At 41.4% G+C, this 288,358-nt stretch overlaps 6 protein-coding genes and 1 long non-coding RNA gene across 17 annotated transcripts; 3 read left to right on the forward strand and 4 right to left on the reverse strand.

Annotated features, from left to right (window-relative positions):
• Window positions 1-14,274: 14,274 nt before the first annotated feature.
• On the forward strand, window positions 14,275-84,254 carry RIPOR2 (RHO family interacting cell polarization regulator 2). Of its 4 annotated transcripts, XM_075084543.1 has the most exons (23): window positions 14,275-14,406; window positions 48,552-48,678; window positions 49,929-50,084; window positions 50,715-50,793; window positions 51,012-51,035; window positions 52,087-52,140; window positions 54,389-54,538; window positions 55,477-55,540; window positions 59,718-59,761; window positions 61,168-61,293; window positions 62,544-62,692; window positions 63,765-63,894; window positions 64,443-64,589; window positions 65,923-66,612; window positions 69,265-69,449; window positions 71,308-71,476; window positions 72,930-73,065; window positions 73,987-74,148; window positions 75,121-75,279; window positions 76,330-76,532; window positions 78,018-78,101; window positions 80,185-80,275; window positions 81,730-84,254. In XM_075084543.1, the coding sequence occupies exons 1-23, from the start codon at window positions 14,346-14,348 to the stop codon at window positions 81,828-81,830; spliced, it is 3,291 nt and encodes a 1,096-aa protein (XP_074940644.1). In that variant the 5' UTR covers window positions 14,275-14,345; the 3' UTR covers window positions 81,831-84,254. The 4 variants fall into 4 exon arrangements, with proteins under 4 accessions (XP_074940644.1, XP_074940641.1, XP_074940642.1 ...); XM_075084540.1 differs by lacking the exon at window positions 64,443-64,589; XM_075084541.1 differs by lacking the exons at window positions 64,443-64,589; window positions 69,265-69,449 and adding an exon at window positions 69,807-69,877.
• LOC142053227 (uncharacterized) lies at window positions 72,162-74,158 on the reverse strand. The gene is made up of 3 exons (XR_012659137.1): window positions 73,914-74,158; window positions 73,638-73,774; window positions 72,162-73,387 (listed from the first exon to the last, which is right to left on the reverse strand). It is a non-coding gene; the product is annotated as an uncharacterized LOC142053227 (long non-coding RNA).
• A 4,592-nt stretch (window positions 84,255-88,846) lies between the features above and the next one.
• Window positions 88,847-95,514, reverse strand: GMNN (geminin DNA replication inhibitor). 4 transcript variants are annotated; one of them, XM_075084547.1, is made up of 7 exons: window positions 95,423-95,514; window positions 94,751-94,814; window positions 92,962-93,060; window positions 92,437-92,575; window positions 91,666-91,748; window positions 91,477-91,587; window positions 88,847-89,867 (listed from the first exon to the last, which is right to left on the reverse strand). In XM_075084547.1, exons 2-7 carry the CDS (start codon window positions 94,805-94,807, stop codon window positions 89,730-89,732), a joined length of 627 nt encoding a protein of 208 aa, XP_074940648.1. In that variant the 5' UTR covers window positions 94,808-94,814; window positions 95,423-95,514; the 3' UTR covers window positions 88,847-89,729. The 4 variants fall into 4 exon arrangements, with proteins under 4 accessions (XP_074940648.1, XP_074940649.1, XP_074940645.1 ...); XM_075084548.1 differs by lacking the exon at window positions 95,423-95,514 and adding an exon at window positions 95,092-95,246; XM_075084544.1 differs by lacking the exon at window positions 95,423-95,514 and adding an exon at window positions 95,023-95,231.
• A 477-nt stretch (window positions 95,515-95,991) lies between these two features.
• LOC142053228 (uncharacterized) lies at window positions 95,992-105,663 on the reverse strand. 2 transcript variants are annotated; one of them, XM_075084549.1, is made up of 3 exons: window positions 104,837-105,663; window positions 99,498-99,631; window positions 95,992-97,368 (listed from the first exon to the last, which is right to left on the reverse strand). In XM_075084549.1, exons 1-3 carry the CDS (start codon window positions 105,661-105,663, stop codon window positions 97,229-97,231), a joined length of 1,101 nt encoding a protein of 366 aa, XP_074940650.1. In that variant the 3' UTR covers window positions 95,992-97,228. The 2 variants fall into 2 exon arrangements, with proteins under 2 accessions (XP_074940650.1, XP_074940651.1); XM_075084550.1 differs by having other exon boundaries at window positions 96,052-97,796.
• C2H6orf62 (chromosome 2 C6orf62 homolog) lies at window positions 105,329-113,231 on the forward strand. Of its 2 annotated transcripts, none has more exons than XM_075084551.1 (5): window positions 105,329-107,566; window positions 109,547-109,723; window positions 110,293-110,415; window positions 111,286-111,420; window positions 111,954-113,231. In XM_075084551.1, the coding sequence occupies exons 1-5, from the start codon at window positions 107,438-107,440 to the stop codon at window positions 112,077-112,079; spliced, it is 690 nt and encodes a 229-aa protein (XP_074940652.1). In that variant the 5' UTR covers window positions 105,329-107,437; the 3' UTR covers window positions 112,080-113,231. The 2 variants fall into 2 exon arrangements, with proteins under 2 accessions (XP_074940652.1, XP_074940653.1); XM_075084552.1 differs by lacking the exon at window positions 105,329-107,566 and adding an exon at window positions 108,563-109,001.
• A 5,791-nt stretch (window positions 113,232-119,022) lies between these two features.
• ACOT13 (acyl-CoA thioesterase 13) lies at window positions 119,023-126,688 on the reverse strand. The gene is made up of 4 exons (XM_075085788.1): window positions 126,608-126,688; window positions 123,423-123,607; window positions 121,093-121,220; window positions 119,023-119,144 (listed from the first exon to the last, which is right to left on the reverse strand). Exons 1-4 carry the CDS (start codon window positions 126,686-126,688, stop codon window positions 119,023-119,025), a joined length of 516 nt encoding a protein of 171 aa, XP_074941889.1.
• TDP2 (tyrosyl-DNA phosphodiesterase 2) lies at window positions 126,569-133,607 on the forward strand. 3 transcript variants are annotated; one of them, XM_075084555.1, is made up of 8 exons: window positions 126,759-126,910; window positions 126,983-127,135; window positions 127,208-127,305; window positions 129,383-129,550; window positions 130,894-130,985; window positions 131,460-131,578; window positions 131,959-132,129; window positions 132,956-133,607. In XM_075084555.1, the coding sequence occupies exons 1-8, from the start codon at window positions 126,803-126,805 to the stop codon at window positions 133,235-133,237; spliced, it is 1,191 nt and encodes a 396-aa protein (XP_074940656.1). In that variant the 5' UTR covers window positions 126,759-126,802; the 3' UTR covers window positions 133,238-133,607. The 3 variants fall into 3 exon arrangements, with proteins under 3 accessions (XP_074940657.1, XP_074940656.1, XP_074940654.1); XM_075084556.1 differs by having other exon boundaries at window positions 126,569-127,135; XM_075084553.1 differs by having other exon boundaries at window positions 126,759-127,135; window positions 129,431-129,550.
• The last annotated feature ends 154,751 nt before the right edge of the window (window positions 133,608-288,358 follow it).

The raw sequence follows: 288,358 nt of genomic DNA on the forward strand, positions 1-288,358 counted from the left end.
AATTACAGTATTCTCAGCAAAGGGGAACCTCCCCATCTCTAATTTCCACACCCTCTGGATAAACCAGTAAGGAGATGCCAACCTCATGTGAAATCTTCCTGGCTTTAACCTCAACAGAGGCACCAGGAGCTGGTGCACCTGGCTTTTATTGGTATTTTTAGGTTTGGCCTGGGGGTTACACAGCTGGCTTTCTTTTGCCTCTTTGCAGCCCCTTAGATGATGAGCGGGTCTGCCCCTCTGCAAGTATTGCTGATGGCTGGTCTGGTGGGGCAGAGCCAAAGAAGGGTACTGCAAGGAGATGCTGCGTTCACAAGCAAAGGTTTCCATGTGGGTTGCAGCTGTCAACCTGCTGCTGAGCTACTGCCTTAGCAGGTTTGCTAGGAATGACACTAAAAACCCAGTCGCAAAAGAAAACTACATTAATGTGCTGTGTAAGGTTATTAATTGATATGCTGTTGGGTTTTGAGCAGTGAAACTAATAAATACAATTTTAAAAAAAGATTTAGTGTAGGTGGTTTACATGTCATTCAATCAGAATCCTATACTCCTTTATATGCAGAAAAGTAATCATTGTAACGAGCTCTGTAGTGCTTTCCTTGTTCATGAAGGTTTTTGTGTCTTTAGAAAATCTCTCCTCTTTTGTTGGTTCATGTCTTAAACTGGCTATGCCATATAGGCATCTTATCGTCCTGACACAAGCATAACTGCCTCACTGCTGTCTGACACCCAAAGTGCTCATGAAAAGAGGTATTAGTCCCCAGCTAGAGTTATCTGAGTTATTTGTCCAAAGATCGAGTCCTTCATGAGCTTCTATTTGTATTTCGATAATTCATCAAAGGAATTATCTAGCCGTTCACAAGACATGCAAAGTAGCTGCGATGTATCAACTCTTCCTGCCTTAACACATTTTAAATACTATTTCCTAACTACCAGTTGGCCATATATGAGAAGGGAGTGACACCACAAAGGAGCAAAGAGCTCACTGCGTGTGGAAACGAGTGGGACGATCCTCCAGGCTGCTGCAATTCTGACACTTTGGCAGACCATTTCTAGTCACAAAATGAGAGGAAAGGACTGAAAAGGGATCTGCTGCTTGCTGGGGTCTGTACTTCCATTACTGAGAAATAGCACTGAAAATTGTATTTGCCTCTGAATGGAGTCAGGATGTCACTGCATGGGATCAGCTCATGTTGGCTGAGCCTCGCTCAAAACAGGCTTTGTATTGATTCGTCTCAGATTTTCACTTACATACTGTGAGAATCCAAAAGGATTTTTTATGTTTTTCTGGTTGAAATAAAATCTTCTCCTTGCTGAAAATTATTTATTGAGTGTTCTGCTGCTTTATAATATATTTATGTGCTGTTGGGAACCTCCCCCATTTTAGAGTACAGAAAGCATCATCTCAAGCACAGCTCAGGCAAGAGGAGTTCCCAGCTCTGCCTTGCCATGCCTTTCCTCCAGGTAGTTCAGGAATCAATGCTACCCATAGACAGTGCTATTATGCCTGGTACCAGAGCTTCTGACCGTTGGCTATAAAACAGAAGAAAACCCTGATGTTCAGGATGGGCTGCTACTCTTACGTAAAGCATGTTGGTCAAAGGGCTTTCCTCAAATTCAGGTTAAGTGAATGCTGTGCAAGGAGCTATATTCCATTTTCTGCTGAGGTTCATGGCTGGGCTCATGCCCACAGCAAGAGTGCCCTTCCCGGGTCTATCTGCCAGCATATGGCTATCTACCATAGCTTCCTTATTCTCTTTTCCTGTCCCCAAAGGGACAAGTGTGTGCAGTGGAGTGGGGTTTTTTTTGTGACCTCTTTGCTTCTGGCTTGTGGGTTTTTCTTTAAATGAATGCAATTATGCTGGGGTGTGTGTGTTAGGAAAGGCCAGCTAATGAAAAGGAAGCTCGCCAGGTTTGCAGTAGTCCTCTCCACCAGCATGGGACAGCTGCTGAAGAACCTGCGTCCCTGTCTCAGACAAGTTTTGCTCTGCTCATTGGGCTGAGGATCAAGCAACGGAGGGATAAGAGTTCACCCACAGTCAGATCTGAAAGGTGGAGGCTGTCCTGGGCAGCACAGCTTTGCTCTGCCTTCCCTGTTCTCAGAAAACAGACCTTGAGCAAGCAAGGGTTGCTTACCCTTGCATGCTCAAGCTCATTAGGGCCAGACAGAGTCGGCTGGCTGTGACTGAGGGTAAGACTGAGGCAAAGGAACCAGAGAGCATGGGCTAAAAGCTCAGTGTGTTGCTGTTCTGGTAGCTCCTGAGAGAGAGAAAAGCAATTAATGAAGTAAAACCCATAAATTCACAGGGCTGGGTCAGTCCTTCTGTTGCTGTTATGCCATTAACATATTTTGTGATCCTCCTACACTGAGTTACTTCCTTCTCATACTTAACCTTGACCACTAAGGAAAAAAAAATCTGGCAACTTCAAATTTGGTGATTCATTCCACAAGTTATTGCATCTTCTAAAATGCAGTCTACTCTAAAGGCTTAACTGCAGGCTTATTGCCTGCCTGAAGAGTTTAGTTTTGGCCTTGAAAATAGAAATAGCCTTACTGGAGCATCCTTACAGAGCTAGGCCTGCAAGCACAGAAGTGATGGATTGCTGACCTAACTGCTAAAGTAAGCGGGGACTAGGGGGATTTCATTACAACCTTCAAGACAAGACCATTTGCCTTGCTTTAATCGATCACAAGTCCCCAGACTCGGCGCAGGGACAAGCGGGCACTCTGGGAAGAGGTGTTTGCATGGGTTGGCAGCGTCCCAGCCTTGTGGAGCAAGAAGAGAAGTCAGGCTGTCAGTTGGACAAGGCACTTGGAGGGCAAATCCCAATAAACGTAAAGAAGAGAAAAAAAATCTTTGGAGATTTCCGCTTCCTAAACCCTTGTGTGAGGAGGCTCACAGGTGTTTCCTTCCCGCCTCCAGCTATGCTGCCACCCCAACAACATCCTCCCTCACAGTGATGCCACACCTTGTCTGCTCCATTCATTGGCTGTGAGTTGGAACAGCAAATGTTTTGGGTGGAAATAACATTGCTTGGCTGCTAAGAGAAAAAAAAATCATCATTCGCTCTTAGGAAGGAAAACACAGCAAAAGCAGAGGGCTTGGACTCAACTCAGTTCTTTATTCAAGACACAAGCCCTGAATATCAGTTAATGAGCGTAACTAGGTTTGGTTCATGGCCAGCTATGTACGCCTGGCTGTGTTTCAGCTGGGGGGCTTTGCCTGCTCACCCTGGGTGCAGGCCCTGCACAGGAGGCTTGTGGCGCTGGAGGAGATCACCCCATGTTTCCCGCAGCAGCCTCTGGTTTCACAAAGAGCTTCCCAGGCACCACTGGCCACACCTGGAAACCCTAACATAAATTTGTCTGCCTAGCATCTTTTTTAGCTCCTTCTAAGTCTTAAATTTACTGAAAACACTTGCCAGCAAGATTTGAAGACCAGATTGAGATTAATTTAAAATTTGGCTGACGAAAGAAGGCTCAGGCAGAGCCAGCGCTGCACTGAATATGTCACCAGCTGCCTTTCTTCTCTGCTCTGCTCCAAAAGACAGTCTATCTACTTCAAACAGGCAGCCTTCATTTTCCACCTTTCTCAGATGTTTTTGAGCAACCTGTTTTCACTGGAGAGCAGTCCATGGGGGTTGGAGGTTTCTTACTTTGAAAATGTGAGACCTTCTGGGCATCAGCTACCAGGAGAGCATCAGTCACCAAAAGCAGGCAGTTTTGTACTGTTACCAAAGCTGCTGCGGAGGCAATTCTCCATGGGGAGGAGAAAGGTTCAGAAATTGTTCTCAGCCAGCTTGGTCCACACGGTGAAACCCTTGTGAAAAGGAAACAGGCTTCCTGCATGTCAGTTTTGACATCGCCGTCCTGTTTCTTGCCTGTATTTCAGCATGCTAATTGCTTGGAAAGGTGGGGGGTAAAAGATCTTATACTTAGATCTTTGTGTAGGTGCTGTTGCTAAGATGCATGATGAAAAAAACCCCATAAAACCTTTTTTCTTTTGACTTTGTATTTTATCCCCATCCTGGCCAGCCCCTGCAGAGGAGCAGGGAGGAGGGGTACCGTCCCCACCCCCCATGAGCTCGGGGTCCAGCGAGAGGGCAGGGTGCCGTGGCAGGGGACAGGCATCCGGTGGGAGGCATGGAGAGGCTCTGCCTCACATTGCAGTGGTGGCAAAGGTGAGCTGCTGTGTGCTGGGCAGTGCCCGCTGCTGCCCACTGAGCCAGCCCGTGCCTGGGCTCCTCAGACCCAGCCACCCTCCCTGGGAGGTAGCATCATTCTGCCTGTCTCCAAAACTGGGTGGGCAGCATGAAGTCAGTTTGAGATAAAATATAGCCTCTCCCTCACCCCCCCAAGCTTTTTCACAGACTGTAGCACTGTCTGTGCAGAAAGCATGAAGTAGGGCATGCCGGTGTGTCTACCACAATAGCTGCTTTGCCATCACCAATTTCTTGTCTCTTCTGCAATAGCAAAGCCTGTACCGAGTCTGTTCGATCAACCACAGCACCATTCCATACTAGAGCAGAGTCTGCCCGTGGAATATGCTGGTTTGTTTCTGGTTTTCCTTTTCACCAGCCCATGCTATTTTCTATCAGCCATGAATATTATTTCTGAACTGCCTGCTCAGAAAAATACTAAAACTCTTTAACACTTGTACTTCAGACTGAGCCATTTTTTATTTGCTTTGAGAAGCTAACTCCATGTTCCACTGCTGTTTAGGAAAGCCTCTCACTAGCCTCAAACTGTGTGTGTGTGGGGTGGTCTCTACACAAGAGTTAAGCTTGCTAGAGAAAGAAAATTCAGGAGATGCAAACAGGAAAAAAGTAATAGCGTAGAGTGTCACATTTTGCTGAAACTCTTGTTGCTATTTTTATTTTTCTGTATCGTTAGGCTCTCTCTGAAGTAGCTCTCTCAGCAAACAAGGCTAGGATGAAAGACAGGCTGATTAACAAAATCAAGGCTGCTGAAGAAACACTGATGCAGTGGGTGGTGATCTTTTCCTGAGCCAGCTAAGTATTAGTACAGCAATGCAGCAGGAGGGAACCAAAATCCTTGCCATGTGCAGTCAGTGGAAGGCTTTAGGTACTTCATGAGTGAAATTTTTTCAGGATACCATGGTCAACAGCAGCCAGTTTACATACACGCTGATCCATCATTTGAAGGTGAGGGGTTTCTTCACTTCCTGTCTTAAACTACAATACCTTTGTAGGGTAAAGAATTGCAGATGCATGTAAATGTTTGCAGGGATTTCCTCCTTCTAAGATGGTCTACAAATATTATCATTGCTTGTCCACCCAGCTGCCAGAATTTCTTCCTGGAAGATATTATTGTAGCTCTTCACTTCTCTCTTTTGATGGGCCCCAAATCCACGTCCTTTCTTTTGACCTTCTGTGCTTTGCAGGGGAGGGAGAAGCGTTACTCTTCAGTTAAAAGCAACCAAAAATACAAATGCCAAATCATTCTGCTGTGGTCATTACACTGCTTCTGAGCTGCTAATCATTTCAACAGATTGCAAAAGGTGAGACACTGTGCTAAAAAAAGAAAATCTATAAGTTATCTTTTCTACTTGATAGGAATAAAAATGAAGCAATCCCTCCAGGAGGGCTATTACCAGCCCTGTGCACATCCAGCCCCCGCGCATGCCCTGTATCGCTTGCTCAAGGAGGAAGGCAAGCAGGGTGGGGATCCCTTGCAGTGAGATTTCCTTTACCGCAAGTTCCGTTCTCAGCTATGCTTTTATTCTAGGGCTTCAGCAAAAGCAGAAGTAAATCCTGCTGTCGCAATTATTTGGAGAACTCGATCCCAGAGTGGCATCGATGTACCAAGAGGCTGCAAATACAAAGGGGGGACATGTTTCAGAAAAAGTTCTCGAAACACTGCCTGAAAGCCAGAAGAGAATAGGCCCAACTCAGCACCACATCCTTAACAAAAAAAGTTCTCTTCTGCTATGACATGCAAAACAGGCAATATAAGAGAGTCTTTTCATCCTTCAGAACCGTTTGTTGATTTTTCTATAACCAAGATGCTCTGGTTTTAATACAACCCCACAACTAACTGTACCATGGTCACCTGTAGTGCATGGGTCAGAAAAAGCAGCTGGCGAAGGTTCAAAAGCTTGAGTGTTGCCATTGCCAATAAGCTTGGACTTAAATGCTCAGACCCCCTGGGACCTTGGTACCAGGTGTGAGGACACATGGCCTGGGAGAGAGCACCTAAGTCAGGACCAGTATCAGCAAAGGTTTTTCGGAAACCAGATTGGGATAGAAACCAGACTACCTCCCTGGCATCCCCAGCCTGTGGTTTGCAGTTACCTGAGTGAGCTAGACTGAAATTATGCCTTCCTACAATGTAGAGGACGCTCAAGGTTTAGGGCTGTTCCAGCTCTTGCAAATATAGAGCCTGGCAGAGGAAACGCTGCCAGAGAGGACCTGTGGCATTAGAACCCTCTCTGTAACGTGGTTTGGAAGCAGAGGCATGGTCTGAATTTCATACTTCTGCCTGGAACATTATTTGCAGCAGCAATTCCTTATGTCTGCCAGGCCCTGCTAAGTAGTGCTCCGCAAGAGAACTGCAAAATCACGTTAAACAGTAATTTATAGCATTTTAGGGAATGATTAAAAGAATGCATTGTGGGTGAGGGAAAAATGCTGAGGCTTGACAGTGTCCTGGTGATGGAAATGGCTAAGTCAGGCTGTCTTAGAGAAATGCACATATGCTTCTTTTGCAGCTGCCCCAGGCAGGGTCTGAGCCATCTCACAACTGAAGCTGTCTGTCTTACCCACAGTTTGCAGGAATATGGGAGAATGTCTTCAAAAATTCCCCTGGCAGAGAAAAAAACCCATATTGTCTTGCAAAATGCCTGGGGCGGGTACTGTCAAGAACCATCTCACAGTGGCAGACCGAACGCTGTACTGGTTGGAGCTGGAAGAAGCAGAGAAGACTAGGGGAGAAGACCAGTTCCTGAACTACTTCCAGCAGCTGGAGAAACTGGAAACGGTGTACACAATGAAGACCAGTAAAGCCCCCAAAACTGAATAGTCTACAAACACAATTAATTTAATGTGAAGGAGAGGCATTCATCTACAGGGAACATTTGTTTGACGGTGTGACCTGGGAGTCTAAAATAAATGACCCAGGCTCCATTTCTAATAAATGACCCCATTTCTAATAGTCTACCTAGAGGGAAAGAAAAAGAACTTGTATCTTTAAGGAAATATCACTGAAAAATTGCTGTGAATAAACTTGCAATATACTTTGCCTGGGATGGAAGACATACAGCTGAACAATGAGATGAGTTTATTCCCTGTATTTCCTCCAATATCCACAAAAATTACTACTGGGGAAAAAAAATATTTGATTAACAAATGCTATGGTAGAGAAAATTGGGAAAGTCTTGTGGCTTTGGCATAGGTATTAGAAGATGGTATAGACCTCTTTTGTCAATTTTAGGATTTGTTCAAGTTGGTAAAAAGATTATGTAATTGAAGTGTGACCCTTAGTAAGACATAAGGTTTCGATGCTTAGCAGGATTGAGTGTATTTGTTGATTATGCTGGGATAGCATCAGCTAGTTTGTGTGTTATTATGGTACGCAGACTGCTTCTCTTTAACAATTTATGCAAACAGTCTGAAATACTTTTGAGAGAAACCCATGGGATTTAATCATCAAAGGATGATAATTCCACCGTCTATTCTTCACTGATGACAGTGACCTCACTGGATCACAGAGGAATAGGTGTGAAAATAACTACGAAGAAAGAATGAAGGCAAAAGCAACCAGATGTGAAGATTTACAGAGATGGTAGGGATACTTAAATTGGTTGAAACAGCAAAGATATTCCCATCCCAGCCAAGAGCTGCTGGAATGTGCTGAACCCCTCAAGCAGTGGGACAACTTAGCACTCAGCTAAGTGTCACCAAGAAATAAATCCAACAAGTAGAATTCCAGCATTACTCAATAGCTGCTCCAGCAAAATAGCACTGAGTCTAACCTCAGGAGATCCCCTACTCCCACTGCCCTTCCCTAAGGCAGAATCATCTACTCTTATACTACTCCTGATAGCTACTTGTCTACTCCGTTCTTCAAAAGCTCTATGGATGCTTTGTAAGTTAAAGCAGCACTCTGATTCACTCAGCACTGACTCACCCAAGGATTCACTTTTGCTGCTTCCCTGTCTTGACTGTTAGAAAGTTTTTTTCCTAACTTGCTTCTTCCTAGTTTCTGCTAGTTTGCTACTTAATTTGCTTCTTAATTTACTTCCTTCATCCTGCAGCCTAAGTCCATGACTCCCTGTGCACCACAGAGGTGGAGAAGAGGGCTTGAGGACTGCATTTATCTCCTGCCTTGATCTTATCTTCCTCAAACAAAGTGGTTCCTGTTCCTCCTATCTTTTCCTTGATTTCCTGTTTTCTAGCCCTCTGAGCAGTCTTGTCACTCTCTCAGGACTGTCACCAAACAGTGACTATCTTCATTGAACTGAGATGCCTGAAAGCTGCGTCCTGCCTTGACAGAGGCCTTGCTAACCTCGACCACAGTGAGAGAATTACCTTGTGTCTTTGCTTTTGGTCTCACCTGATGGCATGTTGCCTGCTGTTTTCAGGTGTTATGGCTGACTCACATTTGGCTGCCTCAAGCCTCTTTTCTGAAAAAAGTGCTACTTAAGCAGCCATGCCACAGCCTGCATTTATGAGGTTGATTATTCTTGCTTAAGCATAGTACTTCACAGCTCTCTCTCTGCATTTAATTTTTTCCAGACCACTTCTCCAGATTGTCAATATTAGCTTGAATTTTGATTCTGTCCTCCAGTGTAAGTACACTCCTGGGCAGCCTGATATCTGCAAAGTAATGAGTGTGATCATATCTATCTAGGAAATTAAAGGACATATTGAATAATACCAGATTCAAGGTTAATCCCTGCAAAAATCACATATCATAGAATCACAGTGTATCTCAAGTTGGAAGGGACACATAAGGATCATCGAGTCCAACTCTTTTGATAATGAACCGTTGGGAACTACTTACTGAGCACAATTTTCCAGATTATATTCATTCTGTAGGGATTGAATCTAGGCTGATTTGCTTCCTCTCTTTGAACTGGAGTAGTATTTTGCTATGAGAAGGTAATGATTTACTTTCATTGGCCAAGTGATACCAGAATGAAGAATGGCATAAGAGAGCAGAAGAAAAAAGCCAAAGTCACCTCTGATGGGCCTGGTGGATATGCTAGGTGTTGCGGATTGCAGTGACACACCTGAATGGACACACATGTAACTCACCTCCAGGGCATGTGATGGGTTCAGAGAACATAACATGGCAGGGAATGTGGAGGGAGAGGGTACAGCACCAACAAGAGATGTGCTGTGGTTCCTGCTCACCTGCAATGTGTGTGTCTGCTGGGGCATCGACTGCAAGGCCACACGCAAACCTCTTCCCATGCCCCCAAACCAAGGTGTTTAAGATGGACTCAGGCACCAGCTGGGCTGGGGGAGCCAGTTTGCAGTGCTCCAGCCACCATGGCTTTTGCACAGCTCAAGTACATTGAGCTACATCCCAAACTGGCACCATAACCTCCCTGGCACAGAGTTCAATTTTCCCAGAGGGCAGCTCATACACCCAGCTCGTCTCCACCGTCTAACACAATCCAGGGTTCCTCAGGAACCACTGTCCTCTCTGGGTGAACGGTTCCTGGAGCCTGCCCTTTTTTCAGCTCTCCAAAATATGCAGTGTGTGTTGTATAGCCTCACGAAGAATTGTGCACAGGGCTCCTAAGGTCTGTGAAGCTGTGTGGAGTGAGTCATGTCTTCTACTTGTCTGGCCTGCTGACTCTCCTCCCAGACAGTCAGAGGGAGAATTTCTCCCAAGTTTTCTCTGGAACTGAATATCCCTACAAGCCTATTTTTTGGGTAAAAAAGTGTAAAAAGTTTAAGAGTTTGGCAAAGAAAGAATTACATTAAGCTCAGTCAGTCACTGACACAGACTGTATAAACATAATCTAAGTCCCTGGAGTCCCTGAAACTTGCGAATGAGTTAACAGCCAGACAAGTTATTGTAATTCCATTCTTCAGGTTTCTGCGGAGGATGTTTACTAGGAGAACTGAAACTACAGCAATATCCAGAGCAAAACTTTTAAAAGTACTCCAAATCCATGTGAACGCTCTCTTTCCCAAACTGACTAGTAACCGGTGTCAACCACCTTTTCCTACATCCTCCTTCATATGTCTCCACCTTAGGGTCATCTGCCCCTCTTTTATATCTTTTCCTCCTTGTTTCCATGTAGGTTATCCCCCTAAACACAATCTTCAGTCCCAAAATAGCCCCAGAACAAAGTAGGGCACTAACTAACCCTCTCATGCACAACTTTCTGTCTCTTGGGAATCCTCCTTGTGCTGGTGCAGGAAGAGATGTGGATAGGAGAGAAGCTGTTTAAGACACCTCCCTTCTGCACCAGCATAGCAGGGCAGAAAATGGTCAGCTCATCTCTCCTGCTCCTTGTGGAGGTGTTGGTAATTTAAGGTAGGGGTGAACTAAAACGACTCCATCCAGCCCTGCTAAATGGCACAATTTTTTACCCTTCTTTTTCATAAAGCATGTCTTGGCTTTTAGTCCTGTGACTGAAAAGAAAACATCAGAACACTTGATTTTTCTCCTTGGCCAAAAATTCTAATGAAGTAAGTTGCAGGGGAAGAAGAAAGATTGGGGTGATTTAAAGGAGCTGTTCCTCATCTTGCTTGACCCGCCCTTGTTTTTGACATTTTCTCAGTCTCCCCCACTTTTTGTTGACAGGTTCTTAGAGGATGGGTGGTGGCTTTTTCTGAGAGCAGCATCAAATGCGGTTACATGAAAAACATGCATGTGAGAGCTTTGCAGTGACTACAAAATTGATTTTTTTTTTTTGGTGTGGAGTGGGGTTTTATGAGCCAACAGGTGGAAAGAAAAGTTACTGTGTTTTGGAACAGCTCAACGAGAATGAGGTAAAAATACTTCTTGTGGGTACAGGGGGCAAAAAGAAGGCTGAAATGCTACAAAATAAAGCAGGGGGGAAACCACTTCGCTAGGCTAGGTGGCTGAGATCAGTAAACAGCAAAGACACAGGCATGCAAACTGGCAGGGCAAAATTATGCTGCCCCAAATGCAAAGATGGGGCAGGCAGAAGGGGGACCTAGGCATCCATGTGAGGTGGGATGTTTTTGTCCGTGTTAACTTACCCCGTCTCGAGGGAAAGAGCAGGGTGCTCCCCTGAGGGACAGGTTTCTGGATGAACGACTCATGCTGCGGGAAATGTAGGTGAGGCTGCCGTCAAGGGACGATGTGGCAAACGGGAACGAATCAAAGCGACTCCTCTTTGTGCATCTGCAATGGAGGCTGAGTCATTACCATTCATCCCCAGCCCGGCTGGTGTGTTCATTCTGGTGACAGTTGTTTTCGGGAGAGAGGACAGCTTTTGATGCCTTTTAATTCCCGAAAATAAAAGAAAAAAGGGCTGTGAAGGTAACATGCATCCGGAGAGGCTGACTGAAAACAGTGGGTAGGGAAATAACTTTAAGTCCCAGGGAAATGCAGCACAAAAGGGAGCTGCCGCAATAACCAGGGCAGCATGGCTTACCTCTTCGTGTTTCTGAAGGAAGCGATAAGTGGCTAAAACTGCCCATGCTGGATTTGCAAATGAGCTTCTATTACAGGGCAACACAGGAAAGTTAGCATTGCTGTTGCAGGGTACTTTCTCCAGGTTTCTTCCTGCTAGACTGGCTATGTATTTTGAGTCTTTTGCCTCCGTATGTGTAGTATTGCTAATCTTACTACTTATTCGAATCAAGCCCAGAAAAACTCCTCAGCAGGAACAGCAAAGCCTCTTCTGACCCACATCGGTCCTCAGAGACTGACGTGCTCTGCAGCATCCATTGACTTTACAAGGGGCTCAAAATTTCTCCCATCCACCTCCTGCTGTTTCAAGGAAACGATACAGCTGCCCATTGCCAGGAGCCATTCTTGCCAGGAAGTTTTCACGCAAGAGACACCCTGTGACTGCTTTTCTTTCAGCATTTCTCCTTTCCCTCACCCCCGGCAGTCTTCTCACATGTTGGCCCCAAAAGGCTCTGCAAGCTCAGCGGTTTCCATCTCTGACCCTGGGTGTGATTTAGGAGGCAGTTCCCAGAGAGGTGCTGTCCCTCTGTGTCAGCATCCCCTCCCTCCAGATCGATGCTTTTCCTCTGCAGCTTTTATGTCTCCATCTTGTTATTCCTCTTCTCACACCTCTCTCCTTTTTCTTATAGATCCTTTCTTCTGCTCTGTTTCCCCTCATCACCCAGTAATGGTGTTACTTTCTTTTTACCGCTCTCTTTGTCCATTCACTACCGTAGCAGGAGGGCCTTACTGAGGCAGAGGGACTCTTCTGTTGAGCGCAATAGGGTGCAACTACCACCTAGTCAGAGGTGGTCCTTGCCTGAAGAAATCACTTCAAATAAGCAGTGCAGGAAAAAGGGTGAGGGGCCAAGTCTAGAAAGGTGAAGTGACTTCACCAAGCCTGCCCAGCGGGGCCAGAAACAAGTCCTCCCTCTTACTTGTTGGGCCAAACTGTCACCTTTACTCTTTGGGGACTTAAGCAAGTGTAATTCTAAAACAAAGCAAAGCAAGAGAGGTACCTCCTAGGAACAGAGTTCCTCAGGGAGTCTTGCTGCTGCAGCAGAGAAGCAACCAGGCAGTCACGCCACACCGCCCTACCAAAAGCAAGTCCTAGGAGGCTCTTGGCGTTGGCCACATCCACCTAGGAAAACACAGCTTCCCAGCCCCAGCAAGGCAGCAGCCCCCAGGTTGCGGCAGCCGAGACGCCCAATGTGACAGCAAGGGAGATGCATGAGCTCTGTGGGATGCATTGGCACTTTCCAGGGACCGGGAGGCACCTTACCTCCCTTGCCCCCAGAGGAAGGCTGTGCTTGAGCTGGGAAGGGGATTTTCGTCTTACTACAATGACCAAAGTGCTGCCGCAGGGTTTGCCACAGGAGCTAATGAACATGGCTCTAAGGCCTGGGCTGGGGTTAGCTCAGGTGCTCCAAATGGACCTGTCCCATCTTCTGTCTTGCCTTGTCTATCTGGACTAGTTCAAGTTGTGCGCTGCCTAGGAGACCAGCTGTCTCCATTTTCAGCCCTGCAGAAACCCACTGGTAGTTCTTTATAAAAAAAAGCCATAATAATTAGAGATGATTAGAGATTACATCTGCTTGTGACTCATCTACTGGAAGCTGTAGCGAACACCACTGCTGTGCTGGGAGTCTCGCTTTCAAGGGTGTGGCAACACATGCAATTACTAGGCTGAGTAATCAAAACTTGGTACAGATTTACTGTCATTACACACTACCTTCTGATAACAGAAATGTGAGGGACCACTGCTGTTAGGCCCCACACCTGTATGTGCACATGAATATCACCTGAGTGGTTCAATGAAGTCAGCAGGACTATGCAAGGCTCAGACATTACCTGAAGCCCGAATGTATTTTGTGCAAGTCTAGAGTAAGTTAGTCTGTAGGCATGGTCCTCTCATAAACTAAGAGACCAGTCAGGAAGGACTCAACTTGCTTTATCAGATTCAGAAAATGCACTCACTGAAGCGACCGGTGTGATGCAGAATTAGTATTAAAATAATATGCCTATTATTGACAGAAAACAAGTTTTACTTTGATGTTCTTATATTGTCTGCCTGATCATCAGGAAGGTACTTTGGTTTGGTAATGTACCAAAGAGGGTGATTCAGGAAAGCCTAAGTCCAAGAATCATGTCCCTGCTAGTGCATCTGCCCTGGTGTCACCTGTGGCTTTTCAGCTTGTCCACATGTCCATTGTCATGGGTCACCCCAGCATGGGTGAGAATATGCGGTCACTGCTGCCATGATAAATAAAAAATAACATCTTGTGCAAACATGGCACTGAGAGAGCCCAGGGGGTTTACTCTGGTCAAACTGTCCCAGAAGCGAAAGCGAGCTGCTCTGCAGACCAAGCAGGGCGAGTTGTTCCCTCACTCTACCTCTGCCACCAGAAAGGATCCATATTCATATGCAAAACCCCTACACCCCAGGCTGACAGGGCATTTTGAGACCACCCAGCGTGCCTCTGCTCTCAAAATCAACTTCTCTCTCAGCAGTAAGGACAGCCCGCCTCAAAACTCATCTTAAAGGCTGTCCGTAAAATCAAGAAGCGGTGTTCACATGAATGAGACTATTTTCGTAAGTGCAGATGCGGAAGCTGTTACTACCAAAATGTTTAGGAAACTGGTGAAAGGAAATAGTCAAGCTCTAGCGTAGGAACCAGTTCAAGCACTCAGCTCTGGCTGGTCCCCGAGCTGCGTCCTCGCCACGATGCAGCACACCCAAGAAGATCCGACTGCACTCGGAGAAGAAGATGATGCCTTTGGGGACGGTAAAGTCATCTTTTATTAAGCTAATCCTTCTCCTACTCAGACTAGAGACCGGTTTCTAGCTTGGGTGGTATTTCTCGGGTAAATCTGAAGTTGCATATGGGCTGCAAGGTCACAGGGTGATCAGACTTTCTTTTTCTTGTAAGAGAATAGAGAACAAAAGCACCCCAGATACAATAAAAATAACTTCCACACTAGTTCAGCAGCTTGCTTCCTCAGCAAGGAGGTTACTGCAGAAGAAGAAAGCTGGGGGTACACCAAGTGTGTTTGCTACAGCAGCTGAACTATGCAAAGTAGTGCATTGGGCATTCAACACCGCAGGTGCAGTTGTTGCTAAAGTAGTAGGGGCTCTTTACAGGGGCTACAGGCGACTTGCTACTTAAATTATCTGAACAAAATTAGCCTCCTCCTCTCTGCCACAATCCAGGGCACAGAGCCAGTGCCATAGCTTCTTATCCCTAAAACTTTCTGCCACAGCTTGATTCCTCACTGCTTGCACCCTGTGCCTCTGTTTATGTGTGTACTGAGCATTACCCGGTCAAAATAGCAGAGGCAGATGAGACGACCCAGAGGAGGAGGAAGAATCTGGCCCATGGTGTCTAATTTCTGCCGTTGCTCACTGCTCCCCTTTGCACTCGAGCAGGGACCAGGGGGACAACTTGCTCATGCAAATCTTCTCCCGGCCCCCAACCCTCCTCAGTTTCCAAGGGAGTTGAAGGCACAAAGAGCTGCCTGGATCTGCTCCAAAGACTGTGAACCTTTAAACTCACTTTCAGTACAGCTTCAGCAAACCTCATTTAAACAAAGCTCAGCTGCGGTTGGTATGGAAAACTTAGCAGCGAATAGTGCCAAATCAAGTTATCTGAGCCTTAGTGAAAGGCAACAACACAGCAGAGAAAGCAGCTTCAGTAATGTACTGTCTGTATTCAGATACATTTCTCACATATATATGCCCCCACTCCTCATCCTACGTCCCAGTCCAGGCTCAGAAGGGCAGTAGATTTGCAGAAAGGAGAGGTCAGAGCATTTGCATTCAGGAACAAATCCTGATAGTCCAGGGAAGACCTGATGCCACTGGTCAAATCACCTGGCACTGAAAGTACCCTCTTGCACTCCTTGCATCCTGCCCTCACACAAGTGGATGCTGCTTCTCAGGATAACTCACTGGATATGGACATTTCTGAGTGCTTTGCAGAGCCAGTGGGATTTAGGCTTCCTTGCTGTTTCTGAAACCTCTAGCCTATGTTCTTAATCAGAAACGTAGGAGGGAAGGAGAGGAATGTGTGCAGGTTATTTGACATTTATATTGCATTATCTGAAGGGAAAGATACAGTGCTTAAGAAATCCTTTCCAGCCTCTCAGCTAAGTTGTTTCTGGCAGGGCTGATCCAGCAACAGCTACAGAAGGCTGGCTTTTCAAAGGCAGGACCATTTTAAAATCCTCTCCATGACCCTGCTTGGAGCAGGAGGTTGGACTAGATGACCTCCTGAGGTCCCTTCCCACCTGAGTTATCCTATGAGCCTATGAGCCAGTGACAGCCTCTTCAATTCATCTGTGTGTAACCAGGAACAAATCTACCCCAGCTGCTCTCTTGGCCAGAGGGTCTGTTGGCTCCCAGACCTGCCAGCTGGAAAGCCCAGACAACATAGGCACAGTACTAGCCTTCCCCTTGAGCTCCCTCTCCTCTCTCTTGAGCAGGTTAGCCGGGAAACATTAACTTTTTGGCTGCTATTTCTGGAGCACTGTTGACCCTGGACAACCCAGCGCACTTGCAGGGCTGGGTGGGATCCGATCGGGGAGGAGCAGTGCCTGTTGCGGTCACAGGGCAGCCCCCACGCAGCTCACACTGCAGAGACCTAGGTGCCACCCAAAACATAGTCGCAGCTTTTCAGGCCAGATGGAGGCATTTGTCAGGTGCAGAGCTCTGACTCCCAGTGCAGCACAGACCACAGCTCTTAGGGTGTGGGCTTTTTTTGGTTTGTTTTCCACATCCGGTTTGATTTGGAAAGCGGTGGTGGCAGACCTCCCCTCCACCTTTTTATCTTGTCCCGATGGTTAGCTACTATCACAATTAAAGACGGCTAGATTTTACTTCTTCTAGTGTTGATTTGTCTAGCTTTTCTGGAGGTCGTTGCCCTCTTGTCCAGGAGAGCAAAGAACTCACTATTGCTTTTATATATATATAAAAATATATGTCTCATATAACTGTCCACAGACTGTATTCAGACCACTCTTGCCCTTTGCCAAGCAGGCTGTTAACTTTATATCACTGTTTCTTTATAAAATGCAAGTTTTAATCTTCTAAGAATTTTCATGGTTCTTCTTGGCTCCATCCCCTTGGAGATGGGGACACCAGCATGGAGCCCACTTCTCCGAAACTGTTACATCAGGAACAAATCCAGAAGTTATATGATCTGTTCACTCATACTTTATAAATACATACATACAAACATACATACATACGTATATATATATGGATCAGTTCAAGGATGAGCTAATATATACAAGGACTTCTCAACTCTTTTTGGGTCCCAGCATTACACAAGGGTCTCCTCTTCATCATATTTTCCTTTATAATGCTCAAGTCTTTCAGCAACAAAATTTCTCAGAGCAGGGTCAACTCTATCCCATAATTATGGCCTATCATCTCCTTTGCCCCCAGCTCTGCCCATACTAAAACCAGATATATCAGCTTGCTTTCTCAAGTAGCCTGTTCTCAGAGTGATTTACCAGTTCCCCAGACTTTGTGCCATCTGCATATTCAGTCCATCACTATTTAAAGTTCCCTTTCAGGTCACTGACATAAAAAGAGTTAAATCCTGTAGGGGTGGAACCCATCTGTGCAGGTCCTCGCTAGAAACTGGCATCCCTGATGATTCCTCAGCTGGGTTACATCTCTCATTTGGATTTGGTTTGGACTCATTCAGCATGTCCCGAATGGACCTACTCCATTTCAAGTTTCTTAGTAAAGATCTCATGCAGTACCAAGTCTTATTTCTTACAAAAGTTCAATTACACTAGCAACACAATTATTTTCTATAAAACCCTAATGAGTGCCACTGATTGTATTCCATCTCCTTTAATTTTGCTTATATGACTCCTAAATTAGCTATTCCATAAAGAGGCCGGGACCACTGACAGGCTATTGCACTGTTAGTGACACGTTAACTCATAGCTCTCTGGAAATCCTCTGGTGTTTCAAGTGTTTTTTAAAAACTCAGCAAAGAGCTCCTTGGACTGCTCTTTTCAAAGCTACAGTGTAAAAATTTCCTTTGGGAAATATAAAGGGGAAAAATATTTTCCCACTGATATAGACCATAAGCTGGTGCTGATAATTTCCCACATGCCAAAAAAAACATTCATTGAAAACTTCTGTATTTTCTGTAACATCATTGATGATTCCACCATTTTCGTGTACTTGTGCTCCGATAGCAATGTTTTTGCTTACCATACATTGACATTCCAAGTCACAGAGCTGGGTGTGACAAAGTATACTATATATATCTTAATAAAAAATCAGGCTGACCCGTGCAATAGGTATTCAAAGCTTGAAAATTATCATCCTCATAGAAAATCAGTTAGCTAATTTTCTTGTTTTCTAATAACAGTCTTGTGCTATCTCCTTCAAAGGATCTGCAGAGACTTGGCGAATTACTGTGCTTAGGTCCAGTGAAGCACAACTCCCCCTCCTCTGCAACACCGCCATCGTTTACCAGTGCACAGCTGTAGTATGCAAAAGTTTAGAGAAGGAACTATTTTAGCCTCTTGAAAGTACAGGCAGTGATATGTTTCGTTTCTTTTATGGCCTTACTGACTGTGTTAATTCAAGGCAAGTGACTTCAGTTAGTCTTACATACGGTCAAAACACCTACTTTGGGGAAAACGCTTTTTAATTTTTAGCCACTCTAAGTGCCTGAGATTCTGAAGTTGTATTTCATTAAAAAGAAATCACTTCCACTAGCACAAGGCTTCCCCTCAGCACTGCAGCCAAACAGGCATGTTTCTTTGGGTCTGTCTAAGCTGAGGAGCCAAGAAGGCTCCTAAGGCTCCCAGGCCCAGGGAGGGAGGGAGATCTGGGCTCGAGTCAGCTCTCTTGGCAGACCCTGGTTTCCCCTGGGAGGAGAGCTGAGCACTCACACAGAGGCATGATGCCACTGCCACAGCACAGCCTCGGATGGGAGCCGTGGGGTTGGCACAGCAGGAGCTCCTAGATCCATGCAGGCACATCTATGCACATAGTTTGCGAGCACCCAGCAAACACGTCAAGCATATGGGTCCAGGCATTTTGTTAGCAGTGATCAGCATATCCAAACTGAGATCGCACAGGAGAAATAGAAATTAGGCTGTGATATATTGCAGATATATTCATAAAGCTGCTCCACGCCAACCTCTCCTCCCATCTCCGCCTCCCATCTCCAGTATGTGCCCTCTGGTTGTGCCCGTGGTAACTATGACCTGCCTCAGGTCCAACACAAAATCCCATCCGTGTTTCCAAAGTATGGGGAAAAAGAGCAAAGCAGTCATTTTCATAGTATTCAGTAGGTAAGTGCGTGCTCCAGTTCAGTAGACCAGAGCCCCACTTTAGATGGTGCACTGCATGTTGTCAGAGTCCCAGGGCCCTCTCCTTGCCCAGGACTGACATGCTGCTAGGGCACACAGACATGCTCCAGCACTGCCACCCATCAAGGCTCCCAGCAGAACAGTAACTGCATCAAAATTTTAACGTATGTGTCAAAAACGTACCAGATGCCTTTACATCCTTGTAAAGCCTGCCTGCCCTTTTTAAGAGAGAGAAGAGTTTTAGCTCTGGGGTTTGGGATCAGCTTTGAGGCTTAGCTGAAATGAAAGGTAGCTGCTGCTCATGGTTATGGGTACCACCTGGTGTATTGTAACATTTCTGCTAATGTTAGGGAAAAATGAGGATAATGTCTTGGATGTTAATTTAAAGTTGAGACATGCTCTTTATTCAGCAACAGCTCAGGTTAAGCAACCTTCCTCTTCCCCTAAAGCAGTACAAGACACTATGCTTTCCTTGGACATACAGCTGCAATGACTTGTCTAGAAGTTACATGGAGAGATCAATGTCACAACTTGTCCATGACCCACTTCCAGAACCAGGCTTCTTTCCATGCTGTAGCTAGCCAGCTGTTCACCCACCACCGCCAGCCCCGCTTTGGTGAGAGCCAGTTCATGTATGCCCCCTCCCCACAGAGTGCATTGAGCTGATGCAACTCTAAGCAAATTATGTCTTCTAAGGGCGTCAGTATGGTATTCCAGCGGATGTGTACCTCAGAGATATACAGAGATACCGTTTACCTGTGTTTTCATCACAGAGTTTGACATGTCTACTTTTTCCAGCGTACAAGTGCCTAATATCTGCAAAGGCTGTAGTAAAGATGAGTAGCCTTGCAATGTATTAAGCATGGGGGCTCCTTCTCCTTGACTGCTGGGAGACTATGGATCATTGTTCTGAAAACATTTACAGGTTCCACTAGCCCTACCTGTCCTTTCAGCTTATCTTGTGTTCCCAGCGACAGAGAATGCATGTGTCACACTCACTGCAGCCCAGAGTAAGTGAAGTCTCATCACTTCATTACCAAGGCAACAGTGTCTGCTTCAACCAGATAGATAGATTGTAGTAAGAGATGTTTGACCTATAAACTCAGATTGAAGCACCTTTCTCCAAGAACGTGGGCAGACCCACTTAGCATGCTGGACAAGAACAGTGTGGAAAAGAGGGTGTGCTCTTATAGAACATTTTTGCTTATTCCTGTTTACGCTAAATGCTTCGCTCACCTGCTTCTCGCAGCTGCTTCTTTTTGGTTGTGGTCCATGGGCAGATACAGAGTTATGCAGACGGGTGAGAGAGCTTTTTGTGGTCAGAGGAGGCAGTGTGAGGCACCGAACCCCAACCCAGGCGCCCCCACATCGACCCACCCACAGTGCTCCAGCCCCCCCAGTGCTTCCAGCTGTCCTGGGCAGCTGGAGGGCTATTTTTAACAGGGCATTGCACTCCACAGTTGAAGCAGAAATGCTTGAGTCTATGAGGTCTGAAATTCAGAAAAGAAGTTTGAAATGAGAGACACTTTCTGCTTTGTTGTCTCCCTATTTTCATTAAAGATCTTTGATCTTTTTGGTTTTTCCTTTTCCGTGTCTTGAAGGCAACATGTTTGGTTCGTATTTGTCGACAATATTTCTAGATCGCTAATAATAACAACAGCAAGGGGAAAAAACAGGTCAGATAAACAAGTGGTATTTAACCAGCCGTCAGAGAAAAGAGGAAGGTACGTACAAGCCAGAGAGAAACCACTGATTAGGTGTGCTCGGGCAACCTTCTAGGCTTTCAAAACAAGTATCTCACCAAAGGTTGAAACAAAACTGCCTTCCTTTGCACCCTTTTTCCCCCTCCTGTTTTTAGACAGTGTCTTTACAAAGCTCCATGAAACACGAGCTTTTTGTCATCCAGTTCTATCATTAAAGTCACAAAATAAATGTGGCTTGGCTAGCATAAGCTGGTGGCATAAACAACTTCACCCCTTTAACAATTCGAGGCACGGCTCAGCTGCCTCTGAAATGTGCTTCCGCCTGCCTGGATGCTAAAACCAAAGCCTTGTGGTTGGTGTATCAAGGGTGTGACAGTCACAAAATGACCGGGTCAGGAAGTGCAAAGTTAAAAGGGGAGGAGTGAAAACAGCCTGAGAACATGAATTAAAGAGAGAGAGGAGAGTAGTCAAGCACTTGTCAATGTCACAGAGGCACTAAGAAGTCAATGGTAGGATGATTTCTCCATGGTAGGATTTCTCCTACATCGCACCATCGCTTGAGGGGTAAGGGTTAATGTCAGGCCCCACAGAACTTTAAGTCTTGATCTGGCACTCAAAAGCAGGGAAACGGTTTGAAGAGGGGTCCCACTGTGTCTGCCACCTAAGCAACCCTTCCTTGCTGCTGAAATTCACAGCTCGACCAACAGACATTCTCCTGAGAGGGGGTGTGTGTGCATTTGCACACCCAAAAAAGATCGGGTGGGGAGGGTGCAGGAAAACATTTATGTTGTGAAGAGCCACTGGTATTCTTGTGTCTTTGGCAACTGGATAACAGGTGAAGCAAAACCGCTATGTAAATCCTGATCATAATAGGCTTAACACTGCATGACTTACAGGGGCTGGTGTTGGCTTACTCTGGTTTAATTGCAAGTAGTCTAGGAATTGGAAAGTTCAGAGACCCAGACCTTGTAAATGATGCCTACAGTTTAAAGAGTTGGTAAAAGATGGAAAGACAAAATTGAGGTGGAAAGACAAAAATGAGGTGGAAAGAAAGGAAGCCACAGAAAGAGAGAGAGGGAGGGAGAAAATAAAGTGGGATTTTGGGGAAAGTCAACCCAGCCCCTGCCTGAAAAAATGGCAGGGGATAACCACATCTGGCTGCACCCAAATCGGAGCAGTTCAAATCACCTCTATTCCAACCTTCTCAGATGGTTAGGGTCCTAGATCCTCAAGCTGGCTTCCTTAAGTTCCCCTTATAGTGAGTATGTGTGGGTGAGAAGGAGGGAGGGCGGTGGATGGCAACAAGGAGCCCTTCCAGGTGCCAGTTCAGAGCATGGAAATGGGGATCCTTTCTTTAATTCCTTTAATTAATTTCTTTAATTACCTGCTGTAAGAGCCTGGCTCTTTCCCTGACCACGGAAGTCCCCTTCTGCTAGCCTGGCAGCAGTGGGCACAAGTGTGGTTGGTGCCCGTATGGCATCATGCACATCCATAGGGGTGGCTGGTCCCCAGGCAGGGCGGCAGGAGGCAGGTCCAATGCAGGAGCCAGGTAGCCTCATTTTTGTGATAACGGGTCCCACATAGGAAGCCCTGCATCAACCTCTTACCATTAAAGTGATGTTCTGCTTGTACTTTGCCTCTAAACGGGACTCAGCAGCTAGGGTACTGTCTACACAAGTCCAGGATTAGGTTCCCCCAGTGCCCAATGGTACTTTTACTTTTGCCCCATGAACTGCTAGGAAAACTTCCTACACTTGGTGCTGCCCTGCAGCACCACGGTGGGAGGAGCTCAGTGCCCAGGTTGCTCCTGCAGCATCAGTCGCCAGACGGTGCCGGGACAATGCCTGGCCTTTACTGCCCATATCATGATATCCCATGAGCCTGCCTATAATTAATAACAATCCATCCCATAGAGAAGAAAAGACACCGAAAATACTCCAGCCCCACAAATACTCAAGCCCACAATCCTCTCCCTGACCCAGGTGAAATGGCTGCCCTGGCACAGGGCAGCACAACCCAAAACCACCCCAAAAACTCAGACAAAACTGTCTGAGGCATGTGTAGCATCGCACAAAAAGGCTTGCAACACCTCCACTTTCATCATGCCAGGCTCCTCTCAGGGTCAGCCCTGGCTTCCTGCCAGCCCCATGCCCTGCCCAAGGGGAAGTTGCCCACAGTGCAAGCTTTTGTGCAAGTGATCTTCTCTTCATGCCATGCAATACCGGAGTGAGAAGCTCCCCAGGCTCCCCTAATGAGCACGCCTATCGTTTGGGAATGGTGGTGGCCAAGCGGCAACCCAAGAACTTCCCTAGAGGGGTGTCAGAGCTACCCATGGCAGAAAAGAGAGGGACAGCCTCTCTGAGGGACTCGACAGGATGGCAATAAGTTCTGTGAATATATAGTCATTACCATAGACGTTAAGTTTTCAAGGACTCCTGCAGGAGCCTTTTGGAGATGAGCTTATAAAATCTTACATCTTTGCCCTACGGCTTTCTGAAACTTGTGATTAAGATGCCGGTGGCTAAAGAGGCTGGCCAGCATTCAGGGTCCACAGCAGAAATGGAGCTTTGTTGGTACCCTTCTCACTTGGTGGTAGCTTGGGGCAGTGGAAAAGCTCTGCTGTGAATGTGGATGCGACCTCTAAGGCATCGTGTCCATTTTAGCAGAGTGGTTGTGACTGTGTAGAAGTGCAGTTTGCCAACAGAGAGCTCCCTGTAAGATTTGGAGTCTCGCTTGCTGGGTTCTCTCACTCAAGAAGGAAAAAGAAAAAGACAGGACAGGGCCCAGGTAATGTCATCGAGCTAACACAGGTAGCACTGAGCAAGTGAGATCTTTTTCTGCCTCAAATATTACCCGCTGACCAGAGGTCACTGCGGTTTCTTAATGGTGGTGACATGAGGAGCAGAGAGAGCATAGCCCACTTCCTCCAGGGATTCCTTGAGTTATGGAGTGGCATCTGGATAATCCATCTGATTTGTAAATCGAATGATTTGGGGAGTTTAGGTTACATCAGGACTGATAGATTGGGTCATAATATGCAGCCTTCACACTGAACTAACAGATTTCCTTTTGGAGAAAGGAGCGATTTTCTAGATGTAGATAGATTTGAAACTAGATAGTGTCTCCGAGATCCTCCTACAAACACATGCAAGGAGTGTCACACTAGCAATACTAGCATTCATTTAACAAGTTAAGCCCTGTTTTTATTGAGAAGGGTGGGAATGTTGAAAAGTGTCCATGTAAAAACATCCTGAAAGTGAAACAAAGCCACCCGAGGAGCTGAGCCCTCCAGCACTGCTGAGTTCAGCTCTAGAGTTGGATGACGATAGTGGTTTTTTTTAATTTTCCCATGGAAAAGCAGGCAGCTCAGGAGGTCCTGATCTGCTCTGCCTCTCCCCATCACTCTGGGGAGCTTCCTGCCCTTTCTATTCCTGATGCCGGTTGTGAGCCAAGGAAGAGTTAGCTTAATCAGCAACACCAGCCACTGATTAGTGCCAAGCTGTTGTCATTAATCACTTCAAAAATCACTGCGCTGAAAATAGTACCCAGGGTCAGATGTTCAGAAACTGGCGTGGTTTAACTGGTGTCATGTAACCCCAGCCACAAAGCCAAGCCACGCCCCTAAAGAAACAGTATTTCTTTGCTTTACATTACATATCATTTGTGATTTTTTAATTCAAATCCACTCACAGCCCCAGTGATGTGGCATGAAAAGCTGCACTTCATCTTTCCTAGAGGAAATGACTGTTGCGAGTTGTTAAACACCTCCAGGTGAAAGGCAGGCTGACCAGCAAGCAACTTGTATCCGCCCAAAAGATGCATAGGGGTACTGGCCTGAGGGTTTGGTCGTGAGTTTCTCTGTGCTATGGACCCCTCCTCTCCTTTGAAATAATCTCAGTCCAGATATTTGGCAGATGCACTTGGGGCTCATTACGTTACAGAGGCAGCGTGTTCACTGCGCTCCCCCGAATGGCATTTTGTGTGCGCTGCACTTGTTTTATATTTGCTACATTTAAGCCACAGAAATATGCACTGATGTGGAAAAGAGGGCTGTGGCGGTATCTTGGAGGCAGGAAGGGAATGAAAATCATCTCTCAAAGCTGCAATCCTCTGTGCAGAACTGCGGCCCAGGAGAAAGAAAGAGGAGCGCAGTCAGCTCGGGACACTGGCCGCACCGAGGACCCGGCTGGGTCACCCATGCTGCTGTCCATCTGGAAATGATGTCAGGGAACTCTGGTTTTATACTAGCATAACTGAGGATGGAAAGTGCTTGGAGCCTTTGTCCCAGAGGATTTGTCCTGGGTTTCTGCTATGAAACCACCACACTAGGAACACGCAGGAATACAGGTGTGCAGCACTGCAGGGTTCGTACACAGCACTTGATTTTGAAATTTGTCCAGCATTATTTGCTCCTTTCCCTCCACCCCAGCCTTTGCATCCTTCTCCTACCTGACCATCATTTTTCCCAGACCATGCTCTTCATCCCTGCAGCTCCTCCCCTTCTTGTTGTGACCTGTGGGACATGTTGAGCAGAAGGAAGGCAGAGGCTGTCTCTACACTGCTGCTGGAGGGCACAGCAAGGCAGGCCAAAGCCCTGGGTGCTCCCAACCTGCTTTTTCAGTCATGGACCTAGGATAGCTTTGGTGGCTGCTAACGTGTCTCACCCCATGTAATAACTATCCTTCGTGTTCCTTGGTCCTTCCAGGCCAATTGCCTCCTTCATAGCATGGGGCGGACAAGAATGGGCCTGGCCCAGCCATGCTGGGACTGCTAACCAAAGTATGCTTGGGCATGTACAAAGAAAGCTTTCTCATCCTCTGTGCTTCAGAGCTTGCCCCAGATTTGGCTCCAAGTGCAGGTAAGGCTGCAAGAGGAGTCTAGAGGTGAACATGGGTGAGTCTAGAGGTGAACATGGGTTGAGTCTAGAGGTGAACATGGGCTGGGTCCACAATTTACCAGCGGTCCTGATGTAGCCAGCAAGTTTCAGCAGCAGGTATTACTGCCTGGTTACATGGGTAGAAACGGCATCAATCTCTAAGAGACCCACAAACACAGTGGAGAGCTCCGCCCGCCGTCATGGTGGAAGATGAAGTTTGCGGCAGGGAGCCAGATCTGGGCACCTGAGAGCCAAGAAACAGGAGAGAGTCAGAAGATTACTTAAAGATTCAAGAGGATCCCAGTGAGAAAGCTGGTATCAGATCAACTTTCTGTCTACAAAGCCAAATCCTTTCCTGGATATGGTCTAACAGAGCTGCCTTGATCTTATACATATCATTTGTACTGGGAAATGCCGCCCCAAGCAGGTATCTCATGTCCTGCAGAACCGTGGGAAGCACTGGATCCCGCTGTCCGCACTTTCTGGCCAAGGTGGGAGAGAGGTTTTTGAGGCTGTCCAGCCAAAGAACTTCAAGCCAGCCCATCACTAACAGCATGGAAGAGGTTGTCTGACAGCCACGCTCCCAAAAAGCAGGCTGACAGCACCATACCTGTCACTTCAGATCTCTGATCACTACCATAGCTTTGATCATCCCATTGCATAGCTGACTTCCAGCTGTCCAGGAAAGCAAAAATAATTTTCCAGTAGTTTTTCATGCACCTTAATTAGAAAGCAAGGAATGCTTTTCAAAAACAAGAGAGGGGAAAAAATAAGGCTAGAGCTGCAGTACTAGACATGCCATCCACACACTTGGTGTGCACTTAAGAGCGTCTCAGCCGGCCCTGGTTGCTAAGCAGTCTGAGAAACTGGAATGCGCTGCTCCCTCCAACCCTCCATGAACATTGACACCCAAAACCTGTCCAGAAGAGGCACCGGGGCTGATTTTGAAATGGGGACAGTTCTGGGGGAAAAAATGTAATTGCTGGCTCCTTTGTCCTGCTCCCCAAGTTACATATGTGAAGGCAGGCAGGGTGTATGCTTGTGCCTGCACCTCCTGAAGTTCAGTTTCTATCTCTAAATGCTGCCAGGTGCACAGGCTGGTGGTGGGAAGTGTTCTTGCCCTGAAGGCAGCTATCTCACATCACCACAAATGCAGCAAGGTGGGATAAAAAATTGCTAAAAGAAGGATTACCTATGGAAAGCGTTACTTCTTGTGGTATATTAAAAGCTAAAGGCAGCTCCCCTTTCTATCCCTACCCCTCTCCCTGCACACCCACAGCGGTTCCTTGGTATCCCAAGTGTGTTCTGACCACTGTGCCATAGGGCACAACCATTGCATTATACTTTGGTCATTCCCAAAGATCCAGCTGTGCTGAGCATCTGGCCAGAGATCCCAGAAGACTGAATCTGTTCTTGAATCACTGCAGAAGATCAGCTCGAGCAACTTTTTCCCCACAAAGTGCCCCAAGAGCTGCAGGTGGAAAGCTTTGCAAAAGCAACATCAAGAGAAATGAGGAACTGGAGGGTAGAGCAGCAACACAGTGATGGGAAGTAAAAGGGGGGAAATGGTTGCACAGTGGTTAGGGGATGGCAGCAGTGAAAAACAAGTGGGTATGAAACTCTTTTAAAAGGAGAGCAAGAAGTGTTACAGGATGATGATGAACGCAAGCCAGATGTACTGGGCAGGCTCAGCTGACAGAGAAGGAGTAAATATTGGAATGGAGTCAGCCCAAAGAGCAGCATGGGCAGGGTGTAGTGTAGAGAGTAAGAAAGTTGTGGCAACACTTTAATATGTTCATCTGGGAAGAGTAATGGTGAACTTGCATACGGTCACCAAATTAAAGGTCATGTCTTGCCCAGATTGCTCATGGCAGGGGTCAGGCTTTTGTCCTTTATCTCTTCCCTGAAAGCCTTTCCAAGTGATGGTTCTGGTAGCTGCTATGCTCCCCATTCTCAAACCAAATCATTCACTTCTTTTTTTGGACTAAGGTCCACAGGTAAGAGCACTCAGGTTTGCTACCTCTGTTTCCACAGGAGGCTTGCCTGGGTGTGATACCTGCAGGAGACATCTTGTGGGGCATCCGTGAGTGATATGAAGATGCTGTGTGCTTCCAGGCCCCCCCTTCTGAGCAAGGGAGATCCACAGAAACACAGCAAAGAGGAGTTAGAACAGAAGAAGCCTCTATACAAATTGTTTTCCTTAAAGTCTAGGGCAGGCCTGATCTACCTCAGATATCCAAAGCTGTTGGTCTGCCCGCCCATCCCCCTCCTCCTTTGGCCTCTCACTGATCCAAACATGCTAATGAGGGACCTCCATGCAAATTGCTATCTGTATGGTCTGTTGAGCATTGCCACCTACCACCAGTCCTCACTTTCAGGTGAATGAAATCACCCAGGACTGGGCTACGCCTTTGTATCTGCATAACAGATATACATCTCCACAGAAATCAGGGAAATCGCAGCAGTATCCCACATTTTCACCTAGGTCCTCACAGAGTCCTCCTGCAAACTGTCTTATGGGGGAAAGATTGTTCCCCCCAGACCTCTGTCCAGACTACTGGGTCCTGCTCCCCCTTTCCAGGTTTCTCTAGACACACCTGCAATGGACCAGAAAGCCAGGGGGATCCTCCTGCTATGCTGATTCAGGGGATTCAGTGAGCTGGAGCCTGTGGGGTGATGGGAAAAGTGAAGTACTTCTCACTATATCCACCCCCCAGAGCGATGTGTAACTGATGCATATCAGCCAGAAAATCCTGCTCAGCCCTTGCAAGAAGCCTTCCAGGTGCCTGGGAGGAGCAGGGCATTTAGGTATTCTCAGACTATAATCTCTCCTCTCTGATAATCCTGGTTTACTCTTTGGCCTGGGAGCAAAGGCTAATAGAAAGCAAAGTGCTCCAGAAAAGGTAATTTAGGAACTCTGGCTTAAGTCTCAAATATCATGTGGGGATGGCATTGCTGGGAATTAGTGTTTGTGAAGGTGCACTGGAGCTGGTGTGGAGGTGGAAGTGAAACATAATTGACAATTACTGGTTTGGAAAGGTCACTGTTTTCTGGAGACAAAGCTAGAATCAGCTGTTGTCACTTAGAAATTTCACTGGGGATATTCATGCTGACCTATTTTTAACATAATAGCAGATTACACTGCAATACAGTGAATAATTTATAGGAGCGGTAGCATGATCACAGCCACAAGACAATGGCAGCTTGGGTTCCTGCCCAATTATAGAGGGAGGCAGAGCTCTCTGGCATTTTCCTCTGAATTAGCAAAACAAGACACAAGTGGAATGACCGACCCGAGCCTTTCAAAAGCATGTGTGTCAGGATGAATATATGTCCGGAAGAACTAAGTGGGACAAAGATTTTATCTAGAGCATCTGTAAACCTACTCAGTCTCGTTTGGGCAACCTACAGCACTGGGAGCAGGGAAGTGGGAATGCGTGTAGGGTTGGGGGTGATGGAGAGGAGGAAATTAGCTTTCTGCGTTTGCTATGCAAAACTATATTGAGAAACCAAGAGAAGCAGCTCATACATCCCTAGAACATGCATTTGCATAGGATAGAGAATATTTCCTTGAAAGAGGAGGCTGCAAATGAATGAGCTATTTGCATCTGCAACCTTAAATTCAAAAAAATCTTCTGCGAGATAAGACCAAAAGGGCCAGAGGGAATTTGTCACATGGGTTACACATAGAGTAATTGCCAAGAACTACTGTAGGAGGCTCAAGGTTGAAGCAAGATGCTGCAATTAGTATATGGCACTGAAAACCTTTAACAAATTAACCAGGCTTCCACAGCAAGAGCTGCCACCCCCTAAAAGGCTGAAATGGACTCAAAAGCATATTAAGTATGCATGATGAGACATTTATAGCTTTCAGCATTGCCACAAATATTCCCTCTCCTCTTCCCCTGGCATTCCACAGCCTGAAGTGCGCAGCTGCTTTTTCCAGAAAGCAACTTCTCCGCCTTGGCCTCAGAGTTCACATCCTATGTTAAACACATGAAATGGGGGCATAGGTGATTCAGTCAGAAACATAGAAAGGTCACCCTAAAAATTTCCCCCTGCAGCTACAGCACTAGCACTGTGTCAGCAGCGGCCCCTGCACTTTTTCCAGTGGAGAAGTGGGTGCCCTTGGAAAAGCCACCGCTGTGATTGCTGTAGAGCCCATCTGAACTCAGAAACCTTGGAAACAGCCCTTAGGCCCCAGAGGTCTGCATGCCAGTGTGAAGAGCATCCTTTTCTGCTTTTACTGAATCTGGAGTTGCTTTCTCTCATTTCTGCTTCTTAAGGCTACAGGGTGCTGTTTATTTTCAGCATACAATATAAATAACACATGTTCATTATTACTGCTGAAAATTGCTTAAGATGATAGGTCAGCTGGAATTGGCAGCTTGGATTTTTTTATTCAGTGAGTGTTTGGTTGGGGTTTTTGGTGGGTGGTTTTTTTTTTTTTCCCATGCACAATGTTCTGTGAAACCCCAACTCTTATTCTTTGTTGTCATTTCCTAAACTCCTCCATACGGTACCATCCTATGTGCGACAGGTCTGTCTGCTCAGTGAAAAACATTTGCATTTGAAAGGGCGAGTCTTCCTATCCTGACCCAAACGGGGAAAGACACAGGCACATAGGGAGAGTATCAGTATTGTCTCCTCTAGTCGCCTTCCAGACTGTGCCCATTTACCAAACCCATGGACTTGCTAGGGGCCCCTCTGCCACCCAAAAAGAAGCAATTTCAGTTGTTTAAGAGGTACGAGGGAGAGCTTGTTGAAGAAGCTTTATATGTTGGAAGAGGGACAGCAAATCACATAGAAAATCCGACATGGGTGATGGCTGAAGTAAAGTCCAGCATGAAAAAAAGCTGCAGAAGGGAAATGGAGATGTCCTAAGGCCAGCAATAAATATATGCAGAGTCCTTACCTCTATAGAGATGTATTTATAATAACTAGGACTATATATTTTGGAAGGAAGACTGACTTTGAAGAAAATACCCCACAACCCCTGGGAAAATACAGCTTTCCTGCCTTTTTATATTGCCCAGGGTAGTCCAGGAGAGATGCCCAAAGGAAGAAATGTAAGCTCCATTCATTGCAATGTTCTTTCATTTATAGTCGTCTTTAACTGCTGTCTTCAGCCCTCCCGACATCCAAATTTAGAGCCTGCTTTCGCACAGGCTGCTGAAGGCAACGGAGGCTGCAGCGCGCAGCCCCCTGGCCGCGGGGAAGGCGAGCGGCGGTGGTCCCTTCCCCGCACCCTTCCCCGGGGGACCTATCAGGGGCCGTTTTGCGGGTGTCCCATCCTTCGGCCAAACCCCCCCGAGAGGCAACAAGCATCGAATGGAAAAGGGAAGAACCCCCCACCTCCTCGCCGCCGCTCCCAAAAAAGGTGCTAAGCCACCGGCAGCGCTTCCCACCGGGGCTAGATGGGGGGGGGGGGGGGGGGAGGCCGCGCGGTCCCGCATCGCCCGCGGGGGTCCTGCTTCGTCCCGCACCCCCCTCGGGGGTCCCGCACCGCCCTGCCTGCGGGGGCGGGCCGCGGCCGCGCAGCGCCGCGCGCCAGCGCCCCCTCCCCCTCCCCCTCCTCCTCCTCCTCCTCCTCCTCCTCCTCCTCCTCCTCCTCCTCCTTCTTATCCTTCTCCTCCTCCTCTTCCTCCTCCCTCCCTCCCTCCCGCAGCTCCTGAAGGAAAAGCCGGCAGCAGCCGCGCTCGCTGCCAGAGCGGCGGTGCGCTGCCATCGGAGGCGGGCTGCCCTCTCTCCTCCTCCTCCTTTTATTTTTATCTTTTTTTTTTACAAATTTAAATTATTCCTTTTTTTAATCCCTGCCGGCCGGCTGCGGGCGCGGCCGCCGGGGATGGGGCGCCGCGGTGCCCGACGAGCGCTGGGCGGCGGCGGGGGGCGAGCGGCGTCCCGGGGCGGGCTGTGAGCCGCGGGGAGCAGCAACAGGTACCCGGCCGGGCTCGGGGGGCTCCGCGGGGGTGGGTGCGAAACCCGCGCGGGAAGGAAGCGGGGGTCCCAGCTCCCGGAGCGGGACGTGGCGGGACTGAGCCTGAGGGCGCCGGGGGGCCGCTCCCGTCCCCCCTCCTCTGCCAGCGCCCCGCCGCTCGCCGGGGCTAGGCGGCGACGGGGTTTTGAGGAGGGAAAATGGGGCTTCTGCGGGGATCCTTGTGTGTGCTGTGAGGCAGGGGATGTGAAGAAAGTCTTGGTTGTGGGTGTTCGCCAATGGATATGAAAAGCTGTGGGGGGGAACTGATTTAATGTTTTCTCATAGTGCATGGAAGCGCTTAGCCTGGTTTCCACCAAAAAAAAAAAAAAAAACCAAAAAAAACCAACCCACCAAGCATAAATCTCAGCCTTTCCTTAGGTCTTGTCTTTCTATTTCCAGCGAGCTTTTATGGTATTACTGGTCAGAGGAAAGCTTCGACCCTCTTAAGTTCTCCTTTCAGTCTCTGGCTCATTCCCAAGAACCGATGCAAACATATTACACACTGGCACCGCACTTCAGTTTACCTTTGAATGCCCTGGTTACAAAAGGTCATCCTAATCCTATGACTGATCTTTCTATTGCTGTGTTCACTGAGCATTTTGCTGTCCCTCATTTAAAGTTTCAAAAAGCTTTCTGGAAACTGTGTGTGCGCGTGCGTTTGGGTGCGTGTGGCCGTTCTGCCTTTGCACCCTTTCATACATCTCGCTGGGAAGAGCTGAATGTATTTTTCAGTGTAATTTCTGCATTCATTAAGCCGGCCGTGCATTCTGCCATGCTCATCTTAATGACCGTGTTTGAGCTGCTGTCACACAGCTGGAGCCCGGGGCAGGGAACGCGTTCCCAAACAGAACCATTATCTTCATCTTCGCCGGTGGCTAATTAGGTTTCATAAGCATCCCTCTCCTTCTGAACAAACAAAAAGTGGGAGCGTACCCAAACGGAGCTTGAGGAAGGAGGAGGTGAGAGGAAAGTGTCTTTCCTGGAAGATCTCTGTGCTTGCTGCCCAGCTGCTTCTGAAATCTTCACACACTGGGAAGAGATTTGATGGGATCTGGTTTATTGTGGCCAGGTTCAAGGAAGGTATCCATTGGGGAAGGTTAGGAGCCCTGATTTATAACTGTACAGCAAATGCGACAAATTGCTCCACATTTAAGGGTGGGTATGTAGTAGTGGGAATCTAAAGGCAACAAAATCTATCTTTTTTTCTTAAATTCAGCTTTTTCTCAGCCAGTTACCAAATCATTAGGACAGTCATTTAAGATGGTGCCTGCGTTACTTGTAAGTGCAGATAAGCACGTGTGCAATGGGACTTTGAAAATCCCAGCATCCATAACCTGATGCTGGTTTAACTTTTGACATCCAAGCGGCACTTCTTGACAAGGTGTGGGCTTTGGGGGTCGCTTGTTTGTTTGTTTTTCTTTTAAAGACACAACAGGTTGAATTTCGTTCCAGGATCCTCCCTAAAGAACAGAGCAATTAGTTTTTCCACGTCTCTCTACTCTCTTGAATGACAGTACAGTTACACCTTAGAGGTATTTCTGTAGCAGAATTAGTATTTCTTAAACGCTTGGGAATATGTAAGGGGAGAAGTGTGCGCCTTGTGAAGCAGCATCCCAAAGTGAGAAGGTTGCTTTACCTCCTTGCAGTCTCAAGGCACGTGACCATTTTATTCACCTGTTTCACAGAGCAAACACTCAGGATAAGCACGGTACAAAGCACGGCCTCAAAATTCACAGCAGCATGTTCTCATGCCCATGCAGGGTTACCTTTTGCTCTTCGATATTTTTAAACCTGAGCAAGCAGAAAGGTAACTTCCAGACAAAGCACGCTGCTGGGAAAGGTCCTGTTCCGGGGTAAGCTGCCTTGCTTCCCCACTGGGAAGAAGTGGGAGTAAGAACTAAAGGCAGCACTGGCTTTTTCCAAAAAAGGGATGGCTGGTCTGGCTTTTTTTTTCATTCTCATACTATACATGTGGCAGTGACAAGCTGCTCATGGACAACCCACTTGCTGGGGTAGTTTTCATCAGCCAAGCTCAGCTACAGGCAGGGGGGAGATAGGCAGCTTGTGTCTGAGGCCATTCAAGCAGCACGGAGCATCAGCTGAAAGCAGACAGGGAAGGAAGTGAGGAGGGTGATGCCTGAACGCACGCTCCTGGCACAGGCTCGTTAGGGCCAGGACATGAATTAGTATCGGATAGGGGACTGTCCCATCACTTCCCAGCTATGTGCTTCTGGGGTGACTCTATTAACAAAATGGGAAGAAATCTGGTTACTTTCCCACTTAGCAGGAGCTTGGAGGTCACCAGTTTTTTTCACTCAGCTTCAACCGCTCGCTGCTCTTCTGGTGGCAGGATTGTTAAAGAAGCTTCTCAGTAAGAGATTTTCAAAATTAATCAGCAAGAGCATGCACTGACTGTATTTTCCCCACCAGCTTTGCACAGATTGTGTCACTGTCTCCAAGATGCGCTTGGCCTTTTAGACGGCAGAGAGAAAGAATTGGGCCCACTGTGAATTTAAAATCAAATTTAAAGTCTTTTGACAGCAGAAGCAATTTTGTCTAGGGGGACTTCACACACCATGGTGGCTCACAGTGTAAATGAGAATTTAATTTTCTCCCTGTAGCAAATTTGCCAACATCTTCATTTCCCTCATTGTCCTTCAGACAATTTAGTTTTGCCAGAGCAAGGCAGGAGGGGAGTCTGTGAGCAGAAGAGCTGGGTGGCTGGAGGAGGAACAGAAGCTCCCCGTGAGAGGGCTGGGAGGAGAGCAGCAGCGGGAGCCAACCCTGGATGCAATAAACCAGATCATATTATATCTCTCTGCCTAATGTCAGGCATGGCTTAGCTAAGGCTGGGCAGCCAGCTCCCTTTGAGCCCCACAACCGTCCTTCCCCGCATAACCTGGATAAGAGCAGCGACTGTAGTGCTCTCCTGCCGCAGCTGCTCAGCAGCTTCATTTTTGCTCCTTCGTGCAAACGCTGCTCCTGCCCTCACTTACCTGTGCCCAGGTGGGCTGCGTGGCTGGGCTAGGGCTGGCTCATTCCTGTCCTGTCCGCCCTGCAAAGCCGGTGCTCTGGCTCGTGCTCCAGGCAGATACTTCAAGGGGAAAGAAAGCAGCGGGTACTGGGTAATCCTCTCCTAGAGCTGGTTTTACCCCCATTTGGCAACCTAGAGACAGCTGCCATGCCAAAACCTGGTCAAGCAACCTCTTGCGGGTGAGCACCGCTTGTTTGCTCCCCAGAGAAACTTGTGTTCTTCTTTTATTGCAAGCGGGCAGCAGTTTTATCTCAACTTTGTGCCCATACAGCCTCGGGCTGCATCCAGGGGGTTTGGAGTCAATCCCCCAAGTTTTGGCTCTCCAACTTTGAAGTATCTTTGCTGCTAGGTTTGGTGCTATTGGGAAGAAAGAGGATCTCTCTCTCCAGCCAGGTCCAAGATAATTAGGAAGCAGCAGCAAGGCTCCAGGAACCAGCTGTATCCCAGCTGTGATCAAAAAGCAAGTCCTGGTATGTGCTGGCCCACTCACTGGAAGGCACTGAGAAGAGCAGGTTCCTTGGTGCTCTTGAGTTGCTTTTTGGCACCCACAAGCACAGATCTTGCCTTGGTCTTTGCATCCAGGCTCTGTACCCGGTGGCCTCAATAAGAAGCGAGTCCTGTAAGTGTGATGCAAGAACTAGCTGGGCTTTTTCCCTGAAGTTGTCTTTTTCTGCTGTGTTTTTATGTTACAAGGGTATCCTGTAATTTTTACCCCCCAACCAGCACAAAAGAAATGAGGGATCAGCACAGAAGTACGCGAGCATCTTTCTTCTTTTCAACAGGAGGAACAAATCGAAGCTGACAGTTCACTGGAAACAGCGCAATACATGAAGTAGTCACAATAATACATTTTATCTTCCAGCCCTTTTAAAGCATCAGAAGCTCTCTGGTCTCTGATGCCTCCAGTAAGCTGACCTTGGCTGGCAGAGCCAGCCACCTCATTACTGGTGTCCTACTGCTCACAGCCTGCCTTCTCTCCCAGCCCTCAAACAGTCCGATTAGCTGCAGCAGGTAGAGCTTCCCAGGTCAGGCAGCCTGCTGCTAACCCTTCAGTGACACCAGATCGCTTTCAAATAATCTCTTCTGCAAGAAACTACTTTTTAAAATTATTATTATTTAAAAAAACCCATTTAGCTGCCATACCCAGAGATTTGTCAGACTTGATTTTGTCCTGAAAACATCACCGACAGGAAAACTTCAAACCACCCATCAGCTCTGAAAATCTCACAAAATTGCATCAGAAGAAAATCTATCTAGTTGTCATTAAGGTTCTGCTTTTAGCTTGTGCCTTCACATCCACAAAAGACCAGGCTAGACTGATGTTATTTATTACTATTTAAACCTTTCTATTTGGGCTGACCAAAGGAAGGAACTAATTTACAGTGAAATCTGTTGGAAATAGACAGGCAAATAAGCACCTGCAAATAGCTGCCTGAGGTTCGTGTTTCAACAGATGGGGCAAGGTTGAGCTCCACAGCTTCCTTTCTCTTTCCCCGAATTATCATCTCACCGTCTTGAGCAGCTGAACAGGTTAATTTGTCCCTCAGTGAGGCATCTTTCTTCTTTGGCGAATTTATCTTGCATCGGCTAGAAGAGTGAGGCAAAACAGAGGGAAAAAATATGGTTTTTAGTGAATGCACCCCTTGAAGATGCCTCAGAAGTCTTGGGGAGTGGAGCTTGTGCTTGGGGCTGAGATGGTGGCGCTGGTCCGTGGTACTGCTGCAGGCATGCAGGTGGGTCGGTCGGTGTAGCCCTGTATTCAAAGTCCAATGGGCATTTTCTAATTGTATAACATGAGGGAAAGGGTCTTTTACATAATTAAGCAACTTGACATCCTCTGTTGGTATTTAATTTTAAAATGTATGGGTGTAAAACTTTAATTGTGGCACAGAAGTAGGGATGTATGTTACAGCTTTGTGCAATAATATGCCTGCAAGCAGTCTTTGGCCAGGGAGTCTCCCCTGGTGTGGAGACACCTTCTTCTCTGCTCATCCCAGCAAGTGTCAATGGATTGTGGTAGCAACAGCTATCCCTGTGCACTTTTCCAACCATACAGGCATGTCTATGGGTGATGATGCTGTTGAAGAAAATGCCACTGCTTAATTAAGTGTATAATGTGTCAAGCCCTGCACGACTGACTGTCCTTTCCTTGTCTCATTCGGTCCATCTGCAAAATATCATTTTGTTAGTTCAGAGGAGGACTCATTTTTTTGCACAGGGATGATTGTGGGATGGGAAGCAATTGGCTGTGAGGTGCTCTTTGAACCATGAGGCATTTTCCTGAATACAGTGTTAGGCTCGCAGGCCACATCTACTTAGATATACAAAAAATCTTGTTAATAAGAATAGATGTCCACTACAGTAAACAGAGATGACTGTTTCATTTATTAGATGTTCAGGTTAATAACAAGAAGCGCTAGAAATGCTCACTAAGTCATCTGTGCTACACAAAACCAAACTAAAGCTATATTAAAAATGCTGAGACTTCAGCTGAGGCTGGAGGATAATCAGCTTAAAATGCTGCCTGCGTATACCAAGGTTTTTCTTTCTTTGAAATCAAAGGGAGACGTTGCCATCATCTCCCCAGATGGCAGCTGGACCACAAAGCCTTGTTTTCCATGCACGCAGGTGCTGGACTGGAAGTGCTTGCAATATATTTGATTTTCATGCCCTACGCTGAAAGCAGAAGCTCCCTGAAGGTTAGATGGATTTTCGTCCGTAGTTATCCAACAAGGGGTTGGGTTTTCCCCATTCCTTCCTGGCTCTACCCTTAAAAAGAAAATAATCCTCCCTCTCACGGGTAGAGAACAACGCACTGGCTGATCCAGCATAGCAGCTCCTATGTGAGCATAAACCGAACACTGTATGCATGCTTTCTGCAGCCACTGTATTTCTTGTGGGCATTTTGTGCTGCCACCAGGTGAGGAATACAATTGGTTTATTTGGCAAAAGGACAAAATAGTTTTCCATCATCATATAAAACAATTATATCCTCCTTTTCCTATACCCAGAACGATGGTCCATTGCTATTATGTGAATTGGAAAATACAGAAATCTCAACAGCGAAGGAAAGGAGAAAAGAGTGGGAGGGCAGTGGAGGACAAGCTGCAGGGTCATTCCTAAAAGCTGTTTATTAGCCTGCGATGGCCTTGGTGGGTTTTTCCTTTAAATGGCAGACTGTGGAAAAGCAGGGCTGTGCTGAGATGTGTGCAGCCTTAATTTGTGCAATGAAAAGTTCCGCAAGATAATTACCTTGTAGTTCAGCAACAATAAACGCTGTCAGATCTGTTTAATCCACGCTCACTTTATCCGTAATGTGTCTGTGTCTAAAAGACTCAAATGGTAACTAATCCTATAGCATGTCTGGAGCGCATGACATTTTAAACTCAAGACTTCTTTTTTTAATGTTCACTACAGATTAAATTTACCAATTTAACCTGACTAGATCTACTTACCATATATTTAAGGTTTTAATCAGGTTTGCATTGGCTGTGTCTGTGGCAGTAAACTGCAGGCATTTAGGATTGTTGTCGGCTCTAATGGCAACAGGCAGAGACCAGCCTGTATCCGTGGCATTACACTTCCGTCTTCCAAAAGAGGGAAGCACATGGAGACTGCTTTGGGAATGGTCCTTGGCCCATGCCCCTTCCCAGACCATGCCCAGCTAATTGGCCCAAGCCAAAACCATGCCAGAGGTGGCTCAAACGGTGTAACCTCCTTTGCCCCAAGGAACAGAAAGCCCTTGCAGATTCGAAGAGGGAAGAGCTTTTCTACAGAGGCTTCACAGCCTTCTGAGAAATTTGACATCTACTGAAATTAAACACAGTTGCAGAAAGCAGAGGAAAGGAGAGGAGTTCTTCACAAAATTCTAGACATTTTTTCAAGTGGTTTGTTTATAAAACTGTCCTGCTTTTTGTGCTGGTGGGCTGCAACTGCTCTGTGTAGAACAGCAGCGTGGGGACAGGGTGCTGGGATACCTGTGCCTCCCAGCCATCTGCACATAGCAATAACCTTCCTGGTTTTGCTCCGCTGCCCTGTTGGTCATCAGATCTCTTCTCCAGTACCGCTATCTTCTTTAACACAAGCTTTTCCAATGGGGACTCTTTACCTAGCACAGACTCACCTTAACCCTTTATCCTGCATCAAATCTCTTTCAGCTGCTTTTTACAGCCCCTTTAATGATCCTGGCTAGAAAAGATGGTAGTAGTTTGGGGGAAGTTCAGGCTATCGGGGGTATTAGATGTGCACTGTTGTCTCCTATGCCTGTGAGACTTTTTAAAACTGAAAATATATTAGCCAGAAGAATAACCTCTGCCATAACTTTACATAAAAGTTTTAAAGGTCATATATGTATGATCTTCTCTAACACAAGATTCGAGTCTTGAATTTAAATGAACTGAAGCCAAGAGACAGGAGTTACATCAGAGCACACAGCCTCTCTTGGTTGCACACGGACAGCGTTCAACTACTTGATGTACTAGAAGAAAGCTTCAGACACATGCTATAGCCAAATATAAATGAAGCAACACAGGACTTTTATGGCAATGCTCTTGAAATGGCCACACTTGTGAAGTGTCAAAAAGATTAAATAAAGCCATTGCTGCTTTACTCATATCTGGGACAAGAACGTGCAGCTTTAAAGATGTTCCATCCTAAAACATGTAGTGATGTGGCTTCAACAACATTTTAGTGAGCGATGTGCTATTAAGGCACCCCTTGAAATAGGACGTATAAACACGCAAGGCATTTTAAGTCACCCTAATCCCATGTATTTAAAGAGGAGCAGCAAAGAGTTTGTATCTCATTTGTGACCGAAAGGATTTGACAACAAAAATGTTTTACTTTCCTTTCAGGGATTAAATGCCTGTCTTATTTGTTTAATTTAGCTCACTCATGCTTATGTTAGAGCATACCTGGAGTGGATACCAACTACAGCTACAGTTTGTCTGTCTTAGCCAAAGCAAAACAACTAATCTCTAGAGCAGCCCACTGGTTACCTAAACCATCCTACATGTGTTTACTTGATGCATTTACTTTCCTGCAGATGCAAAGAGGTAGTAGCCTTGGGTTGACGTCCTTGCCTGTGCTGCTGCTGTCTGCACTAAATGAGGGTTGTAACAGCAGAAATACTGGTGCAAATTAATAAAAGAAAGCAGCGCTCTTAAGGATGATTTTATATTAAATGTTTTTGGGTCATTGCTTTTCCCTCCTGCCAGTGAGAAGGTTTTTCTGTTCATTGCTTACACAGTCTGAGAAAGTGAAGCTTACACATGGCACACAAATTTAGGTCACTGCTCAGAGTCATCATGGATTTTGCTGAAAGACTCCCACCGGAGTTGCATCTGTTGACATCAGGGTTGACTTACCCCACTACCTCTCAGATCTTACTCACGGGCTCATCCAAATGTTACTGCTGGTCAGTAAGGGAGAAGGGACACCACCAGCACCACTCACGGTTTCCGGTCTCCTCTACTGCTAATGCTTGCAAAAGTACAGAATAGGTTGATCGCTTTTTGTGATTTGAGCTGAGAAACTGAAATTCCACCCAACGCATGTGGTCAGCCGGGCAGTGTTCAGCGGTATATGCTGAAAGTGGTCAAGAAGTAGTCATGCTGCTGCTAGCCAGAGTAATTCCCACAGCCTGTTCCGCATCTGCTAGTCTTAGTACTTCTCACAAGATTGCTCCTCATAGTTTATCTCCTATATAAGGATAGATAACAGAGCTGCACAGTCTTCTACATTTACTCCTGCGTAGCACTGCCAAAATGACAGTGTGATTCATTACGTGTGCCGGTCACTCGCGGTGAACCGCTGTTAAGGATTTGGTGCACGGTGGGTTTAAAGCATGAGAAGATCATTCGTAGTTGATTTTCAGAAATGCTTTTTCTTTAGGTTATTTCCCAGCAGTTGAACAGCAGGGGTGTTTTGTTTTTAATTAATTCTTTAACTGACATAAAGAATAATCAATGATGAGTAGAATTGGAGTTGACTTCTAATCAAAAATAATTCTGCATAATGCGGTGGGTTTGAAATGAATGAATGTCAAATCTAATTAGATGGCCAGATTCTGATCCCTCAGCCACACTCATACATACTGTTACAGACCAGATTTTGCTTATCTACACTAATACCAGCTGAATATGGTTGCTCTGTGTTCCTAGTGCTGCTGGGGAACGGCATTAGGGAGGGCACCCCGTGGGGTTCTTGCGCACGCTCACTCCAGCTACCAGTGCAAAAAAAAATGGTGGAACTGAAGAAAATTAGGTCAGCTACCACGAACCCGTCTGTTGTGCATGGGAGCTGTTTAGGATCAAATTTATTTTCCTTGGATTTATTACAGCGAAATAATTCATTTGCATTTCCCTCTCATGTTTTCAGCACGTGCTATACCAAGGGTAAGGAGTGGTGCAGTAAGGGTTTTTCTGAGGGGAGGCTGAGCAGCAGAAAGGGCAGTTTGTGACTCCCCAGCTGGGGAAACGGGGCATGTACCAAGAATTCTGGTGAAAAAATAGCTACAAAGGGGACAGGAAGAAGCTAATTGTAGTACAAGACAGAAGGGTACTGCTTTTGCCTTAGCCACCGTCAGTCCGTATTTCTGTGCTAGTAAGGTGAGAGAGTTAGAGCCAAAGACACATTTTACAGTAAAAATAAAAGAAGTTAAAAGTCCCCACCTGGACTTTGGCACCTTCACTGGTGTGAAAGACGACTGATGCTTTTTATTTTTTTATGGAGCTATATTGCAGTGGGATCATCAAGTATTGGGTCCTATACATTTAGAGCCACAAATTCCTTTACCATTTTGCTGTTGACCTGGCCTGTTAGCTTTCTTCATATTACTATTATTATTGCTTTTTTGTTTATGTACTTCATCCAATTTGGGTAGGAAGAGCAGAACAAACAGCAGGAGCTATTCCAGATGGTAGACTACTTGAGTTTCTGCTCAGGATGCCTAGTGATGAGCTAGCAAATACTGTAGCATTTGAGTTGAAAATATCCCTATATACAATATTAAAAGTGTTCTTACAGAAATGAGACCATAAAGTACAAGTCTTGCTATTAGTATCAAGTCTTGGGAAAAATATTGTTTGAAACAAAAGCTAAAATTTGATACCAAAGTACTCAAAGCTAACGTTTTTGTTTATTAGAAACAGGTAATGGCATCTTGTACTCACTGGCAGGGATTTCTGCATGACAAAGTAAAGGTCCCGGTTATGAGCTTAAGTAGAGCTATAAAAGATGCATGAGTTACATAAACACTTCTGCGCATTGTAAAAACTGAATCCACCCGAAATGAAGGTATTGAAATACAACTAATAAAAGAAAGAATCACTGCAGGCATCACTAATGTAAATAAAGCCATCAGTGAGAAGGGAGCACGAGCCTTCAGAGAGATCCCGCTGGATAGTCAGTGGCACAAGAGGTGATATAATATCCATAATATCCATTCATGGTGGGGGAAGAGACCCACCTCAGGCAGCACGAGCTGCCGTGGGTTAAACTAAGATTGTTGTTGCTGCAAGAGATGGGGCAGAAGTTTGCCTCCTTGTGCTGGGACAGGAATACGTGGGTACCAGCGGCTTTGACATCCACCCAAGCGTGAACCAGGTGCCACCACATCTCCTATTTGAAAGAGAGGGAGCCATCTTGACTATAGCTCTTCCTCACTGCACTACTGCTCCCTGCAGCCATGGTGGTAAGCCCACGTGGCTCTTTTTCTGTACGCTAAAATTAAAGTTTGATGCTCACAGATCTGCTGGCCTTTCACCGGCTAATGTAGGCTTGGGAAGTGTGCTTGTCAGTGTAGCCATATGCTGCTATTTAGGAATATCTCATAGCCTTGGACTTTGAGGGAACAAATGCACATGATTTTGTTCTAGCAACCAAGAATAGTTCTTCAGACGGAGCTCACATTTCTGTACAACTCTGGCAAATGCTACCCTGCACAACGAAGGAGCAGCCCAATCACTGGGAGCATAAAATGCACCATGAAAGTTGTAGTTCATGTAATCCAATGACCAATAGCAGACAACTTTCTACAGGTGCTTCCAGGAGATCCCATCCCACAGAAACGTTCCTGGCACATTCAGGAATTATAAGCCTGTGCACTAATGCCTAAGATTTTTTTCTCCTAAAAGTATAAAACCTCTTGTGAAAGAATTAAATTTCTTGTGAAACTTTTTATAAGGCTCCTTAGCTTTCTTACCCATATATTACTGTCAAACTTTTATATTAAAAAAACACCCACAAGAATGTCTACGTTATCATCCAAGATGCATACTTCTCTGCCTTCTAGGAGTCTAGGGAGCATGGAAACCATAAATTCCAGGTGGTTATTTGGGCTACTGGCCATGCTGGCCTCATATTGCCAGGGTGATTCAATTAAGTCAGAAGGAAGTTGGAAAATTAATATTAAAAATGGCTAGACTTTAGGCTACAAAAGCAAGCGACACCAGCTGAAGGCATACTGAATGAGCTTAGAATTGAACTGAGCCTGAATAAGCTTAGAAGTGAATTGTGCTCTTTGGGTTTACAAGTGCAAAGCAGAAAGAGTTGGCTGCCTGGGAGGACGACATGACTTCTAGCGTATAATCAGTTTCTTTCCTTATTGGATTTAATCTTACTGCAATAAAAAGTTTTTACTTTTGTAAGCTGGCCAGCTAGTCTGATAAGCAGAACATAGACCTTGATGTAGATGAGAGATAAACATATTCTTTCCTTTCATTATTCAAGAAGATACCAGTTCATTTGTTAGACATACCTCGGGTTTGCAGGTAAGAAGTGTTCCTACCATGCAAAACAGAACCACAGAATAGTGGGGACCAGGCTGGAAAGTACCTCTGGATCAGTTGACTTCTGCAGCCATCCACTCACATCAGTTTAGTGGATCCCCTCATCTTACCATAACCATAACAATTTTAATCAATTTTTAACAGACAGCCTGCAGACCATGGATCAGCAGAAGGAACAACATACAAGCCATCTCTCTGTAGGGACTGCAGCTCCTTAGGTCCAGAATGGACCTTGAAACATGTGTCACTCAAAAAAATAACATAGGAACAAAGGATTATCAAGAGTCCCTTCAGTCACTGAGTCCTACCCCCATTCCCATTTAATCAAGGATAATACATAATCCCAAATTGCCCTTGAACCCTCTACTCCACAGACCCTCGGCTGCAGACGGCTCCTTAATACCCTACAGCAAACCCTAGACCCAGAGCCATAACCGTAGCTGCTACAAGGAGAAAACAGGAGGAATCAAGGGCACCATCACCACTGGTATATTTATTGCAGCTTTACATGGTTGCTAGCACGTGTAGCAAAAACAACTTCCCCTCATCATGTGGTGAACAAAAAATATTGTCTCCAGATCGGTCATGGGGAAAAAGCAAACAAAAGGGACCGTGTGAAAGTCAGTCTACATTTAACAAATGTGTTTCTGGCTGAATTTCCTCTCTCCTAGCTTGGATTGAGGTCCATACTGTTTATCAAATGTTTTCGCATTATGGGAGGTGGAGGTCCATGCTGAGGGTGATGAAGAGAGGGCAGCCCTGTGGAAAGTGATGAGCTCGATGGTCCCTTCCCCTCTCATTAGCTCAGGCTCAGCTGTTTTCCTGTTTCCAGAGTGAAAGGAGAGCCGTGAGAGGGGACTTCTATTTCCCCGGGGACAGAGACATCATCAATTATCTGCCATTCCGTGCTGCAAGCTGTCAGGGAATAAGGCAGAGAAGGAGTAGTGATAGGATTTCACCTTATCCCTCGACTCTGCTGATGGGCTCATCATTCAACTCCTGTGCACTTAGCACAGGCAATGCTAATGATGTTAATTATGCTTCTACACAGCACATGTTTTATTAGCATTAAGCAGACTGGTGACTTTTTAAAATGAAACATCAGTGGTTCATTAGCTATATAGATTTAAAAACGTAAGTGTACTCATTGCGTCCACTGGTGAGGTGGATCTCTCCAATCTCAAAAGCATTTAATACCATTTTAGATGTGCAATATGCTTTATATTGAGAGCAAAATGTGTTCTGTATCTAGAAGACAGTAGAATTATATCAGGTAACTACTAAATGCAGACTTAGAAACTTGGTCACTGCATTGAAGTAGCACCAAAATCCCTTTATTAGTGTTCATCTGTAGGGATACTGGTCAGGTCAACAAGAGATTCGGGTAAGTCCTTGTGGGCTGAGTCTTACTGAAATTATACTAGTGACTACATCTATCCATAAAATCAGAATACAACTGTATTATTAAATTCAGACGTAGGTTTATTTAGTCGATAGCACAGAGGCTTGTCAATGGTGTAGGAGACAGGAAAATAAATCACCTTCTACAAACTATATTACAAAAATGTGGCAAACACTCATCACTCAAAGTGTATTTCCTAGACATAGACATCATAAATAACCCATTGATATGTGCCCATATGCAATCACCGTCTTTGTGAATCTGGTCTAAGGGGCTGTTACTGACGATAGGCAAAGTCAGTGCAATTTCGTGAGGTCAGTTGGAAGTATCTGAGATGTCAGCGATGTAAGTTGAAATCTTAAGAACAGATTGTGTTTGTACAACGGAGTCAACCTCTAACCCGGCAAACTGAAAAGTAACTGAACAGAACTGGGAGATTTCATCTGTTCTGACTCTGTTACCTCCTTTTATCACAGTTTCCTTCTGTACAGAAATGAAACATACATTAATCACCAAGATTATACATAATATATATAGAGAGAGCACAAGCATATCCTGGCTCTGAGTTCTGACCCTTTTATGCAAAAGCAAAGCACAAGTAGCTCCAGCCAGGTCTTCAATTTGCATTTCAATTGCACTTCTTCTACATTTCCTTCTGGTATCTTGAGGAAAGTCTTAGTTACTAAAGCATTGCAAAGCCATCAAGTGCTTGAGCAAAATAAGTAAATTCCTTTTCCAAAAATACTGGTTTTTTAAATTTCCCCAAAGCAAACAAAAATTTAAACACTTCCAGTATGTGTGCACATGGTCACACACGGACATAAAGATTTTGTTTGGAGCAAAACCCATTCATTTTTCTTTCATATTAATACAGAAGATATTCATTGTGTGGAAGTCGTTAGCATTTTGACAAGAGTTGAATCTGAAGTAATTATGTTTTTATAGCTAATGTGGTCATGATTAGGACCCAATGTCAAGTTTGATTGTATTCTTCTTATTTTTTGAGGAATGGCTGATGTTTATGCAGTTAAATCTCTTCTGACTGTCAGCGTTGTTTAGCTTCTAGCCTCATGGGTCTCCAGATGCTGTCAGCAGGGCTGCTAATCAGGGTGAGTGCTGAACACTTGCAAGAGATTTTCTGCTCCTTGGCACTCTGGACCCATACTTTTTAATGCAAATCCTTGTATGCAAATGGGAGCACACAGCATGCAGCATAACTGTCTTAAGGTTATTTGCAAAACCAAAGGGAACTTGCTGCGCAGACCCCCAGAGTACTGTGATCGGGTGGTTTCCACTTTGTCTCTCGGGAGCTGGTTCTCGGTGAGGTTTGACCTGTTAGACATCAGCTGATGTGGGTAGACGCTGTACCGTCTACAGGGATGTAAGGTTTACCCTGGGAGCTGCTAAGTGGCTCCTGCCAAGAGCTGAGTATCAGCAAGCCTGAGCAGAGCTCAGCCCTGCAGAGGTGTGCTGAGAGCCTTAAGGAACTAGGGGTGAGCGGAGGGCAAAATTTGGGCTTTCATTGACTGAAGACTCAAGCATCTCCAGCTGTGGCTGGAGCACATTTATCCCTGTGTGAGTAAGCCAAAGCACATCCTTGCTGCAATTTCTCCTGAGCTCCTGCTTCCCCTTCCTGCTCCCACCTTCTCCCTTTCCCCCATCTCTCCTGGTCATGGGTTTCTGCCCAGCACAGGTGCTCCCAGCCCTGGTCTGGCTGAGAGCAACTCCTAGGGGTTAATCCTCAGTTAAGAGCAACTTAACTGAGAGGGTTAATCCTCACCGTGGATAAGCTGGCTCGGCCCTAAGCTGGATGCTCTGTGTGGTGCACCATTATCTGCTGGCCACAGCGGAGGGGAAAACTGTCCTTAATTGCAGCCCAGGTGGTGTCTCTGAGGGCTGCCAGTCACAGGGGCCAGCTCTCGCTTCTGAACCAGAAAGGTTTACATTGTTTTGGTTGTGCGATAGAGAAAACTTCGTTACCAGTAGTGCTGGCAATGCTGGGACTGGAAGAAGTATTTCTGGTGGAGCTCTTGCAGAAATATTCCTGAGAAAGCAGCTCCCCAGGCAATGCAGTCCCCTTCACAGAGAAGCAGTAGCTCACTGTGACATCTACTGCTGCCTCAAAGAGTATTGGCCCAGCTTAGGTCTACAAATTAAACATAACTAGATGGCATACAATGTTTCCCCACGTATTTGCTTTCTCCAGTGAGTGTTTGCTGTGCAGGCACCACGTAGCTCTGGTGCTTATCTTTAACAAATACGGTCGGTTGAAAAGGCTTATGTTGTAAATCCATGGCCTTCACAAATGGCTGCTTTTTGGGGGCTACTCATCATCATTCCTCATCTGTGAGGATGAAAGGGTGATTTAAACTAGCTGCCATCCCCTCGGCCCCATAGGTCACAGTTTCACAGAGCATCAGCTCCATTGCCTGTGGGCAGCTCCAGCCCTTGCCATGCCGTTCTGCCTCAGCACCAGGCTCATGCCTTGGCCCAGCTGTTGGAGTGAAATGAACTGGGGGCATGCCAGTCCAGTTTTTAAAGTAAAAGGGGAAAAATATTATTTAAAAATCTCTTTTCCATTTCTTGTCAGGTTATTTTTGAGCTGGCCTAGCTTCGCAATCCATTTCACAGCACGATGGCATTAGCAGCCATGCTGGCACCCCGAGAAGGAAGGAGGCAGCGAGAGGATGGGTCCTGTGGGTTGGGGGAGCTGGTCCCCGGCAGCACCCACTGACCAGTGCCCTCTTCTCCAGCATCCCCCTTCCCCTCCCGCTCCCTGCCCTGCTGCCTGGCCTCAGCTGGCCGCGATGCTCCTCAGACGGCTCGGTGAGGTCATTCATCTCACCAGAGCAGCACAAAACCAAAGCAGCATAAAAATCTGCTTCATTGTCTGTGAAGGGCAGCAAGGGCTGGGGTCGGGACACAGAAAACAGTGGAGCAAGGAGGAAAGGAAGAGGGAGGCGTCCCACTCTCCCGTTGTGGCAGCAGCAAGCTGATGGTGCTGTTGTGAACCACAGCACTTTGATATTTCTTTATGGGCAGATTGAAATCACTTGTGTTTGGTGCAGATGCCGAGCTGGGCATTGGAAATGAGCACATGCAGAGCAAGTGCTTCCTCCCGGGGTGCTGAGCTCCCCCTAACACATGAAATGCAGCACATACGGTGCCTGGAGCTTGTTTACTCGCCTCTCATCGTGGTGGAGAGCATCCCTCTCTCATCACGGCATGCCGTGGCTGCGTGTACACCCACTGCATCTTCCTTCTCAGCAGCCAGGCGGGAACAGCCATGGGGAAAACAAGTGAGGATCAAAGAGGAGCTGCAGGACTTGATTCATGCTGAATAAACCCTCTTTTTTTTTTTTTTAAATAAATGTAATAACACTTTGCAATAATGGTGAGAGCCCCCTAAGAGCTCTGCACACTCCCAAAATAATCTCTAGGACACCCTGATGTAGCAGATGGGGATGCCAGGGCTGGGGGAGAAGCATGCTGGGCATGGCAGAAATCAAGGATGGCGTTGGGATTAGCGCACTGAAGCATCTGGTTTCTAGTCCCACAACCAGACCCTCTTTGTGTCTCCAGCACATTTTCAGTAGACTTGGGGCTATAAGCCAGAAGCGAAAATAGGACCATTTTATTTTTGAGGTGGTATGATTTGGCAATGCAAACAGATTCATGCCCTGGCTCGCAGCCCCTTGTGGGGTTCAGTTACTCCCTACTATGACTGATGGACACCAGGCAGCCCCAGCCTCACCACCTGCCTCTTACCCTCCATCGTCGCTGACCTGCTTTCTGTTGTTTTTCAGGAATATCTCCCGGGCTCCCTGACATCATGTCAATAGGATCACATTCATTCTCTCCAGGAGGTCCTAATGGGATTATTAGAAGCCAGTCCTTCGCTGGCTTCAGCGGGCTTCAGGAGAGACGCTCCAGGCAAGTGCTGTGCTGTGTACAGGGAATTTCCAAATCAGACCCTAAGGGAGCCCTGGGGTTTAGGGGGTGAAGGTGGAAAAGAGGTGGGAGAGGACTGCCTTCTCTCTGAGTTGCCAAAGAAAGCCTTCTAGGCTGAAATTTCTCTCTGTATTGTTTGTATAACTAAGCTGTGACCCTCTGCCTTAGCTACCAAGTGCCTGTTTGCCTCTTCCCCATTAATGCAGGGCTTCCTCACATGCCTCAGAGCAGTGAGAGAATTTCAGAAAATCATTTTAATTTACTAACTTATGCAGTGATCTTCTCAACATGTGAAATGTGCAGGGACATGATACACTTCCCACCACCCCCAGCTGAAGACCGTTGCTACCTAAAAGACAGTTTTCTCATTGCCACGCTGCTATGAATTCAAAACAACTCTGTTTTTCTTGCAGGGTTGCGTTCACGTCCTGCTGGAAACAGGGCAGAGCTTGGCTGCAGAGCCTGGCCTTGCACCACCCTTTAGATAGACAGGACTCTAGGGCTTTGAGTCAGGCACTTACCAAATCATCCAGTCCCTGATGCCCCCAGAGGCTACTTTACAATTAATTTTAACCTGTGTAAAGTCTCCAAGTGCCAGACCACCAGTCAGCAATTGAGGAGGAATGGCAGGCAAAGGGCGACCTCCCATTGTCAGCTCAAGTCAGTGATGGTTGTCAGATGCTGACCCACCCCCAGCAGAGTCGCCAGAGGCACCTAGATGCAGCACAACTATTCTCCCTTTGCCATACAGGGGTACCTATGGTCCATGTTCAAGACCAGCGGTGTGATGCTGTCCTCCAGACATGCTCTTAACCAAGCCCCAATCTTCCTTAGGAGCCCCCAAGCTTTATGCCTGAGATTATCTGGGCTCCCATTTGTTTTTAGCACCTGGATGTAGCTCAGCCCTTTTATGGCTGTGGCTGAGCAATGTGAGGCAGGACAGGCATGGTATAAGACAGAGAAACATCTGATGAGCCTCAGACTTGGCCTGGCGTTTCCAGACCAGCATTCATATGTCGGCAAGGCAACTGGCACATCAAAAGCTGACAGCGCGTGTCCCAGGTTGCTCAGACCTCTTAACCCGTAAACAAATGCAGTCCTTTAACTGGCAGGCACAGAAGCAGATTTGTTTCTGCTAGTAGAGATAATATCAGAAGGTTTCTTCAAGCTATGCTCCTTTGAGATCATTATGATTTATAGGGGCTTCCTTCTCTTTAATGTTTATTTTGCAGGTGTAACTCCTTTATTGAAAATTCTTCTGCACTCAAGAAGCCCCAAGCAAAGGTGAAGAAAACACATAATTTGGGGCATAAGAACAGCACCACACCCAAAGAGCCCCAGCCTAAAAGGATGGAAGAGGTCTACCGAGCCCTGAAGAGTGGCCTGGAGTAAGAGTCCTTTTCCTGCTTGTTGATTGAAGCTTTCTGTGACATTTTAAAGCCTAGAGAAACATATCACAGGAACAGGGATCCTTAATCATAGGAGAGGAAAATACACCTCTTGGAGCCTGGATTGTAACACTTAGGATCTGAAATATTTCTACGGGAAACAGGGGGCAGAATCCCACTTCCACTCACATTGCTAGAAAACCTCCCAAAGGCTGTGATTTCAACATTAGATTTTTGTTTCCTCCAAATTTCCTGGAGTCATGTCAGAGGCTTGTATCGCCCTTAAGATAACATCCCAGATGATAACAGGGCTTTTAGCCCAGATACAGGAGCAGTGATTGGAAGGCACCAGCCTGTAAACTAAGCAGCAGATTAGCTTCCTTGAAACCGGTTGTTCAGTGTTAAGGAGGACACTGAGCTCTTATACACAGCTAAATAAGTGGCTCCTAGTTATTCCCCAAAAGGCAGCAGCTCCGCTTTTAGGACAGATTAATATAAATGAGTTTTTGTCTGAAAACAGATCCAATGAGGAAAGCCATTTGTTGCACAGGTTTTCTTTTAGGATGGTCAGCAGCCAGCTCGGTATGTGCTGCAGAGCTCATGCATCCCTTCTCTGGTTTGTGTTTGCAGCGAGTATCTGGAAGTTCACCAGGCAGAGCTGGATAAGTTGACTACTCAGTTAAAAGACATGAAAAGAAACTCACGCCTGGTACGTGTCATGCTTTTTCATCGTGTGGATGCACAGTAACCTTCTCGAGGTGCTGGAGCAGCCACGGGGTGGGAGTGGGATGCAGGAAACCTGCATTGATGCTCTTATTCCTTTCCAGCCCTGCTCTTATTTGTGTTTTCTACTGACTGACAAACATTATTTTCTCATGGTGCTGCTGTGTTGCAAAATTAATCACAGTTTTATCTTCTCTGTTGCAGGGAGTCCTGTACGATTTAGATAAGGTATGTTACCCCCTTTGACACTGGTGTTGCAAGAAAGCATTAGTATCCATATGGTGTATATAGCTGGCATGGGAAACCACTCTTAGATCTACTACCCAGACCAACACCATCGAGGGAGAAGTTACCTGACGATTTGCACTTGCAAAGGAAGAAGTCCCGCTCCCCTCCTCTTTCCAGGGGCTCTGGTATTGCACGGTGCCTCTGCCAGCCAGCTGTGCTCACTAACCCACCATCAAACTTACCCCATCAGCCCTTCTCCAGGGTCTGTCGAGTTAAACTGGCTCTGGGACAGGCATAGGGAAGGAGGCAGACCCCTGCCAGGGGAGGAGGGAGGCAGAGAAGCAAGACCTCCTGTTTCTGTCAGTTGCCAGCCATTAAATCCATTGCATTGTGCAACATCACCCGCTGGCTCTGGGCGGGTGGGAGGCTGGCAGGGGCACACTCGGGTGACTGCGGGAGCCAGGTCAAGCCCTGGCTCATCCCTGCCTCTGCCAGTTCTGGGGAAGAAAAAATTGAAAAACTGAAAATATTTTTGCCCGCAGAAAAATTTGGGTGAAACAAAAGGAAAGCTTTCAAATACATTTCCTGAACAAGTCAGGCTTTTTTTCAGTCAAAATGCCAAGCTTGGTTTTGCTGTCAAAAAGTTTGCTGAAGAACAGAATGGATTTTGAAATGCAAACCCCCACCAATTTTAATACAGGTTTTCAAAGTACTCAAAACAATATATTTTGAGATAAATAAGCCTGATCCTGTGTTTTTTTTTTCTTTTTTAAGAATTAAACTAGGGAAATCCCATCAAAGGAAAACTTTTTTATTCAAAAATACTTTAGGTACAGAAGTCAGTGAGCTGCATTGTCAACAGCATATTAATGGTAATAATGTGGGACAGCTAACTCCAGCTTCCCAGGCAACAAAAGCCTGCATGTTTTAAGGAGGAGTTTCTCAGCCTCATGGGGACCTGAAGACCGGAGCAGAGCTAGCAGGCTAGCATGGTGATGACTTACTGATTTATTTAAATGTGCCTCACCCTCTGCCTCTTCCTTCCCTTCAGCAAATCAAAGCGGTCGAAAGATACATGAGGAGGCTAGAGTTCCACATTAGCAAGGTAATGAGCGCCCCTATCATCTTTCTTCTGCATCTGCTCCTATGTTATTAGGAAAACAAACCCTTGGCCTCCTGCTACCCCTCCGCTCTGGGGAGGCCGCCTTGACGAAGCCTCTCCCAGATTCAGTATTTTTACTGCAACGGGCTGGTGGTCAGAGCCAAAGAAAGGGTTTCCCCGTGGTTTGTAGCCCCTGAGGTCCAGCCATGCCCTGAGACACTCCCGCCTGGCTTTTAGGTGCAGAGAGAACACAGGGTCCGGCGCTTGCTGGGAAACATCTATCTCATTGCATGCTTACTGTTAAGCTATAGGTAGAGTTGCATCTGAAAGTCATTTAATTCGGCAATAGTCTCTACTGTACGCCGCAGCTAGATTGGATGTGTTCTTGGATTTCGCTGCTAACGCTTTCGCTGCGTGGTTTGGGGCCCACATCCAGTTGATTGCATTGGTGAGAATAGTCAGCAGAGGTACTTGTGATTTATACTAATACATTTTAGAGCTGGACAAAATCCATGGTATGTATTCTCTTACTTATAAACATATCTGCTAGTGATTATTTGCTTTTCTGAGTCTGACAAAAGAATGAATTATTTTTGATGGATGAAATGTCTTTTGAGAGTCATTTGAAAAGCATTTGCACAGCTTGAAGTACTCCAATTATGACAACCCATCCAAACCTTTTAATTTCAGTCTTCTCTTACTCTTGGAGCCGAAAAAAAATATAAATCATCAGGCGATAGACAGAAATTTTGTTCCCCAAACGACTTTCACTCTTGCTGGCAACGTGAATGGCAAAATTAGTGCTTAAAGAACATTTCCCTTCAAGTCCTTCCCACTCCAGCCTGCTCAGAGCTAATGGTTTCAGGGCTTATAATAGGACCAAAAGGTACCAAACACAAGAGGTAACGCTGGTCAGTATTACTCGAGCTTGCTGAGTACATTAGTTCATTTTCCATAACCCACAGCAACAGAGACAAAAGGAACCGAGCTGTGCTGCGTTAAAACATACAGGCTTGGGCAGGTAAAGAAACATCTTTGTTTCTAATGATAGAGAAGGTCGTTTTCAGCCATACCAAAATCAGGGCTGCAGCGATGCCTTCTGCCGTCTACCTGCTGCCACTCTGTAGAGGAAGCAGAGCGAGGAAAACAGGACGTGCAGCAGCAGCCCCCACCTATTTAGGGTGGCAGATGAGCGTGCCTTAGCCACGCTTGTGTGGGCAGGGGCAGGACATCAACCCTGGGCTAATGCTCCAGCCAGGTGGCAGAAGTAAATACCAAGTGATGCCTATTTATAGTAGCTGTCTTTATCTTGCTTACTTGCAAGAGAAATAGGAGTGGATATGACTCCAAGAAGCTTTTTTTGTAACTTTGAAATGGCAAAATGCTACCTGTGCCTCCATTACCCTTGCTGAACTCTCTCACTTTGGAAAGCAGTCCCTCTTTTGGTTAGGGATCCCTCAAGTCAGACGCTTCGGCCACCAGCTATCCAAGCTAGCCTCATAAAAGTCAACCTCATGCTTTGACACTGTAAGGAAGAACAGTCCTCCTCCAAACAAACAAGCAACAACAAGCATTTTGTTAGAGGTTAAGCAGGCTTGGAAATTGGGATTTGGAACACGCCTGGATTGTCACATCAGGCTCATCTCTAATGCAGCACTACAGAGCCATAGACTGAGGAAGCCAAGGCGCTGGAAGCTTTCATAGAGAGATACTCTGCTGTGAAAATCCACTACTTAGCAACAAGCACCATGGGGTACAGGGTGATTGCTTGATATCAGATATAACAAAGGATTTTAGTTATTTTAGGTAAAAACCAGATAGCGTCCTATCTTAGCAGGAGCATTAGAAGCAGAAAGAAGAGCCAGCTTCCTCTGTTCCTTTCCTTCTCCTCACCCTGATAAAGTCAGATTAGAAGACCTACATGTCCTCTATCTGGTAGATTAAGTTTATATAAATATAAACCTCTCTATAAACCGCTATATATATAGCTGGTATATATAGGCATGCAGGTGAATTGCTGGCAGCATCTGGTGTTGCTGTAATGAGATTTTTACAGTGGAAGTTATTTTTATCTTGTGTTTCCTTTTCATAGGCTGTGGCAGTATCACAGCTTCGTTTGCTCACACCTTCCAATGGATCTAAGAGTTTGGCTTAGTTTCCTTGTAATGCAAATTACTTCATTGTTTGCTGGTTTTATTTTGTTGGGTTTTCTCAGGTCTTTTTTTCAATGCACACTTATTGTTTCCACTAGGTGGATGAGCTTTACGAAGCCTATTGTATCCAAAGACGTCTCTGTGATGGTGCCAGCAAAATGAAGCAAGCCTTTGCAATGTCTCCTACCAGCAAAGCAGCTCGAGAGAGTTTAGCTGAAATCAACAGGAGCCACAAGGAGTACACAGAGGTACATTCTCATCAGTTTAATCTTTCGCTCTCACACTGTTTGAAGGCCATGGCGACTTTGCCATTGATTTCAGGGAGAACTTCATCCAGGTAGAAGAATTAAAAGCAAACCCAACGAAGACGAATTATTATTCATTTATTTGTCATCAGGTGAACATCTGATGAGTTACAAAGACAGGTTACATGGGCCCAAAGAGTCCCTTTAAATAGTAATGTTTATGTTCAACAAAAGCAGAGTTATATCCAGGAACTGCTGCACGCGAAAAAAACATAAATCTGCCCCAAACCTACATATATTCTAACTATGGCTTTCCCACCTCACAGATTTTGGGATGGCAGCTTGGCTGGAACCCATGTGTATACAGACACCTGCTGCACCCTATTCAGTTTTACTTGCTGTGATCAGCGTCTATGTTATTAAACAGGCAGTAGGTGGAGAAAGGTCTAATAGCGTTGCAAACATCCCAGCACACAAGCTGTGACAGCCTTCTGAAATCTGAAAGAACTGGAGAGGGTCCGATACCCGCCTCCCACAGTCTTTTTTTTCTTAATGTAGTCCATGTTTTTCGGGAGATTAAAAACATGCTGGGAGCCACTTTGGCATGGAGCTGCTGCTGGCACGTGTCCTGGCTGGAGAGGGCTGGGACAGTGACCAGGTTACTTCACAACTTCAAGGGCCACAGCTGCCCTCTGCCAACGGGAGGATTAGAGCGCGAAGAAGAGCATGGGGTTACATTCGGCTTCGGCGCAAGCAGGCATAGCTCAGCTGCCATTTTTAGGGCCAGACCTAGCTAAACATCAAGGATAGCTCTGGCAGATTGATTTTATTGCAGAATACCTTTCCTCTGCATAACAGAATCTGTCCTTCCAAAAAGACCTTTGAAAAAAAAAGGCAGAAAGAGGGTTTGTCTCACCCCACTGTTCTCTTTTCCAATGCAGAACATGTGTACCATAGAAGCAGAGCTGGAAAACCTATTGGGGGAGTTTTGCATCAAGATGAAAGGTAATTGCCTTTTCACCTTTCCCTTCTTGCTCCTAAACAGTAGCAGTCGCTGTGCACGTTAGTGAGGGCATTATGACATGCTAGTGTGACGTGCAGTTATGATAGGTGTGGTTTTCCCCTATCACACCCATTGCTGAGCCTTCAAACCCCCAACTTACACCCCTGCCCAGTGGAAAGGATCACAGAGCTGGGAACATCAAAGCTTACAGAGAGACTTTCTGAGAGGCTGCTTCTTGTTTTCAAGGCTAATTACCTCCCTCAAACACTCCTCCCAGCAGCCAAAGCAATTAGTTTTGAAGGCTGCTGTACCTTTTGCCTCTATTTGCATAATCTTTTAAGAAGATGCCTGGGAAAACGTGTGAATGCCCATGGAGCTGAAGTTCAAAATACTTTCTTTATTTGACATCAGCTGTTTCTAAAAGTCCTTTATTTTTGCTGATTCCCACTACTACTATTTTTGAACAAATGTAAAAAAGCAAAGAGCTGGGGTTAGTTTACCATTTGAACACCTAGATAACTCAGTGCTGGCATTCACCTTTCTGCTTCATTCCTTGTCTTTATGACAGGGCACTTTATGGGTTTGAATACAAAGGAATCGGTTTTACCTGAAGCCTCAGTGAATCACCAGGTATTGCTAAGGCTGTTATCTCTTTGAGGCTCAATGTCTTAAAGAAGACATTGTGTGGTGATATCTTTTTTGGATCTTCAGTCACTGTCTTGAAAGTAGTTCTATAAAACTAAGTCAGCATCGAAATATCCATGCGCTCTTTGTTCCCCACTTGAAATTTGCCATTTAAAAAAACCCACAGTATTGCTGGTGGAGATTTTAGAGCTCACAAATCTCATACAGGGTTTTAAGCCTGACTGCCTTATCACAGTTTTGTGTTAGTTGTGTCCCGTGGTTGCACTGCATAAGACATGATCTAGCTTAGATTAAGTTAAAATAGTTACTTTGTGTTCCCATATTAGAGAAAACAAATGCAGCAGCTGTCAGAGTTTTCCTAGATCCATCCCACAGCACCAAACCTCAGGTCTTAAAGCCTCCACTCTTCAGTACTGGAAAGGCAGTCAAAGATGCATAGATGTAAAGTTACAAGATGAACACACAGAGCCTGAGCTAGATATTTCTATTAAAAAAAAAAACAACCCACAGCAGGACCACAGTGTGGACAAGCTGAAGGAAACATGAGGTCACGCAGTGTAGAAAGGGAATTCCATCAGGCCAGGTCCCTTGAAGCATTTCCTTACTTGCCATAAACGCAGTGCAATGTTCAGTTCCTGACAGCAGGACACATCGCAGAAGGTGTCACGGCATCACAGACGACTGGGCTGAAAAGGTCTGGCCCCTTGTCTTTTGTAAGGGCCCTCGAGGAGCCAGGTGCTGCACCCACATGCAGCAGCAGAGCACAAACCACAGACAACGGCTACTTCAGAACACAGCTGTCATAACATAAAGAAGCCCAAGTTAGAAAATTGCAAAGAGAAATGGTGCATCATGAAGTACGCTCTAATTAGGACAGCTTTCGATCTAGATAGTTTTCCCTAGGAATAGGAATCCAATAGGACAATCCAGCCACTGCTATTGCTAAAACTCACAACAGCTCTAGCACAAAAGCCTACAGATCACGCAGCAAGCTTCCCCCTTATGTTATACTGCAGCATATCCAGCTAACTTTAGGATCTAATTTAAAATCAAAGCATTCCTCTCCCCAAAGCTTATCTGTTCCTAGCCATTCCAGTGAAAGTTATTTTTATTTTGTGCCCTCTGTCACTTACACTGAAAGCAAGCCAACCTACACAGTGCTGTCAGGAAGCAGGGGACTCACACTGTGTTTTTATGACTGATATTAAAAAAAAAAAAAAGCCTAATCATTTTTCAAAATAAAGATAATAAAATTGCCAGCAGGCTTTTATTACTGCTCAGGATTAATTGGCTGTTGAAATTAAACAGGGAAACCCAGTGTGGAAATTTAGAAGACCCTGTATAGAATCTGCGTGTCCTTTTATGATATACAGGGAAGTGCCCCTATACCTGTTAGAACTGCCAGGACAGCAGGAGGTAAAACGCTCAGCTGTTTCACTCAGGGTGAGCAATACCCTGGCCTGATGCACCAAGGGGTCTGCAACATGGAGCCTAGCACCAGCAACCACAGTCCACATGTCCAGCATCCTGTACATGAGCAGAGGTGTACCTGCTGCCACCTGAACTTCAGGTGGCCCTGCCAATGAAGGGCACCAGTGTCCTGCCACCTTACCACAGCCACGTAATGACCCCATCCCCTAACTACTTATGCAGAAACCCCAGGAGCAACCTGCATCACAAGCCCAGGAGAGTGCTTTTACAAAGGTGTGACTTTTGAAATGGTATTGATAGAGCCATTGGCTCCTGCCATACCTTTAGTCCCCAAAAGCCATTCAGTTACTAAGAAGTCAGTTGTCTCCTCTAAAGTACCTGTCCCCTATAATCAAGTCAGCACTTAGCACCCTCTTCATCAGGCTGAAAAGACTTGACCAGCGCCTACTGCTGCAGGAGCTCCGTTCCAGGTTCACCTCTCCTGACGCTTCCTTCCGTGTCCCCCAGCCCAAAGTGGTGCCAGGTTGGGCCAGTCACTGCTCACAGAACTCGACTCTGGACAAGGCCTGTGTGGATTTTAATCTGTGTTCCCCCTCCCACCCCATCCACTGAGCAAAGAAAGGGCATTTTATTTTCTTCAGATACTTCCAGGGATGTCCCAGCAGAGATCAAATTCACTTGTAAAAGCATGCCTGGGGAGAGAGAAGCAGCAGTGGGGTGCTAGTAAGCTTAAATTATTTATAAGTAGTAAATAAATTATGAGAGAACTGGTAACATGAGCTCTGAGCAAGGGCCTCTGTTCTGCTAAACAGCAAGATGAGCAAAGAAAACTCTTTTCTGGTCAAAGAAATCGAAGAGGAGGATCAGCAGATCATAGGGACAGGCCGTGACTGCATGCAGGGGTCTAGTTGCTCCTACAGTCCAGCTAGCAGGACTAATTCAGCCTGGTAAATAAAGCCAGCATTAGGGTTCATCTTACTTGCCTTGATATTAACACACCTATATATGTTCAACCATGGCATTTTAGAACAAATACAGCCCAAAGACCCCAGAACGTTTGTTTACATTCCTTTCTCTGCCACAAGCTTTGTATGTGTCCTCAAACTGGTTTCTTTGGGTGCTGCAACACTACAGGCATAGTTTTAGGCTTACTCAGGCAAAGCTGGGTAAATTTTTATACCAAAACAAGTGCAATAGCTAACTACTGAGGAGACCTGTGAGGAAGGAGAGTTTCCCTCTGTGGAGGAAGAGGATTAGATTAACGAAAACCATCCAGTTGGATCTGGTAGAAGGACAGATCACAAGGCCAGGAGCTGGAGAGTAGTATCCTTGGGATTTCAGGATGGCCACAAGCCTCAGGAAACCTTCCATTTCATATGCACGGTGCCAATATAGAAATAGCATCATCACGTCCTACCTTTAAAAAAAAAAATAATCAAGCAAATACATACCACAAGTGCTTTGCTGCACTACTTCTCCCTCTCTGGGGAAAAAATGGGATAAATCTTGTATTACAGATGTCATTCGTGTTTCTTGATGTACTTACTACTGAAAGATACTCGGATCGTATGGGACTGATAATGTTATGGAAACACCAAACAGAAGGAGCCCCTCTTGTGTTTCTATTAAGATGTACTAAAAAGGAATCTGTGTTAAAAAGTATAGCTCGGTCTGATTAGTGTTAAGCAGCAAGCACGACATGGTAATCAGCAGCTCGCCTACGCATCATGATAGTAAGGGCGCTAAGCTCGGTTTCTGAAGCCAGATGACGTAAGGAAGCTGTTTCTTCTTTTTCTATAATTATTGTAGAATAATTTGAGCTGAGCTGTTGTAGGAAAAAAAGCTGGAAAGGGCAAATCTTTGATATGCAAGAAACCACAACCCGCTGAATTGTATAAAAAAGATAAAATTAATGGGGAAGTGGGGGTTACTTCTGGTTTGGAGGGCGCTAAGGCAGCAGGATAAGGGGGGTTAAAGGCACCTGCTGGCAGAGCGGCTGCCTGGGGACTGCTGCCCAAGCCCGGCCGTGGCAGCAGGCCCAGGCACCCCGCTGCCCCCGGCCGCCCCACCCTCCCACAGCCCTGCCGTGTCTTTCCTTCTCAGGTCTGGCTGGCTTCGCTCGGCTCTGCCCAGGAGATCAATACGAGGTATGTCTCCGTTGGCTTATGTTTGTTTCATAGCAAAAGAATCAAAAGGAAGGTGGATTTCTGCTTTTTACATCACAGTAAATAAAGCCTTTTCACATTGGCATCCCAAGAAACAGCTATTATTTTTCCCTGTATATGCTCTGAAAAACCTTGCAGTTATCTTTATGTCTGCCTATGTCAGGGCATCTGTCAGAAGACCTGAAAATTACATTGACAGCACTGGATGATGGCTATTTGAAGAACTACAAGCCTTCCTTTTTTTTTAATTTGAAAAATTTAAGTTATAAAATAACCAAACGCACAAGCCAAACCCCCTTAATTTTTGTTTCCCAGAATGATGGCATGCTTCTTGCTGCCTTATTCATGACAAACATTTCTAATTCCCCTGGAAAAAAACATATGCCCCATCCCATGCACACAGAGAAAATGGAACAAGTCCTTGCAAACATCCTTTCCTGAATGTTTGGGCTTTACTTCATCATAAAGCAGAGGAGCAGAAAGACACCGAATAAATATTTCTTGAGACCCAGACGTTACCTGCTGTGAGGCCATGTCAGGATCTCTGGTCACTGCAGCATTCCAGTAGAGAACACGAAAAGCAGGTTAACTGGAGATGGATTAAAATAAAAGCCTCCAGCTCTATCCAGAGCAGAGCTAACCCTGCAAGAAATTCACAGCAGCTTGATAATGCATTCCCCCAACCTGTACTTCCCCGCTGTCTTGATCATCGATTCATTTGTTCCCACTCTCGTTCCCTGTGACAAATCTCTTCTGCTGCTTTCATGCCTGCAAGCAGCGTGTGGTTCCTCCGCTGGGCCAGTTAGTTGGTGCAGGTCTCTCCCAGCTGGCCCCGCAGCCCAGAGTGGGCTTGCTGCTCTTAGCACTTCAAACTGTGTTACTGCACTGTGGGCCTCACTCATTTCCATCACCAGCCAGCCAAAGTCTTGCAGCTGGGGAGGCCTCTGATGGGGACGGCCAAAAGATCACCTACCCTGCCTCCTGCTTGGGAGGGCAGTAGATCCAGCAAGCCTAGGTGTTAGGAAAAGCCATGGGGGCTTTCATCCTGCACTTCCAAACCTTCCCACCCCCCCACCCCTCCCACTGCCACTTTCCCTGTAATTAGAGTTAAAACTCCTGCAGCTTCTTTGTTATAAGTCATCTAGTTATATGAAGGTGAAAGCTGGAGTGAGGGGTGCCTTACCAAAAGGATTGATTAGAAGAGCTGAGAGGCAGAGATCCTGAAGGATAGACCTTCTCCTTCTGGCTTGATGTGAAGCAGAAGGGCAGCACCTACAGCGCTAATTCTTCCAACCTACTTCAGACCCTTTCCCCAATTCTGTTGCTGATATTTGTGCATCAGGAGAGCAGATTTCTGAAGAAAATAAGGGGATTTTTTTTTTTTTCAGATTTTCATGCGTTATGGTCGCCAGCGATGGAAACTGAAAGGCAAAATAGAAGTGAATGGCAAGCAAAGCTGGGACGGAGAAGAAATGGTTTTCCTCCCTCACATTGTTGGACTGATCTCCATTAAGGTATGCATACTAACTCCTTTGCCTGCAAGCAAGGCAGGAGTCAAGAAGCTGCCTTCTCATGCACCATCAGTAAAAATGCAGCAGCAGATCATTAAACTCTTTGGAAATGAGCCATCATTAGTATTTCCAACACACCTACTAGAATGAAGTGCTACAGTATTGTCCAGTCTAGATGCTACGAGACGGTAATCATTTGGGGAGTCCTGTGGGAGAGGTTGTCCTAACTCCCCCCAGACTGCTGTCATAGCCATACTAACATGACCCCTGGTTCACACATCACTCTCCAGCAACTCAGATTATTTTCACCAAAGCAGGGGAACACTAAAAACCTGTTTGCTAACAGTATTCAGGAAAACAGCAGCAATTAAAAACTCCAAACCAAAAAAATCCCACTGCTGATGAGGTTTATAATACTGCTCAGATAAGAGAGCAGCATCTGCTGATCTGGAGAAATACAGAGGGCTTTCATTTGAACACACACAGGGGCTAGGTGGGCATGAGCTAGAACAGTCCTGAGGTCCAGTCTCACCACCCTGTGCGGACTGTGAGGTAGCAGTGCTGTGAGGTTTGTAGAAAAACTGCTCCAATGTTTTGGCAGCTTCCTAGAGCACAGCAGTTCCCAAAATTTCTTAATGAAAGTCCCTCTGACTCCACGCCCTGTCTCCCAGGGAAAGAAAAACTTTTGCAACTCCTAGCTATCAGCCATGACTTTTCCTCCTAAACTGGAGTCTCTCCATCACTGCTCCATCCTCTCATTGCCCCAGAGTTACGGGAGATGAATACATAGAAGAGGGCTCCCTTGGGAATTACTAAGTAGGCCAGCTATATCAGAAGATTGCCTGACATGAAAATTGTCAATTGCCGAGAGAATATTTGACAGGAAAACATCCATTATGCTCTCCCTGTTCCTACTCTTCCCGTGGGCTCTGCTTACAGTGACTGAAAAAGACCAAATACAAGGTCAGATAGCCCCTTGGTCTGCGCCAGTATGAGAACATATATACTAGTTGTTCTCTTCTGATTCCTACAAAAACATAAAGAAAACATACAAGCATGATCATATGCAACTATGCATTTATTAAAAAAAATAAATCTGAATTTTTCCCCAAAGTTATGAAGATGTAACAAACAGTCATACTTTAGAAGCCTTTTAGGAAGGGGTCCAGGCTAGAAAATCAAAACCATTGCCTTATAATTAAGGATTGCAATGCCTTGCGCGGTCCTAGGTATCCTGTTCTTGTCTCTTGCAGGTCACAGAAGTTAAAGGACTTGCTACTCACATCCTTGTGGGAAGTGTTACTTGTGAGACAAAAGACCTGTTTGCGGCTCGGCCTCAGGTGGTTGCAGTAGACATTAACGACCTTGGCACAATAAAGCTGAACCTTGAAATCACCTGGTAGTAAGTAGAATTGCCCACTTGCTTGCTCACTCAAGCGGTTGTAAGAGTTCAACCAAAAATGAAAGGTCTATGTGGTCTCTCCTCTCGTTTTCGCTCCCTGCTGAGGCAGATAGGGAAGGAATTGTGGCCCAAGTTTGGGAGATGAGAAGTAGTTCATGGTCAGTCACAGTATTCTTGTGTTACCTGTGGCAAATGGGGTTGTAGCTAGTGTCTTAGTTGTGCCCATTTCAGCTGTTACAGTAGGTGTGGTGAGTGCTGACATTATGAGACAGAAGGAACGGATAGTGATAAGAGATCATAGAATTGACTAAAGTGTATACTTCTTCCCCAAGCTCAAGAAAGGGACATAACTGAGTTCTTATATGTTTGTTTGTTTGTTTGTTTGTTTGTTTTAGTATTAGTGTAAAGTTCAGCGGAGTTGCCCTGGATTTATGCTAGCCTAGCCAAGCTCAGAAGTTGGCCCATCTTTAAAAGCAGTCTTTTAGGGGCTTCATACATGGCCTGAGGGTAGTGGGAAGTCTCTTAGCATCTGTACCATCCATCTGCATTGGTAAGCATGGGTAAGCTGATGGTGTTAGGATTCAAGCCCAATTCTCACGGCACTTTAATAAAATTGGTAACTGTCATTTCTGAAGAAGCATTGGTGCTTTTAGCTTTTACAGCCATGTATGCTGTTTCTTGCAATGCAATAAACATGAAGCCAGCAGTAACAGCTATTGGTTTCCTTTATAATGCAACAGCTCTATTTAATAGTAGAGCACCTTTCTCATTAGCATGTGTGACACTTGTCAGCTCAAATCCAAGAATACTTTTTATGTGAGAAGAATAACTTCAGACTACGCTACATAAATGATTTCTGAGAGTAGAACACTTTTATCAGAACCAAAACCACACTTCTGAGCCTGCTGCCTAATTAACAACGTTTTCTTCTGAACGCTTCTGTTAAAAAACTTGCTGCCTCTGGGTTTTGATGTGCTAATAAACCACTTTCTCAGAAATCCTTTCCATGGACCTGAAATTCCTTCTTGCTCAGCCTAACCACCATTCTTTTTTCCTGCTTGTGTGTCCATAGTCCATTTGATGTTGAAGACTTGACCCCATCCACTGGAAATGTGAGCAAGGCATCTGCTCTCCAGAGGAGAATGTCCATGTACAGCCAAGGCACTCCAGAAACACCAACCTTCAAGGACCACTCATTCTTTGTAAGCTCTGTTTGGCTTCATGTTTATGAAATAAGAAGACCTAGAGCAGTTCAAACACTGCAAACGCTTCATTGCTTTATACGTCTAAGCTTTTCCCCCCGTGGTTCCAGCAGGTTACCCTTACAAACACAAAGCAAGTACATTCCTAGCTGCTAATCATAAAAGGTGACTATGATCCTGGCGCCTTTGAAACAACATGGCCAATTATTGCTTACCTATTCTTCTTGCCTGACTGCTATAATGCTTGAATAATCTTCATGAAATGTGTGTTCACTTTGTAACAGTAACAACTGTTACAGCACTAGTATTTTTAACGCGTCCCATGGTCAAATTTGCCCCTGCACCAAAGATATTCACAGGGTGCTCTTACATTTTGCTTGAATGAAATTCTGAATGCTTAATCAGGACTGTGTATTAAGCTGAATAGGCTGTCTGTACAGATATGGATTTCACAAGTGCTGCATCCCATGCGTGTAATTTAGCACTCTGCTACAAACCATTCCTTTAACTTGCCCTTCCTCACACCCTCTTTGCTTTAACTGTTGAAGAAATGGCTGCATCCCCTGCAAGACAGGCCAAAGTTGACAATCTTAGATGCTCTGCAAGATACTTTCTTTGACAAGCTTCGTCGCAGTCGCTCTTTTAGTGACCTACCAACGCTCAGGCTAAGCCCGAAAGCAGGGCTAGAGCTATATGTGAGTCCTGGTTTTTGTTTGGTGAAGGATTTTTTCAGTCCCTGTGTGGCATCTCCATTCCCACGCATGCTTCACGCGTTGTTGTCTGTTGCAACTCACTCATTTTGCTGACTGATTAGAGGGGAGAACATGACTCTGAGATCCCACGCTGCTCGCATTAAATCAAAGTTCCTCCTGGTTTCTACAGGGATAATGATCAGAAGCCAACTATCTGTGGGTGGAGAGCAGGGCAGGGATACAAGCCAACGTGGTATTCTTAAAAATGGCCTGATATACTGATTGATGTTACACATTTGCCTAGTAACATGACTTTCAGATGCTAAAAGCACACCCATGTCAGGGGAAAGAAGAAATGAACCTTTCAGTATAATTATATATAGGGGAAAAAGCTGCTAATAGTGCTGGGAAAAAAAGATGAAAGTTTTGGACACTTGAACCTTATGCACCTTACCAGCATGTAAATTCCTACAGTTCTTTTCAGAAAATTGTCAGCAAAATAGTAGTTGCCTTTCATCTGTGCTGTGCATTTCCATCAGCTGGCCACATAACAAAGCAAAATTTGTAGGCCAGATGGGCAGGCTGTGACTCCTATAGCAATTTTTCCCCATAGGTCAGTTGGAGAGATGAACATATGTATATGCTGTGATCATTTTTGGGTCTGTATACACTGATTTTGCTTCCTAAAAGATCAATGTCTTTGTCAGTTCACCACCACACAAATTCTTCTGTTTCGTTTCAGCAGAAACTCATGTTGAACACGACTGCTATGTAACTTCCGTTCAGCAATAATTACAGAGACCCATACCACACACACAACATAATTTCAGCAGAAAAGAAATAGCATAGTAATACCTCCATTAAAATGCTATGATACTAGAGAAACTTTTGGAGCAAACTGTGTAAAATTTTAGGGATCGCTATTGTAGACATCAGAAGATAAATACAATGGAAATCTGTAATGGGTACAAAAATGCAGCCAAGGTAGCTTAAATACAACCCCATTAAAGACAGACATGCTGCAGGAACTAGAGCAGTGCAGCAGAAATGCTGCCAGAGAGAATCTGATGAGCAGAATTTGGGTCTCTGTTCTGGGACTCACTTCGTGGAGCTCTCTGCTTACCAGAGAGATGCCAAGCCCAAGTTTTCCAGCAGTTTTCTGCTGAAGTCAGGAGCCATGCCAGATGAAAGCAGAAGTTGGATTTGAAATACTTCCCCACCTCTCAAGTCTTGAATCCTTTTCCTTGCATTTTTCTTTCCTGGGCACATACAACTTTTTTTCTCCTTCCAGTGCTACATGAAAAACATTTGCTCTCTTTCTCTGTTATCTTTTCAGTCGAATTTGCCAGATGACATCTTTGAGAATGGAATGGCAACCACCGAGAAGCGACCTCTTTCTTTCACTTTTGGTGACCTGCCTTACAAAGACCACGTGCCCCCTGCCAACACAGCAGAGTCCTCTTCTGCTCACGTCAGCTCCAGCCCTGACATCACTGCGACCCCTACCCAGCACCGAGCTCTCCAGTCCTCCAAGAGCTCAAGCCAGGACTGTAGCAGCAGTGACTCCCGCAGAGACTCTGTCGCTGAGCCGAAGGACCTGCCATCTCAGGGAGAGGGAGCAGTGACTGAGAGCAAGGCCACCCCAAAGGCAGTTCCTGAAGTTTGCCAAAAAAACTCCGATGCTGGGAGTGATCATGTCTTTATAGAGACAAGCGTCCCGGTGTCTCTCCTGCAGGACACAGATGAAGGTTCAGAGCTCAAGCCCGTGGAGCTGGATACCTATGAGGGCAACATCACAAAGCAGCTGGTAAAAAGGCTTACGTCAGCAGAGGCACCCGTGACCCCAGAAAGGCTGCCATGTGAGGGATCAATTAGTGGGGAATCAGAAGGATATAAGTCTTATCTTGATGGAAGCATTGAAGAAGCCTTGCAAGGGCTTCTCTTAGCTCTTGAGCCACATAAAGAGCAGTATAAAGAGTTTCAGGACCTGGACCAAGAAGTGATGCATCTGGATGACATCCTAAAAGTGAGTATGTTTTCGGAAAATACTACCCTAAAGAAAATCTAGTGGGTAGACTCTCCTCCCCTGCCTCATAAACATCAAAGTAGGGTTTTCGGAGATCAGTAAAATTCCTTAGTATCAGTAGATTTGCTCCTGCTTGGAGCATCCTTTCACAGTGTTGCATTTTTAACCTTGTATGCAATATGCTTACCATAGCCTTGTATCCTCAAGGAATGGATCTTTTAATCTACTTGAAACCTGGGAGAAAGAGAAAAAAGGTGCAGTGGCAGAGGGGTAATTAAATTTTACCCTTCTGTGAGGAAACCACTTGTGAAGCAATTGCTTGTGACATACTGGAGATCAGATTATATCCAACATTCTCTCTTTAAAATCTGTGTGTTACATCCTCAGTGAGTGTACTTTAGCATACTACCCCTGAACTCCATGGAGCTGTGCAAAACTACACCAGCTGAGGATCAGGGTTTGTAGCCATAGAGGCTGAATTTTCTAAATTGCCAAAGAGATTTAGAAGCACAAGTCTCACTGAAGGTTGCCATCCTCACATCGCCTAGGCTTTTTCCAAGCCTTTTCCTTTTCCCCTGCCCATTTTTAAGATGAGAGACATCCTGTCATTACACCGGGATGGACATAACATGTTGAAAATTAGAAGAAAAGGGGTTTGCATGTGTGTTGTTAATACGTTTACTGCCAATCACTGTGACTCATATCTCCTCCATGAATAATAACTCATGACGCATTACTATGCAAAGAGTATTATATGGGAAATAATCATTTCAAATGCTTCATATTCATATGCAAGTTGGTCTGCTAGTCATTTAAGCCTCATCATTTCAGAACACAGCTGAGGAGGGAGGAGGGGAGCAGTTATCCTTCAGCATTATCTTTTACAAAGAAACTTTGTTAATATCTTTGTTTCCATTGGTGTTTGCAGTTGCCTGGTACTTTCCCAAATTAAGTACTTTTTGACAACTTGCAGCCCGTTGCTTGTGCTATTTCCCAACGTGATTCAAGCAGGCAAAGCTACCATTACTATTATTTTTTAACTTCTTGGCTGCTCTGCAGCTTGTACAAAGAAAGAGGTCAACTATCCAGTCAGCAGAGGGACGATGGAGACTGTTTATTTACACTCCTTTTATCAGACGTTCCAAAGGGACAGACTTGGGATGGGGGGGAAGAGAGAGGATGGACACATGCAGACAGGATTCCTGCACACGGGAGAAGGACGCCTTTTCCAGATCTGCTTTATGTCTGTGTGCCGCCTAGACCCAGAGCTAGACCTAGACCAACACTCAGCATTGCCTGCAGCTGTGCTGGGCTCCCCCTGCAAAGAGGTTGAGCTGGAATCCAGCTGAGGCTGAAGAAATCTCTTTTGGCAATATCAGGTGGGCAGAGAAAAGGAGAAACCCACAAGCTGCTGTCTGGTTTTGCCTGAAGAAGCTGCACTACCAGCCCTGAAAGAAATGATAGCTAAAACCATCGGTGCTGCAGAGGAAGCGAGATACAGCACCCACCTCTGTCACAGAGGTGTTGGGAAGTGTGTCTGATTTGCTAATGACTGTACGGTCAGTTTAAGGCGTCAAGCATCATAAGTGCCAACATATGACCATTATAGCGTTAACATTGTGTGCAAATGAATTGGAAACAAAACTCCAAGCCTCCTCAGCTCTAGTGGGGCTGGTGCTGAGTCTGAACTCTGAGGCCAATGCATTTTTTTTCTACAAACTGAGACAAAGTCCTGGGTCCTGCTGGGGACTAGAAGATGCGGCTCATGGAACAGCACCAGTGGCTCCTGACTGTTCTGGTCAAAGAATGACATAGTGTTAAAGGTGTTGAAGTCATTGCACAAACCAATGGAGGTGATCCCTCAAGTTACATGTGATCCTGCAAGCTGACCCGGGAAGCAACTCTGTGGGCGTGTCTGGATAAATCGCCACATGGGACCAGGGCCTTTGATACTTCCTACAGCAACAACAGGGTTCAGTCTCATTTCTTCCCAGCAGTGAGACAGGATGGCTTCCCCTGCCTCTAGCACTATTAATTTCCAAGTTACAATACTGCCTTTCTCAGTCACCTAGGAATCTGATATCTGATTGGCTTTTCCTTGATAAGCCATGTGGCTTCAATGGCAATAAAAGTCCTCTCATCCTATGAATAAATCTGCAGCTATGGGACCAAATTCAATCCTGGCTAAGGTCCATTGGAGTTACATCTGGAATAAATCCAACAGTGCCATTGGATATGTATAAATTGGCTTCTGTATCTAGAACAGCAATCATGGAACGTGCCTTCTCCTTTCCACTTCCAGTGGGTTAATTGCCATCTCTCCTTTTGGAGGACACTAAAATCTGCATCGCTTGGATTCAAGATGTACTTCTCGTTTCCATAAAACATATTGAATTTTGCCTTTGAGGGTTTTCATTTGGGGATGGGAGGGGGTAGGATGGGGAGGGGAAGAGGAAGGGAAGGGTTTTTCCAGTTCTCAGGCTTTGATTGTATCTGCTATGAATATGAAGGTTTGAAATGAACCAGCCAATAAAATGAAGTTTTAAAAATAAAATTAAGAATTTGAAAGTTTTAAGCTTTATCCTTTTTTTTCCTTTTCTTTCAGTAGTAGTTAATATCTGGGGTTTTCATTGGTTCATTCTGCCTTTGCAGTGCAAGCCAGCAGTAAGCCGAAGCAGGTCCTCCAGTTTAAGTCTAACAGTTGAAAGTGCTTTAGAAAGCTTTGATTTCCTGAACACCTCTGACTTTGATGATGAGGATGGTGGTGGTGTGGAGGTTTGTAATGGTGGAGGAGGTGCAGACTCAGTATTTTCAGATACTGAGATTGAGAAGAATAGGTAAGTTTGTAGTAACTGCTGGCTGTGCTTACGCCAAACTGGTACCCTAGCTGTTTGTTGCTAATGGGATCCTGGTGCATACATTATTCAAGGAAGACTGACTAATCCTTGATGAGTTTATAGGGTCAGAGGGTTCCCTGTGGCTGCTGCATATAAAATCTTTAGCTTCCAGGATAATTTTTTTCCTGTTCAAATATGTGCAGTCTGTCCTCCAAAGGAGAAGGGTAAATTAAATTAAGCTGAGATCAATACTGGCAGAGCCTCTTCCTTGACATAGGTTTGGACCTGGCTCTCCTTGGGTGTAATTACTAATTCCTCTGTGGTTTTTTCCCCCCTCCCTTTGTCTTTTCTCTCTAGCCGAATGAGTCTTTGCAGTGGATTAAGCTTGTCAGTAACAATAACACAGGGCCAGATTTAAGCAGCATGATGTAGGTTTCCTTTGGAATGTAAGAGTGATGACTGGTACTCTGTTCATGGCCCTGCGTGTTACCTGCCCTTCTTTCATCACTTCTGGTCTTTCTGAGAGACAAACAAACAAACAAACAAAAAAAAAAAAAAAGAAAAAAAAAGCTGTGGTGTTTGTGCTGTGCTCTGCCATTGTCGTGTGACCTTAAGATGCTGTGTTTCAATCATTAGATCCTAAAAGCATATTTGCATCTTTGGAGCTGACATGATGCCCAGCAGGCATGTAAGCGGCACTAAAGCTGGGAAGAAAGGAAAGAACATGGTTCCCTTGCACCCCATGCTTTCCAACCAGGGAGCTATACTTCTCACAGCTTATTGAGGCCTGTTTAAAAAAATTTTGAGAGCAAACAAGCAACTACCATGCAGTTCCCATCATCTCACTGCACATCTTCTTCAGAGAATAAGATTTGATGGGAAGAAAAACTTGGAAGATTGTGTTGCTTGATGAATTGGTACTCTGAGCTCAGTTCAGACTGCACTGATTTAAGGATCTGGCTTTAACCAGGCACTTTTGCAGAAATTTACCTTAAGCAGCAAAAATTTATGTTAGTTATAAGCTAAATTAGAAAGCAACTAAAATCTTTTAAGTTAAAATAGAAGTTAAAATTTCTTCCCCCCCCCGCCCCGCTCATCCCCAGACAGTGTAAATTCCCACTTCTATTTTTAGATTTGTAAGTGTGTGACTCAGTGTAAAGATTGCAAGTGTTGAAGCTTCTGAACTTGCAGCCAAATACACTTGCATCTGGGGACTGACCTCGGGCTTTGCCTTTGAACACAGGGAGGACCATTTGGGCAACAAGACAATATTGGAAATAATGATTTAAAACACAGTGAGACTAGCTTTACGCTCTTACAGAAACAATTGGCAAAGTAAGCTGTACACATTGAGCCTAAAACAGCATATGAACACATCATGTCTCTCCAGCAGTGGTTTTCCTTTCCTTCTGCAACGAGCATTACATTTGGCAGCAGGAGGACACCAAAAGCACAGAGCTGTTCTTTAGCAGCTCAGCTCTTGGTATGGCACAAATTGTAATGGTGCTTAATCCAGAGCCATTGGGGAAATGATTTACCAAGAGACGGGAGAAAACACCGTCACCACCAAGCGACAGTAACTGGGGGTTAAAAAGGCTTGCTGGTGAGGGCGTCGCATTGCTCAAGGCAAGCCAGTCAGGGGACAGAGAGCTGTCCCCTCGGTGGGTACAGCCCTTCTGAGCCTGGCCAGGGCAGCACTGCTCCTTTGCGATATGATGTATTCATCACGAGATTTCTGGCTGCTTTCAGCTCTTCTGCCATGCTCATTGCTCGTTGCCCTGCGTGAGCGTGTGAGCGTGTGTGTCTGCAGTGGTGGCAATCAGCCCTGCACTGACCTCCCTCCCTCGTCCCTCCCCAGTTACAGGACAGAGCACCCAGAAGCCAGAGGCCACCTGAGCGAAGCTCTCACCGAAGACACAGGTGTGGGCACCAGCGTGGCTGGCAGCCCTCTGCCCCTGACCACAGGGAACGACAGCCTCGATATAACCATAGTTAAGCACTTGCAGTATTGCACGCAGCTCATTCAGGTACCACGCTCAGCTCATTTAAGGCATGTATTTTAAAATCTTCCCTGCAGCCATCAGCATGACTGCAACATGGGGTATGAGCAGCCTGGCAAGGTCAACACTGCTCATGGGAGGCAGTGGGAGCACAGGGCTGGGACAGCCACCATGCTGGGGTGAAGGTGACACCAGAAAAGCCTCCATCGTTTCTGTCCTGGCCCGCCTCAGAGCAGGTGTAATGAGCAAACTACAGGGCACTTCGCAGATGCCACCCAGCAGGACTGACAGCAGATGACGGGGCAGCCCCTGCTCTGGTTTACAGATGTCCACTGGCTTCACCAGGAGGTCCTCAACGAGATCAGTCTGTAGTTAAGGCAGTCCATGTCTTCAGAGGTAAAACAGAAGCCCATGGCCCCGCTTTTTAACCAAGACCCAGACAAGGCTGATGTTCAAGAGCAGAAATGAATTTCTGCATGTGGAGAGATTACCTGAAACACACACAGTGAAGGCAGCACGACAGCCCCCCTGGGACATCAAAATTGTCTGTTTGTGCTCGCAACTAGCAGAATCTTTTAGAGGGTTCTTTTTTTTTTTTTTCTTCAGAGCCCAAGCACAGCAAACGCAATTTTAAACCCCCAGCAAGCCTCTCTAGCAAATGAGGGCATCAGGGTTTTCCTGACAAATCAAAACATACTCCAGCTTCCACTTTGCAATTATTTGATTCTTCCATCTTAGATATAATTTTCTTTATTTTTCCCAAAGGCCCACTGAAGCAATACAGAGTGAGTCTGAGTCCAGTACCCTTAGTGCTGACACTTTGCTGACTCACAAGTATGAGAAAAAGGGAGTACAGTAAACAGTACTGTACAGTAATACACAGCTGGGGGTACACAGTAAATATGCAGCTGGAGGAGGCAAGTTCAAACTACGTCTGAGTAGATTTGATATGTACAATATTTACGTGGACTGATGAAGAAAATGTGGCTGTCAGCATCAGGGAGTATTATCGAGGACAAGACACCAAATTAATAAGGACACCTGAGTAGTTGATCAGGGCTGAAATGGAGTGGAAAAAGAGTGGCCTGTGGTCTGCCTCCAGGCAGGTATGTCCTTAAAGTCCATGGCCTATGTTATGTGAAAATCAGACTAATATTCTTTTCTGCCTTTAAGGCTTATGATGATGGATTCCTTTAGCTTTCAAATTACTTATGCAAATGACTGCTTGTATACTCAGGTGCCTGGATTTGGATGTTGATGTCAAAGATATAAGCAACAATGCATATCAAAAAGTACCATAAAATATCCAAGAGACAAAAAACTTTTTAAGTTAAGGAGATCCCATCGTTCCAGGCAATGAATTTGCCACTGCATTTCTTCAGGTGCCAGCCGTTTTAGAGGCTTTTGGTTTCTTCTGAGAATTTTTTTTGGGGGGAGGGTCAATGACTCTTTTTCCTCTCTTCCCATTTGTCTTCACCAGCAAATTGTGTTCTCCAGTAAAACACCGTTTGTGGCAAGAGACCTCCTGGATAAACTGTCCAGGCAGATCCTTGTGATGGAGAATATCGCGGAGATCAGCACTGAGAACTTGGGAAACATCACCTCGCTTACTGATGGTAAGAGACAAGTTAGAGGGTTTCCTTCTGAAAAGTATTTGTTTGAACATGCGTGCCTGCTGAAATCACTGCTGTGCAGAGCACAGCAGGAGATGCCACCATAGTAAGGTCAACTCACGGTTACCAGCAGATGTAGCAGTCACCCAAATTGGTCAGGGGCCTTATTCTATCTTCAGCGCTGGTATCCAGAAACAAGCAGGGAAGAAGAGAAAGGACTTATCCTTATCATGCTTTCATGTGCAGAAGATGGACAGAGGTCATTGCTGCAGTGGGGTGGGGTTGCTTCCACCTCTGAAGAGCCAAAATCTTCCACCTCTCTTTCCTGAGGAAAGATGGGATCTGCCTTATACTTTCATCTCCTCAAACAGTTTATCCAAAAGACTATTTTTATGTAATCTCTGTGGAGAACTATTTAGATATTTGTGGTGGTGGTGTGTCTATTTTAGTACCTTGGAAGAGTCTGACAAACACTTGGTTATTTAGCCTTGTGAACACTCTGGCAGAATAAGTAAATATACCATAGTGTATTTACTTCGTTTATCAGAGAATTGAGGCAAAATTGATTGACTTACCCAAGGCCACAGAGCAGTGCTAGGACAGGGACCTGTCTTGTGCAGACCATTTGCAGTATTCCCATAGTATTTTGTGGTATTTAAAAGGATGAGACATCAGTGTCCAGAACTCAATCAGGAGCAAATTTTCTCACAACCTATTACGGGAAATGGAAAAAATGTGTTACAAGCTGGGGTGTGCACGTGATCATGGTCTCTGAAGGTAACGGCATAGGGCAACCCATCAAACAGTCACTGTCCATCAGTGGGCTGGGGTGAGAATTCCTCCTCTCTTACCATCTTTTCTCTTCTGGAAGTCAATGCTTTCAACACGGCTTTATTTAATTGTTTGTTTTGTTTTCTCCTCCAGCTATTCCAGAGTTCCACAAGAAGCTGTCGCTACTGGCTTTCTGGATGAAGTGTACCGGCCTTTCAGGAGTGTATCACACGTCTGCAGACAAGATGATGAAGCAGTTGGATATCAATTTTGCCACCACTGTGAATGAGGAGTGTCCCGGACTTGCAGAAACAGGTACCAACTGCTGCAAAAAAATTGTGTCGGTCACCAAAATGGAGAACAGTTGTTTACTGGGCTTTACTCAACATTTATTGCTTGGTTTTCCAACCTCTTGGAGGTCTGTTTGGCCATAGCTCCAAGATCTCATTTGAAAACTAATGCAATAACCCTTGAAACAGTTTTGGTCCAAATTAATCAGATCAGAGGAGGAGAAAAAGGTCAGCAGAAAATAAAATATTGTTTTAAGGTTTATGAGCTAATTGGAAAGTAAGTCTATTCCCAAATACAGGTTTGTAAGTGATTCAGTGAAGTAGGAATCCTCTCAATTTTATGTGTCTGTATAACGTCCATGCCCCGTTAGAGTTCACTTGGATGGAACTAATATACATCCAAGTGAGTCTACGCGAATATAGGTTCCTATTTGGAGTGAGATGTACCACGTTGACTAGTTCTTCCTGGGCTAGAATGGAGATGTAGGGTGACTTGCTCAGATGTGGGCATCTGCACTGCAGATGCCTACCCAGGGCAGTGTTCTTCTTCCTGCTCCATGCTACAGCTCTCACAGACTGTGCCTCAAATGAGCTTTCAGCATGCCACATGCTCATGCAGGAACATAAAACAAAGCAAAGCCAAATCCTGCTTCTGTGCATGTCTCCCCTACTTCAGCAGCATCACAGAGATGTAACTGCAGTGCATGTGGATATGTGTTTAGCGATTCTGGATATCATTTGGGTAGAAAGGATGCTGCAATAGCCATCTGTAAACTGGCAGACGTTCATCATTACAAAGATATCCTCCGGTGATGAGAGCTAGACAGGGAGAAGGTCTGTCTAGTGTCTACCCTAACCACAGTTCAGGTTAGAAACGTTGGGAAGTATCTGGCTTTGCAAATACATTTTTTTCTTTCTGGCTTTGAAGTGGACTGTGGCATTTTGCCAGCAGCTTTTGCTCTCACTAACACGTCCCTTTGTCTATGGCTGCCTGCAGTCTTCAGGATCCTGGTGTCTCAGATCCTGGACCGGACAGAGCCTGTCCTCTACTCCAGCATGTCCTCCGAAATCATCACGGTCTTTCAGTATTACAGCTATTTTGCAAGCCACAGTGTTAATGACCTTGGAAGCTATTTGCTGCAGCTCGCAAAAGAAGGTAGGGTATATAAATCCTGGTGGCTAACGGGGGAGTACATCAGTGCCCTTCTGAGCTCAGCACAGAACAGTTCAGCCCTGAGGCTGATTTTACAAAAAAAGTGGGGAAAGGAGACAAGGAAGTGCCTTGGATACTAAGCGTGAATGCACCTAAACAGTTGCACATATCAAGGGAAAGCAGCCGATGCAGATATGCCCTCAGTAATTTCTATTTCCATATTCAAATGGGGGGGAAAAAAATGTTGAAAGTTAGTTTTTAGGAAATGGCTGATGGTGGCGGGCTGGGCCCAAGGTCTGCAAAGTTTTCTGTGCCTGCAGCTTGGATGGCATTCCGGTCTTTCACCATCCTTTATGGAGACGCCTTCTGAAGTGCTGAGATCTTCTAACGAGCCAAGGGATCACAGCACCTCAGTGTTTGGCAGGCTCTGCCACTGATAGCTGAAGAGAGAAGCAGATGCTCCACAGAGTGTGCTAGACTGCAATCCCTGGCAAGCCAAGTTGTCTTCTCTACTTGAGAGGGCGTTTGAGGAACCTTGCCTAGTTTTCATTTTTATTTGGGCTTAACTGGGGAGTTTTGCTCAAAAACCTGGAAGGAAAAAGGCATTTCAGCCCACCTCTGAAACACAGTAGCCTGGGCTTTTGGTGGCAGACCTCAATCTGCCTAGGAAACACTCTCACAAAGGTTCCCTGGAAGGCAATACAGTGACAATATTGGGTTTTGTTTGTGAGGACTTACATCTTCCAGCAGAAAGTAAAGTTTTGACAGGTAGGCCCATAAGTCTGGGTAGGTGTATGTGCGGCAGTGTCCCACCTACCACATCTACTCCTCTCCTCCTTTGGTAGAACATCTGAGAAACTGGCCCAGCTTAAAGCCCGGACAATTTCCCATGAAGACACACCATAATAAGGATCCACAACAATTGCTCAGATGGGGATTTTTCATGTCCTTTGTGTGTATAGTGAAAACTGAGGATTGCTAGCAGGGAAAGGAGCAATCTGAAATACCGAGAGGATAAAATGAGTAACAAGGACCTTCCTCTTGTACTTTTAGCATCTGTGGTTCAGGTGCTACAGTCAGTGAAAGATGGAAAACTGCAGCAAAATGTGGCCAAAATAAACTCCAATAACCTTCCACCACAGCAAGAAGTTTTAAGAGCTTTGGCTTTACTTCTCAATGAAAATAAAAATGAAGTCAGTGAGACTGTGGCATCACTTCTGACAGCTACTGCAGAAAACAGGCACTTCAGGGAGAAGGTAAGTGGCAGAAAATCACCTATCACTTGAGACCTGTATCATCATGAGATTTTTTCTGCCTGTATGTCTACGCCTATAAAATAATTGCTCCAAACTTGATTTAAACTGATCCAGAGGGATTTCCTGTCTAATTCTTCTGCAAATATGCAGGTCTGTTTCTGTCGTTACACCAGCCTGCTTCTACCTGTCATTTCACTAAACAGGTACTAACCAAAACTCAGCAAATACTTACCGAGTGCTGTGCTCTCCAGCTATCTTCCACATTTCAGCATTTCTGCTGGCCTGTCTCAGGCTTGGTTTCAGTCCAAGGCTTCAAGGCAACAGTCCCCAGCATCGTCAACGTGCAAAGATGTAGCTCTGAAATTTTTATTTTTCTCCCAGTGGAGGCTGGCATCTGTGGGACCTCCTGACATTTCTGGAGCGGAGGGACTGACTTGGGCAAATACAGCTCAGCTGCGGATCTAAGATTTGAGTCAATCACAGATACCAAAGGCAACAAGCAGGGCCAGATTAAACACAGAAATTAAAGAGAAGGGAGAAGAGGAATAAGAAGAAATTAGGGGTTGGCCTCTACCCTTTCACGGCAGACCTTTCCCTACTACCTTCTTGTTCCCTGTCAGGATAGTGTGAAAGAAAAGGCATCTGGAAGAGGAAGAGTGGTAGAAGGCAGGCAGAGGGAGGAGAAAGAGAAGCTCATTCTTTGCTGTTCTCCTCTGTGGATCCAGTCTCCTCTTTGCTTGCCCCTGCTTCATCTTCCATTTTTGCAGCCTTTTGATATCTCATACCATCCTTCCCCCTCCCCAGCTTCATGGAGGCAGCAGCTCAGGGAAAATATCACCTTCTGGAACAGGCGTGTGTAGCTGATACCTGGCTCACTGCCTGCAGGACAACCACTAGGTGCCCTGTATGAGGGCATTATGGAGCCTTATGCTGCAGACGAGGTCATTGTGCAGCTGACTGCCACCAAGGTTTGCTGCACACACTAGTTTTGTTTGCTCAGCAATAGCTAATAATTTCTAGGACCAAGATGGTCCAGCAGCTCATGCTAACCTTGTAATAGATATTTGCAGTCCCCTGGGGACCATCCCAGCCTGTTTATTATTATCCCTACGTTAGAGGGACCATCTCAAGGGTCAACTCTTCAGCTATTTAGACCCCAAGGCCCATTTAAAGCTCTTTGGTGATTTATGCAGAAAGGCCCTCAAGGATGCCAGCTTGTGCTTCTCACTTTAATGTCACCTTTTCCTCGCTAAAAGCTAAAAGACTACTAAGCTATAACTAGTGGCCTGGCCTGAATCTGCTGTAGGGAATCATCCAACCACGTTACCTGTAGCACAGTCTGTGCCTCTCCCTCCCATGTGCTCGCTGTCAGGGAGGTGGGCTGCAGTCCCTCTCCCTTTAGTAGGGTAGCAATGACTCCACGCTCCACCCTTCTGCGCCACACAGGTACAGACATTTTAGTTACTATTCTTTATCTGTTTTCAGGCCTTGATTTATTACTGTGAAGCACTAACTCAGCCCAACCTCCAGCTGCAGAAAGCAGCTTGCTTGGCTCTAAGATACCTCAAGGTAAGATATAAGGAATTCAGTTGTGGCTTTACTTTAAAAAATGGACATCTGAGAGGGACAAATGACAAAACCAAAATTGCAATAGCGGCAGCAGTGCTTTTGTTTTGCATTGCTTCACTGCATTGTTTTACAGATATCGTGCTGTTTGGGAACAGTTTAGAAGCTTCATTTTAGCAGAACCAGCCAGGTTCTGTGATGGTGAAGAAGTTTATCTTTTCCTCCCTCTCATGTTGATTTTAGGAGACTTACTTCCACATTACAGAGAAAAAAAGTTATTAATCTGCAGAGTACTGACTGAGAGGGGAAAAAATCACCCTCTCCCAGGATAAAATTAGCAGCAATGCACGAGTTGCAGTGGGAGAAGAGAAAGGGAGAGACAGCTCATTTTGTGACACCACACAGAGCGGCTGTAAGCAGCAAATACAAACCATACGGACAAATAGCTGGTACATCTGGGTGCTACAGCTTCAGCTAGTGTCTGGTACCATTTCTGCACTCCCATGACAGGAAGGAAAAATGCTGCTTTTGTTTTGGCTGTACAGAGCCATGGGAAACAGCAGCTGCCTAAGCCTGACTGGTACGGGACACCGAGCCAAAAAAAACAGGTTCCATGAGACAGACCCACCACAGACTGATTATTTCTCCCTCAAGACTTTCCCCTGGAGAAGACAGCTCTAAAATAATCTAAATTCATCCCAGCCAGAACTGACACACTAATACCATCCAATACATAATCCAATATGTTTAAATAAAGAAAAAGCTTTTTCCCCTGCACAAGATGCTGGCAGGAATCTCCGAGAGGCAATGGTGAGGGGCATTACTCTCCTACATGCAGGACGCAGTGGGGTTTTTGATCTCTCAGGAAAAGGCAGACCAGGAACCAGTGGTGGGAACTGGCACTAGACACATTTAACTTGAGCAGTGTAGTTCCAATGCACCTCAAACAGTAAGAACAGCAATTGCTGGGGGAAAAAAAAAAACCCAAACAAAACACCTGCTGAGGAAGAGGACCTCCATCATTTGTGATCAAATAAAAAGCTGAAGCCTTTCTGGCAGATATTATTTCAAGGATGGGAATGCTCCAGCTGAGAGGTGACTGTGGATGAGCTAACCCAGCAGCAGCCTCATCCACATCAAACCATGTCAGTTGTGCCAGGTCCCACTCTGCATCTGTGGTGCTGTGGCCCCATGGCTCACGTCAGCGTTCAAGCTGTACTCACCAGTAAGCGCCCACTGCAGGCTTGCCCTCAGTCAAGCACAAGCGACCACGTTCAAGGCGGGGTAGTGAAATATAATGGCTACAGTAGCTAAGCCCTGATCCAGGGCATTGTAGACCAGACCTGTGTCCCTCAGATCGACAAGGCTCATACAAATCCTGGCTCTGTGGCTCAGATCATCTTCCTTCACGTGTCACACCAAGGAATTACATGTCCTTCCTTGCTCTCATTTCTCTTGTCATATTAAATAGCCTGCCAGAGACACTATGACAGCTGCTCTCCCCTAAGGTCTGACATTTTTGTAGCAGAGAACAGGATTTCCTTGCTTTCTTCCCAAAATAGGAGAGGCAAGGCAAAAATGCGGACACATTGGTGAGTGTAGGTGTCAGGGAAGAGCTGGGAGTGAAGGGAGTGGCCTGACCAGACAGCATACCCCTATAGACACAGGCTGGCGAGAACAGCCTTCCTAGACCTACCAGGTTGGACATGCTCAGTGTGAAACTAACTCCCTCACGGCCCATCTCCTGTTCTTCTCCCTGCCACACCTGTGCCTTGCCGCGTTTGTGGCTTTCTCCCATTGCCCATCACCCAGCCTGTGGTCAGAAGTGGCAGATGTAGCTGGTCAGCCAGATTTATGCATGTAGCACATAGAGTAGGAAAATTAGAATGGGTCCACACTGAGAGTAGGAAATATGCCTTCTCACAGATGCTTCCCCCCAGGGAAACACAATTCCTCATGTCCTCACCAAGGCCCTGCCCCTGGAGTAGGAAGGCAATGCAGAGGACAGTCACTGCTTCCACACAAGGCTGTGAAATAAAACCATGGTGTACTGTGTGGTGCTAATGTGGTTTTTTGCACTTCCCAGGCTGCTGAGAGCATTAAAATGCTGGTCACGCTCTGCCAGTCTGACAACGAAGAGATCAGAAAAGTGGCGTCCGAAACCTTGCTCTCACTTGGTGAGTTGCCTGTTTTAAAGCAGTATTTAATTTTCTTTTTTAAATGGAGCAGCATGTAGGACACTTGAGTTATACAAATATGAGACTCAGCTGAAACAAAACTTCATACCTCAAGATGCAAACACATTTAAAAATATATATTAGAAATAATTTCTTTTGAAAATTATTAAAATGGACCAAAGAGAAACTGTATTGTGAGAGTCTGGAGGGGGAAGCAGAAACGGAAAAATAGCAAAGGAGAAGTTGACACACAGAAATAATTCATAATGAATTTGAACACCAGGCAGCCTTGAGGAGACAGGACTAACACACTGCCTGCTGCATATCATACACCCTCCTCTTGGGGATCCCCTCCTATCACCCCTTTACTGCCATTACCACACGCTCAAGTGCCATTAGCGCTGCCAAGTGTTCACCAAATCTAATTTATCTTTACGTGCTTATTTGGACAGCCCCTAGCCTGCAAGCCCTCCTTCACACAGCACCTCAAGCACCTTGCACTGGCCTTTTTTGTCCCCGAGACGACAGATACCCTGTTCATTAACCTGTAATCTGGCTGCAGAGCAGTGTGTGACTGCAAGTGCAGCTGCAGTTTCAGGGCCCCAATACTTCAGTGGCACAGAAAAATTGTATTTATCTGGCCTTTAGGTGAAACACAACTTTCCACTCCATGGGTGCAGGTCCATCTGTAACCATAGTTAGGCAAACTTTTCAAACTTACTCTTTCATTCACCAATTCAGCAGGAATTCACCCTGCTGCTGGACATCTTATTGCTAAGGTTATAAAACTACTAGCCCAGGGACACTTTTGAAAACACTGGGAGATCATACTGCCACTCTTCTAGATGACACACGGAGAACATTTTGATTCCTAATCGTCAATTCAACACATTAGGCTCAATGCTATCTTCAGGTACATATAGGTGACAGAACCTAAGAGGAAAGGGTTTGAGAGATATAAAAATAGCTAAATTTAGCAAACGTACCACTTCTTTTTCAGTGGTATATAAGTAAAGATGTGCCTAGACTCACTTCTTTAAAGTGCCAGGATGTGAGAAGTGGGTAAACTTTATATTGTCCAAAGTAGAAGTGGATAAACATCACTTGCCTCAGTGTTATCACAGCTGCAACTGAGACCTTGACAAGCAACACAGTTCATTTAGTAAGACAAGTGTACAGATACTGACATCTTATCAAACAAGCCACATCCGCTTCTGTTTTGCTCTAATAAAACAAGCAAACTACAAGAGAAATTTTTAAAAATAACGTGAGCATTCACAGGGCACTTAATTTTTCCAAGTCATTTGTGAATTTGCCTTCAAGAACATAAGAAATTTTAAACAGGGGAAGAAGTTATCTGCAGATCAGTACTTTCTAACAGCAGAAAATCAGTGTTTTAAACATTGTAGGGCAATTATATAATACATTATCATACTTAAACATTTTGCATTCAGGTGAAGATGGGAGACTGGCATACGAACAGCTGGACAAATTTCCCCGGGAATTTGTTAAAGTTGGAAGCCGCCGTGGAACTGAAGCTGCCACAGCTTTTTAGGTGGAAAAGAACTTGTCTACATTTAACAGGCATTAAAGTATGATGGAGCTGCATTTCAGTGTGGGGAGCAGAAGGAAGACTTTGAAGAATTCTATGAGAATGTCCCAAAATGTAGCAATTTACAAACTTTAAGGAAAAGCAAAATCTAAGATCCAGCTTAAGATATCCTGTTGGATCCTCTTTGCAGCTCATGATGGGTCAGCTGGACGCTGAGGAACAGTACTTTGATTCGTAACAGATAATGTGACTGCAGTTATTCAGCCTCAAACTTCTGTGAGTTTTTAGAATTTGGCATCTTCAGGTTGTTTACCGAGCATTACATTTACTTCCTTGAAGTTGTCATGAAAGCTTGAGACTTGCGATATGGTATCTAACAAGGACAAGTAGGAGGCCACCTGAGCAGGACTGCAAAGCAGCTTTCTCTTCAACCCCAAGCTACACGTCTGCTGCCACGCAGCGTCCCCAGCAACACCCCAGCAGCAGGGAACACCACTTGGCTTTCTCAGTTTTGTATCAGCAGTGAAATATAGAGCAAGTTTCTTCAAGTTTTGCCTCCAGAAACAGCATGATGTAAACCCCGGGAGGTGTCACTTTGGTGACTCATTCTAAATGCCTCCGCTGGTCTTTTATTTCCTTTCTCTTGCCCTCCAGCAACAACCATCATTAATCCAGAGATTTGTGAGGGGGATGAAACAATCATGTAGGTTTCCGAAAACTAAATGAAAAGGTAAAGCGCATTTATTTATTCCGAGAAGGAGTGAATACAGCTAATTGCGCAAGTCCCCAAAGCCATTTGGTCCTGTAAATTGCAGGCAGGATTTCATACACTCTCATTAGTGGATCATAGCTTCTATAGAGAGATTTCAATATAAAGAACTAGAACAAACTAAAGCAGACCTCGGAGGCAGTAATAAACAGAGGGTGAAGTGAATGCTTTCCCCCCCTCCCTGCAAGGATGAAAGACAGCAAGTGCTTCAAGCTGTTGATTACAAGCCTTAAGTTAACAGAGGAGGTGAATAGAATTTAACAGAAGAGTGTTATTGTACTGTGCTCATTATGCATGAAATGCTATTTACATGTCAATTAAAGTATCCAAATTTGCATAGGCTACATAGAAAAGATTGCAAACAATTCATGTCAAAAGAAAGCCTCATGCACTAAACACAGTGGCAGACAGGGGTCATGTCATTTTGGGTTTTTTAATGTGATTGTTACTGCAATGTATATCTGTATATTTATAAATGTATATTTCTTCCTTCAAGTAGAAAAAAGTACATTTTGTACATTTCAAAATGCCTACTTGTTTACTGAGAGATATAGACTCTTTTCGCAGAATGTGAAATAACCATGCCATGGTTTCTATACCATGCCATCTATACCATCACCTGAATTCTTCTAAGGTCCAATGTGTCCTTTTGTGCCAGCTTCTGCTTTTTTTTTTTGCTTTTATTTTTGTGGCATTTCTACTCACCACATTTCCTATCACATTTAAGTTATAAGAAAGATTGTTAAGTTATAAGACAGACTATTCTTTAATTACTAAGCACACAAGTCCATACAGATAGCCACTCTTTCTATCAGCAGCCTCTCCACTGCGAGGCTCATACAACCTTCAAACATCACGCAAGTCAGCTCCCAGTACCGTAAGTGGCTCAGTAAGAGCCACCTGCTTCCAGCTGGATTTGGGACAAACCATTAGGGAGGTGTTTAGCAATATTAAGGGAAAAGGCTTGTAGGGAACACTTGTCTTTTCAAACCTCGTCACCAGGACAAGACTTCACAACAGTCTCAAAAAGTTTAGCTAAATTATATGAAGTCATCTGCTAGATTTACAGCGTAGAAATAATTTCTGTTTCATACTGTATCAACTGTGTTAAGACTTAGGACATTACTTTATGATCTTACAAAAACATCTAGATTAGAGCAAGTGAACAACACACATCGCAAGGACTATTGCCTGAGGGGTCACAGAGAATCGCAACTTCTTGTGAAGGGGGAGAAATGGTGCAATACTAGCTTGTGTTTTAATATGCAGAACTCCTGCATTTTCATCTTTCTGCTGGCCAAGGCAGGGGTTAAGTGGCAAACTATTTTAGTAATTGAAACAAACACAAACCACAAAAGTAGGAAATAGAGAAGTGATGAAGCTACAGTGAAAACCACTGCTCTTAGTTGTACCTCTGTGAGGTGAGCCAAAGCACATTTTAAAAAAAGCCAGTTTTAAACTAAAATGCTATTTTGGAAGCAAAGGGAGGACTGTGCCCACTCTCAGCGTTCTTTCCCTGGTTGCTTCAACGTGTTTGTGCAGGCCCTTACTCCTGTCCCAGAGCATCAGCAAGAGGCATATGCTGTTTAAGAAGATGAGAATATTCTTATATTCCTGTACCTGTCAAAAGCTCCTACCTGTAATACATACTGTGTCACAATATTGCTTGTAGTTTGCCTATCACAGCACAGAACACAACTTTGTTAAAGCAAAAGCTATGATGTCATCAGGTTGTAGGTGCTACTTTCTGAACTGTCACTTAGGAATGACAGCAATGAGTTTACTTTCAAGCATGTACTAGTACCTTTGGTTTGTAGCTACTCCTAGTTTAAATTCAGAGCAAACCAGCCTTGTGTATCATTCAAGACACTTATCAAGAAAGGCTCCACAAGGACTAGCAGAAGATGCGCTGAAGAGGCTCCACGACTTACCAAATTTCAGCTGATTATTTCTTCCCTTCTGTGAAGGCAGACAGACTGATCTCGGCCAGCAGATACTCCTTTTCCTCGTACAAATATTCAGGCTTATGGCACAGACCTGGGGAACGCAGAACTGCCTATCGAGCAGAGCGCCAAAGCTGCAGAGTACAGGGCTGTTCACATACACAGGTACCATGTTACGTGAAGCTTCTGTCTACTTCTAGCTACTTTCATCTCATTGTAGTTTAAATCCACCCTTTGAGAAGTTTATGGACCTCAAGCTGATCTGCTCACCCCTATAACCATTAAAATCCACATATAGAGCTCACATGAACCAGACAGGAGCAAACCCTGCTCTCACTAAAGTGAATGAGGAAGGTCACAGGAATTTCAGTGGGAACAGTTAGACCAAATTTAGGTCTGTTGTGGTAGCCAAGACTGAAACTTGAACCTGGGATATAGATGTAGAGAAGCTAAATTTCACTTTAAGCATTAATACTGTTAAATAAAACAAAGAATCACATCCGAACATTATTCATGACAACATATGAATAACTCACTCTTAAGAACAAAACCAAACAAAATCCCCCAGAGTAACAAACCCTTGAAAAGGCAAACAAACCTTAAAGCTTCCAAAACCAGAAGGCAAACAAAAAAGGAACAAACCATTTGTCTCATAACTTCTACATTTTTATGCTCACAGAGCTGACAATGCTCCCTTTTCCTACCACATTAATGCAAGAGCTCTCCTTTGTGGAGTAGGAAAAACCAGACACAGAGAGGGGAATGTAACAAGACAGACACTTACCAACTAGCAAAGAAGGAACCAAGCAGGCAGTAATTATAAAACCTGTTTCTTAGGGCTGCAGCAGGTTGACTCGAACAAATTTAAAGGTCTGGGCCACCCCAGAAAAGGTAGGAAAATGTTCCTGTACCAAAATAACTCTGCAGTGGTGGAGACAGAAGAGAGGGAGTTCACCAGGAAAACTGTGCTCGGGAAAGGGGGTTTGCGTGGTGGTTTTGTTGGTGGCTTATTCTTACCTCATGCTTTTCATGAGCTATGGTGGTTCTCGCTACCCCTGCCACACTGTTACCGTCTCTCTGCATTCTGCCTGGTAGATAATAACCCCCTAGAGCTTCTATACTGCTCCAGCTACAGCAGCACCTTAAGTCAGGCTGCCCAGAGTTTCGCACTGCTATTGGTAAGGCTCCTCCTGTACCTAGCATAACTTCAAAGCTATCAATTATAGCTTTACCCTATGCTGCAGTCTTCTACATATTGATTATTGCTGACTTTAAACATTCAAAATTAGGAGTCAATAGAACCGATAGACTATCTTAAGTACGGACCCCTGCTTTGCTGATTTACAACAGAATTATCCTGATGATGTGATCCACAGCAGCCCCCTTCAAGAGGCTGTGGTGCCCCCAAGGGTACAACAGAGGCATCCTCATACCCAAGGGTTTGACCTTGGACACAGCTGATCACATTTCATTACAAGCAGTCATTGGAAGATCAACAAAGCAGCAGCAAATTAGAAGTTTCTCAGAACACCATTAGCACTCACTGAACTACTCTGTGTTATTACCACAACAGAAACAGAGATAACAATACACAGTAAACATTTTCTACTGAAGGGAATGTTGATGATAATGCAATTCAGTCTCAAGAACAACAGTACTGGAAACACACGGCCTTGGCAGATTTGCAAACCTTCTGCTCAAAATCTCAAATCCACTTCTGAAAACAACCTCAGATGGCCCTTATGGAAAAAGAAATGAATATGCAGTGTGCTGCCTTGCAAAAATCAAGGACTAACTTCATTACTTATGCACAAGCTGCAACACATGACAATGCTGTAGGCCCTCACGTAAGACAATACAATGCCAGATACCAAATTATTTCAGTTGCCCAGTTATTATGGTCTAATTCACTTCTCCATACATTGTCTTAAATACAATAGGTATTTACACAAAAATTGGTATTTTTGCTAAACCGATTACAAGTTTTTCTTCACACAAGCCATCCACCCTCTCCACACTTCACTTGCCTCTGCTCATCCCTGCACAGCTGTTCCTTCTTGAAACATCTGACACCTGCAAACAGCCTGTCTCCCCACACTTCAGTCTTACATATCTGAAATTGTCCTGTTAGGACATGCACATCTTATGGGAGAAGTGCTAGGACACAGGAGATGCAGTTGCACTTCTGAGCAGCCTTAGGATACTTCAGTGAAAGACAAGATCGTGGCCACAGCCCCTGCAATGAAAGGGAGTCAGCATGCTGGACAAGTTGGTGCACAAAAGCATTTATGACTTCTTGGAATCACATTCGGCAGATAGGTTCCAAACTGATAATTTTACTCTGCTAGACAGAATGATCTTTGTAACATAGCTGGATATGAAAATTTTGTCTTTAGCAATGCTGGTTTTCAGCTGTTACATAGCTGTATTTCAGTGGTAAATGAGAGCTTCCCTATGCACTTCAGCAAAAGTAAAAGGTCAGATGGTTGTAAGGGAACAAATTACACAATCTGTGTATAATTTCTACACATTTGACAAGCCTTTCACACATGCATACAAAGTTCCAATACTTACTATAAGATAGCTCTACCACATCCATGTTTTTAAAAATACTCAGGAATTTTCAGGACAATAAATGAAACTTGACCCTTTTAGAAGCTTTTTTGAACAGCAGATAATGCAGCATCATAAAACCTCTGACAACACTCCTATAGTAATATTTCTGATAAGCCTTGGGAGGTTGATCAAGGTCCAATACATCTGTGACAGATGAGCATGTATATGGGTTTTATTCCTACACCACAAGTCAGCTCCCATACCCAGTCTTTCCCTGCAGCATGTTTTTTTTCAAGAGTTTATACAGCAAACTATCTGCTAACAAATTAAAAGCTAATAAAACCATAGTAGCCTTGGTTTGACGGCTTCTGGTGCAAGTATATTAATTACTAAGTGGCCCATGTCTTTTTGATGCAAGTTCTTCTATTGCAGGCAGGCCAAACGCTGCAATACATCCATCAGCTTACCTGAAGAACTTACATGATTTTGTACACAATCCATTTCAACAGAAATAAGGATCCAGCTATTCAAGAGACTATCCTGTCTGTTATTTAACAAAAAAAAAAAAATCAAGAAAAAACACAAGATTTAATCTAACAAACATTCTTCTTGACCATCTTGATGAAAATAAGGAAGAGCCAGAGGCAGATAATGCATGCAAATTCTGGGTTTGTTAATTCCTGGCAGTTCTTTGTTCTAGCAACAGCACCTGTATTACAGCAGTTCACAGATCAGGAGGTGAAATGGTGGAAAGAAGTTGTGCTTGCTGTCTCAGTTGGATTGGTTTGCCTGGCCAGCTAATTATACCACAGTGCTTTCTTCCCTTCTACAGTCTCTGCAAAAGCAAAATATTCCCAATGTTTAAAAATAAAGCCACCTTTGAAGAATGACTGTTAACTATGAATAACTCAAGATTTATCTTTTTATAATAATCTTTATGCAGTGCAATTTAGTTTATGTGTTTCCTTATTATTGTTGAAGAACTACTTTGACATTAAAATTGCTTACAATCTGAGATAGGAAAGTTTTAAGCCACTTGACAGTATTATCTACTTCTTTTGAAGAAAAAAAACCAAACCAAAGTTACTGTGCAAAGCAGTTACCCAGCATCCAGCTGTCTGTTTTTTCTTAACACAGCATCAGTGGAAGTCAAAGGACACACCTTTGTCACCATTTCTGCTCCGTGGTGGAAAGGATTATGTCTAAGCACCCTCTAGAGCACCAGTTGGCATGTGTAATCTTTTTGTTTACAGAAGTTCCCAGGATATATGATGCCTCACTTGTTACCAGACTCCAGGTGAAATGGAAGCCAGAAAGAATATTACTTCTTACAATGGTTCCAACATTCCCTGAATGCCACAACTGATTTCAGTTGCGAAACATCCATTAACTTACTGATGCCCTCAGGGAGAGAATAAGATATGGAAGGAATCTAAAGGTGCCAATCTGATAGCTCCACAGACATGTTCACATATACCCTGAAGTGCCCATTTTGGCAAAGCCAGAATCCCTCCAATTATCTCTGCCTCCTGAAAGCCACTGAACTTTAAGCTCTTCACAAGATATTGCAATGGCCACCATCTTCTAGAGCCTCTCCCTGTAAGACCTTGTTACTTACAGAACTGCAGAGTTCACTCAACTGGAAAACATGCATTCAACTTACTCTCCCCTTCTATCTCTGCTTTCAACTGCAAGCATTTCCACACACACCCCCACCCTCCCCCCCATATGGATGCCAGCTACAGTGCTCAAAGTTTTAAAGAGCTCTTTTTATTCCTGTAAACCCTATCTTTGTGAAAAGGTGCCTCATCTCTTGGTAAATGCCAGAGCAGTACTTTGAAAACAGACATTGAGTTTCCTTTCAGAATAACTCCAAAGTGTAGGCTGCTTTGTCTCCATCTAATTTTCAGTACAGCTGCTATTAGGAGCAAGAACACACCTTCTCTTTATAAGCCCATAAAATAGACTAACACTTTCTACTTATTTAAGCTCTCATCTGTACATCTTGGAAAGGCTCTCTTAAAGGATGAAGGCAATTTTAAAAACCCTGAAAAGTATAATTAAACTTTAGACCTTGACTTTTATTACCTTTTCTTGACATTCTGAAGCCTCACCAGCAGCACACAAGTTTTATTTTGCTTTCCCTATCCACCAAAACAAGAATTCTGCACATCTAAGGAGTTAAAGTCTTCCCAGGCACTCCCTAAAAACTTGAAAGCTTCCATCTATAGCAGCAACAGTTGACTTAAACCTAGAACTAGCCATTCCCACTCAATTAAGAGGCTGTTCTAGTAAGGCAAAGATTTATTTATCAATTTTCATGTATAATGTCAGACCAACTGATATTTACACAGCAGTTTGAAATACACAGTATTTGCAGTTTATACAAGCAACTAAGTGTAGCTGGTAGTAAGTCTTCTACACAGTATCCTGATACTCCCACTACCACATAATTCCAGTTAAAAACCAACAGCTGTAATGCTTCCACAAGAGTTTCTATACCTGAGAAGTTTTACTATATCCTTTCAAGAGGGAGTTCGCAATTAAAAGCCACATACACAAGCCTATTTAAAGGCTGTCATTACAGTTGCAAATTATTTGCTTCCTTTGAAGCAAGATCTGATATACTCTCCATCAAGCCACATGATACTTGTTATGGCCCTTCTGAAGTGCTGTCTGCATGTCTCCACAGTTAAGCTCTTCTTGCTTGGATTCCTCTACAGCCAAACTCTTCAGTGTCTCAGGATTGTCAGGTGCTTGCCCAGTTAGCCTCTAGAAACAAACAGAAGACAGTGAACTTAATACTTTTTCTACTTAATAGACAGTGAAATAACACTGCGCATATTGAATTAAGCAAACTAATTATCTTCATTTGGAGATTGTTGCTGTAATTAAAACATTCCTCAGTCACAAAAATTCTTAGACACTTGAGTTCAACTCAAATTGCTACCTCTAACTCATAGACCACATCTGCTTTGTTGACTGTTAAGTTTTCCTTAGGTTCTTCAATAGGACAGGTTACCTTAGGCAACCTAAGATGTGAGAACCAGCTTCCCAAGTTTAATATTAAATTTAGTACTATATAGGTTTAATTTTAGAAAAATTACTATACAACAGATTAAGTTCATAATTTTTAAATCAGACATAATGAACCTACATTAAGTCTAGATGAACTAGAAGACCCAGCAGTTTCTAGCACTTGATCAAACTACAAGTTCCTTACCTAACCTGATCTAAGGAATTAAAAACAGGACTGTAAGAAGCAGCTTTTGAGGCTCTGGTTGTTCGATGTATCACTTAAGGTTCATTAAAGCCTCAGAAGTGAGCAGCTTACAACCAGTAAGTGAACTCAGCTGTTGGGGAACTTAGAAGTTTGCAACTACTTTAGTTCTTTAAGTCCTTAAGTGATTTAATTTCTGCCTGTGGATTTATCACTGACAAGCAGCACTCCCTGAATACCAAAAAAAATTCAAGTGCAGCAAATTAGTGGAGTCCTGAAAGACTGATGTAAATAATTGCACTAACTGGAAGTTAACTTGATCGAGTTTGCTTCTTGATTACTGCAAGCAATTTGATTAGTCTTCCATTTTGTTTCCACCTCCCCAGTCTAATCAGAGAATCAAAATATTTGCTAGGCACCCAGCTTTCTGTCCCAGTTAAGACCTCAATCCCTACAAAACACCTAATTTAGAATCAGGGTTTCATGGCTATATGTTTACCACAGCTTCATAGGCTGTTACAGACAACCTACTCCTGGTAGAAAGGTCACAACTACCTGTCCCCAGGGAATACTCAAAAGAAACTGTTTGGAAATTTACAAGTTTATGAACCCTACAGACTTTGTACATTAGCCATTTCTGGGCCACAACACTGGAAATTCCTCAGTGAAACCTTGACTGTAAAGGACATAGGTACTCCCTTCTCCCTCACTACTCCACTTTGTGTGCCCATTTCAAGTTTGTAGTGGCTGTGTCCTTTCAGGAACTAAACACTTCATTTAGCCAGCAACCTCCCACAACCTATTAAGCGTTTGAATTCAAGTCATCTCGGAAAAGTGAAAGTGAACCCTTCCTTCACTTGTCACCATCTCTAACATGCAAAGCCTGTTCTGTTAAGATAATAGGTTGAATCTCCCCTTCAGAAAACATTGCTCTTAGTACTTTGTCATTACTCCTGTGGGTTCTAAGGTAGAAAGCCTCATCCCCTAGAAAGGGCTTTATGCCTCTGGATTAGAACAATCCCACAGGAAACGGGTCAGACGGTAATTTAAATTGAAGAGTTGTGTGGGCACACAAAACAGAAGTCATGATTCATTAAAAACACCTTGGCTGGTTTCTCACTTTTTCATTCTACAACAAAAACTGAAAAGTCATTTAAGTACCTCAATCACGCTGGTCATATAATGTACATGTTCAGCAAGGGACATCAGCTCTTCATTTTCTGCTTTTAGGCGGGCAATTTCACCATCTTTCTGTTCGATTTCTTTGTGCAACTGTGTTCAAAGAACAAAATGTTGAAACAGGAAGACAACAGCCAGTAGTAAAGAAGTTAATTATCTTTCACTAGCTACCTTTTCATTTTCTTGAAGCACTTCATACAGAGCCTTCCTCCTTTCTTCAGCCACTTCTTTCCAATATTGATGTGAAGGACTTCCTGAAGTAAGAAGCTAGAGTAAGTCTGTACTAAGACTGAATTCTTGACATCACCTTAGGATACCTAACTTAGACATGTTCTGTAAACCATGATAAGAACTCACTCCATATAATGTTTTCCCAGAGACTAGTTGTAAATTTACAGCTAGAGACATAAGCTTACCAAAAACCAAGATCATATACCATATTAATGTCTATACAGGCAAAGTCTTCAAGAAGCTGCCTCATGCATAGCTGCAGGCTTTGCAAAATGGTTGTATTTGCAAATGTCAGTCTGAATGCATACTTTGGGAGTAAGACTTCTGTCTTCTACAAGTCACTGTCCATAAAAGGCTTAATCGTTCTGAGAAACTGCACATGCAGCACACGCTGCCAAAAAAGGCTTTCATTTCACCTTCATTATTAGTAATTTGAAAGCTTGTAGCCAGTCCAAAGTAACAAGCTACAGCACTTCTTAATACTGCTGCACACAATGGTTCCCTGCTACTGGTTACCATAAACTCATCCTTAAACATTAAATATCTCTACTGTATTTACTGTACTATAAAGGACAGGTATCATTAATTCATGCTAGGTATTTAAAAAACCACAAAGCCCTTATTTGACAAAGAAACCATGTTTCAAGTTATATTCCAATGGGAGCATATCATTTTAAGTGCTAAAAAACCACTTCAGGAGTTCCAACATACCTTTTGTCATGAGATCTACAGCTGGAATGACATCATTCATATTCTCATTTTCTTTCTCCTTGTCCACAGACACCTCAGCTTTACAAGGCTTTGAGGTAAACTTGTTATTCCAGAGTTTCCTTTTGACTGAAGATTTCTTCTGCATAACACACAGGCAGGTTTAACTTCAGAGCAACATTTCAGCTTTTTTTAGAAAACTAAAAACTTGTAAGTCTGCTCACTTAATAATACAAATAAGTCTTTATAAGCCGCAATTTCTTCACGTTATAGTTCTAGTTTACAGACATCTTTCTTGATAGTCATAGGTTAAACAAAAGAAAAATCTCAAACACTTTCCTGAAGTACTCAGAAATTGCTAGTTTTTCATATTGTTTATTACTAAAATAATAGTAAGCTTAAGTTGTATCACACTAGTTAATGGATTATATGTGTTTTCAAATATATTAGTTTTCAGTTAAAAGCTCAAAAGCATTTCACTATGAGTAGAAATAATTACACATCTACGGGTTATCTTTTAATTCATACCTCATTTCTTCTGCCAACCAGGCAACCTGTTGCTGAAGGCTGAATCATTTTAAGAGTCTGTCTTGGGACAGCACTGCTTGTGGTGTCTGTGAGGTACTTCTGAAAAGACAAATATGGCTTCAGACAGTTGCTACTCTTCTCTACATAAAATGAAACTTAGGAATTTGTCATGCTTCCATTAAAGTAACCCATGGTTCGTCTCTTCAAGATGAAAAGTTTACATAAACCTTAACATAGACTAAAGGATAAAGAACAGGATTTAGTTATCAGTGACACATGTAAACTTCAGCTGAAGCTCTCTAAGTTGTATTTGACAACAGCAGTATTAGACTTCGGGGGACAGAGACAAAAGTAACTGCAGTTGCAAGTTTATGCGGTAAAGTCACACACATCGCTTCAGGCAGTACCTGGTTTGGTTACCCGTGAACACACCCTCAAAGTGGTGTTCACTTAAATAGATGTGTTGCTTCAATTATCCATTAAAACGGATCTAAAGCTTCCTTACTTCGACCCAGACAAGTTATTATTTTGTATAAACAGTATGTTTATCACCTATCTCGTCACGCATAAATACCCATTTCCTGCATTAAAGCTTTCTGATTGGGTTGGTTACACTGCCACCATGAGATAGCAAACAATGGCAGACAACCAAGCAAGAATAGCCAGAATACAATGCCACACCAGCGTGAGAAAGTTACCGATTCACACTGTACTTCATATGACAAGAGTTCACCTTTCCCACGGTAGTTTCTGCCACCAATTATCCTACTGTTGAACTAAAGGACAAACACTAACTGCTCTGGGAACAAGAATCACACCGTGTGTCATTGCTGCTATTGAAGGTTAGAGTTAAGTATACTCTGCCAAGAAATTATTGACTAGTATTTGAGTTGATCCATTGAAAAAGCAAAAAGCCACACTGAGGAATTCATACCCTAGAGGACAAGATTACCATGAGTATGTGTCAGGCTTATCAATTAGTAATTTTCATTAATACCAGAAATTTTCATTACAATCACTCTATCCCTCATGACAGAGGGCTGCTAGCCTCTATTTTACATGGTATTTGTACAATTCCGATTAAGGCCTCCATTAAAAGGTTTAACAAAAGAGTCTTGTAACAAGACTGAACAGGTATAAACTTTAGTAACTTCTTATGAGTCACCTCTTAAAAACCTAAATCCTCTAAGTATTTCTAACAATTCCAAGGCAACTATGGTTCATGAGTGTGACTTTAGAAACAGAACTACCTGCATGAATGCTTCAGTTAAAACATACTCAAGTGAAGACAGATTTAACTCTTAGTAAGTTCATCCCGACAGAGGCCAGGCAACAGAACCTACTCTACAATACCTTAACAGCCAGACTGATTCAGTAATCGAACTGAGGCAGGTAGCTAGCACGTAAAATGTAAGTCACACGGAAAGACAGCAAGCTCAGTGTCAAAAGTAAAAAAGACTTGCTGAGCAATAAGAAAAAAAGTAGTCATAAGCACATATTCCCAAGCAGGACAGAGTGTTCTCAAGCCACACCAGGCTTGAGCCTGCCAGGAGGTTACTCAAGCCAACAGGACATAAGCCAGGTGGAAGGACATTGCAACAGATCCCTTTGTATTCCTTCAGTGGATATAAAACTTGTGTCAGACAGAGTGACCATTTCCCAGAAAATCGAGCGCAAACCTCAGAACAAAGCAAATTCTATGTTTTAGATACTCTCAATAAATTCTATAGTCTATTTTCTATCCCATATCTGCTCCCATATTCTACCTTCAAGACGTTAAAGCCTATACCTGCATAGATCCTGACGATTTTTCCCCATTCAGTTTCTGTTTCATTTTGGAATTCATAGGATCACTGCAAAAAAAGAGAAAAAAGAAAAGAGGGAAAGGTAAAAAAATTTTTAACATCCAGCTGCAACCGAAGCTCAGGGACACTAGTTACAGAATATTACAATTTCAGTTTATCAGCTTTCACGACAGCATTAAAACTTCACTCATGAACCGCGTGGCCAGCAGGCTCTTCTCCCGGAGCCCCCCTTGGGGCTCATCCCCGAGACACGAACCCCGAAGCCCTGAAGGGACACCCCGTGCCGCCGCTGCCACACCAGTCTCCCACGGAGGCCACCACTGACCACAGCCCCGTTAAGCCTTTCCGCAAGGCGGGTGTCGTGGGGGTGGGGGTCTCTCAGGCGCCCACCCAAGATGGCGGGGAGGGGTGGGCGGTTCCCTCCCCCTCCGGCTCCCGCCAGCCCAACCCGCAGCGCCGCGCCCCGCCCCCCTCGCCGCCACGGCCAATGCGGGAGCGAGGCGGGAACCCGCCAAGACCCACACGCGGCCATGAAAGCCTGCGGCCCCCCTCGCCCCCAACGGCTCAAACGAGGTGGAACGCCTCTCCCTCTTCCCTCCCCAAAACCCACGGCGGACGCCACTGCCTACTGCCTGCCCCCGGCCCCACTCACGGACCCCACAGAACCCTTCCGAAGCGCCCCGGCGGCCGCCCGCTCCGGCCCTGACTGCGGCTATAAAGAGCGCGGAGGGCGGGGGCACCGTCACGTGACCCGCCGGCTGCTCCCCGAGCCAATCGCAGGCCGCGCCCCCCCGTCCCGCCGACTGAGCGCTCCGCCCCGCGGGCCGGGCTGCCTGGGGAGGCTGCGGGGGGCTGAGGGGGCCGGGAGCAGGTGGGGGTAGAGCAGAGCAAGTGCCTCTGCGGGTGGTCCGGGGAGGGGTTTTCATCTTGAGGAAGGTGACAGGAAAACTGAAGAGTACAGCACTGGGATGCGGGACACCTCGGCTGTGAACTGCGCACCCTGGCCCCACCAGTGCCTGGGGGTGGGGGGTGGGGGTGGTGCAGGGTCCTGCCCGGTGCAGTCCGCCCCTCAGCTGGAGTCAGCCGGACTGAGGCTGTGGGAAAGGAAGCACACAAGCATTGCCTGGTGCTCACCTCGGCTGTTACAACCTTGCGTTGGAAGTTTACTGGTTCCATATTCAAAATCTCCCTGTAGCTTGAACCTAGATACAAGGTCTCTCTGGCTGCTTTCTCAGCCCCGTTATTTGTTGTATTTTATAATGACACTGTACCAAAACACACATAAATCACATATCCATTCTATTGTCATAGCTCCTATCTAAATACAGTACGATCTGGAAAGCCAGGGAAGAAAATTAACATGGTTAAGCCACAACAACTGATATACAACAATAATTTTACATATGATTGTCGTGGTTTAGCCCCAGCCAGCAACCAAGCACCACACAGCCACTTGCTCGCTCCCCTGTGGTGGGATGGGGGAGAGAATCAGAAGAGTAAAAGTGAGAAAACTCATGGGTTGAGATAAAGACAGTTTAACAGGTAAAGCACAAGCCGTGCACGCAAGCAAAACAAAACAAGGAATTTATTCACTGCTTCCCATGGGCAGGCAGGTGCTCAGCCATCTCCAGGAAAGCAGGGCTCCATCATGCCTAATGGTTACTCGGGAAGACAAACGCCATCACTCTGAACGTCCCCCCCTTCCTCCTTCTTCCCCCAGCTTTATATGTTGTACATGGCGTCACATGGTATGGGATATCCATTTGGTCAGTTGGGGTCAGCTGTCCCGGCTGTGCCCCCTCCCAGCTTCTTGTACACCCAGCAGAGCATGGGAAACTGGAAAAGTTCTTGACTGGTGTAAGCACTACTTAGCAACAGCTAAAACATCTCCACATTATCAACAATGTTTTTAGCACAAATCCAAAACACAGCCCCATAGTAGCTACTATGAAGAAAATTAACTCTATCCCAGCAGAAACCAGGGCAATGATACAGACTACAACTCTCCATTAATTACGCATAAGGTATGCTGTTAAGTTTGTTAGAGGCCACACTACAATAACGTTCTTGCAAATAATTACATTTATCTTTATTTATGCTAATAGTATCTTCTGCTGGCTTGTGAGTAAACGTTTGTACAGTTAAGGACACATTCCTTGCAATCAAGGTCTCATAGCTAGGTTAGAGCAGCTATCAACATTTTTCCCAGGCAACATGATGGAGCTATTAGAAATTAGGATAATTACAGAGAGAAGTATTTCTTTAGCGTGCCACTGCATTGGTCCTCTTTTGGAAGTAAACTGTATGGCACTTATGAGAATGTCTTAAGGGGAATGTCACGGTCCAACGAAAGAAAGAAAGGCAGAACATAAAAAATGATGAATTAGGAAATCTTTAAACAAGGATAAGGAAATAAAGCTGATCTCTCTTGCATAAACTTGTTCAGTCTCCCATTGACCCATTTAAACTTTCATTGCCCACAACATCCTTTGGCAAGTACTTCTGGAGCTCAAATAGCTATTGTCTGAAGAACCCCTTCCTTTTTCTTTTTTTCTTTTGAACCTGATCCTTATATCTTCATTTGATGTCCCCAGCTCTTGTACTGGAAGAGACAACAAACCATTAGTCCTCCTTTAGGCCACTGTCCCCCTGGACTTCTCTTTCCCAGGTCTACCTAGCCATCGCTTACATGAAAGCTGTTCAATTGTTCTGCTCTTTTGTGAATTGTATGCCATTTGATTTGCCTGATCTGCTGAACATCAGACTGACATTTTTGTGGAAATCTCTCTCGTAATTCTGAGATCTTACTCTTGAATGATGGTCAAGGTCTGTTATTTGCTCTGTAAAATTAAGATTTTTTTTCCCATGTACAATCTTTTATGTTTACCTACACTGAATTTCATTGACTGCTGTATTTGCCAGTTACTCAATTCCATAATGTACTTCTGCAGTTTTTCAGTCAGCTCTGTTTCGATCATCTTGAATAATATAGTGTCATCAGCCAGCTGTCACATCAGTAGGCTTGATCTTCTATCAAGAAAATAAAAATAACATGGGCAGAAATGTCTGTCTAATTTACTACTGTCCTGTTACGGTAGTAAAAAAAAATGTTCATGCTTTTAAGTTAATTTAATTCTTGTTGATTCTAGAAGAAAAGTTGGAATTTCCATATTGCAATACACTAGCGGATATGCTAAACTCTGATCAAACATACACATAAATCTTACCAGCATTAAATCTCCTTTCAGAAAGATCTGGATACAGATAATGTGTACATAAACACAATAGTAAAACATTCCTATTTTTATGTATTGGATTATCTATCAATAGAAAAATGCTATGTAAAAATATATTCTAGAAAACATTTCAATTGCATGCATTGATTTATATACATAGAAGGCAATGTATGTATTTTATGGCTGTGGTACAATTTTTTTTGTAATATTAATGTTTTCAAGTGAAACTTTCTCAAAAATTACCATTTCAAAATTCAGTTTTAATTTCTAAAAAGTTTTCAGGTGGATTTACAGTTCAGAAGTTGAACAACTGCTTTTGGAAGTGTTTATAATTGGAAAGGGCCTGAGGTAATAGGAGACGGTTCTGATGTGACAGTTCTGTTTGGTTTTCCTTTTAATTTGTTCCTTGCTGGAGGCATATGATCTGGAGTTTTATTACAAAGGTGCCACTCCTTCAATTTATCCAGCAGCAGAACATGTCCTATAATGAACCACCGTGTCTCAGTTTTCCTTCAGTTCAGTTTCTTCAGTTTGAATGATTTGTAAAGAAAACTTTCACTGTGTCAGAAAGAACACTGAGAGCTTACTATTAGAAGTTTATTCACAGTCCTAACTGTGGGAAACCAGTATAATTTTAAAAAATCTCACAAAAAAAGTTTCAGGTTACTTTACTGTAATAATTCTCATTTTTGTGGCTGAAGGTTAAATTTAAATAGGTGTTATGGCCTTTTTACATGTAAAAATTTTTCAACCCACTACTAGCTGAATCTGTCTTCAGATTGAGTGCAATGTAATGCGTTTCAGCTTGTTCCATAAAAAATAAAACTTTCTTTCACGAATACTTATGACTATTTGCACTTCAAGTGAGCCTAAGCAAACACACTGAGGTTTCCCATAGAGCTCAGCCAATCTGTTAGATTATTCATGGCAGTAGAGAATGTGTACTTTTTAGACCTTTTATACTCCATTGCTATTGATAAACGTTATCTGTTTTTACAGCAAATGACAACACAAAAAAAGCTTCTTGGAGGAATTCACATGCCTGGGAACGTGGGAATAGGTGGGAAGGCACCTATTCCCGGTCTCCAATGACTCTGGGGTCCAGTCTTGCGTAGACTCCTGTGTGTGGAAACTTCCTAAGCATTATACAGAGAGAGTTTGGACTTGGCTATCTGAATCAAGTACAGGCAAAACGGTATTTCTCCTTGACAATCACATTGTGCCTTTTGTTGAGGCCTTTATTGTAACCCACAGATAATTACCTAGCTCTGGGGTGCTTAAGGACTCTCTATTTCTACCTGCTACCTTAAGTGCTGGCAAATTACACTGTATTTTGTAAATGACATGATTACGTATATATCATAAATGTTTTCCTATTTATTACTATTTAATGTAAGGAACTACTACAACTGTTTTAGATGCAGAGAACTACTGTGAAGAGAGAGTCAAGGGACTCGGTGCGGTGTTGTGCCACCGAAGGACATGAATGTCTTACCTCCATCCTGCTCTGGGTGCGAGCCTTGCAGAAGGGTCCCGAGAAGGAAGCCCCGAGGCTGGGTTTGGGATCTCCGCATCAATGAACAGGAACTGCAGCTCTCAGGGTCCCTTGCTGCTCTTCTCTTCGCCCTTCTGTCCAATAAAAAGTCAATTTAAGGAATGAAACGGCCCCCCGCAATCCGCCGGGTGACACTAGGTGGCAGCGTGGCATCACGTTGCCCGACGCTTCCCCTCCCTCGGCGCCTTGTTTCTGGGGTATTACGTTATACAGAATGTTTCCCGTGCTACCGACAAGAAGTTCGTGATTCGTCTTCTTTTCCGTAGGTTAATCAGCAGGGAAGGCTGCATGGTAATGAAACTCTGTCCAAAGAAAGGATTATATACACAGCATGATCCAGGTAGAATTCATAATGGAAGCTGGTTTTCAATGACGGCCACTGCTATTAATTAAATCTCTCCAGAGAGTCTGCAGTTTTGATGCATTAGAATAAAAGATTGTTGGGTGAACATTGATCCTTAGTGCTACAGAGGTAAAAGGTTAAAAGAAAAATCAACATCTCACCTTCTGAATTTTTCCCTAGTTAAGCACTGTGTGAGTCACTAAGATATCCCTTAAACCAGTTAGGGCCAAACCTTCTCAGCTATGGATTTGCCTTGAAAAAAAACATAATTTGTGTGGTGCTTTTAGATTTAAAAATGAAACATTCTCTATAAGGGCTAGGAATTGCTAATCTAAAGCTACCTCCAGTTTTGTTGAGTACAGGTATATTAATAGTGAATCATTGAATAGAAGAACATTGTTTGCAGACTGAATAAATAAAACAAGTTGTTCCAATTTTTACTCTTATTCTTGCAAGCACCCGCTGAGCAAACACAAAACCTACATTGGAAGACAACTGTCTCTGGTTTTGATAGACCAGACAAGTCTAAACAAGACAAATGCATTTGCACAGCATTAACTGAGAACATAAGCTAAAGATGAAGCAGCAGCACAGTGAGAAAGAATCAACACTCTTTCAGATACCAAAACACTTTGTCCAATGGAATTTGAATTGCAGGTTTATGTACAAATCGCAGGCAATGTGCATTTCAGACACTGACAGAATAAATGCAAAGTTTTAGAGACAGGACGTACAGTTGTTATACAAAGGGCCAAGCTGTTTAACAAATCATGACTACCATACTCAAAGAGGCAACTGATTGGGTGTCAGTGTTTGGGGAAGCTATCTTCTCAGCGAAGGCACTGAGAACTTTTTTCTAGTTATTTCTTATCTAGTTATTCTAGTTATTTTTTACACCGTAACTGCACATACTCAGCACCCCTAAACACGTCGGGAGAGCACAGACTGGACAAGCAAAAAATGAGAACACACATAATCAGGTGTACTTAAATAAATATATATACACAAACACACAAATTAAGATGGAACAAACCCAGCAAGGTAGTTGCTGTAGTTCAGCCAAAGTGCAGGATCAACACCTCATGTGTCAAAGAATGTATGGTCCATTTTATGGCCACAACCCTACAACTAGAAGGCAGGAAGTGATTAATTAAGCTTAATGTTGTAGCAGTAGCTGTGTACTGGATGTGTCATTGTCCACACCGTGTTTTAAGGAATGTTTTTAAACATTGCCACTTCACTACCCAAAAGCATTCCTCTTATGCCTTGGAAACTGATGTCTGCTCTAAAGGCAGAAAGATTGAATCACAGTACGCTCTGAAGTGTATGAGCTTTAATTGCCACCAAATTTGTCTTTGAATTTAGAAAGAAATACTAATTTTTTTTTTGTCTGATGCATAAACATTTGCCACTGAATTAATCGTAGTTCTGGTTTTGAATCAATTAGCTTCAGGGCTGACACTACTTCTAACACATACAGCCAGTACAGTGTGCACGGAAAGCATAAACATAAAGATAACAGACTTCATCTCTTCCTAACTATGTCTGTAACATGTACCTATTCACTACAATCTTTTAAAAATTATTAACTAGAAATTATTAAGTAACTAATTATTAAGCTGGAAATTAAAAGCAGAGGCATTAGAGTACAGTCTTGCCCACATGCTTATTAGTAAGCATTAAATTCTGAAAATAGAAGTCAGAATCTGAAATCACATAAATTTTGGGGAAAAAACCCTCAAGGTGTTTCTATAAAGTCATCAATCCTTTTTAATTCACAGAAAACCCCACAAGTTATTTTGCAACCTAAATGTGAAAAAATGCCTTCAGTGCTTAACTTCACTGAAAACAGCAGGGAACAATAAAATGGCATCCAGGAAACACAATCTTTTAAGAACAGAAAAGGAAAAAAATATAAAAGCAACCAAATATTCCAAACTTGCGGTGCTTCTCAAAACTACATTACTCAAACACTTTCTCTCCCATGGAATGTACTTTTGTGACAAGGTCTTTCCTACCTTCACATGGGCTACTGCCCATGTCGCCTGACTCTGTAATTCTGTAGGGTGAGAGCTGAGCAGTGTCACATCCCCCCGCTGCTGCAGAGCCCAAAGTCCCTAGGGATGTGCATTCATTTGATTCCCCAAAGACTACAGGACTGCAGCTACTCGGCAACGCACAAAGCCCTCCTCACTTGGAGTGGGAGAAAGCCTGAAGGACACCAGCTTATTTGGCTGTGCTATGCTAACCAAGCAGAAGCTGACCCACTCAGTACTGTTTGCTCAGTCTGGATTTAACATGTGCAAGAAACCCTTCTTTCACTGTGCTAATGGGATTGAAGCCTAAAAAAAGAGAATTATTACGTATTTTGCATATACTGCCACAGCCAATTTGTCAGGTTTGTTTACATATCACCCACATTTCTTTCTCCTTAACGATAAAGTTTATATCGCTTTAAACTAGATTTGAAGAGAGGCAGTCTGCCATCAGACCAAGTGTTACAACTGTAAAACGCACACCAGCTTTCAGGCACACAAGCCTCTCTCATAAATGATACAACACTACATAACCAGTAAGCAGCATAACAATAATATACAATTATCTGGTTAAGAGAATTATCAATCAATCGCATATATAATTTTGTTAAGTCTTAACTCTCCCTGCAGTCAGTAAGAGATGTCACTTAATAATATTTTAACTAAGATGCTGATATTTTTCTACTATATGAGCTCCGTCATTGTGCACGATGGAGGACAAGAAGCACGACTGTATAAAAGTAGGCCAACACTCAGCTATTACTCACAGCTTTTAATAGTACAGATATTTCTGTACATATATGTACAATAAGCACCCTTTGGTTGGTTGATGTACTCATTTGTGTAAACGTTGTCAGGATATCTTTACTAGCCAATGAGCAAAAAGGAAAAAAATCTTCTCTGAGTTTGGGAAGGGAGGTGGTTGCCTGTATAAGGAGGAGCAGCAATCTATACATAAGGAACACAGAGCGGCTGCAGTTCCGCGTCCCCTTCTGAAATGTTATGAAAGGATTTGAGCAGGGCGAGTTTGCAGCAGACAGCTGGTGGCTGCTTGACACGTAATACTCTACTCAATCTCCTGTTTCCTCTAAGTATGTATTTCCTCTAAGTATATATATATATTCCTCTCCTCATAGCTCTTAAAGAAAGTCCTCCAGAAGAGAAAACTGTTCTTGTGCCCCAGCACTACATCTGACAAAATGTTTTGGATGCATTCCTCAACCTGGGGCCGAGCAGCTGCCCGATCCCTTCTGACAAAAGGCAGTAGCTGTGGCCGCGTCGCTGCACTCGAGAGGGCAGCTGGAGTTACTGGGCTGGAAGAAAACTTCCTTTCTCCTCCGCAGGCAGGCAAGGCACCAGTTCCCTCGGAGGGCCTTCGCCTTCTGTGCCGGGGCGATCCCCGTGTCAAGCAGTGCTGCTGCGCTGGGCCTCCTTCGCATCGGCCTTGCCGGCACAAAGAGGGTCACAGGCCAAGTGTGAGTCACAGCTTAAAATAGCAGCAGGCACAAGAGGGAATTTCAGACTGCAGCACAAAATGCTGTACAGGGCAGCGTGGCAAACAAAACGGCTTTGACTGAAAAAGCGGGTATCTAAACACAACTCTCCATAAGGCCAGACTGATATTACAGTTAAAAAATGCTGGCATTCTGAAATAGTCCCAGCGGTGCAGAGCTAATGTAATGCTCCTTTTTAGATGCCTTGCTTTTTACCTACAAATACAGGGTTATTTTCAATAGGTGTTGCCATTAGGAGTGAATACACGTCTGTAAGTGGGTAAAAATTACGTTTCAGCTCCATTCCTGCTCAGACAATGGGTGCATTCTGGGTAATGCCTGTGTCAGGGAAGGCAAGATGGAGTTTTTGCCTCGGAGGGCCTGAATAGATGGGGGTTGGACTAGATGACCTTTAAAGGTCCCTTCCAATGCAAACTGTTCTATGAGTCTATGACTAATGCCAGGTAAAGACGATGAGGTCTGAGGGCTGCAACACGGCAGCTCCCTACAGTGGGCAGGCAGAAGGAAAGTCGACAAGGTGTCCAAGGCAAAGCGTGTAAAGGAAAGGCATGCTAAAGGGGAATAACTAATACGAAAGTCAGGAGAGAACAAGGGAATCCAGCAGAGACAAGTATGGGCAGAGACCAGAGGAAAAAGACAGAAATCTCCTGGAGTTTATTGGAGAGCGCCGTCGACATGCTGCTCGGGCGTTGAAACACAGTGCCACGAGATAGATGGTGCCTGTGCGCTGGAGCACCAACCCAGCCGTCACCGTCCCCCTCAGCGCAGCCAGGCGCTTTGGAGGCACCTCCAGCCCGGGTCACTTTGGATGCCGAGGCTCTCCTTGGCACGCCGGCCAGGAGACACGGGCAGGGCACCAGGGCCATCCCACGCCTGGGCCCCGCACTGGCCATGGCGGCACCTCTGACGCGCCCCCAACATAAAGAACCCAGCCAAAAGCAAGCTGCGTCCTCGCTTCCCTGGGGACGGGGAGGGCGAAAGGTGCGAGCCTTTCCTTTCAGCATGGAAATAAAACCGCTTACTTTTCTCTAAGGATTAGGTTTGCGTCTGTGAAATAGCAAAATGTATAAAAATCAGCCAGTTTCCTCAGGAAGCGTGAGGAACGCCACGGAGGAACACGCATTGTTACAGGCGGGCTGCGCCCTGGCTCCCGTTGCACGACCAGTACCGGAGGCACATCATCGCCCTGTAATCTTTTAGTCAAATGCTGGATGATTTGGGTGGGTTTTTTATTTGCAGTTTACTTCACATACGCACACTGGGCTAAATACAAACCCCAAAGAACGAAATTAAACAAAACGCGCCGCTACAAGACTTAAAAAAGCCTGTAGTTCCCAAGATCGCGACGCTTAAGGTTGAAAGAAGTTTTAAGTATCCCCTCCTCACCCGACGGGACGGCGGCGGGGACGGACGGGACGGATTTGGGGTAGACCCGCTTGTGGCTGGCGGGGTGCTGCCCAGCACAGATGCCACCTCAGGCGGCGGAGGGGGAAGCGCTCCCCCCTCTTCTGTCCCATTGCCTTCTTGCCCCCCCCCCCCCCCCCGAACTGCGTTGAGCCACTCCATCCGGGTCCCTGTCCGGCGGGCTGTGGCCGGCTCGGCATCACGTGGGGCATGAGGGCGGTGACACGAGGCGTGCCAGCGCTGGGGGGGGGAGCAGGGGAGTGCGAGGCGGGCTCTTGGCGTGGTGCGGCTCGGAGGCGCCCTGCAGCCGTGGCGCTCCCTTCTGTTTCTCCCCAAAAGGCAGCTCCCGTGCCTCGCGAAGTGACGGTCGACCCGTCCTGTCCGGAGAAAATAACTCTCTTCCCCCCCGACCCCCGGGATGGGTTGGTACGCGCCGGCGGAGGGCGCATGCGCAGTGCGGGCCGGGCGGTGCCCGTGTGACTCAGGCGCTGCCATTTTGCGCGGAGGGTGCTGGTGGTGGGGTTCTTCTCCGCCCTCGCTCCCCTGCCCAGGCGCAGCCCCAGCCCGCTGCCGCTCCCTTCTGCCGCCGCCGCCGCCGCCGCCGAGGGCGTCCCGGGATCGCCTGGACGAGGAGAGGCTCTCCTCAGCCCCTCATCCTTCTCCCGCCCGTCCGTCCCGTCCGCCGCCGTCGCTCCGGGATCTCTATGCCCGCCGCCCTCCGTAGGAGCCACTAGCGCAGGGACCCGCCGCCGTCTCCTCCTCCTGCCGCCGCCTCTTCCTCCTTCTCCTCTTCCTCTCTCCGCCACCATTTCCCCACTCCCCGGCAGCGGGGCGCTGAGCTAGACTATGGGGACCAGGTCGGGGCCGAGCAGCGGCAGAGCGGGCGGCCCGGTCACCGTGTCCACTGCGGCAGGGATGGGGGGGCTCCGCGGCTTCCTGGCTTTATCTTGACATGGCTCCTCTCCGTGCTGCTAGCAGCGCCGCCGCCTCCACTGCTCCTCCTGCGCCCGCCGGCTGCGGGTAGCGAGCGGGCCGCCGTCCCGGCCTCTCGTCTGAGCCTCTCAGTCTCTTGCTTAAGTAGGGGGGAAGTTTTGGGAGGGATTCCTTTTTTTTTGGGGGGGTTGTTTTCCTTTTTTTTTTTCCTTTTGTCGAGAGGGGAGGGGGGGGAATCCTTTTTTCCCCTCTTCTTAACCCGGTCCGAGAGATTTGCTAACCTAAAAACTTTAACCCCGACTAATCAAACACCTGGGGGGGAAAATGTCTGGAGAGAGGAAGAAAATAACCTGATAATTGGGGGGGTTTCTTTTTGGAGGGAGGGTGTTTTAGAGGTTTAAAATTGCAACCTCGGTTTGCAATTAAAAAAGAAACTCTCGCAAAAATTTTAACACCGAAAGCCTGTTTTGCGAGAAAAGCAGGAGCAAAGCTCTGCATGTTTTTCAAGTCGAGACCATGAAGTGAGAGGGGAGACGCCGTGCTGCTGCTGTGGGTGTCTGGCTGCCCTGGGCACAGGCCGCCCGCTGCAGCCTCTGCCGTCCTGTGCAGAGAGAGGCCGAAGGAGAAGCGAAGAGCATTGGCCATGCACAGCCTGGGCTAACCGTGCTCGCTGCGGAGCGCAGCAGCAGCAGAGAGAGAAGGATTCCCGGGGGATCAGCAGCCCAGGGATCGTGTGAGGGTTTACTGGGGAATGTAGGGCTCTCCCACCGGTAAGGAGCCCGGGTTTGGGGCACTGAGTGGGGTTTTAGTCTCTAGGCGAGATAATACTGTCCCTTGAACCGCTGCCCGCCCGTTGTCTGTGGCCATCATGATCCCGCTTCTCTTTGGCAGCAGTAGCCTCAGGGCAGTGATATGCCTGATGATGAGCAGGATGAAGTTAGAAATGACTCCGCTGTTTTTTCTCTTTGCTCCCCTGCAAACCAGCACTGTGTTGTCTGTAGCTGATTTTGTTGTTGTTGGCAGAGAAATGTCATACCTCCCAGGATGTGCACTCCTCTTTTGCACCCTTTTCTCTGCTCTCCACCAAGTCTAATAATTCTAAAGGAAAAAGAGAGACGGGCAACATAGCAATAGTGGAAAGCTGAGAATAATAATCAGTAGAGTCATGAATCTGGCTGGGGTAAAACGCAATTTGTGATTTCAGCTTCGTTTTTTTTTTTTTGTAAGCAGAGCAAAAGTACCCCCCTCCCCCATGGATTGGGCTGGTGCCAGTTGCTTTTTATTGTACACATAAATCGTGATAAGATTTGTTTTGTTTGGATTTTTTTTCTTTCTTACCCACTTATTCCTGCGGCTAAACTGTTCAAATTTTTGTCTTCAAAATTCGTAGGGGTTTTTTGTTGGTTTGTTGTGAAACCTCTTGTCCAGCCATGGCTGGACAACTACTTACTTTGTTTTTTGACCCCTCTGATACGACATTCTCGTAAAATATTGCCTGAGGTGCGGTTTTGGGTTACATTTCGCGTTTTATCTGTTCAGTCGTATTAGCAGGAATAAAACGACTTGTTTCTGTTGTACTTGAGTCTTACGAAAAGGTGCCCATAGTTTAGCGACAGTTTCCAAAGGCTTTAGTACCACCTGTATTATAAAATGGGGGACCCAAACTCCCGGAAGAAACAAGCTCTGAACAGACTTCGTGCTCAGCTTAGAAAGAAAAAAGAATCTTTAGCTGACCAGTTTGATTTCAAGATGTACATTGCCTTTGTGTTCAAAGACAAGGTAACTTGGTTTTAATGTTTCTCGCTTACTGTGTTGTCTGTTGCAATGCATGTTAACTATGCTGTGCAAAGTCTTGCTGCCCGATTGCATCTTATAGTTTGTCTTTAATAGATTCCATTGATTTAAACTTTTTTAAATTGCTATAATATTTACTTCACGTTTGTCATTTTGGCATTTCGTGTGTTTGTAGCTCTGTAAGGCAGAGGGTGCAGTGCCTCATTAAATCCATTACTTGGCAACCTCTGTATTGGGTAGATTTTTTTTTTGAAGTTGATACACCAATTCCTTAAGCCTAATTGGGGTCTGAATTGCGTAACTGTTGGCTGTGAGTGGTTGAGTTGAAAAGGGAGACCTGGCTGGAGCGATTGCTGAAGTTACTGTGTTTATCTAGTTAAAGTAGAAGGGAGAACCTGGCAGTTGAAGGGAGGAGTTGCAAAATGCAGTACTGAAATGGCCCAAGCACGCAGGCATATGTGAAACTGCTGCTACCATTTTGAAAGGGAGCAGGGACGGAAAAGAGGAAGACGTCGTTTGCCTGGCTGCCACCTCTGCTGCTGCTGGGTGTGCGCGTCTGGGCCTGGGTGAGGAGCCTGGTGGTATTTCTAAAGCTAACTATCGGCCCAGAATCGCAGGAGAGTTTGTGTCCGCAGCTGGTGGAGAAAAGTAGGTGCTTGCAGCGAGGGAGTGCGCTGAACGGCTGGTGAGGAAGTGAGGGTGGGAGCACGTGGCAACTGAGTACATAATGCAGGAAATGGATGTGGATGAGCACTGACATTGTTTAATCCCTTCGAATGTATAGTTTTTGCATTTGCTGTAATAGTTAGGTCTTTTTTTAATGAAGACTCTTCCTCTGAACTTTTTTAGTTGGAAAGTTCCGTTAAAATTCCTAAGTTCAACTTGCTTTTGTTCATCAGATCTAGTGCAAACAGATGGACGTAGTGGGATGTAATTTCTTGGTACTGTCTCATAGTAATAAAGAGAAATATGAATGTTTAAGCAGTGGTAACAATTAGATTTTTCTTAGATGATATAACTTCAATGGTTTTAGTTGTAGCATTCTTATACTTTCTGGTTGCTTTGAAGAAATTCGTTGTAAATGCCTGTTTTAAATCCTCTAAAGTTTGCTTATACCACAGTGAACTGAAGTTGTCCATCCAGTGCCAATTTCCTGAAAGTAGGGGCTTAGCTCAGCCTAGCTTGGTCAGCAAATAGTTGCCTGTTAAGCATGTTCTGGCTGGGGGGTGCGGAAGGTTATTTTATAAAATATGCTTTGTCTGTCATGTAGTTCTTAAGTAGGTTGAGACTTCTCAGGAGCTATAAGAAAGTTGGCAGAAGCAGATACACAACTTTAAGCGATTTTACATACAGCAAAACCTGTTCTTCCAAGTTCCCCATGATGTTTTGGCCTTGCTTGAGAGATACTGAAATATTTTTAGTAAGTTATTTAGTAAATTAAAATAGGCCACCTTTGAGAAGGCTATGACTTGTAGCTAACTTCAGATTGGATCTTGATGGCCCACTGTTACCAAATGTGGCATTGAAAGACTTAACTTTTTGTAAAAGGCTGACTTTCAAGTATTGCAAGGGGTGGGAGGGGGGAAGTGTTGCTTGATTGGCAAAGAGAAGCCTGCAGAGAGCTAGCTCTTGGTCAGCCCAAAGTCATGTATCTGCATGATGAAAGGGAAGTTCTGTTAATGTTTAGATACAGCTTTAATGTTTGCAGATTGGCATGTAAATCTGCCTCTTTGAAGACTACGAAAACTTGTTCAACTTTTTATTTAAAAAGTTGTTGGATTGATTCTGTTTAATTTATAAAATTTTGCATGTATGTTTTAGTGTGGCTTGTGTCCAAGTCCTAACTACCGTGATGTGTGCTTTATACGTGAATGCTAATGGGAAATCACAAATTCTGAAATAAACTGCTGTCTGTAATTGCCTAGAAATGATTGTAATCTTAATGTAACATATGCTTTTTTTTAGAAGAAAAAGTCAGCGCTTTTTGAAGTGTCTGAAGTGATCCCAGTCATGACAAATAATTATGAAGAAAATATCCTGAAAGGTGTGCGGGATTCCAGCTATTCTTTGGAAAGTTCCTTAGAGCTTCTGCAGAAAGATGTAGTACAGCTTCATGCACCCCGCTACCAGTCTATGCGCAGGGTAAAGTTCCTCTTCACACTTGCTGAATTGTAGTTTTTCAAGGCATGTGCTTTCTTTGTGACTCTTAAGGCCAATCCTGCTTTTTTTCATTTTTCTGAACAATTCTGCTGCGTGAGAGTTCTGTGGGCATGTATTCATGGGGTCTAATTTGAAGCATATGTATTACGAAATTCTGTTTAAATATGTAGTGCTCAAGCTTAACCTTTCATCTGTCTCATTCGAGTATACCTTGGGAATTATATCTCCTTGCCATCCTTGTCCTTTAGTAGGCACGTGTAATTCCTAAACAACTCTTACTCTACAACAAAGTGATTTTGCTGTACAAATATTGGAAGATAGACAGTCTTTGCTAATGTTTCCTTAAAGTTGGAATTTATATTAACTGGATACTGATATTAAAACTGAGTGGAAGGCAAGGAAGACTTTAGTTGTGCTATGAGTAATACAAATGGAAAATTACACAGGTGTGGTAGTACCACCTCTTAAATTGTGTGCCGGTATAGGTAAGTTGCTCATCTGTATTTTTGACTAATGGAGGGAATGTAAGGAGAGAACTTCACTACTTACAGGATGTGATCGGCTGTACCCAGGAGATGGACTTCATCCTTTGGCCTCGTAACGATATTGAGAAGATAGTCTGTCTCCTGTTTTCTCGGTGGAAGGGATCTGATGAACCCTTCAGGCCTGTTCAGGTATCTGTTTTGGGGTTTTTTTGACTTCAATAAGTAATTTATATCTGGAGGGGAGGATAAGTACTCTCTTTTCTTAAGCAATAAGTCGATAAGGTACATGACCTCTGTGGATGTTAGAAGGTATGCTGTCTTACAGTAAATGTTTCGAATGCCAATTTCTGTTTCCTGTCTTTATGCACTGTTATATTAGCACTTCCAAAACTTAACTGTCTGAAGGACCTTTGCAAAGGACATGTGTATATAAATACACAAATCATGTTAGTATTTGTAGAAGTGGATTAGATGCGGCTCTTAGTACAATTGTATTCTTTGTCTAAATATGATGGTGTCATTAAGGTTCTGAGTATCCCAAGTTCTGTATTTTGTTAGGTGAAAGAGGGTCTGAGATGGATGGAATTCTTGCATTATAATTTTACCCTGAAATTAATTTCCAACATTTTAGACTGTTTTTTTCAGAACCCAGCTTTAGCTGCTTCTGTTCAGATTTTTGAACAATGTTATATGTATTTTCTGTGCTGATTCTGCAATAACAGTAAGTTATTGGAAGAAATGTGCTGTATGGTTGATGCATAGGGACGTTCTGTGACAATAAACTAAATCTGGTTTTATATGTGCAGTTAAAGTTGTACCTTTGAATTGTTAATACGTCATCGCAATGACTGATGTCAGTGATGGCGGGATGAAACTAGGGGATCTTTAGTTGTGCCAAGACTTGTGTGTCATTGTCAGTGTGGGCCCCAATTTCTGCTTTTCATGAATGGGAAAAGGAAAGAAAAAGTGGTTGTGAAGCCCCATATTGACAGAAATTAATTGCTTGAATGTGAGCTTTAGCTTAATAAATATTTTATTCCCCTCCCTCACACAATGCAGGCCAAGTTTGAGTTTCATCATGGTGACTATGAAAAACAGTTTCTGCATGTTCTGAGCCGAAAGGACAAGACTGGAATTGTCGTCAACAACCCTAACCAGTCAGTGTTTCTCTTCATTGACAGGCAGCACTTGCAGGTAAGCTTATTTTGTCCCTCTTTAACAAGTGTGTTTTAATCATAAAATGATTTTTCTTCGGAACATCAGTGGTTTTACTGCAGAATACTCAAGTAGAAAAATTGATCATGCATTCATGCTTGCATTTCAGCAGTTTCAGAAGCAACTTATGCTATAAATAGAATCTGTACATGCAGAAACTAGCTGTGGGCCACAGATGTGTTCACAGAGAATGTAGTGTTCTCGTATTAAAAAAATTAAATGAGTTCTAAAATAGATTTAACAGTGTTTTGGAAAAATTGAAACACTGGCTTAATTTGGGTGGTACTACAGAAATTATTCAAGAGTGAATAGAAGAGTGAAAATATTAGATGTCACAGACCAACTTTGAGTTCAGGGTGTTTATACAGATGAAACAGTGGCTTTTAAATGTCTATGTTGTTCCTCCACAACCAGCAGCAAGCTAGTAATAGGGCTGGATCTGCTGGGGGTCTGCCTGTTAGCCTTAACTTCCATGTTTAACAGCTTTTTCTTTGGCTTTTCTTTGCCTCTAGACTCCAAAAAACAAAGCTACAATCTTCAAGTTATGCAGCATCTGCTTGTACCTGCCGCAGGAGCAGCTCACTCACTGGACGGTTGGTACCATAGAGGATCACCTCCGTCCTTACATGCCAGAGTAAGGTACTGGCCAGCAAAATGGGGAAGATCACAGAATGCAGCAGTGGATTTTCACTTTCCTCACCACTTTATTCTTTCAGAATTTAGAAGAAAACGGACTCATGTTCAGAACACTATACATTGTGAAACTTGATCATCCTGGATTTTTTTTATCATTTGTATTCAGAACTTTACAATTTTTTTAGATGTTTTCTGCATGGACCTTGTGAAAGAGAGGGTGCTTTGCACACTTCTGCACTGCATCAGCATCTTACTAAAATGTGAAATGAAGGGACTGTACACTGAAACAAATGTATCCGAAAGCACAAGGTGATCATTTGTGGTGGTGTTCCCATTTGTGCTGGTCATGCCCCCTAACATCTGTAGTGTTAACCATCAGTATTTGGAGGGTGAGAAGTGAATGTAACGGGTACAAAAGCCTTATAGCTTTGCCGTTAATGATTGTATCAAAGAGCACTATCATTCATTTTAATGAACAGAAAAGTGGCTATTACAATAGGAAGTAAATGTGGGAAAGATCTTTCTTTTAAAAAAAAGCATCTCATTTAATGTGTAGGCATTTTTTGCCTCTCTTATTTTGCTGGGCCATGTCTAAGTTTAGTGGCACTCTTGTTTTGGATCTCTTTCCCCAAGTTGCTGTATAACTGTACGGAAGTATTATTTTGAGTTGGAGGCATTTATACAGATGAGGCAGACCTGGAGTCTGAAGTTGCTAAAGCAGCTAAAAATAAAGTAAAATAATAGCTGCAGAAACAATGGTGGTAGAGGATTATTTTTTTCTTGAGAGTTGAGACTTTTAAACTTGCAGGTGAACTGTGCAGGTAATACTGGTTTCTAAAACATTTCTTACAGAAAACCCATTGAGGTTTTTTTCTTTTGGAATAGACATTATAAAACAATGTAAAATAGTGTTTGGAGTGACAAAAGTTGGTTCTGACAGAACATATTGAGATTGTGCAATGATAAAAGGAAGACTACTGTATAGTTTTGATGATAAAGAAGGCTCTGCTTAAGGGTTGAGTACTTTACTGGAGTAAAACTGCATAAGCCTGCTCCCTCTGGATAAAACTAGTGCTTACCTGTTTAAAACTTGTATTTAGCTTTTGTTTGAAATTGGAAAAAATTGGAACTTTAATAAATTAGGTGAAAGATGACTGGTTTTATTTATGGAAATCCTATTAATTGAATTTCAGTAGTGTTTTGCATCTTAACAGTGTCACCCATTACAAACACTGACTGTACAAAATGGTATGAACAAAGGTTAGTGGCAGAGGTGTTCTTACATGTGTGGCAGTATGTTTGTATGGAAAAATAGCTGTCAGGAAGAATCAAACTACTAGCATGCTATTGTATTGGTACACAGATATTTTTAGTTCTTTGATGTAAGGTCCTACAGGTTAAGGTGGAGCACCCTAGAAAAACACCACCTGAAAGCTGCAACTTCACATTAGTAAATGCTGTCAGTTACAAAGAAATGTCTTGAAAATGCTCCTCTACAGAATGCCAAGACTTTCCAGAATATTTAGTAACCACCATACCCAGCTTCAAGTGCCCCTGCTTTGAATGGCCAGTAAGACACAATACCAAGCGTCCATGTAAAGCTTGAGATGGGTTTTGTAGTGTCTTGAACATTCAAGGTTAATGAGTTTGGATTTTGCCTCCTAAGTGCAATCCCTTTGTTTCTTCTTAATTTGTTGTTTTGGGCATCACCTCACAGCAGTGAGAATATGGCCGTAGTTTGCTTTGGTTCACGAAGCAAATGACTTACTAATCCTTGCATTAGGAATTTTGGTCGTCTTTGTTCTGGTTTCTCTTAAAAGAAGCCTCAAGATGTTGGCCTGAGTGGCTGTATACAATGCTTCTTAAGTGTCAGCATTGGTATGATCCTTAACTTTAATTCTCTGTATTACAGGGAACAACCTGTTCAGTTTAATAGCTTTTTTTTTGTTTCATATGGGATGCATAAGAGACACAGGCTACTCACTTGTTCTTTGCGACAGTGATTCCCAGAGTTAAATAACACTGTGCTTTCTTGGGAGAACATAGCTGTACAATACTAATTTTGTTTAATGTGGTCTGTTCTACCCAGCTAACAAACGTTATGCTTTAGCTGTGCTGTCAGATGGAGTTGATAGCCATCTGTGTTGTGGAAATTGCTGTTCACCTTTACCTTTTTTTCCACAGGCTTCAGAGCATGAGAGTCTTGGGAAGTGTATGAGAGTTTGTTCTCAAATCATTTTGCATCTTTGAAAAGTGTCTCTTTCTCCACAGAATGACTTCCGAGGGAAAAGATTAAACTTGAAATTGTGGTGTTCTTTCTCAGTGGAGCTTCTAGTTCAATCTCAGAATATTCTTCTGTTAAGTTACTTCAGCAAAATGCCCTTTGGGAATGAATGGAAGTGGTTTACAATATCTAGGTTTTGGTTTTATGACCTCCTTATATCAGCTTAATGGCTTTTTGGCAGGCTTAACTCAAAGCGTAGGTTTTATCTCACAAAACGAATGTCTACAAAGCACAGTTTGCAACTGTGTAAACCTAATTTGTTCAGTGGAGCTGTTTGTAAATACAAAAAGGGCTCTTATATAAGACAAGAATTTTGGTTACTACCTGCTGTCAACTGCTTGTGTGGCTCCTTTGGATATGCTAATACCAAGGGCTGAAATAGGCTCAATATCTCACCTAAATATCTGAGTTTTACTAGGCTGTTGCGTGCGGATTTGTTGTGTGGGTGAGGCAGGGAGAAATGCGGAGGCAGCAAAATTAAGTAGACAGAGGCCCCTTAAATCTCTTGCATCTAAACAAAGTGTCTGGTGAGGAGGAAGCTTGGGTCTGATGCTTCCCACATGACGAGGAGAAACTTCTTAAATGTCATAGCCTGTACATGGCCATATAGGTTCCCTTCGCTTTTCAAGCTCCTTCAGCTGCATGAGCACCATCAAAAATACGGTAAGATGGACAGAACTGCTTGTACAAGCATTGTCCAAGGTAATAGGCCTCTAGCCGGCTTGCAGTTGATGCCTTTTGTCACATCTGTCTCAAAGCATAAATTGCTTCTCAAAAGGTATTTTACACTAAAATTGCTGTGTTAAGTGGTATATCAGGTACTAGAAACACATTGGGATTATTCAGTATTTCTCTTAAACAGAGAAAATTAGTTACTCAAGCTAATCTTTGAGCGTGGAAAGCCTTAGATCAGGGTACTGATCTCTTGCTACAAGTTGATTTCTTGCATAGCAAAATGTTAAGCCTGTTAAAAACAAAGCTGGGGGAAAAGAGGGTAACTTCGCCACAGTTTCAATTTTCTAGACTTCAATCTTTGAAAGACCTACTTGATCTGCAAGCAGAGGGTCACGCTACAGGTAGGTGCTCTGGTCCTTGTGAATGGTCACATCTTTTCGTTGAAATGTTAAGGCATAACATATTAGTTATTTTAAAATTACTTTAAAACCTGATCCAAGTGCCATAAGCTTCTGCTTGTATGTACTCCCAGTTTGTGAGCTCTGCAGGTGCCCTTCCCTGCCTGTTTCTGTTCTGCTGCCAGGAGAACACTGCGTTTTCTTGCTCTTGTCGTGTGCTGAGCCATTAGGTTACTTGTTAGCATGTGCCGCCTCGTTAAATCTGGATCTTGGGGTGGGGAGTGAACAGAGCAAATGGTCACTTCAGGGTTTTTTGCTCCTTATGTGTGAGATTATTCTAATAGACTGTTAGAGGCTTCATGTAAGACTATGTTAAGGTTCTTGCCACTAGCATAGTAGTTAAGAATTACGAGACTACATTTACATCTACTAAGCAGCTAGATGTGTGGTGTGAGTTTACTTCATTGCTATTTTTTATTAGCCTGGAAAAGCAGCCCCCCCGTCTTAGTTTTGCATTTATTGCACCAGTAAATTCAGAAGCTGTATAAGCCTACAGATTCTGCAACAGCCTTCTGGAATGAAGTAATGAGATAAAGGGGTTTAATAGTGTTTTACGAAAGGGAAAAATGTTTAGTATGGATGTTTGAGGCACCATACTAGCCTGAGTGGTGTTTGTTCTGAAATTCCTTCTGCAGAATTTCTAGTAATCTTTACATCTAAACCACTTTCCCAAACCATAAGGACAATGTTATTACTTGTCCCTTAGTATCACTAGCACATAAAAAGGACACTTCTGTGTATGGGTTTGGCCTTCATTTGCACTGGTACTACTTGATGCCATGCCAGTGGTGTGGGAGCAAGGCCTTGGCCTGTAGGTGTCTTCTGTACCTGCTTTACTGCGGCAGGAGTTCAGTGTGGCTGTGAGTTCAGATGGAGAGGGCCTCTCACACCAGAACAGGAAGTCCCCGTAGCTCTTTCCCTGCTGTAGTGCAGGGGGCTGGGTGTTTTGTATTAGCTTGGTAAATCTTCCTTGTGGTGGTGGAGTACCAATGAACTGCTGTCAGGAATACCAAGGAGGAGATGGGGCTTCCACCTATGGCAGTCAGTACTGCTTTCTGACCTGTGCGCCGCAGCCAGGAATTCACAAGGGTGACTGTACAGTGCTGATGCTGGGGGGCGATGCATCAGCACTGCAGGTTAACTGAAGCAAGCTAAGTGATAAGCATAATTTCTCTCTTGCATGGCTGACTTGAATGCTTTTTAGGGCTGAAGAGATCTGACCTAGTTCTGCTTGGAAAGGATTTACATATGGAACAGTCCCCTATTTTGAGCACGATTACTGTATGCTAGAGCACCTACTCTGCAAGCTGCTTTTCTGGACTCTTGAAAACAAAGCAGCTACTGCTTTTAAGCAAAACAAATCAAAGATCTGGAATCTTACTATAGTGGTACAGCCCCAGGTACTGTTCTGGTGAACAAAAGCAGTTTTGTTTTGTTTCAGTTCTCTTTTTCTGGAGGATAGCCAATGTGTCTTGTTTGATTAGAGCCTGCAGGTAATTTGCTCTGGTTTAGGTGAGAACTCTATATGCTGCAGTGTCCCACAACCACGGCAGCCTGGGACCAGGGGATCTGCTAACAGCAGCTATTCAGTGAACGCACTGCAGAATCACAAAGGTAATAACTGTAATCGTGTTGCCCCTGAACTCTTAAGAAGCAAAATAGGAATTAAAGTGCTGTTTTTCATTCCCATGGACAGTGAGGTAAGGAAGAGGTTTTTGGGGTCTCTTTCTACTGCCTAAATGGTTTCTGCAGATAGAGAATTTTAAAATGGTTAGTGATAAAACGCAGTTGGAAATTCTTCCGTGTGCTCTGGGAGTGGCTCGGAGCCAGTCAATGAAGCTGAACAGAATTGAACAGCTCTTCAGAACAGTTACTTAACAGCCTAATTCTCCCTGCCCCCCTATCCCCTCTAGGCGGTAATGCTTGCCAACTTGAGTATTGTAAACCAAGTAGCCCGTAATTAAAATGGCAGAGTAACCTAGGTGAGGCAGCTCAGCCGTGAGACCCCTGTGACAAATGGCTCAACCTGAAAGACTAACAAGGAGTCCTGATAGTTAATGCCTGTTTGCCAATGACATCCTTCCTTACTCTCTCCTCTCCCCAGTTTATCACTGACGAGTTACTTTTTCCCAAGAGCTGGAATCCTTAATGACTAAGTCCCTTCTCACAGTACCTTAAACTGTTACCGGCATTTGCCCTCATTAGTATCTGGACTCTTGGTTTTAAATGCCGGTGGGATTCTGTTCTGATTCCTCATTTTCTCAAGGGATCTGTAACACACAGTTCTACCATGGTGCGAATACCTGGCTGTCAGTCTCAATGCAATTGTGCAGTAGCAGTGATGTGAAACCAGCATGAAACGCTTGGCTGACCCATATATTGTACGAAGTGGGAAGCTGTGGTTACTTTCACAGAGATGAAATGTTCCACAACACATCGCATACCACTGTATGTGAAAAGTGTGGCTCTCCGTAAGGACAGACCTCTAGACGTCAAGGAGTACGGTGTGTTTGGTATGTTTCATCTTTTTTTTTTTTTAAGAGAAAAAAACCCCAGCACAATATGGGAGGGACAGTCTCGTTTGCAGCTGTAAGGTATGGAGCTTAGAGATGTCTGTCAGTTACCGGATATGTAATCTGGTATACTAATAAGATTCACAAGATGATCTCATCTAGTCACTTCCTTCGCTTGCTTGTAAGCGAATTATGCCCAAATCTGCAGTGATGGAACCAGGTCAATCCCACAGGAGGTCTTTGTGTTCTCATGCCAGGTGGAACCATGTGCCATTTGTCCTTACTGCAGTGACTGTTTTCCGTTGCTTCCTTTCAGACTCAGCCAAAGAAAGAGGCAGTTTTCAACATGTAGGTTAGGGTGAAGCCAGTAAAGAACACTTCCAAATACTAAGTCTGATGTTCGACAGCTTACTCCCTAAGCTAAGCAAGCTCAATGGTGACAACCCCTAAGATCATCTCCAAGCCTAAGTAGTGAAATAAATGGAGGTCAATGTGCTGCTGCCGATGGAGGGATGACAGACAAGGTTGTCTTAAAATAATCAGTTTAACAAACTGCATCTAAAATAACTGGCCTGCCTATTAATGATGCCCCTTTTTCTTATTAATTAGGTAGCACTAAAATACTAGAACGGTCTGTTGTAAGGGAGAATTCCCTTGTTACTTCAGGAAGGGTTGTTTTTCCTGTTTCCTTCTTAGCCTGCAATAGTCCTTGCCAGGCTCAAATGGGAACAGGATACTGTTGTTTCCATGTTGAGATTTGTCACTTTTAATTTGCCTGGATGCTTTTCAGTTGTAATTATGTAGATATGATGAATGCTAAGTGATGGAATGAGACCACTTAATGATGGTAGGTTCCTGAGGCAGCCAGCTTTGATTGAGGGAAGCCACGTTAAGTTGCAGTGGGACAGTGACATGAGGTCAGAGCTGCCCCAGCACACAAAGCCAAGAGTGTTCTGAATCTTTTGGTGTGTATTGAACTCAGTACCTCCTTCATTGTTGTCCTCTGCCTTTTATTTCAGTGATAGTCAAAATCACTCATGTGTTCCAGTGAAGGGGGTGGGTTTATAGTAGTTGGGGCAGCAGTTTTAATCCTCACTTCTATTTCCTTCACCTCTTGCGCTCTGCTACACAGGTAACCTATGGGAGAAAACTGGTAAACTTAAGATTGAGAAAAAAGATCACTGCAAATGCCAGGACATGTTAGAAGATGACCAGAACAGCAATTGCTAAATGCACCAGGTGCATCCACAAGCTATGATGGATCCTCTCTGTCTACTCATTCTAGTAATTGGAGAGGAGCTGGAAGTGTGTAAGACTCATAATAGGGCTCCAGGCAGAGGAAGCTGTAAAGTCAGAAACAATTTAATACAGTGAAGCTGAGTTCTGCTGAGCAAAGATTTAAAACAAAAAAGGTTGTTCCCATAATAAGTATCCTCATGGAACTGCTTTAGCAAAGCATTGTATCTGTAAATGGGATTCAGGGGTGATTCTGAGCATGAGCGCAAGTACTGGGGAAAAAATAATTACGAATGTACTGCTGAAGAGAGGATGCTCCTACTAGAAGTTCAGCCAGCCACAGGCATGCAAGCCACGTGCGCTTCTGAGACAGCCTCCAAGAAAAAGCTTTTGGTGAGAATGTATATACCACAAACAACTGTTGTAAACTTGCAGAAAAACCACATGCTGGTAGCCTGAGCCCCCAGTAGGTATTTTTTTAGAGAACTTCCATTGAAGGGTAAGTTATCAGCTGTATCACTTGTTTGAAGGTCATTTTGGAAGGATTGCTGGTACACAGAGAACTTGTTCAACTTCATATTGAAAATCAGCCTGCATGAATAGGTCACTTAACTCATCTGAACTTATTTCTTTAGGTTTAGGAATCCACAAAAAAAGCACTAACTGCACATTTAATCACAAAATTCACTGAAGGCAATGAGTCAACTTCCATGACAAAAAGGCTTATGCATGTCCTTCACTAGTGTAGATTAACTTTTGGAAATCTCCCACTAAAGAAGAAAAACTAAGGTCATGGTTTACATAAACTCACGCTGTCTATGTAGCATCGCTGGTTTTATTACAGTGTGACAGTCTTCCCAAGGATTGTTTGTCATCAGCTGAAGGAAGCAGTTAAACCTGTCCACAAGAGTGTGTGAGGAGAGAAGTCCTCAGCTGATGAATAGCAGCTTAAGTCTACCACATTCAACCCAGGGCAGACAATCTACAGCTTTAGCGTAAACAAAGGCTCACCAAATTTATTCTGATACATCTCTAACTCTCAGCTGATGATTTTTAAACAAATGTAGCCAGAACTTCAGGCAGGTAGTGGTGAAAAGCCCTAATGATGTAACTGTATTTTCACATTCAGGAATCCCAGGGAGATGATGAAATCCCAGGTGAGTTTGTGCACAAGAGTTCCACCACACCCTCTCTCAACCACTCCATGTTAGCAAGCTTTTACTTAGTGCAAAGAGATTACAAAACTATTAAATAATCTTTGAAAAGGTAGTTCCAGAAAGCTTTATTGAATACTTCGGAATTTGTTACGGCATCAGTAAATTACATTTTGTATTTGCCTCTTTATGCTTTCAAACCAGTTTCACACTGTTACAGGAACTCTGTATTACCATCCTACAGAGCAAGTAGCTTCGTTTGTAAGCATATATAGTGTTGTTTGAATGTGACTGTGACAGGCCTGAAGACAGGGTTGCTTTGTCACACCATGACACCACAGGCAAAGAAAACGGAGATCTAAAACACTGTCATGCTGGTAAACCATATGGCTCGTCCAAAGGCTCTTCCCTTCTGCTATCTTCACCAGAAAAAGATAGATGCATCCCCATGCTATCTCACACTTGTTCATCTCAAATAAGCACTAATTTTAGGCTTGTTGCAATTTTGATGGTAATTAAGAAATGTGTCTGATTATGGGAGTGAGACTAATTCGCTTTATATAGACTATCACAACTTTGTGCAGCTAATGTCTTATTGCATAAATGAGAAAATCTTTCCACATGGGATTCTTAAGCCCAACATGATTTTTAAATTACTTTCTTGTATTAATTTCCTAGATACTTTGTATGTCTACCTTGTGCGATTAACTTTCCTGTCGCCTTATTTGTTAAATCCACGCTGGCAAATGCAATGTTTCTTCCTTGCTTCAAAATCTGAGCTGTAATCAGTATCTCTTCTCCAATCTTAGCAGCAGAAGTATATCTTCAATGAAGAACAAAATGAATAGGTAAGAGGCCATACAGAGCACAAATCCAAAAATATTCCTGCATTTTAGATTATCATGAAGGGAATTAGCAGAAGCGAGTAAAGACACGTCTTCCTCTAACTGCCTGTTTGCAAATCCTCACTTCTTACAGCCCTTGAGTTCCTCTAAGTACTGCAGTGGTAATTCAGTAGAAGCGTCCTCTGAGAAAATGGAGGATAGAAACCCATTGGCTTGGTTCTGAGGAACAGTCTGTTTTGGAACAGAAACAATTGGGTATCAAAGATCTCAGTTAAAAGTTCAGCTCCAAGTCCTATTCCAGCCAGTGCTGGCTCCCCACAGCCTTTCTAAACCAGTCTGGCTGGTTCAGCTGCAAAATGTCTCTGTTACAAAGGCTCCATCCAGAAGGTTACTTCTGTATGGAAACTAAGCATAGGTTAGCTGCTTCCCATACCCTGGTCAGAGAAAGTCATGGAAATCTGGGAGGCCTTCAAAACTCCCAGGTTTAATGCTGTTTCTATTCATTAGATAACTGTTTTTATGTACGTAAGTAGGAAGGCGTGCTTTTAAAACACACTCTTTCTGAAATAGGAAGAAATTCCCCCACAAAACACCTGGAAAGAACTAGGAGGAACATGATCCAACCATTATCTGAGGTAAGGGAAGAATATTCAAACGTTAGAATTACAAAGAATGTGTAATTGCTGGATATAAATCCTATTGAGATAAATTTCATCAACCAGTCTATTTTTTTTTACCTGACACCATGTCAAAAGTATGTCAGTCATGCCTAATGCTGATACAGCACAAGCCCTGTTAGTTGACAGGGGGCAGGGTTTCAATCTTGGTACATTCTCAGAGGCTGCTGCTGATCCTCTTGTGATTAACAAAAAAAAAAAGTTTCACTGTTCCTCTGTTCATTCCATTACTGAAATAGCTTCCTCGTGACAACTTTTTAAAAAGGTGCTTCTCAAAAAGGAAAAAGTTGCATTATAGAAATATCTGCTATCCAATATCACTTGTTCAATGAAAGCAGTAGTCTGGGTTAAACAAAGCTATTAATACTGCTTCACATTACATGTCCTGAAGGTTATGCTACTCAGTCATTATGGGTCACCTTGAGAGAGAGCACTTCCTTAAGATTTTACCCCTCATGTAATTGGGTAGGCATACTTGATAGTGTAAATAATTCAGATGTTGGCCTCTTGTTATACTACTGTAGGGGGGGGAAAAAAAATCCCATAATCATAGGAGAATTTCAGGTTTTCATTTCCAGTAATTTCCTGGTCATCACAGCGGTAGCATAAAGCTTAAAATAGATGCTCCAGCCCCACCTGCCCAGTGGAGAAACCAGAGGGTGCTGGGGGGGAAAGGAAGGAACCTGGTGAAGATACAGCCCACTCCCCACACACTTCTAAAGTTTGTTTTCTTTTTTTCTTTAAAGACAATTTTGATGAGGGGTTACTTTTCCAACATTTTTAATGCTCTGTGTTAGTTATTCCAAGTAGGATTACTTTAGTTCCAACTAGTCATAATCTCTTCATTAAAAGTAATGAAGTAAAGCTGACCAGCTATAACAGCATAATGAAAGGTTTCAGAAGGACTCTGTTTTTTAAAAAAAAGACACTGTGCTTTAAATTTGCTTTACAGGAAGAACTATTATCAATATAAAACTATCTTTAAATGACCCAGAGCAAAGGAATCTTCCTCCAGTGAGAAATTATGATTCAATCTGTAATTGACCCTCTATGTGATCATACAACAGAGCTAAACTGTTTCCTGTTTTAATATTTTTCCTCTTAACATTTTTATGGACTAATACTAAAAGTTTTATAGAAAGGTGCTTGGCCTAGATTTTGGTGTTTGAGGACACACTCTAACATATCCTCACGTGCAGAAAGAGAAGTTGAGCCAATTTCATAAGACTAAAATTTACCACATATCAACATCCATTTACATTCTATGAATGAATGGGTGTTGTCTCTTAAACACATATAACAAATAAAAACTTAAGAAAGTCTGACTTAAATTTTGGGACCAAAAGGAAATATCTCCAAATACAACTCTTCTCCGCCCACCGATTTATCAAAACAAGACTTCTGAAAACAAAGAGAACACAACATGTCACACAATTGAGTCAATACCATGTTAGGGGAAGAAAAGTTAGTTATGTTCTGGTAAACATGGTAGATGATACCTACGTGATGTTCATGTCCACACTGACCCCAGGTGCTGCTCTTTCTGTGTACAACAATGCTGTTGTTGACACCACATCCACAAGTGTGGCTGTCAAACCGCCATGCAATGTGCCACCTCTGTTTGTATGCTCCTCCTCTACTTTCATTTCACAAACAACTTTTCCAGGAGTTGCAGAAAGAAGTTTCACCTGTATAAACAAGAAAAGGAATAAAAACCTTATTGACCACAGTACCAATGCCTGATACTGCCCTGAATCAAACTGAAAGTCAAGCTTGTTTAATTCTGGACTCCTGAGACAGATTAAAATCTGGAAAATACAGTAATTCAACTGTCACATTAAATTTTGAGCAGAAGACCGTTGCCTTAGAAAAATTATTTCTAGTGCAGATAAATATTTAAACTGACAGCTTCACGAAACTTCAATACTTTCTATGCCCTCAGGAACTGCTTAGGAGATATTCTTCTTTAATTTTTTCCTTTTGCTTTAATCTGTGACCAAAAAAACAGATTAGAGGGAACACAACACTGCTGTGACTCTGTGTACCGTAACTGTGAATGCATGTGTGTTAGCTCACAAAATGGAAACAAGACTGACGTTAATTCATTAATCATTATACTGGAGCAACCTCAATAAAAAAAACAATCAGTATTTTAAAATGAGCACTGGAAATACTAATCAGATTGGCCTCCCTGAACTGAAATTCATACTCCTAGGTAGAAGTATCCAAGGCTGTATCACACTGTATTACAGCATCATGACTTGTAGATCTGCTTTTATTCCAGCCCACTGGTGTTAAATGTTAAAAATTATAGTATATCAATGGCACCATGTTTTCCCCTGTAACCAACACAAGAAGCTGGATTTATGAGACCAAGAAGTTACTGCAATTCAGTATTTTAAAATCTTTTTTTCAAGTTTCTTCAGTCAGTAACACTATATTAAAAATCCAAACTATATTCTAAGTCTGAAAGCAGGTGCAAAACTGGGGTAAGTTCAGCATATGTATTTATACCTACAGCTGTCTCTGAAGTACCTTGAGACTGTCACAGATGAAATGTTGGCATAATATTTATTATAACTCCTACTAGTTTTCTAATTTTTTTACAAAGTTTTTTTAAGTTACATGTTTGCATACTGTATCAGCTGAGTTGACTTAAATCTCTTTAATCTTAAAAGGAATAAGGTTGAAATGCCTCCAGTTTCACTATTCCTGATTTATGATGCAGTACAAGAGTTCAGTTTCAGCCAATGCCCCTTTCTGACAGGTCAAAGTTTATCCAAATTTTGCACAGAAATGATGATGTAGTACACAGTCCACCTACCAATGGAAAAACCTGGAATTAAGCAGAAGGGAAATCACTGAGGCAGCGTCCTGATGTAGAAATAGCACTTTGATCGACGAAAATCCCAAGTCCTAAAGCAGGTATGCAGCACTGCACTGACTGGAGGCCTAAGTTTCTGACAATTTCTAATGAGGACTTTACTGCTGCCTGACACTGGGAGCAGATGGCTTCCACTGCCATCAGGGAGTGCTCCATTCCAGCAGCAAGGCAAAGAAAGCATCTGGTTTCATTTGTCTTTCATTGCTCTGCTCTGTCACTAGCTGCCTGCTCTCCTTAACAAAAATAGTTCAGCATTTGAATGCTTCCAGGACTCACACAGCCAGAGCTGCTGGCTTGTACTTCCGCAGCTCTTCTGTGCCTGTCCACCCACGTGTCTGTCTCAGTGAACGATATGCTGCTTTGGCTTCCAGCCCCTACTGCGATGCATTATTCCTCTGGAGAAAGGGCTTTAAAACCCAGTGTTAAGTCCTATATAGATACCACATTGGAATTAAACCAGAAACTAAGTCTGGAGCTGAAAAGTTTCAGACTAAAATCTGTCTTCTCCAGAACAGTAAAAACCTTGAGTCATATTTAGTTATGGTAAGAAAGACTTCAGGTCCCTCCCAGAAAAATGGCAGACATTTTAAACAAAACTGTACTTTTATTGTTGTTATGATTATGTTCATAGCATCATACTTCTGGAAGGAGATTCCAGAAAAAGTCAAGTATTCTGGACCAAGGCAAGAAGGCTGTCCCCCAAGGATCATTTCCAGGCTGCTACCTTTATAAGCTGAAATACTGCATTTGTTCTCCACTTAGGATTTTAAGGTAAATGAGAGTAAAGTTATCACAGTAAAGTGGTGACTAGCAACTAATTGGAGTTCTAGGTAAAGATAAAGGAACCTCATAATCTTAAAGCTTTATATTTTTGTATACAAGACCAAAATGTCTTGGGGAAACAAGATAGTAAGAGTTGTTTTGCAAAGAGTTACTTTCTATTAAATGTATTGGATCATGGAGCTGTCAATGAAAGCACCACTTGCTCCTCTACAATGCAAAAGACATAACTTTTAAAATGGTTGTTTTTCTTAGCCACATTTACTGCTTCTCTCCATGCCACGGTTACACAAACAAATAGAAATGAAACACGGAATTTTAGCATTGTAAAACTTAATGAAGTACACTTCGCAGACCCACCCTCCGCAGGAGCTCAAGAACACCTCAGCTACGTTACTGCACGCTACAACATTTAAGAAGACACAGTAAGGTCATTTCAACTTTTCTGATCATAATGTAGCATTACGTTAGAGCCGTACCAGTCGAATACAGTTCTTTATACCGAGCCTTGTTAGAAGCCCACAGAACACTTCAGTGCTTGTGTTTGCAGTATCACTCCAACGTGAAGTGTCAGATGCTATGATGAGCAGATTTTATTTTCAAACAGAGAAGAGTAACAGTTTATTGCATAAACCAACAGTGCTGTGAGTTAGCTCAGTCACAGGTACCATGAAGGAATGAATACTAGTTACTCAATAACTTTCCGTGAGGGAAAGCTACTCAGCACATTCCTTGCCTTCGGAGAGGTACCGGAGGGCAGCTCTAGCGTTTGAGGCACTGGGTAAAAGCTGTGTTTTCTGCCGCCCGTTACCACCACGGCCACACACCCGGCTCGGAGGCCCCGAACCCGAGGTGCACAAGGGCATGCCCGGGCCCCCGAAGGGCGTGCCGCCGCGGTCGGAGTGGGGTTCGGCTAACCCGCCCCAGGCCTCCAGTTAGAGCCTGCCGTTAACAGCGGCCGCCGGCGGCGGGCCGCCCTCGCCTGCCCTGCGCCCCTCCTGAGGGCCACGCCGCCCGCCCGTACCTTGCGGAGCACCCGGTCGAAGCCCTGCGACTCCACCATGTGCTTCATAACCTCCCTCAGGCTCTCCACCGTGAACCCCATGCCTGCCTGCAGCCCGCCCCGCCGACTGCCGCCCGCCCGCGTCCCGGAACGGCAACCTCGGCGGGCGGGGCTTCCCCCCGCCTTCCGCCCGCAGCGCCCTGCCGCCTGGGAGCTATGGAGCTGGAGCCGGCGGTGGCGGAGGGGCGGCGAGAGGGGGAGGACGATGATGCGGCCCAGTGCCCGCCGGCGGGGGAGGACGATGATGCGGCCCAGTGCCCGCCGGCGGGGGAGGACGATGATGCGGCCCAGTGCCCGCCGGCGGGGGAGGACGATGATGCGGCCCAGTGCCCGCAGGCGGGGGAGCCGCTGCCAGCGGCGGAGGAGGAGGCGGCGGCGTTACACCTCGCCAAGCGGAGGAGAGTGCTGTGCTCCGAGTTCGCTGCCATCACCAGCAGCGACGCGGCGGTGGCGCGCACCTTCTTGGCCGGCAATGACTGGCACATGCAGGTACGCCCTGGGTCGGCGGGGCTGCCCCTTCCCCTTCCCCTTCCTTCCCTGCCATCTGCCTCTGTGTTTCAGAGGGCGCTGAACGCCTATTTCGAGCCGCCGCTGGAGGAGGAGGCGGCGGTGCCAGCGGCGGGCGGGGTGCCGCCGGCCTGCGCGGGCTCTGGCAACTGGTAAGCGACCCCGGGGCGGGGGCGGTGCGTGTGTGTGACCGGAGGAGGCGGCTTCGGGGGCCGGGCGGGGGCGAGGGGAGCGGTTCCGCCGCCCTCCCGTCTCCCCCCAGCTGCAGGCAGGCCCCCCTCCGCTGGCCGGTGCAGGTGCAGGCCCCCCCCGGCGGTGCGGCAGCCAGCTCCCGGGTCGTGGCGTCCCGCGGGGCGCAGCGCTCCCCGCCCCGCTGACCTCGCACCGCGGCCGGCGGGGAGCTGGGCAGGTGGTTTCCGTTCCTTACGTTTATGTTTCCGCACTAGTTCTCGTCGTTTCCTAAGGCTGCCCCCTTCGTGGGGAATAGCCAGCTCCCCTTGAGAGTCTGTCAGGCTTGCGGGCTGTGCTTTCCCTCTGTGGGTGCCTCAGCCGCCTTCATCTGGGCTAGTAGGTTGTGAGCCTTTCAGAGAAGGGACAGGTAATTTTCCATTCGTTGTCTTGTGTAGCAATACATAAGCATATTTTACTGTACGCACGCACATTTATATGTGTGAAAACTGTGTCATGTATGACATGTGTTTGTGTTTCTGTAAATAAAACCGATGTGTACATGCACACCTTGTTAAACGTACCTGTGGAAGTTAGGATCTGAGATCTGTGCCTTAGACACACTGACAATCTCATGACATGCCCTTAGGGCATACCGAAGGTATTGAACTGCATGTGGAATTGAACTTTTACAGATCCCTGCCATTCACAGTCCTGAGGGAACCTTTTTCTCCTATAGATTTATTTATTACAGGCTTGCATGTTATCAAGAAGAGCCCTTTTCATCTTTATAGTTATGAATAAGCTGTATTTGATAACAGCATACCTGTTTTTGCTTCGTATATATGTATGAAAAAATGCAAGCCTACTGATCATTAGCATTGTTCTCCAGGTAGTCCATGATGAGTCAGAATATACCGGGTTCAAATTAGCAGCACCTTTTTATTTTCTAGCCTCTGTCTGTCTTTGCACTGTGGGTTCTGTCTTGAGCTGTTGTATGCAGGGTGTGTTGGGAGGGAGGACCTCCCAGTCAGGGGAAGATCACTGCAGACCACATAGACTTTCATATTTCATCTCATAATCCTTCAGGTTACAGTATATATGTAAAAAGTAATCATGGAAGTATTGGAGGCATATACCACGTTATTTACCTTCTTAAATATCCCTTAGCTTTCCCTCCTTTGTCGGCTTTCCTTTTTTGGTTCAGTGTAGATTACATGTACCTGGGTAGCAGAATCCTATGTTTTTTGTGCAGCACCAAGTACAAAACTAGTCCTAAGTTCTAGGGAAAGGATTTGTTTTGGTTCCAGGCCTTATTTTCATGTGTCCATACAAATTCTGTGTTTAAAAACAAAACTCTAGTATCCCAGCTTTGCCAACATAAAGTTTGTGTAGTCTTAGCTGTACTATTTAATGTATTTTGTTACAGACTTCCCTTTCCTCAAGGAATTTACATTGTATCAGACTTTGGCAGTGTTGTTTAGTCTTTATCAAAAGAACAGGGTAGACTGGGCCTGTGTTTTCCAGGTGGGGTTTGGGGTAAATATTCCCAAAGAAAAGGACTATCACAGAGTGAGTTTGCACATGTACCTCCCCAGGCGGTTCAGCAATTGCAAAAGAATCTCAGCTGTACTACAAAGACGGGCATGTAAAAGAAAGTCCTGGCTGCAGTTGTTTATTTCTAATGTGCTGGAAAGTGTTTGGAAAACTAATATACACAGCCTGCTGGGGAAAGAGTTGAATTACTCAAGTGGTTTGGATTACATCGGTTGCTGTCTGATGAACTTAAATCAGACTGGTAAATGTTATCTTGTGTCTATAAGGAGGAGGAAAAACGCTTACCTTCACCTGTGTACTAAGGCTCTGTATGACTGAGGTCTCTAGGTTTTAGTTACTGCACTTTTAAATTACGTTGAGATAAATATATGTTAACTTACTTGTTGGGAAAGTTTTAGGTGGCCACCTGTAAGTTGTGGTGGGTCTAAAACAAGAAGATAAGGGATGTAATTGCAGGAGGAATAGTATTATGCATGTTGACAAACAAGTAAATTCTCTCTTTAGTATTGACCTCACAGCAGATGCAACCACTAGTAATGCCAATGTCAACAGTGCAGACTCGAAGCAACAAGAAGATGACAGCTGCTTCTCACTGATAACCTGGAACATTGACGGGCTGGATCTAGGAAATCTAAAAGAACGAACTAGAGGAATCTGTTCTTACCTGGCGTTGTAAGTGTAGCTTCATCTCTGTATTGTCATGTACCCAGCTTTAAAGGAAAAAGCAACCTTCTTGGTTTAGATACTTACAAATCTTCACGCCCAAGTTACCTTAATGTTAGGTGCAACAATACAAGCACTTTATAAATCCTAAAGAGCTGAACAAAAGTTGGTACACTGGTTGAAAGAGATGTCAACCTGTGCAGCATCCCGGAGGTTAGATATTTTGCGATGGCAACATTAAAAAGCTTTTATGTAATGAACAATATTGTTCAAGTGGTAGTCACACATCAAGAGCATACTTCCATCCTGTACATGAGGGAAGGATAAAACTCCAAGAAACGTGTTTGTCTCATTCCACTAGTATGGATAACTTCACGCTAGAGCAAACTGTTTTCAACAACAAAAAAGATTATTTTTTTTTTGTGAAATGTGGCTCTCTTGCCATTTCTGTTACTTGTCTATCAAAAAAGAAAATGTGCAAGGTAAGATAAAAGCAATAGAATCTGTGAGTACCTTTTATAGTTGCACCAGTGGAAGCCTCCCATGAATGTATTTATGAGCAGTTTAACAGTTACATAAGTTGATTTTTCTTACTACAGTAACTTATCAGTGTAAATTAAATGATTGAAACAAGTGATAGTTTAAGTTCCTCTTAAAACAGCAGAAACCCCTTAACTAAGTCAGTTTTCACTTGATTTTGTTAATCTGGGGTGACTATTTTTCTTCTGTAAGTAAGGCCTTAGGTTTGCCCTTCACCTGCTTAGAGGAGAGCTGTTCAGCAGTGTAACAAAAATCGGGACAGCTGTAAAGCCATGTCTAAATCAGCATTTTCAGGGCTGCTGCCTCACATGAACTGTTACTGACTGCGCAGATCTAAGAAATAAAAGAGCTTGCATCGATGACACAGGAGAAAATGAATGGCAGGTTACCTGAGGGGATCTGTTGTAAGGGAATGAGGTGGCAGTTGGAATCTCCTGGAGAACTTAGATGTTGCAGAACTTGTTCCAAAGCCGCTTTGCAGCTGCTTAAGTTGAATTCCTCATGTACGCAGTATATGAAACCTGTGCAAATGTTTGCAAGATCAAGGTATAAGGAAGCCATGCATTTCATTACCATGTCAGTTCCATGTCCATAATAATTACTGCTTCCTCCCTTTTAACAATGGCAATGTGTCTACATGCTGCTAAATATGATGGAGAGACTTTTCTTTTTTTAAAAAACACATTCTTACCATATCTAGGAAGATGAGGACATGATGCACCTCAAATCCCTGACCCTGTTCCCTTTGGTCTCAGAGTGTAACAGTACGACCTTTCAGCAGTTAATTTAAAATCTTGTCTTGCCGATTTCAGATACAGTCCAGATGTTGTGTTTTTACAAGAGGTTGTCCCGACACATCTCTGTCTTCTACAGATGAGAGCAGGCAGTTACACTATTATTCCAGGTAAGAAACAACCCCCAGTTTCTGGAGACAGAAACTGGAAAAAGTAAGTTTGGTTTTATTCTGTCTCCCTTGCCAAAATCTCTGACCATTTGTAGGAATGAAAACGGTGAAGTGAAGAAGGAAGCACTTAAATTACTTTCTGTGTTTTGATATTATGATATAGTTTGATGCAAATTATTCATGTGAAAAGGTTGCTTGCCTGGTGGTTTCCTTTATTTCTTCTGCTTTTTGAAAGTCTGATAGCAAGGGTAGCCAAAAAAGTACCATAGGTAAGTCATTTCTTAAATGTTTGCATTTAAAAAATCTGAAAAATTCTCACCGCTGTTATGAAACTTTTAACTAATAACTTTGTACATCTTAGAAATTGACGTGATTCTTCCCAGATCATGGTAGAAAGGTCTCTTTCAGAACCTTAACTTCTTTATGGCATGGCAAAAGGTATCCTTGACCATTTCTTTCCCTTTTCCTCTTTAGGTAACATAGATGGCTATTTCACTGCCATAATGTTAAAGAAATCGAGAGTGAAGCTACTGAAACATGAGATAGTACCTTTTCCAACAACCTCCATGATGAGGAACCTTTTGGTTGTGCATGTGAGTGAGTCCGTATGTACTAAACAGCTGTATTTCTGCCTTCAGAATGAAAAAAATCCCAGGAAAAGCTGGACTGGCTTTACTCTCTGACAGTCTCAAACAGCAGAAAACCTTCTCCTCCAAACATACAGAGTTGCATTTGATACTAACAAACTTAAATCTTTTGTGTACGTTACTGGCCGTAATTTGTTTTCAAGTCTTATGACCTCTGAAAAACAAAACTAAAAGCCTGTTAACCTCCTGCGAGCCACTTTTCTTCAATGTAAAACTAATATTAACCAGAGCTCTGTCATTCAGTAATTTACTCTGTGATTAGATTTTGTCTTTGAACTTCTTATCATGGTGTGGATATTAACATTGCCTCTTTGTTTCATGCATAGGTGAGCATATCTGGTAATGAACTTTGCCTTATGACCTCGCATCTGGAGAGCACCAAAAATCACTCTAAGGAGCGTTTGAAGCAACTGCAAATAGTGTTAAACAAAATACAGGAGGAGTCTGAGTCCACCACTGTTATATTTGGAGGGGATACAAACCTCAGAGACAGTGAGGTAAATAGAAATAAGCAGCCTTGTTATTTTGAGACGGTATTACGACAAAATCTTCTCAGGCTTTTCTGTCGCCTTTATGAGAAATGGCCTGCTTAGGCAGAACAGAGATAGGCAACATATATTCTTAAAGTGGAAGCATGACTAAGTAGAAGTTGTGGCATTGCTATGCTGAGGCATTGTTATAGCTGAGGTGATGTATATGAAGAGGAGCTCCCACCCCCCCAAGAAAATGCTTTAATTGGCAATATTTATATCTCGGGATAGTTGATGAAGTTTTGACTTCAAAAGCATCTCATTTTGAGAACCTGTTCTTTACTTGCTCAGCTCTCCAGTTCTCAGAGAGTTAATGCCTGTAGAATCAATGAAAGAGTAGGGTGCTCTGGAGAAATAGATCTCGGGAGCTTAAAATTAATCCCCTATCATCGAGACATTCAAAATTAGAAGTCGTTTTTGGCCACTGATACTAAAAGTGAAATTTGTGCATAATTTCTAAAGGGTCAGTGTTTCATCTTTTTCCCTGTTGTGAAATTTCATTGCAGTGAATTGGAATGACATTGTTTCCAAGAACACAGTGTTGACCCCCGTATCTCAAAATTTCAGAGCTGAACATTTATTTTGTAACATGTTTTTGATTTAGAAAATACTACAGGAATTGGTCATGCTTTAGAGTATCCTGAGAAATGCCACAGTTTAGGAATGTCTCCAATATCTTTGTTTTTAAGCACTCATGTTTTGCAGAAAAAAGTGATACTGTGACAGCTCAGTTTTTGAAGGTAAAATTTGTGGATTCAGTATATTGTGGATTTTTACCCCCTTCTACTTTCAGGTTACTAAGCTAGGTAAGTTACCAAACAACATTATGGATATCTGGGAGTTTTTGGGTAAACCGCAACACTGCCGCTATACTTGGGACACCCACTCCAATACCAACCTGGATGCAGAGTACAAGTGCAAGATGAGGTTTGACCGCATTTACTTTCGGCCTGCAGCAGACGGGGGACATATTATTCCACGAAGTATGGACTTAATCGGATTGGAAAAACTAGACTGCGGCAGATTCCCTAGTGATCACTGGGGTCTTCTGTGTAACTTTGATGTGATATTATAAAAGAGGAAAAAGGCTTGCATTGTTAGTTTTTACATGATGTGTTCCTGATTTTACAGAACTTTGCCCTTTCAGTTTAAGTAGGGCATGTGTAAATTTTCAACCCTAATGCATTCTCTGCTCTGGACTTATCTGGAATGGCTTCATTTCAAGTCAGAGCTCCCTTTTCCTCCTTGTATGCATCTGTTCTTGAATCACACTTTTAAAAATATTTATTTTAAACAATGCCCACAAATACAAAAACAAATTCTAATTTTAAAATAGGAGGAAAAACCTGTAAATACAACTAATAAACATACCCGTGGTTTAAAACACACTTTTATTTTGGCATGTATTATAATCTCATAATAAATGCTTTTTTATTTTAAGAATACTTTTATTATGCCTGCTTTGTTTCTTTTCTAGCCATTTCCATCATCCTTTACAACTCCATCTTTTGTAGGGTATTAGCTTCTCAAGTTTTATGTTATATGTATGTACACCTTCAGGCAAGACAATAAAGCAGCTGAGGAAAGAATGACTAGGTGCTCACAGAAGAAGGGTTTCTGAAGTAAGAATTAAACTAATACTGAACAGATTTAAGAACGATATGCCTTCTGTTCGACCAGAAAAGGATATAGGCAGGTGCATGGAAGTTGTTCACTTGGGATGGTGTATACCTTACTTTGTGTTTATTAACCTGAATATGAGTTGCAGATTAAAACGTATTATTTTTCCAGTGAGCTCCTAGAAACAATGCTCTTAAACTGTTGTGCAAAGCCCAAGCAGCACAAGGTCTCACTGACTTTGCAATCGATCAAACAGGCTTTCATACTGCAAGAACTGTGTGATCAATCTTGTAGGAGTTGTTTTATAGATGTGCAAAGTACTCAGCTGATTTAAAATGGAAAGTCTAACTTTCTAATGTGAAGTTCAGTGCACAGGCATGGAGAGGAAGCATAGACAACCCATGTCAGTGACACAAAGTGAACACAGAGACTGACAGCCTAAATTCCTTTACTTGTTGTTGTTGTATGGCTTCTTTGTAAGCTTTGGGCTTAAGAACAAACTTGTATTTTGCTGTGTTTCTGTGGTGGGTTGGCCCTGGCTGGTAGCCAAGCTCCTATCCAGCCGCTTGCTCGGTCCCCTCTTCCCTAGTGAAATGGGTGGAGGAAATAGGAAAAACAGAAACAAGAAAGCTCGTGGACTGAGTCAAAGACAGGGAGATCGCTTACCAGTTACCCTCAATACAGATATTTAATTACTGATTTGGGTATTGGGAAGGAAGATGATGAACGTTAAAATACACCTTTTCTCTCCCCTTTCCCTGGCTCGGTGTTACTCTAGGCTCCTCTCCTCCCCCTTGTTATCACCGCAGGTCACACTCTGACCCTTCAGCAAGGTAAGGAGCAGCACAGGAGGGGCTTATGGTTGGTTGGTGCACAGACATGCCTCTTGGCCATGCCCTCCCTCTCCCGCTTCTCTGCTCCAGGTAGGTCCTCCACAGACCCAGGCAGCATAAGCTCTGCCATGGAGCACCTCCTCCTCCTCTGACCTTGGTGTTGCCTCTGCTGTTTCTCAACTCTTCTTTTTCCCCACTTCCTCTGCCTGCCCAGCATTTTCTGCCCTTTCTAATATGCTTTCCCGCAGGTGATGGCACCTTGGCTGCAGGGCCCAGCGGTGGGTCCGTTGCAGCTGGCTGGAACCTGCCCAGGACAGCTCCAGCCTCTCCTCACAGATTGCAGCCCCCGAGCCCTCCACTGCCAGTGCCTGGGCACCTGTGCCCACTGCAACCTTAAAAAAGAGAAAAGCATCTTCTCCCACACACAAACAGTGGTAGCATCCCCCTGCAGCCCTTCCCGCTCAGCAAAGAAAGCTCTGACTCTTATTTCTTAGCCGAACGCATCTGCCTGCGTGCTCTGATCAGTCAAGCACAGGGGAAGAAGCATGTCCAAACACTGCCCTTCCCGCCTCTGTCTTGCACCCTGAAAACAGCAAGTGGGGCTTGGTGCAATACCAGGCAGCAGGAGACAAATTTGTGGATCCCGACCCTGAAAGGGTCAGGATCCTCAACCAGCTCCTCCTCGTTCCATGAAGGGGAAGGCCTGAGGTAGGTGTGTTTTTCCGCTGATTCGACAGGAGGCCTATGTGACCTTGCTAAACAAGCAAATAAATCCTGGGAGGTTAATTCACCTCCACAGAAATCAGCTGCAGCAATCTCCTTTCTGCTTTTGCTTCTTTAAACATCAAACCCCAAATTCCTTGTACTAAAGGTAAAAGAGGCCAACCTGTTTGGGGAAGGATGTCCAAATCCTTGCGTCCTGCTTATGCTCAGCATATCCCATTATTTTGTAATTACTCCGCTTCAGAAACAAGGGGGGAGAAGTCACTGATACTTTTTTTTTAACTCATGTCATGCCCGTGACCTCTTCTTTCTATTCCCAAATAAATAGTTCTATAAAAAAGTGCAAAATACCTACAACTGCCAATATTTTCCTTTTGGGTTTAAAATGGGGCTGGCGCAGTCACACCTCCTGACTTGCTGCGTGCTCTCTTCTTCCTCACCAAGAGTCTTCAAAGAAATGTCACAGGGTTTGTTTCGCCACTTAGGCCTCCTCCCCCTCCCCAGTAGTTACAGCCAAAGGATTTGTGGGGAAGGTGAAGGCAGGGGACAACGGTTTCACTTTCATAAAGGGGTTGGAGAAGGGGAAAGCAGAACTGATGCTGTAAGTTGGCAAATGTAAGAACCCTCTAAAACTCAGTTTGTAGTTTTGGAAAGCAGGCATTCTTCATCGTGGAGCTGGGCACACAGGGGCTCGCTCTGCCTGGTGTGCGCACCCAGTTGCTCTACTACAGCAGAGATGCTCTACTACAGTGGTTATATGCAATCAGAACATACATATTCATTAGATTACTAGAAAATTATTATCATATTAATACTATTCTTGGAACTCATTAACATATGCAAATGTCCTTAATGTGTGCACATTCATGTTTATTGGTGGTCTTCCAGGGTCCTCTGGTGGTCGTGGATAGTCTTCCTCACCGTGTCTGCTGGTTGAACTCAGTCTCCGGGCAAGCTCAGTTCATTTTTGGCTAGGTTACACAACTCTTACTGATACTAAACTAGCTTATTCTAGTGCATTTCCCTGATCGATTCTACTCAAGGATACAGTGTCTCCAGACTCCCTCCTATCTAATCATATATAGCAATTTCTAAGACTATCTTATTTGTAAAGTTTTGCAAGTATTCCAAACTTAGCTACTTTGCTCCAATTAGGGGAGGCCATATGTTCTTCTGAAGCTCATATCAGGCATTACAATAAACTCATGCTTCCTCACAAGAAACACCTTCTGTATTATGGCTGCTTTTATTTATGTGGCTGCACCTTCTGGACTCTTTTGGAAGAGATGAGAAAGGCTGATTGCTGCTGTTCTAGAATAGGTTTTTAATTTGGGGAAGAAAAAACTGGAGAAAAAGGGTTCAGAGCAGCGCGTGACTTAGCTCAATGCCTAAATTCTAGACTCATCTCTAGCATTGACTAACTGATCCCTCCTCTGATCAGCAGTCTTTCTTAACCTTTGAAATAGATAGTGAGTGGGGACATAATATTTTTATTAGGAACAAGTAAAGACATAACACTTTGTAAGGGCCAATTTATTTTTCTAATTATAAAAGTTAGGCAAGAGGAAGACTGTATTCAGTGCAATTAGTGGTTAGTCATTCTTTCAGAATGAGGAAATTATGCATACAGCCTTTAAAACTCTTCTTGAACTACAGAAGAAGTGATAATACTTAAATAAATTTAAGCAGACAAATGCTAAATGTTTTACTATCGGATGTAAAGCATATATCTTTAATTAGATATACTTTAAACCACTTAATAAGCATCCAAATTGCTGGCATTCAAGATCAATCAGAGCCCTTAAATTAATTTGCCTCTTAATTTAATCAGTGATATAAAAGGTAAATATCTGCTGAATATGGCAACTAAAACTTAAAGGATAGAAACAACAAAGTTAAACCAAGCAAAAGATTTCTTGGCCTACAACTTGTAGTTTGATTAATTTTCCTGATTCAGTAACATAATATTATGGCATCTATACATCCCAAAGGACTTACACAAACTTGTGAATGTGAGAAAAACACAATAACTCTCCCCTATAAATAATCAACATCAACAATGGACCTTGTGGAAATAATGTACTGTGGAGGCATTATTTTACTAATACTTCGATTCAGGTATCAAAAGAAGTAATTTCTTCTGAGGATCCAGCCAGTCTTAAACATTTCCACATCAAAAGACCTTGACCTTACTAAAAGAGAAGAGATATATGCATAGAACAAAATAAAGATATGTTAAACATCTAGGGAGGTAAATAATAAATAGATGAATTAAAGAAAAATGGAAAAAAATAGTAGCAGTCAAAACCACAGTAACAGCAGAAAACTACGTTATCATGATTGAAAATTTATACCTAAAGAATATGTATGGTCTTGACTGTAGGGAGTAATCAGAAACTATAATAAAGATTTGTTTTACAAAGGCAAAGTGAGTGGAAGATTAAAGCCATAACACACATCATATGTGGGTTTGGAAGTCAATTTGATACAAGAACTGACAAGACATACCCAAAATTACTTGATCAAAATACAAACATGATCACCTGTATTACGGCAACACCTGCAGAGCCCATTGTTATGGTTGCTGTACAGAATAAAAGATGAGAATAATTATGCAGAAACAGATGGGCTGTGTTTTGATGAGGAAATGCCATGATTTTCAGTTGTATCAACTCAGCATGGTTGAAAAACTCCACAAGGGTCATGCTATCACTTCTGCATATATCTTAATGTGTTTTTACCCAGTGGTGGGCAATCCAGTACAAAATCGTGCTGAAGACACAGTGCCTGTGGGTGCTGCCTTGAAATACCCAGCGCAGGCAAGCCCCATGCAGGGGTTATGGAGCAACTTCATGTAACTCCTTTAGGGTAGATTTCCCAGGTTTTTGTTCACAAAGTGTATAATGAAGACTCATTAAGGAATAGTCATAAATATCATCTTTTTATTTCTTGGAGACAAGGCTTGTTGTGTAACATCAGCTCAGAGAAAAGAGAATCCCAGCAACTGAGAAGCCATCAGTGTAACGCCCCTGTTTTGGTACCCACTGAGAAAATAGAAGGCTTAAATAGGAGGTGCAGTAGGCAGAAATGTTGCTGAATTACAACTACTTAAATGAAAGTAATACTGTATCTGCAACAACCCACGGAAAAATCACTTGTGTTATCTTTATTTGTCTATTTATGCACATATGGCAAGAAATTAGCCTACTAACACAAGGAGATATAGTAGATCTACAGTTTTGCCCAAGGAAAAGGATAAGAGTATTTGTCTGCCTTGACAAAGGGTAACACTTCAGTGAAAGAAAGATTCCTTGGATTACACCATGTCATTCTAACATTTTGCACTATTAGATTTCCTGAGACCGTTACTGCTGGGGCAGAGAAGCTAACGAAAACCTACTCAGAAATCATTTGCTGAGGCAGAAGCTTTACCTGGACATGGTAGTAGATATTGCACGTGAGTGCAACTGACAATGCTGGACAAATATAGCCAAGAAAGGGCAGTCACCTCACCCTGGCTTTCAAAACTTCTCCCAGATATTGAAGAATCAGAAAAACAAAGTCTGTCTCCGTTACCCTGGAGGTTAATACAACCCTCTTTTTCAGTGTTGGCAGACACTTCGTTGGACTGAAACCCATCAAGATTTTTACCCATTTAAGATGGGAGGTGGAGAAAAAGGGTATTTCTGGAAAAGCACAACACAATCTAGCAAAAGTTTGGTAACCAAACTAGTGCATCTCCCAGACCTCTTTGGAATAGATGTCACGTGGAAAACCTCAAAGCAGCTGGTTTAGCTGTGAGCAATCCAGGTGAGAGGTGGAGGGAGAGCAGGGTGCAGGGGGCCCGGGGGCTGTGCCAGTCCCCTGCAACGGGCAGAACCTCCCTGCAGGCTGCAGTCAGGTCATGCCTCAAGTCAGGGCTTCCCTGCCACCAGCACCAAGTGGGTAGCAGAAGGGCCAGCTGGTGGTAATGGGATGGGTACTAGTCAGAGGTATCCAAACAAGTGCAGTGAGTTAGCTGGCCTGGCTGATGACAGCTTCGCAGGGCTTTTGTCTGACCAACTGAATGCAGGTACTACTGAAAGCAGCTGGAGGTAACCTGGTCAACATTTGCCCGGTAGGCTACGTTTTGAAGCTTTAATGGTCTTTACATAGCATTATAGCACACTTAGCCTATATTTAATCAGCGTTAAGCCTATTAGCTCAACAGTGTTATGAAAGGCAAGAATTGGCTCAGCAAGAAAATACCATCTTAGCCTCAGCCATCTGCAGTAATCCTGCTTTCTTGGTCTGTTCCTTCATTTCATATAATTTCTGGAGTTCGCAGACAGTGAGTAGGCAATAGGTGCTGCTGCTATATTTCCTGAGTGGGAGCTGTTGGCTCCAACGCCTTTGCGTTTGCATGGGACTAGCTGCATCCTGCTTGTGCAACGGAGAAGGAAGTCTGCCTGTGAGAAAGTCACGGGCATTGGACCATGTACTGCCGTGCAGAGAAAGCAAACAGGGATGGTTGCTGCTCTCATCCTTCCCCCTCCCTGCTCCCACTAAGATGCTGGGAGGTACCTCCTAGCAGGATGAGCAGAGGGCTTGTCTCCCTAGGCCCGTGCTGCACTAAAGAGCCTTTTGCGTACTTGCACAGATGGTTCAAAATGTGCTAGCGTTGAGTATACAAGTGAATATTCTTTCCTGCAGAAGAAATAAAAAAAATTGTGCAGCTATACCTGCTGCTTTTACAGTCAGTAAAATTAGGAAGTCACAACCATGCTAAGCAGCAGAGAACAATCAGCTTCCCCCACTGGGTCTGTAAATCAACCCCGGGGCTGCCAGGGAGGCCACAAACTGGGAGAAATGGGGCTGCCTCACAAAGCAAAGATAGGCAGGCTTCCTCTTTCTGCTCATACTTCCTCTTCAAAGCCAAGCAGTCTTGGCCAACATCAGAAAAAGTAAAACAGTGTCTTCATTGATCCTTTTGTGTTGTTATTAGAATAATTGTTTTTATATCAAATAAGCAGACTTCAGCCTCCATAGTCTGGCTTTAGTTTAGTCTGGCCTAAACACAGAAATCACAGAAACTGAGGGATCAAAATTAGCATAACAACCTAGCATGACAAAAAATTTTTTCAAAATGTAAACAGACAATTCCTTTAGCCTCCTTCACATATATCCACAAGCAATCCAGTATTACAGTTCAGAGACTGAATTCCTTGCCTTACAGAGCAAGTACATGTGTTACTGTCTCCTCATAGCAAGGAAGATTGAGTAGCTTCAGGAAATGTCATACAGCCTCTTGTTAAAAAAATTGGTAAGGTGGGAATCAGAAGAAAAGTAAAAAGAGGAAGTGAGAACAGTTGTATGCTGATGAGGTGACATTTATACATCTTTAGAACAGCTTTTTTTCCGGTCATCCTGTAGCACCTGCAAAATACCATTTTTCTGAGTCTAGCATTGTCAATTCGTTAAAGGCTAAGCAGAACTCGCAACTGATGGGAGCAGGCACAAACATGACCTGGTTATAAAGGGAAAAATACATAACAGAAGATGATGCCTGCTGAAATACTGACAGGGAAAATGCCTGGCAGCCTGGGAAGCAGGATCATCCTTCAGAAACACAGCTGGCATCTTTGAAGTGTGGCCAAGTACTGAGAAACTGGAGACATCCTGAGATACCATTGATAAGCACAAAACTAAGGAACTACAACAGCAACATCATCTGGAAAGGTGAAAAATAGCCTGGAAAAAGGGAGAAATGTTCTGAGAAGGTAGGAGTTGGCAACTGCTATTGGCTGTTCTACCTGGAAGAAAAGGGAAGCAGTCTGGAAAAATAAAAATTGGTCTGAGAAAATAGAAGCCATCATCATCTATCGGCTGTCCCAGGTGAAAAATGGAAATTAACACCACCCATTGCCTCCAGGTGGTGATGTCCTATGCCTCTTATGTCTCTGCAATACAAAAGCTAAAAGACCCCGTCTTTCTGAGAACTTCTCATGCACAAACCCTTTTCTATGAGATCTGCTAGACACACTGGACCTTTGCTGGGAATGCCTGGCTGACTCCAGACTCTGACAGGATCATCATTGAATTGGTCCCCCTCTGGGCCCTCTTCTGAGAGCAACTGCAATTGATCCCACTTCTGGGATTGGTTTGGTGCATGTGGTACCGATAACCCTTTGAATATACATAGGTATATAGTGTTATATAGATTAGGAAAATATGAACACCTTTGAACCACTTTTTGCTAACAATTTTAATGAAATACCCACTGTTTATTGCCTGTACTACAATATTTTCACAGCAATTACATGGCTCTGCTCCTAGGTCCGTGCTGACGTACTCCATTAGGCAGCTTCTAGACAAAGCTGTTTTGACAAGCAAGACAGAGCATGGTGGCAAAAATCCCGTTCCCTCCCTTCATGGTGGTCAGCAGGATGCATCGTCCTTGGCTGCTGTGTTCCTTCTGCCAGGGCTTGCAGAGTCATTTAAGACCATGAGACCTGCCAAGAGCCGCCTTGGGAGTCCGTGCCCTGGGACTACCATGCCCATCTCCTCACCATAAACATACTCAGGTGTGTGGGGGGGTTCTGTACATGGCTTTGGATACAGCATGTGGAATTTATTCTTTAACTGAGTTACCTGGCTTTTGGGTTTATCTTCAGAGTTCAGAGTGATTGTTTTGACTGTCAAGGACTAGGAGATCAATAACATGAATACATTTAGAAATCTGTACAGAGTAAGCACTATCAAGGTGCCCAGAATGGAAGTCTGAAGCAGTGTGCATCCTTGAAGGGAGACATCTATGATGTATTTATTGTCTTTTTAAAATTAGCAGTTAGCTGCTGGTCTGTTAACACGGTGAGTCTTAGCAGTAGCTGGAATCTGGCTGTGCTGGTGATAAAATATTTCAAATAATTATTCAATAGGTTAGGCCTGGCTCAACTCTTGATTTCACTGAATTCCTTAATTCTTCTATACCCTTTTTGAATGGGTGTTGTTAGTCAATGCGGTGACATAACAACATTTTTATTTTACTTCCACTCCTGTCCCAATAACTCCTAACAATTCTCTTTGCCTTTTTTTGACAAATGATGCAAATCAAACTTATTTTTCCCTAAGACCTATCCACACTGACTCCCATATCATGTTTTTTAGTGCTAAGTTAGTCCAGCACTGCATAGATACTTAGGTTATGATTCCATCGGGGCACTATTCTGCAACACGTCCTTGCCTCCGTCTATCAGATAAAAGCTTATCTGACAAGCTGAGACACAAGAACAAGTCAGGGAGGAAAGGTTTTACTGGAGGAAATTTTCCACTGTGCCTCAGCAGCTTTCACTTCTTGACTGGCGGCCGAGTGATAAAACTGGGGAAGAAATAAACTCTATGTTCTGCGCATCTCTCCTCTTCATCTAGCTACTGCACTTCAGTACAGAGATTCCACAACTAGAGTAAAAGTGATCTTGTGCTTTTGCTTTTGAGGAAAATCCTACTTTAATGACATCTTTCTGTTGGGGATGACCATGAGCACAGGGAAAGGGTCAGGTCTGTGAAAACCTGGGAAGCAGGTTTTGGATCAGCATTGGAGAAATTCCTTTTTGCAAGGATTGGCGGCTGTTGCCTTGCTGGTGTTGGAGAGTGGAGAGACAATTATTCTCATCTGTCCTTCTTTTACAGAAAAGTAACTGGTAAAGTAACAGGGATTTTTCACACTATACGTGTGATATGTTTTCCACAGACCACCTGCTCCACTGATTTGCAGTCTGGGATGGACGGTTAAAACTTATCCAAAGTTCCCTTACATCTGGGTGGCTTAGCTGGGCACTAGACAGGCTCCATGATGTAATATTATCTGCTGTTACAAAACATTCTGGGGACAATGTGGGTGCTGAAGTGCAACGTTCTTTATTTCGTTGCAAGGAAGAGGAGTTTATCAGGACTGTAAGGTCAGGCTGGCAAAGCAAATAACTTTCTGTGACAGGATTTTGTTAATAGACCTAGCATGCTTTCTCCCCTCCCAAGAGTGAAGGAGGGAAAAAAAGGGACCCCTTTTTATTACAGTTATTTGTAATCTAATTTGCCAGGCCAAAAGATCGGCTGAATGACCTAATTCTTGATATACTACAGGACTGAGGTGAAGTACAAATCATCATAGAAGATCCAATAATTCTGTTTTAATGGATCAGCTTCTCAGGCAGTATCCTTTGGTTGAGACTTTTCAGATAAGTAAAGCAAACCAGGTTGAAAACAAAATGCTGCTTTCTAAAATGTGGATTTCACAACCTATTTTTGGTCTGATAGGAGCTTGGTAGCTTTTTTCCTGTCTGCTCGAGGCCTACTATAGTCTCCCAAAGCTCGGTTCTTTGCAACTCTAATACAATACTGCCATTTCTCCCATTGAATGAGTTAAATAGAATAATCTATGATGCATGAACAAGTCTAAACAAAATAATAATGTCCTTAGCAGTGAAAACTGGATTGGTAATACAATAATTGAGCAGATTTATTGCCATCTCCTTGGACTAGCCTGCTGAAACAGCTTGCTACTTTATTTCATCTCCTATCAGAGGAATTACTGTCTGGTAATCCGTTGTTAAACATAATTTAGAATGATGGGTGAAAATGTCAGCTTTTCCAACATAATCAATCAATCAATCAGTCAATCAACCAACCAATCAATCCATAGCTCATTGGAACATTTTATTTATGATTCTTTTTAATGGGACCTGCAGGCATTTCCAGGGGAAATGGAGACATCAGCTGTTGTTGAAATGAGATGAGGTATACTGTAGCTTATGAGTTAAAAACTGCATATAAAAAAAAATACTTGCCCACAGTGTTGATTGTCCTTTACAATTTTACAAATTAATTGAGTGCCTTGGCTTTCCCTCTTGCTGGGTATAGCAGCTTTTCCTTCTATGCATTTTGTTACTAATAATTCAATCAGAAAAGTATTAAAAAACATCTAAGAAAGACCATTTTACAATTTATTTCTAAGACATGGTGTGGGGAAAGGCCTTTGAATATAAAGTAATAAGAAACACTTTAATGCTCTGTTGCTATTTGCTAAGGACTTTGGGCACTTTCGCCCCTGAGTCCCTATGCAGACAAATTGATACATTGCTTCAACTACAGGCAAGTTGCATTTTAAGGATACTTTCTACTGTATGCTGCCTCAAAGACAAATGAAAAGCAAACCTTGATTCATGGGCTTAATGCAGCTCATGGTGCAGCAGTAGCCATGGTCACAATGTCAACTCTTCCATCAGTTAAACTACATTTGAGAATCATTTTATGCTTCTGCTCATAAACATTAAAAAAGGAAAATTAGTAGTAAATGACAGTCTAGAGTACAAAAGACCAACCAACTTATATTTCAGATGAAAATGAAGGCAAAATGTAGCTTTGATTTGCCTGTGGAATTCCCATTGACTGCACCACTGGCAGAAGAGAGTTGGATCAGTAGTTGGCTGGCTGCAGAAAACAGCTTTTGTCTGTTCAGCAGCCAATGCAAAAGAAAAACTGTCATAGTGTGGTCTTTATCAGGTTATCTTTGTTACACCAGACCAATGATAGACATATATGCTGGTCAGCTAGGGGCGCTTCAAATTCCCGGTCCTATTTGTGCTCTGAGCACAATGTGCACACAATTATTTGTTTATAGCCACGAAACACCCTCACTGTTAATCTCTCATATTCTTTTTATAGCTAATCCATAACAGGGAACTTTCTTTTAAGACTAGTTTACTGACTCAGAATTTTTTAAGAAAGGGTTCTATCAAAACTTACCTTTCTTCCTGCTGAAGAAGAATCTGCTAGCACCTTTTGTGGTTGTTGTTGAAGCTTGACTGAAAGATTTACTGCATATCCTTCAGTAAGTTCTTGGAGGGTATTTCTGCTTTGTTGCAAACATTTCTGGGCTTATTTGATCAAAGGCAACTGCTAGCTGTGAAGGAAAAGCACACAGTCTCTATGAGCTGTTAGCTTTCCAGGCAGGAGCCTGTATGTATGGCAAACGATACACAAAACACAGTGATCTCATATTCTTCCCCAACCTAGACCTGCAGAGCAGAGATATTTTACTTCTTTTCAGTGTCCTGTAATTGCTATAGCTTCACCTTGTGTATGCAAGGTGAGGATCTGTATACACAGGACAGCAGTTTTAGCTTGGTTGGTGCATGGATGTTGGAAGAACAGGTTTTCAGACCACAGCACAGATTTTAAAAACGTTACTACTTACAAATCTAAAGTAGGAGGAAAAAAATCACTTCTTTATGCAATGATAACATAAATTACATTATCAAATCCTTTAGCCTAATCCTAAAAATGTTTACACTTATTCAGAACTCCAGCAGTGAGCTACTACAAAATTGGTTTGCAGAATGTATCTCTCTAGAAATTACAGCGATTTTGTCTTCAGATTAAACAAAGGTACATTTTATGGCAGCTGAAGGAGTCACACATTGGAAGGTGGAAAAGATGTCTAACTATGAACTGTTTACAATTTTAAAATAGCAGAAAACATTTTTCCTATTACAAAAATATTATCAATATTTTAATATCATTATAGCCCCAGAAGTTTAAAATGATGTAAATCTTCTCATATATTATTATCATTGCAGTACATTTCAACCTAGTGTAGTCTTAGTTTTCCCTAACAGAATGTGGAGATTTGGTTGAAGAATGTTAACCTAAGCTGAAGTTGTCTGTGATAACACTGTCACAGAGAATTATGTAGTCTAATTTGTAGCAAAAGGACTGGCTTTTATATATGCTTACACTGATAAAGAGATAATATTCTGAGCAAACTTCCAGACTGGGAAAAAAGTTCATAGATATGTTACACATTTGACTGTAGCTGAAGACTCCTACAAAATGAACTTTTTTAAGATAGCATTTCATTTTCTGTCCAAATCTCAGCAGTGAACTCCAGAACAGAAGTGGGGATATACGTTATCAAAAAATTATGGAAGTCAGAAAACAACGCTGGTTTCTCTGAATTAACCAGAAAATGTGCACATATCTGGTTTAGTGCCTATCTCTAAAATGCACACATACATCTCAAAAGGTCTGAAAGTGACATTTGAAGCATGGGGAGAGAAAATAGAATAAAAGGTTGTGTTCTATATTATGTTCCCTCCCACACAGCCACATTTTTTAAAAAAATCCTTGAAGATTAATCCCTAAGGATTTGTTCAATCATCTTTATGGCAACAATGGGACAGATACTGGCCTTGGCAGCCCATGTAAGATGGCTGTAAAAATATTAGATGAGACCATCCTGCTTAGCCAGCTCTTTTCAGTAAGGCTACCTCTGGGGCCTATTTGATCTTCATATCAGTTAATAAATACATCAGCAAGAGGAGACACACAATCTACCTTTTGTAGCAATCAGAATATTTTTCCACAAATACTCAGATTTTTTTTAAAGGAATGTTTTTCATTTCTCCGAGTTAAATTTTGACAATATTGCAAAGTCTTCTAAGCAACCTGATGATTCAGTAAAATTGTTCCTGGTTCTTTAGCACTATTGTGGTTCATGAGCAAATGAGCCACTTTAAGAAACATGCAATTCAACTTCAAAAAAAATATGGAATAATTTTAGTCTGATCCTTTAAGTTGAATTTTTTTTTATTAGTCTAAGCACAGGGCAAATAAAAAAGCACCAGCAGGGTGTGGCTTTTGGAAAGAAAAATCTGGGCATCACTGATCACAGCAAGAAAATCATTAAAGCCAAACTTTATTCTGCTGCAAAGAGGGGCAGGGTTTTAAATTACTACAAATTGAAAACATGTGACAATCAAAAACTGTGTCTGAAATGAGAAAAAAGTGTTGAGAATCAGCAGGCATCAATGGCCTTCTTCAGTATGTTAATATTTTGCTTTTAGTGAACGAGCATTATCTGTTTAGGTAACCAAAATACATTCTTAAGAAAAGACGGCACTGAAAAAGAGAAGTTTTTGTGTTCATTGTTATGAAACTAGGTATAAGCTCCAAACAGATATTTTTTTTATATAGTCCTAAAAAAATGAAAAGTTAGAACTTGAAAAAGGGCCACTGAAAAAAAGTGAAGAGGAAGTAGGACAGAAGATCCAAGGAGCAGAGAGGTTGCAACATGTTTGGGGTGAAGGTGGGGGGTGTGCCAGATGTGATTAGGTAATGTATTTTTCCTCTGTGGGATGTTATTCTGTGATAGGTACTTCAGGGCATTGCTGTTTTTCATAATTTCCTATATGGCTTATAATTAAAGCTAGGTTATTACTTTATCATTAAGCTACAGAAATAAAGGCACATCCTTCTTCTTTGATAGTAACAGCTGATGTTTTAATTAACTTTTGAAAAAGGGGATGGTAAAAGAGGACTGGATGGTGGGCTTTGAGAATACTAAACCACTGCCACTGACACATTCAGTGCACAGCTAAAACACAGGTGGGTATCGTTTTAAAGCACAGTTAATGTGGTACAGCTTTTATAAATATTTTCCAGGTGGTTGGAGAATTTCACAGAATCACAGAAAGGCAGGGGTTGGAAGGGACCTCTGGAGATCATCTTGTCCAACCCCCCTGCTTGAGCAGGCACACCCAGAGCAGGGAGCACAGGGACGCATCCAGGTGGGTTTTGAATGTCTGCAGGGAAGGAGACCCCACAACCTCCCTGGGCAGCCTGTGCCACTGCTCTGGCACCCTCACAGGAAAGAAGTTTTTCTTCATATTCAGGTGGACCTTCCTGTGTTCCAACTTGTGCCCATCGCCCCTTGTCCTGTCGTTGGGCACCACTGTAAACAGTCTGGCCCCATCATCTGGACACCCACCCTTCAGATATTTATAAGTTTTGATAAAACCCCCCTCAGTCTTCTCTTGTCCAGGCTAAACAAACCCAAGCCTCTCAGCCTTTCCTCATAAGGGAGGTGCTCCAGGCCCCTGCAGTGGAATTTAGTAGTATTGCACTAAATATTTGTGCTAAAATATTACTTTCTGCAGTAAGGTAAACAAACACTATAGCACCCACTTTGACAATTTTATTCATTACATACATTATCTGTATGAGCCCATGATACTTCAGATATAGTGTAGGACAAGTGTCTTTTATATCACTGTTTTTACAAATACACATTCTAAGAAAAAATATTAAAATATAAATATTTACTATCCTTTACTCTCTCTATAAATTTTTTGAGTTCAACTGTCAGTTATTATTAATCTCATTGCAGATATGAAACACCATGTGATCAGTAACCCTTATTTCAGTCTTAGAGAGGTGTAAGTTGATGTAACACAAGAATGAATTGCTGCAGTCTTATATTCTCCTGTCTTGACTTGTTCCTCTTGATAAAATACAACGCAAAGTGCAATAGGGCAGACCACAATTTCATTTATGTGTGGAATAATACTTTCAAATCCCATGCAAGTACTTTAACACCACACTGTTCAGGTTAAAATCACAAAATATTTCTCTTCACTATTAATTTGGCAAGATTGCCAAGATTAACACCTGGTTTATGGTGTTGATGATAAAAATTTAAATGCATTGTAGACTACTGATTTCAAGGAAAGTATTTCAAAAATACAGGAGAATAACATGCTTTCTTTGAGACTCACTGAAAAAAAGTTCTTTTTAATATATAAATCAGCTACCCATGAGCTTCCCAGAATATAAAAGCATTTAACAGTAAACATGATATTCCCCTACATTTGCCTCCAAGCCAAACTTTAATTTAAACTGAAAAACAAAGAAATGTTTCTAATGTAAGGCTAGTAGGATCTGCCCCTTGCTCCTTCACAGAAAAATCCCAGTTTCATAGAAAATATATTTTTCTGCAATTCCAATAGATTTTAATTTGGATGTACAACCATGGGATAATTACAAATACATGGAGATTTCATGTCAGGTGTTCCATAGGTTTTGATAATTTCTTATAGAGGCCTACTAAGTACAGCCCTGCAAGACTTTCCATGTGTTTAAAACCATAAGCAAGTGATGGCTCCATGCTGTGGAGCTGATACTGAGGAATCCTCATTCTGATTAAGACTGCAGGTCTTAGCTCCAGGCTCACAGTCAGCAAGCGGAGGGTTTCCCTTGCATCTGCATTTTGCTAGGATCGAGGCATAGTGAGAGTTTCAATCCTACCCTTTTCACCAGCAAGCTCAGGGGTTGATTTTCCATTGCCCTCCTTACAAAGGAGGCCAGTGTGGGTACAAGCATTGCTGGTCTGGTTTGATAGCACTTTTACACTCTCTTCAGAGAAATGAGAAGAAAGTCAGTTTGAGAGAAAGAGAGGAATTTTTACATCACTTACCAGCATATTTACGTTAAGCATAGTGTAAACATACAAACAGGAACTATTTAATAAATTTTTTGTTTTACTACTTACAAGAAAACAACATTGCAACTTGAATTTTTTTAAGAAGCTATTGCTTGGTTACTACCATGTGCCAAAGGTTACCAGTACTGCCTGCTCCTTAAAACACCTTGGAGATATCGGAAAATCTGAAGCCCTTAGACATTTGAGATGCTTCCACTTGAAAGCCTATCCAAATACTGATTGATTACATGTTATTTCCACAGTGAAAACAACGTACTTATAACTTAATAAATGCCTATTAGTAAAAGGCATGTTTTAATACAGGTATTCTCAACTAATAATTCACATATAGCACATGTGCTTTGTTATCACAATCACTAAGAAAGATATTTTTCATGAAAAAAAATCAACTTTATCTTAATAGTAAGTCCACACGCCATTCATGGTATTTCAGATATTTTCTTTTCTCTGTATTATTTCACATTGAATAAAACAACACCATGTTAAATCTGTTTGTGCCATGTGTCCAGATCCTAGGAGCTCATTCTCTACTGTTTGTTGGGTTTTTTAAGAAAAAAGGAGATGATTCCGTTCTCAGGTCTCAAAGCTCTTGGGCGCAGCTCTGCTCCCCTGGGTCGGTCCGATGCTGCCACCACATGTTCCACGGCTGGGGACATCCCGATTCCACACAGCACGTACTCGGTTGTACAGAGCCTTACTACAGGCGTAAATACTTAACAGCAAGGCACTAATGATGGCTATCATAAATCCAGTAAGATTTAATGTTTTATTGTGGCATTCCCCAGATACATGGGAACCTCGTCTTTCAGAGCTTACAAATTTAGAACAATTTCTGTCTCTCATTGCCAAGAGGAGTTTGATAGTATTAAAAACACGTGCACAACAACCGCAGAAACCAGAACATGGATGAAAAAATTAAGGTGGTTTTTTTTTTTTTTGTTTATTTTTGTCAAAGTTTGAAGATAAATTCATGCCATGTTATAACCCAACTTGTATTCAGTAACTTCATGCTGACAGTAAGGTAGGGTTAATAGTCAGAGGGTTATAGACATGATAACAGGCCAAACCCTCAATATCAAGCGCCCCTAAGATCATACGTAACATGAACCTTATCAAACATTGTTGTACCAAGTTTAACAGGTCACCTTTTCTTGATTTGATCTGTCTCAGCATGACCACCCATACCTTACTTTAAGTATCATATGATATTTTCTTTGTCACTCAAATAATGGAGAGATTGACTCAAACTAAACAATCCTTCGCAAAACAACCCTAAGTATTGTGTTATTAATCCTGAATTCACAGGAAGAACTCAACCTTAAGAAAACTAAGAGTGTGTTTATTCAAGGCAATGATCACCAAATCCTTCTAAAATCATTGAAAAGACTGCAGGGAACTACATTAGGATGAAAGAAATTGTGCAATAGAGCATATCTCCAAAAGGAAAAAAAAAAAGGTCTAGAGAAAATCTAGGGAATCAGCTCAGATATAATAAATGAGTATTTGATCAAACGGAGCCCACCCCACACATTTACAAAAACTAATTACAAAGCAAAAAAAGAGATGGTGAAATGTTTTTACTTGATGCTCCCTTCCCTTCCCTTCCCTTCCCTTCCCTTCCCTTCCCTTCCCTTCCCTTCCCTTCCCTTCCCTTCCCTTCCCTTCCCTTCCCTTCCCTTCCCTTCCCTTCCCTTCCCTTCCCTTCCCTTCCCTTCCCTTCCCTTCCCTTCCCTTCCCTTCCCTTCCCTTCCCTTCCCTTCCCTTCCCTTCCCTTCCCTTCCCTTCCCTTCCCTTCCCTTCCCTTCCCTTCCCTTCCCTCCCCTTCCCTCCCCTTCCCTCCCCTTCCCCCTTCCCCCTTCCCCCTTCCCCCTTCCCTTTCCCCCTTCCCCCTCCCCCTCCCCTTCACTCCCCTTCCTTCTCCCTTCTAAATATACAGTTAGCACAAAAGACTCTTTGTGTCCTTGTAACATAAGTAAGGAAATAGTGATGCAAGTAAGATAACTTTAAGTTATATTCATTAAAGGATAGGTAAATTTGTTACTTATATTGCTAAATGTACTTTACAGAGAAGAATAGTTTCTTAGTTCCTCAGGGAAAATTGCCTGATATAACTGTGGTGGGTTGATCATGGCTGGATGCCAGGGGCCTACCAAGTCACTCTACTACGCCCCCTCCTCAGCAGGGAGAAAAGAAGATGGAAAAGAGCTCATGGGTCAAGATAAAGGCAGTTTAATAAAGCAAAAGCAAAGGCCATGTGTGGAAGCAAAAGGAAAACAAAAGATTTATCCTCTACTTCCCATCAGCCAGTGACGTCCAGCTACTTCCCAGGAAGTAAGGCTTCAGTCCGTGTAGCTGTTGCTCAAGAAGACAAGCATCGTAACAACAAAAGCCCCCCACCCCTTTCTGTTAGCTTTTATTGCTGAGCAGACGTCATATGGTATGGAACATCTCTTTGGTCAGATTGGGTCAGCTGCCCTGGCTCTGCCCCCTCCCAAGACCTTGTCCACCCCTGGCCTACTGGTGAGGGGGGAATGTTGGAGAGACGGCCTTGGTGCTGTGTGAGCACTACTCAGCAGCAGCCAAAACAGTGGTGTGTTATCAACACCTTTCCAGCTACCAGTGCAAAGCACAGTGCTGCGAGGGCTGCTGTAGGGAAAATTAACACCACCTCAGCAGACCCAGTACATTAAGACAGTATGTGAATGGAAGAGGTAATAAGATACTTCTATCATAGTTTCTATGAACAAAATTCTTGAAACACTCTCATTTCTTGCATGGTTTTGTGGCATAAAAATGACTTTTTATCTTTATGTATCCATTGCAGTATATTTGCTAATAGAAAGCCTGAACCAGTCTTTAACTATCTTTGCTGAATGCATCTACCAATTCTATTTTCCCCCAAAGATCCATTTTAGAGACATCAGGATATTTGTAGTTGAAGAGGAAGGAAACAGCAGTATTCAAATTCACTAGCTCAACTCAGCACCGTAAGCAAAGGTAGTACCACTTTTACTTTGGGGCACCACGACATCCACCCTCAAAGGATTGCTTTAAATAAATCTCCAAAAAAAGTCAATCCGTTCTGACTTTCACTAAACCAGCTTGTAAGTCTTGGTGCACTGTCTCTGCTTTAACACAGTGCACTAGGACGAGCACACAGACCTCCTGCCTTCGATAGCTTTTAAGAAGCCTTTGCAATAAGGAGTTATGGGAACCCACAAAGTTAGCAGTTACCGATTTGAAAAGGAAGTTACACACACCTCTATGTCACTCCGTATGAAACCACTTGTCACCTGTACAGAACTATAGCATGCAGTTTCTCTTCCTGAAAATATTCTGGATGTTAGGAGCGCAATAAATGAAAATCTGACAATATGTAACTTAACAGAAGCCTTGCCAATGGCATAAATATTGACAGGAATTCAACCCAGGTGATCTTCCCTACATGCAAGCACTACAGGAACAGGATACCGGGTAAAAGCTGTGTCACTCTCTCTCACAATAATGTGGAACAAATACTTTTGGTTTTGGTCATAATCTTTAGTGTAAGAAAGTCTCATGGGAATGCCATATGCTTCCAGTCTTTCAGGCATTCAAAGTAAGTTTTAAGTTTTGCTTTTCCATTCTTGCTTTTCAGAACCTGCTTGATAGTTATCAGATGCCAAGGCACTGGTAACAGGGTCTTGCTGAGTGTATAAGATATTAAGATAAATGCTTAATTGTAGCGGTTTCAAAGCCTTGACTGTTGCTGTAAGTACGACTCTTGGACTAAATCTGGTAACACTTTTTCAAAATAAATATTTTGAGCAGGCCCTGTGGTGGAGTGTATAATTCTGATTCATTTATGCAAGAATGAGGCAGGCTTTTTAATTGATAGTGTTTAACGAACTTTCTAAATCTGTAAAATGTCAGCAGGCTTAAGCTTCCATTAAATACCAGTATCTATTTTTACACTACAGCTGCCATTTAACAACAAAGGAAAAACCTCAGCCTAAAGCTGGTGATGCTTCAAACACCAAAAAACGGCTTTTATTTCACCTACAGTGCAGCAGAAGTGTCTCCCCACATCAGTTTATATCTGACCTGCTCCAACCAGACAGCATAACCTAAGAATTTGTACCAGAGCATTATCTAGAGATCAACAATGTACCTGTTGGTACAATCTTGACCCAAATTTATCTTAAGATTGATAATTTAACCACACAACAAATGAGGGTAAGTGAGCAGAAGTAGGTTTAGCTTTTTCCATTCCTTGTCTACTGTCTGATTATGATCTCTGCTTGTTTTGTTCTTAAATATGATTAAACACTGCCTGCGTAAGCTACAGTGACTTTACCAGTTTCCTAGCACAAGTTGTGGAAATTTGAAAATTAGATACATACAAATTATGTGAGAGCACTATGGTCTCAGCCGGAGCTCCACTTTGCTAGGCTATATGTAAAGGCACTGGAAAGTGCAGGAGGGAACTGGTATGGCACTGGTGTCAAAGACAGGAGAATTAGAGCTTTTTGACTCTAACTCTGACGATAGCCTTGTCTCCTCATACCTGCTCTACATCATCTCTTTCTCTGAGCAAACTTGGGTCATCATCAGCCACATGAGCAGGGCTCTCTTCAGAGCTGGGTCAGAAACTTCTCCAGCTGTTTTGAACAGGGCTGAGCTTCCAGTCTCCCTGGGCAAATTGTTCCACTGTGTAGCCACTCTCAACATGGAGAAATTCTAGCTTAATCCAGGTGGAATCTTCCTTGCTGCAACTTGTGTCCATTGTTTGTCCTATCACTGTGCAGCTGGCTTTGGCAAGGGATCCACCTGCTGGGATAAAAATAATCTCAATAAAAGAGAGAGTAGCAGCTTCCAAGGGAAGAAATCTGATAAAATTAAAGTGTGATAGATGCTTCAAACTGGGTGATCTGACCTAATAAGTTACTAGCAGGGAATCATTACTCCTCATGCATATCTTTAATTGGTAAGGCATTGCCTTTTTGTCAAGATTAGTGGACTATAAATATTTGTGCTACACAATATAAACGATCCTACCTTCTAATAAGTCTTTGAAAAGTTATGCTAAAACTGAGTTGCATTAAGACGAAAAGTGCCAACAGAAAATTAGGCATAATTAATGGGAACACATAAACACATACCAGAGACAGAGGGAAAAGGACATTGTCTCCACTGATCATTTTGAGGATTAATTGCTGATATACTTTAAGGACATACCAACTATTACTGGTTTTGTAGGGACCATTTCACAGAAGATTAAACCCATGCAACTATGAATATGTATTGCAGTTTATTGCCAGAAGAAAATGACACTGTTCACATACCTCTAATTAGTCATTATAATTTTGAATACTAGAAGATAGAGCTTAAAATCTAATATACAACAAAGGCTTGTTAAAGTGTGCTTGTAAGATAGACATATACATATTTTTTCACTGATATTCAACTATTCCGTCTTTGCATGTTTACAGTGCGGTGGTCCAGGACAAGACACACTGAAAGTCAGCAGATGGACAACATCACTACTACTGTTTTTCAGGGATTAGGGCCTTGGAGATGCAGGAGATTATTTTTCAGATCCCATTCACATAATTGTCAAAGTGACTAGAGTTACACAGTGAACGAGCACTCTGGCCTTTTCCATTTCCCAACATGTGTAAGGTATGCTTGGGTCTCACGGTGCTGCCTCCTGGCTGTGTAGCTACGTTCTGGTTTTCACAGACTTAGAGAAACTTTCAAAGGCTTTCACTGTTAATCAGGAACGTAAATATGAAGCTTTATCGCTGAATCTTTTTAACAATATATTATATAGTAAATAGAAAAATTATTTTGTTCACAGAAAAAAGTCATTTTTTCTGGGCAGGAGAAAAAACACCCGTTCATTAGAAATATCCTTGTAAGAAAGATATCTTACAATGGCCTTTTGAAACTGAATGCAAGGTACATCAGAGCTTCTCTGTTTGAGTAGTTCTGGTTCTCTGATCTTTCAGTTATACTTAGAAGATTGAAAAGAGCAAAATAAAATGCAAGCCGTGATGGTGATGCACAGTAGCAATTACTAGAAAAGTACAGTTCTAAAAAAAAAAAAAAAAAAGTCTGGAGTCTCCTCTCCTGACCTTAGGAAGCAGATTATTGTAATGCAGATTTTCTGCAGAACCTCAAGATTTCTTCTTCCACAGGGTCCACTGTAGTTACAGAAAACCAAAGGGGAGTACAAAGCTGTCACCCGAAATTTGTGTGCCTAGAAGAGAATAAACAACAGCCTGCATAGGAAGCAAATGTTTCATCATCAAGTTGTTTATATTGGCATGTGAAAGATTCTTCTAAACTGCTTGGAGAATTCAAAGCCATATTATTCAGTGTTGTATTCAGTGACCTGCAGAGTCTTTATGTGTTATCACTGGATAAGCTGAACTCAAAAGCTGTTTGCTAACCGATTGCTCAAAATTAGTTGGGGTTGTTGCTTTTCATGTTTCCCATGGCAGCAGGGCAGCTGCCTGGAGCTGGCCAGTGTCACGCACCCCTCACAAGGCTGTTAGCAAAGAAGAGTCTGAAAAACCAGTTCACGTCTCTAAAGGAGATTACTCTTCAGTTAATGACAACTTCACTTTCACGTACAGCATTGAATTGATAATCACCTATAACTGTAGCTCAGAGTGTCCCAAATGTATTATTTCTTTCTCTTTTCAGCTTGTGAGAAGATAGCAAACTAGTGTCCCATACAGACATCTGAAGTCCTTCTAGAAAAAAAATCCTATAGATACTACTTCAGCTCTGCCTTACTCCTATAGCTATATAAGCTCCTATAGCTGTATAAGAGAATACCGCGTCCGAGTTATTTCTATGTCTTTTGCCCTCTAGTGGCTAGGATAAGAAAAACCATGAAGCTGTGAGATGCTTCAAGAGCTGATTGCTTACACCTACATCTGCTGTCTCTGCTGTGTCTGTCCCCAGGATAGCTACTTTAAAAAACTATATTGCCGAATTGTGATTTGCACGTGAATGTTACTATAATTAGAAGGCAAAGCTATTAACTGAAAAAAAATGCAGAAGCAGTAAGCAATAAGGACAATGCTTCCATTTAAATTTGTTTAGGACAAAAGGTACGACAACAAAATTCAAATTCTATTTGTGTGCATGACCCAATCAAGGGTAGTTTTCCTCTTACAGGTTAACTCCTTTAGTCTGTTCCATATGGATCAGGACCTTGGATTTTGGTACAGTAGAAAAGTTTCTAAAAATGTGAGTAGCTTAAAGTTTAAGTCTTGAGTTGTCCCTGGTTTTATGACAGATTGACTGCTGATACTCTTTTAGATCCATTTTGGTTTAAATTTGTATGCTTCAAGCAGAGATGAGAAGTTTCATTTCAAAAATGCCTACAAGAACTTGCAACTGCAGAGAAAACACATTTTAAAAGAAACACAAGGTACTCTGACAATACTTAATAGACTGCATAGCTTCCCTATTTTGTAAAAGGGACTGTCACTTACAACTTTTGCTCCAAAGTGCTCAGTTTTGGTATACAGCTGCCCACTCTCTAAATAATGTTCTCTCCTCTCTGTACTCATTCAGAAATAACTGTCAGCATTAAGAAACTGGGTTGTTTAGCATACAGACTTTATAAACCCACCTCATTATCCTCCCATATTGTTCTACAACTCCCCAGTCCTAAATTGCGTTAGTATCCACTCATCATAAATCCCAGTGTCTGTCACAAGCAGCTCCATTAAAGAGGAGACTCTACAAGATTCAGAGAGACTTCAAAGAGAATAACAGAGACAAAAGCTCATGTTGTTGATAACAATCAGAAAATTGTTACCTAATTTAAATCTGGTGGCACCAACCACATTCCTAGTAGGAAAGTGGAATATCACAAAACTTGTCATTTCAAGATCCACTGGAGAAAAATGCTGATGTATATTTTAAACATGAGAAGTTCCCAGTAAATGTAAATCCCAGCTGCTTCCCAAACCACAGGTTCTTTGCATGTGTTAAACCTGAGCTACTGCTCCATGCTATGAAGTTTGTATTTCTGCTGGTTTTGCTACTCTGACTCCTCACTTTTCGCAAGTGTCAATTTGGTGACTTATGGAAGTGTATGCTTTGATACCATGTTGGTACTCTGGTGCAACTTGATACTTTGGTAAGCTCTTGGTGCCTGAATGTAGTAACCTCCCTTCCCACATTGAAGATTATGATCTGTTCATTATTTCCCAATCAAAAAATTCTCATTGCTAAATAGCTAGCCTACAGGTGATTCCAGTCTTAGGCCTTAGTCAGTCAAAAGTGATCCATCACTGTTTTGCTATACTGACATAATTGATGACAAAACTGGCATGACAAAACATGAGTCTTCTTGGAAGGGCTGGTGAACACTGTCTGCCTGTTCTCAGCCAGCACAGTACCTCTGCGTGAGTACTCTGGGGGCTTGAAGTCAGCAAAAATATCTAACTTTGAAGCGAATCTTAGAAATGAGAAGCTTGCTTTAAGACAAGGCTTTACTTACCCATCGCAAGGTTGTGCCTTCCACCCAAACATTCGCATGAAATACAAAGTACATTCTGGATCGTCACTGCATCAATACCATTTTAATTTATAATTTTCACCGGATCTCCCCTTTGCTAAATGAGTTCCCATAAATGGTTCCCACATTTGAATTATATCCCTTTGAAGTTTGCATTCTAAAACAAGCAAACAGTGCTCCTCATGCTTACCTGAAAACAGAGTATTTACCTGGAGGAGTTACATCAGCACCTGTATTCCAGTGCACACCCTTTGGCTACAAGTTTATGTTGGTCACCTTCCCATTTAGGGAAGTTTTAGGCAGACTGGTACCTACCATGCATCCTTTAATTTGAGAAATACCTGTTTTGATTTCAGAGGGAATTCTCCCCTGAATAAAAGCATGAAGATCAGACCAGTAAAGTCTAGGAAATATGAAACACAACACTGAGGCTCCTATGAGGTCCCAGCAAAGCACAGTATCTACCATTAATTACTATTGCCTGTGTAGTAGACCAAATTTAAAAATCAAAACAAAGAAAGGGGGAGTCAGTTTAAATCAATTATCAGATAATTTTTATCCTTTTGGAAGCAAGAAAAGTCTGTCAGCCAGTGTATGCTATTCAATCCCCAAACGGACAAAGACTGCAGCAGATGAAGAAGCTAAAATATTTTTTTATTGTAGATTTTATTCCTCACTCTAATTATAATGAATAAGGGAGTGATAAATGCTGCAAAGCAATGACTAAAGTTCGGTGTTGACAAATCATCAGCACGTGAATCCTTAAATCTGTCAGTGAAGCATGTGGTAAGATAAAAGCTATTGCATTGATTGAAATAATAAAAATATAATAAAACTAAAAATGTGATTCAAGGCTACAATCTGTGATAGTACACAGATTTATTACAATGTGCTTTTGAATAGATCTCGTGGGTCATCTCTGTTCCATAGCCGATTCATTGGATTGGTCAGGGAAATTTTCATATACACTGCAGGATTTACATTTCATTGAATGGATTTCATAGGATACTGGCAAGTAACAATTCAGGAAGTAGTACTATATTTGGGGAAGAAGACTCATTTTTATAGAGTTTACTTAAGCTCAGACTTCATAGACCATCTCTTAAAAGCCTATGCCCCAAAAGATGAATCACCAGAATATGATTCTTCAAATTAATTTTATTGCTTATCTCCAAATTTGCACAGATTTCTTCCTATTCTTTGCCTTTCCTTCGAGGATCAATTATTGTTTCTCACCCACTTGACCTTTCTACTGATTTGTTTTTTCAAGATTCTGTGGGATATTTTCCCAGATGCTAATGAGCATCTCTATTCCCTTTTAATCTTGGACAAGTAGAGCAATCCTTGAATAAAAGCCACCTTCAGGCTGTGCTGTTCTATAAGTTTATACTCTCTCAACACAGATTGTTACTTTTTCCTGAAATTCCTGAATCACAGTGGAAGTTTTTGTCTTGTTTCGTTTATTTATAGGCTCTAAACTGTTTAATCTGTTCAGAGTAAGTTTCACCCTAAAATAAACCTGGATATTGCCTATGTTCCTGTTGCAGACAGCAATGAACTATGAAGATGTATGTTAAGATATTTAATGAAACTATGCATAGTAATCTGAAAATCACAACCCAGCAAAGCCTCGTAAAATCTTGTAGTTTTTATTGGAAAATCAACAACATCAACACCTTACTGAAATCTTAAAAAGAGCCACTGCAGTTAGATAATTATACGGCTCTCATTGCCATAAAAATCTCTCCTTAGATATCTTTCTATCAGTATCTTTCTAAATCTTTCTGTTAGTAACACTCAGAAAGCCTGTAGCCTATTTTAAACTGTAGCTATCTTTCTTCCATCCTGACTTTCCTTGCTTCTCAGCCTAACTTGTAAACTCTTGGGACACCCTGCTTGCATGGTGCCCCAGCGCAGGGTCCCCGCCCTCAGCACCAGAAATCACAATGTTCCAGAAATAAGAAAAAAAAGCATTTAAAATATCATTCTTCCTCTGGCTCCATAGTACACGTCAATCTCTCAAGTTATACCTTTCAACTACTAGTACACACCACAATTATTACTTTGGTGCTCTTTAGTACCATCAGCATTTAGAACCATTTTTGAGTAATGCAGTGTGCAAGAAGCACACATAATTTCAACAACTCACGATAAATGAGTCAAGAACTGTTGTAGGTCCTGGGAAAAACAAAATGAATATTCGTCCTCCCTTCCTCCTCGCTGGCTCCCCTCAGGCATCACTCCCTTCCCCATCCTAACCCTTACCCCTTCCAGTTACCAGAGGTGCCTCCAGCCACCTGTGCCAACTGGGCTTGCTGGATTACAGCAGGAAAGCTGTCCCAGCTACTGTGCCTGCAGTAGGCCCTATAGGTTGCTATCATTAGCTAACTATGGGTATTTATCCATTTCTAGCGGCGGGGATTCATATTCTATAGGGATATGGCTGGATGCAGACAGCACATTCTGGGAAATTTTAATAAAAGAAAAGCCTGTGTTTCCTCAGCAAGAAAAAACAGAAGGGGAAGTGGCCACATAGCACCAGAGTACAGAATTATCTTGAGAATTTATGCATCTGTGCACAGAAACCACCATATAACCAATGCATAGGGATAATAAAAAATATTGCTCACAGTAATACTTGCTTGGAACACTTGGACATCTATGCACTCCAGATTTTTATAAGTCACCAGTAAGGGGACAGCGTCTCAGGAGTCCTGCTTTTGCAACACTTGCTGTGGCAGAAAATTCCTCTGTATACCTTAAGGTCTTAATCTCTGAGTAATAAAAAGTATTTCCTAAGCGCAGAGCTCTGACCTGCCTTGAGGCTGTTTTCCAGGCGCAGGTCGTCCGTGACTACACAGATTTGCACTGGCAATGTTTTAGTGCTGTACATGGTTGTAGGTCTTTTTTAGAAGAATATTATCAGTTTGCTAATTGAGAATGAGAAGAAATTTTGTGGGAACAGGACGTCTAGTGATCTGATATGTATTTAGATGCTTAGCTGTTTCCTCGCACAGCTGAACCAGCTGGTTAGCAAGTTACAGGGTTTTATGAAGAGCAGTGAAGGAGGGGGCAGGTATGCTTTGCTATAAAGCAGTAGTCTTGGGGTTTTGCTAAGACACCACCCAAAACAATAGCAGCCATTTAACCACTTAATTTTCAGATCAAGCTTTTTGAAATTAAATATTGCCTAGAATTAGTGATCATTGCTACACTTCCTATCTAGAGCTATGCCATTTCCCAGTCTGAATTTTACTGATATTAACGACCACTTACACAATTCTTGCAGAGTAGTAATTAAAATCCGGATATATTTAATCTCAAAAGCTTTCCACTGAACTACACAACTGCTGGGCAGAGCAGCATCTCTGAATTACAGTGATAGTTCTTTTAAAATCGTTTTTAAAATACTTTAAAAAAAAAATTCTCTTGAAATCATGATTTATAACAACTCAGACTGAAGAAAATTATTATTCAGCATTGAAACTCCCCTGGACTAGGTTTTATCAGAGAAACAATGGAAACTTGTAACTATAAAAACCTCAGACAAATACAGTAATGATCCATGACACACAATTGTCATTGCTCTTGAACTGCATGTCACTCAGAGACAAAAACACTGGATTTCACTATTATGAGTTAAATACCAGTAACAGACATGTAAAACCATTAACGTCTCCACTTATACCATTATCAGAGATATCAAAATATCACATTCATATTTTTAAAAATAAAACAAAGTTATATAAATATATGTTAAAATACTAAAATAATTAAGGAAAACCTCCAACCATTTACCACTGACAAGAAAAAACACATTATAAGAGATGTTGATTTAAAAAAGACCTATATATTTTCATAGCCATAGAGAAAGTCCAAAAAAACATAGATTTGCTTATATACAGTTGTCTGTCGTTTTGTAATGCAGGGACTAAAACCAGATGCACTAGTAAATCTGTAGGTGCACCATCAGCATACTTTTTTCCTACTGTACTAGCAGTATGATTAACGTGTCCCATAAAATCTTGTTCCATGATTGATCCAGAAGGATTATCTCAGACGGATATCGTCAAAAATGCACTTGCATTGTGGGGGAAATAGGAGCTGATCAATGAGGTTTCTCCCTCCAGGGAGATGTATAACAAAGAAAACCTCCACATGAGACATAGCTTCTGAGTTAGGCTTTTGTATGTGTGTGCATGGGAGAATACCTCTGCAGTCAGTATTATTAGCCCCTGACAGAATGGGTTTCTCCTGCACAACTTCAACTTGGAAAAAAACCTGATAATAAACATACAGCTTTTCATGACTGTGTTTGCATTGAACTGGTAACCGGCTGTGCTGAAGCTCTGTGTGTACATTACAGGCAAACACCAATATAAGTGATTTTGATAGTCAGAGGGCACATCCAAAGGGGTTAAAAACCATGTTCAAACCACGTTAAGATATCACATCCCTGATTCTGGACTAAAACCCACCCATTCATTCTAGAACAAAACCTAAACTCAGAAAGGTTTATTTTTAAAGAACAGCTTATACCGGTAGATCCAATAATGTACAGAAATCATAAATCTGCTTTGACTTTGAGAAGGATGAGTCCTGCCCTACTTCATCTCAGACTCGTTATGCTGTATGATGTTTTTAGGTGATGTCCTCTCACCTTGCTCACTAACACAAGTATTCCTCAGAAGATCTGTTTTTTCTGGGAGGGTAACAGCAGATGACAGATAATAGCACAAAGCACTACTCAAGGCAATTCTTTTTATCTCACTCTCTTCCTCATTATTGAAGTAATCCAAACTTGTATAACCCCTTCTGTAAAGCCACTGCTGTCCCTGCTGAAATGTGTTATTGAGGGGTGGAAGAAGCAGCAGAGATCCTCTCCTGTTCTCCCCTGCAAGAGCTTTGAGACTCTGAAGGTGCTGAGCCAGAGCCAGGGACAGAGAATTTGGGAGAAAGCAAGTCCCAGGAGGCCTGAGCTGGTTAGGCTGCACAGGAAAGGACACAGCAGAGCACAAAGCTGATGCTCTTATGACTCCATGGCAGTATTAACAACTAAATTCATGAATTTGCATTGCCTACATTTACCATGATGATAAAACAAATTAGTTTAAGAATATATGGAAATGGCAAGCTTTGGAGGGTTTGGGTAGTAAAGTGAATAACTATGAGGTAGCTTGATTTTCAACATGCTCTTTACCTAACGTTTTTACTGCTTTTAATTCATGGCTTCGTATTCAGAAACTTTCTATTTCCACTAATAGCAAAATTTTAGCTGGAACAGAAAAAATTGTTGTATCTTATTTCAGATCATACACTGATGAAGAATTAGGAAATATATGTTTAGTGGAAATAAAGTTAGATACAAAAGGAACCCTTCTTTCACCTCAATGCAGAGCCCAAAGCAAGAACCTGAAATCATTCTCAGGGAAATAGATTGACATTTCCTCAATTATTAATCCTGGTATACCATATGACCATTTTATATAGAGAAAAATGACTTAATCTTCTTTTATTTTGGCCAACACAGACCCCTGAGGTTGTCAGCAACAAGAATACTGAGTAACTTTTTAAGGAAAAAGAATGCTGTGTGCCTTTCAGCCTTATTACTGTAACTTCTTTCTAAACTCCATTGATTATTGAACTAAAAATTCCATTTCCCCTGCACATGGACAATTGCTTCCAGGGAGAGGGGAGGTTTCTTTGTCATGCAGAAAATTTTCATTCCAGTTTCCTAAACAAAATTGACATTGACATTGCTGTGATTATTACAGTCAAGCTTCTGATTTTTAATATTTTCAACCTGACAGATTTATTTCTTCTCAAATAAAGAAAAATCCTTCTCAGAATAAAAATATATAGCTTCCTTATATTTCCTGATTCTGAAAATTACCCGGTGCTAAGCTGTGAACATAAGGAAATTGAAGACCCTTGAGGGTGACCTGAAGAACCACAACGATGAGGAATCATGAAATAGCAGTTTAGGCAATTTCATTGCAGCTGCTTGGCAATAGGAAAATGAGAAATTAGTTTTCTGTTGCTAAATATAATGATTTCCCTTTCTGCCCTGTCACAAGTTGTCAAACTTCATTAATGAGAAGAAAGACGTGGTGCATGCACATATAAAGGGTAATATGAATATACATATTTAAAACGGAGAAATGTTGCATATTGCCACAGCAGGATTTTTTTCTCTGCATCAGATATTGCATAATTCTTCTAAATAAGATACGTCAAAATTAGCAGATATAGCAATGTAACACAACCTCTATATCTTCAGACTAATTCATTATTATTTGCAAAAATGGCTACATTTTCAAGTGCATAGATACAGCTCAGTGGCTTCATTTTGGGATAACAATCAAGCCACATTTACCTGAAATCTGTAGGTATGCAATAGAACAAGACAACCTCTTTTAGTCAGAATTAGGTTTAATACCTTGCTGAATCAGGGCATAAAACACTTCCTTATTTAATAGTAGCACATGTATATTTTTAATTGTCTTTGCAATTGTATTAAATTCAGTGTGCTCAGCTTGATTTTGAGGACAGCAATGGCTGTCATTTATTGCTTTATGCAATATATGGATAAATGTACTGTCAGTAAGAGATGGTCAGATTTCTCTTGATGATCATTGTAAAATACTCACAATTATCATTTCATTTGGAGTTATGACAATAATAAAACTGGCAAATTTTGATTTATCCCCAGCTTTTAGCCTAGGCTTTTGCCAGTCAGACTGATCTGGGGAGACAGCAGAGGTCAGTGTAATCCATAGGCCTCTCTTAACCCAGCAGATGTCCTGAGGGCCACTATGAGTTTGCACTCAGGATGAGTTAACCTGCGACCCAAAAGCCTTGCTAGCACAAGACCCAATTTACATTTCCCAGCTCTAGTGAGATCAAATTATACCTAAGCTTTCTGGAATGTGTAAGTAGTGATTAGACCTTTAGTAAAGGTAAGACTTCTGCAACTACAGAAATGAAGTATATGTCAAGCACTTGTTGGTAGGTGAAACACGATGGATTTCTTCTGTACAAAACTGAAGGGATGCTGGAAGTCATTGAGCAACTTGAACACCTGCTGTCATAGTGCTTCATGGTAATTCAAAATATCCTACTGATTTGAAACCTGAAACTGCAAGCTCTGAAACAGAGGCAGCAGAGTAGTCTGGCCAGCTGGAAAAGTTCCTCTTCATTCTTCCCTGGATTAGAACATAGTTCATTTACAGTGCTCAGAAACCCTTCAGCTCCAGGTCTTGTATCATTGTATTCTGGTCACATTCTCTCTTCCAGCAGACCCTGTTCACAAAGCACCAGCTCCTGAGGTTCAAAGAAAGCATATGCACGAGGACTTGTTTCTTTTTGAGCTGTTCTGCAATCGCAGACTCCGCAGGAGCTTGTGTCCCTGTACCTAGCCTCTTCTCTTGCTACTCAAATCCTCCACAACGGTAATTAGATTGACACTGTATTAGAAAGGATTATTTTTAATTCTTTTCTCAGCAGTAGCCTCAGAAGTGTCAAAAGCTACATCAGACCTGATCGCTGTATGTGCTCCAGCTCCAGTGTCTCCCTCAGGGCTCCCAAGGTGCATCCATCCTCCACCTAGGCATCCAGCCTTCCGGCCAGTGGAAACCAAGGCAACAGAGAGATGGCAGGGGGTCGTTCACATGCACACAGGTTTTAGACATATGCAGAGTCAGTGCAAAGGTATTCTGGTTTAAAGAGAACAAAAGATTTTTTGAAAATTGCTTATCCCTCAGAAAATTTGCTTCTGTTTTCCTCTGTTTACGCTTAGAGTATTGCTCTGTCCCACTTATGTAGAACATGCTTGTTTCTGCTGCTTGTTTAGCAGTCCTGAATTTGAGAGACAGACTACAGAATCTGGTAAAATCTGAAGTTCTAGAAAGTAGAAGAGAAATGGAATATTTGCATACAATAATAAATCGGAAATCTGAATTTCAGTTCTGCAACAAAAGGTAATTCGATCTTCCTGGAGTTTGTAGGACCTCATTGCTGTTCTTGCCCATATTTGACCTTATAATGATGCTCTTTTAAGCAGACCTTAAGGCTTAGTTATCTAAATATATGTGCATGAAGTCAGAGTGTGTATGTCAGGTATCTGTCACACATAGCTAGCCATACCAGAGTCTTCACACAAACAAATGCATTTGCACAGGTCTGAGAACGGGAGCTCCCCATTCAAGTCAAGAGTAACATCACTAAAATGGTTAGGGTTAAAAAGTAGTGCAACCAGGATCTGCTGAGGATAAAGGATGTGCTCTTAGAGAGGCATCCTGGTGCTCCCTGCAGAGATCTCTAGTGCAGAAAGAGCAGCAGGATTTCAATTTCATTGGAAACCATGAAATTGAATTTAATTTTTTTAACTGCTCTGGTAATCCATCAGCCCTCTAAAAAGATCACAGCTTTTGCAGATGATCTGTTCAAGAAAGCAGTGAAGAAGAAGACAGGGCAGACTGCACTGATCAGACACAGAGCATGGCCAGGCAAGCGTACTCACCAGGCAACTACTGACACACGACTGGCCCTTTCAATCGTCTTACCCCTCTATTTTCCCCACACTTGTTCCTCCCCAAATCACCTAAATCCCTCCTTTCTCCTCCCTTTGGTGTCTCCCTTAAACATCCATAATAAGTCCTATGCTTATCTCGTCCAAAATGTTCTTCCCCTGCATCCCATGTAGTGTCCCATGCCCCTCAGCAGCATCCCCACTCAGTCCAGAAGGTGCTCCAGGTTTGCCTCATGGTAATGGGTGTCTCCCCTGGACCCTGGGGCCGAGGCTGTCCTGGGACAGCCCTGTGAGTCCTCTGAGTCCTTCATTTGGGTTCCTGCCTGCCTTGTGCCCCTGTGCTCTTCTGGGCTTGTGGAGGTAGGTGATGACTCCTGCGATGGGCCTGGGAGCAGCCAGGGAAAGGTATTATTCAGGCTCCTCCAGGTGCCATTGTCTCTCCATGCTCTTTTGTGGGTGTGCACAGGACCTTTTACCACAGTATCTAAAAGACAACACATTTATATTTTGATTAGTTTTATGAATATGAAGCATTTTTTTTCCCCAAAGGTATCAAAATAGATGCTGTCAAAATTTCCCTCACTTAAAAAAAAGTCTACATTAAAGTAAAATAGAATTTTATTCTGACTTTGTTAAAAAAACCCTTTAGTTAAAGTATTCCACATTTCCTAAATGGACTATTTTGCTTATTTCAAAATACTTTGTTCAAAACAAGTACCTTGGTTGGAAACTTAGGACATATGCAAGTCTGAAAAAAACCATTGTATCTGTTCCCCACTCCTTTCCATTTTCCTTGATTTTTTTCTCTTTCAAGTAAGTATACCAAGTGTAGGAGTTGTTTCAGAACACTGCCTTCAATATTTGGCAGGAGAAGACCTTGCAATGTTCCCTGAGCATGTCCCACCTCGGCTGCATGATAATCTCTAGCAACACTGAGGAGCTCAGGCTCCATCAGCGGGACCTTCCCTGTCGAGTACCACTGCTTTTGTAGGGCAGCAGACAACCAAAACGTGGCACACCTGAGGATTTGCTGCTTCTAGGCTACTCTTAGTTGTTCAGTCAATTTTAATGAATTGGTTTGCCAGTTCCAGCATCCTTTTAAAGTTATACAAAACTGAATAAAAGGAAGACCACGCACATTTCTTTACTACTGCACTAAATGTGCATCTCAGCATTTTTAGAACACAGAAGGCTTTCTAGCAGCACACACATTTTTGTGCACACTTGTGCTATGCACTGTACTCCTATGAACAGCTTGAAGGTCATATCTAAATGATCTTACAGGCCGTATGTCTTCCACTTGGAAACAGAAGCACAGTGAGAAATCACTTTGGTTTGCGAAGACAAAAGAAGGTGCTGGGACAGCCTGAAGCAATAAACAACCCCCGTCCCTGTAAATACCAATGGTGCTAAAATAGTAGTAGCTGTTCAAAATAAGAATTCTAGAATGTAGAGAACAATTTTGCATAAGATTCAAAGGTAGCAAGTAAATAAATAATTTAGATTGCCACACTTATTTAAACTGTGTGTCATGTTTCCTAGGGACACAGCATAACTTGGATAACACTTACTGACAGATGACACATCGTCTCTATAGTTTTATGGAATTTATGCTCTGCAAAATACTGTTCAATGCCAGCAAAATCAGCTTAGCATATAAACCGATGGAAACTAGTTTTTCTCTTTTTGGCAAGGTCCTTATGTTAAACCATCCCGGTTCAATGTAGTGTAAATGTAGTATTATAAATATTAAACAAAATTTTTACCCAACCATGTGCCAGAATGACAAGTACGGAACACAGATTTCTTTTCTGTGGATTGTCATGGTAAAGTATATATATAAAAAAGAATTTTATATTATAGAAACTTCGTCATGTAACTAATAAGCTGCCTTGCTCAGAACTGCCAGGTTGTGTCTCACAGAAAAGTAGAGGGATTTTTAACAGTTAAATGTTGCACGGATCTTGTCCCAGATTTTTTTTTTTTTTATTTTTATTACAGAGCGGTATATTCCACTTGCCCATTATCCTAAACTTCCCACCAGATTACCTGAGGACTGTGCAACAGCTTTCCTCTGCTGTCTTACCTGAGTGTGGGGGACTTCTTGAAGACATGGGGTTATTTCCGCTGAGCCAACAGGCTGATACTCTCAGCTGTGCCAACAGTATAAAATTGTCTTCTACGAGTGACAGGCAACGAGTGGGCAGAAGTAAAGCAGTTCCTTATAGGAGCAGTAAGCCTCAGGAGGAACAAGATTAATGGCCGGTATTAACAGCAAAGATAACCCAAGGCGGGGTGTCAAGTATTATACAACTCGCATGACATACATTGGGTAGCCCTGTCCCAGGAGCCACCTGAGATCCCATATATCTTGCTGGGCTGTGGGCAGACAGCTGCAGTTTTCCTCCCGCCATACGCCCCCAGAGGGAAAAGTTTTTGAACAGGTAACATTTTGTCTTTGCTTGCTTGATTGTCCTGCAAAAAAATGCCCAGGAGTCAATCGTGCTTTCGGGCTGGGAGTTGTCCAACATGAATTGGAGAGAGACTGGGGAGAAACTGGTAAAAGAAATTTAAAAAATCCCAAGTTTAGTTATGCCACAGGTTAATATCCATGAGGGTGGGTAGAAGTATTATATTCCTTCAATATCAGGCATGTGCATTAAACAGCCTAATCTAGTAGGTAGCTGTTCAAGACCTTAAGGTTGGGCAGGAGTTGCTGTTTGGTCTGAAAACAAGTGATGTACCACTCAGGGAGAATTTTTTTGAAATTATTATTTATTTATTATTAAGCTTTTCTTTTCTGTGGTCCAAAAGTCTAACCTGTCCCTGAGAGGCCTGGTGCTATGCAATTTCTTTTTACTTGCTTCCTGATCATGAACTATCATCCTATGATGAAACACCAAACAGCTCTTTCTTGTCAGCTGTAACAAAACCACTCATAGCTTATATACTGAGTGTTGACTCCTGTGACAAACTTATCTTTTCACAACTAATCTGCAGGATAAACAAGCACATGGAACACACTGTAAGTTAAAAAAAAAGAAAAAAGAAGAAATGAATCCAACTCTCTCACTGCTTGGAGTCCTTCCCCAAACAGAAAAAGCCTGAACTATGCAATAAAGATTCCACAAAATGCATCACACACACATACATGTACTGAATTATATCATTGTATAACATGTAACATGCTTCCTGTTATATGCTGTATATCATGAACCATGATAAGCCACTCCAAGCAGTATGACATAAATGAAAAAGATTGCACTGTTCCTGTGCATTCGCTCTCAGAAGTAGAACGCAACAAGAGCTTACACCTGTCTTCCCTACAACTTAAATTAAAGGAGTGTAATTTTGCTGGGCTGATGAAATGATGTTAGCCTAGTTTCTAGGAGCCAAACATGTAAACGGTGAGGAGCTGGAATATGATATGTGCAAGGAACCACGGGCAAATGGGTCAGCCCTCAAGGATTCTGCTTACTCTCTTATCTCAAAACCTAAACCTCTTCTGTTCTTGTGAGTGGAAGTTTTTATTTTATATTGACATGCCTTTGTTTCACGTTCCAGAAGATGGCAGTAGTCCCACAGTATTTCATGGTCACAGAGCAGCTGTTTCCTCTCCAGACTGGCTGTGGGTTTTTTACAGCTAACTTTCTCTATTTTACCACTTAAGGAGTAAATGTTCATTAGCATTACTTTGGTGCTAACACACAGTTTGTACCTGATATTTTTTTAGCACCTATTCACAGTTTGCTTGTTTGTTTGTTTTTTAAATAAAACCAAAATGAAAATAAAAATAATTGTATCAAAATGCCTTAATAAAGGACATCTAAAAAGACATGCAACATATTTATTCCTAGACCCTAGGGAGATATGAAAATCTGTTCTGTCTCAGATTGGACAGCAGAAATTTGTTCTGTCAGTTCAGGCTTGAGCTAAGGCATTTTTAAGCCAATGATAGTTAAAGCCAGTTTAATTGCAACCCAGGGCAATGTGGAAATGTAACTATTTGAGCAAATGTTATTTGTGCCTGCTGTTGCATAAGCTGAGGTACAGAGGAAGGCTTTTCTATTTTCATGTTTGTGTTACTAATTCTCCATTTCATTAGAAATCTTGAATTTGGCATTCTCTCAGACCCCCTAACGTGGAATTGTGACACAGTAAAAGCGTTAGCTTCTCTTTTTATAAAAAGTCTATCATAATGTGATTGCAGAGGAAATTGAAGATATGAGGCTTCAGAATTTGACACCAGATGGCAACTGCAAAGATGGTATCTGTGTATCTATGTAGGCAGCAGCATCATATTTTGAGATGACTGGCATGGCTTGAGATTTAGTGTGACTACAAATCCCGTACGAGGGAGCACAAGAACATGGATGGATTTTTTCCAATAGACTCTGCTGGTTGCATTTATGGCCTCTTGCTTACTGTAGAAGTTCCAGAGTTGCATATGCATTGCTAAGTTCAAAATACACTATCTGGTATCAAAACCTCAGTGACACCTGTCTGTGTGTGTTTCACTGAGACTATGCCCCATCTCTTTGTGTGCATATTCTCAGTACTTTACACAAGAAAAACTTGAGTTTGATTGGGACTTTTGGATCTTACTTGATTAAAAGTAAAGCATTACATTAATATAATCTTCAGTATTTCTCAAGGTCAGTTTCTCCCCGAGTGTCTTTCAGAGTCTCTAGGTTCTATTTTTTTAATCCAGGAGCCAGCAATTCACTGCATTGTGATTAATATATTTTCCTCTGCTCGCTGTGTGAACTGTAGAGTACGTTAGAGCTATTTTGAGGACAATAGATGAATTGTAAAGCAGCATTTGTAAAATTACATGGTGAAACACTAGAAAGTTCTTCCTTGACTTCTTCTCCTCTTTCTCTGTTCTCTGAACTCAGTCAAGTTCCTGTCATGATGACTTGAGACTACTTCAAGGATGAGTAAAGAACAATTTAATTAAACAATAATCTCTCTTGACCTTGTTTCTGAGGGAAAAAGAAAGCTGTATTCAGAATAATTCCAAATCCTTCCCCTATGCTTCAGCTGCCAGAAGCTGAATGCATCTTCATTATCTTTGGAAAAATGACTGAAAGTCCCAGTTTCCCTCTCCAAATCCTGTTGAATGTCTACCACAGTACTGAACTACAATGAAGACAGTACAATGCATTAGAGACTTGTGCAAAATCTTGAGGAGCACTTTGAAAGCCCAGTTTCAAAAGTCAAAAGGCTTCAGGTCACTAAACTATTACCAATGGGTGAGGATGGTCTGGTAGAAGATGAGTTTGCAACCTGTGCCTATGACAATCTATAATTAACTTCATTAATCACCATTTTTAAAGTAAGCCAAAACATAAATGTTTCACGGTCCAAAGATGACAGTGACTGGTTTAACTGGGACTTGAAACTACCTGTAATGCAACTGAATGTGGCCCTATGGCTCTGGCATGAAGACAGCTACTGTGTGTGTAAGACAGCAGTTCAGGCAATTGCCTCCTGCTAACAAAGCTGCTTGAGAAAGAAATGAGTACTACAAGACAGCAGCAAGGGAAAAGAAATTAAGCGTTCACCCGTATATTTAGGAGGACTAATGAAGGCTCTACAGCAACACAAGACTTCTGGTTTAATAATTTTCATGTAGCACTGCTCTACAACAGAAGAGACCTCCAAAGTCCAGATTCACACACGTCAGGTTGTTCTCAAGCAGAGCAAAGTTCAGCTCAAACAGACCTGACACCAGGAAGGGACAAACAGAGTCAGGCTGCAATCTCGGAAAATACAGAGCCAGAGCATTAAGCCCCGGTTCCCGGGGATGAGCATATACATACGTTATCCACTGCACTGTGCCTCCGTGCAGAGTGGGTGGACCGAGCAGTAAAACAACACTGTTTCTTATGCATTTGCTGCCAGTGTAACAGGTTAATAATAGCTGAAAGTTCCTTTAATGCCTTATGAAACTATCCTTTTGTGAGGATGCAGGGAGCTACATGCTAGTTTTGATCTCCAGGAAGGTTAGGGAGAAAATCCTCCTGGAAGCCACGTACAAGCACAAGAAGAAAAAGAAAATGATTGGGAACATCTAGCTTGCATTCACTGAAGGCAAGTTGGATCCAACCAACCTGATGACCTTCTACGAAGATGTGACAGGTTCCGTTAACTAGAGGACAGGAGCAGCTGTTTTCTCACCTTGACTGTACCAATGCCTTTTACAGATTTGCACAGCAAACTTACAACCAAATTGCTGAAATATGGTTTTGATAGGTGGATGGAAAATTGGCTGGCCTGCCAGGCTGTAAGGGTTGCAGCCAGCAGCATGAATTCCCACTGGCAGCCAGTCCGTAGTGGCATCCCTCAGGGGTTAATACTGGCACAAGTACTTTAAAAATCTTTATCTGGACAATGGGATGTAGCACAATATCAGCATATTCACAGATACCAAACAGCAGGTGGTAGCTGATAGGCAGGAAAGTGAGGCTGGTGTATAAAAAGGCAAATCTCATGAGAAATCTCAAAGTTAGTGCAAGGTCCTGCATCCGGGATAGACTAATCCCACGCAGCAGAACAGGCCAGGGGCAGCTGGCTGGAAAGCAATTTCACGGAAGAGGTCCTGGCTGACAGCAAGTTGAACATGAGCCAAGTGTGCCCCTGCAGCAATGAAAGCCAGCTGCATCCTGGGTTGTGTCAGCAAGAGCATAGCCCTTGTTGCTTGCTAGCTCACTGCCAGCCCTTGCTAGCACTTCCCAAGAGGGGAAGTAGTTCTATCCCTCTATTAGGCATTTGAGGCTACCACTGAAGTACTGTCTCCAGTTAGGCTCCCCAGACCAAGAAAAACATTGATATACTGGACCAAGTGCAGTAGGTAGGTGAATTTGATCTGACTCCTATTCAATTTCATTTTTATCTAAAATAAATGGTTGATGTGGAAGTGCAGCAGAGGCCACTCTGAAACCCTGAGGGTATTAACAACTGGCACCTACCTTTGAATTTAGTTCTATAATAAGGGAAGAGTTCCTAGCTGGTTTTAACCATCCTGTAACACAAAAGAACTCCAGCATTCTCTGTTAAGCACCTAGGTCTCATCCTTTTTACTGAAAATTCAAGTACAGTCAGGAAAACACCAGACCTGTCAGTAAGGAGGTACAGGGATTGTTAGTTCCTTCTCCAGAGCAGGACTTTAGGGTTTGAAGGTGAAGACCCACATAGTAATATGAGCACAGCACAAGGATGGGGGGAAAGAGAGGCACACTATGAAAGTGAGACGCTTTCAGCAACAGCAAGCCAGAGGGCACGCTGTGCCTGTTGAGTCAAACACCATGCCACTGTCTGCAGAGTAATGCAATGGCACAGTCATAACCGAAAGCAAAGTGCAATGCACACTTGGGAAATTATAGATATTTATGGTGATGGCTATTATTAAATGCTTTAGTACACATCAAATCAAATTCCTCAAGTGTGCCTGCAAGAATCCAGCATTGTGTTTTCTGAATGTGGCAGTTTGGTTAAATGATTCCACTTGTAGTGCCTTGGCTCGTGAAGCTGGGGGAGGGCTGATACAGGCTTTGTGAAACTCCCATGGGCAAACTAATCTTCTTTCTTGGGCAAACTAATCTTTCTGCTTGCACTTGCTGGTACCTTAGTGCTATTTGCTCATCTTAAGTAATTTACATTCTGTTTCCCCAGCCATTTCACTGAGGTTTAACAGAATCCTAAGACAACTATGAAGAAACTGAAATAAAGAAAACATTTTCCTAGTAAAGAAACCTTTTTCTCAGATTTTCAGTGAAAGACCGTGTACTTTATTTAAACAAAGCTCCTTTTTTGCTTTAAGGAGGAATAGTTTAGATTAACATTCAACATATATTAAAACAAATACACTTTTTATATTATGACAGTGGGAATAAAATGTTCGTACCATGTACAACCTGTAAGTAATTATGATGGTTTTAGCACTAATTATGTTTTGTCAGTGCTAAATGGGACACACGGAATGCTCTAGAAGAGACGTATAGTCTCATGACAGTCTGATGTCCTGAAAAGCCTAGCTGAGAGGCCAGACTGACAACAGAAACTGATGAAGCCCAGGATTGTATACGGATTTAGTGTTAGAGACTGGAACGACAACTCCTTAAAACTCCCAATTTCATATTGCTATATCAGTTCCAGGGCCATGTCTAGGATCTCTTATAAAAATCTGTTCTTTGGTTTCATAAGGAGCCTTGAACCCATCGTGGAAGTCTCTGGACACAAACTCAGGACTGAGGGGGTCTCTCAGCATGCTCTGAAGTTTATCTGTGAGAACTGAATGAAACTAAGAAAATGAAGAGAAAGGTGGAAACAGACAGTTTATGTACCTGAAAACTCAGTCCTTGGAGCAAGTTAGGAAGAAGCCAGATAGCAACGGCTGCCATTTTAGTGTGTAAAAATGGTTTCTCACATTTTCTTGGAACAGACTGAGTATTTCAGAGCAACAGAGTTTTGATTATTTAAGGAAGGCTCTGGCCTAGGGAAGTACAGAGAAGGGTTTGAAAAAGGTGTCCCAAAGAAAGGTGTAAGTAAAGCTAAAAGGCAGCCTCTGCTATGTTCTGGCATTTCAGCATTTTTAGGTGACTTGTGATATTGGGGTTCTGACTAGTGGTTTTGAAAGCTTGAACTTGGCAGCACTGAATGAAGCAATCTGAATTTGTGTTTGGGACTGAAACCAGAATTTGGGATTTTAATCTTATGGTGCTCATCTAATTTTTCTTCTACTCACCTTCATTTAGAGAACTTGGAGTGAATAAGAAACAACTGATCAAGATCTAGGAGGTTTTAACATATGCTTTCGGCTTCTCCCTTAATTTCGTAACTTCCCATAATATACCCTAGAGCTTTTTTGAGAGCTCTGATTCCTGAAATCTATACTAGATGTGAGGAACACTAAATATTGATGTTATTTCCTTCCTAGCACACTATTCTCTCCCTTAAATGAGCTGATGTGTACCCCTTAAATTCACATTCACAATAATGCTACAGAAAGTTAGGAAAACTTTTTCCCCCTTTATTTCTAGCACTCTGTAGTTAATTTAGAGGTGAAAAAGCCCAATATAAATAATCGTGTTTTCCCATCTTGCCTTGGAAGCTTTTCTTGACCTGAGAGAGTAGCCTTCATAAAGCAGTGAATGTAGATAACGAAGTGATAAGAGGTGAATTTACACTTATTTTCTGGTTATAAGCATGTGTAGCTTTTTAACATTTCATACATACTGGAGTTAACAACTACGATACTTTGTTTTTCATAAACAGGAACCTGCCAAGGGAATTCTTCTTTCTCATCCTTCTCCTCACGCTCCCAGATGAAATATGTATTTATAGCAATGAAACAAAAATTATGTGGCAAGCCATGTCAGGTGTGGAAATCAGAGTGAGTTAGATCAGCCACAAATCTGAAGGGATTGAAGGTTTCTGCTTAACAGCTACTCCAAACCAGCCATTTGCACACTGGTGCACGGGCGCTTTTACAGGCAGAAGCTTTTTATTAAGGGAAGTACATGCAAGTGGGTCTGAAACTCATTGACATATGTCCTTCAATATTATTTCCATTTTCCTTTTCTGAAAGCAATTTTCACAGTGCATGCTAAATTGCTGAAGATAAATATTTCTCTTGAGCCACTTCATTTTTATCTTTGCTTTCACTCTGCTCAAGGAAATGAGGTAAGGCTGACTCATATCATCTACACTCTCCCGAGCAAATAATTTGTTCTCCACGTTTGCCTACCTAATTAAAGCAGCAAAGCAGGTTCAGAGGTAAAGAAAAAGGGCAGATTACCTGAGGCTTCAGACAAGGCAAGTTATCAAATAGCAGCTAGGACATGGGAAAAGGATATTTAATAATTTTGAGGCAGCCTTTCCTTTTTTACCAGCTTAACGCCACCTGTGGCTTTCAATTTTCTTAGCATTGCATCTCTGGTTCAAGGAAAGCACAGTGTAGGACCGGACCTGGCACAATAAACCTTGCAATATTTTTTTTCTGTGAAGTGACATCAAAGCAGACTGATGCTTTCAGAAGCTCATGAGGTTATATTAGCTGTATAATATATGCTCAAAGCAAAAATGTAAGGATTAGTAGTCAACTGATACTTGGAATTTGCCAGACTAGGAAACTAAATGTCACCTGAAGAATACATCATTAAGTGCCATGCAAACCTGCCACAGTACGGAGCTGTTGTGAATGCAATGCAAACACATCAGGGCATGTGACCTCAAACCTGAATTGTCATCTCCTATTCCTAACCTGACTGCATGGCTCTTCATAAATCATTTCACCTCCATTTCTCCTGCTTTGTCTACCTTACCTACAGAGGTTGTAAATTTTCTTTTAAGTGAAGGAGCTTATTAGAAGGAAGATGTACTTCTTCTGTAAATTTTTATAGAAAGACAAGTAGCTGATGAAGCTGTCATGATTGATGGGAATTAACTATTTTATGGTGACAAACAACAGCAGGGGTGAAATGAAAACAGAGCCAAGAGAAGACCTGAAAGGGACAAGTGTTTTATATTTGAGATCGTGCCTTTGGTTTGATGAGCCTGCTTACAAGATTCTATTTCAAGGTGCACTTGTGTGAATTATGGGAATGACACTTCAGTTTCAGGTTGGATCAGTTACTGAGCACTGTTGATCAAACCACAGGAAGATGATAGGAACTGGATACTGCAGGAGTCTGGTATCCATCAAGGTTAACAGCAGTCCTTTTTGCTTATCATCAGCTCTGTTCCTTCTGACTGTCTTCTAGCTTGCAAGTTACATGAATGGGAAACCTGGACTTGTAACCAGAATCCTCAGACACGCTCATTTTTGTTATCTTTTTTTTTTTTTTCTCATTCTTTTATGCCAATTGTTTTCTATTAACCAACAAATTCTCTCATTTTACCTGCATTTACAACTGTTAAAACAAATGGTTCAGTAATTTATCCTGATTTGGGTATTGCAAAAACGCAGCAATGCAATGCTAATATTGTCCCTTGAACTGATCCAAGTTAAGTCTTTAGAGATACCTCTTTTAAACTGTGTAAAATACAGCAAGCTCCTGGTACAACAGATTTCAAATAAGCCAATCAAACAAATGGTTTTGTTGTTTAAATGAATGTACTGATATGAACACAGGCTCCTTGATGAAGCTGGGACAATTCCGGCAATATTCTCAAGCTTCAGGGAGAACTTCTTAAACCCTACTTTTACTGCTCATGGACTTTGAAGCTTGAGAATTTCTAGAGTGGTACCTAACATTTCAAGTCTTCCTCACTCATCCCTAACTAGCCTTAGGCACAACCATCACAAGTCAGTTACTACAGATAAAAACACGATGTTGAAAAAGTTGCTAAGAGTTTCTTCAACAAAAGTATATTTTAAAATTTTTTTGTGGTAAAAATAAATTCAGGATTTATAATAAATACTTGATAGCTAGATCACATATCATGTGCAACCTTATAATATTTTAGGATCAGTTAGATCCATCAACTGTTCTCAGCTCCCAGGTTAGAGTGAAAACTCAATCCACACCTTGACTGCCTTTATGCCTTCCTTAAAGACAAGGCCCAGATTTGGAAATAAGAAAGTCAGACCTTTATGCTAGGCAGACTGTGATAGCTGTGTTATCTCTGCCTGGCTTTGCACTGTGACATGTATACTCTTTTATCAAGAATTACATCCAAATTTCTTAATGGGTTTGTCTCCTTTGTGCTTCCTGTGTGCCATAGCATCAGGGCTCATTTTTTCCCTCTCTAACAGGACTGCCAACTTCAGAACACCACCACCTTGTGCTGGTTAATCCCTCCCCACACCTCCCATGGTCACAACCACTTTTCAGTTCAGAGAAATTGAAGACCATTGCAGTAACTGCATGTCAGACCAGATTACTGCCATCAGTATTTCTGGTGAGTTCAGTATTTCAGAAAAGGATTTTTTACATTTGGTTATTGCCGTTCCTTCACCAAACGGAAATTCACAACCAAACACCATTCCCAAATACATACGCAGCACTTGCTGAAGCACAAGAGAGCAGATATACTGGAGAGTGCAGCCAAACAGAAGTACTTCATGTAATAGTAATTTTGCAGAGCAAACAGAAATTAAATTATTATCAGACATAATTTAAATAATCCTCTGCCTTCTACCTGAAAGGAAGTGTACACAAGTGGGATGTGTTTCTGAAGGAAGAGCGTCCGCATTCTACAGATGAAGGTCTCTGCTTTAAAACTCTTGCCTCCTTTGGTCCCATGACCGCTCCACCATCATCCTGCTTCCCACATGGCTGGGTACCATGACAGCATGGTGGATTGGCAGAGAGGCAGTTTTGTGTCACCACTGAGGTGTAATTCAAAGTGACTAAAAACCATGCAGTTCTTTTCTAAACCTTTGGTGTGAATTTTTATACCTGCATCAATGACTTTTGTGCTTCAAATTACATTACTTCTCACAGGAAACAGAGAAACAAGTATCTCTTAAAGATACATATACAGGTAGACCAAACATAAGGATGACGTTTGCATGGTGTTTGGTGCACATTTACTGGCTCATTTCTGACATATTGTCTGATCTAAGGCACTTAAATACTTTGACATCACCGTGAGTGCCATGGAAGGACACAAGGATAATAGATTGTAAGTAGCAAAGATTGCTGACAAGAAAGTGGCCCAAATGCCCGCGTTGCCTGCCTTGAGCTTAGGTAAAAGGAAGATGATACCTGAAGTTTCTTATCAAATGGTAAAAATAAAAGATATTTAACTTAAGGTAATATTATAGTCCATTATCATAATTATTTTTGAATGTTAAAAGAACAAAATACAAAAGTGTAATTCTATTACATTATAATCCAATAGATGCTTGCATTTTTAGTTCTGAAGAGTAGCTACAGCAAAAGAAGCCAACTATATGAAAAGGTGATAAAAGCTTATGATGTGGTTGCAAAATTTGAGTAATTTTTTGCCCACCCAGTAATTTGTATCCAATACACTAAATGGTAGAACTGCTCAGTTAAAGTTTATAAGGCTGGATTTTTCTAACTTCCCCCACGCTGAAAGGATCCCTCAGATGTCTCAGATGTGTTCTGACACCAGGTACTGTCAGCATCTCTGCACATCAGCTCCTGAGCTAGCTGAGGCTGAGCTAGATATATGCTGCAGATGCAGTTGGTCCTCCATGTGATTCACATCAAATCCATCCCAAATGCAGCAAACCCCAGTTAAAGCAGGGGATCGGTCCTTCTGGCCCTCCCTGAATCTTGCTGTGGCAAATGCCCACAAGGCTGATGCTGAACACATCCAGCAGCTCTCCAGGGAATTTGAAGCTTGGACAGCAAAAGCCAGCCGATGACTGGGATCCTTGGCAGAGCCCAGCTTCAAGCCAAGGCTTCTTCTAGTCCTGAAGGACTTTGTAAGCATCCCAGCCCCAGCCCTGGCTCAGAGGCTGGGGCTTGCCTCAAAAATGGGAGGCCAGGCTTAGGCTCTGCCTTTAGTGCTTGGTTATTTATTATTACTTACAAAAAGCTCCTGCATCCTTCGTGCAAAAGAAGAGAAATTAGATTTGTTCTATTTCAAGATACAAACCCAAGTTGAAAGCCTCATTTAAAGGCGAGAAAGTAGGATATGAATCAGTGCGTTTGTATGGGCACGACACTAGTCAAATGATATCCACTGCACAGGCCTTTCTGCTTGAGGGAAGAGTTTCCTTGACAAAGAACGTTTTCTTGAAAATTAGGAGGCCAAGGAGAGGCAAGAGACGTCTTAGCAATGTTTTATGCTTTGCTTTAAGTTTGGAAGTTATTTTTTCAAAGATTACTTTTTCTCATGTGCAAGGTTTCAGCCTAGCCTAGAATAATTTATGTACCATTACTTGAACTCAGAGCTCTACTTGCTTTCATTATGTAGAAAAAGCATCTGTGTAATTTTTCTGCTTCAAGCATTTTTACACATGCACTGCTGTCTGGCCTCTTTTTTGTTTGATTTTCTAAGTGACAGTCGCTCAAAGAAGTTGGATAATAGCTGTATCACCATATCTATAGTCTTAAATTATGCCTAATAACATCTCTCTTGAATATTCTGCATTTTATTAAGAAGGACATTTAGTCCCAAGAACTTGGGAGTCACTGAACATCCAAATAAAGAGAACAGATTTTGTTTACACATCTTAATTTACTTTTTATAACTTACACTATTAGCAGAATAAATATAAGTCTGTTTCCAAAAAACAACATTGACATGATATGTTATATATCTGAAAATTTACATCTGGCTCATAATAGGTAGTTCTTTCCATATGACGTACTCTTGCAAAACAGGTCAATACATTATTTGGATACCAAATATTCACTGTTAAAACCTATCATCCGGTGTAGCATTATAGATGTGAATATGACTACTTTAGAAAATGCTTACAAGCTATTAAAGTAAGTTCTAGCAAAGTAAGTTCTCGCAAACGCCCTAAGATACTAGAGCCAAACACACTAGAAAAATGAACATGAAACACAATAAATTTGTATTAAATATTTCCTGATTAATGATCTCAAAAAATGACAAATCCTTTTAACCACTGTTTTACTCTACTGTGTAGGAAAAACATTTAATTTCAAGGAGCCTTACACAAAACAGACATGCTTTAAAATATTCCTGCATGGGCCTGCTTTTAGGGTTGTGTAAAGCAAATGGTGGCCCTAGCCTTTTCTTCAAGAATTGGATGTGCTACAGGTATGCCAGGGCTTCCTTCTCACAGCTCAGAAAAAAATCAGAGTAATAAAAAAACGATCACAGCAATGTTATCTAGAGCTGTCGTGAAGCCATAAACTGAACATAAATTAGAGAATCAGTTTTTGAAAGAGGCAAAGTATGATTTAATGTTCTGCACATGTTAATAAGACTGAAGAGATTAATAAGAGAAGCATTCATTTTCAGTCTTCTTGGAAGAGTGAATATATTTCATTTAGATGAAGTATATAGAGTATTTTTTGATACTGTATATTGCAAAGAATTCAAAAGTTATTAGATCACATGGTTATCTTTTTTAATTTCTCTAATATTGATTTTAGAAATATTAATGCTTCTATTTAACTCAGTTAGGAATATTGACCTTAATGTAATTGACTTTAGGCATTATGTTAAGATGAATATGGTATCAGATAGAAAGAGCTCCAACTAGCTGTATCGGTAAAGCCACATCTTAAAAATGAAGGATGCAAATCCGTTAATGGAAAGATATACAATATCATTGCTGCAGTGCATTGGAATGATGTAATATAGTCTAGATATATCTTGTCTTAAATATTCTGTGATTCATTATGGGTTTCATGATATCTTTTCATTAGGTGCTGCATCATAACATCCTTTGCATTTGTTTCAAAGAAAGGTAAAGAATAAAATGAATGTTAAAATGAATTTTTTGATTCATTAAGGAATAAATCATAGCATCATAGAATCATAGAATGCCCTGAGTTGAAAGGGACCCACAAGTATCATCAAGTCCAACTCCTGTCCCTGCACAGGACAACCCCAAATTCACACCATCTCTCTGAGGGCGTTGTCCAAATGCTTCTTGAATACCGTCAGGCTTGGTGCCGTGACTGCCTCCCTGGGGAGCCGGTTCCAGTGCTCCGCCACCCTCTGGGGGAAGAGCCTTTTCCCAATACCCAACCTAACCCTCCCCTGGCACATCTTCCTGCCATTGCCTCAGGTTCTATCACTGGTCACCAGAGAGGAGAGATCAGCACCTGCCCCTCCTCCTCCCCTTGTGAGGAAGCTGCAGACCGCGATGAGGTCTTCCCTCAGTCTCCTCTTCTCCAGGCTGAACAAACCAAGTGACTTTAGCCACTCCTAGTACAGTTTCTCCTCTAAACCCTTCACCAACTCTGTGGCCTTTCTCTGGACACTCTCTAGTAGCTTTATGTCCTTTATGTACAGTGGTGCCCAAAACTGCCCACAGCACTCGAGGTGAGGCCACACCAGTGCAGAGTAGAGGGGGACAATCACCTCCCTCGACCGGCTGCAATGAAGGGGTTGATGCACCCCAGGGCACAGTTGGCCCTCTTGGCTGCCAGGGCACACTCTTGGCTCAAGTTCAACTTGCCATTGACCAGAACCCCCAGGTCCTTCTCTACAGAGCTGCTCTCCAGCCTCTGGCTGCTCTCCAGCCTCTGAAATCAAATGAATTTGATATCAGAAATGGACTCTTCATATTATGATGGAAATAAAACTGAAACTGGGTAAAATCCTGCCCTTATTTGAGACAATGGCAAAATTCTGATTGTGTTTTAAAACAAACAGACTAAATTCTACTTTCATTAACCAGGGCAAGAGGGTGTAGAAAGTGGGATTTCATTAGAATTATTGGGGATTTATCAGTATTAATCAGTGTAGAATTTGTCTTAATAGCTCCACGCCATGTTGGAGAGTACTTACATTTACCATATTTAACATATTCTTGCTACACGCTCCTATACAGCTCCAGCAGTGTCTTCAGAGTAGTAGAATGAAAATTGTTAACAGGATTTTAATGCATCATGAATAACAAAATATAAACCTGGAATTTGGAAACAGAAACATAATGAAATGTATATTTGGATTCATTGTGCTCAGTCACAGTAATCAGTTAGGAAAATCAAAAAGGGAAGAAAATGGTCATAGTAAGTAAGTAACAAAGAGGGGATGCAGTTTGGCTGCATTTATGAAGTGCAGGAAAACTGGCATGGAAATTAAACGAGACTCAAAAAGGGGTCACACGCAATGTGGTCTCCAGACATGTCTGTAGCAATGCCTCTTAGTAGTCCAGCTGAAAATATAATTTCTGCTTCAGATTTTGTGTAAGATTTAATTTCAATCAATAGATGTATGGTTATAAATCTATATTTGTAGAAGGCTGCAGATCTAAGTGACAGGGGTGAGGAGCAATAGCTCCTTTTGTGGTCACATTAACATCAACATGGCTGCCTTTGTCTTCTACTTTGTAGAACATGTATCTTCCTTTTAAAATGATCTTAAAGCTTACTTTTTCCCCCTGACTTTTTTTTCTTGGCAGAGAATGTTCAGTCTTCCATGTCTGAGTTACTTGTTACCCTTGCCATGCCTCCTACCCAAAAGGTAGAAACAACCAACTGCTCCGCATTATTGCATGCATTTTCCAAGGTAATAACCTTTCACCAGATCCTTAAACTTGGCAGGAAACTTGAGCTTGTAATAGTCTAAGCCAAACCTTAAAATTAAGTGCTGTGGAAAGGTAAGAATGGAAAGGATAAGGACACCTCATTACAAAATGGTTAAAGCATACAACGCAGCCTGGACAATAAGCATGCCAAAGGCTTTCTGCAACAGGTGAGCAGGGTTTTAGCTGCTCTCCTATGACGGTCTTTCTCGTGCTGTAGGGGAAGTCTATGGCCTTGAAGTCAGGGGAGGCTGACAGGTAAGAGAAAACAGAAGTTAGATAAACCTCAGAGAATTCTTTGTGTGCCTGACTGTAGATAAGAAGACATATGTTTGTGCAGTGAGGGTAAATGACCACGGGGGTATAGTATATTCTCCTCCACTTCTAGTTTTCACATTAAGAAGAGAGATTTTAGGTGAGCTATTCAGGTTGTCTCAGAAAGCTACACAACAGAGCAGGGCATCCTTGCACATTTACCCAATACACAGTCTGTGTGTGCTTTCAGTTACTCAGGTAGGAAAGGTTTTTAGGGAGTGGTGATATCTTTAATTAATTTTAGTCATACAGGTTGGAGGAAACAGAGGAGCTTTCAGCGTATCAGAATTTCTCCCAGCCTAAAAAACACATTTCCTTCTTCTGTTTTAGACCAGAAGAAAAACTTGTGCTCCCCTCCCCAGACCTCATTTGTGGCTTTTTTCCCAAGATAGAATAATTTAGTTAAAAAAATACTTTTCCTATATCCTTAAACCATCATAGTAACCACAGCATTGCTACCAACGCTGTAAGGGCAGCAGGAGATTTTGAATCCAGAATAACTGCAGAGGGCAGTATTAACTCGTCGTTTAAACCTCAAGAAACATCAATGTCGTTTGACAATCCAAAATTATATTTTATAGGTAAATAACACAGGGCTTTGATAAACAAGTTCAGCACATATTGCCAAGAACAAATATGGAAGAATATTGTGATGTGTGATATATTGACAAAGTACATATCTATATTACATTAATTTTTTCAGATTCTAAATAGATGGAATAGGATATGTGTTCTGTAAGTACCTATATTGTTTATGCTTTTTTATGATATGTCACAACACAGTCACATTCATCAACAGCTGATAATTTTTACAATATGAACAAAACCACAAAAGAAAGATTGGCAGGAAAACAAGTTTGATACTGTTCTTGTTTCTTCCTGGTGCATTTCAAGTAAATAAGACTTCCTATAACTAGGAACTAATTCTCTTTAATGTGATGTTTACTTACATGAATGTCCAATTTTTAGTAGTGAAGTTATTATTTTCATTATAATTCCTGGGACTAAAAGACAATTTTTCAGGGAATAGACCAAACAAGAATCTTTGATCATGGGTAGGTAGTCTTGTAAGCACACTCTCCAAGAGAAAGAGGTCAAACTGTGTTTCCCACTTGTAGATAAAATAAGAGTAAATTTTTCTCATTTTCTAATATTCATCCCAGAGCTCACTCATAATATTTCCTAATTTGAAGGTATCTGGTTTTCTGGGTCTGCAAATTTTGTGGGAGCTCCACAGAAAACTTTCAGTGCAGCAAAGGAGCAAAAATGCACACCCCATTCAGACAGATACCTACCGTATTTCTCAGGCTTGCTTAGTAGCTCATTACTTTTCCAGAATTTGCTACTCCTTTCAGAGTCCTGCCACAATTTGGAGAGCTCATCCAAGAGATCTGCCCCTCTGGTCTTCTGATACTGTTTATTTAGTTTAATCTGACCTTGACTTCTCCCTTTCATTACTGCCTGACCCTGCGTGTAGACTAGATATTCTCTGGTTAATATTAGAATATGTAGTTGCACATTTTTCAGTGCCACACCTATGTGAATTTGATCTTCCATTTCTGTAAAATTAAATGTTTCTTCTTGTGAATGTACAGGGGGTAGCACATATCTGCACATCGTGGTCCATCTGAAAAAGCTCTGAAACTCACTCCTCTGGCTGCTCATCTCTGTGGATTCAGATGATTACACGAATCTGATGGGAAACCACCTTTTCTTCTGAGGTCACTTCACAACAGCTACTTGCAGCTGCCATATCTGCTCCATTTTTAAGTTTTGCACCAAAAAATTAAAATTTTAGTTTATGCTGCCCATTTGAAAAACCCGAAAGCAGACACCAGATCTTGCCACTAAGGTACTGTTTAAAAAGCATAAACTGCACCAAGAAGATGGGTCTTCCTTTCATCAGGAAGGTCTCCAGTCTTCCCTGTTTTGTTCGCAGCACAAAGTGGGATGCCTTTAGCCTGTGACAATATTTGCCTAAAATTTATGGCCCTCCCCTATCTGTATTTTCTAGCTCATGGTGTGTGCGTATATATATATATATATGCACATATATATTCCTCCTATCATTTATTTCAATAGAAAAGTTCACGTTTTAAACTAGATGAGGGTTAATATAGAGGTTTACTTAGAATTTATATTCTAGAAAGACTCCACAGATGCAAGTGGATTCTAACTGCCTGCTGCTATAAAAAATCATCCTCCATCCTGAATAATATGTTTAATCATGCCATAACAACAACAGCCAGCAGCATGTTGACTAACACTTCTTCAGCCTGCATGCTGTGTAGAGATTGATTACATTGGTGCATGAAAATAGGCATGGGAATGGATTTAAACAGCAGACAGAAACTTTATTAACATTTCCCTGAGAAAGAAGCTGTGGCTTTTCAACTTTCAAAAGTTGTCACATATCAGTTACTGAAGTGCAGACAACATGGAAGTTAAAATAATACAGGTGGCAGTACTATGATATTGGTTGCCATTTTCAAAGCCCTTTGTCAAATGGATGTGGAAATAGATTTAAGGATTTGAGAGGATTAGCTTGGTGGCTTGTAATAACAGATACAAGAGTATTTGGAGTATTGGGTGTAAGAATGAGGTAAGTATCGCTATATTAAGTATATAGATTACAAATATAAAAAGAAATGCTATATGATTCATATTAATAGCATAACAATAACATTGCACTGCTAGATAGTCACGTTAAGTTTGAAATACATGTGAGCCAGGTAATGGATCTATTTCAATGCTGAGGGTCCTTACAGACATTTAAGGTGCCTTCAAAGTTAGTATTCAATGATGTTGTGATCCTGATGACATTATAAAGAACAGAGAAGTGCAATTTTTTTCAATTGAAGAAGGCATGTTCTGTGTTTCATTAGGTAAAAACCAATTCTTTGTACCTAGTTAAGTGAATTGGATGGTTTATGGGTTATAAACTGCAACTTTGAGCAGTTTAGTCTGATGGAAGAATGGCTTTTCGGCTAAGAGCAGGTAGCTGTTGTCCATTTGTCCCATTTTCCACAAAACCATATAGACTCTAAGCATGATATGCAACTGTTAGGATAATGTTATCACCACAATGTTCTAACATACCAATAGCTGCAATGCTTTAAGAAGCAATTGTAAAATGTATTTTGCTGTTTTTAGTGTACAGTAATTCCTGAAATGATTTTTCCCAGTTTCATGTGGCTGCTTCGAAAGATGAACCTAATTAAGGACTGGCTGATTAAAAACAGTTGGTGTATCCTGTGGCCAGAAGGAGCATCCCTTCACAGCTTCCCTGCCCATCGGTTCATACTTCAGAAATTTCCCACCACCTTCTCTGTGAACTCCCTCTCTGGCGCTCACATGCCCTGATCAGGCTGAGGCCACTGGGCCTAGGGGAGCACCAGCATGATACCTCGTTGGGCAAGACCTTTGTGGGGGCTATAGCATATGGAGCTCTTTGGGATCTTCTTTGAGACATATGGTCACTGCCACTGCAGTAATCCTGCTACAGGTGAAGATGTAAAAGGCTCTGATGCATGGGTTAGGGTTTGCATCAAAAAGGAGGAAGTATTTTGAAGCAATTTTGTCAATAAATTAATCCGTAGCAAAGGTGCTGAGGGAGTGTGTCTCACACTGACGAGGAGCAGTAGTGAAGCAGGAGCAGCGTGAGGGCTCTTCTCTGTGCAAGGATGGTTAGGGAGTCGTGGTCAGAGGCAGAGCATCAGCACTGCAGCTGGGTGGGAGTCTGACTTCTGCATCACTAGAGAAGGAAAACCAATACCGTGTTCATAACAAACAGCTATGTGCATTGTTCTGCTCCAAAACCTACTCTGTGAGATAATAGAGCAAAGCCTGTAAATCATTTCCTTTGTGGCATCACTGGATGCCTTGCTGTTACCATTGCGATGGGATATACTTTTTGTCGATGTGAGTATGGTCACTTTGAACATTTTGCTGCGATTCTATTCACCACCCACAACTCTATCAGCAAGATAAACTTGGAAGCTTTCAGGAATGCTGAAAGGTCTACATACTTTTTAGAGACAAAAATACTATGCTCTTTGTAAGTATGATAACAGGTTATTAAATAAAGCATGTGGATAAGAAACAGGCAAAGCATATGAAGAAAAATATTAGCCATAACTGGGTTGATCAAATAGCTCACACCTCTGAACAGCCTGTAAATAGTTTATATTTTTACAGCATGATTTCTGTGCCCAGAGCATATTTCAGCATCACCTGTGTGAGACAGGCCTTTTAGAGTGCTCTTACTGCACTTCATGGGCCATTATCATCCATTAGGTAGAGGAAAAAACCTAAGCACCGTGAAGTTGTACCCAGTCATGCCTCTGCTTCTTGCTTTATAACAAACTAGCAAAGAGTTGCAACCTCACTATTGCAGGCTTAAAGCAGAAATGCTATGCTGGGAAAAAGGGCATCTGGCTTTAGTGGTTAGTGGATGGATTCTGGGTGAAACATATATTATTAAAAACATATGCAATATGTTTACTTCCGTGAACCTCCTTTCTCTCTTCTGGAAGTCTCCCCCCTCCCCTTCCTCCTGTTGGTTTCTTTGAACGGGAAGAACTGCAACACTGCAGATATCTGTCATTCCTAAGCATTTTGCATGCCTCATTTACCTTCTATGAAGTAAGATTTTCGATGTGGTTTAGCCAAATTTTTCTGAGGTACAAATCACCCAGCGAGAGACACCAAACAAGGTTGAATTTAGGCTGTTTCAGTCAGTATTTCAGTAACCAAGCTATTCTTTTCTGGATAGTGCAGCTAAAGCGGGTGTCTATGACACCAGCAAACATCAGGATGGCAGTAACACGCAGATGATGTTGGAAAAATAAATATATATTAGAAAGTCATATAGTAAGAAGTCATCGTCAATCTGTGACTCTGTGATTCTGAAATGGACCTTCACAATTTGCCATTCCATGTAGACATTAATTGTCCATTCTGAAATGTAAAACAGGTAACATTAAATCTGTTGTGTAACCTCAGAATTGCTATTCAGTGGATATATATGTATTAAAGGGTGTTGGTATTGAATATTTCAGTAGACAAGCATACTGTGCCTACATTACTGATGTTTAAATGCCATTGGTAAGCAGGGCTAGTTGAATAAGTGATTGCAGGTATAATATTGTTAAGGAAAGTTGGAGTGGAAAGATTTCATCATTGGGAAGGTGAGACAAGAATGCTGCCGCTTAAGAGTGCCAGGTGTCCCTAGGGGCATTGTTTTAAATGTTGGAGCTGTGTAAGAGAGGAAAATAGAATACCTGCCTTGACAGAAATGAATGCAAATTGAGAACCATTTGGAGAGGGGAGGAAAAAATCACGATGACAACAAATTCAAACACACCCAGCATGTAAAAAAAACCCTAGTGCAAGCCCTTAATGTTCTCAGGTTGTTTTGCTGGTGTGTTGTTAGATCTATCACGTGGCACAGACTGTCACATCAGATGTGATGCAACACATCAGGATGTGACGGAGCATTGCAGAGCACCATGGACACAAATCAGAGAGCACTTTGACACTGTTAAGCTTTATAGAGCTGAACACTGAAGAACCAAGATAAGTCAGGACCTCATCTATGTTTTTCTTTCCCGATTCCAGGAAATTAACTTTGGAGTTCTGTTATAGACACTGAAGGAGATAATTTATAAATTATAACATATATATATCTATATAATTAATAACAGGGGAGATTTTACAGATATTTTATAGTCCTTAAACAGCGTGATATCCTATATGCAGGATCCTCACTGGTGGTTGATTAACTTTATCTCTGTCATTCTTCAGCTATCTGATAAATAGCCAACATCTGCTTAATCAGCTGGCATGGCAACAAAACATGGCATTCCAGTTTAGGCTTATTTTCTGTAGCAGGTGCTGCTATGAAATACCCATACAACTGGAACTGTCAGTGGTTAGCTGCAGTCATCCAGGTATAAAAATGTCCAGGAACACAGAGGACAAGCCAAGGAATTTTCTTATTTTCATCATTTATCATTTTCATTATTTATCATTTTCATTGCTAAAACAAGCAGTAGGATTCCTTAAATTACAGTTATTGAAAGAAAAAACCACCAAAATGTAAAATAGGAGGCAAAGTGACCCTATTCAGTGTGCCCACTCTAACACAACTTAGGAGTCTTGTTCTGGATATTACTGATGATATTAAGACTTGAGGCATAAGCAAAGTACCCATCATAAGTTTTTATATTCCCCATGATGTGGATAATTCCCCTTACTAATGTATGCTAAACATTATGTGTGATTATAAAAATTATATATTAATGCATGACAAACATTTTAGTCAAGCTGCAGGTGAATATAGGGACTGAGAACAACCCTTAGGAATAATGATTGAATTTGACAGTAGAGGCAATCAGGGTAGGAGAAAGCACTGTAAGGACAGAAGTGAGTCCAGCTGGCTATCCGAAAGAGATGGGCATGTGTGACATGTGGCAATGCCCGAGAGCTTTGAAAACTCCCAAAGAGATGTCACCCTTAGGAGGAATTTACAGCTCCTTAGGCAGCCTAAAAATATAATCTGTTGAGGAAAAAGACCATCATTCTACCCCTCATCATGTAGCATGTGGAGCATTTCTTGGGAAATAGCAATGTGCAGATCACTAATCTGATTACTCTGGGACCACATCGTCAGGGCGGCAGCAGCCAGTGCGGGAATGTGACTTTCAAGCAGTCTTGTGCTTTACTAGCTGTGAATGAATGTGCTGGTGCGTGAGGAAAGAAAAAGGAACTACAGCTGTAAAGCACATATGCAGAATCACACCATTGCTTGTCATGGTGATAGCAGCGGACTCCACAATGACAGCAGCATGTTACCGTTGATCTAGCCGAGCTCTTCAGATTACCAGTGTCCACGTCAGTGTTGATTATTCCCCAGGTGTAGCTGTACACTTCTACGGGAGAACTTATCTTGGGCCGCATATCTCCGGGACACAGGGCTCTACCCACCCTGGGGACAGTGATGCACAGACATCAATATGATGGATACAAAATGTCCGTTTATTTAACTGCGTCACACGCTTATATAGCTCTTGCGCTTCCTGTTCCTGCCACTCCTATGGGGAGGAGTCTATCTTTCCGTCACATCCTGTGATCTTCCGGTCGCCGATCCCTGTCTATTCCCCTACACCCAGGAAAGGTGCCGTCCAGGGCTAGAAGGGTAACGGTGCTGCTGCTCCTGCTGCCACCTTTGTGTCTTTGCATTGGCAGCTACAGCAGCACCACAGGGAAGTATCCTTGGCAGTCTAACCTCACCTTTTGGTGCCCACCACTCTTTAGCAAATAAAGGTTTCTCTTGCGTAATAATTTCATGTGTAGCTGGTTACCAGGTGCTTCACCGTGACTAACTCTGGTCAGAGCACTTCTTCTAACTGGATACAGCTGACACAGGACTGAAATCTCAAAATGCCTCAATCAATCAAATCAATCGAACAAATGCCTTCACGGTTAACTGCTGTTTTCAACCCACTGCGACACTCCAGTGAAGCTTGACCTAGTTCTCGAGGCAGCTGTTGCTGCTGATTCTCCCAGATCCTTGTTGCTGACTGCAGTAAGAAACACAGGGGCGATATACAACGGTTGTTTGCCTTTCATGGACCCTTTTTTGTAGACGATGCCAACATGATTACGAAACATCAGCCCCAGTAGCTTGGTGTTTATGATTTTTGAAGCAAATGAAGGAAAGAGGTGACTAGGAGTTGTCACAGACATCAAACATGGATCTTTCTCAGCGAGTAAATGATGAAAATGATCCATAAAATTCCAATTCCCGTATCTTTCCTAAAATGACAGATAACCCAGCGTTGGGTCAAAACACAGATAAGTCCGTTTTACAGCACTGCCACTGGTAGGTATCGAAGCCAAGAAACACATCTCATAAATGTGAAAGGTGTTAAGTGTTGTGTTTATGAGCAGTTACACAGTCTTCAGACATTTCCAGTTCGCTTTCTTGAACTCTGTTTATAATTTCAAACCTCTGAGTCCTCCAGCAGAAACAAGCTGACAACGATGGAGGTAGAAGCCAGGCTTCCTTTCCCAGTTTTGTGAATGATAACAACCCAAATGCAGCTGCTGCTGAGGTTGGGATTAAAATAACCTCCCTGGTGTATTCTAAACCCCAGGTCTCTGGAGACTTTGCTTGTCCTCAGGAAGGAGGAATTCAAACTCAAATTCAAACACAGTAATAACATGCACAGAATGGAGTTGGGGGGCGTGGGTGAGGCGGGGCAAACCTAAGACAAACTGACAGAAGGGAGGTCTTTTTTTGGGAGTCAAACAAGGAATATCTAAAAGCCTGATTATTTTCAACATTCTAAACTTAAAAAATAACTAGTAGTGTTGGGAACCAACTCTTCTGAAAACCCCTTCTCTTTCTCAGTGCCTCTGAAATTCTAGTGCTTTCTGTGAACTTGTAAAATTAAGTTTGAAAATGCTGATTTAGATGTCTGAAGTCAGACTCCAAGCAATGGGATCAACCTCCGGAAGATCTGACACAAAAGGGTGAACTACCACCATCTACTACGAACTAGATTTAAGCAAAAAGAAAAAAAAAAAGCTGCCTAGCTGGCTCTGCAAACTCACATGTAGATAGCTGCTCCTCTCTGGTTTCCCCTTCTTTTCTGCTAGTGATTTCTACTATTTAGAAAGCGGGTACAGTATAGAGAACCATGCAAACTCCTTGCTGCCTAAATAAAACATTTTGTAAATATTCTCTTTTCCTTTTCTTCTCCTACACTCCTGATTAGTGCAAGGTTGTAAGCTCTTGCCCTGCGTTAGGGTGACCATTTGCATCAAACATTCACCTCTGTCTACCTGGACTTCACCACACTTCCTTAACTCTGCACTTCCTTCCCTCTCTGGTAGAGTCACTACCTTTCTACAGAAAGACTGTCCTATATGAAAAAGCACAGAGGGCAGCACTCCTCCTTTTGTCCCTCCCTTTTCTCTCCTCTGTGTATCAGCACAATGCTCCTCCACGCCTGGGCTTTCCTGCACAGTTTCTTTCTCCTCATAGGCCTTAAATACCAAGTCTATGTATAGTTATTGCAAAAAGGAGCCCAAAACTCAGTAACAGTTAACATGAGGTGCTATTAGCCCTAGGAAAATATTTTTGTACAAGTAAAAAATACTTCAAAAAAGAGCTCTAAAAGGTAACTCAAAATCAAATAAAACCCCACAAAAGGAACAGGGAAGAAAACTAATTTGTAGAGACTTCAATCTCTGTCTAAATGAAACGTAATTGCTGAATTTAATTTTCATACTACCAGTTTTTAAAATACACAGAGGAGATAAGAAATTTGCCCTCATTCGTTTATTATCCCAGGGACCCAGATTTATTCACTTTGAAGACAGAGACAAATAAGGAACAGCTATTTGCACAAAGTTTTGAATAAATAAATAGATTCAGTGAATTTATATACTGGAGACTTGGGTCTTACATTGCTATCTATTCCTATTATCCCATGGAAAAAAAAAATTGCTGGTTGCCTGCCCCAGCAAAAAAGCCAGTCCCGTTCCACAGTTTTCACTTCCAACCAGTTTTGCTTGTTCTGGTGTACTGAGTGAGGCTGCTGGACTGGGAGGCTCTTCTTCCCAGGCTCAGTGATGAAAACAAATCTCCCAGGCTGCAGTTCAGAAGGATGTACTAACACTCAGCGACCCAGCGGAGACATTGCTCTGCTGCAGATTGCTTTTGTGCTTTGGAAAACAATGCTGCAATACTCCTTTTCAGAGGAAAATCACCCTAATGGTGAAATTCAAGTTTCTGTCTGTGTCCTCTGCGTATCCCATTCTGGATATGAGCATGAAAGACATATTTTTTAGCCAATCTAAGCTGGTCTAAAACCATATTGCTGCCAAAGATCTCACACGTCCCCTAGCTATGACTCTATATGACTGCTGGCATACTCCCATGTGTTTGAGCAGTTTATTAATCTGACTGAACACAAGTTCTTTTTTTTTTTATATATAGAGTTTGCTTCCAGTCATTGCCTAGCTATGTCAAGTTCTTTAATAGATAGAAGAGTAAGTGAGGGAATATAGGACCAAAGTGTGGGTGGGGACACCTCCTTGCCCTCTTTTGGTGCTACCATGCCCTTAGACTGGCTGGAAGGGATAGTGGAACTGGACTGCTACCTCCAGTTCTGGTTTGTTTAGTAAAAAGGTTACTATCTGACGGTTTTCAACAGCAACTAGCATTTAAACTATGTAAAATGAGACTCAAAGTCTGGTGTTTAGTTCAAACTCTTCAATTTTAGAGATTTGGCCTTCCTCCCAGCTGTCCGTTTCATCAAATTTCATTCCTTTTCTTCTTGCTAGGCAAAACTGTCTTTTCATCACTTCCACCCATCACATTCCTTCCACCCTGGATTTAATCAGTGAAATTACCTTAGATTTACCCTGAAATAATTTAGGAGTATTTAACAGAGTGTGAACTGAAATTCAGGTCTCATGTGGTTCTAGTTTTGCCGTGCAAATTATCCTGGAAAATTTGGCAGAAGACTGCAGAAACTGGAAACCGAAGGCAGTTGTTAGAAGAATTTGTGCTCGGGAATGTCACAATAATATATGGAGAAAACATACAAACAAGCTTCAAATAAAGAACAAATTAGTCCCATGGGTCAATCATTCAGCTGCAGCGCCTGCACCACACGCCAGGACAAATATCTTTCATAAGAAAATAATTTCACAGATTTTTGGAGGGCAGACACTTACCGCTGCTGTAATGCCAGTAAATGCTCCCCCAGACTGTTCCTGACAAGTGTATTGTCCATTCCCATGCATTCCAGCTGAGAGACAGGGAGCCTTCTGGAGAGAGTCACCATGCACTTACTGTGAACCAGAGGATCAACAGCTAAAGGCTCCGTGCATATCTGTCCTCTGACCCGCTGAACCCCTCCAGATGCTGTCTTCAAAAAGGTCAGAAAGAGTTGGGAAAAGGCTGTCCCAGATAAAGTCCCTTGTGGACATGGCACGTGGCTGCTTCTGGAAGGACACTTACAAGATGTGAACAGTGTTACTGGGGAAAGGATTCAAGGGCAAGCAGAGAAGGTTTAAGTGCAGACGGCTGTTTGAGATGTGTGAGCCATGAGTGTTGCAGCAAGACCCCTGGCTGACTTCACCAGAATTTCTCTGATTACTGGGGGAGTGTGTGACTGATGTTAAGGACTGAGCTGACCCCATCCATGCAATTTTGCCTATCTTTCCCTATTGTTGTGAACAAAATTGGCAGCTGATATTATTCTCTTGTATTGACCCAGCTCTCTCTAGTGAGGCAGCCTGAGGGCAGCCCTTTCTTTCTGCTTCCCCACCAGCTAATCCCTGGGCTGGGGTAACAGCCCTTGCCTTTCTCTTGGCCACACTTTGTAGTTCTCTATAATTTTGTTTTAAGACATTTAGAGGCTAGGACTATTTAATTTGCTCAATAACCTTTTAATTTTGATTCCTGGGTTTCTTCTTCATGTGTCAAACTCCTTAGAGACCAGCGTTCAAAACGTCAAATGCAAAAGCATTGTGCAATGGCACAATGTGTTATTCTCCTGCAGGTAATCTGAATAAATTGTTAGCAGCAAAATCCAGGAGGGAGTTTCAAATTTGCCATTCTCCCTTTTTGCAGAAACTCCCCTTTTCGAGCCAAGGCCAGTTATTGGTTTGGTGGCATTAAAGGGTGCTTCTGTAGCTAACAACTCAAGAGAAACTCTGCTTGTCTTTGGCTGCAGTTCAGATGACCCATTTTCATTTGGTTAGATGCAGGCAGCTTTGGGGCCAAGTCTGAACACCCACTTGATTCATACAAACTCATTGTAAGTATGCAGTTACCACAGAGCTATGATAAATTTCATTTGTGTATTACACATGTTGATTTCTTCAGCATGGTCTGTTACTGCCAGAAGTGGGAACTAGAGGGACAGTAGACCTGTGACTATTGATGGCTGGGGAGAACAGCAGTATGCTTGTTTATGTCAATTTTGGTAAGGGTAACCCTGCTGATATTTTCCATTTGCAGAGTTTAAGAACTTCAAAGATTACTTTGGGGAAAAAAAAAGACATCTCTGACATAGCAACATCCATAAGCATTGGTATGGTGAGCTTATGGGAAGAGTAGGTAATTGTACATTTACCTGCAAAGAATTACAGTACCATTTGGTTAGCTATTTGTGGAACATTTGGAAATCAACCATTCTTACAGTTACATGCCAGACCAAGAAAAAAAGATGGTAAATAGCGTCAAGGAAGCTTACTGCTGAATTCATGTCTATCCGGAGGCACTGGATACAGAGTCAGGAGCGTCCTGCCTTCTGTGCAACCATTTTAATAGTTCTGAGGACATCTAACTATAATCTGTGCAAGCGTGCACACAGACAAAAGAAGCAAGCAATGCAAGATCAGGTTCAGCATTTCCTCTTTCAGGGCTAATGCATAGCTAGTTCTTGAACTAAACCAGCTTTCTATTAGTTGTATCCTTGTTTGCTTAAGCATAACTGTAGGAGACGGAGGCATGGATGTAATGAGTTACATTAGGAGTTATTATGGAACAAGCAAATACTAGGTTACCACCGGCAACTTTTACCATTCCAGCAACAAAAAAAAAATCATAGATTCATACTTTGAGTAATTTGTCTGCAATAATCCTGATTAATACCTTCTATAAAAATTAATGAGATTTCTCACTCATTTTTTTACAATAATAATAAAGTAATTCATACATGCTTGGGATTGGAAATACTGTTTAATTACTTCTATGACATATTAGTCATCACAAAGTGTTGTTACTCATTCTTATTTGAAATTGAGTTCTAAAGATTTAGTTCCCTTTTTGTCACTGCAAAAGAGCAAGCTGGCTGTACCAGGCATTTGTAATCCCAGTGGGGCATGTTTACTGCTTGTACAACCGTCACGTTCTTGCTTTCAGTTCTTTGCTTTCATTTTTAATATCAGAAATTATAGCCTTTATCTGGTACAGATTTACAGTCACAGACTTCTGCAAACATTCCTCTGAGAATAAGTATTTCTCCATTATCTTATTACTTTCTTTCAAATTAGCTCATTAAGCATCGAAGGATTATTCACACCAGATAAAAAAGCATTGTAAAGCATGGCTGAACACTTACCATCTTACATCTCAAACACAAAATGTAAGCAAGAAGTTTTGTGCTTAGTTCAAGTAAGCCATAAAATAAACACACCTGCCAGGGTGGCAAGCTGGATCTGCTCCCTGCCCACCAAACATCTTTTAGGGAGGGATGGGACCACACACCTGGGAGAAACGGGAAGGAGAAGGAGAAGAAGAAGGAGAAGGAGAAGGAGAAGGAGAAGGAGAAGGAGAAGGAGGAGAGGCCAGAACCATCTCTTTCAAAAGGAGCAAGCTGGAAGCTTGGGCCAGCCTATCTTGTGGCTGAGATGTGGTTGCACAGCGCAGGACTTCAGCCTTCGAGTCTTCTGGTTATCATTTCCTACCTTTAAAAGGACTGTCCACACCCTTTAGGATCAGTTCTGAGTAAAGAAAGATTTTTATTTGGCAATGTATTTGGCACAACTGAAATATAAAATGAAAGTAAAATAAACAAAAGCAAGCAATATATCAAAAGGTCCAATATTGTGAGAATCGTGCCCTGGAAATACATAATGATTCCTAAGCTCAGGCTTCCACTTGCACATCTGTAATTCAGTAAAAGTGTGATGACAGAAATATAAATGTGATTTCTGCTTATGCTTTAGTTACAAAAATGTGTTTGTAGTTGTTGTTACCTGTCCAGGATGTTTTAAGAGTCTGTAATCCCGAACTTTCTAATGTTGTTTTAAAATCTAGATGACAGAATATCCATATTGTTTTTTCTTTGTGAATAAAAATATACATATATAATATGAACCAGAGAAAACTTATGTTATGTGATACTGAAAATTGCTCTGAGGTAAGTCATTGCTCTCCTAGGAAACTTTTTACTTTTTGAACATCTTAAATATCAATTTTAACAATTCTCCCTTATTTCCCCAGTCACTACTGAGTTACTAAGGCAAGTCCAAAGCACAACTGGCAAGAAGAAAAAAAAGGAAATTATCGTCTTCTATTAGTTGCTGAGATAGATTCGACTTTATTAATACAACTTATTTACCTTTGAAGAAGACACACGCCATTTATCTTCAGTTTTTCTCATTCAGAAAGTGTAAATATTTTGCCATTTTGTAAGCAGTCAGAAAAAATTTCCATACCTCTTTGTGAAACCAAGTAACATTAGAAACATTTTCAACACAAAGAAACGTTTGCCAGTTAGATGATGGCGACCGTACTTATTTATTACTTAGAAATGTTGACATCCTGATACATTAAAGTTTTACTCACTAATTGGTATAATTAAAATATCACAGTGAGGGGGATTGATTTGAAATATCTCTGTGAGTTAAATTACTTGTGTATTCTCAGACTGGAAATCACACAGAAGAATTTATTCTGTACTAATCTAGTCTGAAATTAATTCTATATTAAAAGTATTCTATATTAAAAGCAAGTGATTTACCTAAGAGAGAGTAGGGTAATGGTCGTGCTTTGAAGTGAGTAATGTTTCTACTTTAAAGCAGAAGGATGCCGATGATTTATAACAGCTAAAGTATTAATTTTAACACACAAAAGCCATTATACTATCAGTGAGCAGAGATGTTGTGAAAGTAATAGACAAAATATCTTTAAAACTGTGAAAGCACATAGAGACTGTCCTTTTATCACGTTTCCTTTGCCAGCAAAGTCAGCTTGTGCAGCTGCTGCTCCTCAGTCCTCTCGGTCCATCTTTCCTGACTCTCGCAGAAGCCCTTTCCCCGTCAGACATCCTGGAACAACATTTTGTGGAACACTGTCATTGCGATGATCTCCATTAGAGTAATCAATCCTGTTATTTTCACCTGGTCTTTTCACCTCTTTTCAGTACAAAAACCTGTTGAATTTGTCCAAATGAGGGACAGAAAAAGAGTGGGTACAACAGGAAAAATAGGGATCTCTAAAAATTACTTTTCTGCAAAAGAAAGCATGCCGTGTAGCTCTGATAGGTCACCTATTAGTGAGGGACAGAACCACCTTTCACATAGTCTCTACTCTCAGGGAATAGCTCCAAGGAAGCCAACATAGTTGAACTGGTGTGAAAACGGAACAATTTAAAAAATCAAGTGAGATTAGCTTCTAAATGGGATCATAATCAAGCTCCCTCAGCTTAATTATCTCAGCCCATATGCTGCGCTGTAGCCCTGAGTAAGGGAAAAAACAGGCCCCCTGAGGAATGCCGTGTAAGCAGGTTGTCACCCTGCATGTCTCTGATTCAATGTGACAGGTCTCTGCCTTCCGCAACACCAGCTAGCAGAGCTATGGAGCTGCACGCAGGGGAACAAACAGAAATATCTAAGCACTGAAGACACTCTTGAAACCTTGCTAGCATCGTCAGAGGCCACTGCGCCATGTATGTACTCGCACTCCAGACTGAGCCCGTGCTCTCAAGTGTGCTTCCAAGTGAGAGGTGGGTTAGTTCTGCATGCATTTACTGCATGCATTTATTCCCACGAGTAAATAAAATAGAATGATGAGGTTGCATGTTTTCTACTGTGGATGTGGTTTTGAGGAACCTTCTGGGAAGAAATAGTTTCACAGAAGCTGCTGTGGGTTTTGTCACCATGGTCCTGCCCTCCCCAGAACCACTTTTCTCTGCCGTGTTTTCACCCTGGCCACTTCATGCTGGCTCCAGCACTCATCAGCCTGCAGTGAGCCACATCAGATCATTAACCAAGCAGAAGACAATTCATTATTCTTCGTAGCTAGATTTACAGTCCTTAGAGATGGAAAAAGAATTGAAATGAGCTTCAGAGCTTTGAGCACAATACCCACGGTTTTGTCTCAACCATACCAGAAATCTAATTTTAAACCATCCTTTATAGATCTGCAGAGAACAACCTACTGCTCTATCTGATTTTAGCTGTTGATAGACTGCATTCCACAGCACTTGCAGAAACAGACAGCTGTTGTGAATATATGTTCCTTTCATAACCAAAACCTCTCTAATTCAGCACTCAGTTTTCCAGCTTAACTGCAAACTTCATCACTGATACTCAACTTCCTTTCAGAACATGGATAAAATTATTAAGCATCAGAGGCCAAAGAACTGATCTCTGCAGGGTCTCACTAGAAACAAAATCACTCAGTAATAATTCCTTATTTATAATTACTGTTGGGACTTTTCACTTAGTATGTCCTAAATTCATTAGTGCCGTGTTGACACTGTACCACCCTGGATAATTGATCAAGATGTCATGCAGCACTAGGTCAAATGCCTTACAGGAACATAAAAAATATTATCTTTATCAACGAAGCTTGCAATCTCATCAAGAAGTGACTCCACTAGCAGCAGAAAAAAAAAGGTCCTTAAAACTGTGAAAGCACATAGATGCTGTTCTTTTATCATTCTTCCTTTGCCAGCAAAGTCAGTTTGTGAAGCTTCTGCTCCTCAGTCCTCTCAGCCCCATCTTTTGAGACTCCTGCAGCAGCCATTCTACCAGTTTGTCCAGGATCAATGACGCGGCTGATGGACTAATCACCTTTTATATTATCTTATTCAATTTTCTTTACTAGCAGTGCAATACTAGTTTTCTGCCAACTCAGGGAGATTCTTGGCCTGCTGCTGGATGAAGTCCTCTGGAGCTGCTGGTTTAGGAACCTCTGTCTTTATTGATTAACCTGTTTTGAGCAACAGTTTAGTTAGTACATATTTTTTCATAATTTTTCTTCAACAGGAATATCTCACCTGTTTCCTTGCTTTTTCCTAAATGCAAAACATAAACTCCAGTCAAAAATCTGAGCCTCTCTGATGTATTCTTGAGATCTTCACAATACCTTCCTAATGGTGGGCCAATACTACTAGTCCACTGGGGTTTTTTCTTTATCATTGAAAGTTTCTTTGTACTGTCCTTAATGCTTCTGATTTGTAATTCTTTTTTGCTTCACTTACCAATTTTCTATCATCCTCTGCATATAACTGACAGCTTTTTCCATTTGAAGAGTGTTGGTGGTCTTGTGGATAAGATTATGATAGTTGCTGTTTCACATTGGTCTTACTTGAAGTTGAAAGTAGGCCAGCCAAAACATGTTTAATTAGCATGGTGGGGCAAGAATATTAAACATTAGATTGCAGTTTTAGAGCATTCCATTTTTCTTGGAGAAGTATTGTTTGATTTTTAGCATGAGTTCTTATGAAAAGGAGGTTTATGTAAATAATGACATTTATTTGTGTACACGTGCTTCTATCTTTCCTTCCTCCGCATCCCTGCTAATATTTGAACGTATAGTTCAGTTTCTCCTCGGTTTGCCAGGGGTAAGATACTCCCAAATTGCCAATAAATTCATGAAAAATCAACAGCCAGGAAAGATAACTGCAGGGGTGACTGCCATCATAATCTCTTGCCCCAGAAGATCTATACGGCATTAAACTTGCCACAGCTGTGAGCCACACTGCAGCCAGATTTCGTGCATCATCAGACAGAGATCTGTGGGAAACTAGGCTTCCTTATTTTCTGTAGCCATGCATGAAAACTACATAGTTTGTTCAAAAATTACTTCTCCTTCTTGTTTTGATCGTAATTGCTTTCAACATTGTGAATTGGCCATGAAAAGCACTGAGAATTTGTATGACCCCCTGCAATGTTTACTAGGAAGTTGCTTATTTAAACCCTAGCAGCTCGGTTATTAAGCTAAACCAACATATGCATGTAATAAACACTTCTGTAAAATATGCCAGATGAATCACCCTCAAGAAGTGCCTTTCTCTGTGCTGAATACTAAGGAAGCTTAGAAAGCTGGCTTAGATCAGATGCCTAATTTTTAGACAGCTAAAATTAGTGAGATGAAGCTGGGCAAAAGGCCTGGACTGGGTCACTGCAATGTCCATTGTATGTGTCTGCATATTTTAGCTTAATGACAAAACCGTCAGAGTCCTAAGATGGACTGGTGTGTGATCTGCCGTCCTTTCCTCCCTCTGCTAACATTAGGTTTATTAGCTTAATAATTGTTAAACTTATGCCTGAATCTAATAGCATGATTTATGAAGTCCATAAATCCTGGAATCCCCTCCAGGATTTATGAAGTCTTACAGATCAGTCCCGTACCCTTAACACCTCTTGGTAGGCAGAGAGCCCCATACAGAAATACAGAAAAAGACCCTAGTGTGTGCAGTAGTGCTCTACCATAAGCTACAACAAACACTACACCTTTCTTTGACTATGGGACCCAGGCAGGAGTTAAGACCAGAAACAAATACTATAGACACCAGAGAACACAAACCAATAGAAACTGGTATGGTTCCTGCCTTTCTGCCATATCTTCCATAATAAAAAATATATTCCATTATATAAGTCAAGGGCACTGCTTGATCCAATCTGTTCTCAACCAGAAAAAAAAAAAAAGGGTCAGAGCATACAGGCTGTGAGAATTTACCTATCCTTGACCACAGACAAGCACTATATATGCAGTATATAGTATAGTAGCAGCACCCTTAGATATATATATGTTTGTAGGGGAGCAGTCATTTAGAATTGTGCATGTAGTAATAATGAGTCATCTGAATTATATCCAAAACCAACATATTTCTTTCTGTAAGCACAGGAGGCCAAATATTATAGTTCCCAACTACAAAAAAATGGTCAGGCTGTGGGATTTTTGCCTTCTAGCGCCACTTCGGGGTTTCCTATTGAAAAATACAATGGTTAGAGCACTAAAAAGATTTATGGGTACATTTTAGTGATTAGCTTGTTCAGTACCAAGAATTCATTAGATGCCTACCTATGTATTATTTTTCCTGTTATATATGTTATTGTGTTTTGTTCATCTGTACTACCCAGATATTATTATTGTTTGAAATAGCGCATTGATCAGCAAACAGTGTATTCTCTAATTACTTGCTTATGCAAGTAATCAATTCTGGAAAGTTTTAAGCCTTATAAATTTAACTCATAAGTAAAATGTCTAATTAATATTTTCCCTAGGTGGGTTAATAATTTTTACAAGAAAGCAGAAAGCAAAGATTCAGAAAAAATAATTTGAATCAACTTAATTCCTACTCAATATATGGATAAGAATCTGTCAACTTAAGAAAGAGAGGCTTCTGTGAAACACTTCCTAAAGTGGATAAATGAGCTAATTATCTTCACCAAAATTTGAAAAATATTTCTCTATCTAATGATTTTTCACCAAATTCTACCACACAGAACTTGCAGAGTTGCCCTACTGAATTGTTATACCTAGTCCAGTATGCCAGAAAAAAATAGTAAGAGTTTAGCTAAAAATGTAACAAAAAGTAGAAATTAGAAGAAATACATAGTCTTCAAAATGCAGCCAAAATAATTTGTTCAAAACAATTTGTTTCAAGCCTCTTCAATTAGTGATTGCCTTATTCCAAGTGGTCTGAAAGTTTATATTCCTTGCCCATTTAATGTGGTCCTGACTAATGTAATTGGATACACTTGGCCATAGCAGAAACTCATTTACACTGAAGACACTTGACATTACCCCAAGAGTACCTTAATGTGTGTGCCAATTTGCATCTGCTTTTCAAACCGTTTTACACTGCTGTAGAGGTGTAAAATGGTCAAATATATACAAAAATTTGATGATACCTAGCCTTAGCTGTCTTGTAGGAAAGAGTACTCTCGGTACATAGTGTTATTTTAAATTTTCATGTTTTAAATGTCTTCATTAAAATGATTTTCTAATTTATTCCTTAAATTCTACATAGACCACCCATTAACTGTATTGAAAGGATGAGCTGCCTGCCCCTCCCCTCCTACATGGCTTGATGACATTCATTTAGTTTTGCTGGGTTATCTCTCAGCTGGGTTGGCAAGTCGAGCGGACGCCCTCAGCAGCCAGAGAAGCACCAGTGTCAGCGTAAGCAGGTTATTCTGGGTTGCTTTTCTTTCAGCTCTTCTCAATTTCACTACACCAACTGAGAGGACCAGAACTGCATCCTCAAGATGTGGGCAAACTGTGGATCCAAACAATGGTATCATGCCCCTTGTTTTGTTATCTATTGTCTACCTGAGAATTACTAATATTTTATCTGCCTCTTTGACCCTGTCAAACACTGAGCCGACCTTTTCTTGCAAATCTTTACTCAAATAAATTATTAGTCAACTCAGAGCCCGTTGTTTATAACACAGAGTTGGGGTGGTTGTTTTTCTTTCTCATATATTTCATGTTTATCCACAATGAATTTTGAGGCACTTTATTGCCCCATGATTTAGTCTTCTAAAGCCCATCTCAAAATCTTTATTGCCCTTATGATCCTGGATAACTCTGTCATAATAAATCTTCTTTACTTCACTGCTCATCCCGTTGCCCAGGTCTTTCACAGAGCTGTTAACCAGCAGATATCTCAGGACAGATGTCTGTGACATTTCACTGATAAACTCTTGGGAGTGCTGTCCCTTCCATCTCACTCTCTGTTTCTTAACTTTTAGCCAACTATTTATCTGTGCATGAACTCTCCCTTTTCTGCTATGGATACTCAGTTTCCTTAACGCTGTTGTGGCCAGTCTTTGCCCAGAACTTTTTTACAAACCTGCCTCAACAAAACTCACTCTTAACCCACGTGCTTCTTTGCTCTGAATTTCAGATATATCCAATAGACTTACAGGACTGCTTACCAAAAAAAACCCCAGAACAAAATACCACAGACACACTTGCAAAAATCAACAAAACCCCCATGTTGGCCCTCTCCACTGGGTCGTGTTTATCAGGTATCTATTAATCTCACTTTTCACTATAGTTTCTTCTGATTTCCCAGTACAGATATCAGGCTTGTGGGACTGTAGCTCCTTAGATGAGCACTGGAAGCTGTTTTGGCAAGGTACAAGGACACGCAGAGCACCCTTCAGGCTGTAGGTGCTAAGGCAGCTCTAAGCAAGAGATAAACCCACCTGGATTAGCAATCCAGGTTCTTCATCCTTGAGTTGTCTTCAGACTCCCAGGTAAGATCAGTTTGGCCCAGGAAATTTGTTACCACTGATTTTGTTGAATTACTTCATAACCTCTTCTTAAGTCAGTTTAAGCTGAGATAAATCCTCTAAAGAGTGCCCTGCAAAGAAGGGCTGTGTTGTGGGAATGTGTTTATCTTCTCTGCAGTTACCTAATGCCATTTCCATCACAGATCTTCCCTCAAAACTAAGCCATGATGATATTTAGAAATTTGCCTACACTTCTAATAATTTTATGTTCTCTTTATGGAAACAGGCAATGAGAATTAAGAACCTGCTCTATATGTCACTAATATTTTTGGTGCTTCCTTCATTCTCTTCTTAAAAAAATGGATCTGTTTGCTTCATTCTTTGGTGGTTTTTTTTGTTTTTTTTTTTAATTGAGCTGTCAAACGTAAATGTCATATTTGTTTTTTCTAATGGATATAGCCTGTTGAAAACTCATCAATTTCTGAAAAGTTTATCTTCTTTCTTTCCAATAGGATTTTAATTTTTCATGTGGCAAAATAAATTTAATTTTCTCTTGTGCTTTCAAACACTTCCTGCTTGCTTGCTCGTTTGCTGCTGTGTTTTCTGTCTGTCTGTCTGTCTCCTTTTATCAGGTTATCTGCAAACATAGCAGTTCACTTAAGCTGTCAGATGGACATTGCTTAAACTGCGTTGCTGTGATCTAAAACTGATGGCACCTTGTTATAGAGTGATAGAAAATTGTTCCACAAACAACGGAGGAAAATAAATAGGTGTTTTAAAAATATAATTCTTGCTTATTTAATGGCATATATTGACTCTGAGGTTCTAATCTTTTAAATAATAGGTTTTAAATTCATTATACCATATCTTAGCATCCATCAATGAATGTGCTGGTTATTTAAGTCAACAGGCATTATGCTTGCTTCAGTAAGGTAGGAGAACAGCCTCAGATCTCTCCTTTGGTGACATGACCAACCACAAAATGTCTGAAGCGAAGCCCAGGCAGGCAACACCAGGACCAGAAGAGGTTGTACTGCATCACCCTTCTCTAGTGAAATATTACAGGGAAATTTTACATGAGGGAGTCGAAGGGCTGTTGATTCAGGTAAGATTTCTCATGTACTGCACAGTTAGACTGATGAAAGCGCTTTACAGACTGAGGCAGAATTCCCTGTTACATACTTATCAGGGTATTTAGGGAAAAAAAAAAGAAAGGCTTGGGATGTGTGCCCCAGTCTAGTTAATATCTTGGAGAAAGATTCATCCATCCAGCAACCCTCCTGCTATTTGCTTTTCATGGTATGGAAACCTGAGCATTCAGGTTGTATGTGAACCACATATCACTCCAGCACATAACCAGTGTAGAATAAGGGGAAGAAAAGGCTGCATTTCAACAGGTAAGTAAAAATTGCACAGTTACCATTTAATCTTCTGCCTGTTTCTGAACAAACAGGATTTGCTTTAATTGACATGGAGACTCCCTTTCCAAGCAAAAATCTTTTAAATTTCAGTGTTTCTGAGATTTAAGCTTGGTCAGTGTTTTACATGCTCTGAAGATCTTTGATTTTTCCAAGTAATAATAAAAAAGCTCTGTTTGTTGGTCTAATGCAAGATATTATTTGTCCTCACAGCTCTGTCTTGATTTCAGAACATTTATGGTACTCTGATGAAAGCAAGTAAATGTTTCTCTTAGAACTACATGGTCAGAATAAAAGATACCATTGTCACCTGTGATTATGAACATTTTTTTTTCTGAAAAGTCAGTGAAATCCACCTCCCTGAAATGAATGGCAATTTCATTTGACTGTTACTGTAATTTTTCAATGTTTACTGCCTATTTTTCATATTTATAGCACCTTGTTGTTAGCATAGAGACTCTTCTTAAGGAAGATCTATTATTTCTTTTCCCTGGCATATACAGTAATGTATCTAGAAATTCAGAAGGCCTCAAAGAACTCTCACGTCTAACTGACCTGGACAAGGGGCAAATATAAACTTATTAGGATTTTTTTTCCAAATTACTATACAGTGATGACTGAGATTTGCTTGCCTCTGTGAGTCTTGTATTTCTCAACAGTTGTCACCTGCCTTTTAATTTGGTTACTTTTGGAATATTTTTCCTTAAAAGATTTAGCAGAAACTTGATAAGCTTGATTATGTAGAAGAAAAGTTTAAAAATCTTTATACTTAACAGAACAGTGTTTTGATAATTTTTTATTTATTAACAGAAATAATAAATTCTATCCAAGAAATAGGCCTATTATTTTTCCTACTATCATTAATGGTTATGATCTCGATTAATGGAGGGCAAGAACGAGGAGTAAGAACTGAAATGAGAATTTCAATTGAAGAAGCCTCAGGCTCTCACAGAAGGAAGGGAGAATTCAATTAGCTAACTATTATAATGCAGAAAAGCAGACTTGATTTGAAACAAAAGGAATCAATTTAGTAATAGACTATTTTCACTTAGGTAGTTAGAAGGTTATAAACTAAAAAAAAACCTGAATAATTTTTAACTCTCAAATTATGCAAGCTTGAATTTCCCAAAGTTCCCCTTTCATTCTTAATGCCTTTATATACACTGTTGATCTAAAGCAAAGAAATATAGGAAAATATACAAATTGGTAATTTTTTTTCTGACTGTAACAAAATAAATAGAAGCAAAAGTAGTTAAGAATGTTATTTTTATTTCAAATGCAACTATGAAATGTAACATTATTGGAATTTTGTACAAGGCAACAAGTTAAGCAAGCTGACTCAATAAGCTACTTGAGAAACACCATTTTAAAGCATTGACTACTGGAAGATGAGGAGAAATTGGGAGATGAATAAAAGGACTCAATAGGTGAAAATTAAATTACATATTTAATGCCAAGAGTAGTAAAATTTGTGTTGCTGTCTCAAGGTGATTTTTTGTTTTAATTTCCAGATGTTGACTAGAGCTATACCCTTTTTTGCCGTAGTACAAATACCTCTCTAGTAGTCTAAAAATGGAATTTTTTAAAAATTTGATTTTCTTTTATTCTTTTCCCAGTGTTTCACAGCAGGGCCACTTATCACATCCAGAGGAAAAGGAGCTCAGGACATACCCGGCAAAGCTTTAAAAAGGTTTTGTCACCCTAGCTGATTCACTGCACGAGCAGGTCTCATGCAACATTGTGACAGAGGAAGAAAATGCATGGGAGGAAGTTCTCATACCACAAAGTCCATTTCAGGACACAAAAATATGTGCTTCTCATAACTTTTCTAATGCAGATAGCAAACCTGCAGGGCTCTGAATGCTCTTGATTCTGGTCATGCACAGGAAACAAGAGGTTTGGATGTTTAGTCCCACAGTCATCTCTGCACTGCGCTGTTTGTACTGATGTATACTTTCTGGTCTGCTGACATATACCAGCCCAGGGTTCATTTTCAGTTATTTCCTTTACCTATTATACAAAAAAATGGAGAGAAGATAATTCACCTGTGTGATAAACCAGTGTTTGAGGGGTAGAGTAATGAAAAAAAAAACCAACAAACAAAAACAAAAAACCAAAGACTTGACAGTACTGAAACATCAGCAGGTTTTGCTGTAATATTGACACAAAATGGGCTGCACAAAAAAAAGTACCGATTCACTTCTTGCAACTGAAAGTCTCCACTGGTCTGTTATGAGACAAACACAACTAATTAAATGAAAGAATTGAGGTGTTATGCCATACCCTGAATTCACCGTGTAGGATCAATCACTAATTCTCCTCGTGTTCTTCCATGTATAGAAAAGAGCAGAAGTAGAATAAATTATTCCAGTTCCAGGTGTTTTATGAGCCTGTTTCAAGACATTAATGTTTTCTTTTGGCTTCAGGTAAGATTATGCATGCACACACATGCATGCATGCAGAGTGATAGCCACTATGCTGAATCAAATTTGAAGGGGAGTTTTTAGTCTTAGAGACTTCAACACTGAATTTGCTATATAGTAAGTCTTAGGGGGTATGCTAGAGTTACTAGAGAGGGCCAGGGAACAAATGCGAGAACTAGATCCCAGTTACACATGTCACTTGCTCCCAGGCTCTGCTTTGTATGTTCCTACAACCTTTCCCTCCAGAAATGCCTGGAAGCAGTTTTGGAGATACAGTTTACTGCATCAAGCACTTACCTAGAGCCTGGTGGATGTGGCTGTGCCCTCTGCTACTACCCTAGCAGCCTGTGCACCTCCAAGCACCCCCAGGTGCCCTCTAACCCCAACACATGCAGTGCACAGCCTAGTCTAAAAGTTTCAGCTAGTGAGATACAATACGATCCCCCAGTGCTCTGAAATACTTTGAACTGAAGGAGGAAAAAAGAAGAAAGAAAAACCATAGGCAAGGTATTGATAAATAACATACTGAAGGAGATGATAATCTATATTTTCAAGGAACTTCTAGGTTCACGTTGAGTGTATAAGAGTTTTCTGGCTTTCTACATAGTAGGTTTAACTGAGGCTGCTCCATTCCTATTAATTATAGCATGAACACAACCACATTGTTTCTATGATAAGACATTGCTAGCTGTTAGAATGGCATATTATACAACACGTGGATTTATTTATTGAAAATAAATGTGAATGATTAAGTGACAGAACTGGCAAGCAGAGGTGCAACAATGGTGAAAATTTCTATACTTCTTTTGAATCAAATGGAAGCAGTGTCACACCAGCTTTATTTTAAATTTTAACCAATAATTACTACAGCCCTTAAGAGTCAGGTTTCTTTGCTTGCATACACTACTGATCAAGTTCCATTTCAAGGCACCTGGTTCTACTTTCTGCCACGTGCTTTTGGCTGGGCAGGCACTGCATTGCCAGTGATCTCGTCTTCACTGCTGTCCTGGCAGGAGAGGAGCCTCTACCCAAATGAAACTGAACACAAGTTAACATGAGAGGCACATAGGTGTCCTTGCAAGCCACGCTGACAAGGGTTTAGGCAGTGAAATCAGTACTGTGATTAACATAGAAATTTTCATCTAAAAGTATATTTTCTAATCTAACCCTACATCTAAAATACGCTCTATTTCATCCAAGAATGAGGTTTAGGTGAGAGTAAAACAACCACTTCAATGTACTGGTTTTAGGAACAGAAGAAATCAAAAGGAAGTTAAAACCACAAGAGGGGCCCGTGCAGTTGGAATGTCTTTAATGATACCAAATATCAAGGGAAAACAGCCTCCAGCAATAGAAAGTAGGCCTCAGTTTTACCTCTCTGTGGAAAGAGAGAGGTTGCACAGTTCAGGGCTTACAGCAGCCTGACAGGGCACAAGAAATGCCAAGAGGTCCCTGTGGCCTAGGCTTGCCTAGTGCTCTCCTCTGGAAGTCACAGGGTCTCCTGGCAAGTCCAAGGCAGGATTCACATCAGGCTCTGATCCCAAGAACAGCTCCACCAAGTCAAGTCAAGGCTTATTTCTTTCTACTTTCTTCAATCAGCAATGTAACGTAAGACAGAGGACTAGTACTGGCTCCGTATTATTAACCCTGAATGTTTATAATCCCTCATAGTCTTCTTGGTGTATTTCCAACATATTAGTAGAAGATGCACTACTGTTTTCCTGTTGACATTCACAAGTCCATCAAAGATCTGATACATCATCTTCTCTGCCAGATTTTGTCGTTTGCAGTCTTTCATGCTTAACTTTGATCCCCATAATTATCCACTACAAAATAACCATTAAGATCTAAGACCCTCAAAATCACCTTACTTAAATTCAATGTCTTACCATTGCACCTATTAAATATAAATTTATCTTAGAGTGTGTTTAGCAGAAAAAAAAAGGCAGATTCTCATCCGTCTCTCAGACCTATCCTTTTATGAAATAATATATAGATATTAAAAAGTTCTTGGTTAAAAGTTATTTTTCGCCATTTGTTGCCTTGTACCAGGATGGAAAGATATTCTTGCGTAGCCTTTACAGTCTTCCTTGCAGAATACCAAGGTCATGTACCACTTCAAACAATGCATTGCCTCACAACTTGACAGAGCCATAGACAAGGCTTATATGAATTCATGTAGGTGAAAATGAATAATGGGATTCAACCTTTCCCTCTGTGTTTCCACTGACTTTGTTTTTACAGTGATGCATCACTCACAGCATTCTCTGATATGGTTTCAAAAAGAGCAAGAGTATAATCTTACTGACATAAAATGACATTTTCCCTGGTATTTCCATCATATTCAGCAATGAAGTCTCTTCACAATGGATTTTAACATAATAACTATATGCCAATAGTAATTTAACATAATAAACTATATGCCAATCCCATAGATAAAGGATATGATCATAATGAGGCTCATATAAATAGTAAAGCTTACTTCAACTTTTTGCTTCAGTGTAAGTATCTAGTAATTTGATTGTCCTTCATAAGTAGCACAAGTCTGTCTTTACTGCAAAACCATTTTACCTTCTTCCCCACTAGGAAACGTTTAATCTTTTTCCCTCAAAAGATAACATGTGTTGCCCATTTCTTTCATAAATTACCTAATGACAACAAACCCAGCTTAGTTTTAACATCAAAGAAATTTTTATGCACTTAAGAGAATGTGTTTGCCTGGCCATATGCTCAGCATTGTACAAGGATGAAAGACCATCCCTTGGTCAGAAAGCGACTAGCTGCAAACACAGGTGGGATAGGAGACACTTAGGGTTAATGACTTGGAAGAACATTGCTCCAAAAATACATCCATGTCTGTCTTTTTACTTTCGGAGGCTCTTAAAACTACATTGCCAGTATTTTCAGACTTGAGTGAGAACTTGGTCATAAGATTGTATATAACTATCAGAAGCTATCATAAAAATATGCGGGTTTTTTTTGGTATTCCAGACTTAATTTCATAGGGGTAGGTTTGCTGGAAGTAGAGACAAAGATGACACTACTGGTTCTTTGTGGAAATAAAAAGCTTGTTTTCCTTTGAACACATCTTTCTTTGTGGAGCTGGCTTGCTTTTGCAATGCTTACCAACATCTATCCACCAACAATGGAGTGTTATTCACCTAGAAGCTCTGGGTAATCGGTATGAAATGAATCTTCTTGTGGAATCCCAAGCCTATTGGACTTTGCTACTGCAAACACTTTGAAGTACCATCCTTCCTTTTGTGGTATGTTCTATCTTCAAAAGTGGTAGAAAAATACGCAGTACAATAGTCAGAAATGAAGCAGGTATGACAATAGCATTTTCATCATGTTTCTAATTTGAGCATCTGTTATTGCCTCCTTTTGAGGGCCACTGGCTTTTTGATTTATTTTTGTTTGGGTCCAGATCCTCATCCCTTTAAAACCAATGAGCCTTTCTCTATATCATACAAAACACTGCAGCATAAATTCTTTTGCCATTCGTTATCCTTTAGCAGTATGTCATGTTTCTAAATGTAATGATCGATTTTTTAGGAATAAAGACACCAGAGAAATTTCCTGTTATCTGTCTAATACCTGGCTTACACCTAAAAGTAGAGTTTTTGAAGGGCAAGAACCTGATGGGTATGATAATTTAAATACCTTTTTCTCTTTCCAATTTTAAGATAAATTCACATGACTAAACTCTGAACTCCAGAGTTCTTTTTGCTGTGTGTCATAAAATATATCTATTATAAAAGCACACAGAGTTCAAAAATTGATGAAACACCTCAGAATTTTTGGCATATTTTAAAGATTTCAGAACATACAATACCATAAACTGTACCAGATTATGAAAAACTGTATTATAAAAATTGCCAAGTTCATAATTTATAAAATTCTTATTGTTGAATCTGTTAAGGAATGTAGCTGAGAAAAGTTCATTCACATAAAATGTTGTGTGAAAAATAGGTAAGTTATACAGTTTTATTTTAATTAAAAGAAAAATGTGAAGAGAATATGTCCTTTGGGTTCTTAGGCAAGATTTGAAACCTTGTGAAGTGAATATGGGCTGCAGTGTGCTTTGGATTGGATCTCTAAAGAGGAATTTTACTTCAGTAATTGTGTAAAAATGCTGTCTTTTTCATGTGTCTTGCTTCTCTGCGAAGTCATACATTGCTGACTGTAATAAAGAAAATAAGTTCCTTATTTTCCTTAAGGCTGAGTGACACTGCACATATGTGTACATTCATGTGTTTAACTGAGAGAATAATTGCATTTCCAAAGCTCTAATGCTAACAAAATGGAAAGAGAGGATTTAGAAATGATTAATATAAAACATTGATACAAAATTTAAGTCAATCCTGATTACATAGAATTCATGGAAGGCAACAGAGCGAGACAGCTCTACTGTCTTTTCCCTGTAACAAATTTTTAAAATGAACCTTATATAAAACTGTATTTCATTTTGATGAAAAAGGGCCACGGTTTTTAACATTTCATTTTCTGAGCCAGGAGGCTCTGTGGAAACTTTTCTGTTGCACCATTGGAAAAATAAAATATACTACTACCTAAACAGAAATTTCTCATCCTTCACTGCCTGAAACTGTTACTGAAGAACAAAGCTGAGGAGTCCCCTGTATTAAATATGCTCTTGTGAAGCTGAGAGACACTAAAGATTCTTTGCTCTATTCCAAAGACACAGAAAAGGAAGTTTGGATACGGCAGAGATTTGAAGAAACTCTCTTACTGCAGGTGTAGTGCTTATTTTAGGCACTTTGGCATCCAGGTTTCAGCCTCTAAAGGAACTGAGATTAGTAGGATTTGTGTATCTACACATAAATCTGGGCCCAGCCTGAGTTGTCCAGGTCTACATCTTGCTAAGTTAAGCTTTTCAAAGTTGTTATTTGTCTCCCTCAAAAAAAAAAAACTTCATTAAAAGACAAAAGGGTTTAAAGTGTGACATTCTCTTAGCAAGGCAAATTAGGATAAAGGTGTTGGGTTTTTTTTTTCTCTCCTCAGTTGTACTATAATCTTTCTTCCCTAGTACTCTCTGTGGCAAAATCAGATAATAAAAGACATGCTTATAAACCTACAGATGTCACAAAAAAGTGACACGTTAGTATTTTTGAGGATTAGATTAGCGTTGGAACCACCTGAATATCATTTCAACTCAACAGGAACTAGCATAATTTCCACAAATAAGTAGAAGTAGGTGGTATCTCAGACTCCCTTTTCACTTTATTATCTATGCTTTCCACACAAGAATGCACTGACTATTTCTGATTTATGAATAATACTACCCGTTCCTTACACTGACCTGTCCAGTGAATTATTTCTGCTCTGTATGTCATGATTCTCTTCAGCTGCGACACCATGAGCTAAGGAAGTGTGGAGTAAGTGAATGTGGCCTCCCGTGATCTCATCGCTCTTATTGGATGCAAGCCATGGGATGGAAAAACAACCCACACAAAAACACAGAACTGAGGCCTTGATATGTGGGACAGAAGGTCAGGGGCACAGCTGGAGCACTGAAGCAGGAGAGTGCGCTTATCTATGTTTATACCATACGTGGAGCTAGTGTGATTGAACACGTTCAGAGGCGGAGAGAAGGGAAAAATTCTAGCTCAGGAGGCAGACTATATTAAGGCTGCTCTTTTGTGAATAAACGGCCTTGGCTTTGCCTGTGCATGCATATGGAGTCTGTGTTGTGAATTGCCACAAGGAAGCACCCTCTTTGTGTTGCACCCCTCTAGAAAGCCAAAGCACTGGAGTTACACAAGATTTAATCAAACACTTAAATGGCTATAGAGAATATTGAGGTCTATATTGTTTGCCTATTTTAATTTTTATCTTTTAAGAAAAGATGAGAAACATTTGAAATATTCAATAAGACAAGAACAAAATGGAAGCTCTTTTTGACTGCGGGAAAACTTTGTAGGAACCAAGAATTACCCGAGAGATTTGTATGCCTGAAAAACTTCCTCTAACAAGGGAAAGTATTTACAAATTGAGTTTCTTTCTCTCTCTGCAGACCTTGGAAATACTTGTAAGATTATTTTTGAAAGTGTATTATTTAGCTCTTGTCTTTTCTATTCCTCTTCTTTTTCCATGTATTTCTAAATTGTACCATCTTCCCTTTACATTTCTGTAATTTGACATGTTGTTTGTAGCCTCTTTTCATTGTTTATTCTGAAGTTTTTCCTACACTTGGAAAACCAGCCTTTTTTCCTTATACTATTTACTTGTTTGTCTAGCCTGTTTATCAGTGGATAATTTTAATATAGGGACAAGCAGTAGGGTTGGTGATTTCCTCCAGGAGTTCACGTTTTAAAAGCAAAGACTGGTTTGTACTTGAATATGAATACAATTTTGACTTTAACAGTTTTTTCCATATATTGCAATCTGTGTTTTGACAGTAAAGACATGAACACACAAAATTAAAATTCTGAGATGATAAAAATCTTTGCAGGCAGAGCACATATATAACACTGTAGTGAATAGCAGCACTATTGCATTGCTCATTTCTCATCCTCTATAGTTAAGTGAAAAACATTTTTCTCAGATTATTTTGTTGGAGTTTTCTATAGCCAGAAATATGTTGACATTTGATTTTCAGATCAAAACTTATTTGATTAAATTTCAGTAATTAATAGGGAAAGTTAACAGAAGTAGAATATATATATATATTTAAAAATGTGTAACCTATCTCTGCATTAAAAGGGAGGTATTCAGATAATGTTACAGAAAATGTAGTTAGCACTGGGACTATAATGGCTAATGAAGACATACAATATAGCTGACAAAATAATTTTAGAAGAATGACAGCTATGTATGATGTAAAGGAGTCATGAGAATAGTCAGTCTCTCAAAGTACTTCAGTTTCATGAATTCCAGGGCATTTCTTTCTTTTCTGTTTTTTAAATTGCATTTATTTAAGCTATGGTAAAAGTACGTCATGATGCAAACCAACTTTGGATAGGGTCTATTACTTTGTAATAGGAAGTTCTGCTGCTGAGAAAGAGGTTTCTGAAACCATGTAACTGCTTCTACCAACATTCCCAACATTTGTATCACGATTGTATATGAAGGCAAATAAATTGCCCCAAGTTATCACACAAAGTGCAGTAATTTTTGAATTGGTGTGAAACTCTTTAGAAAGCCTGTATTCGATCTGCCCCACAGTGGTCTAAAAAATACTGTAAAACATTTGATAAGCTATGTATCCTTCCTTCATGTCTTTTGATGTATTTCTACGCAAACTGCAAATCAGCCATAGAATGTTATATTATTTTTAGCATACATATTGTAAATGTATATGTATTATATAGCACATAAATAAATGGTTTGAAATAAGCCTTCGTTGTTCTGAAAAACATAGGTATAAATTACACTGCAGCTCAAAACCTTTGTGTATTTGGGGGCTACATTTGAAATCTGGATATACATAGGTTCACTGACAACCCAATCTATTATGTTGCTGTGTGTGTAAATTTATTTATGATTCATAGTAACCAACATAAAGAATTAGTGATGTTACAAAAACATTGATCTTATTTTCTAATACTCCATGTGGAGTTTGCCAAATAATATTCTGATAGATCTAAGTTTTTATAGAATCTTAGAATGGTTTAGGTTTGAAAGGACCTTTTGAGGTCATCTAGTCCAACCCCTCTGTGGTGAGCAGGGACATCTTCAACTAGATCAGGTTGCTCAGAGCCCCGTCCAACCTGACCTTGAATGTTTGCAGGGATGGGGCATCTGCCACCTCTCTGGGCAACCTGTGCCAGTGTTTCACCACCCTTGCAGTAAAAAATTTTTTCCTTATGTCCAGTCTAAATCTACCCTCCTTTAGTTTAAAGCCATTACCCCTTGTCCTGTCACAACAGGCCTTGCTAAAGAGGTTGCCCCCATCTTTCCTATAGTCCCCCTTTAAGTACTGAGAGGCCGCAATAAGGTCTTGCCACAGATAAAATAAAATTAATGGATGGTCCTACAATATCAAAAATTCAGAAAAGGATTTAAATTCTTCATCTGAATGAAGAACTAGAACTGACTCTAGTTATGGAACCAACCTTAGGATGCACTAGAGCAGTCTTATTGGAAGACAACATTGAAGAATGGAGACAAGATGAACCCTGATATCATCCAAAAAGTAGGAAAGATGAGAAATGAAGAAAGTACGCTATTGATTATGAATTTAAAGAGGGTCTGAGTTGTGAAACATGAATGTGACTTTTCCCCAAATTCACATCTCTCTGGAAGTGAGATTTTGGTTTCATTTTCCACCTAAATCTAAAAATAACAAAACCATGCAGAATATCCAAGAAAAAGGTGTCACTGTGAGGCAATAAGAAAATTTTGTCAGAGAGAAATTTGTCTTACTTGAAACAGCTAAGCAAATAAAAAAGGAAGGAAAGCATTAGAAGTACTTTGCTCCTATCTACTATTACATTATCTAAAAAGCTACTATTTGCTCATTCTGCATCATATCATGGCTGTTGCTATGCAGAATGGGTTTCACACAACAGTAACTTACTGGTTATAATTGTTGTGTGAGATCATGTTGTAGAGTTCACAGGTTCCTGTGACCAGGCACTACATTAAGAGGTCGGTGAGTGTACACTTGTCTGTGGACTGAGAGGGTTCTTGGCAATGATATTCTGTCATGCTGCTTTCACAGTCTACACCATTTTTTTGCAAATCAGGATATTTTTACTGCTTAAGTTTCAGTGTGAACTGCACTCATGCTCTATTGCAACTTTGTAGGTTTGGGGTTTTTTGCCTATTAATTTTAGTTTGTTTTTCTTAAATGTGTGTTATTGGTTAGAATTATTAGCCTTCTGGTTTTCCTGTAATCTTTTGCATGAATAGGAGGTTTCATAAGTTCCACCATGTAGAATAGCAATCAATCAATTTAGTAGTGATTGTAATCTTTCTCATTTTGAGAATTTATTTGTTTAGCTTTCACATAATGGAATTTCAAAAGTTCTTATTATCAAAAATGGTACAGAAGAAAACTTTTTTCTTTGCAACATTGTTGGCTAGCACTGTTACATAGGAATGCTTCTTGATGAGACAACAACGAAATTCGTACCACGTAGATAACAAAATTTTCTCCTGAGACTTCTAATTGTCCAAGAACTACTGATTCATGGTCTGCTCTTCAGTAAACCTGAGGAAGCACAATTCGTTTTCTTTGCTTGTTGGGATAGGGAAAGAACCAAGAAAAGACTTTGCTGATTTTGTGAGAAGGAAATCTACTGGAAAATTACTTGAGGAGTGAGAGGTCATGAGAAATGACCGTGATAACTGCAGCACTCCTTTCATTTCATTCTTCACTGAAAGGAATAAGCAGAGTTAAGAGAATTAAACCCACCAAAATATGTTAGAGAAGGGGAAAAACAGTAAGAAGGTAAAAAAATAAAGTTGATAAAGATGATGTGAGTAAGCTTAAAGAATTGGCTGAAGTGATCTCAGAAAACTCGTGAAGCAAAAGGTGAAAATAATGTCTATCTTTGAAAGGGAATAAGGAAGATGCAGAATAGGTTATATATTATAGTGCACTACCTGCAAAAATAAGCCAATGCACTATTGATAAAGATACGGAAGAAAAAATTAAGAGTAATATAAAAATTGCGCTTGACAAAAAAACTCTCCTAATAACACTGAATCAATCAGATCTCCTCTTGTGACAGAATAAGAGGCCTCAGGATGGATCAGAAGCTGTAGATATGCATATCCAAACTCTGAATCAGGCCTTTTAACATTTAATCAAATCTTCTCTGACAGCGTCTCATGAGTAAGCTTTTTCGATCTCAAGAAGGTAGGTATACAGGCTGGGTGCAAAACTCTGAACTGGGAGGTGCTGCACAGACTGAGGCCAAGCAGTTTCTAACGGCAAATTAGATAGAAAGACCTGAAATGACTTGAGTATAACTTAATGTTACGCTGTAATAAGACGGTTTATTGTTAACTTCAAATCCTCTACTTTGACATATACATATATATATATAAAGAAGTTGGATACTTTTATTAATTTAGAAAAAAATGTAGTTCAACACGAAAGACAGATTATTTTTGTGACCCTGTTTTCCTTCTCCAATGCTAAACCAATTTAGGCTACACAGCCTGAAACTGCAGATGATATGGTGCAATTAAACACTGATGAGGTGATTTTGAAACAAAAGACAAAGTGTTCCTCTCTAAGCAGCCCCCCCCAGCTACACCTAGTTTTGAAGCAGCAGGTACGTGGCTCAGCTGCTTGACAACACAGACTGAGCAGGCTAATGAGTTTTAGTTAAGAAATTTTTCAGTCTAATTGCCTTGTTTGGAGAATTTATACAGAAAGACCTCATTAATCCAGGCTTGTTTGAACCAAGCTCTTTAGAACCTTCTAGAAATATTACCTCTCTCTGCCAATCTCTCAGCACATACTGACCAGCATTTGCTCTAATGAGAAATCATGAAAACCCTTCCCTGAGCATCAGTGGTGCAAAAGATGTGGGCTGCGCTGCACAGCACATCAAGTACAGACACAAGAAGACTGCAGAGCTGAAAGGAACCTATCTGTGCACTAAATCATCAATGCAGTGCACTTGTAGAGGCGACTGTTCCCAGAGGATGCTAGTCTACGCCCACAGCCTTGTTTCACCTAATCAACGCCAGCTAATCTGAGCCTCTCCATAGCTTCACGAGTATTTTTTGCTGGCTGATGCCAAAGCTCTTAATCAGATTTTGAGTCTTGCCGTTAGGACTTAAGGTTTCTCGTATTTAACTGAATTGTCTTCTGAGATATACATGTTTACATTTTTTAAGGTAGTATATTAAAAGCACAAATGTCTTTTCTGCTTCTAAATTTGAGCACTGCTGATCTCAGGCGCAGCGCAATAACGGGTCAGAAGGCCTCTGCCTACAACTGTGTAAGACAGTCCAGCTTTACAAGCAATTGAGAAGCTTATTCCAAAGGAAGAATAGCCAGAACCAACAATATTCTATCCCAGCAAAGTGAGATATTAAAAAACCTTAGTGTCCAGTCTCCCCGATATTAATTTCCCTTCTAAACTGCAGTTTCATAACTGGGTTTTCAGGAGAGATTAAAGATCACCAATGTTGGTTTTCACAGTGCTGTCCCAAAACCAGAAGGCGGCTTTCCTTTTTTATTTTGCTGCTTTTTTTATCATTATATTTTCCAAAGAGATAGAAAAGGGATGTTTAAACTAAAAGATGGTGCTAGCAGCAGAACAATGGGCAGAAACTGTCTATGACTGACTTTAGGCTACAGATTAGAAAATACTTTCCAATCACAGTGAGGTCCTAAAACAGTTTCCCAGTAGGAGGAGAGAAACACATTTCCTCCTTACTGTTAAAAAAGATTTCAATAAGTTTGTGAATCTTATTATAAGAGGCACTGCACTGACAGTGGAATTTTTTGTGCCTTTGCTCTTACCCTAATTCTTCCCAAATGTGTACCCAGCAGGGATCAGAAACAATGTTGAGCAAGGCATGAGATACATGGGAGCCTGCACACAGAAATGTCCCTTCATATGCTCTCTGATACCACTGCGCTACAACTCCTGCTGCTCAGTGGTTTTTAGGATACCACTCACAGGCGTGTCTCTTCCATAAAACTTGTGTGTGCCACAGCGGAAGTGATAGGCTCTGCTAATTAAGAACGTTATTCCGCAGTACGGTAACTTTCAGGGTTTTGAGATAAATTCTTTTCACTCTTAGTTTATTATCTACATCAATACCATGTCATTCTTGGTAAGCTAAGGGCATGATTTTCATAATTACTGGCCTGAACAAGCCAGATTTCAGATTTTTAAAAATATATTTATCTTGCATAATAAAGTGAAAACAGATATGCTAAAGCTGAATCACAGGGTAAATATGAGTATGCTCCAGCAAGCCAATGGCTCTCCTCCAGATGTGTTTAGAAATGCATTCTCTTAAATTCAATTATGTGATTTAATAGTAATAAAGATACAGAGGAAAACTATTATTATTTTAATTTTTAACCATCTTAATACATTTTCACACTTTCAAACTATATTAGTGCTAATCTCTACAACAAAAACCACAGCCAATTTTTACAGTGCTTTTAAGAGCAAAAATATTGTACATATGAATGCTTCAAATCAGCCATTTACTTAGTTTGTACTACTGCTTATATTTCTTTGTTTCCTTAATTCATTGGATTAACAAGATGGAGGTTGCCATGCTGAGCAACATTTATATATTTGAAGCTGATATATATCTTAGGAAAAGAAAACCAAACCTTGTTCTTGGTTCTTGGGGGTCTTCAGGTAGAGAAGGCTTGGCAGAGCTGGGCAATGTAACAGAGGTTTTTTGAAACTCATCTCATTTTCAGAATCAAAATTAAGACTTTCAGTAGGCAGTAAAAATTTTCCTTTACTTGAAAATGCAAGAAACATGGCATTGGTAGAATAAAATAAGTAGTTACAAAGTTCATGTACATCTTACTTTTTAAAAAAATGGAGTATTTCATCATTTTCCATTAAATACAGAAACAACTACCAGATAAAAAGTCTTCTATAGAATATCAGAAAGTAAACTGCAATATTAATTGGGAAACAACTAAGCCTTAGCTAATCTTGAGACTTGACTGAGAAGGTAAACCACAAGACTACTAGAGTTCTGACTCCTTAAGTCACTGGGTTATGCTATGCTGGCATAGCATGGTGATGAGAAACAGTCAAGCAATTCCAAATTATATTAATTTAAAGCAAGTGACTCAGAGAGCATGTATAATAATTCTGTAAGTTTTTTGCGTTTGAAAACCCTTGGCTTCTCAGTGAAGAAAGCAGACGTATGGACACTGGCTGAAACCGATGTTGCTGAACAAATAAAATTTCAGAATACCATCCTAGTTTTCTATGAACCTATTATTCTCAGGTGGTAAGATGAGTTACAGAGATAATTACAAGAAGTTCAATCATCAGATAAAAAGGACGCGGAACAAGTGAAATGAACCATATTGCCTTATGTACTCTGAAACCTTGATACAGTTGAATCATGGAATGAGTGACCTGCTATGAAAATTTCCATTTCTCTGTACCATCAAAGGTACCTTAACAGATCTGCAGAGAGGTTTAAATATCAGATCTGTCTTTGAAAAAATAAAAATAAGAACAGTACTTACTAGCATCTCTTTATATTGGTACTGTGAACATTGCTTACATCACAATGAAATAGGGTTGTTTACTTATTTATCTATAACATATTTTTTGACTGTTTCTCCCACTGACAATAACTGCTACTAAGAAATTGCAAAGATAAATCAGATGGGAACTGCGTTTACCAACAGAACACATTGCAGATATGTTTTCTAAAATATATTCCATCTGTTTTATGTTCTGATTCTGGTTTGGATCTATTTCCAGTCAGAGCATGAATCCCATGAGATAAGCCTAGATGCTGCACAAAATAAGTCGAGAGTGATATACAGTAAAGCAACAAAATAGACTGTGTTAAAATGTGAAAAACATTCAAAGGACAATACAGGTTCAGGTAAGGTCAAACAGTCCCTGCAAATGCATAAGTTATTAACACAACAATGATGATAATTTGCATTTGCAACTTAACCATATTTTGTTGCAGGAAGTTTTCTCTGTAACATTTAATATTTTGGGGCTTTGAGGAAGGAAGGGAAGTTGAAGGGCTTTCTAGGAATGTCACAGAACTGGGGTTTTTCTGAGGAATTTTGAGGTTTTTTAAGGCAAACCTAAAGCCAGTGTATTTCAGGTACTATTACGTCATGCATCCATCATGCCTCACATTTGCATGTTGCCTTTAACGGTTTACAGACTGCAATGCCATTTTTCTCTTGGAACTCTGTCTCTTAATTTTTCAAGTAAGCATTATCTCATTGAATTTATTTGTAGTCCCTTCTCTTTGTAAGAAAAAACAGTTCCTCTGCTCTTTGTAATTTCGGGGCAGGAGAAAAGTGCTTTTCAAAAAATGACCATTTGTACATTTGTAACATTGTGTCAGTTACTGTTATTTCACCACTTTGAAATCTCAAAGTCTTTGCTTTAGAGTCATCTCCTGCAAACCCCTTATGTTATTTAACATTTTGTTAATCATGCTAAAATAATTACCAGAACTTATTTTCTTCAGGCATCTCAGAACACTGAATACATGAAGAAGACAATCTTTGTGCACTTGGACGAGCTCATAAGCAGTTCTACTTCACCACAATAGCGTTTAGAGAATATTAACTTGCTATGAACTACCCTACAGCAGTATTCTCAATTTAAACGGAAATACAGCTTTTAAAGATAATGTTCAAAGTCTTCTCTGTCCCCTGGATTATAAAGTATGTACACATAAATTCCCCAAACTATACATTTCTACTCTTTGTTCAACATGCAATTCATGAGGAAGGCTTTTGAGAAGTAATTAATCTTTATCCTGGCAATCGGTGCATTTTTTCCTGGAGTTCTCCATTTTGGGAAAACTTTGATATTTAGAGGGATCTGTTAAGATTTACAGAATTAAATCAAACAAGGAATGATTTTTTTTAGTATTTTAAAATTAAATAATTGCCTTCTTAATTGCATTTTGATTAAAATACATTGAAAAAGCTATGTTTCCCTACCAGTGATTTTAAGATTAAGGCTTCTTGAAACAACTATCCACAAAATAGGGGGAAAAAAAAATATTGACCCCCACTTTTGGCAGCTACAGTGCTGAGAAACATTGTATTCCACATCAGCACTGATACTGGTGTTTCTTAGAAATTAATTACATTCTTTCCTAATAGATCTTTTGGCATGTAATTATGGAAAAAAAAGCTATAGAGATAGTGCTACTTGCCATTTTAAAAATAAGATTACATTAATTACTTGCTTCTGAATAGGTGTATATGCTCTTTTAAATTTCTTGTTAAAGTAAAACACAGAAATAGGTTTTAAATATGAGGAATTTAAAATCTCATTCTTTGGAAAATAATCAGTATAGAGGTGAAATAATCCCAGAAATCAGAGACACAAATTTTTGTTTATAATTGAACATAGATATAACTAGATAGATAGTTCTGAAGAATTATTGTTTCTCTGCCTTAGTTTTTTGAGACAAGAGCATCATGGACTTAAAAAAATATTGAGATGAATGTCTTTCCCAGTCCTGACAAAGCATGCATTGGAAGAGCAGAAATCTCATGGGAACAGCTTTACTTTTATGAGAAATTTTTTTTTTTACAGTCGATCTAACAGGATCTCACAACGTTAGCTGGTCTTTGTCAAGCCCTACCACTTGAGCACACGATCTAGAAGTATCTGCCTGGGTATGATGGCAGCACGAACCTGAACAAAACCATTAGCCCCAGTTCAGCCTTGAAGAGGAATACAATATTGAAGCAAAACTTAATCCAGAACTAAACTGCGCATCTTTTTGTTTGTTTAGCATTTGCAGTTCTCGAAAACCAAAAGTGTTTATTTTTCTCCTTACATAAGTAACAGCTTTTCACTTTATGTCCTTAAACAGACACTTTCGTCTAAGGAAAAGCCTCTTTAGCCACAGAGGGTTGAAGGCTGGAAAAGCGTTCAGGTGTCTTTTTTTTAAAACACTGCTTTTCTTTTTTTTTTTTTTTTTTGAAGACCTTTCTTCACCAGGCTCCTGATTTTTCCAGTGTCAGTGAGAGGCCATTAGACTAGACCTTCTGTGAGGCCCACTATGGCCTTTTTAATAGTCCTTATTTTCCTGTGTTACCCTAGTCTTCTGCAACATGTATGAAGTAATCCATTGTATTGAATCAATTAGGACAAAACCTCTTCAATTTTCAGGAAGAAACAGGCTGTCTTTTTTTCGCCTTATTGAAAATGAACATATACCAATTTAATTTTTGTCCTCAGTGAAATGAAGCACTCATGCTGGGACACCCCATGACATCATCTGGAAAACAAGGAAGATCACAGAAGCATTTTCTCAGCAGACACATCTGACCCTCTGCCCACAAGTTACTGCGTTTCGTGAAGAAAGATGTATCATTACATACCATGAACATCTGAAAATAGTTAGTATTCTAACAGCTCCAAATTAAAAGCCAGCTGGAGATGCATATAAATGTCTGTGGTTGTGAATGAGGCGTTGCTGCAGGCGGAGGGAAGCGAAGACCTGGTTTAGCTCTTGCCACCACCTCTGCCCACCAATGTACTACTACTAAATTAATCAATTAATTTGCCTGCTCAGGGACTTAAGGTTAAGCACAGATGAAGGAGCGTATATAAGAAGAAGAAAGATCATAATCTTCTGTGAAAGATCATGGAATTCACAAGTCTAGGATACAGTGAAATAATGATATTGATATATGTTATTACCTATATTTATGCTAGCCTGTGGCATTTAAATCAGATACAGCGAGCAATAAATAAACTTCCCTGCCAAAATTAAGAAGGCCCAAGGGAAAGGCTTTCTGGACTAAGCCCTAGCAAAGAAAAATGTTTAAAGTTAAAAAAAAAGGCAGTGCAAGATAAAAAAAAAAGTGCTAAGAAGTTGATCTGAAGAAAGCCACCCCAGACAAGAAGGTGAGATTGCCTCGTGTTTTAACACAAAGTGAATTTTCTGCAGTTTTGAGCAGAAGAAAAATACTCTTTGATGAATTTTATCTCCTGTTAGTCTTCCTAGAAATAAGTTCAAAAGGATCTTTCATGTACATGGATCTAGCTCCATTCAAGCTGTAAGCCAGTAATCATTTACTTAAGACTGTTAATACGGTGTGGGAAACATTAAAGCTGAAGATTGTCACGTGATTGCAGTAAAGCTTTTTACACAAATATTTTAAAATATTTAATAAATAAACACTTGTTACAAAAGTAAAATGTCCATTTTTATACCTTCTTCACTGTCATGTTCTCTTACATCTGAAAAAGGCAAAGTTGATTTTTAAGCAGTTTGGACAATGTAAAATCAGGTGGGAATTATCACATAAAAACCAGACATTTATTAAAGGTATAAAGGACTGCATTTAGAATTCAAGCTTACAAATAGAAAGTCAATCAGAGGTGCAAAGCTGACATGGATTAAAGCATCATCTGCACACTGTTCTGCAGAATTATAATGGCTTTATTTCATGTAAAGAGAAGGCACAGGGTTTTAGTTTTTATTGTCCTGTTCTGGGACAGTCCAACAGCATTCAGACCGCACATAGCATCTAGAGTCCATCAGAGCTGTTGGAAGGCAGAATTCTGATTTAAAAACTCAACTAGCCAATCTTTGTGAAAAAGATGGCCTTAAATGACCAGACACTTGTCCTAATTGGTCCTAATGTATATCAAGAGCACTGTGAATAAAAAGCACAGACCATCCCCATATGAAATTCTAACAGATAGAACCATAAAGTTACTGAATACCCCACCAAAGCCTCTGCATCAATCCAGTTTACATATAACTTATGATGATATGTTAAATTATTGCAAGGCTGTAATAAAATGTCTGAGGACTATTCACTCACAGGCAAAAGAAGCCTCCCCAGAACCCACCTCTGAACTGTGCAGCTCACGGGAACCTGCAGACTGGGTCCCCACCAAGGTGCATCAACCAAGAAAAAAAAAAAAAAATTAAAAAAAAGAACAAAAGCACTCCAGCCTAGATAGAAAGGACCAAATGACCTTATCAAATCGCTCTGACTACTCACACAGCTATTAAATGTCAGAGCCTTTCAACTTGGATACCTGTTTCTCATTGTAAGACCTTGATGACTCCATTAAACTCCAAACCACTGCTGTTTGTCCTGTCTGAAAACTCTAATCCAGAAAAAAAAAATCAGCCAAGTCTTGAAAAACAAGATTCGAGTCCAGTAGAAGATTGAGCTTCTACCAGTGAACAGAGCAAAGAAAACCTGCCACAACAAAGTTGCTATGCTTTCCAGAAAATAAACTAACTCCTGGTTCCCGAGATGGGCATGGCAAGTTGTTCTCTGGTTATTTGCAATGGCACTAGCCTGGAACATTTTGTTCTGGCCAAGTAACACACTGTTAACACAAGGTCAACAAAATAGAACACAAAAATACACTGCGGCCTCCAAAAGTCAAGGGTCTTTATACCGTCACATAAACCATAAAAATACCTTTCCGCAAGTGGCCTAGCATTATACTGAACACTTAAATGTTTCAAAATGTTGTGTGTGTTCCCATATACCTCCTCACTCTAGTAAAGCTGTCCCCATGCTTCCCATGGCATGTTAACTTGTAGGCAAAAAGACCAGTCTGGTGTCCCCAGAGGGCATAAATTCAAGATTATCCCTGATAACAATAAATTGGAACTGATACAAGCTGATCTGATACCGATATGTGTGAAGCTCCAGCTCCCACCCTCCATCTGGGACTAGGGACCCCTGGAAACACTTGTTACTTGACAGTGAATGGAACATACTATGTGGGGGACATTAACTGTATCAAAACTATCAATTGTAAGAACATTACTAGGTGTTTTGTTAATAACTTGCAAAATTGTGAGTTCACATCATCTTCTCTACATAGATCCTTAGAAGCCTATTTAATTTGTGGTACATATGCACACCTGTGGCTCCCATTGAACTGGTTTCGGAATAAGCCCAGCTATTCAACATTGGTCATTTCCTCACTGAATATTATCAGGAAAGGCAAGCTATCTCAGAGCTTGAAAGACTTGGGGATGTTATGTTCCCCATGAAAGAAATTGGTTTATTACCTATTATTTAGGTAATTGTCAGTGTTGTGATGAGGTCTTTGAGAGCCTCTTGGGCTTGCTGGTGTCCCTCTGCCTTGCCCTGTCCTGCTTCCCTGGGGAAGGGAAGGGGAGGGAGGGAGCCACCATCCCCATGGTGCCCTGGTATACACTACAGTTTCTTAAAACCAGGCTCTGCTACCTAGTACAAAATGGATTATTACAGAAAGATGGGCACATTATAGCAGCCGCACACTGTAGCTCCCTAGTGAGAGTGTCCTGCTGAAAGTGTAATTGGCTTCTTCATTAATGAAGCCTAAACCAACAGAGTCACAACTAGAAGTTAGGCTCTTGGGGAGAATTGCAGTATTTTGTAACTTGAAACACCAATGTTTGTTTTTTAAATAAAGTCAATATTATAATAGGAGTGAATTAACATAATGTAAGACTAAGCTTCATGTGTAGTCTGTTGAGCTGAAGCACAGATCACGCTACTTCTGAATTAGAATATCTCTGTTGACTCTGTTCTGACTTGACACCCCTTAGTAGTTCATCTCAACTTTTTACTGATGGGCACTACATAGAGGGAGGATCTCTGAACTGAGACACCTTGAGTATTACAAAGCTGACTGAAATAAGGTGCTAAAGCAATTAAAAAGTTGTCAGTTATTTCTTTGCCTCTGCGAGTAGGACAGTGTTGTCCCCTTCCCAACAATCACCAAGGGTATTAAAAGCATTGCGAGTGGACAATAAGCTACTTCAATAATTAAAATGCTTACAGGATATGAGCCATGGTAAATCATAAAAGAAAACGGTTCTTTTTGCGTGGAATTATCAGGCGGAGAAATAAAAATACCACCTTTGGTCTAATTTCTCCCAAGTATAGCTCAGGATTCTTTTCTAGTTAAAGTTCCCAGCACAATCAATCCTAAGATTAGGTTCTGGCTGAAAAATTAAGATTTTTGAACCAGAGGAGAAAAAGGACTGGAAGCAGAGAGATGACAATCAGCCCCAAGGGAAAACAGAGACCAACTGGGTTACGAGACTGATTTGCAACATGACTGGCAGGGTTGGACAGTTTTAGACAGTAGATTATGAGATTAAAACGAAAATAGGAACAAAAGCCCATGTAGAGGTACAAGACCTAACTGTCACAACAGGAAACTAGAATAGGGTCAGAATGTGTCTGTGCAACTTGACCACATGCAAATACTAAATACTGAGAAACCTGAGGTCTTCTCAGCTGGCTTTTCATTAGATCACATCTGCATTTTGCAGAGTTGTTTTTTTTTTTAACAAGAGAAACCAGAGAAATTAAGGCTGGAACAAGCCCAAGATTTTCAGCCCATGCCCCCATAAAGCATCACTGTATCTGAACCACCCCTGGCAGACATGGTACACACTGTTCTTAAAAACATCCAATGATGGGCATTCCACAGGCACCCTAGGTATGTTTTTAGGAGTTTTGATACAATGGGATAAGTAAGGTGTCCCTAGGCATCTGATAAAAGGCAGAAGAATGCCTATGGAGAAGTTAATAACTCTCCCTTTAGAGTAAGGCTTGAATGTGCTGAAAAAAAAAGAAGAAATTGTTGAAAACAAAGAAAAACGAGATATGGAATATTATGACCTATTCTATACATTGAATAAGACAACAATTCTTCGGAACAAAATACTAAATAATAACATAACTAAAGACGTGTATGTCAGTTTGCATACAAGCACCAAGATGGGATTGGTACCATTAAAACTGCAGCTTTAATAGTCTTTGTCTTTGTTGCATTTATATGATATCCTTCTTTAAAAAAAATGCATTGTACTAAACTGAAGGCAAAAGATGTGTTAAGCAGGTAACACACACCTGAAACCTGTGTATCTCCATTTTACTGGTATGAAAATAGATTCTGGGCATCAGTGTTTTTAGTTTAGAACAACATCTGCTGTTATCGGTACTATAATTGCTTGGACACCCTAAGTGTATTAACTGGTAGAGCACACAATGTTTCTATTAAAACATAACAGATGTAAAACTCCATTTTATTCAACCCTTATTAGATAAGCTACATTGTGTGCAGTTTTCAAAATGGTGTGTAATTAACTTCATGTCTAACCATTACAAACTATGTAGTTGTACCCAGCTGCTTCTCCTAGACCTCTCTTGCAGACAGTTTTCAAGCAGCTTTCTTACACACTGCCAGGACACCAGATTACAGACTAGGATTTCTGAAAAAATATTTCTGTCATTTTGATTTCCCTTGCCTTAAGTTCTCTTCTTCTGTTATTTTTCTTATTATATGATATTATCTTATGCCTTGCCACAACTGTGATGGGCTTGGAATAATCTTTCTCCCTTTACCTATGTCAAGAGAATTTCTTAACTGAATAGGCTCTAATTTGTTAATGAATCTATTTGTTTACAGTGCAGATACACTGAAGATTGAAAATGTAACACTAAGACACAAAATGAAGGGATTTAAGTCTAGTGAGAGAAACTAGAAGCTTTTTGCCATGAAATGAAAAGGTAAATTCAAGGAATAATAAAATAATTTCTATATGAGATGTATGATTGTCTTATGAGTCATTAAGCAAATGGAAAACATTTCACTAGAATTTTCTCACAAAGTCTTAATCCTTATATAGGGAATATTCTTCTGCTATGAAAACACTGAAATGTTAGCAAGTCTTGTAAAGTGTGGTACAACTGTGGTTATTTAATTGCAAGTGGTTACTTAAACAGCTTAATACTTTCAAATTTCAAGGACCATGTAAATTGCCTATTGAATTGCTGTCTGATGGTTAAAAAGACTTTGCAATTCCTCCTCAGTAGTCTTATTTCTCATAGCTGGCCTTGGTAATCTTGATGAATTTCAAGTAATTGGAAGCCTTGCTCTAATTTGTTTTTAAGTTGTCAGTAACTGCTGTTACTGCAGAGTACTTCTGCTTAGGGCAAGCTACACTCTCCGTTACACTCATTTATTTCCCATCAATTTTGATGAATATAAAGCATGATCAAAAATCAGCCTTCCAAATAATGACTCATGTGTCTTCAATCCACCAGAGCAATAATTTTGTACAGCCATCAGCTTCTGTGAGTATAAGCAAACCTTTTCTAACTCTTCTTTTGGGAAATAGACATACAATTTATCCTACCTGTGCTGATATAGCCTGTAAGTGTAGCTAAACAATTAAGGACATTTAGTTACGTTATTAATTATTAAAAGGTATCTATAGCCTTTGATAACTTCACTCAGCACCAGTTATGAAAGATCATGGGATTTGGAGAAGGCTTTAACTACAGTGAGAATCTAATGTAGGTGAAAGATTTTGGAAAGCTTTCTTATATCATTGTCATCAAAATAAGCATTCCAAATATTTGGTTTGTACCTGAGAAAACATGGATAGTGTATTGCTAATTCTCAGCTTCCCTTATGGAAATGTGTGTACTAATACAGTTGGTCATGCATCAGGTCAGTTTTGATATTAACCTAAAAGCTACGTATTTAATTTTGCAGACATAATATTACATTTAATTATTGAAGAATAATTTGAATTAACACCATTACTAACGTTTTTGTGCATCATTTAACAAAACCGAACTTAAACAACTTTGGTAGCACAGAAAGTACACGCCAAGCTGCTGAAGAACTGGTTTATGTTCTTTCCTGAATAATAATAAAAAATTACAAGCCACTTAAATTTCCGAAATACCACCAAAAGGAAATCATAAAAACACCACCAAAAAGTCACAATTTTTCCTCCTATTGTGTCATGCTTCCAGAAGCAAGTGAACAGGAAGGTGCAAAATGTTCCAGAACGTGAAGTCTTGTTCTAATGCACTCTGCCACACAAAATGTCTATTGCTTCCTGTTGGCTGGCTTAGGCAAATGGCAGAGGACGTTACAGCCAGTTTATCTGGTTTGCTTTCAACGTCATTGTATGGAAGCAAAAGCAAAAGTTTGTTTTGGGAAGACCAAAATATTTCATACAGCAATCTTCAGTTTAAATTGCTATTTTCTCATGAGATACATTCAAGAAACTTAGAGTGATAAATATTTAATGATGTAATTTCCTCTTGTAGAAAATATAAATGCTATTAATGTATCATTTTAGAATCACTTTTTAATAATCACCTCATCTATATACTCACAGTAATAATACCATTATGTGAGTAAATACTATGGCATAAAAATTAATCATAACAATTTTTCATGAATCACAGATCCACAAAAGCAATAATCCCCTGAAGCAGCGTACTTCCTGAATAAAAAAAAATTAATTAAACAATGCTATTATTTATATAGCTGTTATTAGGTAAGTCGATAATAAGGTAGAAAATCATAACAATAGATAAGTCTGGGAAATCTCTAAATCCCTGCATCATTGTGCCAGGAAGATTTTGCTTAGTATTAGTTCTCCTTCACAATAAGTTTGAAGCATTTTTAAATGAATTAAAATAATCTGTGAACATGAATTGTCATTCACTATAAATCAACAACTTGCTGGAAAGAATATTCATTTTTTATATACTGGCTTTGTTTAATAATTTTTTTTTTACTTTGTATAGAAGGAGCTGAATCTGCAACAACAATAATGGAAATTTACTGCACATATACTGCAGAACTAGGCATATGTTCTTTTTTTTTGCTTAAGGAAAGATGGGGGAATAGCTTAGAATGATATACGCACTCGTAATATGCCATCCCCCTACAGATCAGAGAATGCTGATGATCTTCGGCATGTTAGGAAAAACATATGCTCTAACCCAGTTTGAGACAGATTTACATTTTAATAGCAGGATTTATTTTTAAGTATCACAGTGTTATTGCTTTGTTTTAGTCTGTAGCAACTCCATGTCGAAGGTTTGACCTTGCTGATGAATCTTCTTAAGATTCAGTAGTGCTTGGAAGATGCTAAGGATCAGCAGTATGTAATTTTGTAAATGCTGTAATTATTACCCTGCACTAAACTCAAAAAAAAGGTCCTGTCAATGAATATTGGCTCAATTTCTCATCTTAGATTTGGCACCTGATTTTAAAGGCTGTCCTAAACCTCACTGCATGAACAGGCAGAAACAACAGAGAAAATGCCCTGGAAAATTTTCACTTTGTTGTGAAGCATTTGGGAATTGAAATCAAAACATTTTTATCATCTACGACTTCCTCACTCTTGCATGCCTTTATATTATCAAGATGCCTTAGATGACTTGCTGCATCATCTCTCTCTTACTGCTTACTTGCAGGTTGCTAAAGGAATTGTAACCCTTAGAAAGACATGACTCCAACTGTAAACCCATACATATTGATGTTATTAATGCCACCATTCCTTAAGGAACTCTTCTCTAGGCAGACTCCTAAATCCTTGGGAGAACAGGGATATGCCATGTGGACCTTTGTGCAGTACCGGGTATGATTTTTTTCTAGTTTGAAAAATCAAGAATCTAGTTTACAAGTAAAACGAATGTTAACCATGCCATTTATAGATATGTAATTTTTTGTGCTACAAACTATATATATCGAAGAGTTGTTATACATATGTACATTGTTATGTCATACTTCCTTACTTAAGTGACTTTTGACTTCAATTTTGGAAGAAAAATTTAACACCAGAACTAAGGATTATTGTAGCATCCAAGTCTGCCACACATAGCTATATAATTATTATTACATTTCATGGTAAGACTCAGGTTATCCAGGGCTTTTCACTGGGAAATGGAAAAAGAATAATTCCCCAATTCACTGTAACATGGGTACTCCTCTATTATGCTTCCTTAACTCACTGGGGTTGGCTTTCTCTGTGGTAGGCGTGGATACTTCCTCTTTAATGACATTGACTATGTGGGCTTTTACATACACTGAGCTACAATTTTAGAAAAGTAAGGGGTGTTGGAGGTGAGTAGTTACCTGGTATTTTGTCAAAGGATGTCACATGAGACCACATCCTCAAGGAAAGATTCAAGGAAGACTTGCTGAAGACTACAAAAGCAGTATAAATACAATATTTTTAAAATTATAAATTTTTAGGCATATGATGAATTATCATAAGGAAAATAAATACTGCCTGCTGCCTGTGAGAAAAAGATTAGCAGAGTGCTTTGCTCATTCAATGCAAGAGAAATCTGTTTGGGATGTTGCTACACAGTAAGCATACATTCATAGAAATAGCCTGAAGAAACTATGGGAAAAATTGAAATCCTTGGTACCAATCAGTAGTGAAGGGAAAATGAGTTGGTCTGTCTTCTTCGGGTATAAAACATCTTAAACATGCAAAAAAATAATTGCTCTGGTGCCTAAAAAATTATTACCCACAAAGTTTTGAAACAAATGCTTGTAGATGTGATTTTCTGGGTAAGTTTTGTAACTGATAAGAAAGTAAATCCAGCATATCTTATCTGAAGAAAGAAAACTAATTTTCCCTATTACTACATAATAGCCCTTATAAAAGCGTTTTCAAACTTCTTCTAACATGATTGATCAGTCTGGCCTGCAAAATGCACAACAGGGAACAGTTAGATATTTCTACACGTCATCTATTATTCCAAAATCTTTAAAATTTATGCTCATTTATTTTCCCATAATTGCAGCCAAAGTAATCAAAAATGTTATTTTGTAAAAAAAAACCCCAACAAATGAAAACAGATTAAAAACCAGACCAGTGCTGAGGCCCTTTAAAAGGTATAATTGCTCTACATGAAACCAGTAGTGACTTCCTTCCACAGAGTGACATCCACTGAAAGGATCAGAAGAGAGATTCATTTCATTTGATAGGATTATAGAACTTCTGACATTAGCCATATGGTCTCTTCCTCTGAAATGGGGAGCCTATTAGTCTGGGAAAAGAAGGGCAGAATAGTCATACATGCCAGTGATTTACTGGTATACTTATAGACCTGGAAACTTCAATGTTCTCCTTGATGAAAATCACCAAGAGATTCAGCAGAATATCTCCATAGTGGATTAACTTTAATAAATTAGAGATAATGCATTGTGGTTTTGTAATATCTCCAGAGTGTTCTTATGTTACACTAAGTTAACTTCACAGCAAGTACAGAATAATGATATGAAATCTCCTGAGGCACTGAGGAAGACCATGGGATGATACACCTGGATTCAATCTAGACCATTGTCAAGGAAGATCAAGTCAGTTTTTTTCTGTAACTATGTGACTAAGTTTCCTGACTGTTATAAAATGACCCTCAAAAAAAGGTTATAATGTCTTTAAAAATGCTACGCAGTGGTAATTCCAGAGGAAGGTGCAGGGCAGAATAAAAGACCTTAATTTGCTTCTGGGAAGAGTCATTCTTAACATCAGACAATGATAGGATAATACTGTATTAATTCAAAATCAATATGTTTTTTAAAAGGGAATGTTTTCATTGAAGAGGTTATTTGCTGAAGTTTTGACAACTACTCAAATATTTTTGTCATTACATTAAGAATTTTTTTTCCTACCTGCTCAATCTGTCTTTAATTACATATTTCAGTAAACAAACAGGTTTTGGGACCATTAAGATTTTTATTTCTTTTCAGGATCTTATTTAGAAGCCCTACTTTCATTGCTGTCATGGTTTAGCCCCAGCCAGCAACTCAGCAACACACAGCCACTCGCTCACTCCCCCCACGGTGGGATGGGGGAGAGAATCAGAGGGTAAAAGTGAGAAAACTCATGGGTTGAGAAAAAGACAGTCTAACAGGTAAAGCACAAGCTGTGCACACAAGCAAAGCAACACAAGGAATTCATTCACTGCTTCCCATGGGCAGGCAGGTGCTCAGCCATCTCCAGGAAAGCAGGGCTCCATCACGCCTAATGGTTACTTGGGAACACAAACGCCATCACTCTGAACGTCCCCCCCTTCCTTCTTCCCCCAGCTCTATATGCTGAGCATGACGTCATACGGTATGGAATATCCCTTTGGTCAGTTGGGGTCAGCTGTCCCAGCTGTGTCCCCTCCCAGATTCTTGTGCCCCCCCGAGCCTGATCACCAGTGGGGTGTGGTGAGAAGCAGAAAAGGCCTTGGGTCTTTGTAAGCCCCGCTCAGCAGTAACAAAAAAAATCCCTGTGTTATAAGCACTGTTTCCAGCACAAATCCAAAACACAGCCCCATAGTAAATACTGTGAAAGAAATTAACTCCATGCCAGCCAAAACTAGCACAATCGCTGACAGGACGATACAATCCAAGAGCTGCCTGCACATCTGTGAAGTTAATGAGGCTGTTGTTTCATGATGAGCTCAACCAACAGTGAGGTCTGCTTGGACTCCTTTCCTTTCTCTATTGTCCTGTGAAGTCCTTTACATGAGTACTAGGTCAGATCAGCTTGCTGAGACCTGACTTGGTGATGATGTATCTGGGTTGGGGGGGGCGGGGGGGGGGCGCAGGCAATCTGCTCAGTTGGTTTTCAGTTACAACGTTCTCAAGGATTGAGAGGCATGAAAAAAAAAGATCAGAGCATGTGACAGAAGGATGGGTTTTGCCCTTTTTAATAATAGCTGATCGTGAATCTATGCCCTCTTTCAAGGGAATTTTACTCTTTATTTCCCTTTATGGGGACAAGGACTTTGTATGGAAAGTCTATCTTTGAATCACATTCATTGTTTCGAATTTTTCCTGATCTCAGAGCAGAAGGCTTGTAATTTACACTAGCAAATTAAAGAAGAAACCAAATAGAGCAAAAATACTTAGGGAGTGGTAACTTAGGGTGAATTTAGAAAGTAGAGGGGAAAAAAATCAAAAGGGCAAAAATAATATCCCAACTAGACAAAACATATAATACAATACATAGGTTATTTTTTTATACATAACCTGAAATAAATTATTTTACCTTTCTGTAACTGTAAAACATTTTCTATGTGATAAGGACAAATGCAGTAAATTCTACTGCGTAGCAGGTAATCAGAGGAATGAGTTACTTTTACATGCCCACACATCATTTGCTTTCAAATAATTCCCCCAAATTTAATTTGCTTCCACTTATGTATGGCATAGTTTTTTCAGTGTTCTAGCACGCTTATGGTTCATGAGTCACGCAGACTAAAACATGATAAGAAGCAGGTCTAAAAGATTAAATTTGAGTAATTAAATTAATGCAGTGTAATTTCAACTCTGACCTTAAAAATCTAGCAAATTATTCATACCCTTCAATTTTTATGTTGAAGACAGTGTCCTAGTATCAAAGTCTGTCATATGTTAATTTTCATTATAAGCATAATTAATGACAGTCATATTGCTGAAGATCAAGTTGATAGGAAATTGCCTGCATCAGCTGAGCAGGAATTGCCTTTGAAGATATGACCAGCTTAGCCATGCTTTCCTTCTAATGATATTTTACATCATTCTTATTATCACTGCTTTAAGCAGAGACTGGAATATTCTTTATGTCAGCACAAGAATGAGCAACAAAGGAAAAGAGGCATCACATATTCCTAAGAAACTCTGCAATGACGCCCCCAGCCTCTATGGCTGCAGCACTGAGGTATGCCCTGGACACCCCAGCCGAGAAGAGAAGCGAAGCGAAGAGAAGCGAAGAGAAGAGAAGAGAAGAGAAGAGAAGAGAAGACAAGACAAGACAAGACAAGACAAGACAAGACAAGACAAGAGGAAGAGAAGAGAAGAAGAAGAGAAGAGGAAGAGAAGAGGAAGAGAAGAGAAGAAGAGAAGAAGAAGAAGAAGAGAAGAGAAGAAGAAGAGGAAGAGAAGAGAAGAAGAAGAAGAAGAGAGGAGAGGACAAACCCAGAGTCATTAACCACTCCTCAGAGGACATGCCTTCCAGCCCTTTCACCAGCTTTGTTGCCCTCCTCTGGACACATTCAAGGACTTTCACATCCTTCTTAAATTGTGGGGGCCAGAACTGCACACTGTGCTCAGGGTGAGGCCACACCAACACTGAATACAGCACGATAACCACCTTTTTTGACTGGCTGATTATGCTGTCTTTGATGCACCCCAGGATGTGGTTTGCCCCCTTGGCTGCCAAGGCACACTGCTGACTGATATTGAGCCTGCCATTGACCAGCACTCCCAGACCCCTTTCTGCAGGGCTGCTTTCCAGCCACTCCCCTCCCAATTTATGCCTGTGCCCAGCATTACTCTGTCCTAGGTGCAGGATCCAGCATTTAGGCTTGTTAAATTTCATCCCGTTAATCATAGCCCAATGCTCCAATCTATCTAGATGCCTCTGCAAGGCCTCCTGTCCCTTGAGAGAGTCAACCACACCTCCTAGTTTGGTATCATCAGCAAACTTGCTAATCGTGTATTCAACTCCTGCATACAGATTGTTGACAAATATATTGAAGACGACTGGCCCTAGAATTGAGCCCTGAGGAACACAGCTGGTAACCAGTCACCAGCCAGATGTAGCCCCATTGCCTGTAACGCTTTGAGCCCTGCCATTCAGCCAGTTCTTCATCCAGTTCACCATGAACCCACTCATCCACAGTTGGACAACTTGTCCAGAAGGGACGGTATCAAAAGCCTTACTAAAATCCAGAAACAGTACATCCACTGCCTTCCCTTCATCTACTAGGCAGGTGACCTTATCATAGAAGGATATCCAATTAGTTAAACAGGACTTTCCCTTTGTGAACCCATGCTGACTGTGCCTGATGATTGCATTGTTCTTTAAATGCCATTCAGTAGTACCCGGTATAATCTTCTCCAGATTTTTTCCAGGAACTGAGGCTAGACTAACTGGTCTGTAGTTTCCTGGGTGTTCCCTCACACCCTTCTTGTAAATTGGGATAGCATTGCATAGCTGTCAGTGAGCAGAGACCTCCCCAGACTCCCAAGACATTTGGTAGCTGATCGAGAGGTGTTCGCTATAACATCCACTAGTTGCTTCAGTATTCTGGGATAAATCCCATCAAGCCCTATGGACTTGTGAACAATCAGCTGATACAGCTGGTCCCTCACAATTTCAGTGCCCACTAATGGAAAGTCACTGTTGCCACGTAACACACACATCTGTCTCCAGACAGCAGCACCCAGAGCCTAGGAGAGCGGTTTGGGTTGACCACCGTCCTAACTGTCCCTCACATTTGGCTGCCCAGAAGCCTTGTTCAACAGCCTCCTAGCATTCACTTTTTGCCACCCTCTTCTTTATGCAAGCAAGCTGCTCAACAGGTATTTGTCACAGTTCCTCAGCTTCAGCTGTGACCTACATTCAGAGGTGATGACTACAGTTAGTGAGATGCCCAAGCTCTACCTACATCCTCCATAACATGATTAGATCAACTAGACCATGCGTTTCCTTGATCCCTGCTGCAGTCCTGGAGTACAAAGAATTTTAGTTAGCTTGTCTGAGAGGCTGGATATTTATGATGGAGTGGAATAGCCTATAGCAATGATATTTCTTACTATAATCTGTAATTAAACAGCCAGAATTTTTTTTGCTAGAGAAATAGAAAGAATTTACATACAGCCATAATTAAACAAAAACCCCCACAAATAAACAAACAACACCCCCCCACACACTCACACTCTCGTAAAAATGCAAAGATTCCCCTTATGCCTCAGAAAGTCCCAGAGAAATAGGCATTTATCTCATTCCTAGTCGTACTTTACTGGCCAGATTTTGATATCAGACCCAGGTCAGTCCCTCTCCTGTTTGTTCTCAAATACAGCTCTTATTTTATCATAGCCACCGCAACAGCTGCTCTGCGTGGCTGTGGCTGGGAACAGTGTCTTGAGTCAGGTATCGGTCAAAGAGTAAGTTCGACAAGAGGCAGGTAGGCTGCACAGTGAGAAGGTCACACGTGCTGTGCTCAGGCTGTGCTGGCCTAGGCTGGGATATGCTTTGCTGTCCTGCTGAGTTTCTAGCCCGACATATCTGGCTGTTGCTGTGCCTACACAGCACATCTAACCATGTTTGTGACAAGGATGGGATTCCCATGTCTCTCTGGGAGAGGGACAGAGCAGGAGGAGGGAAAGAGGGTATACCTAGAACTGTCCACACACCTCTGCCCTTCCCCATGTGCCCCTCAAGCAGTGCTCGTGTGCTCCCTACCCCTAAACCTTGACTCCCAGGTTCCCAACAGACTTCTGCTCCTGCAGTTGCTGGTGTTTGAGTAGACATAAAAAGTCCTTCCAATGGATCCTGAGATGCCAGCAGCTGTACAACTGCATTGGGTGGGCCTTACATGTTACCAGTGGTGTGACCTGTAAGAAAAGTCCTTCCACTATTTCCTCAGCTTCCCCTGGCTGAGGGTGTAGATAATGAGGCTTAACACACCAATGTCAAAGGGTGAGGACAGATTACTAACTCTGACCAGAAACTGTCATACATGACCAGAATATAGTTGACAGCCTCTATAAATCTCACAGCACTCTTTAAGTTAGCAAAGCATTTTACAATTCTAGTGGGCCACCATCAACCTTTTCAACTATAACAAACTTCTTTCCAAGATCCGTGAAGCCATCTCTGGTGAGATAACTACCACAAAATTACCCCTTAACTACACTTTAAGTATGCTGATAAGATTTCCTTAGCAAAGGTCCAGCTGGACCACCAGCACACTGAGCTGTAGAGAATGTATACAGATAATGGGTGGGCTACTTTGATGCCATTTAGACAGGGGATGGCAAAGTAGGGATTGCTTGGGTTTTGGTTTCTGGGGAAGCTACAAAAGTATAGGGTTGATGGGATGCCTTCAGAGGACTATGAGAGAGACTGGTGTAGATCAGCATCCATCAGATGGCAGAATACTTCTCCGCAGCCATTTCTCTACATTTGAGTTTCCCTACCAGAAAAGCTGGAGTGTATCTCTGAGCTGTCACTGAGCAACTGGGCAACGACACACAGGACTAGTTGCAGCCACATTTTTAAAGCTGCTTTCTTATAGCTTTCATTTGTGTAGGCACAACTTATAGAAAAGAGTTATCATTGTAGTTATGTCACAGTATTACAAATAAATGAGGTCCATGTATGAATATACAACTATTTGAGTTAAAAATTGACATTCTTTTTTTAAGATACTGTCCTGGTTTTGGCTGGGAGAGAGTTCATATTTCTCCTAGCAGCTGGTATAGTGCTGTGGTTTGGATTTAGGGTAAGAATAATGTTGATAACACACCAATGTTTTAGTTGTTGCTGGGTAGCGCTTGCACTGGTCAAGGACTTTTCAGCTTCTCTTGCCCTGCCAGCAAGAAGCTGGGAGGGGGCACAGCCAGGGCAGTTAACCCAAATGGGCTGAAGGGGTATTCCATACCTAAGACATCATGCTCAGCGTATAAACTATGGGGAGCTGGTCAGGGAGCAGCAACCACTGCTTGGGAACTGGCTGGGCATCGGTCAGCGGGTGGTGAGAAATTGCATGGTGGATCAGTTATTTTGTATATTATGGTTGTTACTATTATTAATTATTATTCCTTCATTTTCTGTCCTATTAAACTGTTTTTATCTCAACCCACGAATTTTACTTTTTTTTCCCAGTTCTCTCCGACATCCCACTGCAGGGGGAGTGCGCGAACAGCTGTGTGGCGTTGAGCTGTCTGCCAGGTTAAACCACAACACATAAGTTGTCAGTTTGAATCTAATAAATCATGAGTTGTGCTTATTTAAGAGATTTATATAGCAGTGAGCTACAGTACCCTTCACTCATATTTCACATCTCTAAAATGCATTTTATAAATGATGTTAAGTTTCCCTTGCAGTAGAAGTGTTTAACTTCTACCGAAAAAGTTAATTATTTTTCCCCGTTACTCACCCCTGTTACCTGAGATTGCCTGATAACTTCTCAGGCAATAACAAACTAATTACCCTATTAGTAATAGCTATTTACTGGTACAGATAATATCCTTATGCCATTATTAAATAATTATGCTATTATTATTTACTACTTCCTGTAAACCCACTCTGTTTGGACAGGAAGAATAATAGACCACAATACTTTTTTCATTTTCTAAGGAGTTAAACACTTGTCAGTCATAGTAGGATCTACTTTATTGTATTTTTTAAATTATTTTTAAACTTTAAAAATAATTTTTCATTTACTGACATGGAATTCTGAAAGAAGATTAGAAAAATGGGATTCTGAAAAGATTAGAATATTGGCAAGAAAGTTTGCAAGAATTTGTGAATCTCCTTTCCCAGTGCTATCCTACCATTTCAACCTCATTCATTAAGACTTTGCATATAAAATAAAATACTGTGGGGAAAAATGGATACTGAAGAAAAGCTTTTTAATCTTGAAAGTAAGCTTCCTTAAATATAATGCTTGCATTTAGTATCACTTGTCAACTAATGATGTAAACATCTGAGAGGCTTATACTCTACTATGAACTTAAACTTAAAAAAATATAGAGTGTCAAAATATTCAAGTGAGACAACAATAATTCCTCAGCTTTCCACTTCATGTATAAACATATAGCTTAAGATTCACCACATCTATGTATTCCTCAGGAAAGAAAAATCTAAGCTTTGCCATATATGAAAGGACTTTCGGCCAAGTCTCAAAATCCATTCTACTTACATTTCTGTATAAATTTTAAAATCACTATCATACATGAAAGCATTAATAACTGTAAGATATGAGATGTCCACAGATCCAGTGGTCTACCCAGCTTGTAATTTTTACTTTTTGTGGAAAGAATGTGAATCCAGAGAAAGAAGCAGATGTTCTTTTTTGCATAGCCATCCATACCTCTGACTAGTTCGAGTATATAATATATTTCAACATTACTACATGTATTTCTCATGTTAAATATGGCCTTTTCAGGCTCTGAAGATCAAAATGCTTATGAAATACATCATATTTGTGTTAGATATTAGGAGAGATCCACTTGATTCTGACTGCCAAGCTGGTCATTAGCTATTTCTTGTTAGGAGTGACTACAACTAGCAGTGAACTTTGGTTCTTGGCTTGTCCCCAACTCATGCTTATGTCTTCATTTAAAAGACTAATTTTATTTACATGTATATATACATATATACACACATACATATAGAGATATATATACACACACACTTTGATGGGGAAATTAAATGCAATATTTTCAAGGAAAATATGTGGCAGAATTATTTACTCAGGCTAAAGGATATATAAAGTAATCTGTAGCCATCTCATTGATCAAAGCACTTTTCAGTAATGAGCACTTCCGAATGATGAATCTGTTATGGTCCTGATTAGTCAACTGAGTCAAGTCTTGGCTTTGCAAAACATTCTCTGGTTTCTGATTTTTTTTAGAACATGAATATTTTTCTCAAACTAGACTTACACAGAAATACCACTGCTATTTTCAAGTGCAACAAAGGTAACAGGTAAAATCTAAAGGCTGACTTACAGCCACAGTAGCAACCACAGACTTTGATCAGTAGGATGAAGTCTTGAAGAAACGGGCTAAACACTAGAAGACAAACAGACATTGAAGATCAAACACCCAAAGGTTTTGGTTCAAAATAAAACTATGTTTCCTGCTGGATTTGAAAATTCTTCTCAGAACGTTAGGATCTTAAATCCCATTGGGGGAAAAATCTGCTGCCTAAATCCCTCTGAATGTAACCAGTTTAACGACTTTAAAAAATACCTATTATGTGATTGGCATAGTTAAATATCAGGAACACTTATGGAAGTCTGGACCTCAAAAGATTGCAGGCATTATTGTGTGTGTGTGGTTGACTAGAGAAGGAACGAAAGAGTTGACATGCTTAAGGTCACAAAAATGAATTAGCACACCATAAGAAAAAGTCACTATTCCCACATCTTTTAGTGCCTGAAGGAATACAGTCAGGAGTGGGCCAGCAGGACCACTTTTCAATGGTGACGATATCCATCAAACAATCGGGTTTGCTCCCACTGCCTAAGAAATAAAAACAGGCTGCATAACTCCAGAAGGCAGGTTGAGGATTTTTTTAAAGGCAAGAAACTCTGATATTCGAGGCCTTACTAAAAATCTGTCAGCACTAAGATGTAAGTTCGTGTGAGAGGTACTGAACTACATTCATCTCTGTCATAACTCCATTTCAGCCAGTAAGTTATCCGAGGATGAGTTTAGGCTGCCCATAAAGGAAGATACAAACCACTAGACTTGGTGAGGGTTAATTGAGTCAATCTTACTTAGAAATTTTAAAAAAATGAAATAAAGACAAAAAGAGACTACTTCCTTTAATAAATTCAGATTTTGTAATAGCTATGGTTCCAGTTAGATTAAAAAGTAAAATCTGAAGAGGGGTTTTGTTTTTCCTTATTTTCAAAATTAGAATCTGTTACCATCAGCGTTCAGTTTACAGCTACAAGTGAAAATAAGAAATCTCTAAAAAATTGAATTACTTACCCTCTATTTATATTAATTAGAAGAAAACACTTTAAAGGAATTACACTTCAGTCAATAAAATAGTTCCAAATGTAATTGGAAACAAGACAAATGAAAACATTGAATTAAGAGAAATCTAAACTGCTTACGGCCACCCAAAGGCTAGTCCTCTAAAAACAAGTGAACCATGCTGTGGTTATAAGAAAAACAAAAAGTATGACTGTCCACAAAATAATAATAATTAAACCATGATAAAACAGATCCTGGTAGATACTTTATTGCCAAAAAATATTTACAAGTTTGTGACATCAAAGATAAAACCATTCAAAGAAAGAGATATTTTTAACCTGTAGGCTGTCAGTTTTCTTAAGAATAAGGCAAAGGAGGTACATTTTTTGTGTGTGTCCATATTTATTCATATCCAAAGCAACACTAGCTTACTTGGCAGACAAAGCCCAGTCTTTCAACATCTGGGTCGCAGTCAAGAGTAAACACATCTGGAGAAAGAGCTACGAAGCTCTGACATGGTGTTCTCATTCAATTAGGGCAGGACAAATACGCACCATGCAGTTGGCTGATTGCCTTATGGTGGTAAGGTAGGAGGATGAAGAAAGCAAAGAGAAATGAGTTCTTCAAGCCAAAGTGGCTGAAAGCTGTTACTGCCTCCCTCATCACTATCAGTGCTACCTGAGTAGGCCCTGATTGGGAAATCAAGACCAGGCCTTCAGAAAGGCTAACGGAGGCAAAGGAGTTTCATTCCTGAGACTGTTTATCACTCTTTCTAATACTTTCAGCTCTGGAAGCAGTTACCATAGAATTTCCTTTTTTCTACTTTGTAACTTTTCTCCTACAGTGCAGTTGGAAAAGGGTTGTTTTCCTCAGTGGAAAGTAGCAGAAGCCCTTTCCTATTACTGTTTTTTTCCTGCCTGTTCATAAAATGTCACACTACTGAGATAATTCTAAGAGTCCTGGGAGGTACCAGATCTATTTCCCCAAAGAATAAAGGAAATATTTCACTCTTCCAAAGGATGCGAAACAAAATGGAAGTAGAGCCAGCCTGCTAATTCATCATGTTGACTCAGTGCTGAAAGTATCCCATATACTCTTTTTTTAATTTTAGAACTCCAGGAAGCAGTTACACCCGACTGAGCAGAGGTGGGAGCTTGGCCCTGAAAAACGGTCCCTGCCACAGCCCTTGCTATATGTTTGTTATTACCAGCAGCAGTGGTGACTTCTGTGAGGTACTTAAAATTGCTCTGCAGGAAAATAATTACAGGGGTTTAGTTGTACTAAATCTGGTCCTAAAGAGAGACTGATGGTGTTGCATGTGCAATGCTAGACAGAATTTCACCTCTCTGTTTTCCCCCTCTAGTAGTTTAGAGGGTATCTGCTAGTTTAGGAACAAAGAGCATTGAAAGTCACTCTCCAGCTTTAATGATTACATATTATATGAACGCATGGGAAAATATGTAAATATTTAGATTTATATGCATATTACTATTTTTTCTCATCTAAGGTAAGTATTTTCAACCACAGAAAATAATGCAAAATGCACACGGAGTTAACAAAATTCAAGTGTTTCTCTTGTAACTCTTCTAACCTAGGTCATGATTTTATAAATCAAGGGAAGTAGCACTTTGACTTTCTTGGGATCTGAACATAAAGACAAAATACACAGAGAGAGTACAGACTGCAGGCACATACACACACAGATGTTTACACTTCTAGATTTTCTTGAAATAAAGCTGAAAGGCCCAGTTTTGTGTAAGTCCATCTTTGATGCTCAAGATACATTTCTAAGAAAGGAGCTTTTTTCTGGAATAAATGTGAGACAGAGACAGGTAAATAGACAGATATGGACACTTCTGCAAGAAAAAACTAATAACGACACAATTTGTTTCATGAGGAACTACTCTATTCCGTGAGCACCACTTAGCCCATGAAGTAGATCACAGGAGTAAAATAGTTTTACGGTGAAAAGGCTATTGAGCAATTTCTTTTGAAAACTATTAAGAAAAAGGAGGTGGTGTTATTTTTGCATACAAGATCTGATTGCATTCACTTTATCAACTGCTATGCCGAAGAAAAATTATATCTTAGTAGTAAATCACCTGCAATGGACAAGAAAGTTAGATTTTATGTGTATAACAATGTTGAAGTAAAATATATCATTGGACTAATACAGAGATATTGCAATTTTTTTCTGCTCATGAGATCTCTTATATGAGGGTGCCAGAGCAGTGGAAGAGGCTGCCCAGGGAGGCTGTGGAGTCTCCTTCCCTGCAGACATTCAAAACCCACCTGGATGCGTCCCTGTGCCCCCTGCTCTGGGTGTGCCAGCTCAAGCAGGGGGGCTGGATGAGATGATCTCCAGAGGTCCCTTCCAACACCTGCCTTTCTGTGGTTCTGTGATTCTGTGATTCTGTGAAAGGATGACCATTTGTCTTTTCTTTCCAGCAATGATATTCAGTTTAGCTGACCTGCTTAATCAGGCAGTAGAAAGGAAAGGAGGACAGAAAATCTGATTTACATTCATTTTACATTTGTCAACATTTACAAATAATTAAAGCTAGCATTCTATAATGGTACTGCTTTAATAATATTTTACATAATCACGGACATATTTTCCCCTGTCCCAGCAGAATCTTTCTTTTTAAAATTTTTTTTTTCAGAAAAATTGATCTATTTGACATTTTCAGTGTAGGTATTGTTCACAACCAGGTAAAAAGGGATTTTATTTATCTGACCAGCTGTCATTACCTACAGATATGATCACTTACTTCTAAGTACCTACTTTATGCTTCTTCTATAGAGGAGGACAAAAGAGGAACATTAGGACACAGTTAATATGATCTTAATGTTAACGTTTAGAATTAATCAGACAAATGCGGTAGAATGGCCCATTTTTCCTCTTTTGGGTATGAAAGGGCGCAGTACACCTAATTCAAATGAGAAAGCATGTGTTCTAGTTTCTGAACTTTACATGGTGAATACCACAGCAGGTGTCTCCCTTAGTGTCCCAGTCAGGATCTGATCCTTAGGGTGTTTGGTATTGCCACTCCAAATTAACTCAAGGTTTTTGACTTTGACAGAAAGTCTGTTATACTTCCACTGAGATATAGAGTGGTAGTTAATAAATAAGAACACACTGTCAAAAAGGTGGCTAGTGTTCGTATAGCAGCACAAAGGAGGTAAGCTCTTAAATTCTATTTGAATATTCATTTGAATGCTTAATAGAATACATGTGTCCCTTCATACATGCCTCTGTATCCCAGGCAAATGTAATTCACAGCGAAAGCATCATGGGCAGTGTCTAGGAAAAAAGTTCTGGTGAATTGACTGAACTCACATGCTTCTTTGAAAAGCCTGCATTTAAGGAATACTCCTAAAAGACATTATTGATCATGCATTTTATGCATATTATTATTATCCTTTACTTTCGAGACATAAAATCTGTTACACAGTGTACAGGATACATTTGTCCTTTAATGGTTCTAACTGTTGGCTTTGGCAGAAATATAAAATAAGGATTAGTTGTAGAATGAGATAACAATCTTGGAAGATAATGAGTAAAAAAATAGTTTTCAACAAAATATTATACAATTTTCTGTTCCTGTTCAAATATTATCAGGTCATTTTCAATTTGTCATGGGCTGTACAAGATGGACATAATGACTGAATAATTATGCAGTTTTATGCATTGACACTGGACATATTTTGCTTTTGATTATATGGAATGACCTAATGCAACCAATTTGATAAATCCCCTCACAGGGGGAGCAACATGCAGCAATGTTCTGAGAACATTTTGGCACCTGTTGAAAGCCCTCCTGATATACCAGGCTACCATGAAATTAGCCTAAATTTAGTGAATCCCGATATCTCATCCTATCGTGAGTAAACCATCTGGCAAGCTGCAAAGGTTCCCCTGCATTCAGAAGCAGCACACCTAGTTCTTGTTTTCCTTCCATAGATGTTGAAACACCTTCACAGCTTGGCTACGGCTGAGTTTGTGTGACAGCCATCAATGTTTTTAATCATCCTTCCCTGTGCAAACACACTACAGATATTTGCATTTGTGGACTTCCTGTGAACAAAAGAGAATGATAAATTAAGTTGGGGAGAAGATGTTAGGCGGCATTAACTTGAGTTACATAGTTACAAAGTGCAAGAATGGCAAGCTTACTCTCACTTACACAGAAAAAATATAGTAATAGTGAGTTCTGTTTTTTCCATGAAAGAGTTTTCTGAGGAGAGGTTATAAATTTTCTAGAAGATGTTATACATTTTCTATGAAACAAGGTTAAAATGCAGGGAGCAATCCAGTAGTGGGAGTACAGCTTGATCATGCTATGTGGTGCCCTGCCTGCGATCTCAGGCAGGTTGTCTCTTGCCAGAATATGTGATTTGAATAAAAATGTTTATCATGTTTCACAGCTGTATGTCATTTTCCAAGAAGTGGTTTGAGCACCAAGACTTTCAGATGCATGTGTCCAGAACACCACATCACCTTAAAAATAGAAATAATTCGTTTTTTATCAAGAGTTTGATAGCCATCAAATAAGTGAGCAAGCAAGAGCATAAGAGGCACTAGGCTTTTTTTTGCAATGTTTGCCTTAAAAACATTACTTTATTCTTGCTGAAGAGAAATCTCACTACATGAGGAGTTTTGCCAGGAAAACCAATTTCAAATGAACATGAAGGGATATAGTCCTTCCCTGAATAAATTATGTCTTTTTTTTTTTTAATAAGTTGCAAGGTAATATGTATCCATGAATTTGGACAATTACATTTTCTTCTTCCACTTTATAAGTTTCTGACTGTTTCCATTTGTCCCTAAGATATTTGAGTGGTTAAGATTTGAGTGGTTGATACACCAGCAGGCTGTGCTGCCATCCAGTGAGACCTGGATGGGCTGGAGAGCCGGGCCCAGGGGAACCTGATGAAATTCAACAAGAGCAAGTGCAAGGTCCTGCACCTGGGGAGGAACAACCCCATGCACCAGTACAGGCTGGGGGCTGAACTACTGAAAAGGGGCTCTGCTGAGAAGGAGCTGGGAGCGCTGGTGGGCAGCAAGCTGACCCTGAGCCAGCACTGTGCCCTTGTGGCCAAGAAGACCAACGGTATCCTGGGGTGCATTAAAAGGAGTGTGGCCAGCAGGTCTAGGGAGGCTATCCTCCCCCTCTACTCTGCCCTAGTGAGTCCACATTTGGAGTACTGTGTCCAGTTTTGGGTCCCCCAGTTTAAGAAGGACAGGGAACTGCTGGAGCAAGTCTGGCGGAGAGCTACCAAGACTGGAGCGTCTCCCTGATGAGGAAAGGCTGAGAGACTTGGGTTTTTTTAGCCTGGACAAGAGAAGACTGAAGGGGGATTTCATAAATACCTATAAATATCTAAAGGGTGGGTGGCAGGATGATAGAACGAGGCTCTTTTTAGTGGTGCCCAGTGATGGGACAAGGGGCGATGGGCACAAGTTGGAACACAGGAAAGTCCACCTGAATATAAGAAAAAACTTCTTTCCTGTGAGGGTGCCAGAGCAGTGGAAGAGGCTGCCCAGGGAGACTGTGGAGTCTCCTTCCCTGCAGACATTCAAAACCCACCTGGATGCGTTCCTGTGCCCCCTGCTCTAAGTGTCCCTGCTCAAGCAGGGGGGTTGGACAAGATGATCTCCAGAGGTCCCTTCCAACCCCTGCCATTCTGTGATTCTGTGATTATCAATGCAGATTATGAGTATATAAATAATATAATCCCTGAAATTCTATGACTTTTATCTTGAGTTTTCACAGGTTAGATGCAATACCTACATATACATAATTAAAGCTACTGTTATCCTTTATGCAATGCCAATCATTTCTATGAATAACAGCATTTTACTTTCTTATACTTCATTCAGAGTTTATACTTTTCTTCCACTTCCCAGATTTTCTCTCTTGTGAGCTTACCTGTCAGTCTCCATATTATTGTGCCTATCACCATCTCGATTTCACTGTGATAAAACCTTTCCACACATCAACACTTCTGATTTTTTCATTCCTACAATCCCTGTTCTGCAGCTTCCAAAAAATCCCAGATCTCTAGACTCTGGTACATGCAATAAAGTGCAGTCCTTCCTTTCATTTCTCCACCGCCTCAAATCAATTCAAAAGAACTATCTTATACTGTTGAAATGTCTGCTAGCTACTAAAATCCTCAAAAGACTAGAGATTCATGTACTTGGTAAAAACCTGGAAGATGAGTTATGGGTCTTTGCTACAGCGCCCACATATCACAGTGAACAAGTCAAATGCTGCTATATCCTTTAAAAGATACACAGGCACCTGCTTAATGTTGGAAATGCTTAAGACTCTGTGGTGTTAACATTAGCAGCAAATCAGCATCTCCCAGATTAATTCCTTACCTGTTATATAGCTAATAAGGTGGTCAGAGACCAACCTATATCAAAGCTAAATTAACCTGTAGAGAGATTTGGAGGCTAAAGAGTAGACACCAGTCCCACAGCAAGGCACAGCCCACACAAATCTATGTTTTTTATATGTACTTTATATAATCTTGCTAAAACCTTGTTAAAGACAAACTATTACAATCTGCAAAAGCAATTTCCTGAAAAGAAAATCAGGAGGCATAGAGAAATCTGGACAAGCATCAAACAGATACTGAGTCTGAGACAAGAGACAGCTTTCCCAGCAGGTACTGGGATCAGTAAGCAATCTGGCAAGACTCGTTCAAGGATCCTCAGAAAAAATACTGCTTGCATTTTTCCACTTGATTTTCCCCCCAAACCCAAAGGAAAGGCTCCAAGACGCTCCTAAGTCATGCAGGAGGGACATGACCACAGGATAGTGGCATTGCCACAGCTGCACATAGAAGGAGTCAGCTGAACACTGAGCCCCACTCCACTCCCTGTCAGCTGCCCAGTCACTCCAAGACACCACAGCAATGCCAAATCCTGTCCCTCAGAATCCTTTCTTTTTTTCCCAAGTAATTAAAAAAATTATCCTCAGGCTTACAAATTACTTACTGATGTCTCCATTATCCTATCATTGCAAATATGTCACTTACTTTTGAAGCATGTCTTTAACTGTGTGAGAAAACATCTTTCTGTCCTGATGCCCTATCTGTGCAGATGAATCTGTTGACTGGCATGTAGAAAAATTATTTTAGTTTTTAATAAAAATCTGTGTGAATTCCATGTATTGGTTATAGATTATAAGATTACAAAACTATGAGACATATACAATCTATATATGACACATAAATAGCATATGACATGAAATCTGTATTGCACCACTGTTAGGGTCTCCTTTGTCATGTTATACTGAGTGGTGTCCAGTATTCCTCCTATTTCATAAAGCCTATGGACAGAATCTAGCCCATACATCAAATTATTTTTTCTAAGGAGCTTTTTGAAGAAGTCATAATACTTTTTTCAAGCGTTTTATTGTGTTAGTAGTTGGAAGCTGCCATTACCAAACTTATTAATAGAAAAAGCTTGCTAAAAGCCAATTTACCAGGATCTCTATTTAATTGCAGTATCATATTACATGTAGATGGCAACCTTCTTCCTCCAGAGAGAAAGCTATAAGGCTAACTCCGGAGAAGGGTCATCCTTAATGAGCCTGGGCTTTTGCCACTTTGCTGTGTATGATTTCTCCATTCAATAAAGCAATAGCATAAATACGCATTTCTCTTTTAAAAGCAAGCGAAATAAGTTACCACAGTAGTTACGGCTGGCTTAGCTTACTTGCTTCTTTGCTCTTGACTCAACAGGACTTCAGACTTCCTCACAGACATTTACAGTAGGAAAAGAAACCTCCAGATGGGCTACAATTACTAGAAATGAGCAGATGATTTTGTAACAGAAGCAGAACTGGCTGGATTTGCCTCTGCAGTTTCAGGAGCACTCTGATAAATATCCTGATTTAACCTAGAGTACTTCCTACAGGATGAGACTGACAGGAAGATGACTTAGATTTTCAGAAAAAGGCTTTTAATTCAACTTAGTGTTGATTGCATGGAGCGGTAGGTACGCGTGGGAAATGACAGAGCAATTGCATAGAATGCAATCTGTAAGTAGGCACCTGAACAGCTATGTCTGATGGTTATTCAGCCCTTTGTGTTATAGCCTCCTTACCTCTGAACTTTGTTCTTCATCTCACTAGGGATGGGGCAAAGCTGATTTTTGTTAGCTGTGCAACTCCTGCATCACGGCTCCAGCCCTGGCTCTCGTCAGAGGAACCAGGGGAACCTTAGTCTGTTCTAATTTATGTTCATTTGCGACACCCGCTTTGTGAATATTTCCCTGTTGACTAATAACTGGAAAACAGCAGGACTGAGCTATACTCCATCCTTTTCCCAGCATTCACCCCAAGGTGGAGACCATGTCTGCAGCCACCCTGACACATCTACACCCAGTGAGGAATTCACAGAACTAGTCTGTCTTCAGCTCAGGGGTGCTGTTTGTCAACACAATTAGGGACATAGAAATTGCCATGCCATATCAAATCAGAATAATGGACTGCCTAGGGCAATATCCTGAGGCCAGTAACAGACGCTTTGGAGAAAAATGTTTAAAAAGAATCAGTGGTAGGTAAATGTGGAATAATCTGCTGTTAGAGAAGGTTTTTCTTACCCGCTTGTGGAAAATTAAATATTACACATTATTTCGCCTGATATGCACATCTGCTTACCTGTGATATTAATCTTGCCTTACAAGTGTTAAGCTGAGGGAGGCTAATAAGGAAAACTTATAAGAATAAGAATAATGGCAAAGAGGAATGGCTGGCATAGGGAATGCCAAGGGTTCTTAATGAAGTTGTCACTGGGAAATAGACCCTAGTCTGGAGCACGCTCGGATGGCAATGCTGACTCTTGCCCAAACTTAGGTTCAAATTATGTATCAGACTTGAAAAATAATGATTTCAAAGGATGGAAAGAGAACTTGATTGAGAGGCTTGTCAGTAACACAAGTTTAACATGGAGCAAAGCACCCCAAGAACATGTTGTAAAAATTAGGATATTTCTCTAAGACTTATGGGAGCACCTGACTGGGGAGAGGTTTGCAGCCTCCATTGTTTGGGGTGGGCTACAGAAGCTTTTAGGTATATCAATATTGCAAAATGTTTGAATGTTAGATTTGGCTCTAGTTTACAGTATGCCTCTGTTTTTCATGTTTATCTTGTAGGGTAATTAATCACTGGTGACAGAACCACTGTGGATGCAACAATGCAATGTAGCAAGTTTCAAATCTAATTCAAATAAAGCAGAAAGACTTCAATTCACGGTATGGTGACATCTGGAAACACAGACATAAGCAAAGTGGAGGTGATATATCTTCCTGGTTACTAACTGGCATGCACAAGATATTCCAATTTTCCTGTGTGCTAACTAATCCTACATATAGGCTACTTCCAAGTTTTGTGAATAAAAGCCTAAGGAAGACTAGGATGGTTACAAATCCAAGAGCAAGACCCCATTTCAGGCCTTAGAAAGAAATAGCAAAGTGCTCCATCTGCTTTCCTGTAAACATAGCATCATTGTTCACTTTGTGTCTTCACAACTGACCCACAGAAAATCTAACCTTAAGGCAAAACTATTTGCCTTTGCAGAAAGGGATTTTATCACACCTTCTTTGGGCTTCCCATAAGCAAGGCCCAGTCCCGCAGTAGCCTTGCCTACTGAGTTCCCATGGGAGATGGCAGTGAGACCCAGTAGGACGTTGCCTTCATCATGCCATGCCACCTGGCACTTTACCTCCTCTGAGCACTGCTGGATGGCATCTGTCATTGGGGACCTTCCAGTTGCATTTCTATCAGAGCCTGGGCTATTGAATCCAGCTTGCACATGATTGCTGCAGATGTAGGCATATTACCCATCCTCTCAGCAGCTCTTCTCTGGCAAGCCTGGGTAACCATGCAAAGAAGATCCAGATGGATGGGATTTCAAGCACAGAATACAAATCTTCTGAGGATCCAGCTGCACACTTGATATTAACCCATGCTGAAATATGGGCTACTGTTTCTATCTCCATCTTGTCACTGCCTCTACCTACAATGGTGGGATACAGCAGCTAGTCCTTACTCAGAATATTTCTTGCTCACTTGAAGACATGTCTTTACCTATGCTTGTAAAGAAGGCTTATGTGGAACAGACACCAAACATTTATTTTTGTCATTAGCTTTAACAGATGTGACTGGATGTGTAGAATCGCTTTTCAAGGGGTTGTTGCATGCAATCCTGGCATGTCTGCTTATTATTTCACTGTTACACTCTAATTTAAAATTCTGGAATGGTTGTTTCTTTCAGTGTCAGCTGCAAATTAAACAATTGTCTCCTACATATGCCCCAATCACACTACACAATACTCTGGAGAAAAAGAAGCTTTCATTATTGATGCAGGGAAAAAAATACAGTTGGCACTAAATGGTGTCCTGTAAGCCATGTTTCAGCCCAGAGCAAATCTGAATGGGTAATTTTATGTGCCAACAACAACAACAAAAAGTCCCCAAATGGATGCAAATTAACTACAAGGATGTGAACTGTACCCACAGTAATAATATTACAAATTACACCCTCAGTTAGCTAATCTTAGTTTGTGGCCACATAGGGAATTGGTTTTAATTGTATTTTTCTTAGCTTTTTGATACACTTTATGTATTTGAACAGAAACTTTTTATGTTCTTAGTGTTCAATATTGTTTCTGTTCTCAGAGTAGGTTGGAGTCGGATACACTGTAAGAGAACCCACAGTTACTGTATGTCTTTTGAATATAAAAATATTTTTACACTACTAAAAATATAGAAAATCAAGACAAATAAAATGTTACCTTTAGCGATATCAACATGACTCCACATCACGGACAGGTTGTATCACAGTAAGACAAAAAAAGTGTTTTTAAGTGTGCTGGCTCTATCCAGTTCCGTCAACACAGCCAAAAGCCTCACTGAGAAGAAAATTGCCTAATCTAGCTACAGAGTATGTTCCACATACGATTTCTCTGTCCCCTCCACCGAAGAAAAACCCAACCCAGATGGCTGAAAAACTCTTGAACTTGCATGTACATAAATTTCCTCGAGGCTACAGAAGCTGCTGTCTTTACACAGTGTTAGAGGCTGGGCTAAGGTGTGACTGAACTGGTTGTTCATAGTGATGCTGCTGGTCAGTTCCCACGAAGCAAAGCTTTCTGTTTGAAGGGTATCCTTCCTGACATGTTGGAGCTGTGCACAGAAACCCAGAGCACAATTTATCTGAATGAAGTGAGCTTTCCTGTGATTAAATATTTTATTAAGTTCTCCTTTGCCAAAGTCTCTCATACAGGTTATGCTGACAGATATATGTAAGTTACCATCTGGTTATGTACTTTGGTCTAAAGAGCTGTGTCTGGTACTTGATACAAGTGTTTTTTATTTTTCAATACAATAACAACAAAAAAAACCCCCAAATCAAAACAAACCTTTGAAGCCTTTTTCAAGTTAGTAGACCTAAAAACAATTGCTTGATGCTGTAAGCAGTTACCATATGTGCTTCACTGTTCCCATAGCAACCTGTTAGAGGATAAAGCAAAGGCTGTCAGGGAAAAAACTCTGTCCATGGGCCCAGATGCTGAAAAACATTGCTGAACATACCCAGAGGGCTCTCAGGGACAGAGCAGGCTGAAGAACATTCTCAGCATATCCTGGACTGAACAGCACTATGGAAAATGTGATATACTTCACAGGAAAGCCTTCACAAAAATACCAGAAGAATGCCAGTGGTACTGGGCAAATAGCAGGAGCGGCAATAATTTCATGGGCATCTTTCTGAGGCCTTCAGAGGACTAAGATTCAGTGCTGTATGGATGTTATAGGGAGACGAATGCCAGAGAATGGATGTGGAAAGGCACAGGTCCATTTAAGACCAAAAAGTTAATGGAAGCCAAAATACCAGAGACTTTAGGCATCTAAAGCTCGTCACGAGGACTGACCAGTAGCTGCCTGCCTACAGATTTTCAAAGTTGTGAACTATCTGCAGAAAGAATTGCAGTTTATTCAGCATCCTTACTGATCAACAGCCTGAACATGTGATTATGTACAAATTCCAAGCTGCAAGGTTGGAGAATTCCACCTGTACATTTAAAACACATCTAATGGTTAACCTGGCGTTTCAGTGCATCAGACACATCTATTGTCAGTTTTGCTGCAAGCAGCATCTCAAGCTTACTGATAGGCAAAGCCACAGTCTGGGTGGTTTTGGGTTTTTTTCTTGTTTGAGCTGATCGTTTAAATAGAATAAATATATCTGATTAAAGGATATAAAGAAACAGTGGTTTATGAGTTAAAATGGACTCTCTTGCAGAATCATAGACATATCTGCACTCTTTCTCTATCATTTGATATTGTTTTACTCCATCTAATAAAAAAATGTAGATGAAGGCACTGTTCAGAAACAGGTGTCTGAGCCCTTATCACAAACAGGATGCAATGTCTAGCAGCAGTAAAGCAGCAGATTGTGGTAGACCACACTGAGATGGTTATAAAATTCATATAGATTTCCACTAAAAATGCAGTGTTGGTGCAAGATTTTAGCTCCCTCTTACTGCATTAGAATGAGTAGAAGTAATAATGCATTTGCAAAGTGGTGAGAAAAATATAGATGACTGTAAAAATGGAAGATAAGTAAACAAAAATAGACAAAAATACAAAGAATGCATCTAAAAAAAAAGACAAAGGGGAGAGATTGACACGAGAAATAGAAGAGACTGAACATGAAATAAGTGTTAAGACCACCCAAATTGCACAGAAAAGATGTTTAACTATTCCTTTTTGTTGAAGTTTAATATTTTGGAACTTCTTTTGAAGTATTTTTGCCTGTGAAGACAGCAAATATTGTAACATTTGGCAGCACAGAGTCATTATGGAAGATTAGTGAAAATAAAATTGGCTTTTTATTTGTGTGAACTTCTATGTTTGTCTTACATTAACTTCCCACCTTAACAGCTTAATAGTCTTGTTCAGCAACCAAACTGCAGTGCAAATTAGCCTATACTTGGAAACTCCTAAAGTTAATTGAAGTTCTGGAAGATAACAATCCAAAATAATTTCTAGTGCAGCAAAGTTTCAGAAGGGGATTTGCTTCCTTGCTTACTATCTATGTTTAATGTAAATATTTTGATACATACTTTAAGAATAAATAAATATTTCTGTATAATATATATGACACTGTACATAAATATGGTAAAAAAATCAAGCCTTTTTGAATGGTTTTGCTTTAACACTGTAAATTTTAGTCAACAATCAAATATAACATCACGTCCCACTAGACTACATGACTGCAGATTTGCTTCTACTCAAACTATGTTCCTTCATGATATGCTCAACATTTTGAGTAGTAACAATCCATTATGTTGACAATCTATATTTGATCCTTCTGCTCTAATAAGAAAAATAGTATATAAAGCATATTTTACCTCAGTGAAGCGATGGTCTGAAAAAAGTCTAATATCCAGTAGGAATGTTATGTCTGGTTCATGAAAAACCTGCCTCACATGAGAAACATGACTGAGGACAGCATAAGAGTCTGTGTCTTGAGAAACATTTTTGTGCCTGAATTATTGAAAATCCACATGTGCGGAAAGTCTCTGTGGCATAATTGAAGAATTCTCACTGAAGGTATCCTTGGTGACAGGCTGATGCACTGAATTTTCCTGGTTTAACTTTTAGCTGATTTGGGCAAATAAGCTATGGTATATATATCTCATAATATATGATATACAGCAATCATTATGTTATATATAACTAATGTAACCTCAAGGCTGCCAAACTAGATTGTGCTTTGCACTCCCCTCACACATATAAGACAAATTACCTCAGATGAGAAAGAAGGACCATTTTATGCGGTGAACCAGAGGCGAAGGGGAACAAAAGCAGCTGCATTCAGCAAGTATGTTCTGTTTCCCTGGTTCAACTATTGTTGATTCAGCTGGTAGCACTCATGTGAAAGATACTGAGCTTTGGCTCCAGCATCAAAAGTAGTCACAGAATGAGTGCCCACTCCCCTCACTCCCCCAAAATAAATAAAAAAAATCAGGAAAGAACTTTAAATTTCACTAACCAGAGCAGGAGCTGGGAGTTAAAAGTCAGAAATATTTCATTTTGTAAAACGTGTTACTTCCCCCTTTCCCTTGGATATTGCCTGGGTGATACTGTTCAGACTATTAGGCCTTCCCAACATTTTCAGAGTGGAGTCAAACTGCCTTCTTCAGTTCACAGTTTGGACTTGAGAAAAAGAAAGTTCAATATGAGCTTTGTTTTATTCTTTTAGATGTTACTGGCTAAATAGGTAAAGGGAAAAGCTCTATCTATGACTGCCTTTTAATAACACTCCTTACAGATATCAATAAAATACACTGATTTTTTTAGGCCAACGGTCTTGAACGAATGTGTGAGGTGACAGTTAAACCACATCCACAAGTGGTTTATCACCCGCTGCATTTTGCTTGAAGGGGTATAACAGCCCTCATGCTGTTAGTTACTGCCAGAGAAGCTGCTGCCTTTCATTTAAAACACGCTTCTGCTTACAATATACTTGATGTGTTTGAGACCTTCTCGTACATCAAGTATAAATGCAAATCTGGCATCACAGGAGACTCTACAGATTGTCAAGATGAAGAACAAAGCCACTTCTGTAGAAATGCATTTTGTTTTCTCCATATGCAATTTATAATCCTCGTCTGCATGGCCACTGCTTTGGCTCTTCATTGCCTCATCCTAGCTTTGCTTTCAGAGTTTTGCGCATTGCTCACAGTGCTCATCATCATGCCCCACTCTTCCTCTTTTATCCACAGCTGTCTTTACATTTGGGTCTGTCCTCCTTTCTCTGAGGCAAGCAACTCCTCTCCATTTTCCTCTCTTCTCAAACTTCACTTCTGGAGAGCTTTCACGTGTCCAACTTTGATATAATTTTCTCCTTGTCTCCTGCCTCATCATGAGCAGCTGTGATAAAAGATACATTCAGAACTGAAAAGCTACACTCATGGTTGCTATGTGCTGCATTATACCCATTTAACTTGGAGAGTGTATTTTTAAAGGCACATAGGTGATAGCTGGCCAGTCCTCTGTCACCTTCTTTGACAGGGGGGTGTTTTTGAAAATTGTCATCCACTTATTGCTATAGCAATGAATATTCCTCTTTCTGAAGTGGTATATTATTAACACCAGATAATAATTCATAAAGTAGCTGCTTCCTTTCCTCCTCAAACTGCTATAAAACATCATTCATAACTTGCCTGAAATGTCACTGCTATTGCAATACTTAATGGCTTTGTGATATTTTTTGATGCCTGTGTAACAAGACTTAAATGGATATGTTCATGAGTAATTTGAGTAAATCATAGACCTTTCTCTGATGGTTTTATTTAATTTTGCTGCTTATACCTGTTGCGTGAAAAATCAATATTACATATCACGAAAATGACCACTGTGCAAAAGTCTTTGCAGACATATTGCAGACCCCCTTACTGTTTATGTGTTCTCACTGTTTATATATTATCCCAATAAATACGAACATTAGACCTATGGAAGTATTGGTACTTTTAAATGTAAACAATACCAATACGGTGAGATGCTCGTGCTACCTACATCTCACTGTGAGGTCAACACACATCCTGTGCCTTTTTATAAACAGCCCTGCACACTGCTGCATCTCACCAGCCCTGCTTCTGCTTCCACACCTCTCTCTTCCCAAAGCAGGGGCTACTAGCAACACTGCCTGTATAGCTGCTATTCTCCACAGCATCAAGGTGTGCTGGAAGTGAGCCACGATCCCTCCCTTCTCTGAAAGCAGGACGACTCCTCTCCACGTGCTCTGGGGAAAAGAGGGATACCACCAGGTGCGAGTAGTGAAGGATGGTGCTATTCCCACACCTCACAGGTAGGAGGTCCTGTACTCCAGAGGACCAAGAGAGGAGAAGGTCACCACCTCATGCAGCAGTTTCTGCCACACTGAGGTTCTCCAGATTTGAGCTGTCCCCAAAAGCTCAGATGCCTGGATGGAAGAAGAAAGGATGACCGCCATCAATTACTGTCTAATAATTACTGCTATCTGTTCAGGGAGATAAGATGCAATTACCTCAGTGTCTCATATGTCTTAATCTTCAGGATTCTCACTGGGACATTTCCCAAAAATTATACCTACGGGTGTTTTAAACACATAACAAGGCAAATGAAAGGGAATAGCAATAATAAAAAGTTACAACAAACCCCTGAATTTGCTATAATATTTAGCTTTTGGGGATTGTAAGGCTTGCACTCCAGGATTGTAATTAGTCAGTAGTGACTCTCCATGACATTTTATTCTATTTAATTGAGTTCTGCTATCAAAATATCAATGCCGATCTAGGAAAGAGTTGCATCAGCCTTAGCAGACAGGCTTACTGTGAAACTATTTTATTCAAAAGCTGTCAAATTGCACCATGTTTGTAATGTATAAATGAGAAAAAATGGTATGAAGTTATTAGTGCTCTAAACTCTGTTTCTGCATAAAGGTGATCCAGTAATATAAAGTATCATATCATAGATGATGAAATATTCTTTTTTGTATGCATCATCAATCTCTCAGAAATAATTATTGTTCTGAAAATTATAGGGTAGCACTTGCTCTAGACTCTCCTCAGGATTCTCCTCAGGCAGTTGTTCTCTATTGTCAGCTCTGTAGTTGATTTCCTACTTTTTTCCTTCACCTACAACTTCAGTTTATATTAAAAACAACTCCAATGATTTGCACAGAGATAAAATTACAAAGGCTTGCACAGGAGCTTGACTTTTTTTTGCCTGCTGTGTCTAAATGCTACAGGGGATGGCTTTAAACTTTTAACACATCTTGGCAGAGGGTGTCATATGAAAAAAGTCTTAAATAATAGTATTACTACTAGCATAACTTTTGTTGTTTATTTAATTTGTGTTTCAAGGGATATATGTAAAATAGGTATTGTTTCAACCAATTAATACCTACTACTGAACTGATAAATAAGTTTTGAAAGATATTATGGAGCCGAAATGGAAGAAGCCCGAGGAAATGCCCAAGATGTAATGGTATATTCTGGTTTTACATTAAAGTGTTTAGAGAGTTTTAGTAAAAGATACCATTTCTTTTTTCCTGGAGCACGAGTATATGAAGATCTGAAACTAGCGACTGATGGAAAAATAGAAGAGAAACTAAAGACATGGTAACTCAATATCCCAACATGTAGTAGGAAGTATTAAGTAAGAACCAATAGAGTAACTGCATCATTGCAATACAGCTGAGCTACTCAAAGATTTGGGAAAAAAGCGAGTAACCTGCTTTCACTACAGTTTGGGTAGAGGTAGAAGACTATGCTCTAGCACTGCTTAAGAGCAACTGCGTTCTCGCTAGGCCTATGTCCTGGTTTCAGCTGGGATAGAGTTAAATTTCTTTGTAGTAGCTAGTATGGGGCTGTGTTTTGGATTTTTGCTGGAAACAGCGGTGATAACGTGGAGATGTTTTAGTTGTTGCTAAGTAGCACTTACACTGGTCAGGGACATTTTCAGCTCCCCGTGCTCTGCTGGGTGCACAAGAAGCTGGGAGGGGACACAGCCGGGACAGCTGACCCCAACAGACCAATGGGATATTCCATACCGTATGATATCATGCTCAGTATATAAAAAGCTGGGGAAGAAGAAGGAAGGGGGGACGTTTTGGAGTGACGGCACTTGTCTTCCCAAGTAACCGTTACGCGTGATGGAGCCCTGCTTTCCTGGAGATGGCTGAGCACCTGCCTGCCCATGGGAAGGAGTGAATGAATTCCTTGTTTTGCTTTGCTTCCGCGCACAGTTTCTGCTTTACCTATTAAACTGTCTTTATATCAAACCATGAGTTACCTCACTTTTACTCTTCTGATTCTCTCCCCTGTCCCACCAGGGGGGAGTGAGCGAGCGGCTGCGTGGTGCTTGGGTGCTGACTGAGGCTAAACCACGACAGCCTACCACCTAGGCCTGCCTTTGGTTATATAGATGAAGGAGCAAGAAATCTAAGTCAATAATATAAAAGGTCAACAGATATTTATTTTCAGATCAGGGAACATAAGGTAACTTTATTCTAAAAACCCTGTAAATCAGTATAAATACTCTGCTTATGCTGATTATGTCTAAACTCATCCAGATTTCTTTGACTGTATGAAACCTTGCCAACTATAGTTTGCTACAGCTTATAATGAAGTACTAGACAATACTAAATCGTTGTGTCCAAATCATATCAAAATGCCGTGCCTGCAAGCAGCCAGCTCTGAATGAGGTCTGCCATAGCCGCTCAGCCTGCACGAAGGCTGAGCCAGAGAGTGGAGGGGGCTGGTGACACATCCCACCAGACAGAAAATTACTGAAAAGTATAAACCAAATTCTGTGTGTGCTCGGTAACATCAAAGTAGTATCACGTGTGTTACATATTAATTTTTATGAAAACACACTACATTGCATGTTAGAAGGCCAGCTTGGGGTTGATTGGTATCTGTTTCTTGACTGTATGATGCAATCATTTCTTCTAATAAAGCATGACCAAATACATATAAAGTCCAATAAATTGCCTGCCTGATAAACTGAGGATTCACCTTTATGTTCCTAAAGAATTCAGAACTGATGAGGGTTGGATATAGATCATCTGATTAGAAATCTCTAATCTGTGTTTCAGTATCTTTATTAATTCTCCAAATAACTCCGAATTACACGCAAAGTTTCACGCTTCATCTTCAATATCTTTGCAGAATTTTCCCACATTACTTCTATGAATGGTTTTCTCTTCCCATGACAGTTACATCACACTGGAACAGTCAAACCATTGCCCTCAAGAGTGAATGTTGGGACAAAGATAATTTTGTCTGTAACTGACGTAGAAGTTTTCGTCTTGTTTCCAGGTGATGCCCCTTTCTTTTCAATTATAGTGACTTTAATAAAGAGTAAAGACCTAGCTAGACCTTGCCTTCATATCAAATTCCAGCAGAATCACAAAAATAAGAAAGGCCAGTTACTGCAGGGGAAAAAAAAAAAAAGATAAATACATCCTAAAATGACAATAACAGAATGTCGTGGTTCAGCCTCAGTTGGCAACTAAACACCACGCAGCCGCTCACTTCCCCCACCCCTGTGTGACGGAGGAGAGAATCAGATGAGCAAAAGAACTTGTGGGTTGAGATAAGCACAGTTCAATAATTACAATAAAAATAAAAATAATAATTATAATAATAATGGTTATGATAATAACAATAATGATAATATAATAAAATGGAAAAGGAAAAAAAAAAGGAAAAAACCAAAAGAGATACACAAACGATACAGCCGCTCACCACCCGCCGACTGATGCTGCCGGTCCCCGAGCCGCGATGGCTGCCTCCCTCCCCCGGCCAGCCCCTCCCAGGTAACATACTGGGCATGACGTTACATGATATGGAATATCCCTTTGGCTTGAATTTGCTCTCTTAACTGTGCCCCCTCCCCTCCCGGCTTCTTGTGCACCCGGCAGAGCTTGGGAAGCTGGAAAAGTCCTTGACTAGTACAAGCGCTACCCAGCAACAACTAAAACATCGGTGTGTTATCAACTTTGTTTTCATATTAAGTCCAAAGCACAGCACTGTGCCAGCTGCAGTGAAGACAACTAACCCTATCCCAGCTAAAACCGTGACACAGAACAATTCTCAGATGTCTTGGTATTAGAAAAATTGCAACTCATGAAAAGATGGATAGGTGCATAGGATGGTTGATATAATGCAGTACTCTATCTTTGCCAGATTTCTGCCTGCTTTATTGAAACCTGAGTTACTCAAAGACATATGCAGATTTCTTACCATTTAATTGCTTACTAGAATAATTTAAAAAAATATTTAAGATTACCCCTTTTACAATCTGTTGAATGAAATTAAACCTATTGTTGTCCTTATGAGGTTTGTTTATGTTTCACATAATTCTTTTAAATGGTAAAAATATGTCATAGGTGACAAAATTAGCTGTTATAATGTTTACTGCCACAAGGTGTAGGCTACTGTGTTGCCTATGAATGGCAATGCTCATTTTACAACATCCATTATTATGACACATTGTATAAATTAATTCTTCAATATTACAGACTTTGCTCCTTTCTACTTCTAATATTTGTTTTCCTTATACTTCTCTGGTGTATCACTTTTGGGGAAAATAATAATGACTGACATAATAACAATTTATTAACATATCATATAGCACATGCCCTTTTAAAAATCAATATCTAACTTCAAAGAAAATTATGACCTCAGTTCAGCATAAAAATTATATTTAAAAAATCAATAAGGCTAAATTACTTATTAGGCTTAAAAATGCACACAGCTACGTTGCTGAATTGAAATTTAATTTTGTTACATTATTCATTTTATCTCTTTGTGAAAATAAAGTAAAAGTCAAATATTGGATCTCAATGCATACATTTGTACTGATATCAGGATGGGCAAAGATGGAAACAATAAAGTATAATAGAACAATTTAGAGGAGACTGATATGAATTAAGTTTATCTCGGCCTCCTTTAGTTACTGCTTTGCATATGTTTTACGTGTCCTTTAGTCTGCGGAGTAGTGCTTCATAGTAAGCCTCATCCTTTCAAGTTAATGGAAATCAAGTGAATACAGTAACCCCATCTTCCTTTTTTTGTTGGTGCTCTTTGGTTTCAGATGCAGCTAAAAGAGCAATTAGGACTTTTTCCAGTTGTCATCTTGCTTCCTGGAGAAATTAATGTCTAGGGAAATTTAAGCTCCATTGTTCTAATCAGTGCTGGGGTTTTGTTTTTCTCTTTTTATTTCTGGTAGCATGTGGTGGCTGGTGACCCATCAGAGTTCACAGTATTTGTCAAGCAGGATTAAAGCTAGGCCGCGTGTTTATCTGCACAGCTGCCACCCTGGTCATGTCCTTAATCTCACTATGCAAACAGTTCAAAAGCACGGCCATTTCCAGAGACCTCATGTGAGTACGCCTCTAAGAGACCCACCATGGGGAGGGGACTTTCCATCATACAATGTCGTCATGGTCACAGGGAAATACTGAGGTTTTACTGACACTGAGGCTATGTCCTCTCCCAAGTCTTGAAAGGGTCTCTGCCAAGCACTGACTGATTGCCGCTCCCTATTGAGGTCAGCTACGACAGGGCGTATCAGGCAATTCATCCTGTTATACAACTTAATGCAGGCTAGGCTACAAGCTGAGGTTACAGGCTAGTTTAGATAGATAACAGCTCTCCTTTAAAAGGCAGTGATATCCAGAAACGTTTCTATATCTCATCTGTTTTAGACATTATTTTATCACAGGATAAATGGGCTTATAGGGTCAGATTTATTATTTTTTAATGCTTAAAGATGCAGGCAGATTTTTAGCAGAGTTTTCACAACTGCTTTAATAGATTGCACTGCTTCTATCAAACAGAAAACCTACTTCAGCACTTTGGGAAACACCAGTAAGGGTTTGCCTGCTTTTAGCTACATAAAACACTCCAGGGACAAGGGATAATGTGGGGAAGTAGGAAATGCTTATGAAAGCATGACAGATACAAAAATAACTCCTTGGGTGGATAAAAAACAGTGATAGAAGAAGATCCCCACTTATTTGGCAGCAATTCATAGTTCAGCAGTGTCAGATCTGATAATCTTTTGTTGATATTCTCCATAAAATTTTTTCTTCTTCCATTTGAATAGCGATATTGAATGGAGTTAATGTGCATTGAATTTTCCAATAAATTGCTAGTTTGGTTTTTTTCTTATATGCCCATAAATTTCTGATTAAAATCCATACAGTGGTTCATGGTCCACAGCATACGTATCATAGTTCTCATAAACACAGTTGCTCATTTACAGTTTCATACACCTAACAATGAATGTTTAAGAAAAGAAATCTGATGTCTAATGCATAACACCAGGCAGCAGAAAGTATAATGATTTATTTTTAACAATCTACATTCCTACAAGATTTAATAAGGAAATTACAATTGTCAACTTGTGTTCAGCACAACAATCTCCCACTAGAAGTTAAGACTTGGTAGGAAATATTACTCCTGTGCATAATCAATATCTTTACTTTAGAAGAAGTAAATTTATTCTTCATTTACTATGACATACGGAATAATAAAAGATATGTCAGCTTTAAAACATTACAGAAAAAACTCTGTGGGCAGCAAACAGTTACTGGCTCCAAAAAAAAGGACTGGCATGGGAATTCATTTTCTTCTTCCTGGTTCTTTCTTTTCAACTCTAAGGAAAATAAATCATTATGTTTACATTTTAATTGCTTCTCTTCTTAAAAGATTTTCAAGAAATGTGAATAAACAATTAAACTAAAAGAATCTTCAGCCTGTTGTCTGCGTTTATACACAACACCACTATAGCCATATAAAGGATGCTTACAGCATGTTACATGGTATATATGGCTAAATGTAATAGGGTACTTTCCAAATATTCTGTAAGAAGAATGTAAAAGAGTGACATAAAAATTTTCTAATTTGCAATGGTAGAACATGCATCCTCATCAAATTCATTCTGTGATCTGGGAGTTCTTCATTCCTTTTTACTACTTGAGGCCGCTGAAAAGAATTAATTTCTATACATAGATTTAAATAGATTGGTTTCACTCTGTTTAAAAATTCATGACTAAAAGTTCTGAAATTTCCCATTTATGCAGACTGTAAGATTTCCACACATTTTGCATCTGGAAGAAAGAAAAGCAATGAACTCAGTGTTGAAAGCTAAGAGTGAATCTCACAATGAGGTAAACAGACTAAAGAAATGGCTAAAGACTTAAAAAAAAAGGGGGGAGGGAAGGAAAAAAAGGAAAAAATATACTGATGAATATTGAATTACTTTTACCTAGACTGAAATACCTTATTTTAGAATACCCTTTACAGAGTAAAGGGAAGTACTTTAGACTCTGAAGTATCTATGAGGTAAGGCTGGTATGCACTGGGTGAGAGAAGAGCTAAATCCTGCTGGAAATCTGACCAGCTCCCCTTTCCGTGGATGTGACACCACTACCAATACCAATCAGTTCCAAAGGGAAAGAAAAAAACCCCACTTAATATTTTTTTCATCACTGAGTAAGCTCCTAGTGACTTGACATGTTATAAGTAAAACATGATCTGTCTTCATTTAACTCCCATTTATGAATTAAAATGATTGTTTTTGCTGATACAATGATAAAAAATTAGTCATTCTCTACTGAATCTGATGTAAATGACTGTCACTTAGATAGCTTTGCAAGAAACACCTTTCTACTGAATTTCACTGAAAGAGTTCAACAATTTTCTCTTGCTGAATGAACGCTACTCATCATTCCAGACCAAAGAGCATGTCCAGACAAAATGAGTTCAATCATATTGTTAGGAAGGAAAAATTTAGATGCCAAATTAGCATATGCACAATGTTTGGCTCAGAACCTGCTATTACAACATCCTCTACGATCTGAGCTAATGAATTAGCTTCTATAGGAAAGAGCTTGGCTTACACTCCTTGCAGGGCGTATAGAACAATATAAGATGCCCGCTAAACAGTAATATACATCCTTTGAAAAGAACCCCACCATGATACTCTTGTATCATAAGTTTGAAATAGGTTAAATTTGAAGCAAAAACTTCTTTATACTAATTCCTTAAAGTTTAGCTAAGGATCTCTGTTTTAAAGTGTAGGAATTGCTACAATTGGACCCGAAGACACTGATGGTGTTGAAAGAGATGTTTGAGAGCAGATGTCAAGTGGGTTACAGATACATGTCCCCACAAATGTAAGTACTACTGAGCATTTTAAAAAGCTAAAAGGAGACAGCTTTTAAAGATTTGGTACAAATTGTTATAGTCAGATGTTTAGCTCTGCCTACAGTATTTAATGTTGCTTCAGTGTTTTCACTATCATTAAGAATTTTCTCTTGCTTCATCCCCTAGCCTTTGAAGACAGAAGGATGGGACACCAACCTTGGTACATGCACTCAGAAAATAGCTCTAGCAAATTTTAACGTGTTCAGTTCAGTCATTTTAGTGAGAGGGGACCTAGCAACAGAATAGTATTGTCATTATAAAAAATTATAGTAATTGCTGAAGTGCTCAATTACTTTGAAGGAAAGAGTCATAAAAAATTTAAATCTGAGAGAGAAATAGCCCTCTGCAAGGGAAATGCCACTGAATATTCCATAAAGCAGTGCGTTGTCAGAAACCCTCTCAACATCCCCCTTCCTGTGTGCAACACCAATGGTATGATCATCAAAAGATTTTAAAAACATTGTTTTATAGGTGGAAAAGAAAAACAGCCCAGCCAGAATACCATACCACAAGAAGTACAACAGAGATTAAGTGCAGTACTGCTGGAGCAAACCCATATTTGATGTAAGGTGTTCAGGATCCATGTGCAGTGAATGGATCATCTGCTTTGGAAATGTCATCTGTCTCTGTTAGACCTTTGACACAAGGTACTGAAGACTCAAACACTGCTGGACATTATCAGGTGGAGAAGGAACAGTGAGGAAGAAGGGTGATACTCCAGGAAATGAAATCACTCAAAGCAAGTCTTTTAAGACAATGTGAGAAATGTAAACTAAAGCATTTTCTTTCCCATCAACAGGACAGGCAGCAGATTTGACATACATTTTTTGTTTTACTCCGCTGATTCATATTTTAGTTTGTACTTCCAAATATTTCAGTTACAAGTCAGAAACTGGATGTTACTGTAAGGGGTACATACCTCCCTCAGAAAAAGATCTCTGGTCTAATCTAAGCTGATTAATTTATTTAAAGTGGAAGCTAGAAGTTTATGTAAGTTTTACAAGTTAGGGTTTTCCTGGACATATTTATATTAACTTCCAGACTTAATTGTTGGCCAATAAGTATCAATCTTTCAAAACAACACTTACTCTGTAAAATAGCACAAAAACATAGACACATGACCTTCCATATTTATATGTGAAAATAAGTAAAAGCATGACCAATATAGGTAAAAGATGGCACTTAGATGCCTCTTCAGCTATTGCAATCAGCTCATGGCTTGGACAGATGTACGCTTTGCTGGGTAAAAAGCTGGCTGCATGGCCGAGCCCAGAGAGTTGTGGTGAACGGAGCTAAACCCAGTTGGCGGCCGGTCACGAGTGGGGCTCCCCAGGGCTCAGTGTTGGCGCCAGTCTTGTTTAATGTCTTTATCAATGATCTGGATGAGGGGATCGAGTGCGCCCTCAGTAAGTTTGCAGGCGACACCAACTTGGGCAGGAGTGCTGATCTGCTCAAGGGTAGGAAGGCTCTGCAGAGGGATCTGGACAGGCTGGATCGATGAGAATTGTATGTGGTTTAACAAGGCCAAGTGCCAGGTCCTGCACTTGCGTCACAACGACTCCAGACAATGCTAGAGGCTTGGGGAAGAGTGGCTGGAGAGCTGCCCAGTGGAGAAGGACCTGTGGGTACTGGTTGAGAGTCGGCTGAACATGAGCCAGCAGTGTGCCCAGGTGGGCAAGAAGGCCAACAGCATCCTGGCTTGTATCAGGAGTAGTGTGGCCAGCAGGAGCAGGGAGGTGATCGTGCCCCTGTACTCAGCACTGGTGAGGCCGCACCTTGAATACTGTGTGCAGTTTTGGGCCCCTCAGTACAGGAAGGACATTGAGTTGCTGGAGCATGTCCAGAGAAGGACTACGAAGCTGGTGAAGGGTCTGGAGAACAAGCCTTATGAGGAGAGGTTGAGGGAACTGGGGTGGTTTAGCCTGGAGAAAAGGAGGCTGAGGGGAGACCTTATCGCGCTCTACAACTACCTGAAAGGAAGTTGTAGTGAGGTGGGTGTTGGTCTCTTCTCCCAGGTCACTAGCGATAGAACGAGTGGAAACGGCTTCAAGCTACATCGCAGAGGTATAGATTGGTTATGAGGAAGAATTTCTTCACTGGAAGAGTGGTCAGGCATTGGAATAGGCTGCCCAGAGAGGTGGTAGATTCACCATCCCTGGAGTTATTTAGAAGACGCATAGACGTGGCACTTCACGTCATGGTTTAGGAGACATGGTAGTGTTGCGTTGACGGTTGGACTTGATGATCCTATAGGTCTTTCCCAACCTTAATGATTCTATGATTTTATGGAAGACTTCCATACATTGAAGCTTATTTTTACATATGCTTTAAAGTAAGATTTACTTTGCACGGATCTTGGTTGATCTCATTAAAACATTTTTATGTCATATTATTATTAAGTTATTATTAGATATAATGTTTGGAAATTTTATATTTCAGTAGAGTACCCACATAACTGCAGTCAGAATGTGCAATCCCGTTAACATGATTTGTTCTGCAAAGTTATTGACATATAATATTTGTTATTATCTGAAAGTATTGAACCCAAAAACCAAACTGATCATTTCTACTCTGCCTTCTGAAGAACGCCAGTTTGCTTCTTTCTTGTTCCTGACTGAAAGCACAGTATTTGTGTTAGATCCTGGGCTACATCTGCAGTGGCAGTACTAGCAGAGATAGAGGTGTGATCATCCCACCCTACTTAATTCTTCTCAGGCCATGCCTCAACTGCTGTGTCCAGTTCTGGTCCCCACAATTCAAAAAATTTTGATGGCAGAGGGTCCAAAGGAGGGCCACAAGATGGTCAAAGTACTGGAGAACCTGTCCTATGAGAAAAGAGTGGAGGAGTTAGGTCTTTTCATCTGAGAAAAGAAGGCTCAGGGGAGATCTCATCACAGTGTTCCAGTATTTAAAGGGTGACCTCAGGGAGGATGAAGGCTTTCTCTTCACAAAGATCCACACAGACAAGACAAGGGGCAATGGGTACAAGTTGTACCAGGAGATGTTTCTTCTTGACATAAGAAAGAAATTTTCCACAGTGAGAGCGATTGATCACTGGAACAACCTCCTCAGAGATGTGGTTGAGTCCTCATCACTGAAGGTTTTCCAGATGCAGTTGGACAGGCTGCTGGATGATCACCTCTAGGCTCCCTTTCCCAAGAAAGGTTGAGTGACAAAATCTTTCCAGGTGCCTTCCAGCCTGGTCTGTTTCTATTACTGTTTGATTATAATTTATATAGATTCACCTGATGTGACTTGTACAGGCCACGTTAGGAACCCTTCTGACATACCAAATCAAATTAAAAGTCATAGTAAAAAAAATTCAGATCTTCTGTCTGTAATGGAAAACAGGATAGCTGGAGACTTCCTGGAGTAAATGGGTTTTACAGCTGCACTGCCAGAATTGCAAAGCCACCAGAGAGAAAAACAGGGCAAGACCCTTTAATTTTGCAAAACTCTCTCAAAACAAATAGCATAAGGACTTAAATTAACCATCAGCAACAAAACCTCTTGTTCATTTTACTTTAAGTAAAACTTTCACCCCATTTAATATACCACTTGGTTTTGAAATTATATAGAGTAGTGCACATGGAAATGAGTGCTTTAGAGGGGATCTTCAGAGGTCTGAGATGCGTAATCCACCAGGCTGGGAAATCACAAATGCTCAGAAAAAAAATTGGTGCTGGCCTACACATACAGTACAAAAATGAACTCTGCATATGAAAATCAGGAAAGCAGAAAGAACAGATGTACTGGGCACAGGTGCCTGGGTGCCTGCAGCGGGGACCTGCAGGGCGGCCTCTGTGAGGAGAGGCCGGGGTGGCCCTGAGCCAGTTCCAGCCATTTCCAGCCTGCTCCAACCCACCCACCACAGGGTCCACCCAACTGACCACCACAGCTAGTGGTGGCTCTGAAGATGATTTGCCCAAGTACTTAAATATTTGTCATCTTTGTTTCTCAAAACCCACATCAGTAATTAAACTTATTGGCAAGGAATTAAGTTAAATTCCCCAACTTGAGTCTGTTTCACCCATGAAAATAGAGCATAATTTCATTTAAAGATCAATTATTTGACTTATGTTGGCCTGAAAAATAGAGTAGATCTGAATTTCATTTTTGCCTCTAATGGGAATTTGTCCTTAAATATGAGCAGCCTAGAACTGTCAAGTTTGTTATTAATATTTTGCATTCTTATACAGCTTTTCATACTAAAATATCCCAAAATATTTTATAAATTACAGTCTACTGGTCATCCAGCTTCCTGCCATTTACAGCATCTCCAGCAATAGAGTAAAAAATAATTTTGGCAATGGAAATGACAGGCATTTTTCAACTGCTTTTGGAATAAAACCCCACACTCACTGCCTTCCAGGAACAAGAATACATTACTGGAAAATTACCCTTAATATCTTCTCACAGAGAACATTTTGTGGAGGCAGTATGTCTAGAAGTGGTATCGGGAGATATTTACGTTGTGCTTCGTGTGTCTTTGCCGTGAGGACAGCTGGAGCTCCTGCGGAGCTTGTGCGGTGGCTGGGGCTCAGACGCTGGGTAAATGAAATCTCTGCCAGATGCCATGACGCTGAGAAATGACTGAGGAGTTCAGACAAATTGTCAGTGAGAAGACACCTCAGATGGCCCACGAGTGCTGCAAGAGGTGGCCAGGAGAGAACTATTCCATGTGAAAAATTGGGGTAATTTCCCACGCAGACAAGCCATTAGATAGGGTGGTGGGTAATTATTGTCCTATATCGTGCAATAGCTTCTCACATAGATTACTAAAAGCCTTCTAAACCAACAGTTAGGTGAACACAGAGCTTTGTTAACCTTCTGCAGTATGCTTTCTTCATCCACAGAACAGCAGTGAGCCTTTTTTTTTCTTTTCTTTTTTTTTTAACTTCAACCCAATAGGATTAAAAGAGCAAGATTTGCCTGTTCTGGGAGACACATAGTTCAGGCTAACATATTTAGGATTAGGTCTATCTCTCTGATATAGTATCAATATTTCCATCTTTGGTCTATGTTCAGAAGTGTATGATACTCTTTCTAATCATACTGTCATGTAAAGAAGAGCTTTTCAAGATACCTGGTTAAAATAAATAAATATATAAACTTGATTTTCTTTTACTGAAACTGCATACAATAGAAATTGTTTTGAACTCTGTGCTGTTTCATTCAGCATTTTGGGGGTGGTCATTACTTTTACATACTTGCAAGAAGAAAAAAGCATATTCTTTTATAAATTTTTAATGTCAGAATGAAGGTTTAACAGCTTGTGACTAGGCAGTTAAGAAACGTTACTATACAGAAATTTCATTTTCATCTTGGTTTTAGAAAGATCTATTTTACTTTATTCTTTAGCACATGTCAGATAAAACAACATATTCTGTTTCTTCTTCAGGTTCTCAATAAGTGAGGTCCTAAGAGTAAAATTTTCAGGCAGCAGTACATGCAAATTTCAACCTTTGCCTATAGAAAAAGAAAAAAATAGAGGATTTTAGAGAGAACATCTTCTTTTTCCTTTTGGCATTCTTTGTCTATTTAAAAGTAGCAAAAAAATGCAAAGCCATTTCATAAATAATTCATATCAAAGTCATCCTGGGCCAGATTTTCAGAAGCAGATTTTTTCATTATCTTCATGCTCTGAATGAAAAAGTAAATGCCCTTATATGGAATATGTGTCTGTGTATGCTTATTATACGCTCAGTGGTTTCCAGAATATTCCCTGGCTGTGCTACTTAAAATTGTTAAATGATTAAAAACACAAATAGTGATACAGAGTTTTATGCAAAAGATCATTATTCTCTGGTCCTTTCACCCTGTGTTGATTAGATATGGGATATTGCCTCTTTTGCTTTAGCATTTCTCTTACCCTGCTAAACAGTTTCTTGTCGTCAGCAGTTCTGTTAAAGTGTGATTGACAAAGGATGCTCAGGATGATGAAAAGTTTCTGACTAATTAAGAAGATTTCTGGGGAAAAAAAGGAAAGAAATGTATCTATTCTCTGCTTTAAATGTATAAATGCAGTGAGGTGTCTCAATCAGAACCAGATTTATTTATGACAGAATTGTTTCTCCTCTACAATAGTTTACATTTGGTTTTCAGGACATTTTAAGAAAGTTTATTTGTAAGCTTATTACCATAAGCTGGGAAGTTACAGGAAGGGAGTGTTTTGTTTCCCCAAAGTATTTGCTACTGATGACTGATGGGTACAGGTTACTGATTTAGGCTTTGTTATTTGCCTCTTATCTGATGCTGACCTAATCCTGATTTTCAAATAAATTATTAGCTTGTATATAGTACTCTAATAATTTAGACAAGTTAATGTATTCCATCTACAGTTTTCAAATTAGTTGGTTTAATTATCTGTTGATAGCCAGTTGTGGGAGGAGGGGAAGGTCTTTGTCAAATACAACACCCAATATTTTCTTCTTGGATCATCTAACAGAATGGTAATAATGAATTACTTTCAGTGAAGGAATAGTGAATAATATTCTTCCAAGCCCATTGGCATCCATATTAAAAGACCTTGGATTTAGCACTGCAGGTATTTTCACCAGTGTTTCAGAGTATTCTGCTTGATTAATTGCAATTATGACCATGTAAACACAGCAAACCACAGCTCTCACCTTTCTAACCAACTGGCTGGCTGTCCCTGCTCACTATGCCAAAGCATGATTGTTCTGTAGGAGCTGGTGCTGCTTCAGCTACTGTTGATTTTTAATGGTTACACAGTACCAGTATTTTTACAATCTCATTGCAAACACAGATTGATTCAGAAGTCCTTTACATAGGTATCATACAGGTAAAGGAATGGCCAAAGGTAATGGTCCAGTATTCATCTACCCCAGGTTTCCTAGTCTTTTTCACAGTCACTTTTTTCTCTATCTTGAATCAGTGCCCTACTCCATAATGAGACCACAGGACACAAATAAAGCAAACTCATTCTCAAATAAGGTATTTGTTGTGGAACAGTCTGCTGCAGTTCAGAGATGCTGCTGGAAAGACAGTGAAAAAGTCCATGAAAGTACACAGAATTAACTTACCAGAGAAGGTTGCTGCTAAACACTAAGTCATTAAAACTTTTTTCCAAAGATTTACAGCTAACAGTATTTGGGAAGAGTTAATTGGAGCAGCTAAAGACAGAGGTTAGTTAGACTGATCTTCCAAATTTCATTTAAAAGATCAAAAAGATTTAAAAGATTAAACAAAAGACCGGAGGGTCTTAGGAACAGTTGACCCATTTAAAAACATTTTTGACAAAGTAATTAACTCTGAAAGAGCTCAGAAAACAGCAGCTCAAATGTTCAAAACCTGCCAAAATCACAGTCTTACAGGGGAGCGTGATTGCTAGCTTTAGAAATAAGTGTTTCCATCTACCTGTCATGATACAAAAGCTACAGAAGGGAAAAAAGCCCCTAAATCCATAGCTGCTTCTGCAATTTATTCAAAAAGTCCTTTCAGGTTCTTGCAAACTAAAAGTAAGATCTGGCAGTTGTTTTAGATTTTTCACTTCTCACTTTTACTGAAAGAAAACACTTAGCTTTTCTAGCATTTTTATATACTTCAAGGTGTCCTTAGTGCCGTGGAGTACTGAATTAGAAAATCTCCCAAATCGCCACTAATGAAATAGCAGTTGAATGTTTCACAGAATAACCTTTGGTGCAATTTATCATATATATAAGTTAGAGAAGGCTCCAGGAAAGGATAGGTGATGTACCTTATGTTTTCCTTAAGTTACAAGGTCACATACAAGCTCTCACTGCAGAGCAGCTCTTTAAAGGGGTAAACAGCTTTTCTAATAGTAGTTTGTTTATGTACCGTACTCTTACTCACATCAGCCTCAGTGAATATCTCCTAAATAGTTTAGCAGCTCAGGTTTCAATCTTTTGCAATGTGGTAATTCTATTAGATCTTCATCCTTGCATTATTTCCTCTGTTCCTTTCACTACTGATAGATTCTGTTTTTCTAAGCAGCCCATTCCATTTTCAAGAGCCATCCTTCCATATAGCTAAGCTTTTCCAGTTTTCAAATGCCATTGTAAGTTCCTAGATTTATTTTCTTGGACTATCCTACAAAACTCACCTTCATGCTAAAAACAATTAAACTCTTCTTTGTCTCTGTGAATCATAACTTAGACAAACCATACTTCTCTCTCATCTTTCACTCTTCCGACATTTCATTCAACTTGTTAGTGACCTTCACTGCTGCTTTCTGAAATGTCTCCCATATCATTAAACCTCTTTTTTCAGCAGTTAATTTGACTTTAGATATATCAGTATCTGGCTTTTTTGTTGTAAAAGTCCCCGTCTGCAATTATCTTTCTATTCTTTGTCTTAAAGCAGCTATGTTTGTTCCCTACATCTCTACTGGTGACTTTTCCTGCAGTAACCTTGATGACATCATGTATAATTAACATTTATTCCAATACCTTCTCCTTTCCTTGTAATTAGCTTCCAGTGTTCCCTGTTCCCTCAATGAATGTCTGCCATGGTATTCTTTTAATTTCCCTGTTTTACAAAAAAACACAAATGCTCACCAGATACCATGTCTGGGCTGCTTCCTCTGCATTTAGATGCAGTAGCTCTGACCACTGTGAGGCAAAGGCAGGTTTTTTTACAGAAACCTTTGGACGCAGGTTTAATTATCTCACTGCAGCAACCCTAGTCCCCCCTGCTTTGCCCCTGGCGTATTCTTTCACTGGGGTCAGCAGTCAGGACTCCAGACCCATACAAAAAAATGCAGCATGAGAATTTCAGGTGCAGAAACAAAGGATCAAACCTCCCACAGCAAGTCTCAGATCTCCTCCCCTCCAAAAAATGCTTCTCCCCAAATGGAGTTTTGTTCCCATTTTACTCCATTTTTACAGGGTACTTTTATCTGCTCTGTTTTAATGAGACTTCACTGACTTGCTTCCCATAGGAGTTCTCTGAGTACACCTGAAGCTAGTTGCAGTTTTCTACTGATTATGTTATTTAATACTTTTATCGTACCAAAACCCATTTTATGCCTGAGGAAGATGATAGATACCATTCACTTTCCAAGGCACAGGCAAAATTTGTAAGTCTTTGCACAGGCTTTGCTTAGATAATACAATGTAATATGGATTTAATTGAGGGATAAACAAAATTTGTTTATTATTTGACATAGTTCTTTCAAGATCTGTTAAAGTGTGTTCATATGACATGAGGCAAAGCATGAGAGGCTGGTATTTGCAGCTTTTCTTCTTGGATGTAATTCCCAGGTGCAAGAGTAACCCGAGTGCAAAGAAGTAGGTTAACACTGCAAAAGGTAAAAAATTGCTAATGATACTGAGAAGACCCCCACTAGTTTCAGTCTTGTCAGTAGATCTTCAGAAAGAAAACTCCATTTGCTTTTTTAAAGGATTGCCTGTTTTCACAATTTACTGTTGATAGTAAAAACACAGTATTAAATTACATCCCAGTGTTGTCCTTCCCAGTCTCTATACAGAACCTCCCCAGGTGGACAAGCAGCGTGTCCGGACCGGACAGAGGAAAACAGGAGAACTGGGTGAGTTATGCAGCATTACAGAGATGCAGAGCATCCCACTGCCCAACAAAGGAAAAATATTTTCTCTGGATCGTACAGTAGGAAGACTTTAACAAAGCCAAACATATTTCCAGAGTCTCCCTTAGCAGTCTGAAAGAGGATTTATTAAGCCTGAGACTGTTGCCAGCCGTGTGAGCTATCAGGACAGTGCTGCTGTGGAGCAGTGGAAAAGGGCTGATGGCAACAGCGGGCAGTGGAGACCAGAGGGATCGGCGGATACTCGGATCACTGCTCCCAGACTCTCCTCCCCCATTTCTCAGGCAAAACTCTGGATTTGAGCTGCTTGCTCAAAACAGCAACAGATACCATTTTTTCGTTATGAAAGTACTTCACATTATTTGATTACTCTTGGCCCGTCAGGAACTTTTTTCTTGAATTACGTAAGAGGGTATAGTTTATTTCAAAGAGAATAAAGAGTTTCTTTAGAAGCCAGATGAAGACCAGACCAAAATTCAGTAATTCTCGGAATTCTTTACTAAGGATTTTCCCAGTACCATTATGCCGATTAGAATAAAAAGAAAGGAGGATTTTTGTTATTTGGTCACTTGAATACGCAGCCACAAAGTTCTAATGTTAAATGCCAGTATGTGACTAGTTTTATTTACAACAAGAGTACTCTACTTTCAGTTCCAGCTGCTCAGTATGATGACCAAATATTGGGATCACAAAACAGTAAGGTTAATTCCGCTCACCATATTACTTAAAGAAAGTGTCTCTGGCTATCAATAAACAGTATTTAAAAATCCCCCAAACTAATGCTAATACAAATTCTGTTAAATTTGTTTATTACAGAGAAGAGGCATCTCATGTTTTTTTGCTGCATGCTTTCTACATAGCTTTTTGCTTCATGTTCCACAGTGATAAGACACAACTTGTTCCAAATGATTGACATCAAGATAGTATTTCCAGGTATGAAAGTAACTCCTATGCCACGTACATAGGTCAGATTATCCAGTTACCCATAAATATTGTTTTGGTTTCCATGGTTACCCAGGGGATGCTGGCATTTTTCTTCCACACCATTAGTTGCCAAGGCTACAAGTTGTTACAAAATATAGCAGTTACAAGTCCAGATTGCAGGGGTGTAGTCCTTCTGCATGTGGCAATTACTTGTAGCAAACCTCGCTTTTTGAATCCTGAAGGCATTCTCAGCAGCATTTTTTTTTGGGGGTTAACCAAGTTACTGAGTTTGATATAAAAGGAGAAAATGCTCACCGAAGCTATCAAACACACAAAGTGTATCAGACTGGCATAGCTACATTGCCTGAAATAAAGGACTTGGATACCTCTGGCAAAAGATGGGAATGTGCTGATCCTAATTACGTTATTCTCAAACAGAATCCCAACCCAAATCAATGGAAACTGAATCAGAGCAGAATGTCTTCTCCATTTAGGGCCAATATTGCCTTACCAACAGGAATAATCTCATGCACTGTACAATAGCTACTTGTTAAAAAGAATTGCAAATATTTGCAAATGCCTGCTGCGATATATAAACTGACAAAACAAGACAAAATGGCCTATAACCACAAAAAGGGAAAAAAGAGGTTATGCACTCAGCTAGGTTTATGCCTTCCACCCACAAAACTCTAAAGGCAATTTATGTGGATGTTCATACCTCTAAGTGTCTGAACTGCAGGCAGAACACACAGCTGAAGTAACTGAACTGTGTTCAGAAACGGAACCCTTAACGCCCTACATCAGATTGCATGTAAAAAATAGATGCTAATTGTTTGCAATTTTTCACTTTATTATATTAAAAAATAAAATCCTGTGTTTTCATTAGAACAAGTGTTGTCTAAGACCTAAGCTTTTCACTTACTTCGAATTGAAAGAACAAGAAAATAGCTGTACTTTTCAGACACTTTTAACCCCATAAAAACAAACAACTTGCTGAAAAGAAAACATTTCATATTGTGTAAAAACTAAAAAAATTCTGCAATGTGCTGTAACACATGATACGGCCCTAGTACCTGTAACATTTATTTTTAAAAAGACAAAGCAAAATGTAATTAAAAACTACCCTCTGAATGGGCAGGAACATAATATACTGCTATTGTTTGAAATGACAGATCACATTTCTCAGGCATAATGTGACTCTGAATAACCAAAAATAACTTACCTACCATGAAAGGAAAGACTTTGTTTTCTAATGATTCTTCATTTTTTGCTTTTACAAAGTCTTCTAGAAATGCTGAATATCAAGTATCTAAAACAAAATCAAAATCCTGAGTTGTTTTGTTCTGTCTCAAGACTTTTTTTTAGCTGTTCTTGTCAATGGACAAGAGGAAACTTTATTTAAATTTTATCTCAGCCTTTTGGGTTTTTTTTCAAACCCAGACAGGAAATTTTCAGTCTTTTCTTCATATTACTAACACCATATTATTGACAGCAACTTTTTTAAATGCACAAAATGTACTGAGTATTCCAAAAGAATAGAAATAACTTTCTTCATTTTTGAAAGACACACTACCTCCTGAATTCAGATGCTGCTAATGTACAGTCTTACCATTGCTTAGAAGCTTAATACGAGAATAATTTCCAGAGACCAAGAATTTGCAATTTTAAATGCTTGTCTAATCTCATGGTAAGACATTACAGAATCTGTGACAGGAGTCTCATTATCTGCAGAACAAGAAAAGGTTTTTAAATATGGTTACGTATTTATTTTTCTTCTGTCCAATTGCCTACTTTCCTTTTTTTAAACTGATGTCATTGACCCACCACAGAGTTTGCATTTTCATTAGTTGATTGAAAATGCCAGCAGCCAGCTGATTAAACAACTGCATGAAGAGATTTGCAAATTTATAATCATAATGCTTTCTTTAGGACCGAATTCAATTTCAAGTGAAATTTAAGCAATAGTTATATTCTATTAACTGCAGCTGGGGACTGACTTCCTTAGCCACCCGTGCAGCCTGTAAACCTAAGGCATTAAAATAACCTCTGGAATTCGTTAGAAAGTTGCAAGCTTTATGCGGGAGCTGGTCCCAAACAGACCTTGAGCCAAGCAGAAAATGTTCCGGTAACGCTGTCAAACGTGTTAACATAGAGCTTAATCTTTGCTATCTCTAGGATTGTCCAGAACATGAAGATCAAATCTGGATGTTTAGCTGTGTTAGGACTATGTTAGGATATTTTTAAGTCCAGGATTTTGTTGTGACCAGGCTGTCTGAATCCAGATTTATGTGGAAGAGTTCATTTCCAATACATGAAACATAATTCAGTGCGCCAGAAAATAGCTGCATAGACAATATTGTAGGCATTATTACAGAGACAATACACTTCAAAACTTCAGCAACACTACAGAAAATTGTATAAAGCAGGAATATGCTGCACAGTGTGGGTGTTTCAGAAATCAGACTTTTCTGATGCCTTTTTTGAGCCATTTCTTTAAAAATGCAACCGTCCTATCCTTTCTATCAGCTACCAAGCTGAGTGAGTTTGCAAGTCTCGAGTCTTGTACCTTCTTGCCAATGGATGGTATGGAAACAAAGAGCTAACACAGGGTCAAAAAGAAACTGCATATTCACGCGCTATAAATACATAGACGTCACAACCAGCTCACGAACCCTGGGCCAAATATGGCTGGAAGCCAGGCAAAGATTAAAGCCGTCATGTATACTTTTCCTTAGCTATCTGTGTTTGGCAGCTATATGGGACAGGATACTGCACTAGATTAACTTTTGGTTTGACTGCACTTATGTAAGAAATATTTGAAATTTTATTTTAATAAGGAGCTCTCCAACATAAAAAAGGGTAAGAATGAGCCTCATATAAAAGACTCTGCTCAAGATAAAATTACACTGTGAGATACAAAAAGATTTGAAGCTCTGCCTGGCTAATTGCAAATAGCTTGGATTTTCTGTTCTGGGCCCTCCATTACTCCCTATAACTATAAACAATACTGTAATATGGTTATAAAAATATATCCTGGTGACATTGTTTCCTCTTTCATAAGCCTCTATCTGCTTTAATGTCCCTATCCCAGCTGGCTATTACTTTTTGCAAGGGTGGCCTAGCAGAGCAATTCCTGGTAATCTGTGTCTACCTCTTTAAGCCTGGACTGGAGCTCGCGGAGCCAGCTGAGAAGCCAGAAAGGCAGGGGCCCTGTCATTTCACTATAATTAAATATGTGTAAACTGTGACAATGTGTTTCATTCCTCTATTCCAGAGATTGCTTGTTTTTAAGGACTTCAATGCTATGGGAATTAACTATTGTGGCCAACAGAGATGAACTTCCACAACACAAGGTAGACACTGTTGCAGGGATCAGAGGGGAAAGAGCCTCCATCCCAGCCCCTGCCAGCGCTGCACACTCCCACTGCCCCCAGCTGCCTTGTGGCCTCAAATCCCCCCTCGGAGGGTGCTAGCACCTTGTCCTGCCCCTGCACAGCCAGCACGCAGGGCGATACAGGTTCCCACCGCTTCCCCTGCTCTCACCTGCACCCCGCACCGTGGCCAGGCTGGTACCACCATGCTTAGGATGTTGTGCCACTGGAGAAGCAAAGGGTGCACAAGCCTCCTCTGCAACATTTGACCAGACATGGTCCCTGGGTGCCTGGGCCTCCCTGAGCAATACATCGTGCCCTCCGGGGCACGGGCAGTCAGGGTGGAGCAGGTCATCAAGCTCATGTAATAGGTTACCCATGCCCTATGGCCATGGGGCTGCACGCCTCTCCAGCAGTTGTAACATGTAAGTGAACTTGCGAGATCACTGACAACATTCAGATTTAGGAGAGGGTTAGTCAGCGTGAAGCAACTCTTGCTCTTACATCAGGAGCCCTGCTTCCCTCCTGGCCTCAGCAAGCTACTCAGGCATACAGAAAAGCCACACAGAGCTCCTCTTTATTTTTGGCTTTTTGAAGGGTCACCATGATATGGCAACGTCTTAAAATATGGCCATAATATTTTAAAGGAACTATTCTCAGCATACCCAAAAAGCTTCTCAGCAGAAATGCTGGTCTCATGAAAGCTAAGCCAGAAAAACTTACCACTTGACTTATTCAGTTACATTCCCAAATAGCTGAAAGCTCATAAAAACCTAAGATATGCATTGCTTTTTATGGAAAATTCTCAAACATACCAGCAGGAGAGAGAGTATTTGGGGTGGGTGTAGGTTGGGTTTTTTTTTAATTTTGAAATATTTTAATGCTTGCTTAGACTCATAAGGGAAACGATAATGAGAGAAAAAAGTGGGGTTTTAACCTCTCTCATGGTTTCTCACTTTGACATACTGGGTACCGGCTCTTTTTTGTTGTTTTTTTTTTTAACATGCTGATATTTTATCCAGTGGATCACAGAGAGTATTAGCAAGAAGTACTCCTTTGACATATGTATGTTTTTACAAGGAGTCTTATGTTAAATTCAATTATTCCCCCCATTTTAAGTGACTGGGAACATTTCAGTGTTAAGTTGATTGGCCAGAACTCTGTGGAAGGAACACCATTTGTATCTCTTTCAGCAGCTAACAAATAGTAACTGTAAAAAGCTTCTTAAAAATAAACTAGTATCTCCAAGTTTGGGAGTGTTGAGATTCAGAACATTAGTCTGTTGTAAACTTAAGTAGCAATGCTTCTGAATTTGGAAATTCACACTTGCATCAACAGAATTCAGGCAAGAGTACTAATTTCCTTTGTCCCTTTCTTCACAAAGTGCAGAATTTCAAAAGATGAGGAGAGTTGGTTTAGTTTTATCTGTACAAGGTCTATGAGGTAGTGATGTGCAGACTCGTATTTCATTTAAAGTCATCGCAAGGGACTGAGTTTATATCTCAATCTCAATATAACAAAATTTGCTATTTTTGCTTAAAACAACAGAATTTTTTTAAAGTTTTCCCGTTTCCTCCAGATAAAACTATGCTGTAAGCACCTGACTTTTCTGTTATGATGAGCTCTTTACACTTTTAATGATTAACTATTTAAACAAATGTTAGTTATGCCTCAATCCAATAATGTTTCCAAAGAGCTTCTTCGAGGATAGATGGACAAATAGTGATTTAATGACAAAAATTACCACACTGACATGTCAAACATATAATTAATGAAAAACAATTAGAACATTAACCCTCATCATTAATACTATATTGTTCGTTTAGTCCTTTAACATCTTAATCCAGCAGAATTAAAATTAGTATCATCACAGTAGTAAAAAAACAAGGGTCTCACCTCCATAATGGCACTGACGTAGCATTGGTCAGCAAAAAAGTGTTCTTGCACAGGGAGTGCAAGGTGGTGGCACTGCCAGGACAACACACCTTCTGCTTCTAAAGCTGTCTGAGCGCTTGCGCAATACTTTCTCTTGACTGATAAAGATACAAACTTTATGTCCCACACTTCTGAAAGCTGCAGGCTTACAGGATAAGGGTATTTGATTCTTGGATTATCAATTCTATAATATTTCACAGTTCTTTAAAGATTTAATGCCATTTTCCTCTTTTTCTTTCTGTATATATTTATAACTTTGAAATAAATTTTTTAAGGTTTGATTGAGGTCTCCTGTTTCCTTTTTTCAGCTGTTTGGGCCTTTCAGCTGTGATTCTCTCAGGGACAGAGGATTTCCTATAGTCACACCAGAGAAATAATGAATTTTGCTGGACAGTGCTGATGGGTTTGTCTCTACAAGGAACAAGATTCTCAATAGCCAAAACATCTCCCACTTTTTTTCTTCCATGAACGTACAAGGTTCACTTTTTTGACACAGATGAGCATTACATGAGGTAGAAAAAGATGTTCTTGTCTTTATACAAGCTTGAAATTATATTTTGTTGGTGTGGGAAACACTATAAGTAGATTGCAACTTGGAATTACTGTGAGTATATAGAATAACAATTACAAGGCATACTGAGATTATAGATGGGTTTGCAGACATATGGAACCAATTTATTATTGACGATTTGTGTGCTTTCATTGTCAAATATGCCAAAAAACATTTCAATTATAAATAGGTATTTGAAAAGTTATTTCCAAATTCTGTAGAAAAGATTGTATTTCTGCTTTGTTAAGCCAACCTGCATTCCTGGATGTTTTCTCTGCCTTTTCCTGATATTTATAACAAGCCACGGTGGCTGGGAATAGATTCTTTCACTGACAGTATTATACAGCATTGAACAGAAGAAATGGAGAACACATTTACATATCAAAATAACTTTGTACTTTGCAAATGAATTATTTTGCAGTCATACTTTCCTTCATATCCTACTATGACATAAATCACTTTCTTCGTAGCTACTTCCTTATTATGTATTCTTCCTAAATTAATTATTTAATCCCAGAACAGTTTCAAGTCTGGCTCTCTATAGCAGACTAAAGCTACAAGAAAAAAAGCAAATTACACTCTCTTAAATTTTTATTACAGCCCATCATCTCTGCGTATATAAGTATATGCATATTTGTGTATATGCTTAGAAAATATTAAACAATCCAAAATATCTTGGTGAATCTGTAGCTGGCTTTTCAGATTGAGACAACAAAAATCATCATAATAATGTACCGTATTGATGGCTGGATCTGATATAGTAATTTGTCAGTAATTTAACTGTGGCAACTAATCATTGAAAAGTGACCATTTTGTTGTCTCAGATGCTATGACAAGCAAATGCTGATCTGTTTCATTGTTCCATTAGTGGCTAGTTTTGGCACTACGTGCAGCTTGAATACTTCTTTGCCTGTGGCTCTGGCCATGGCCAGAGACACTATGGCAACTTTCCATGCTCAAAGCTGCTGTATAGTTGCTGTTATATAACCACCCACCTGGGGGCTAAATTAGATTATGCCTTTCTCATTCCTAACTTCTAAATAAGTATGCAATGTGTCCATCTGATAAGAAGACCTAATTACCCTTCTTTAAGTGCTCATATTAATTTGAATGAAAATAAGATTGGATGGTGAACTTTTTAAAATTTATTTTTGTGTTGGTGGCAAATATAGTAAATTAACCATGTGTCCTGTATTTACATGCAAATATGATTAAAATTCTGTATGTTGAAAAGGACATCCACTGAATTATTTTTGGCTGTATACATTGATTGCCCTGCAAGAAAGGAAAAGAACTTTCCGGTACACATTAGTCTAAATTTGCAGTCTCATCCTATTAACACAAATTAATTACATACAGTTGTCCAGGAAGGCACAGTGAGAGAGTGCTGAATCTAATAAAACCTTCCGATACTTTACTGCTGTGTACTGTGTTGCATTTTTGCATGCGGTGTTAAAGAAATCTAACACTGCAAATACCGTTTAGAAACAGTTCCCCTCACATTCAAGGCTCTAATACAAGAAGTATCTATTTAGTGGACAAAGAATTTGAGAGTCCATATGGATCACTTGTTTTTTCTCTTTCTCTCCTACCTCCATTTACACATATTTCTATGATCTGTCTCACCTTCAGTATTGCCTTTCTAAATGTTAAGATGCTTCTGGTTAGACAGAGTATATGTTTTCAACAACAGCTAAGCAGCTTAGGTATTTATTTGTATTTAAGAAATAGTATACAGTGAATTTTCCAGTACGTAACTGGAAGGAACACCATGGGTGATTCAAAAGTGCATATTGCAACATATTTCTTCTTACTTAGTTGCCTCAAATTTTACACAGTGCCTTTAAAACTATATTTATACTATATGTCATATCTTGAATGTGAAAAACAAATTTCTAATGCATTACTGGGGCAGAATTGAAAGTGAGAAGGGAATTATTTGGGTAGGTTGAAAAGGCTATAAAAAATTAACTGTATTGGAACCCACATGCACAGAGGTTGTTTCTGGATGAACTAGGGAATGTTAAAGTCTTGCAAGTGGCATGTCAGAGTTTGCTTTGTGCCTTTTCTTTAAAGACAGAAGCTGTGAAACTGAATCTTACTTATATAGTTCTGTGACAAAGACAAAAAAGTAAGGTGTAGGAGCAGCTCTTGAAACATTTCAAACAGTCCTTTGCGGTTTTTCTTCGGAACAGCTTTCAGTTTTGCAACTGAGTCTGATCTCAAGGAAAAATAGCCAAAAGGGGAAAAAAAAGGGTGAGTGATGAGAAGGTTTTAAGAGTTTAGGGCCATCAACACGAAGAAATAGAGGAATGTCAGAAAGGCTAGGAAGAAAACCACTTGAGTTTATACAATGCCAGTAAATTAAATCTGATTACTTTTTTTTTTTTTTGTTAAACTAATCTTTAATTCTGGCACCTGTGAGCGTTGCTTTGGTTGCCCTACTTGAAGGCACAAGGCATATGGTGCGCCTATGGGGAATTTACAATATTCAAGAAAGCAAAGAGGGTCAGCCATCTACTGACTTCCTAAAGCAAAGTTATGTTGATTCATCCTGCACAAAAGGCATCAAGTCCTAACTATATATGCATGGCCAGGAACTATCTCTACTCCTACTGGAAGTGTGCTGGACAATGAACAAATATTTTCAGTTCTTCCTTCATTGCCTGTCTCTAGATTACATAGCCTAAAATCTGAAATGTATTGCCACTGGCAATGCCATCCTGCTCCAAAGTGGGGCAATGTTAGCCCTCTCAGCACCTGAACCACAGGCTAACTGATGTGGCCTCTATCAGCATTCAACACAAAAGAAGCAATAAGTAGCTAAAAGAGGCCTTTACTGAACAACTTTCAACTTTCCTGGACATCTTAGTTGATAACAAAGGCAGGAATTAGGCCTTTGGATCTCAACTGGGCACTCTAATTAACTTGTAGTAATCTTCTCTGGTGAAAAACGGAGCCACTCTAAATGAAACAGGATCAAGGCCAAATCATTCAAAGCCAGGAAGTGTAAATGCACATCAAGAACCTGACTTCTTTTTCTCACCTCCCACTTTTCCTTTATGTGTTCTTTGTAATCAGCAGCCCAAAGAGTATACTTAAACACTACTACTAACTATTTCATAAATATAATTTTCTCCTTACCCTAATAATGTTCAAGAAAGGCTAAATGTATAAACTGTCAACAAGAACATTTTAAAGGAACTTGAGGTAGACAAACTACTGGTTCCACAGATCACAGGTAATATCTCTCTGCTCTTTTCTGCAGTTCTAGGAGACTATGAGTTATCAGGGTCATGAGTTCTTCCATTTGGAAAAAAAAAAAACTGTAAAAAGCTTAACTATCATCTGTTTTTCTCCAATATGAACTAATTACAGAAAATATTATGTATGTCATTTAACTTTCTTTTTCTTAAATTCCTTCAAAACATTCCAAGTATGTCAAATTTCACTTGCAAATGTGACGCCCATCTACAAGAAGAGCCGGAAGGAGGATCCTGGGAACTACAGTCCTGTCAGCTTGACCTTGGTACCAGGGAAGGTTATAGAGCAGTTCATCTTGGGCGAGATCACCAGGCATGTACAGGACAACCAGGGGATCAGGCCCAGCCAGCATGGCTTCACGAAAGGCAGGTCCTGCCTGACCAACCTGACCTCCTACTGTGACAGGGTGACCTGCCTAGTGGTTGAGGGAAAGGCTGTGGGTGTTGTCTACCTAGACTTTAGCAAAGCCTTTGATACTGTCTCTCACAGTATTCTCCTAGAGAAGCTGGTGGCTCATGGCTTGGACAGATGTACGCTTTGCTGGGTAAAAAGCTGGCTGCATGGCCGAGCCCAGAGAGTTGTGGTGAACGGAGCTAAACCCAGTTGGCGGCCGGTCACGAGTGGGGCTCCCCAGGGCTCAGTGTTGGCGCCAGTCTTGTTTAATGTCTTTATTAATGATCTGGATGAGGGGATCGAGTGCGCCCTCAGTAAGTTTGCAGATGACACCAACTTGGGCAGGAGTGCTGATCTGCTCAAGGGTAGGAAGGCTCTGCAGAGGGATCTGGACAGGCTGGATCGATGAGAATTGTATGTGGTTTAACAAGGCCAAGTGCCAGGTCCTGCACTTGCGTCACAACAACTCCAGACAATGCTACAGGCTTGGGGAAGAGTGGCTGGAGAGCTGCCCAGTGGAGAAGGACCTGTGGGTACTGGTTGAGAGCCGGCTGAACATGAGCCAGCAGTGTGCCCAGGTGGGCAAGAAGGCCAACAGCATCCTGGCTTGTATCAGGAGTAGTGTGGCCAGCAGGAACAGG

This window comes from Phalacrocorax aristotelis, chromosome 2 (assembly GCF_949628215.1).
Source record: "Phalacrocorax aristotelis chromosome 2, bGulAri2.1, whole genome shotgun sequence".
NCBI classification, from domain to species: Eukaryota; Metazoa; Chordata; class Aves; order Suliformes; family Phalacrocoracidae; genus Phalacrocorax; species Phalacrocorax aristotelis.

Bases quoted from the DNA above. Each gene is read 5' to 3' on its own strand.
- RIPOR2 (XM_075084543.1), top strand. From the start codon at position 14,346: ATGCAGCACACCCAAGAAGATCCGACTGCACTCGGAGAAGAAGATGAT. The intron at 74,149-75,120 runs GTACCAACTGCT...GGCTGCCTGCAG, and splicing joins TCCCGGACTTGCAGAAACAG to TCTTCAGGATCCTGGTGTCT. The intron at 80,276-81,729 runs GTGAGTTGCCTG...TTTTGCATTCAG, and splicing joins CGAAACCTTGCTCTCACTTG to GTGAAGATGGGAGACTGGCA.
- GMNN (XM_075084547.1), bottom strand. From the start codon at position 94,807: ATGAATTCCAAAATGAAACAGAAACTGAATGGGGAAAAATCGTCAGGA. The intron at 92,576-92,961 runs GTATGAATTAAA...TGTGTTATGCAG, and splicing joins TGGTTGGCAGAAGAAATGAG to AAGAAATCTTCAGTCAAAAG. The intron at 91,749-92,436 runs GTATGTTGGAAC...TTCTTACTTCAG, and splicing joins TGTAGATCTCATGACAAAAG to GAAGTCCTTCACATCAATAT.
- LOC142053228 (XM_075084549.1), bottom strand. From the start codon at position 105,663: ATGGTGGCGGAGAGAGGAAGAGGAGAAGGAGGAAGAGGCGGCGGCAGG. The intron at 99,632-104,836 runs GTGAGGAGGGGA...TTTATTGGACAG, and splicing joins CCCCGCCGCCGTCCCGTCGG to AAGGGCGAAGAGAAGAGCAG. The intron at 97,369-99,497 runs GTAAGACATTCA...TGTCTCTTCCAG, and splicing joins GCACCCAGAGCAGGATGGAG to TACAAGAGCTGGGGACATCA.
- C2H6orf62 (XM_075084551.1), top strand. From the start codon at position 107,438: ATGGGGGACCCAAACTCCCGGAAGAAACAAGCTCTGAACAGACTTCGT. The intron at 107,567-109,546 runs GTAACTTGGTTT...GCTTTTTTTTAG, and splicing joins CCTTTGTGTTCAAAGACAAG to AAGAAAAAGTCAGCGCTTTT. The intron at 111,421-111,953 runs GTAAGCTTATTT...CTTTGCCTCTAG, and splicing joins TTGACAGGCAGCACTTGCAG to ACTCCAAAAAACAAAGCTAC.
- ACOT13 (XM_075085788.1), bottom strand. From the start codon at position 126,688: ATGGGGTTCACGGTGGAGAGCCTGAGGGAGGTTATGAAGCACATGGTG. The intron at 123,608-126,607 runs GTACGGGCGGGC...TTGTTTATACAG, and splicing joins TCGACCGGGTGCTCCGCAAG to GTGAAACTTCTTTCTGCAAC. The intron at 121,221-123,422 runs GTAGGTATCATC...TCTTCATTGAAG, and splicing joins AGTGTGGACATGAACATCAC to ATATACTTCTGCTGCTAAGA.
- TDP2 (XM_075084556.1), top strand. From the start codon at position 126,803: ATGGAGCTGGAGCCGGCGGTGGCGGAGGGGCGGCGAGAGGGGGAGGAC. The intron at 129,551-130,893 runs GTAAGTGTAGCT...TGCCGATTTCAG, and splicing joins ATCTGTTCTTACCTGGCGTT to ATACAGTCCAGATGTTGTGT. The intron at 130,986-131,459 runs GTAAGAAACAAC...TTTCCTCTTTAG, and splicing joins CAGTTACACTATTATTCCAG to GTAACATAGATGGCTATTTC.